Here is a 243,793-nt window from a genome sequence, read left to right on the forward strand (position 1 = left end):
CTTTTCCCCAGTTACATCAGCTGATCTAGGAAAGTATATTAATTTTCCCTGCAAATCTTGTTTCATTTGAAAAAGAAGCTATTAAAAAAAGTAATGGAAGCACAGGGAGGATTTTGTGGGAACCTTAATCATCGTAGCCAGAATTCCTTCTAAAGTATTCTGTTGAATTTATTTTATTTAAGCTATTGAACAATATATTTTGACAATAATAATATTGTGCACAGGGATATATATTTATCTGCAAACTTAACAAGATGTGAATATACACCTCTTGCTGCAGGCCAAAGTAAATTTGTAAGTTATTATGTGAGATTTGTGTGTGTGTGAAATGTTTGGTATTAAGTACTAGGCAGTCTTCTTTCTTTTCTTGGCTTTAAAATCTCACAACAGGGGAAAAAAAAGCAACATTAATAATACCACAATGAAAGGAATCATATTTGTGACTATAGGAGAACACTGGCTAACTCCTGGCAGGTAACATTTTACAGCTTGTGTTGACAAGTAAATCTTTATTTATGACTAAGATCATAGAACACCAGGAAGCTCGTCAATAAAGAAGCCTATAACAGCCTGAAAGAAAAATTCTTTATAAACAGCATTTTGAAAACTTAGTTTAGCTGGATGATGCCTTGTTAATTTTTGTAATGGATGGTGACATTGGCAGGAATAAGATTTATTGCTTTAGTCAAATGGAAGTGCCTGTGCTGAATGCACAAGTTTCACCGTCGGTACCTGCACAACAAACCTAATTAAACGGTGTGTCATTGAAGATGATTTAAATGAAAAGATAATGAAGCAAATCGCATGAAAAGTGTTTAACAAAATTTATTCTGAAAGAATTGGAAAGGTTATTATAATTAGAGAAGTAGGCCTCCATCTTAATAATCCTTTTGAAACTCTCTCATTAAAATCCCAAGCTCAAAAAAAAAAAAGGTAATGGAAACTCAGTTTTTGGTTTGCAGACTTTTTGCAGACAGGGACATTCTTACTGCTGAATTTTGAGTGTAAGTTTTAGGTCTACATGGAAATTTATGGCTTATGGATGCTTCTTTCTGTGTCCAAACTGGGTGAGCCCTTTATTCATGAAAATAGAATCCTGTTGAGTCACCATGAAGTCACTGAGGTCAGGAAAGTTTTTAATCAGGTGTCTTACGTCAAAACCAAAAATAGTGAGGAAGAGGATTAATGTAATGGTGGGGTATGAACAACAGAATGACAATCAGCATTTTACTAGGTAAGGGAGTAATTGTAGGAGTTCTCACTAGATATCTCATAGGGGATATTATTCCCGAATGCATGGCTAAAGAAGTAAAATTTGGAGTAGGCTTGTCTTGGTTTACTAATCTTGGCTTTTTAGGTCAAAATATTTTTACAAGCCAATAATTGGGCAAATATGTATTTTATTCTCATGGGCTCATAAAAAATATGTAGCAGACTCCATCAGTGGTGCTCTATATGCAGCAACAGGAGTGGAGTAATAAAGAACCTGTTCATTCTGCTGTGAAAGTTACCCATACAGTTGGGTATGAAACTTCCAGTGTCCCTTTGGTGACAAAATGAATACAGGTAGAAAATTGGTACAGCCTGGATTATATCCTGGAAACACTAGTGTGTGAAGAAAAGAACATAACTGCTTTTCTCTACAAACTAAGGGAGTCTAAGCACTGACTTTGTGTCAAAACTTGACTCTGTAGACTGTCATCAAAGACAGACACTCCCCTTGGGTGTAGGGCAGGTTGCTAGGCTAGAGATATACTCTTTTTTCTGAATCATGTCTTGTTTTCAGACAAGGCCACCTCTTCTCTAAGTCTTCTCCAGTCTCTTGTCTACTTCCCTTTTATTTGTATTCCTAGCTATGATGTTTTGGAAGCAGTATGGTTATGTTACTACTAACCACCCAACCTACAGCACCACTGGGAATATACCAAATCCCTCCAGAATGTCCCAGCACTGCAGTGAGTGTTTACACAAATTATCTACCACAGAGCTGCTAGAAAATTCCTCTAAATGCCATGCCATGCATGGAGAAGTATTTTAGGAATTATACTCTTGTAAGGCCTCTTTTTTGTTCTCATTTTCAATGATGTTATCTTTTCCCATCTCCTCCTAGGGTCTTTCTTTTGTAGAGGGAACAGCATTTTCTCTCCCCCACAAAGCTTTCCAATAGAATTTAGAACACTTATTCTGTAGATAAATGTATAAAATAACTTATATCACTGAGTAGAAAAGAAAATTGGCATTTTTCTTGAGACATCTGTCAATACTTCATTCAGAACACTAACAAGTAGAGAAAGAAAGGAACAATAACAGAAAAAAAGGGGGGGGGGAAATGAAAAAAAGAAGAATTAGAAAGCATTTCTGAGCAAAGAAAAGCTTGTGGTTTTCATATTTCACCATGTTGTTTCTTTAGTGAAAGAGATATCTGGCAATAAAGCAACTCTCACTAGGCTCTCTATTGCAGGTGCTTAATTGCCTAGGACAATCACTTATCTGTGAAATAAGACACTAAATGGCACTGGAGTTCCAGTCAGTTTCTCCAAATGCAGAATGATATTTATTATTAGGCCCAAAGGTAGCTAAGAATGCTTTCTGAAGGAAATTTTAAATGATCTTCTGATTGATATCCCATAATTATAGGTTACAATGTGCCCCATTCCATTGTGCTGTAGAAGGAGTGAAAACTAAACTGCCAATTATCTATTTGTTAGCTGTATTGAGCTCCAAGTGACAGACATGCTACTAGGCCACGTATTTTGGAGCTAAGGTCTGAAGTCACACACACACAACCCCACAGACATACGTCCTCCTTTGCTCTGCATGTGTTTGAACTATTTCCAATTTCTTCAGATCTCGACTGAAACAGATCATGGTACCTTTTGGACCAGAGGCTCATTTCCAGTTTTCACTACTTTTCTCTAGTGAAATCTGCCCTCTCAAGCATATTTGTGTTTGGGCCATCTGTCCAGCTCAAATGTATTTACTTTAGGTTTCCTTTGGGGCCTGTCTCAGCTGCATTGATATTTTCAGACACTGCTGCAATGCTAGTCTTCATTATTGCTGCTCTGCAGTGACTTACAGTGGATAGTACAGTCACAGGCTGTCTTTGAAGAGTTATGTGCAAGTTGTGTCATTAGGTGAAAGCAAAATAACTTCGCTGATGAAAACCTATACAGCTACTTTAAACATCAGCAGCTGGATTAAGGAAACAAATCACTAAAAATTGTAGCAGGTACAGCAGGGACTTGCAATTAACATTAACTATTGAAGGATATTTTCTGCTTTTTAAACAGATTTCTATCATGTTTATCCTTTCAGTGCTTTCCTGAAGTGAGACATTTAATGAGATCACAGTCATGTGTGAAGTGTGACCTGTTGGTTGGCAGAAGGCAGATACCTAAGGACAAATCCCAGTAGGTGGCTTAGTTTTTCAAGTAAGATTTCATCTCCACAAAGATTCTGAGATCTATCAGTGAAAAAGGAGAGAGGAAATTGCAGTGCACTTGCCTAAAATTTAATCAAGAAGCTAAACTTACTGTAACAAACATAAAAGCTTAGGTTATAAAAAAAGTACAGCTTTAAATGCAGTTGGTGGAAATTAATAGAATACAGGAAAGCCAATATTCTTAACAATTTTGTGTTGAACCGTAGTCGACATATCTGACTCAATTCATTATTATTTAGCTGATAATTAATCCATCAGAAGTGCTATAATGTCTGATTATTTCCAAGCAGAGCTTCAAACTGAATGCTTAATAAACTTTTTTTTTTTTCCCAACTCATTTCATAGTCACAAACAATAAAGCAAAAAAATGAAAAGGTTCTTTGCAGGCAGAACATTTGAAGTCACTGTAGCTGCTAGTTCTGATCTTTGCAGAAATGCTGCCACTTTACATGAAAGCCTCTTTCTCTCTGATCAGGGATGAACACTGAAAATTTTAAAACTTGGCTCTACTCAGAGTATTTTTCCCCTTTAAAATGTTGTAGGTTGTGGGTTTTTAATTGTTGTTTGGCGGGGGGTTGTTGGTTGGTTGGTTTTTAAGGACAGTCTTCTCAGAGAGCTGCATCAATTCCAAGTGCTGTTTTCTGCCAGGACGTGCTAGACAGCTCCTAATGAAATCTGCCTTAGGCTTTATTTTCTTAAATCTCTCCTCTAACAGGTGATAGAGTAAGAACAGCAGAATCTGAGACTCATTATTGTAGAATCATCTGAAGTATTCGAGACATTTTGTTGATGTTTCTTGTCCATTTCATTTGCATTTCACCAGTAGCTGGCTCAGCATCAGAAGAAAAATGTATGGTGTTCCTCTGTTTACTGAGGTTCCCATGTATTCTTGCAGCTTAAATATTTTGAGCATAAAAAGTGTGTACATTGGCTTTGTGACAGCACCTGAAAAAAAGGTCAGGTAACTGTTCTATGGATTTCCCATGCCTTTGGAAAAATCCTATGGCAGTCTTCAGCGTGAACAGTGCGAGCTTCTGTGTTAGTCCTCTCAATGTTGCATTGTTTTCTGGTGTTTGTGATCTTTTCCTGAAATGCAGTCACATGAAATATGTTACATCTCTTATTATGTAGTGCAAACACAGTTTTTATCTCAGTCAATATGCTTTTCAATTAGAAAACACTTGGGTACCAATTTTGGCTGTGGCTTTTCAAAAAGGAAATTGCTTGCATGACTGTTGAATTTGCACATATTACGTGTTCTGCCTCTCCTGCAGATAAATATTCCTTGTAGTAATTTGTTTTTTTCAAAAGGAAATGTTATATTCCTTTGATGTAAGTTTTAGATTTATGGTTAGAAAACAGTATTTGTACTAAACTATTAGTGCTACTAAAAGTGTACTAATTTGTACTTATGCCCATGAAGAGTTGGACAGAGTGTTAAAGTAAATCTAAATAAACAGATTTAACTCTGTAAGGTGAATCTGTTGAAGAACACAGCTTTGCAGTCGGTGGTTAAAGGGAAGATTAGCTGAATCTGAGGAGGAATGTGAATAACTTTGTGAGCAAAGTGACATGATTCCATCTGCCTGATTTGGGTGACTCCCAAGCTGAGGCAGTCTTTTCCTTGGTTGTCTTTTACAAACAAAACATGGACATTTTCAAGGACACAATTGGTTGGAACATTTTATCTTTGTGCAGGCTTTCTGAGAGCTGGCAAGTCCTGCAGGCCAAATGCCTCAAAACACAGCCTGGGAGACTTAGTCTGGGCCCTTACTCAAGAGGGAAGAATGCCATCTGCTGAAGCATGGAGTTCAGTTTTCCTTCCTCTTTGATCTCTTATCTACATGCAGAGCAAGTCTAAGGGTCTTGGTGGGACTGAAAATGGAAAGGTCAAAACAGATTGTGGCATAGCTACAGGAAGCAGTAGCTCAGCCTGGAGAAAAATCTCCCTAATCCAGGAAGAAATTAACTGGTCTATTATGTGAAACACAAAGAATACATAGTAAATTACGTTGTCAGTCTTGCTTCCTCTCTTTCCCTCATCTCTGTTGCTTTTCCCTTTCTCTTCCTGAAGCTGCCCAATACAACTTTCACACTTATTCTTCAGAGGGAAAGTGAGTACATCTGTGCTTTTCCCTTGGTGTTAAGATTAATACTGTACTGTCAACATGTTGTCTACCTCCCTAGGCTGGTCTGGCCATTTCAGCAAGAAAGCAGACTTGCCTCAAGGTGGTTTTTTCCAATGCTTTCAAAAGGCAATTGATGTGATCTAGTACACTGAGAGAAGAGCTGTGTTACTACCATGGTTACAATTCCCACTGCATCCTGCAAAGCTGCAAGTGCAGTCCAGTCTCACAGAAATAGTAGTCTCTTCCCACTAAGACAATTAGTTTATCTTATAGACAAAATGCTATCTAAAACCTCCCAAATGTCCATTGTTTTCTGCCACTAGCAAAGAGCCAGCATCCCTGGTCACATAGATGAACTGGCAGTCTACTTTTTCCCTAGCTTCTTTTTTAACTTTCTTTCACTTTACAGAAGACTAATCCTGAGTTTTCTTCACTGTTGTTTTTTTTCTATAATATTCTTGCCTGACTATATAGAAGCTTTATTGAGGGGTACTTATTACCAGAGGCATGGTTATCACTTATTCAGTTGAAAATGCTTTTCATCTAAAACCAATCTGCTTCCATCCTTTGATGCAGCTTAGCTCATAAAATGCACAAAGTGGACAGGAAGTGTCTCCTTAATAATGACTAAGCATTGTGTAACCTCCCCATAGCTAAAAAATACAAACAAACAAATGAACAAAATTGCTCTTTTTCACCCTCAGTTAAATTTTAAGATTCCCTGGGTTTGCTGAATTATCCACACAATGTTCTAGAATCATCTCTTTTTCATAATGAATATGGTGAACTGGTGTCAGAGATGATTCTTCTGGCTATCTGTTTAGGCAGCAAGAATGACACATTTGCCTGTAGCTATTGATTTGACCCCTTTGATTTGCTGCTGTCATCATTAGCTCTCTGGTAGATGGGCTATTAATAAAAGAAAACATCTATCCATCTTTGGTTACACTACTCTAGTTTTACATTATCATAACAATCAGCATTAGCATATTCTGTTTAATATTTAGCAGACAGTTTATTGATACCCCCATAAAAAATAATTTTTGAGAGTTTATGGGACATCAAAGCCATTACTGATTTTGATATGTAGATTTTATGTTACAAGCAATAAGGAAGTATTTCTCTCCGGTCCATGCTGTAAGTGTTGCTTCTGTTAAGTACAAACCCTAAGGTAAGATGCCATAAAAGCTGGAAATCATGTGCCCAAGAAGGCATTTTCTCAAGTATAAACTTGGATATGAGAAACTTTTGAAATCTTGCACCCTTAATATGAGCATTATAGTTCATAACACACAGGGAGAAGGTATTAGCATCCTGCCTTTAGCACAAGCATCAGGCTTGCTTTGTACCACCATGCTGCACCTTCTTTTGGCTTTAAGATTTGGCGGGAAGGAGAGCAGCACAGGGCACAGGGAGAGAAGTCCTGAGCCTCACAGAGTGAGCTGTCAGAACTAGGAGAGGGGAAAACCCTCACTCCATTCCTCAGGCTCCCAGGCAGTGGTTTGGGGAGCACTTTCTGGGAGCTGAATTTCACAGCATGCAGAGGGGTGCAGGAGTGGCACCTGGCCTCAGCCTCATGAGGATGCTTGACAAGTGCACTTCTGAAGTAAATTGGACCAAGAAGGCTCATCTAAAATGGTTTTGCAGAACAGATTGTGGTTGAAGATGTCACTGCTACAGGAATTTTAGATCACTCCACCATCTGTATTGATGAGGCTGAGCTGAGGTGAAAGACATCTCCAACCACACCACTGAATTGTTCCAGGGTCATCAAAACCAAAAGGACTGGTTCAACAGAATAGCCCCAGGATCATGGATTATATTGGAAAATCTTTGAGTCTGGCAGTCTGATCTTGGTGGCAGGAAAGGTTACAGAGCAGATCATCCTGAGTGCCATCTCGTGGCACACACGAGACAGCCAGGCCACCAGGCTCCATCACCATGGGGTTATGAAAGCCAGATCCTGCCTGACTAATCTGATCTCCTGCTGCAGTAAAGTGACACATCTAGTGGAAGAGGGAAGGGCCATGGACTTTGTGTAGTGGACTTTAGTAAAGCCTTTGATACTGTCTCCCACAGCACTCTCCTTCAGAAACTCCTGGCTGGACGGCTAGGCCCACAGAGTGGTGGTGAATGGAGCTCAATTTGTCTGGCACCCACTCACAAGTGGTATTCTGCAGGGTTCAGCACTGGGACCTGTCCTCTTTAATATCTTTATTAATGATATGGATTGAGTGCACCCTTGGCAAGTTTGCAGATGACACTAAGCTGGGTGGCTGCGTGGACCTGTTGGGAAGATTTACAACAGGATCTGGACAGGTTAGAACGATGGCCCGAGGCTGGTTGCATGAAGCTTAACAAGGCCAAGAGGCAGTTTCTCCACCTTGGTCACAACCACCCCATGGTAAGTTACAGATTTGAGGATGAGTGGTTGGAAAGCTGCAACTTGGAGAAAGAGACCTGGGGTTATTGGTGGATAGTCAACTGAACATGAGTCAGCAGTGTGGCCAAGACAGCAAATGGCATCCTGGCTTATTTCCTCTCCTCTTTCTCCTCATTTTTCCTCTGCTCTGGTCCAGTCTAATAATGGCCATGTGGTGTCAGTTTGCTTTAATGTACTCCAAGGGAATTTTTGAATCTTAGCACAACCTCCCCTGCTGCCTATGGCTGGCTCAGGATACTGGGCCAAGGTTAGTGACAATGATGAGCACTGTGGAGTGGCTGCAGAGAGGGGCTTGATGCTTCACAGCAACACAGCTGAGTTATTGTCGTGCCTGGTTTATTTGAAATTTTCAAATGCTTACAGCTGATTAAGTTTGAACAAAGTAGGAAACTAATTGAGGCTAGTGGTTAGTTTATAAGAACATAGAAAGTGTCTAGGAGAAAAATACCTTGATATCTGTAATATAGAAACTTGTAAACTCAACCTGTCAGGTTTCTTTCAGTTTTCCTTTGAAGCATCAGGTGTGATCTTTGTGTACGCTTGTTCTCTGTAGGATTATAAAACATGAATAGCCATCTTAGTTCAATTTAGAACTGAAGTCAGGAACTGCACTTTCTGTCTAGAATAGCAACAACAAAGAATTTTTTTCTGACTTGCAAGATATTTCTTTTAATTTTGAGGGAAAATGCAGCTGAATTCAAAGCAAACCATAGCCCTGTAGATGTACTAGAATGCCACACTGTGTGACCCAAATATTTAATGCCATGTATCAGAAATATTTACTGCAAGCTAAGTGCTGTTGTCATTATTCAGAAAAAAATATTGGAAGAATGTAAATGTTGAACATATTTTTAAATAAGAGCAAATAGCATTCATTTTTAATAGGATATTTCTACTTGTATGACAATCTCTGCCAAGATATGGACTACAAACATATTCTTGAGCAACCTATGAAGCACACTATGTGCAGTCACTCCTGTTTTTAATCATTCTTATTTAAACACTGAATGGTGCTATTAATTTTGCTGTCAGTATTCAGCAATAATATAAAATATTATGCAAATATGAACAGAACCTATAGACAACAGTGTGGAAAAAGGTAAATAAACACCATACAAAGAAACAACAAAAAACCAAGTGCCATCGAACAATCTGGCATAAAACTTCTTTGTATTTGCAGGGCAAAGCAGAAGGCATTGAGAATTACCAGAAATACCACCATGATCCCTCCAAAAGAAACCCCAAACAGCAAAATAAAATGGAAAATTTTAGCTTTTCAATTAAAAAAAGAAAAGAAAAGGAAAAAAGTATGGATGTTCTTGTAATATTCCTGGAGTTTATAGAATAAAGTGGATCCCAGAGAACAGGTGAAAGAAGTTATTTGAACAGAACTCTTGTGAATAGTATCAAAAAACTGCCTATGCAGACCAATCAGATTCTATCATTTTCTGTTAGAAAAGAGTAAAAGTTCGATAAATGGATGGTATCATCAGCCTGTGGAATTCTTGAGAGACACAGAGGCTGAGAGCTTTGAAAGAGATTGAAATGCGACAAAAATCCATGAAGTGCAGTGTTGGTCCTTCTGATTTTATAGAAGCAGAGCTCTAAATTCCTATGAGTAGAGTTTCCTCGGAGTGAGCTTTCACTGAAGGTAAGAAGGTTGGGCCAAGTCCATCAGTCAAGAGCTTTTTTACTGCTTGCTAGGATAAGAGGACATGGATATTTTAATACTTTAAACATTATAAGCAGCATGACACTTAAATTCTCAGTGCTCTGGCCAGAAGAAATACCAGTGTCATTCTGACAGCCAAGTAGCATTTTATTTTGTGGCATATTATCAAATGCAGTGAGAAGTGCATCCTTTCCTTCCATCTTTAATTAGAGGCATCCCTGCTGCAGTCTGTGGCTACTGAAGTGTCTAACTTGGTTCCCTTGCAGTTGTTGATCGATAATCCTTCATCTGGTACCACATTGTGTCAGCTGACAGTCATAACTTGTGAATTGTGACCTAGAGTAATTGTTGAGGATACTGCCCGGTGTCGTTTCCTAGGATCCTGGCTCTTCTGCCACCACTGAGATGTGAGGCTGCTAATGATATTCGCATCGACTGCTCAGTGCAAACAAAACCAACATATGATATGTCAGCACTGACACTAATGCATAGAGCAGAGCACAAAATAGAAACATACTTGGCTTGTACTTGCTTCCTGTGACTGATGTGAGAGCAAAAGGGAGTCTTCAAGCCAAGCTGCGGCAGGCTGTCCTTCGACAGGATCTAGCAGGCAGCTGCTGGGTAGGGTTCTAACTTCACAGCATGATTCAGTGCCACACCTCCTATCACTAAAACAATATTTCTGTATCTGCTTAATGCTCATTGCCTCAAGCACTGTCCTTGCTGAAATACATTCTCTTTAAATAATTCTTTCTCCCTTTTGAATCATCTGGTGTTTTTTAGGACCAGTGTACACAAAATAAGCTCTCATAGCGTGTGCTTCTGCAGGAGCTGCTCGCAGGGAATCAAATGTGAGAGAACAGCCAGTTCAGCAGGTGGTGCCCTGTGGAGGCAGAGGAAAAGTTGATTATCAGGCCCCCCAGACGTGTTCTGAACTGTGCAGTTGCTACTGATATATATATCAGAGACTATCCTACTTTTTTGGTATCGTTTTCAGAGCCTCTGGGTTTGGGATTTTTGGTTTGGGTTTCTTGTTGTTTATATTTTTAATGGTGGATTTTTTTAATGTGGTTGGCTTGTTTGTTTTTTAACTCAGACTAAAAATGGTTTGGATAATGTCTGCAATACTGCAGCATTTCAAGGTTGTTTGGAGGTGCTTTTTTTAGTTATTTTAGTTCTTTTTTTTCCTCTTTTAGGGAAAGGGCTGAAGAAAAAGAGGTTGAAATGTGGATATTATCTTGTAAATAAAAGAGAAAAAGATATCTTTAGCACTAGTTGGCTTGTGACATAACATAGGGATAGGTTTGTGTCACTAGACATGAAGCAGCAGTTGTCTCAGCAGCTAGTCATTTGACTTTTCTTTCAGAGCTTCTCAAGAGCCTGCGTATGCAATGATGTCACATGCTGCAAAATGTTGTTTTGACTCCTTCTCAAAGCTTTTCCATGTTAAATATTGAACTTTTGGTTGCTTAGAAATTTTAACAGATTTTCAAGTTGCACTCTGAAATATTTTCAGGCTCATCTGTTTTGAGTGATTTGACTTCAGAGGTTAGACTTTTACTTTAGTATATTTTAATCTTTTATCCCCCAAATGATACTTCTTAAGTTCTAGATACACACCATGATTACAAGAACATCTGTTTTGAGTAGTGATGTGCTGAACCACTGTGGAAATCCTGTGTTCAGTGGCTCTTAAGACTCCTCTTATCTCCCATGTGGAGGAGTGATGGAGAGGCCAAAAATAGAGCTGTGGTTTAAATTACAGATGGACAATGATTCAAACCCTCGAGGGGAAAAAAAGATTGTAGTGCACCTGGAGTTAGGCATCTCTGTCTGCTTTTAAATATTGTGAGCTTTTTTTGGTAGTTCTGTGGTTTTGATATCCATTCAATGAGAAGAAAATACACACTACTGTGGGTAATCCCTCACAGAGCAGGACTGAAAAGACTGAGTGAGTGTTAAACCAAGATGGGTCCCACAGTCAAAAGTTCAAGTGGTGCACAAGAACAGTTTAAACAGTTTAGTAACTCCGCAGTGCTGGTAGATCACAAATATGTATTACATGCCTGAGCAAGCCCAGCTGACTGTAACTGAAGTTCACTTGTGTTCTCCAGCTTTGTAAAAGCCCGTGTCCTTGTTCTTTAAATGCAGTACGTTTAGGAGCAATCTGGTTAGCTTCAAAGGTTGAGCTGTGAATTTCTGGTGTCTGGAGCTCTGAGAAGTATATGCCATCTGGCTAGGCATATTGGTTGGCTATAGAGAGGCCACGCTTCAATTATAATATGATAAATTGAGAATGTTGCTCTGTAAGGACCATTTGTTGTCCATAATAATGTTCTTGCTTTATGCTGATGCACCTGCTGCATGTTAGTTTGTAGTCAGAAGTAGCTTCAGAGATGCATGCACCCCTACTCAAGTCTACGTTCCAGTTTTTCCTGAGTCTTGTGTGTGCATGACTTGGGTAGAAAATCAAACCTGCTTTAGAGTCTTATGCCTTTTCTCTCATAACAACGTAACAGCAGGTGTTATGAAACAGAGACAACTGATCAACAGGCTTCATGGACATCATTGTGGCTAATGGTAGGCCAAGTGAATTGCTATTGCATCTAGCAAGTGTTTATGGGGTGCTTGTCTTGGTGATAACAGGCATCTGCCTCTTACCTCTGCAGTCAGACAAATTCCTGAAGGGAGTCAAAATCAAGTGTATTTATAGGCGCTGGTGCTGCTTTGCATTAAAACAAGGGTTCATCAGAAATCCAACTCATTTCAATAAAGATATTTGCTGTAGCTGCCGCTGTAGACATGCAGCTTCACTGTTACATAGATCAGCTGTTCAAGCTCTCTAGAGCACAAGTAGCATTTAGTAGAATTAAATATGAATGTTACAGAATCTGTAGTTCTCCAGGCTGCTGTCAGTTCTTGGGAACGTGAATGATACTTGCTGGATTTAATGGAATTCCTTACCCATTTAAAGTTGAGCACTTTGCAGGGTGAAGGACAAAATGCTTGGTACTTGTTGACCTAGATAGGATCTAATGTCATGACTTCTGTGATTGATTGAGAAGCTGGTCAGGTAGGTCTGGGGACTTCATTATTCCATTAGTTGGTGAAAATCCTTAAAATATGGGGGCAAAAAAATGTGTTGTGAAACAAACCAACCCTGCAAGAACAATCGCAGATTTATTTAATCTGATTTAAAATCTTTGAAAAGAAGGGTAAGTTAGGTGTCTGCTTTAGGTAGTTCTAACCTTAAATCACAACATGCACCAATTCCTTAATAAATATGGTAATAATGGCCCATTTTCATATACAGCTTGTTCTGTTTGTCAATATATTACTCTTAATCCAAAAGGATTTCTTGTAAGATAATTAATTAATTAACCTGATTCAATAGTTTACATTGAATTAAATTATAGGAAAAAAAGGGTTTTTCAATATCAAACAACTTTGAAACAAAAATAATTTCCTATTTTAAGAAGATATTAATTGCCCTTTCTGATAATGCTCCTGGGTAATGCATGACACAAAGTGAAAGAGACAAAGCTTTGTGGTTTTTTTGTTTATTTTCAGAGGAAAATGACCATTATAGTATGAGTGAGTCTCAGTCCTTTAAACACTGTGATTTTTTTTTATTTTAAACTTATGGAGACAGTAATATGATATCAAAGAGAATATATTGGCTAAAAGATTAATTATATAGAGCACAGATATTTTTCAGAGCTCTCTCCAGAGATTTTCTTTTTTCTTGCCTTCTCAGTGAACAAGCACTGTGTTTTGAGGCTGAGCCTCAACAATGTTCTATCATTCTGGACATGGCACTTGGTGCCATGGTTTAGTAGTCATGAGCTCTTGGGTGACAGGTTGGATTTGATGATCCTTGAGGTCTTTTCCAACCTTTATTGATTCTATGATTTTTTACTGTACCTCTTTTAATAACTGTATTCTGTCATCGCAGAACAAAACAATGTTATCTGATTTCCTTCTGACACAGCAAATGTCTTTATTGGTTGTGTGGGGCACTGTGGGCTCTGAAGCCCTTGAAGGGGCAGAGTGTTCATATGGAAGCTATTCTTTCTGCATGTTGGCTGCCCCTCAACTGGATATATTCCCCAGGAAAGAGAGATGTCGCTGATTTATATACTGGCTAAGCGCATGAAGGGAGTGGTAGCTATGCTGTGCTCATCCCCCAAAGCATGGAACAGTTTAGCCCAGAGCATTATCAGTGTTTTTGCAGGCCTCCAATACTCCCTTGGTGCTAGATGGCTTATTTCATCTTTCAAAGCTTCTTCATATTTATATTGCATTTGTTCAGGGTTTTATCCATGTGGATCCCATTTATTATTAGTTCCATTAGGCACAAGGTGAATATTATTTCTGAGCCTATCATTGTTTAAGTTTTGTAAAGGTTTTTGACTGTTTTTCACTCCACACACACACACTCCACAGCATAATAGCCTTGATGTCACATCTTTGAGTATTTTCAGGGACTGCCAGGTGGCCTGCTAACTTTGCTGTGTCCTCAGTCAGTCAACTTACTTATTGAGCCAAACTTAGATATCCCTAGGAATTCTGGCAGTCCGTGTTTGGGGTACTTGCTTTCTCATACAGCACAACCTAGATGTGTTTCACAAGATCCTGGTGCAGCTGATGTGTATCAAAGTCCCTCTGGGCTCTAAAGCTCATTTTTAGAAAGTATGGTAATCTGGAGCTAAAGGATTTGTGCAAGTTCATTAAAAGAAATAATCACTTGCACTCCTGTTGTTATTCTAATCAGTAAAATATGGCCCAAGATTTTTACATCGGTTATTAACTTTTTAAAATGAGCCTTGCTTTCTTATCTAATCCCACACAATGGATTAGCAGATTCATTAGAAAGAAACATGTTAAATGTAATTAAGTAGTCATTCCTCCTATATTTTTTCTTCATGATTTACAGTCATGTTCACCTCAAAGCCTTTACTGCCAGTTATCATGGGTTGTCTCTTAAAATGCAGGAGCTAAGTGTACAGATACTTCTGAGGTTTACTGGTGTTTTCTATGATTTCAAGCAGTCTGGCTGCAGCCATTAAGCCCTGGAAATCTCCTTCCCTTCATCTTCCAGTACAGTAAGTTAAATAAACACAGTAGGATTACATGAATCTTTAAGGTTATGCTTAAGGCTTTGCTGTTCAGCTGTGATAGCATGTTCTTCTAACTCCTACAAATTCTTCTTTTTCCCCAACTTAAGCACTCCTGAAGCTGTAAGTAAAGAATGACTTTAAATTTTTTTTTTTTGACTGGCCTTCCAGGAAATGTTTTCTTTTAATACCAAAGGCAAAAGGTTTGCTGGCATATATATGGTAAGTGAATCATAAATAGCATTTCATTTGGGCTTTTCATAGTTAAAATATTCTGTGTTTGTGACATCTGGAATGTGATAGGTGCCTGCCTCAAAAATGGCCAAGTTTTCAGATTCTACATTTTGTGTCAAATGCTGTCTATAACTTTTTATTTGTTTGTTTGGCTTTTTTTAATCCATTGTTACCTATATTCACTATGAGTCATCTGTCAGTGCTTGACTTGCACACAAAATGTAGTGTTTGACTGTTTAAATTGAGCACAGATATTGTAGAATTTCTTTGCTTTGCCTTAATAAAAATCCACATAGCAAATTTCAGCAAGGCACATTCTTCAGTTGCTATGTGAGGAACACATGAATTAAGTCAGTGCTTAAAGTTCATTTCATTAATCCTGAAGCAATGAGATCAGTGTTAATTCATATCTGCAATTAATTTAAATAAAAGGTGGAAAATCCCTCAAGACACACCCCACCAAGTCTCTGTGTAACAATTCTAGAGGTGGGGTGAGAAGGAGGTCTTGTGGGGAAAATTTTTAGAGTATATAAATTATATGTTAGGGACTTCACTGACTGGTTCAAATACTGGCTGGAAACAGTAAATTTTATATAGACTTAGTAATATATAGTATATAGTCTTAGACTTATATAGACTTAGTAAAACCCTGAGTTTGGAGCTACTCCTGCCTCATCTTCTGTGTTGTTCTGTGTAGAAGTGGGCACGTAGCAGCATGCCAGCAGCTTGGAAGCTTCTTTAACCAGAGTTCCAGAAAGTCTGATCTGAACTTGGAATAACTCAACCTTGAAAATCATGAGCAATCCATTGCTGGGTGCTTCCTTGTCTTACTAACAGAGAGGAGAGAGGGGACCATGGGGAGAGAAAGAGAGAGAGAGATTTAGTTCTGTCAATTATGCAGAGCGGATGGTGGTATTGTCAGGGCTACTTCAATTGCCTCTTAAAAGAACCACAAAAGAACAACTGCAGTTTAAATGACCAATTATGTTCTGAGCAAAATTTGAGCTCTTTATGCTGCTGACATCTTAGACACCTTGATTTTGTTTTCTTTACTTACATTTTATTTCTTTATTTAAATTTTTTTGTCAGGCTCAGCCCAAATGTTAAAAAAATCTGACTTTAACTTGGAAAGGAAGATTAGAAAAGAAAAAAACAAAGCTGTAATTTCAAATTTTTCCTTTCATGCTTTAAAAAGGAAAATAATAATTAACAAAAATTAGTAGAGTTGGGATTTTCTCTTGTTTAACTGTGGAATGCAAGCATATGCTTTAAATGAAAACTTGGCATGATGTTTTGCATATCAGCTTTTCATGCTACTTTCAGTCCAACTCTATTATTGAAACATTTAGGACTGGAAAAGTTAAAATGTAATGCACATCTCAAGTTTATGGATAGCAAAAAAAAAAGGAACAGGACCCAATGGGGAGCTCTTGAGCTGGAGTTACAGGAGTAAGGAGTAAGCCCTATGAGGAGAGGCTGAGGGAGCTGGGATTGTTTAGCCTGGAGAAGAGGAGGCTCAGGGGTGACCTCATTGCCCTCTACAACTACCTGAAAGGTGGTTGTAGCCAGGAGGGGGTTGGCCTCTTCTCCCAGGCAACCAGCACCAGAACAAGGGGACACAGTCTCAAGCTGCGCCAGGGGAGGTTCAGACTCGAGGTGAGGAGGAAATTCTTCACCGAGCGAGTCATTCGGCATTGGAACCGGTTGCCCAGGGAGGTGGTTGAGTCATCGACCCTGGAGGCGTTCAAGGGGAGATTGGACGTGGCACTTGGTGCCATGGTCTAGTCATGGGGTCTGCGTTGATAGGTTGGACTCGATGATCCTCGAGGTCCTTTCCAACCTAAGTGATACTGTGATACTGTGATACTGTGCTTCTGACAGTTTGCTATTTTGCCTCTTGGCAAAGAGCCTTCACAGGCCAATCTGAGTATCTCTGCATCTCTCAGAGATAATGAGAATTAACCCATTTGCTATGTTCACAGTAGAATATGCTTCTATGAAAATGTTCACCAGCATGTCATCAGCAATCTTGGACGGGCAGGAAAGATTCGTTACTGATTGTTACAGGCTTTTGAAACTGTTTTACTATTACTGGACAGGCTTGCACAAGTTCTTTCTTGAATTTCTGTAGTACAGTTTGCACAGTATTATAATTTTCATCTTCATAAATGCCTTACAATATGATGGCATCTTCTAGGCCAGATCTGAGTGCTGGAAACCATCTAAGAGGCTTTTGAGGACTAAATTGGGAATGCGCTATCATTATTTAGTTTATTTTTGGATGAGATTGTAGTGATTTCTATCTTACTTTTGTCAACAGCTATGTCAATTGTAGAGCAAGAATAAGTATATTGAATACCAGAGGAATTGCATTTGTTTTTCATTTTCTTGATGTATTCTGTGCTTGAGTTGCACAGCAATCACTGGTCATGCATTGAGAGATGAGGGTATTGCCCTTAGAGCAATTTTGTAAGAATAATTTGTTTGATTGATTGAATATCAAATGCATTAATTTTACCAAATGCAACATCTGTTTTCTAGAAACAAAGACTGAGGATAATACCTAAAATAGAGTGAGCTAGAATTGAGGGAATGAATGAAAAGGAACTGTGGAATTATATTTGATAATGAAGATTTGATCACTGCTGGGGCAAAAATGACATTAAAAAAATGTCTGTGTCCTGCAGTGAGATTCCTTGAGGAGTGAATTTAACTCCTGACAAGGAATAGCAAGACGTGATTGTAACTCTGTTTATGCAGTGACTTCTAGGTGCTTTGCTCTATAGAACCAAATGGAATGAGAAATGAACTGTTGAAAGTGAACCCTGTATAATCCAAACCAGAAATCAAATGCACTTCATTACTAATCAGGAGAAGGATTGATTGGAACCAAGCACTAATGTGAAAGTCATGGAACAAATGGTTGGAATTGGACTAATATTAAGGTACTTGCTATGTGAAAGTTGAAATGGTTATCCAGAGCAAGAGGAGTCAGGATTTCAGTGCTTGCATTGTGTGCTTGTGAGCTTAATGCATTGTACCTGCCCACTTATGTAGTTAGAAAAGGTTCACAGTGTTGTTCTTAACTTTCTTGTCACATATCATACCCAGAATATGAAGAGCTAAAAACAACTCAGAGACTCGAGGAGTAAAATTTTATAGTAACAATAGAACCTTGTTTCCCATGTTGATCTCCAGCTTTCCCTTGGCTGAAAGCAAATATTAGGGGGACTTCCAAGAGGACAGAGAACAAGGTGTTGTGTTCTTCCTGTTGTATAATGAAGTTGTATGCAGCTGTGGGTGAATTAAGGTGGAAGAAGAAAAATAATAACCAGTGGAGAAAAAGAAATCCCTGAATTATCAGGGAACTGTGGGGTCATGTTGTCGATCACAGCTACTATGTGGTGATAATAGCCATGGTATGCTTAACATTTTGGAACCTATTGTATTTCCCATTTGGATTAAATTAAATACATACATCATTCTAACAAACCTATCCCAGCAGATTGTGAACTTTGGAAGCAGGGAAGGGAATTAATGGCAATGTATTTCATACTAGTGTTCCTCTGTCTAGTGATTCAATTATTTTCCCATAAAGAATTTACAGTTTCTACACAGCAGATGTTGGTCAGCTTGTGAATAGACATTGTTGAAGGTGGAGTGAAAAATGACCTTCAAATACAATAAACTAAATGGCTATTATTTTACTTACTGTCTAAGAGACAGGTCTAATAGCCCATTTCAAAATAAGAAGGAAGGAGAACTGGGGTATGGCTGAATTACAGCACCAAACCCCTATAGTCAAGAGCTGATCTCAAATATAAGAGAAGTCTTAGATACCAAACCATGGTAGTTCATCAGCAAGACTTGCTGCCTTTAAAACAGGTATGTGAATATGGGAAGGCAGTTGTGAAAATCTATCCCTGCTTGATTTCTTCAATATGAAGCTAGTGTCTATAAAATGATCTACCTAGGAAATGGCTTCATGGAAAGGTTTTGTTTAAGTAATTGCAAGTTAAACCAATTATGATATATAAAGACACCAGAAGGGACCATGTAAGTAACAACATATTCACAGTTGATCCTCATTTCTGTTTATAGTCATCTGTGACACACACAAATATTTCCTTTTTTTAGTAATTAAATGCAAAAAGGCTTATTATTTTTTTTTTTTAATGTGGGCTTTAATTTGTGTTTCAGAAACCTGTTCTTGCTGTTATGTATACATAACATTTAACCAGGTTTAGGTTCACTTAGGGATTTTTTTGGGAGAGGTTGAGAGGAACATTTTTGGTTTTTCATGCTAAATATATAAATATTTATATATTTAGTTATATATAAATAAATATATAAATATTAGTAATGATGCAGCCTTCACGCTTGCAAATCCACATAAAGCAGAGAGCCAAAATAAGGGTACTGTGGAAATCACTACTGGAGTGCATCTTAATGTATGGCTTGTGCAGATTCACAAACCTAATTCCTAAGCTTTGCATGCCCACCCAAAACTGCAGGTGTTTTAGACAAACTGTGGGTATAAGGATTGCTGCTTAATGAAGATATCCACATCTGTCCTATTTAGATGAGTTATGCAGGGGGGGAAAGATCTTGTTTCTGTTGAGAACACATGTATAAAGTGAGAAAATATTGCATTTAAATAATGTTGACAACTTTCTGTCAAGTATTTGGGTGAAGATGCTGTCAACCAAGCGCTGCTGATGATACCTACTATGTAAGAAATGTAAGCAAGAGTGAAAAGAGTAGCAGCTGAACAATGCTTTTTTAATTGTTTTCAGAGAGTGCCTTTCAATAGGCATTAAAAATGGTTTCCAAAATTAATTTAACCTTGCAAACAGTAGGGAATGATAGCTTAGAAACAGTGGGTTTGTTTATCTCTAGGATGTACAGGAATTCTGTATAATGGTTGTTAAGGACAAGGCTCTGCAACTGATTCAGCCCCTGCTGCTGGCCAGGATTTAAAAGAAAAAAAAAAAGGGTCTGCCACCCACTGAGGACAGATCTGAGTGCCATTTGGGTGGCAGTGGTAAATCAGAGCAGTTCTCTGGACTTGGAGAAATTCAGGTCACAGCCCAAGATGTGTTGAGGAAGCAAAGATGGAACAAGCACCTGGTCAATATTAATTGAACAGCCTGAGGCCAGGAGGGGAACAGTAACCATGTAATAAGAAAAGTACCACAGGAAAGTGTAGGGAAAATCCTCCCATGTCTGCACATTTTCCTCTATTTAAATCTCTGACTTATCCTCTTGCTTTACTCTCGCCAGATGTTTTATGGTTTAATGCAATTCTGAGCAGGCAATGGCAATACTGTTCCTACTGAAAGCAAAGCAGCAAACACTTCTGGGTGGTTTGTGTTACCTTATACTGGTAGTTTAGAAATTAACAGAGTTTACATCCGTTTTTATAAGGATAGTAACTGTTTGCTTGTGGCTTTTTTTCTCCTCTTAGGAATTATGTCAAGTATGTACACTCTTAGGGATAGAATATGTACAGTAATGTCAAAGACCAGGCTGGAAATGTTCCAACCTGTTGTGGACCTGCAAAGGGACAAAACTGCTTGGGTTTTGGTGGTGGTAGTGGTGGTGTTATTAGTACATTGTTGATTTGGTTGTTGGTTTTATTTAGGTGGTGGTGGTGTTCTGCTTAGCTAGGTATTACTAGTAAGCTTTTCACTTGGCAGATTAGCAGCTCTCATCATTCACTTTTTCTTATCACTTCATGCTGCAGTGATGAATAAAAACTTCCATAGTTGCCAGCCCCTCAATAAAAAACAGATACACTTTTCTATTCTCAAATTCCAGTTCTCCAATTGTCAGCTACCTGAATAGATTTTGTTGATCAGAATTTGAGCAGGCTCCTGCTTTTCTAAAGCTCTGTGCTGCTGAATTGAGCTAAGACTTTCTTTACAGCAGTGTAGGAATAGTTACTTTAATGTAGTTTCCCTAACTTTTTCTTCAGCTGAGCACCCTGTAGGTTCAAATTACCACAAGTATTCTTCAAGACCTACTCTCAGGGAATAACTTTGTGTTTCCCCACATTTAAGCAGCAAACAGAAGAGGGGACTGCAGGACTGTCCTGTGAAGGACTTTCATCTGTCACTGCTTTCTACAGCCTGTGAGGTTTTGTGCTTGTAGCATCCTTTTGAATAATGCTTGGAATGGAAGCATTACCTTTTGGTGTTTATTGCACATCAGAGCACTGTAAGGAGGGAAGAAATTAAAAGAAGCAGGACTCAGTTGCCTACCTGTTATTCTGTGTGGTTGATAGGCCTCTAAACTGATGGAAGACGCTGTGTTTTCTGAGTGCCAACAGGTAAATTTTGCAAGGAGAGAGCTGTATTTATTTTGCAAGACAGAGTGCTGGGGAGTAGTGCAAAAACATAAAACTTCCTAACAAAACTTTAATAAGCTGATTATGGATGACAACTTTACTAGAAGCTGTTGTCATAAAGTATCAGTTGCTGTCATCCACTCTTCTTTCTCCCTGCAGCTTACAGCTCACTTCTTGTTGACAGGCCTGCGCTGTAAATTGTGCCCTGTATTTGATTTAAAAATACATTTATATACTGCTGATGTTCTTTGCTGTTGACACTTTCTTGCTCAGCTGTCTTGGAGCACTATGGAGGTAGTAAGGATTGGAATGCCATGGGATTTTACCAGAGAAGGCTGGGGGTCAGACCCGCTCTGTTCTGGTATGACGTTGATTTTAAGGCATCAGGATGATAACTCAGTAGTCTGATGTGGATAATCTATTGAGATGGGGACTATATTTACACCCAGGAACACAACTTGGATTGTAAGAGTTACATGTATTAGAATGCAGTATAACAATTCCTTCTCCTCTAAGTGCTGTGTGCTTTGTTTTAAAGGAAATAATCATTACCCCCAGTTTAGAAACCCATTATTTTCAATGCATATTGACTTTTTTTTTCTCCCAGCTGACTGTGAATTTCTTTGTTGCAGCCAAGAGGTCCATTTAATGCCCCCTACTTGAACCAATTTCTCCTTTCTGCTTCAGAGGACAACCTCTAGATCTCATCAATGCCACCAGCAGGGGTTGCCTGGAAAAAGTCACCTTTCTGTGAGAAATGGTCATGCTTCTTGTGTGAGTCCTTGGAGCAGGATAATCTAGCAGTGCTGCATTTAGCAGCAGTGTTTTTCAGTGCACATATCCTGATTAAGCAGTGCCCTTATGGGCAATATGCAAGCAGGTTGCATGATGTTTGGAGAGTTACTTTGAATGTAACTTAAACTCCAAATGTTTAAGGTATTCTGCCAGAGGGAGGTGATAGCTCTGTTAATTGTGATACTGAAATGTTTCGCATGCACGTTCAAAATGTGCAATGAAAACAGGGAATTATAGAAAAACAATTAAAAACAGAAATGCTCTGAAATGCTCCATCTGAGATCAGTGGTAGCAATAGCAAACAAAATAATAGAGGAAAAGTAAACTATGTTACCCTGAAACTGATGAAAAGAGGAGAGGCTGAGCTGACAAGTTTTAATTGCAGTTGAAGTTCATTTCTCATTTTTTCATTTACTACTTTCATGGAAGACTCTTTTCTTTTGGTAATAGGTGCTTCTAATGTTTCCTACTGCTATTTCATCATTGCCATCTTTGTAAATTAGCACTGAATTCACGACAGTATCACAGTATAACTAAGGTTGGAAGAGACCTCGAGGATCATCGAGTCCAACCTATCAACACAGACCCCATGACTAGACCATGGCACCAAGTGCCACGTCCAATCTCCTCTTGAACGCCTCCAGGGATGGTGATTCCACCACCTCCCTGGGCAGCCCATTCCAATGACGAATGACTCGCTTGGTGAAGAACTTTCTCCTCACCTCGAGTCTAAACCTCCCCTGGCACAGCTTGAGACTGTGTCCTCTTGTTCTGGTGCTGGTTGCCTGGGAGAAGAGACCAACCCCTTCCCGACTACAACCACCTTTCAGGTAGTTGTAGAGGGCAATGAGGTCACCCCTGAGCCTCCTCTTCTCCAGGCTAAACAATCCCAGCTCCCTCAGCCTCTCCTCATAGGGCTTGTGTTCAAGGCCTCTCACCAGTAGTCTGTTCTGCACTTTTAAAGTATATAATTATACTCCCTAGATGCATTATCTCCCCCTATGGTGGATTTGGCCCATCTGCCCATGCATAAATCAGTTTCAGGACATGTGGTTTGAGATCATTTCTTATTTAATTTGAGTCATTGAGCTAGGAGATAAAAACAGAAGATGAGGGAGGCTGAGATGGTATTGAAAACACTGGTTTAGAATTTATGTTCAGTTTTCACTGCAGAGAGTGCTGTTGTTTTCTGAAGTCATTGTAGCAAGTCACTAGATATCTGTCTTTCCCTCAGTTTCCCCAAAAGATGATGATAGCAATGCCAAATTTCTTCTATCACTCAGTGGAAGAAATTGAGCCATACAAGCACTTGTGAAGATGCAGCTTCAGTAAACAAAGCTGAAATTTTGTATGCTGAGTGCTGTAATAAATAATCACAACAAATAATTTCTGAGTGGTCTTCAGGCATCTTCTGAATCACCAAATCTTTCTTAAAAAAACATAAAAATCTTTCTTTCAAAAGTAATGAATATGGCTTTCAGCAAAAGAGGAAAAATAATGCAAGTAGTTGTCTATATTTGTATTGGATGACTTGAAGTAGCTTACTCAGCCTAAAAGAGATGGTTTTGCAGCAAAGCAGGTAGGTCTCAATCATCTGTCCCCTGACAGCTGATACAGAGTGTTCTCAGAGTTCAATGCAGGGTGTCAGTTCTGGGTGAAGCTGCACTAGATGCTTTCTGCAGCAATATAACATCCAAGGGGGCTGACACCCCCTGCCATGTCAGTGACACACATGGATTGATGTCCTTGGCAGAAAGAAATTTGTGAGGAGGGTGGCACAGCGACATTAAAGTCATTCTTCTTGTCAGAAGTAAATGCTGCATGGTCTTCTGTGCCCTTCCCACTGTTCTGCCGTCTCTTGTTCTTATAATCAAAGTGCTTGTCATTTTGTTTCACTGATGTAAGCACATAAAAATGGAATTTGTTGTGATATGAAACACATGAGAAATTAGAAACCAGTATGAACCAGATTTCTCTGCTGTTTAAATCCAAGGGGCAATATTAAAATAGAAAACAGCAATATTGTGACACTCAGATTCAGCAGGCTCAGATTTTAAGAGCCAATTACTATTTGTCTTACTGTTTCTTGATGGCAGTCTGTGCCTTTTGGTGTGTTTGTCTTGCTCAAATTAAAAAGGGGTGGATTTGGGGAATTTTTGTTTTGGTTGAGAGTTTTTTTGAGAGGGTTAAAGGTGTGTTTTCTGGGAGGATTGAGAGTGTTGGGGTTTTTTAATAGACATCATTTGTGACCTGGTCTCTGTTTTCATAGCATTGTGATTGGAGGGTTGCTTTAGGCAAATGCATCACTTTGTATCCAGTTCGTGATGTTTGCAAAAATCAATGGGAAAGATACTATTTGTGTTTTTGTGTTGGTATCCTCCAGCTCAGGACAACCAGAAACTAGAAATTACATTTATTTTACTTTTTGTTTAACAGATGTTAAGTAATTTACCATTAAAGAAAAATAAAATGGGAAGAGGATGCTGTTTCTAAGTCCCAGACTGCAGAGTTTATGAAAACTAATTTAAATTGATGACATTTCAGTAAATGCCACCAAGGGACTAGAATGAGCAGCCCACCAATTTCAGCAGACTATATTCTGTGTATTGCAGTAAAAAGGCTCCAAAGTTCCCCTCAACTAGTGAGAACAATGGTGGGTGAGATCATTTTACATCATTCTCTTAAAATGGCTCTTTATAGCCACAATAATAGAGTGGGCATGAAATTGGCTTGAGGTGATGGGAGTTATGGGACAGCAATATATAGTATAATATAATGGCAGCATAATACGTCAGAGGCCTGACTTTAAGACAGAGGACAAACTTTGGCTTAAAGTATAATTTTGCTAAATGCATATAATCTCTATGCATTTATGTATCTTATATAAATTATTTCTTCTGAAGTGTGGTTCTGCACTTTCTTACTGTCTCAGTCTGCCCAGATTCTGTTCCGCATGCCTGTAGGGAAGCTGGCCTTTTAAGAAGCTTAAATGAAATGGCAATGTTGCTCTGTGAAGTTCAAGATTCCTTGGGGACTGGTATTAAGTTGATAGGATCAAGGTAGCTCCCTTTCTTTCCTTCAGAGAGCAGTACTTAAATATTTCTCAGTCTACTTGTTGTTAAGGTCTGGTCAATCACTAAGCTCCTAGCCCAACACCTCATTAGCCTCCATGAAAGAACATGGTGATAGCTGTGTCTACCTGTGTGAAGCCAAGAAGATTTTGCCGTTCCTTCCTCCTAATGACACTTGATATATCCAAGAGAATTTAAGTTTCCTTGTAGTTGTCCAGAAGCTTTTATAGTGGATTTTCTATCACAGTATATACTTTGTATCTGATAATGAAGACAATACTTATATGCAAGCAGCCTTAGCATCTGGGGCAGTTTGACAGCCATCATCGTGGCTATCATTTGATAGCCATGAATAGGAGGCACCTCAGAGATAACAGGTGAAAGGTCATCTTGCCTTTTTCTAAGAGAGTCTCTCCTTCAAGTATGAGATTTAGCTCATATTAATTTAAAAAACTGTTCTTTTCCAATAAGCAGTGGATGGAGGAGAGTCTATTTGTCTAAGGAAGATTAACACTCACATATCATACTCCTATTAGAGATGGATCTGGAAAGATGTAGAGAGGTTTTTTTCCCCTCTGTTTTTCAGGATGCTGCTTCAGAGGCATATTACACATTTCATTCCAGCCAGATGAAAATGTAGATTGGGAAGTTGATTTTATTAAAAACAGAAACCTCTGTCAAACAACAGAAAGTTATCTCTAAGATATTGGTTAGTCATGTAGTAGAGTACTAATCAGGGTAAAAGTATACAAGCAAAAAATACATTATTGTGTGACAAATAGTATTATTCCCATAATCTTGTTGTTCTTTAAAAGATGAAAGCACCTCTAGGAAACTTCCCTGTGAAATTTCAGGCACAGGTTAGCATGCTGAGGACAAGTTTTCATGCCTTAAAATCATCAGGCAACCATATTTACAGTGAAGCCACGCTTCATTCTTTCCTTTCCGTTAGACTGCCATCTTTTTGAGGTTTGTTGTCGCACCTACCCAATTATCAATTGATGAAAGCACCCACCTGAGAATACTATTGGTGACCATTACCTGTGACTAATCTTAGATGGCTGGTTTGGGCACAAATTAATGTTCTGTAAAGCAGCTATTGGATTATTTTCATTTATGCAAAATAATAGTAAACTGTTGCTGACTTGGAGTGTGTTTCTCAGTGCTTATCTGTACTAGAGAGAAACATTTCCTTACTCAAACTCTGCTGTTATTAGCAATACATTTATTCTCAGCAGATATAATTTCACCCAACTTGGCTTTTGTCTATTAGTACTTGACAAGTGGCTTTTGTGTATGAATTTCTGCAAGCTGTAGCAAAAATAAAACTGCTGGGACAGGTGTCAGAAATCTCAACTGTCTGCTGTGCTAATAACCGCGGGGTTCGGAGCACTGCAATGGAGTTAACAGCCATTCGGATCAGGGCCATTATCTCAATGTTGTTCCATACCTTGATAAGCTTCTTGTTTCAAATGAGATAACGGAAGGCACTTGATTGCCAAGATGAGTCCTCACTGCATAATCCTGGATTTTCTCAACCAGAGTGAAGACAGCAAAATAAATGTATACCTGATCTCTAAGCTGCTAAGTGTCTTCACTCCTTGCTTTCTTGGGGAATGTGCTTCTAACACTTACAAGTAACTGTTCAGCTACAGCACAGAAGGCACTTGGGAAAGTCTGCAAGTTGTTATGATCACTAATTTACTTAATTTTCTTTGCTATTGGACAAATCAGCAGAGGAATTAATTTTGCAAAGGTACTTGAGAGGTCAATTTTTAACCCTGGACTGCCATCACTATCCTTAAGCAATGAATGGTTTGTATCATTTTGACTTTAGACTTCATCTGGACAGTATTTCAGGTGAACAGAAGCTGTTAATCATACTATATTAAGTATGGAAGCATAAATTACAAAATACTGAAATATTGACAGATGTTATTTGTGAAATCAAAGCAGCCTTTTACAGGCAGCAGGGTGGTGTTGCTGAGCACGTCAAATTGCATCAGTCCTCAGTGTCACATATTCTTAAACACAGGTTGTTATTCCTGGATAGCTTATCTTGTCCTGTGGTTAATACCATAGCACACTATCCTGCTTCTGCATTCAGTGCACATAAGCCTCATGCTGAAGCTTATGTGAGTTTTATTTGATTAGTAGAGATTTGGATGTTTCTGGACAGAAGAACTGTATGGTCTGTATAACTGTGTGGCTAAACCATCTGAGATTTTGTAGGGTATATCTGGCTCTGCTATATGGAATCTTTAAAGCTTTTAATCATTTATGTTGTCCATGACAAGTGTGTACTTTTGGGTATAAAAGAAAAAGGATAGTTTTTGTTGTTGTTGCTCTTTGCTGTTGTGTAACTACCACACTTTGTGTTTTAGTTCCTCATAAGAATTATAACCCTATAAGTAGGAAAGGGATGATATGAGGTATTCCTATCTAGTATTATGGCTTGTACTTGCCAAAATCATAAGATAATGGAAAATCTTTAGAAAAAAGCCAACAAGCACAAAAGAACTCTGGAATTAGTTTTATTCCTTGTCATGCTCAAACTATTACTGCATTAATTTTTAAAAAGAATGACATCAAAGTGGCATGATGAAAGCAGTTCAGTGGAAATCTGTAGAAAGTCATTCAAATTCAAACTGTTATAAGGCTTGCTTGACTGCTGGCAAAATGTACAGCATGCATAGCCTCTTGTTATTCTACTATCACACCAAAGTAAGGTCAGGCACTCAGCTGGTGTTCATGAGGGCACCAGACAGTGATGCAGCTGCTCCAAAAGCAGATGGTGGGGTGACCCAAAGGAAATAATCAGAACAGAAGAGGGCATTTCTACAGCCAGCCACCTAATCTTACATCTCTAGCTTAAAAATCAGGAGATGCTTGAATGAAGTGCTGTTAAGAGAGAAGTGCATTCTCTGGATGCATATAGAATCTCCATTACATATATGTAATGATACAGGTCTCATGCTGTACCAGTGTACAGTATGAATAGAATACTGTTAGCTTTACAGTATAATGCATAAATACATGCATTAAATACAGCATATAATATAGAAAAAAGAAAGTGATGGGCAGTACTGATCTCGCAAATCAGTCTATACTTATATTTCAAATTGAGAATGCTCAGTATCTCAGTCCATAAAACTAATCCAAGGTGTATGCTGGCAAGGAAGTTTTCTGAGCAAATTTGTTGAAGACAGCTTGTCCCAGTGCCACACACAACTCTGGAACTGTAACCTTAACAAATGTAGCTTTCCTGCCCATCTGTAAGAAAGAAACTTATAGTAAGCCATTAGGCAAGCATCTGGCACCAAGGAGACTAAAATTCTCACGCAAGCTGCTGGTGACACATTGCAGTGCCTGTTCCCGACTCAGAGCAGCATGGTGCGCAGTGTGCATTAGGGGCCCACCTGCATCCTGCACTCATGGAATGCAGGGCACTTAGATGTTTTGTCTGCATGATTTTAGGTCCTCTGACTCAAATGAGAGAAGTCTGTGCTATTTACTCGTTCTCTGAGTCATTTATGTAATCATGACCAAGGTAGTGGTCATGTCATTATCATAGAGGTAGCACTGGATAGCACTGTACCTATTACCTATTTTACTAACAAGAAAGCAAGGACCAGTTCCAAACAAGTTTTGACAACTCTCAACATGTATCATAGAGAGCCAACATTAGGTTCTCTATTTCACAGGAAAAAAAAAGGTCACTCACCAAGGGAATGTGCAGGTCACATTGCCAAGCAGTAAGAAAAGAACCAAAACAAAACCCTTTCTTCAGAATCTCTGAAAATATAATCTAATTGTATCAATAATGCTTTTAAAATAATAGATTTTTGAAAGCCTATGAACATATGGGTAGCTTTGATTTCTCCTACCACTGTTATTGACTCGTGGTTGCAGACGCTTGGAGCCTTTTTGAAGAATGATGCACATATAGGAATGCAGAGGTTCTCAGGAAGAAAACAAGCAGGCTGGAGAACAGTGGTGGTTTCTGATGCCTACTGATTTGAAAAGGAATCACAGTATTTTCAGAATGCAAAGTAGAATTCTTGGGGGGGTGGGGGGGGATAGCTTCTCTGTTGTAGTAGTGCAAAGGCTGATTTATAGATCAGTGTACTTCACAAATACTGCGCCCAAGTCTTCAGTGCTCCTCTGTTATACACAGAGATGGACCTGCCAGTTGAAGAAGATTCAAACTGAGACACAGAAATTTAGTTTGCCTGGAGTCAGTGAGTCAATAGCAGAGCAGAAGAGGAGTAGTATCTAATATCTCTGTGATCTGCTCTCTTGGGTCGTGTAAAGACAAAGGAACTTTGATGGTGCGATGCCTCTGATTTTTGGATGCCTATCTCAACAGAAGTCAATGCTGCTAAAGGGAGCTTAGGAAAACTGTTTCTGGCACAGGTGCCTCCTTCTGGGCAGAGGAGTGTCATCTTTAACATTTTGAGTGGCAGTTACAGAATGTTTGAAAGACAAAGAACAGGTCCGCTAGAAAGAACCACAGAAAAGTGCTGCTATTTAATCACTGAATATTTATGATACCTATTGCCAAATATTCTTTCTCATTTGAACTGCAGAGTAAGTCCAGGATGTTCTTTCGTGCAAATAAAATATAAAGTTTGGGAAGCTAGAGTTCTTCTAGGATAAAAGGCTAGTGTTGTTCAGTCCCTTTAAATAGGATTCTAAATATCCACATATTTCACTTCTGTAGGGTCTCCAGTCAATCTTTCCTCCTTCTTGCCATTTGACAATTTGCCACACAGGTAGGCTTTCAGAGCACGGCAGAGAAGCACTCCTCTTCTGTACCGGCAACCTTACTGTAGTGAAGGGACACCTCTGTTTTGGCTGTCTTCTTTACAGATGCTTTTCCAAGACCTTTTCCCTGCTGCTGTGTTTACCATTTAGCTTAACCACAGTAATTTTGCTATTAGAAAGAGTTGCTATATAGGAAATTCTACTGATTCCTATATTTTGAGGTGCATTCACTAGTGTTGCCAGAAGATTATCATTACTTCTATTAGGGAGAGTGCTGTTAGTTCTCAAAGCACCACACAGGATTTTAAATGCCGTTTGAAAAAAAAATCAAGGTTCTGACGGTATTCTTTGTGGTGAAAGTCTTTTAATGATCCAGTAGTCCTCAGAATTGACAACTCTGTAATTTGAAGACTTGATGCACAGATGTTTCATTATTGCTATGGGCACAGATGATTTTCCTACATTTAATCTTAGTTGCTATAGTTACAGTCAATGCAGAAAATTATGCTTTTCAATAGGTGTCGGGGTTGGGGTTTTTAAAGCATAAAAATGAGCATTTGCTTGTATTTCCACTATGTGCATTCTTAGATATAAACCCTAGTGGAATTTCAGCAGTTTTGGTAATTTGCCACTCTACAACTTGAACTTTTCCTGTCTGTTCCTTTTAGTTCCATCATACCTCCCACCGTGCTCTTTCAGATTTTCCCTTTATGCCATCATGTCAGGCTGCTTTTTTTTCTCTTGTCCCTTTCTTCCCGTTTTGAGGAGGTAGGTGACAACTGGACAGGAATGGCTTTTGTCAACTGGACTCATCTACTTAAGTAGAAAGAGATGCTTCTGCATTCTCTAGGGGCTTCACATCTCCTTTTGGCTGAAATCTTTGTGGATTTCCTCAGCACTGACCCGCTGTCCAATTTCTTCTCTGTTAGCAAATCTCACTTTCTTTCCTTTCAGACATATGTTACTTATTACTTTACTCACCTCTAAAGTAGAAAGCCTTCTGTTTCTATGTTGTCTTCATTTCTTCACATGCCTCTGATTAGACACAGGCGTGTTCTTAAGTTGGTTTGGTGAGGCTTGGGTTTGGTTTTGGGTTTGTGTTTATAATATATTTACCATTATAATAGCATGATGAAGTTTCAGCTTTAGATATTTATAGAACTGGGCTATTTTACAGACTGATAAAATTGAGTTCCACTGCAGGTCTGTATTTCTTCTATTAACTTTGACTCTCATGCATTCAAATTGCCAATGTTGTAAGAACTTTGCTGATGCTTTCCAGTGCAGGAAAGGGATTTACAGAGCCTATTGGCAGGGAGATGTTCTGATGGCACAATCTCTGAAAGACTGAGACATTGACTAAATTCCAGAGCATTGCCAATTTAAATCTGCATAACATGTTGCTTGTGTTATCAGTAAATCAAAATAAATACTGGGCATTGCTTTTGCTGGGTTTTTTTTGGTTCCCCCCCCCCTACATTTGAGTGATTGTGCTCAATGTAAGTACTCAGGCAACCAGTAGAATGCTAATCACATTTACAAAGTTTACTCAGCAATAAATGTTTTTTTTCTTAGCTAATGGTAAAAAAAAAAAAAAAAAAAAAGCTAACTTTATTAATATTTTCAAGGAATTAATTATTGTCATTTTATTTTATCCATTATGTTAAGTAGTTTAATGTAGTTGCAGATTATTCCAGTCACCCAAACTCATTCCAGTGACCAACTATCATTTCTTTTCCTCCTTCATAATTTTGTTTTGCCAAGTACTTAAGTGAACTAGAAAAGAGAGATATTGGAGACTTCAGTCCCTTGCTACAGGAGAGATCAAAGTGAGACTTCTGTAAAGCTTGGTGTTTGCTGAATAGAAGGGAAGAGTAGATACAAGGCACTAAATTTTATACTGACACCTTTTTTCACTAGCTCTAAAAACAGGGTATTTGTGTTCATTGAGCCTGATGTGCTGTTGCAGATATCTTAAGTGTAGCATTAATAGCCCTTTATAAAATAGAATTAACTGAAGTTAAAAGGTATCTAAATATAATGAATCTATAGAATAGTGTTCCTTTAATGATAAATTAATGACTTGCTGCTGCTGTGAACTGGAGCTGTATGTGCAAATAGGTGACTGTGTTTCCACAATCTGTCCTTCTCCTGTAAGTTCATGTAAGAAGTTTCTCGGTGAGGAGACCACTGGTCCATATCCGATTTCAGAGTCCTGCCAGAAATGATGTTCTGTTCATTGATTAGCTGCTAAGAAAGCACGATTCAAATCATTACTGTCAAAACATTTTAAATTCCCAGTTTGGCTCTGAGAGCTTGAAAATGTGAACTGCTTATGCAAATTCAAACCAGCATGAATATCAGTTTTGATTTGAACCCTGCAACATCTGAACGACCATGAGCAAAAGTCAAATCAATTATTTTCTGCTTAGTAGCCATTGCATTCTTGGCATTTTAAGTTAAAAAGTAGCATGAGTGTTTTGTAAAACACTGGTCTATGCAAAACTTCTGGAAAAATCTAGCTTTCTTGTCCCTGCCAAACTTGATAGGCAATCTCCTAGAAATGCCTTTTTTTTGTTTCACTTTCCTTTCTAAGAGAGAGGCTTTTGTGCATATTAAAAAATTTGGCCAGAAAACTTGCTGGTACAAATTGGTTAACTCATCCAAAGTCATCAAGTTTGTATGAATTCATCAGCTATAATTCTGCCTCTGTACAGAAAAATATTCTGAGGAAGCTCTTTTTGTATTTTGCTCAAAAATATGTCTCTAGTTACACAGTATCACAGTATCACTTAGGTTGGAAAGGACCTCGAGGATCATCGAGTCCAACCTATCAACACAGACCCCATGACTAGACCATGGCACCAAGTGCCACATCCAATCTCCCCTTGAACGCCTCCAGGGTCGATGACTCAACCACCTCCCTGGGCAACCCGTTCCAATGACGAATGACTCACTCTGTGAAGAACTTCCTCCTCACCTCGAGTCTAAACCTCCCCTGGCGCAGCTTGAGACTGTGTCCCCTTGTTCTGGTGCTGGTTGCCTGGGAGAAGAGGCCAACCCCTTCCTGGCTACAACCACCCTTCAGGTAGTTGTAGAGGGCAATGAGGTCTCCCCTGAGCCTTCTCTTCTCCAGGCTAAACAATCCCAGCTCCCTCAGCCTCTCCTCATAGGGCTTGTGTTCAAGGCCTCTCACCAGCCTTGTTGCCCTTCTCTGGACACGCTCAAGTGTTTCGATATCCTTCTTAAACTGAGGGGCCCAGAACTGGCCACAGTACTCAAGGTGCGGCCTAACCAAAGCAGAGTACAGAGGCACTATGACCTCCCTGCTCCTGCTGGCCACACTATTCCTAATGCAATTCATGTGCTCTACACCGTATTTCCTTAAGAAAGGATACCCCTGTTCCTTTATTGTGTTTAAAGGTATCTTGGTGATGTGACAGATGAAAGCTCTTCACTGGTTTATGAGCTATTATGTGGTTTTATATTCTTGAGAATAAATATGTTATTAATATTTCTTTTCCATGCCCTAAATGCAGAGTGTGAACACTAATCCTTACTCGGTTAACAGTTTTAGGTGCCAGGAGAGGATAATGCATTGCAGTGTGTCGTATTTTCCATATATATCTTCTGTCTTTGGGAAACCTTCTTCTTTAATTATCAAACCTCTTTCTTTAATTGTCAAAGCAGACTATTAGTATTAACCTGGCTAAATCAAATTTAAATTAATGCAGACAGCTCATCATATAAAGTGATTCATATGCAAAGCACAGTATCTGTGCATAATTTAGTGAAATACAGAAGTTAATATCAAGAGTTTTAGGAAAAAGGCATTACATCAAATGTAATTTAACCTAATTGAGATTGATTTAAAATAACTTTATTTTGAAGGGGGATCTGATTTTTCAAAAGCTGTCTTTTTTCCCCCCCCTCACTCTACAGACTTTTCAACATTATGAACTTTCTTTGTAATCTACCTAGGTGTTCATTAGATAGATTAGTTTCCATACTACCCAAATTTCATCAGTTATCTCACACTTTCAGTAATTTCTTACAAGTCTCCATATTTTTCTTCTTTCCTCATGCTAGCTCTCATCCACACAGACTTTAGAAAGCAAGACCATGCAGCATTAGTGCTAATCATATCTTTAATTTCTGTATTAAGATACAACTTTTTGACCAAGGGCAGTTGGGGTATGATGACTTTTCATGCATAAATGAAGCTGTACACCTGGGTGGATGAGCTGCTGGCAAGCTCACCTTGAGTGATTCTAAAGTTAAGGGATGCTGATGTTTGAGTTGTGGTGGTGGTGTTTGGTGTGGTTTGTATGTGGTGGTTTGTGGGTTTCATTTGGTTGGTTTGGTTTGTGTAGTGCATTCAGTTCTTAGTATTTCCCTTATCTTTTTTACTCTCTTCCATTTCCTGTCTGTTTGGTTTCTGCCCCACTTCAATTAAAAGAGTTTTTTTAAGGACAGGCTGGATGTGGCTCTGAGCAACCTGATCTAGAGTGAGATGTCCCTGCCCATGACAGGGGGATTGGAACTAGATGATCACTGAGGTCCCTTCCAACACTAACAATTCTATGATTCTAAATAAAAGGCACTCAAATTCTGGAGATTTGTTGAGGAAGCACTTTGAAGTGTTGTACTAGACTGCTGCTTTTGAGGTTTATTAAATAATATTTATGCTTTAGGAGTGGGCACTTAAGGTCATCAAAGATGTTGATTTTCATATGAGTTAGCTTTAGGTGTCTGTGTGCTTCAAAGTAGCCTGGTGAAAACCCACCTGCCCAGGAAGAAAAATAATCCAGCACACGACTAATATAGTTTTTTACCACAACAAGAAAAGACTCCACCCCAAAGCCAGAAACCTTGTAGCCTTCCTGAAGATAATTGTTTAAGGTCACTTCAGTCCTTCCTTGCCCTTCTCCCTCATCTCTCCATTACAGATGGCTGCAGGCACTTAGTTACCTAAATAGCACTATTTGTTTTGTGCATATTTTATTCAATGGATCCAATGCTTTGTTCACCTTACAAATTACTGACATTTAAAACTGCTTGTTTCTTGTAATAAAGCTGGGTTTGCGATTATGGACTAAATAATAAGGGCATGGATCACAACTGTGCTGTAGAATCACAGGGCTGTCATGTTAACAATGAAAGAGATAGTACTGTGTTTTAATGAATGGTAATAGCAGTAAGTGAAACAGGAAGGTCTATTGTGTATTAGGAGAAGAGAGGTTTAAAACAGAAGTGAAAGAGCTACTGAAGCATGGTTAAATTTAATATCAAGAAATGCCTTTTGCCCTGCATGCCATCTTTCAATGGCAGCTGACAACACGATGATCAGTGCCACAGTGAAATGATGATTGGCCTGCTGTGCAGTCAGTCAACACCAAATGAGCTGGAAAAGATAAATTCAAAGAAGCACAGAGTGGTGTAGCTCAAACACAGAGAATTTAATTACTATCAGTGAAATCTGGGCAGGCAGGAGGTAGTACTACTGTGGCATTTAGTACAACCAAGAGCAGTCTTAACCACCAGTGACTATTCTTCCATTTAAAGCAGTCAAGATGGATGTGTTTTGGTGTGGTGTTTCCTGCAATATTCAAGACTAAGCACGTCAACCAATGACACAGCATCAGGATTTCAGTTGTGCCAACCAGCAAGCAGAACGGCTAAGGTAAAGGGTGTTGGTATTTTCTGAGCAGCAGTGGGTGGGTCAAACAAGAAGTTTTCCTTATAGTCTGAATTCCAAAATGCCAAAAATAAGGATCTGAGACAGTAAGATAAATGTCATAAATTCCTGGCAGTATTAGTTCTGAAATAATACCATTTGTAAGACACAGAAGTTTACTTAGGCTTTCTGATAATTCCTTAATTTTGATCCTCTCCTTTTTTTAATTTGTTTTTACATTTTATTTTCATTGTAAGCCTGGAAATATCAGTTGAGGAGGTAGGAGGAGGAGCAGACAATGAAACTGGGCCTGGTTCCAGTAAATATCATCAGAATTTTGATGCAATCAGTGTGGTCCCCCACAATATTTGGATTCCTTCAAATTGGCATTTGCTCTCCTAAAACTGCTCTGTCAGAAGAGTTTTGACCAGCTGTGATATCTGCAGGATAAAGCAAACTTCCTGTAAGAGGATTTATTCTAGTTGTGAATATAGCTCAAAGGCCTTGAAAAAAACCGCTATGGAGAAGACTGGAATAACAAGTTTGAACTTTTGTTCTTCCAAAAAAGAGGAAAGCATAAAGTGACCTGCTGCTGGAGAAGCTGGAAAACTCTGCTGTTTTGCTATACAGAATTATTTCTACTTGATAATAAGTAGATGGAGAGACAGGAAGTGATCTTTTTAATTCTTTTTCATTGTCCATCTTTTGTGATCTCCATTCATTTCCAAGACATAGATTTCCAATCTGCATTCTTTCCTCTTACAAAGGCCTGGATTCAAGAACAGGGAAGTAGAGGATTCTTTGCATAAGGAAATAGTGTCTCATTTCCAATTTAGAGCTATTAGAATTAGAAATCAGTAAAGGAGCTCTAGAGTAAGTGCACTACAGAAATAACCCTACCAAGCAGTATATTTCAAGAGAACAGTGGTCTGGGGCAGGGAAGGGCAGAAATAACACCAGGTGAATGTAGTAAAGAGCTGACAAATGGTACTTCTCAACAAATGGGCTCTTTTTGTGGATAAAAAGCTCTGAACAAGTAACCTCTGAGGAAATCAATTCCCAAAAGGCTGTATAATCCTCTGGGGCCAGCTCCAGTGCTCTTTTGTCTCTAATTGTATTGACAGCTGGTAGTTCCAACTTTCTGGTAATTTATCTTTCCACTGCATATTTATTGAGAGGTTTCTTGTCATAGTATTGACCATACATTAACAAGGAAGTAGTGGATAATAGCAAAATCCCTATGGCCCTGACAGATGTTTTCTTGGCATGAGAGCTCTTGCTGACGGCAATGAGCCTTGTGGCATATGCACAACAAAGTGAAACTTAACAGTTTTGAATAACACGAAAGCATTAGTTAAACGCAAGAAGTGAGTCAATGCTCTGTATTCAGTTCCTGATTGAAAACCAGATTGTCATGGTAATTTTTTTTTTACATAGACACATGCAAAATTATATGGAGATCCAAAAGCTAAAATAAAAGTAAAACAAATGCTGAGGAGATTATGGTGATTTCATTTTCTTCATAAAAAGATGATTCCAAAAGAAAATTATGGAAAAAAGAACTTCTGCATTTAGGCTCTGTGTGTGATATTTGAACCAGTAAGTAGAGTACTTTTAATGTTTTTGCACAGTGACTGCTGCCTTAATGACATTGACATTCGACTACTATATGTGCATATTAATTTTTAATAGCCATATTATGCTCAAGCTATCCATTCAACTTCTGGCAGGTACTAGGAAAATAATGCTTTATAAAGTCAGCTGGGCAATGCTCATTTATTCCTTCTAACCAAGGTACTCTGTAATAGTGCTTTACTCTTGCTTCCCTTATACATATCCTTTGCAGTGGCTGCAGGTTCCCCTGCTCCCAAGCCCAGCCCATGTTCAGTAAGTGGTTCTGGTTTTTATCTGTAGTGCAAACTGTGAAGTTTGTGGCTGCAGTATGTTTGGCAAGGAGATTCTGCCTGCTGGCTTGACTTTGAGACTTCAGCAGTTCAGGAGGAAATGAACCCAGTAATGGTGTAGCTGATTAGGAGCATTACAGCTAAATGCTATTAAAAGCATAGGAATAAAGTTTTATTTAAACACTAACACTGAATTCCAAGCCTAGTATCCTGCTTCTGAGGTTTAACAACTTAGTTCCACAAAGCCCTGCAGCAAAACTCTTAACCTGTTATAAGGAATTGGAAATTGTTTAGATGGAGCAGAAACCAAAAGCCATAAGGAGCTACTATAGCGAGTTTGGCAGGAAGGATGCAGTTCAGATGGCCGTTCAGATGGGCAGTCAGGTGGAAGAGGATTCCCCCAGAGATTCCATCTGCCTCTCTGTCCTGTGGATGCCACAAAGGGCTTAACTCAGTATAAGTTGAAAAAAAATGAGCTTTTGGATCTTGCTCAGGCCTAAAAAGAATAAGCTCTTCTTTCTAGTACAGTATCCTGCTGAACTCATGGGCAATACCTTTTAGCATATATGGCCTCCTGAGAAAGTCGCATAAGAATACACCCCCCTGAAAAAAATATTGTGCTGTAAAAGAGAGGGTTATTTTTCTCTAGTTGTGGATGTTCCTGATGATTCGAGAGAATAAGATGTTAGGTAGGGAAGACAGGCCAAGAATGTTACTGAAGAAAGCTAAGGCTTCACAAGTGAGGACAGAGAGGAATTTGCCACACAAGGCATTGTTCTATCCTGCAAAAGTTTAAGCATGGCATTGCTATGCTTGGTGAGAAGATCTCTGCTCTCATGTGGCCATCCACGGGAATAAAGTTTGTGTAGCTGTAGGTTTCATGAAAATAACAAATATTCTGGATGCATAAACAGACCCTAGCAGTAACTGATTTTCTGGTTCGTATCAAATTTAATAAACAGAGCTTTCTGAACATTATTGGGCAAAATTTTGATATCTTATCATGACAACTTGTTTCCTGAGACATTATATTACAGACCTTTCACATAAAGCAGCTTTAATCTCTATTTCTCATACATCTATCACTGAATACATTCTGCATGTGCATCAGAAGAAAATCAGATTAGAAGCAGACAAGGAATTCTTAACAGCGTATTTTACTTTGAGAGAGATATTAATGTTGATTTGATTTTGGGGCTGTTGTGTTTTATGGTTTGCATTTTGATTACATCTGATTAACTTAAAGGGAGGCTAGGAGAAATGAAAGATTAAGTCATACTATTTTGAGGGAGATAAAGGATGATAGATGACACAAACTAAATAACCCACTCTACCAAGCTAATGTGCTCAGTAATCATTAGTCACCTGAGTGATGCTCATGGTGCTTCATCATCTCTAAGTGAGCAATGCAAGCCTGATTTACAAATACTTTTTGGAATAAAAACACTGATCACTGTCTGCTTTGATTTCAAATTACATTTCATTTGATTGTTTTGATAGCCATGAGGTACTTGGGAAAATAATAGTGAGTCTCCAAAGCTTTCTGAATTACAGCACAAATAGTTGTTTTTCCCTAAACATTTGGAAGTTCATTTATGATGTGACCATTTCTTTACTGACAGTGGAGAATTAGCAATTCACCAATGTGACAACCACAAGGCTGAAAATTACAAGGGAGAAGTAACTCAAACAAAATCATACAATTAAGACTTAAAAGTTGGAGTCATCTTAAATTATAGGTAATGTTTTTCCTGGAAACCCACCCACACCCACACAACTTGTATCACTAATGCAAGCGAGTTATAACAACAAGAGCACATCATCTAACTTCCTAAGTCCTGTGAGTACTGGAAAGTGGATAGACATTGGGCACCTACCCCCTTGAGAACGCTTTCAGCAATCATCTCTACTGTTTCCATGATGTAAATAATTTTGTTGTGGCTGGTTTTGTAGGGTGTATGGCTGGATTAGAGAGAGCAAGATCACAGGCTGGCCAAACTGGGCCGTATTTATAGAAACTAATATGGCATCTTCCCAGTGTTTGGATTTGTTCAAACTTTTATAAGTATAGTGAGCATTCTGGTTCTTCTCTGAACAACTCACAGTTGTTGCTTTAATTACATTGTTTTCAGAATATCACTGTTGATGTTTTGTAATTTTACTTACTCTGGATTCAAGAACTAACAGCAATAAAAAGTGAAGGTTGTTAAGCAAATGATGCTATCTCAAAAGTTTCACGAATCTGGCAAAAGGCATAAGGTTTTCTTTCAAATCTGGATGAACCTGGGCTGTGAACGAGCCTTTTTAATTAAAAGGGCAGCTTTTAAATGGAGTCCCAAAGGGTAATTATCATTTCCTGGGAATCTTATTAGCATGCAAAGTGGCACAGGAGGAATGGCAATATGAGCCTTGGGAGGCAGCTGAGGGGACAGTAATGCATATATTATTGTAGCGTGTGCAATAATATTTAGCTCTGTCAAGGGATACATTGGAAGGACTACTGTGGCTTATCCAAGCATTTGATATGATTCTTAATGCCATAATATAGTAATTTATTTTATCTTGAGTTTAGAGCTTCATTGTGGATTTAGAAGGCGTGGGTTGCACTTTATTCATTACAGAAAGTCCAGTTACAGTAAACATGAAGTGATTTGAATGAGCTGGATCTGTGCTTTGCAGCTCTGCATCTTTGCAGTTCACTGGGGCTTGGTTTCTGGTTTGTTGGGGGAGATTTGTTTAGGGCTGGATTCAACTTTTTGGCTAGTAAAATGTCATCTTAATCCAAACAAAGGTTTCTGATATTTTGTGGAAATGTCACCTTTAATACAGGACTTTAATGCTTTGTCATGAGGATTCTATGTTCACCTTCCTTTGAGAGGGAGGGTTGGGCCAGAAGACCTGTAGCAGGTTCTTTGAACCTAAATATTCGTATGATTCTGCATACCTGATACCTGGTGCTACCCGCAAATACCTCACTGTTGCTGGATTAATAAATTGATTTAAAATAGCTGGCCATATTCTTCACCCTCATTTTGGGCCACTCTTTCTAGGAGAAGAAGTTTGAGCATGCAGGTGAGTGCTAACATAATGCTATTTATAGGCACCAGACTAATTTATTCTGTGCATAGGTCAGGCTTTAGTTCATGTAGAAAGAAGCTAGTAAAGCAATTTTCTTTGGCCTAATTCTGTTCTGCAAAAGGCTGTCTTGCTGTGACTTATATAGAGGCTTGAGGAGATCCCTAGTCTGCTCTCAGCAGGGACAGCTCTCAACTTGAAAGTCTCCATGGATGGAGGCTGTTCAACCTTCCTGGGCAGCCTCTTTCACTTTTGACCTGTTTTTATTGGGATAAAAACTTCTCCCGATATCCACTGTGAATCTCTCTTGTGTCAGCTTATAACTGTTTCTTCTCATCCTCCCTCCACAAACTACTGTGAAGAGCCTGGCTTATTCTTCTTACTGTGTCCAGTTCTGGGCCCTTCAATTTAAGAGGGACATTGGGACTCCTGAACATGTCCAGAGAAGGGCAACAAGGCTGGTGAGAGGCCTTGAACACAAGCCCTGTGATGAGAGGCTGAGGGAGCTGGGATTGTTTAGCCTGCAGAAGAGGAGGTTCAGGAGAGACCTTATTGTTGTCTACAACTACATGAAGGGTGGTTGTAGCCAGGAGGGTGTTAGTCTCTTCTCCCAGGCAACCAGCACCAGAACAAGAGGACACAGTCTCAAGCTGCATCAGGGAAAGTTTAGACTAGGGGTGAGGAGAAAGCTCTTCATAGAGAGAGTTGTTAGGCATTGGAATGTGCTGCCCAGGGAGGTGGTGGAGTCACCATCACTGAAGGTGTTCAAGAGGGAATTGGACATGACACTTGGTGCCATGGTCTAGTAGTCATGAGATCTTGGATGACAGGTTGGACTTGATGATCTTTGAGGTCTTTTCCAACCTTATTGATTCTATGATTCTATGATTCTCCCTCCCACAAATCCTATTCACATATGCACATAGTGCTTCAAGTGCTGCTTCAGAAGAATGAATGAAATGAACTTTGATGAAGCTTTGTTTTCTACCTTCCTTAATGCTTCCCATTCACTAATAGAGATTCTCAGCTGACATCATGCAATGTCTTGAGTGCCTTCAGAGAGTATTTCTGATTGCTCACTTTAAAGGGATGGATGATTTTAATGGAAACCACCTGAAAAAGCAAAACCATGCAGGATATTATAGAAATCTACATAATAAGAATTCTGAATCAGTATGACATCATGCTGTTAATAGCACTTACTCCAAAAGTCATGTGGCAAGTGACTCATGATAAATAAAGGAGGTTCTGTGGCTATTAGAACTAGCTGGCTCCTGAGGATGTAAGTTAAAAATAAATAAACAATGTGACTCCACAAGAGAATGATGTTTTTGGGAAAGGTCATGCTGGCCATCCCTGTACTTCAGGGAGAAGAAGTTACCCATGCTCCACCAAAGTATTCAAGATTGAATTTTGCTCCTATTATAACTGAGCATTTCCCATTTCCTAATCCCATAAGACTTTCTAGGCTCATATATCCTGGTTTTAATCTCTGTTCTTCTTAAAGGACTAAAGGTATTTGTCAGTTTGAATTTACAGTTTACAAATATGTTTTATGTGTGTCCTGAAACTTAGAGAAGTTGTGGCAGTGAAGGAACATACATTTCCTGGACTAATGTTTTTACTGTACTGAGATTTACTCAGATGAACTGCACATAGGATGCATTATATCTGAGCGAGTATTTTATTAGTCCTGCTGTAATGTTGCATCCATAAAAAGTGGTAGAAGCCAGTGGTATATTAAGAAAATAAATCGTAGGGGGGGGGATGTGTTTCTTCTTCAAACGCCATGGGGCTCACATTGTTGTTTGTGCCAGGGTTTTCGTGATACGCTTTTATATTTCACCCCTTTTGACATTAATGGCTGGTCTTCATTGGGCTTTTATTGACTCATTCTTCTGGCTGCTTTTGAAAACCTCATTGGATGCTTTATTTTCTGTAATTTTGAATGCTTATAGTAACACCAAGAACTTTGTTCTAGCGACATTTCAGTGATTGCATGTGAAAACCAGATGACTGGACAGGCTTTCCGACATATCTGTGTGAATACTTGCAATTTCAAAGCAATTCTTCCAATATGCAATATTGAGCTTCATAACGAGATCATGCATGGACATATGGCATGGGGAGATTGAAAACCTGATTCTTAAGTGTTTGTGGTTATATGCATTGGTATCATCACAGAATCACAGAACGTTAGGGGTTGGAAGATACCTCAAAAGATCATCTACTCCTACACCCTATGTCAGAGCAGGATCACCTAGAGGTGGTCACACAAGAATGCATCCAGGCAGGTTTTGAATGTCTCCAGAGAAGGAGACTCCACAACCTCTCTTGGCAGCCTGTTGCAGGGCTCTGTCACCCTCACAGTGAGAAAGTTTTTCCTTATGTTCATGTGGAGCCTCCTGTGCTCCAGCTTGCACCCATTGCCCCTTGTCCTCTCATTGGACATCACTGAGCAGAGCCTAGCTCTGTCCTCCCACCACTTGTTCTTCACATCTTTTTAAACATGAAAAGGGTCACCCCTCAGGCTCCTCTTGTCCAAGCTCAAGAGCCCCAGCTCTCTCAACCTTTCCTCATAAGGGAGATGTTCCACTGCCTTAAGCATCTTCCTGGCTCTGCAATGGACTCTTTCAAGCAGTTCCCTGAGGTCCTTGTTGAAGCCAGGGGCCCATAATTGGACACAATATTCCAAATGCAGCCTCACCAGGGCATAGTAGTGGGGGAGGAGAACCTCTCATAATCTACTAACCACACTCCTTCTAAGACACCCTGGGATGCCATTGGCCTTGGCCATGAGACCACATTGCTTGCTCATGGTCAGCCTCCTGCCCACCAGGATCCCCAGGTCTCTTTCCCCTATGCTGTTCTCTAACAGGTCAGTCCCCAACTTAACATATTCTCCCCTCCCAACTGATAACTTACGTGTGAGCAAGTTTGTTCCTGAATTTATTTACATGCTCTTAATATGTATCTTAAGATCTCTTGGTAAGGATCAAGAAGGACAGATTTCATCAGAGGCTTGAATTCAGATTTACTGATATGCAAGTTCTCCAGAGAAGTGCACCATTCACATTTTGAAGCTAACACTTCAGTCATTTCTTTTATTTTCTTCGAGCCACTCTTCTACTCAGGAGTAATGGCAGACTTCTGAGTATAGTAAGAAAGCTTTAGGAAATGCTTCCACCCTCCTTCTGTTCTCTGTGCATCTTAGTTATGTTCTGTATAGGGTGGATCTCATACTGTGTAAAAATACTGTGTGACAGATGTGATGCTTCTGGGAAGTCCTGGAGAGGAAACTTTAATTGATGGTAGTGATAGACTTGGGGTGGCCACCTGTAGGTGGAGTGGCAAGCAGCTGAAATTATAGAAGCTATGGATTATTACCTTTTTTTTTCCCTTCTAGTTTGCAATCTTCTTTAAGGTTTTGACTTATGTTTTGGATGACAAAGCAGTTGATCCTATTGTGTATCAGTGTGTCTTTGCTCTCTAAAGCTCAGAAATAGCCCCACAGAAATGGTAGGTTCTGTAATCATGGGAGCCTTTGAAAATCTGGGAGAGTTGCATATGAAACAAATCCTGCTAACATATATTTTCCTCTGTCTATAAGTAATTTTATAAATTAATTCCTACCTTAGTCTGAGGGCACACCCAAATTTTGTGCATGATCTTTATTGTGTTTGTAGCTACTATTGCAACATACTGCACTCAAAATTGAAATTGAATAAAGTAATAGGGAGGAAAAGCAAGTTAGTATTTTGTGTTTCTACTAAGCAAAGAGGACACTTACTTTAGGCAAGGTCAGCAAAACTGCTCAAGAATGTCATAAGATAATGCTAGCAATGGAAATTTCACCAGGAGGGAATTTAATATCTCAAGACAATTTGATATTTATCTTCTGTAGAACAAAATAAATCAGGTAAAACAGGCACAGAGGAATAAAAGTCCCATTGTGCTTACCCAAGGCAGCATTTCTGTTGGAACATCAGATGAAATGTCAGATGGCAATGTTTGGGTATTTTTGACTATTATTTTCTATTTACATCAGTTTTCCATCCTTACAGGAATTAAGAACAAGGCATTGGAATATGTTAGGTAACCACTCAGGTGGCTGTTTTCAGACATGTGGGAATGCCAGGCTGCCTTTCCTTTGTCCTAAGCACAAGGAAGATTAGGAGCGTGTGCTGCTTTATGGGCTTGATTTAGTGTGTTTTGTTTACCCAGCTCAAAAGCTGGGAATGGATGCCACTTCTCAGAGTTTTTCCTTCCTCATACTGCTTCCTAGTGCTTTCCCACATTCATTTCAAAAGCATTGACATTTCAGTTGATAATCTCCCCAGAAAATTTCTCTGCAGTCTGTCAAAATATTTATCTTTGATATGACACTATATGTTCCCTCTCTGATTTTTGCTATTACTGCATATAGAACACTAAATACTTTATCTTCATCCATCTAAGAATTTTCAGGCTTCTATAGTCCCTCTGCTTAGCCATCATTTGCCAAAGATGTGCCTATACTAATGGAGATGGAGCAAAGTTTTATTCCAGTGTGGGCAGACAGAAGTGCTGGGTCATCTTCTGAACTTCAGAGAATGTTTATGGCAGCCTCCAATGGCAGATACAGAATTGCGCTGGTTGGGCAGAGGGTAACCATTCTCCCATCCCTACAATGTGACAAATCAAATAGCATGTTGCACTAGCGATGCTGTTTATTGTTGTTCACTTGAAACAAAAGTATATAGCTCTTTAAATGCACAAATTTTAATTGTTCTTGTAAACAAAAATGTTATACTTTGTTCTGTGTCCAGTGGCAGAGGTAGTCCTAGTACTGCTTTTTAGTCTTACACACAGCCTTAGGCTTTTTCTGTGCTCTTGCTGTTTCTTTCTAGTGTTTGTTTAAAGGAAACTGCTAATGTAGTCTTTCTGCTGTTGAGGAGCATAAAAGGTGCACTAGGAGTAGTGAGTATGCAGGATGGCTTCATGGTCCTTGTATTTCAAGTTTTGTGATGTTTTATATGAAAAACAAAAAGAATTTTGGGTTTCATTTAGTTGATTAAAATGGGGCCGACAGGTAATTCTTCAGCTATTAGATCTGACCATGTTTTAAATCCACTGAGAAGGCCTGAGATTAGCATGAAAGGAGAATGAATGCACAATTCATATGCATTAGCATCTCGTGGACAGGAATCAAAGACAACTATTTCATATTTCCTTCCATGTCTTAAGATAATGAGCTTGCTAATAAATCAAGTTGGAGACTCTTCTGGTGCATTGGCCTCCCCAAGGATCTTCTTCAAGGAATCTTAGTTCCTTTTGTGCATAGTCCAGTAAAGACTGTTTTGGAAAATTCTAGTGTTATGTTTAAGAAAAGGTTAAAGTAAAAAATGTTAATAGCAGTAACATCACTCCAGTGTCTGGATCCATAAGTAATTTGAGAGCATGTCGAATAGAGCCCATTGACATGGGGAGTCAGAACAATTTATCTTGTGTGCTACCTTGCAAATACAAATCAAGAACTCAAAGCTTAGCTTAAAATTTAAATTATTCCTTCTTCTAATGTCCACATTTACACCCAATGAGTTACTCTTGGTAGACAAATTCACTTTAGAAATAAAGAACTACTTCTCTTAGAAATTAGAGGCTTCATCTTTTTATTCTGTTTCTGTTTAGCACTTCAATTTTAAACACCATTCAACAACTGTAACTTAAATAACAGCCCCCCAAACACCAAGCTTCATCTGTCAAAATAAAACTGTTTCTTTAAGCAGTTGTGCTTCTAGGTTCAGTCTGTGTATTGATCTTTACCAGCTGAGATGTCAAATAATGCAAAAAGCTGAGCTAAAATAAGTGCTGGCTGAAGCTTTGCCACTGTACATTTGAAATGTTAAGGAAAAAGATTATTTATGACTATGAAAAGTGAGAAGTGTTGCTTAGACACTTAAAACGTTGAAAGCTTCTTTGTAAGAAGGCAGCAGTGTGACACTTGTGCAACATGGATCCCCTTTTATTTTGTCACAGAAACTAGTCTGTGACTGAAAATTGCTACCATCCATATCTGTCAGTTTCTATCATTCCCTGGACCCTTCTCTTGTTTTTAAAACCTCCCTCCTTTGATTATCTTTCTTCTGCTTCCTTCATTTCTCTTTAAGCACTTGGTATGTTTGCTGTATGAGTTGCTACCACTGAACACCTCTGGAACAGTCTTAGAAATCTGCTGTCTCCTACTTGTAAGAGTCCTTCTCTCTTGGAAGAACACATCCTTCAGGAAAAGGCCTTCATGCAGAAGACTATTGGAAACATTGGTGGTTTTGAACTAAAGTCAGAATGTGTGCTGTTAAGTCTCCACTGGAACGGGAATGCTTTTTAAAGTAATGCTGCTTTCGGGGGGGGAGAAGAATCATTAAGCCTTCCAGAGGCATTTGCTTTCCCTCTCATCTGTTATTTGATGTTTGAAATGTTCTCTCAGACACTGAAAATGGCTTCATTCTGTTTCAGAGAACACATGGTAGTGTTCCCATTTCTGTGCAGTATACTTCACAACATGTAAAGCCAGCATTTGGAAGCACATGATACATAGTGACAAGAATAAAGCATTCTGTCTTCCGCCGCTCATATACCATAAGCAAATTGTTGTTGTACTACTCTGATCCTCATTCTCTCTTTACCATGGGATTTGCTTGAAACAGTTTATTTAACAAGTGAAATACAGGAGCCATCTACTTGACAGCCATAAGTCTCAGAGGGACTTGCAGGTCACTAATACAAGAGAAATTAAACAGGTAGTATCGTAAGGAGACTGAAAAAAGGGTGGGCGGATAATCATAGCTTAATATCTGCAAAAGCTGTGGTGTTTGTGTCAGATGCTTTTTTAAATCCTGGAAAAGAAAAGCTTTATATCCAGTCCTTCAAGAGTTTCACACTTTCTTCTCTCAGAACAGTGATTTTTACTGAACTCCAGTGAACCACAACAACAAAAAGCACCACCACAAACTCTTGAAAACTCTTGTAGCTTAATATTACCAAAATCTGAAATTAACCTGGAGAAGTCTACCAATTTTTGGCAAACCCGCAGCAATGCCAAGCCAACCAAAAAAACCTAACCCAAAACTAAAAAACAAAAGTCATTACAGTTTTCTGCAAGTCTTTTCCATTATCCATTTTTGTTTCAGCTGGAGGAAAAAAACCCACAACAACCAACCATCAATTCCCATGACTAGAAAGAAAGAAAACAAGAATGGAATGGGAAGAAAAAGCCGTACAACAGGACTAAGTAGGAAAATTCGTTTACACAGAAAAGGTAAAGTGAGAGGGGAGCAAATGTGTTAAGGGAATAAGGAGAATGTGTTTGCACTGAGACCAAACCTGAAGTAGGACCAATAAGCGTTTTGTATATCTGCCAGTTGGTTCTGTAGATTTGATGCAGGGAGGTTCAGGGCAGGCTACTTTTCCTATTCCATTTCATGCTGATAACAGATAGAAACAGAAACTCATTTTTAAAATGAGTTGATAGTTTGTGTGCTGTATTCCAGCTGATGGTGCAATACTCCATCCTGCTGCATGACTTCATATGTCTGCTGAGAAGACCCAAGGGGTATGATGTCATAGCACATGGAGACAGTGCCGTTGCCTGAGAACATCATGTTCTCAGAGTGCTAAATCCACAGTTCTAAGGCAGCATATTTGTTAAAAGAAAACTGTTTCCTCCTCACACCACGCTAGTTTTGTGAGGATGGAATATCCCCATGCCCAGTATTTTCAGTCTCTGAAGTTCAGCCTGAGTATTTTTATTTATGCAGTCTAAGATCAGCTGCTGGGATCTGATGTGTCCTAACAACAGAGTACATTTGATCTCCATGTGGACTGCACCATGAGCTGCAGTGCTTATGGCAGCTGATTTGTTCAGCTTTTGATGCTGTGCTCTTTTAAAAAATGTGTCTAGCAAAATCGATGCAGTGCCCAATGTGACACTGGCTTTTAGCTTCTAAGATCTACAGCTCTCATGCTCAGCATCTTGGCGTACAGCCTGTCAGTATATGTAAATGTCTTGCAGGTATGATTTTAATGCCAAGCAGCATGGAAGTTTTCTGTTGCATCAGAGATCTGTGGATATTTTGAGAAATACCAAGGATGGATGTAGATGTCTGTGTTCTTTCCTAAGTTTGATTCTTTTTCCATAAATCAGCAGGGATGATTGGTATGGTTAGCCAGTGAGGTTTTTCATATTAAAATGTTAATCTGTTAAGTAATGTGGGCATTTGCTGCAATAATCGATACTCATTCTTCATGTGTGTGTGCTAAGTGTTCTTAATGTGCAGGCATGAGGGTGGATGAGCTAGGGGTGGCATCTACGCTTTAATTTTTGTCAGCTTTCAGGCTAAAAAATTTTGTGGTTGTACATTAGAGGGACAAAGAGGTAGAAGGTTAGAAAAGTGCGCATCTGACTGAAAGAACAAGCAGCTGTCCTGTATTTATTTCTTCATTGTCTAACTAAACTTGGAAGAAAAACAAGTTACTGTGAATGTAAATTAAAAGCATGTGAGATGCACTGTTCCTGCAGCACAGGGCTTATGGTCTGCAGAACAAACCAAATTTTGAATAAATATTTGAAGACACCAGTTACAGCGTTGGACACAAAGTAGGACATTGCCTCTTGGAAGACATGTTGCATATTGTGCTGTTAGGTGTACTCAATTCCTGAGAAGTCAGATGGTTAAATGAAGTTGGGGAAAGTTGTAACGGCGTTTTAATTCAACTTTGAGCACTAATTAAGTAATTTTTCTTAGTCTGAGTCTCTCTTCCTTTCATACATCAGTCAGTAAAAATATATACTGTTGCTGACTTAACGTGTCCTCCATTGTTTTGGCATATAGGCACATTCAGTTAGATGACTGCATTCTGTAAGATATGCACCCCAAACAGGCCTTTTTTGCCAAGTATCACTGACAAGCTGTTCCAGCCTGGCAGGCTACCCAGGCACAGCAAACTGCAGCTCTGTGCAGCCACTCCTTCTTCACGGTCACTGTATTGACAGAATCCACATCTCCCAGAAGGAGATGTGGGAGATGTTGGGCTCTGCCAGACGGCTGAGAAGAAGCTGTCAGCTTTTTCCAGCAGTGCACAAGATACCATTGTTAGAGCAGTGACAGGAACATCTGTAAATCTGACTTCTGAGTGCATATTCAGCTGGAGTGCTACACAGGAATGAAAATATCCTCACTTTGCATTCTTACTCAGGATAGCAAACTTCCTTGGGTAGGGCTGGCCAGTTGTATTGTTGTGTAAATTACATCTACATTTTTCTGTTAAGAGAAGTGTTACTATGCCGTGCAGCAAATTTGGCTCTGGGCCTAAATGAAATCCCTGTTTGGAGTAAGTTCTGCCATAGACAATTTCAATCCAAAAGATGAAGTTTGGAAAAGTTCTGAGTCTGTTAAGACAGTTGCAAAGCTGTGTAAGGACCCAAATTTATAGGATTTTCTTACTATATATACTTTTAATTATTAGGCTTTTGAAGTGCTTTCCTCTGTCCTCTAGCCCTGCCGCCAACAGTCCTTTGGAGCTTGTGCAGTTATCTGTAAGGAATTAAGAATTAGTAAGTTATAAGTAAGCCAATGCTGTTTCATTTGTTCCATTGAAGCTGGAGGTGGGGAGATTCAGGCTAGATGTGAGGAGGAGGTTCTTCACTGTGAGAGTGACCCTGGAATGGGTTGTCCAGGGAGGTGGTTGAGGCCCCGTCCCTGGAGGTGTTTAAGACCAGACTGGATGAGGCTCTGGTCAGGCTGATCTAGTGTGGGGTGTGTCTGCCTGTGGCAGGGGGGTTGAAACTAGATGATCCTTGTGGTCCCTTCCAACCCTGACTGATACTGTGATACTATGATGCATTTCCAAGCTGCTAGACAATCTCCAGCTCTAGAGATCTTTTGTGGCTGATTGAATAGTGCAACATGGGAGACAGGTGGGATCTTTGATGGAAAAAGTCTGAGGCAGAGATGCCTCTTCCTGACCTTTTGATATTGAGATAAAATACATACAGCTGCATATGGCTAGCCCACTTTAAAAATTGTGTTCATATTTGCATTACAGGTTTTCTGTATCTCACTTAGCCTGAAATTTGTTTGTTGAACGTTATTTTGAATGGCTAAATACAGTTCAAAACATTTTAATTCATTCTTTTATACAATGCATTACTGAAATATTATTACTGAGTTATTTTATTTCCACTTCCAAATTAAATTACCAGTATTAAACCGTATTATTTGTGGATGTTCCTCTCAAGGCATTGTACACACATCTTAATATAGCAATTGCCAGGAATAACTTACAATTGCTATGAACTCCACTTCTGTATCAGTTACATCACCATTTATCCTGGTCTTTGTTCAAAGCTGAAGCTTAAGAAGAACAAATTTGTATGACCTACTTAAACCCGCATCTTAAAGCAAGTTTATCTTCTGTTATCTGTGCTCTTCTGTTGCATATAAAAATGAAATGAGCTATGGCATACTGCTGTGCATAATGCATGAATCTTCTCATTATGGTAAATTTATGGTGGCTAAAGTGGTCTTAATTAGCTTAGCACATACAAAGAGGCTAGCAATGAATTAGACTCCATTCTCCTATCACATAAGGTGTCCCTGTTGTGTTTCTCTTATTCATGTTAAACCCTTCAAAGATTCCTTCTCTGAGCCCCAAGCTGTGATATAAGATTATTAAAGGGTCTTCACTTGATCCTGGCTTCTGGTCTTAGCAAAGGAAAAACAGCCAATGGATCAAAGAGAGGTGTTAAACCTTAATAGGTTCTGGCAGAAAGATCTATAGCGAAGTGGAGAGGAGCTGTACTGATATCAATAGGACATGCAGCTACTCCAATAATCTATTCAGGATAGATGCCATTAAAGCAACATGCAGCTGGGGCCAGAGTAATCGAGTTTGCTTCTGGTCTCAAAGTTATTTATGTAACTTCCTAACACTGTGGTAGAGGAGCTAGAACTGATCAGAAGAGTAGATAAACAAGACAAAGGGAGAAAGAAAAACAATCAGTGCTGCCAAAAACATGCTACTCAACCATAACTATCTCCTTTTACATTTGAAGAAAGTTAGCCTGCATGTAGTTCATGTAACAGACTGCAGATGCTGCAGAATGACCCTGGAAATGCTGCACTCATAGTCTTCAATCAATGTGGCTCACTCTCTTCTTTCTGAGCTCCACAGGCATTATTTGACCTCATTTGTACTTATTTCTGAGGCTGTTTTTTCATCAGGCTCCAAACCACTGAAGTATTTCCCACACTTTTTTATGATTGCAGGCATAATTAAAGTCATAAGCACCTTTTATGGCTATTGCTATGATTTTTGGCTGTTTACATTTGGTGTCTTTGAGAATTCACTGACCTGTACACAATATTGTGGATTGCAAATGCTCTAGATGAAGTGAATAGTAAAGCGTAGCTATTGGGTTGCCATAAAATGTAACTTTTCATCTGCGGGTTTTGGGCATAGAACTGCACTAAACGTGTGGTTAATCTGGTTGTGTACACAATTATTGCAGCCTTTTGTTATATCTGGCATCTCCTACCTACAATATAAAAATTGCTCCTAGTAGCTAGCACCCCAGTTCAAGCAGCTAATTAAGCTAGGAATGGGTTTAAGTAGTGAGCTGGCAGAATCCTAAGGCAGTTAAGGTATCAGTGCAAAGCAATAACCATTTAGCAGAATGAAATCTGAGACTTAATGAAATTAAGTGATTTCCTTGAGGCTGTGCAGTAAAGGCAGTAGTTTACACGACAACCAGGAGCATCAGCTTGTAAAACCCTGTTCTATTTACTAGACCACCAGAGTATAGAATTATCACTTTTAGGAGCATCAGGATTTGGTTTAAATATAGCTCTACTAATAGTAGAAATTGGTTGCAAGACTGGCAGATGTGAACAGACATGGTGTGTGTGCCTTTTTTCTAATGCTAAGCAAGACTGTACATTTCTTGTCATTTAGTGGCTTAGGAAATTCCCATAATATCCTTAATGGCTTTGGGAACTGCAACTCAAACTCACACCCAAACATAGGTGGTCTTGTCTTCATGACCTGTACTGTACATTATTGAGCTGTATACAGAATACTACCCTGCCAAATGGTGATCCCATAGCCCAAACTAATCTCTGTAGAGCAGATGGGAGTTTGACAGGGGAAGAGACAAGCTGACAGCTTTTCCTCAAATAAGAGTCATTCAGCATGTTTCCAGTGCCAGGCTGGATTTGACATTTAATTTTAAAAGTAGCTTATGGGGGGGAAAAAACCACAACAAAACCAAACCCCACAACTCCCAAAGAGCAAACTAGCACATACATGCACTGGTACAGCTACAGAATGAATCTGGTCTTATTTAAACCTGAAACCTTGGTGCCCAGAGGGCATATCATTTTGGGGAGAAGAAAATAATAAAATCCCTGAGGTACCATGGGGCATACAGACAGCATTAAAAATGTATTTTGACTGGTCTCTGCTACCAAACTTGGTTTGAGGCTATAGAGATGCTTAATAAGCAGAAGCAATGACTAGAAATACTCAACCTGGACTACTATAATTAGAATATAATATGGAGGGTATATATTCTGATAGGTTTGAGTACAGTAGTTGTGTTATTTTTATATGCATTTGTAAAGTCAGGAATATTAAAGATACAAAAAAGCTTTGCAGAAAATACTTGCGATCGTAGAAGATGTTTCTGTGTTTCAGTTGTCTGTTCAAGATCACATCATCATGCAAACTAGAGGTAACCATAGCTGCCTTTGGTGTCTTTTACATTTCCCACTGTTTTTTTGGACATACTCTGCAGCAGTTTCTGTCTATGGGATGGTCCTGTGCTACTCCTGACTCTGTTGCTGTCCTCTGCTTTGTCAGCATCAGTTGCTGGCACTCAGTTTCATCCTGAAAACATTTCACAATCCAAAGGGAAAAAAGAAACACCTGAACTGGTGTTACAAAAGGTGGTGAGATTCTAGAGGTGGTGTCCTGAACCCTGGTTTCCCTCAACCCCTTCTTTGATTCATGGCTGCCCACTTCCACGGGGAACCTGAAGATGATGGATCTGGTGACAGTTGTATGAAAAATGAATGCGACTCAATTAGGAAGCTACAATTGTTCCTTTTGCAGCTAGGCCAGGATTATTAACTAGATTGTTATTATTAACTTGCAGATTTTATGCTATTTTCTGAAGGTTCAAATTCTGTGTCACAGAACCTGATGGCTGGGGAGGGGGAAAAGCAGCATAACACACGTTCCTTGATGTTTCTGTGTGACTTGGCAGATAAATACATTATTAATTTTATTATTTAAATTTGTACACCATACTTGCTTCTCTGAAAGGGAAATGAGGAGAGTTCATTTCCCAAAGGGTTTTTCAATGTAAGTGACAGATGTAGAGATGGCAAGACAAACTAGTAAGCTGTAACTGTGCAGGGGTTTTGTTGTTAATTTTTGAAGTAATTCTGAGCAGCCTTCTCACTATCTCAAGTTTAATAAAAGATAAGTACAGAATTCATTTTTCATTACAGTGATAATGTAAACTGCTAGAATCCTACACTTATAATTGCTTCACTCTGGGTAGGAATGTAAAAGTAATCATTATTCTTATTTCATAAAGGGATTTATTAACTTTGAGTAAGATTCTCAAAGATGGTGAGGCAGGTACCTAGTAATGCCTGGAATCTGAAAAGTGCTAAGCCAAGTTGCATCCTTATTTCCTAATGCTTCTGGAGTTATCTGACTGGCATTTTTGGTGACTTCTGAAAGCCTCAGTAGCTGTTTATTGGTACTTCCAGACACACGAGTTTCTTTCCAATTCTGCCTGTGTGTAGCTCAGCTGTCACTCAGGTAAACACTTAAAGTGTGTGCATGTCCAGAGCTGCTGCTGACTTGGAAAGGCAGAGCAGTTCAGCCCTCAGGCATCTCCAAGCAAGATGTAGATGTTTCTCCAGCTGGAGTCTAGCGGGATTTGAAAGTGAGATCCCTCAATACCGCAGGGCAAAAGCAGGCTCTTTATGAAGCACAGGCTTTGCTCAGGGCAAAAGTGATCATGCCCCATTGATGGAAAAGCAAACTGCTTAGACTACTGACTGATTGTAATGTTCAAGTGATGGACACACCCAGCCAGCGTCTTCATACCTCCTCTGTAATCAGCTGTGTTTTAGAACCTTGCCTCTCTTGACTTTCTTTTAGAGAATAGCTTCTGAATGGAAGCATTTGCATCCACAGTCCTGAAGTGGACAGAGATGGCTTCGGTTAGGGCCAGGTGTGGTAGCTTTATGTGAGAGATGTGGGATTTCAGAGCTGCTCTGACTGGAGAACTTCCTCATTTTCATTAGTGCGTTTTACAACCCTATTCTTCCAAGCAGTTTTCATGACATACATAGCCCCTTGCGCAGCTTGTTGGTTGCTTTGAGTCCCATACAGAGGTACACATCTCTGCCTACAGAACGTGTGCTGAGCCTAGACCCTGAGTTCAGGTCCCTGAGATTCCCACTAGGTACAGCAGTCCCAAAATTAAATCAGCTGGCACCAGACTTCAAGGAATACAGATCTTTCACTGGTAATCTGTCTCTAGCTGTTTGTGAGAGTGGCCTTTGAAGTCCTGCATAACTTTAGCTCTCTTGGAAACAAAACACTCTGTTCTATTATAAAGGTTCTTAAATAAATATCAAATTTCAGTGATATCGGTAATTGTCTTTGCAGAAAGAAGCTTTTGAAACTATTGTTTCTACTTTCATTTAATCTGGGATGCTATTATTTCATACAAATGCATACTAAGGAGGATTACTACTAGTTCTGTCGTTATTGTCTTAAAACACTAACTATATTAAGATTTAAAAAAAACCCAGCAACAATAAAATTACCATTTCTCTAGAGAGCCAAGATTAAGCATCAATATAATGTGCCTCTGTAGAAGCTTCAAGTCCCATTGACATCAGAACATGAACCTTTTACAGCACCTTTGATAAGAGCTAGATAAGGCTTTGAGACACTGGGAATATATTACTGGATGCTTGGAAAACTGGAATATCACAGCCTGTCCCAAAATATGTATATGGTTACACACTGACAATAAAGGCTTTGAAGAGAAACAATATTCTTGGAAATCTAGAGTTCTCATCAAGGGAATGAGTAGAGTCTTTCTAGAATGAATTCATGGAAAATTGTTATCCATTGATTCCTCTTATTGTGTGGCAGTGGTTGGATCAGTGCTGATCTGTACCAGAAAATGCTCATGGAACTAGATGACAGCGGATCACAGAAGATTTTACCAGGATGGACATTTCTTAAAAAACAAAAAAAAAGCACAGCTTTGTTGTATTTTTGTCTAGCATTTAGATTTCTGATTATTTGAAATCTGCCTTTTATCCCAGACTGTACAAGGCATTAATTGGCGGCTTTATTCCTAAAGCACTAAGAAGTTTTTTAATCTATACAAGAGACCACGGCAAGGAAGAGTTCACAAAGGACCTTGAAAATTCCTATCAAAGACTGCAAGTCATTATCACTAAAAATGAAAATGAAAAGCAATACTGAAGTCATAAATAAAATAAGGACTGTCCTAAAATTCAGGAATAACCTCTCTGTCTTTCTGTGCCTGCTGCAAAGAATTGAAATTATACAGTTCAGAGCATTTCTCTTATCTGAGCAGTAGGTAGAAAAGGTACATCTTCCAAAAACCAAATGATGCTTGGATAATTGACAGCATTAGTGCAGCCTCATGTAAATAGAGGATGAAAGGTGAGAAGGAGGAAGCAAATACCAGAATTTTTATGACTTTATCACTTCTCCTTGAGAACTCGGAGACATAACACTCATAAAACATTACAGACACCAAGAGATCTAATGAACACACATATAGCATCATAAAGAGATGACATTTGCATTAAAGAGAGCTTTATCTGTTGCATAATTGCATCTCAAGTAATGTAGAAAGCTGAACATAAGAGCTGCCAACTGAACTCACTAAATCAGAGGGAGGTTATACTGTGGGAACCCAATAACTATGACATAGTTGTGCTTCAGTGGTGCCAGGATGGGGATATGGCAGCAGCAGCTGGTGAGAGCTCTTACAGCCCAGGGAGTCTGGTTTACAGTAGATTCTGGAGCTGGTCATCCTGTAAAAGGGGCACTTCCCTTGATGTCATTAGAGATGTAGGAACCAACAGGAAGCTTAGCTCTGAGTGTTACTACAGGAGAGTTTGTGGGTACTTAGTTGTTTTCACCAATTTCCTTTTGGTTTTACCAAACAGAAAACTTCCATTGGAAAGAAATTTCTAAAATTCATTGACACTTCATGCCACTTTTATATGTCTTTAGTTTTATTCTTTGCCTCAGTTAAAGTCTTGAAACTAAATATTTGCTGAGACATACCCTGAAATTCTAGCTCTGACAGCACTGGTGCTTAGGTCTTGATATGCACTTAATTGCAGCTGTAGTGTTTAACTCATAAGTTACCATTTTCATGTTTTGTAACATTGAAAATTAGTTCTGTGAGGAACCTTCCAGGGAACATCCCCTCATTCCTTTAGCATTTGCAGAAAAATTCCCATTTTTAAAATGTTTCTTTGATTATGATTGTGTGAAGTGAAAAGGGGGAAAAGTATGCAGCAAATACAATCATCACAACATACTTTCTTTTCCTAAGGCATGGAGTTTCAAGTAGGTTTAACTCACTCTAGTCAAGTGTGAGGTTTTGGTTTTAGAAGATTCTGGACACTGTGGCTGATAATACACTTTTCTCTTACGTGAACCTGGGATTCAATCTATTCACTGTGCCAGTGCAGTTTTCTTTTATGAAGTACTGCAGATACCTGTGACTTATCATTTCTTTCCTATCCCTTTTTTCTTATTGAATCTTACATGTGAACACGAAGCCAGCTTTCCAAGTGCATGAGAACCTGTAAAATTGGGAGGGAAGAAACTTCCCATGTTTTACGGAGTCCTTCGGATGCACTCTGCACCATGAGATGGCAGCAGTGAGAAGCACTTGCCTGCTAACCACTGTTATCCTGGGATAATATGGATTTTACTGCAGCCTGCAATAGTTAACTGACAGACCCTACATACACCTTAAAATTAGAACTCTTTATTCTCCAGGAAGCTTTTGCTGAAGGTCAGAGAATAAAACGTCAAGAGACAATACCTCTGTGCAAGTTCAGTAACTCCTGCAGTTACTGCTCCCTTGGAATGCCTCTGTGGGTTTCACAATACTTAGGATTTTAGGACCTCAGTTAAACAGGGGGGGGAGGTAAAAAAAAAAAAAGTATCACAGTTCTTTGTAGTCTCTATGGCAGGTGACTGAGCTAGGTTAGACACCGGTCCTATGAGCTGCAGAAGAGATCTGCCTTGTGACATCCTCACAGCAGTAAAGAGTGAGCTTTGGAGCTTTCAAGTTTTGTTCAGTTTTATAACATCCTCCCAGTTGTTTTAAATAATTTTGGAAGTGATCTTGTATAAAATATGCAGAAACTGTGGGAACAACGAAAGGGCATTGCTTGTTACCTTGCAGAAAGAATATATTTGAAGCTTGTTTGCTCTCACTTCCAAATGGTTCAGTAAGGATCAGATTGGAGTGACTTGCTATTTTTGGTTAGAGAAGTGGCAGAGTCCAGGCAAAAGAGAGACTCTAACTCCAGTCTGCTGGCTGGTATGTGAGGACTTCTGTATTAGTGGAACAATAATGTTACTCGTTATTCCCAGTGAAAAAAAAATAAGATGCAGTAGATGGTGTTGCTGATTCACAGCTCCTGATAACAAGCAGGATTCTAGTGAAATTATCAGGGTGCTGCATTACATTCAAACATTGGGAGGCTGGAGTCTTAACACTCTCACAAAAGATTTTCAGATTAGTTTTAGCTGATTCTTAAAAATGGTCCTCTTTAAGGCGCATAGGAGACCCATGCCTACTCTTGGTGTCACTGGCTGTCCACTGCCTTGAGAACAGATTGGATAACCACAGGAAACAGTCCTTCATGGTGATTTTTTATTACTGTTGTATCCCACTGTGGAATACAAAAATAAGTGTGAGTGGAAACATGCAAAGCTCACACAGGAAAATTCTCAGGTAAATAACTCCACTGTTAAATGCACTCCTTAGATTACATCTCTGCTGGAGTTCAGTTAATCATTGAAGAGCCTCTGGTTTGTGTGGTCTTCATAACACATGAATAGAGGAGATTCTCACTGCATTGAAGTGCACAGTTTGTATGACCAGGGAACATTAAATTGTTGTTAACCTGTCAGAAAAAGGTACCTATTTGCTCTTAGTACTATTCAAATACAACAGGACCCGAATTCTATGTTGGTTTTGCTTCACTCTGGGTTTTTGGGGGGGGGGTTGTGTGTCAATGACACCAGAAAGAAGCAATTCAAATGTTGCACTTGATATTCATGGCTATTGAAACAGTGTGTCCTCTCTTAAAATAAAAAGTATTTTATGCCTCATATCCCACCCTAGAACAGTTTACTACAAAACCTCTGAGGTATTTTAGTTTCAGATGTTGTGCTTCTTCAAGAGGCATTTGCTGTTAGGTCTCTAACATTCAAAAGATCTTTCTAAGCCATTGATTCAGGGACTGATGCGTCATCTAATGTGTAAAATAACCTTGAAAACTAAAACCAGGCTCTGAAGGCAAAGTTCTGTGGCTATCACAGTATCATACTACATCTCTTAAGAGTCTGTTTCCAGACAGATAGTTTACCCAGTCCCAGAGAAGGCTTTCTAACCACTGAGGTCTATGTAACTTGTTAATACTTCATTGGAAGAAATTAAGAAAACAAAAACTTTAAGGTAGTTTTTGTCTCCCTATACTGATATTATGAGCAGGTTGTAGGGCATTTACTCCTATACAAAAACCTCCAAGCAAAAAGTTACCTAAGTAATGTTACCTCCTGTTGTGTGTGGGGTATGCTGTCTACAAATACCTGAAGGGTGGTTGTGGCCAGATGGGAGTTGGTCTCTTCTCCCAGGCAACCAGCACCAGAACAAGAGGACACAGTCTCAAGCTGCACCAGGGGAAGTTTAGGCTCGAGGTGAGAAGAAAGTTCTTCACAGAGAGTTGTTAGCCATTGGAATGTGCTGCCCAGGGAGGTGGCGGAGTCACCGTCCCTGGAAGTGTTCAAGAGGGGATTGGACCTGGCACTTGGTCTGGTAGTCATGAGGTCTTGGGTGACAGGTTGGGCTTGATGATCTTCGAGGTGTTTTCCAACCTCTCCCCTCCCCTCCCCTCTCCGAACCTCTCCTCTCCGAACCTCTCCTCTCTCACCCTTAGCAATATTTATTCTGTACAGCAACATGTGAAAAGCAGACAATCACACCAAGAAGTACAAAAGCACCAACAGCTCCGCTGTTTTAGTGTAGTTACATTTGGCGTGTTCAGCAACGTCTCCAACTCTCACACAGGAGAAGTGGGAAAGCAGGCCTCCTACATGTGACTAACAGGATTTTAGGCTGTACAAAGAGAGAATCAGGATATTTCATGCATATTCTGAGCCTGCAAAGAGGTGCCAAGTTCAGCATTATTAATAGTTTGCTAAGGCTGGGTCACTCCATGAGGTGTCTTCTTGTCTTCTCAGAGTACAAGCACATCCTGAGGTAGGTTTCCAGCAGAATGCTTGGGTTGTGTGATAAATATGAACTCCTCAGGAGATGCCATGCATAAATAACCTTCTTAACTCCACTTGTGTGCTAGGAAATATCTGTTCTCTTTCGGAGAGCAGAGCCGCTGAAATACTTATTGATGCCAATTCATTCTTGATAAGCAGGTAAAGAGCAGAAGAGTAAAATAAAGAAAGGTTTCAAGATCTACTTGGGTTTAGGGACAGACCAAGCAGTGACAGCTGATGGCAGAAATCCTGCTGGACACAGTCCATTTTCTGATTGAAACATACTGAACAAACCAAGTCATGATTACTAAAATACACAACTAGAAGGTTCTCTTTATTTTCTTCTCTTCTTTATATTATTAAAGGTTTAAAATGAAAATCAGAGGCTAGATTCTAATACTGTGGTGTGACTCTGCACCTAGGAAAGTGAGATTAAAACCCGACTCTAGGCCCATTCACTGGGAGCTGATGTCTAGTTTATTTCTTGTTCAGAAAACTAGGGGTAAAAAAAAAAAAAAGGAAGTTGGCATTCAATGAATGAAACCTCCAGGAGCCCTTCATTAACACTTAAAAAATCCCATCTATGTAGCTGACCTGTTAGAGTTTGCAGACAGAATCATTGTTTCATTACAGTAAATTTGATTTTGCCCACAGATGAAGTGGGGAACATAACTCAAGAATGCTGGCAGTTAAATAGTTAGACTGTGAAGAGAGAGACTGCAAACCTCCTTCAATTCTTACTTCATTCCTCAAGTGACAATCTGCTTCTCCAAGAAATCAAACTGGGCAATGGCTTCCAGAACCTGGAAGCATTTTCAAGTATAAAAAAATAGCTCTGTACCAGTGCAAAGTTATGGACTTGATCTATCAAATTCAGATGGCCTTCATTTATATCAGTCCAGCTCAGGTGCTTTGTGACTCTGGAAAATTCCCAGAACTCATCAGATGGCTTTTGCTTCACCCAGTGTCTGGTAATTTCAGTTAACTGGAGTTGGAAGCGGTTGTAGTTCATTTTGCAGTCAATGAGGAACTGAGTTGGCCCATTACTATCTCTAGCCACTGAACATCTTAGGAGGCAAAACCAAGTGGATTATGTGGGCATAGGTGACTAAAGACAAGTAGGATGAGTCCTGTACATTTTTATGTGCTGGTGAATTAATAAAACAGGAGCAAAAATATTTGTGACTGTAAGGGATCTTGTGAGGCTTTCTGCAAATGGGGAAGAGAGCTACATGACTGCAGTTCTTAGTTGCTTCCAAAATAAAAATAAAAACTTATACTAGCTAATGTCTTGAAAGCTGTCAATCCCTTAATCCTTAAAGCAATTCCAACCATCCCCAAAATCATAACTATTAACAAAAAGCAAGGAACCAAATACCCCTGTTGCACTGATCTCCTGCCAGTGACTGTGTAAAGTACCCAGTGGTGGATAAACCAGCGTGTAAGATCTTTTGGTCGGGAGCTGCCATATCTGAACATGGTTTAGCAGTGGGTTTGGACTAAATGATGCCCAGAGGTGCCTTTCAACCCCCATGCTGGGACTCTGTGTAGTTTCTGATGCAAATGTTCATCTGAAACAGTCAGAAAGTACTTTCTGCACTATCACAGTATGACACCCTGTGGCATTCTGCTGTCAACCAACATGGTTCTCCTTCCACTGCCATAACTCATTCAGCAAGAACATCTCTCCTATGAAGAAAGACAGAGAACTGGGGATGCTTAGTCTGGAGAAAAGAAGGCTGAGAGTAGATCTTATTAATGTCTTTAAATACCTGAGGGGTGGGCATCAAGGTGAAGGTGATGGTCTCTTTTTGGTGGTGCTCAATGATAGGACAACAAGGGGTACAAGATAGAACACAGGAGGTTCCACCTCAACAAGAGGTGACACTTCTTTATGATTAGTATGATGGAGCACTGAAACAGGCTGTCCAGAGAGGTTATGGAGACTTCTCCTCTGGAGACGCACAAAACCCACCAGGATGTGTGACCTGCCCTCGGTGATCCTGTTTTGGAAGGGTTTGTTGAACTCAATGATGTCTAGAGGACCCTTCCAGCCTCTACCATTCTGTGATTCTGCAATTCTTGTTCACAGTTCTGCTGAGGGCTTGGGCAACCCAAATCCAAAGCCCTGATTGTGCCTTCAGTGCTTCAATGGCTGAATAATGAACTTCATTTTCTTTGTAACTTGCCACTGAGTTAGCACTGTGCTGTTAACTTTTTCCTTGTTGCATTCTTTTCTTTGATAGAAATACTTTCTTTTCACCTGTGAGACTTAGTGCCAATATAGTCATTCCTGATTTCACAACACATGTCAAACTAAACTTAGAAAGGGGGGCAGCCTTGAGTCTGTATTGATAAGTAAAATAATTCTGAGGTACAGCGCTGGCAAGTCCAGATTTTTTTCCAGACATTGCACAACTTAGTCATTCAGACTGTAAAAGAGGAAGTTTTGCATGTTGCCTAAGGCAGCCTACAGACTGAGTGCGTGATGTAACCTATCCATGAGAGCCAAGAGCACTGAATTCCATAGCTTTGCTTGATTATTCAATCTGTGTCATTGTGAATAGACTATTTCTGTTGAGGTGAGAAGGAAAAAACAGCTTTCAGAGTAGGTTTCTGTTGGTTTCATGGGATGTTGTGTGACTAAACACTAATTGAGGTTCTGAGCATTAGAGCTCATTTCCCAATAAACTGCTTTTGAAATTTCAGCTTTGGTATTTAAAGCTTCTGTGCTGATTTTAAAAGCTCATCTGCATTTGTAAAACAGAAAAACATTTCGTTTTATTATTTCTTTTTACTTTCAAATTAATACTTTTCCATTTCTGACCATTCATCATCTTTTTCTCTATACAGGCTTTTGCTCTCAATGGAAAACTGATATTTGCTAGAAGATTCATATTTGTACCCAGACTACTGCCTGGAAAATGCAAGCTGATCCTGTTGATTAGCTCTGGGCTACTAAATTCAGTTGCAGTAGTATGCAACTATGCTACCTCAAAGCCAGATCAGGTCTGAGAGGTGGTCCAGTTCTGGGCCCCTCAGTTTAGGAAGGATGTTGACTTGCTGGAATGAGTCCAGAGAAGAGCAACGAAGTTAGTGAGGGGTTTGGAACACAAGCCCTATGAGGAAAGACTGAGGGAGCTGGGGCTGCTTAGCCTGGAGAGGAGGAGACTCAGGGGTGACCTTATTGCTCTCTACAACTACCTAAAGGGGGGTTGTAGACAGGCAGATGTTGGTCTCTTCTCCCAGGCAGCCAGCACCAGAACAAGAGGACACAGTCTCAGGCTGCGCCAGGGGAGGTTCAGGTTGGATGTTAGGAAGAAGTTCTATACAGAAAGTGTGATTGCCCATTGGAATGGGCTGCCCAAGGAGGTGGTGGAGTCACTGTCATTGGAGGTGTTCAGGAAGAGACTTGATGGGGTGCTTGGTGCCATGGGTTAGCTGTTTGGGTGGGTTGGATTGGTTGATTGGTTGGACGCGATGATCTTGAAGGTCTCTTCCAACCTGGTTTGGTTTATTCTAAATAATGGTTTATTCTAAATAAAGGTCTGTACCCAGATTACAGGATTGAGGCTTTCTTTGCCACAACAGAAGGAAACCAGTGTCAACAAAAGTGCCTATGCATGCTTCAGGCTGTGATCCAGGAACATTCATGAAAGATGACATCCTGTTATACTGTATGATTCAAAGGGGCAGCCATGAAAACAAAGAACAGACAAATTTAAACTTGAGACCTACATCTGTTTGCAGTTTTACTAGCTGTTGTCTGTCTCCAGGGACAATATTACTGATCCACCATCTTCTGATTGAAGATTTTTCAAAAGTCAATTTAAAGTGATAGAAACTTTTGAGCTGAATGAACTGGAAGTTCCTTTCTTTGTGGTGATGCTAGAGATGAAGTTTGTAGAAAAACACGTGTCTGATGTCCTTTAGTTCTTGCTGGTTTGATCATAAATTATATGAAGAAGTATTTTCCATAGTCTAATACTCCCTTAGATTGGACATATTTCTCAGATTATGTTTTTTTTTCCAAGTATTAAGCAAGAAAGTGTAAGGGGGAAAGGGAGTATCTTGATTCTTCTCTGGAAGGGAGGAGAAACAGATCTCCTTTTTACGTGGTGAAATGAAGGTAGACCCTTTTGTAGAGCAGGAACTGCTGAAGTAGGTTTATTTTTATTATCTATTTATCTTCTTGAAATTTAAAACTTCCTAGGAAAATGTCAGTTTATCAAATTCAATTATGCAACCTTCAGACTTACTAAAACCTTGCACTTTTCTACTTCCCACATGCTTTCTATATTTAAAAAGAGCCTTTTCTGCAGTAGCTAGCCTTGACGGAGATAATTGGGCAAGCAGTTTGCTTTCTTCCTACCTACCTAATTTATGTTTTTTACTTTGCAAACTAGTTCCTCACTTCAAGACAGAACACCTCAATCATAAGAATACTTTGCTGGTCACAAGGTGTTCCTGCATTAGCAATTGCTCGAGTCTAGGCTGTGCAATTTGTTACAATTCCAATGCCGGGTTGAGTTTAATGGCTCATTTTAGGCTGTTTTAACAACAGTCATAAATAATGAGGAGAAGACTCAGCAGAGCCTGGATTAATTTGTAAGGATTTTACAGAACTATTTTATTTTTTAGGTTTTGTAGTTGTTTTAGGCAGCTTCTCTCACAACATGAGCCTGTTTTTCTCTTCGTTTTAACTTGTGTACTAACTTTGTATGCCATGGGGTACAGAGTATGTGTAGTGGATGCCGCTATGTGAAGCACAGTGGCATGACTAATTGTGGCACAGGGTGGCACAGACTGGAGGTGCTTGGACAGCTTTGAGGATTTGCATCTCTTGTGCTTTGTGTTTCACATGTGATTGCACTTAATGAAAGGGTTCAATCTAGGATTTCTGCATGTTGCTAGTTCACTGTAAAATGCAAAGAGAACAAAATTGAATACAGCAGTTGATTAATTTAAATGACTCTCTTGCTTTCCTGCTTTTAACAGGAAAGTTTCCTAATCCTTGTTTTCCTACCTCTGCAGCTACAGACCCCCTGTCTTAAAACCTAGTGCACAGAATTGCTGCCATAAGAATATACAGAATAATAGTAGTGGACATTGAAAAGCTTTGAGAAGGATATAAATCGTCATGCTTACGGGCTTAAGCTATGTGAAACTTGCCTTGAAAGCAGATAAGTCCGTAGCTGCCTAACTCAGAATGACTTCTGCCCTTAGCTGCAGATTGGCAGGTTAGGAAGGTCACTGACATATAGCAAGTGAGTTTTTATGGTCTTCACCTACCTTCTCTCAATTACACTGAAGGCTTGAATCCTAATGAGAGTGTGGGCAGGACAGGGACATTTCCATGGGTTGAAATTGCTGTTTTGAATCAGAATCTACGCAGCTTTTGACCAGTCCCATCCAAGACCGGCTTAGAGCAGCACCTAGTGCAGTTAGGCTCCAACTGACAGATGTTCAATTGCTACATCACTGCATGAGTCAGACTGTAATTTGGGATAAATATTAGGTTCCCATCTGCTGCATTATGTAGTGTTTTATGCCACGTACCTCCCACTTTGAAGCTGACGCAGTCCTTTTGTAACCAAGTACAAGTTTGCCCTGTTGCCTGTTCCATTTAGGAGATGTCCCATCTCTCAACCTCTTTCACTGAAAGATCATATCAAGGGTTTGCTTCTTTGTTTTGTTTTTTTTTAAAGAAAAGGAAACCTTTCAAACATGGAGGAATGTGAAACTGTTTTGAAGAGCCAACCAATACTGTGAAAATCTCTGCTCAGATTGTAAACATGCCAAATTCAAAACAGGGAACAAAAGCGATTCAAAGCAGGTAGGGAACAAAAGAGGCATGGGAAAATATAGGCAGCATGCTACCACTTTCATTTTTTGTTAAAACCAACACCTTCATTTTATTTTTGATAAAGTATATCTAAAATTAATGCTACATACAATTATATTCTTCAACTTCAGGCTAATGAAAACCTGACATTTGTGATTATATCCAAATAGCCCTGAAGACTGAGAAACTATTTAATAATCTGTGCAGCATGACCTGTATTATCTGCTGACTGTTTTAATATATATGAATGCATTTTATAAACTGAATAAAATAACAAGTGAAAATGTATGATGTATGAACAATACATTGTCATAGATTATCTCTGTCTAATAATTGTTTGTGGACTTCAAATATTTAACACCAGTCCAGAATTCTATCTCTCAGATTTCTGCCATCATTTCGTTCAACTCATGATTTAGTCTTCTCCTTCTGAAGTGTCTGTGAGGTTTTCATCATGTAGAGTACGTGGATGCTGCTGTAACATCCTGTAAACTTCTGTATGAATGACTTGACTCTCACAAGGAAAATCTGTACCAGTGGTATTTTTCCTGTCTTACACATGCAAAATAATGGACCTGAATGGGGCCTTGAATCAGATTAGCTTTAAGTATGCTTAAAAGCCTACTTATTTCACAGTTCAAAGAGTTAAACTTGAATTTTGTGGGTTTGCTGTGTAAATAATTACTAAATCAGTTGGTCAAGAAGAAAATAATTTACTTATTTAAAAGGCTCTGACTAAATACTACCTGATTTTGTTACTGAAAATAATTACATGGAGTTAGACTGTGTGACTATTAAGATCTCTTTAAATGCTTAAGGTGTTAATAGCTGATAGGTTGTTATTTTGTCTTCTGGGGGTTTATTTGGTTTTGTTTCCCTACAGGCATTTCTAGTTTGCCTAATCTTCTGTTTGTTGTCATTAATTTTATCACTTAGTTAACACAATTTTAACAAGAGTAATAGAGGAAGCAAACAGTGAATTTAATAATGTCTAAAGTATTTTGGAGTATATTTAGATAGATGAAGTCAACATGAGTTAATTGTTTGCATTATTAAGGAGTGTGGCCAAGTTGCCTCTGAACCAGAGAAGTTAACTTTAAGAACTTGGAAGGAACAGTTTAGATCCTACCAAAGGAGGCCAAAGACTAAGGCAGGGAACTAAGAAAGTAAAGTCTAGTGTGAGGAACTAGAGTATTCAGACAGGTACTAGAGTAAGTTTAGGAACACTTGGTTTCTGTGCTACAACAGCAGGGTAAGGTTGTGAAAAATAATCAGCACATATTTGCTGAGCACAAAGCATACCAAACAAATCTTTCTCCTTTTGATCAAAAGGGCAGCAAAACAGATAGATAGGAAGAAGGACACATGGTTTGAGTTAGGAGACTTATTGAAATTTCACAGGCAAAGAGTTGAATTTTCAAGTCTGCAGTCTCAATAACCCTCTCGTGTTCCTCAATCCAGTTCTATTCAGCAGTTGCCTTGACAAGTCAGATGGTGTAATGAGGGACGTGTATGTAATCCTGCATTGACAAGCTGAGAGGCCTCTTCAAGGACAGGGACAGAAAACAGGGTGTTCTCAGAAAGGGTGGAGGAATTGTGTGAGGTCAGGAAAATGAAATGAAGTACAGTGCTACTGTTAGGAAGGAGACTTGGGTAGCTGCATGCAAAATTCACAGAATTCGGGATCTGATTAAATGGTTAAAAATATGATGCTGTAGGCCAAGACAGGCAGTGTGTGATAACAGGATTGTTCTGTTTCAGTTAAGGGAGAATTTATGTTTTATATTTCTCTAGATTTGAAAAGAAAATGTCATATACAACTGTGTGAATGCAATAATGCTCAAAACCAGGGCCTGTAGATAGAGTACTATGGCTAGGTCTGGGCACTGCTCTTGAGGAGAAAGATGATAGCAATGCTGATTGCTTGCTCTGGAAAATGATAAGGAAATATGGATATAATAATAGTCTCATAGTATGTTTGAAAAATAAAAAGGTCCCTTCAAAAATAGCAGCAACATTTTTTGGTGTCCCATGGAGCAATGACAAGGAGTAATGGAGAAAAATAGAGAAAATGCCTGATTGTAAATGTAGTGAAGTATTGCAAAAGGCTGTGATGTCCTTCCTTTGAAACTATATTAGACAAACATCTCTGAGGGGATCAAAACATAGTTAATCTTGTCTCAGGGCTTGGACAATGGTTCTTGACAGCCCTTCTAGCTCTACATTTCTGTGATGCTACCACAAGTATTTAAAGCTCTAACATGACTATTACTGTGTGTCTGAAACCTTGCAATATGTTGACTAAAAATAATTATATATCCTTCTGTATTTGAATCTGTAAGCACAGCTTTCCTGGCCTGCAGCAATGTAGACCAAAGCATTCTTCATGAACAGCAATATTAAAACTACTTTGTATAGCATACAAAGAGGTATTAAAACAAATACAGTGTATCATTGTCTGCCTGGACCAGGCATTGAGGAAAAAGGGAGTGCCCTAGGCAAGATAGCCCTTCTTCAGTGGCACTCAGCCCCAAAAAAAAAAGATCAAAGAGGGGAAATTGTCTCTTGCATTTGAATCTTTTCTAAATAGAATCTTTATGCAGAGACCTAAAATGAAAGCAAAGCCATAAAAAGGCTTTCCCAAAAGCAGTATCCTGAAAATCACAATATAATAGAGAAATCTTAGAGTCACTGAACCTGAGTTTAGGCCCCTACATCTTGGGGTCTTAAAATTCATGGTTTCTTTTGGGTGGAAAGAAAGGAGATATTTCCATGCCAAGCTCCCTTTTCACAAGCTTCAGCTGTCACCCTTGATTGTACTGTTTCAGTTAGATTTCAGAATATGATCTGAACTGTCTGTTGGGCTACAGCCTAAGTTAGATCAATATATTAATTTAATAACATAGCTTAGTGAGGAGAGAACCCCATATTATAGCAGATATAAAAATCAGACAGTGAGGAGCATCTCATACAGGCATAAGCTTTCTGGGTGGAAAAGAAGCAGTTTTAATACTGGTTTTTTTTCCTTACTGTTTGCCTCAGAAGTGTTGAAGCCAGACTATAACCTTTGCAAAGCATTTCAGACTCCCAGCAAAATGCAAAACACAAACAGAAACAAAATATTCTCCTTTAAAGTCCTCATTCACATGGTAGTGAAATTCAGCTTGCAGCCAGAATGCCAGTGTAAGGCCACAGATCCAGAAAGCCTGGTTTAAACTTGAAGCCATCCAGAAAGAGTTAAGTGGAGCCAAAGGACATTGGTGTTCTGCTACCTTCCTCTGTCTGAGAGTGGGTGTTCAGAAGGACCTGCTCACTGAAATGTCCACAAGTTTCCATGTGTAAAGCAAGCCAGATATTCCATCATTGGTCACTGGGTGTTTATAGTATTTACCTCTGCTTTTGGTATTGCAAACTCTTGAGTAAGAACAGAAATTTACACTTCAGTTATCTTTCACCTTAACACTCGTCACAGTGGTTTGCTTTGAAAAGAGCACACCTTTGGAGGTCCCTTTCAACCCAGACCATTCTACAATTCTACTCACAAGTTTCTCCTGTCTTCTCTTAGAATTGTGGCAACTACAGTTCTTGTCTCACAGTTCCTGCAGCTTCAGGAAACATTTTTAATTTAAATAATAACTTACAATAGCCAAAAGGCTCCAGCATTCCCTTTGGACATTAATATTCCCATTGAAAGAAGAAGTTCATGTACATTGGTTGTCAGGGTAAATGAGTTTAACACTTAAATTTTGTTGTTGATGGTTTATAACTCAGCAAGCTCTCTACAACTACCTGAAGGGAGGTTGTAGACAGGCAGAGGTTGGTCTCTTCTCCCAGGCAACCTGTACCAGAACAAGAGGACACAGTCTCAGGCTGCACCAGGGGAGGTTTAGGTTGGCTGTCAGGAAGAGGTTCTATACAGGGAGAATGATTGCCCATTGGAATGGGCTGCCCGGGGAGGTGGTGGAGTCACCATCATTGGAGGTGTTCAGGAGGAGACTTGATGATGTGCTTGGTACCATGGTTTAGTTGTTCAGGTGGGTTGGATTGGTTGATGGGTTGGACGCAATGATCTTGAAGGTCTCTTCCAACCTGGTTTATTCTATTATTCTAAGCCTTACCTTGCTTGTGCTCTTGGGCACTGTTGGTTACAACACTATTTACCTGTTTAGACTGAATACATGGGAAGAACTTTTTGCAGAGCTTTTATCACTTATTAGAATAAAGTGTTTAAAAGAAAATGCAATTGAGCACTTGATGAAAATAGACACTCCAGGTTGTATGTATGTTTATATAGCTAAGTACACTGTAGTGGGCACTTCGAGTACTTGGAAAATTTAGTAGAGCTACTCTAAATTAAGACTTGTGAAATGAGAACCAGCAGGCTACTCCAAAGAAGTGAAAGCTTTAGGGATTGTTTTTTTCTTCATTTTTTTTTGTTTTTGCATAGAAAAGGCAGGCAATGCTGTTATACACCCCCACCCCACCCCCACCCCACCCTTCCCCCATGGAGTTTGGCTAATCAGAGACGAAGTACAATAGTCAAAATTCAAGCAGCATTTCACAAGTGTAAGAAAGCACAGAAGTCCTTCAGCATTTGCTTTATTCCCTTCTTCATGTAGAAAATGTCAAGTGACACTTGAAGTGGAGATGAAGTTTGAAACACCCAAACAATGTTCAGTTTTCTGACTGCAGATCAGCTTCTGGGGGATTAGAGTATTTTAGATTCCTGATAAGACTGTATCCTCTGGACATAATGTCCACACATTTTTCTGACTTCCTTCCTTTTGTCTTTAAGATGCTGTTTCAAGGTTATTTTAGATTACACTTATTTCTTAAAGGAAACAAATGGCTGCAACCTCATGAATGAAAGAACAGACTACTAATGGAGAGTCAGTTTTCAAAAAAGCAATTTTAAAATGTTTCTCTAGTTCACCATATGTTTTATTAGCATTTGAAGGAACAACATCTGTAACCACACATCCACATTCATCAAGAGTTGCTGGGGCTGTTTGGGTGCATTCGTGTTTTGTGTAATTACCAGTGGGTTTGTGCTTTCTTGAGATGATGTAGACAGGAGCAGGTTTGTTCGGTGCCAAAGGCAGTGTTTTCAGTTTCTGAGAGAAACAACAGCCTGTATAGATCTCCTTCCTTTACTGTAGAATACCTACAAAATATTGGTAAAATTATATTGAGTTTTGTTGTTTCTGACTGTCTAGAATAGCATGCTGACCTTTTCCCACAGTGGCATACTGCAGATGGGAAACAGAAATGTCTTTCTCTTGCTCTTTCCATTTTAAGAAGTGAGGCAAAATTAAATGTGGATTCTACCATCTATCTCTTGAGCCAGTAATCATACACTGTACTGCTTTCCTCCCTCCTCTCCAAAGTTTGTACTGAGTCAACCACCTACAAGGTGCAACAAATGTAATGTGGACAGATACACACCTCCCCAGCTGTACCTAGCGTAGAGCAGCATTCGTGATGAAGGCACATGGTGAGGAGTCTGCACAAGCTGTGCAATATCCCTCCCAGACTGTGTGCTTACTTAGGAGGCCATTCAGGCCATGCTGGCATGCTTACTGCTGATTATTGCTGATCTCATTAGCTAAGCTAATTAAATTATAGGTAGCACAATTACACCTATGCTTGTTGCAGTTGGACCACTGGGCATGTCCGTGGATCAATTTTCAGAAATCTTTGAAGCACTTAAAAGTGTCACCTGCATGGAATTGCCCTGAGCCTTCCATTCCAAAGGCTCCCTGCTGCTGTTTGCAAGTTTACAGACATGTTATTAGGCAGGAATGTGGGGAAATTAAAATGTGTGGCTGTATAGGTGTAAAAAAGAGGAAAGCACTAAAACTGCGGCATGTCTTCGTTCTGTAGAGGCCAGCAAGTATATTCAATGTCTTTAAAAGCCAAATAAATAAGTAAACAAACCAGACTGTGCTCTGCTAACTCTGGCACAGATTATTATGGATCCTGGGGCTGCAGGGATAGCAACATCAACAGGAAAAATCTTGCTGCTACTCTAAGGCTGAATTTTTGATGGCTATCTTCACATGGCACACATTAGGGAATACAGGTACCTCTCTGCCTGCTTAATGGCCACAGTGTTTTCATTTGTTTCTATTTAGAATTACAGCTTCTGTTCCTTGGTATTTATCTGAAGGCCACCAAAGTTACCAGTCTTCCTATAAACTTCTCTTGATGTTTGCTATGCTTACTTTACAGAACTTGGACAGATTCAGCTTAATGTATAACTTAATTTTCACTTGCCTTTTGGTATGTATTGTCTTGATTCCAGATAATAATGTGTGTATGCAATGTGCTGCACCTTCTCCTAGCTTAGAAAGTTCTTTGAGCTTTCCATCAAGATTTTTCATTGTACAGGAAAAACTTCATTCTGCTACATTAACTCTGCTAGAAAATAGGATGGGTTGTAAGGAAAAGAATAAATTGTTAGGATTTAAAGGATGAATATGAATTTTCAGAAGACTGTTCTACAACTCAGTTATGTGTTTACCCAAGCTAACGTAATCAATTTTTTTATCAATATAGATAAACTGCTTCAAATCCACTACATTAATACTTTTCATATCACTTCTACTCCCCTAAGTCTGTTTTGCTTAATCCACTGATTAAAGCAGAAGTAAATTGACAAGAAATTAAATCAGTGGAAAAATTAGAAGCAAAATGAAGATGTTAACCAAGACTATGTTAAAGGTGAAAATGGTGGGCTCTGGGCCATTAGTGCTGCAACTTCTAGAGAGGCAGAGAATGTGCATCTCTGTTTTCAAAGTGTAGGAAGTGAGAGCAGACTCATGCCACTCCAAGGTGGATTCGAGAGCCCTGATGTGAAAACACGTTTGAGATTTGCCTAACTTCTAACTGATAAAGCTGAAAAGCACTTTGAAGTAGAGGTTTGTCAGTTTCTTGATCCAGTCCTTCTGCTGCAAGTCTTTATTACTTACAGCAGCAAACAACAGATTTGTGCAAATTAAGAAGTTAGAAGCAGCCACAGCAAGGAGGGAATCTGATTTAATAAATGAACAACTGCAGTACCTAAACAGATCAGAATGGCTCAAAGGTTCAAAGTGTCTCTTTCCTCTAAGGCAGTGATTTGTAAAGTAAGGAAAACAAGCAAAATCAGATAAACTGAAGCCAGAGCAGAATAGAAACAATGACCAGTGCCAGCAGTGATGAGACCTTCCTGACAGGCTGGTGGCTAGGTTAACAAGATTGCTGCTATTCTGAGTTAGCTGTTCAAAAATATATAACTACATGGGAACAATTAATAAGGATTATTTGGTTTTCTTTCACACATGTGAAATCCCTCAGCCAAGACACAAGCAAATAAACCTCAATACATTTTGACTGTGTTTTCCTATGGATAAAACAATGGGATTCAGACTCAAAAGTAATTAATAAAAATGTACATCAGTGAAGGGAAAAGAAGAACTGCATCTTAAGGTAAAAGGCAAAAGGAAACTCCCATAAGGAACAGCTCCCTTATCTCAATACAAGGTTTAGATATAGGGCTTTCTGCCAGAGTCTCTAATAGTTCTAAGTTTTTGCTAACAATTGGTGAAGTGGTTGGTGAGTTATATGATACAAAGACCACCATGGAAGGAGCAGGATTCAGATTCCTTGGTCAGAGAATTTACAGTCTCTGTGACAAACCCTTGAACCCATCCTTCTCGTTCTTTCATTGCCAGGCCTTATCTGCTCTCTACATTACTACAGAACTGTTCTCCTGCATTTCAGCTATTGCCATAGTGATGTTTTCCATGCGATATTTTTCCCCCTCTGGTAGATTTACAATCAGATATCTGTCATCATGGAAAGGGACATCCCAGCTTTGGGAAAGAGTGTGCCCGAAAGGATGTAGAATTGATTGCTTTTGGCAGTGCTGTAGCCACTTTTAAGTTCTAATTTATACCAGGCAGACAGAGAATGCCATCTGGTCGTGCCAAAGTGATTTGAAAGGAAGCACAGAAATACACATTTGAGTCAGCCATCTGTCCTCATGTCTGTAACATCATAGGGGGAGGTATTGGCATGTCTGAGGCCAGTAGCTAAGGGTTTGTTGTTTTTCTCAGAGAGTAGGGAAGTAGGATCTGGCACAGCTCTCTGGTAGTAGAGGTCTTTGGAGTTTTTCAAGATTGATTGTGTAACTTAAAAGGGGCAGAATGCCAGCTGATGTCTGTAGCCTTGGTTTCTCACTCAGTCACTTACATGTCCTGGCAAGAGAATATGTTTGTGGCTCTGCATGGGGTAGGTAGGTAGATGTCCCCAGTTCTGCAGTTCTGAAATCACTTTGTTAGACATAGTTGCCTTCTTACTTCAGACAAGGAAGTAACTCAGAGTTAACATCTCAAAGAAGTGAAGATACTTACTTCTTTCCCTTGTGTGCTTTTCATTTGGGTTTTGTTTGTTTTGTGTTGGGGTTTTTTTCCAGGCTTTGGGATTATATTTTTTTAGGGAGGTGGTTGGTTTGGATTTTGTTTTGGTTCGTTTCTTTTTAATTAGGGCTGGTAACTTTCTGTGAACCCACTTGAAACAATCACATAAAAAGAAAACTTTGGCTCCTCACTTCAGAGCTTTGGTGCTCACATGTCACACCAAGCACTGAGAAGTAGTAATTTTAGGAGTTGGATGGATGAGCCTCTCAATTTATTTCTTAAAAACACAATAATTGTCTGCCTTACAACTGGTGCCATATGAATTGTCCAAACAGAGAAGAACAGATGAATTCTTTACTACAAAGATAATCTTGGTGATTATGTCATTGAGATTGTTACATTGTTTCTAAACTTGCTCAAAGCATTTTGTCATTCACTGATGCAGGCCTTTCAACTGATTGCTGGAAGTTAGATGGGGGGAAGCCTGGTTAGGTAAACCCCTACAAGTTACCAACAGTCAGCAAGGGAGAGGTTTTTACTCTTCTCCAGTTTTGGAGGTGTTTTCTGGCTGCAGATGAGGGAATCTAGGTATGAACCTAATACTAAGAGACAAAGAGAGCTTGTATGAAGTAGTGGGAAATGTTATGGAAAATGGGGCAGATGAAGGAAGTGTATCTTTTCCTGACCCTTCTTTTTGTAAATGTTATTGCCAGGCTATTGGCTATAAATGGATATCAATAATCCATTCATATTCTTTCCATAATGCATCAGGTGTGTGAGCTTTGCTGGTAGCACAACTAGCAAACTGAGCTTGTTGCTGGGTCTAGGGTTTTGGATGTTTAGATTTGGATTCAGTCAGCTGTTAGCAGCAGATATGTACCTGGGCAGATTTGTGCCTGCTGATGCTGCCTGATACCACACATTTATGTGCATCTTGCATCTAAACAGGCTCAGGTGGGTTTCTCTGAACAGTTTTCCAAGCTTGGTATTTTTAACAGTTGAGTGCTTTCTTTGATCTTGTGTTTGATAACGCATCAGCAAAGCAAATGTGAGTTCTGTCAGTGATTTAGGTGGTGAATCAAACCCACAGAGAAAATTTAATCCTGATATTATTAATGCTGACGTATGGATCCAGTAAATGCTACTATTTAGTGAACCAGAGTGCCTTAAGCTCTTGCTCTTAACTCTGAATTACAGCCCTCTCTTTTATTTAGCAGGGAGAAGGTATCTTGCATGTTTTTGTGATGGGATGGTGTGAGAATGGAAAAGGAAGGGATACCACGTCTGAATATGAGAGTCTTTTTTGGGGTTTTGTCTATATGTAGAAAGTAGAAATATACAGGAAGAAAATTAATGACAAGACAGAGAATTCTGAATACTCTACTTGTGGAGAGCAGGATACTGTCCTCACATTCTGGAAAGCAAACCTTGGGAAATCCAAAGTGCAGATCACAGCAGTTGTTCCCAGTGTGCTGTGTGAATCCAGCAAGCAAGGCCCTAAGCAGCAATGCTTGGAATCTATTACATTTGTTCCACAAAGTCACTCTAAACCTATTTAATCTCCTTCATCACTGCTTCTGACGTCTGCATCTTGTGCACAGTGTAGACAACTGAAGAAGGAGATTTGCTCTCAACCGATTCTTGGAAGGCCAGTTTTCACACTTTAGAAAGAGTAATGTTTCATTTTATTTTTACCTTAACTTCTTCCATCTTCTCCCACACTGGGTAACACTACCACCGACCCAGCAATACTTTCTGGTTTTGTTATCTAACCAAAAATGAAGTGGTGATGCCACCTCCTCAGGGATTACCTTGCACAGCACTACAGACTTCTCCACGAGGAACATAGAAATGCTGGGAGCAGAAAAATGGTGAAGGACTGTGAGTTTTGTGTTCGTTCAAAGGCTTTTTTGAACCAGGTATTTAATAGCAGATTGGTCTTTTTTCAGAGTTCTCTTGAGGGCACAGAGGGCACAGAAGCTGTGGCAGAAATCCTGAATGCAGCAGAAGGAGCAGCTTGTTTCACACACTAGTGCTGGCACTAGTAAATAGGTATTGGCAGGGTGACTGAGTGAGGAACTCTGGAGTGGGAAGTAAATCAGCAGCTTTCTTTTTCTGTGCTTTATTTTCTCCTTTTTTAAAAGACCAGTGCTAAGAAAAGGGAGAGAGAGAACATGGTAAACTTGCAGTGGAATTTTCAAAAGCATTTGTTATTGATCTGACACATTGAAGGTACTAAAACCCCTACCTGCAGTGAAAGAGAGAGGAGCTAATCCAATCTTTTGTGCTTTAAGAAGTCCTACCGCTAGAGAACAGCGAACAGACTTTTGCCAAGTAAGCAAGACTCTAAGGCAGTCATATTCCCAGCAGTAATGGTGATTTGCCTCCCTATTAAGGTGGAAAGATCATTATCAGGTCATGCTACAAACCCTCTGTCACAGCGGTGCCAGAGGTCCATCTGTCTGGCATTAGTGGGACATGTCTCTGTGGCACGCCACAGCCTGGCTGCTTCACACATGCTTTCCCAGGGAATGGCTGGTGCTCTGGAGGCAGGTGGGAGCTGGTAGCAGTACTGGTAAAGAACTACTTCTTCCCTTAAGACAGAAAATTCATAGTCTAAAAATGTTTTTAGAAGGCTAAACAAAACTAACCCAAAGTGTAAGGGGCCTCAGGGGAAATTTTTTAGCGAGAAATAAAAATGTGCTGAGCTCTTACTGTTGAGTACTGCTAATGTAATAGTTCAAGCCAGTTAGATTCAAATCTCTTACTTAATTGTATACTGTGGTAAAAAGCAGTATTTTTACCAGTTTAATAATTATTATAAATGACAAAGTTGCTCTAAACCTGTGTTTTATTTGAAAGGTAAGTGGTATTTGGGCTTCTTCAGCTGATATTACAAGCTAATCTAGAGAGTAAGGAGTTCAGCAGGCAGATCATGTTAAATTAATCAGCAATTCCCTGATGACTTTCCTTGCTAACCTTCTTACTTTTAACATGCATGCTTCACAATTCAACAGTAGAAACGAGTCCCTTGAAAGATCTGTGAGAGGTCAAATAGGATCTCAGTCCCAGGCTTTGTGGACCTGTAATTAAACACATTTCTGAAATACAGCATTATGTGCAAAATCTTGCCTGATTGCTATCCTATGGAATTCCTTCTCCACAGAGACCTAGTACTACTTTGAAGGTTTCTGACTGTAAAAATGAAATGCCATAATGCCATCTGGTAAAAGAATCCTGGCAATACTGTCATCTTCAGTACATCCCTTCTGGTAATTGTGGACAACATAGAGTAAACATTCAGAAGAAAACAAGACAGGAACTAGTGTCCTCCTTTGCTTAGGTTCTGGTCACAGGGCTGGGAACCCATTGCATTATGTAATGGGTGAATTTGATGTTGCCAGATTGAGATGAATTCATAGCAGAAAGAAGTTATATGACCTCCTCAAGGCAATCAGGATTGCAGTAGTTGCATTTCTTCTTTCCAAATACACTCCTTTTTATTTTTATCATACGAAAGAAATGGAGAGGGGGATAAGAAATGCAGGAGGGGATGAGTGACAGCTGAGAATGTGTTAAAAAAGAAGGATGAGAAAGTGGGTTACTGTCACAGTAATGATGATGCTATGAGGAAAGGAGCCAGAGAGCAGTCTAGGTACTGTGTCACGACTGGTGTTAAAGAGTTTGAAGAAGATTAAGTGATCATGTTATCTCTGATAGCAAGCTCTGGTGTATGGAGTAGTATCTGTCATTCTGTTTCTGGAGATCCTAGAACCAAAGACTGGGAGAGAAGAAATTACAAGTGACTGAGAAAATGCAAAAGAACATAAATTGTAAAGATCAATTTTTAGCTCTCTGTGAACACTGCACATCTGCTAGTGCTTTGTTAGCTCTGGTGCTGCTATGTTATTTTGTTTAGCACTGTTTCCATTTAGGCCATTCCTCTTGTGTTTACCCTGGCTCATCAGACAAAGAGGCTGACGGGAACTGTATCTTCAGAGGAACGTTCTCTCCAGTAGAATGAAATCCAAAGGCACATGCAAGCCCCAGCTGATCTCTGTTAGCTTTGTTTATGCTATTGTTCCAGGTAGTCCACTAGAAAAATCTTGTCTCTCATTCTGCTTCTCTTGTGTGGATCAACACCCTCAGTGTATTATTTCTATCACATAAGTGTCTTGTACTGAAAAACTGTAAAAGCCCTTCCTCCTTTCACTCCCCGTCAGGAGAGAATCATGAAGACTAGTAATGCAGGGAATGAGCAAATTATAAAGGCACATACACAAAAGAATTCTTTCATTTTCACTTGAGACCTCTAAAAGGAATGGGTTTCTAATCAAAATAAGCAAAGCTTTATTTTAAAACTACATCATTTTCATGGATGAGGGCATGAAGTGCTTTCTTTGAGAGCCTTGCTTTCTCCACTTTGAATCTCTCAAGTCCTGTCATCACCACTATGTTGAAGATGCTGAGAGTTAGCCTTCTCTTTTCCCACACAGAGAACACATCCTTCACGTCCATCCTCAGCTTTTCCAGGAAGTAGCTGAATTTTACACTGTTTTTCCAGCTAAGGAGAATGCTGAGGTGTGCATGGTGGAGCTCAGTGTCACTTTTTTGTGCATGCTGTGGTGATCTTCCACAAAGAGAAATGGTTTATTCACTAATGTTTGTGTTTCTGGTTGATAGCTGAAAACCCTACCTCTGATGTTTGTAGTCAAATCAAATGGATGTTTATGTAGAAAAAAGACAAGTTCAGGGAAATACTGGCTCATATCCACTTGTACATTTCAAGGAGTTCAATCTTCGGCAAAAAAAGCCCAATCACCTTTGTAACAGAATTTCTTCTCTTTGGCTTGACTTGTGTTGTATGATTTTCCCTCAGCACAATATAAAAATGAAATGAGCCAATATAGATACAGGCCTGAATATAAACACTGCAAGGCATCTAAGCTAAAAGTATTTGAGGGGATCGTATACATGAATACATGAATGTAATCAGTTCACCTGTTTCAAGCATTCCCTTTTGGCTGCCAGGGAAAATAAATGTATAGCTTGCATTATGTCAAGGATCTGGTAGGGAGCAGAACGTGCGGTTCATCAGTCTGCACCAACATGCAGCTACAGCTCTGAAATGCAATAATGCACCCAGCTTTTCCTTGAAGATGGCATTTTAATAAATGGTGACTTCTTTCAGAGGATGGGCTGTTAGATTAGACTAGATTCATTCCTGTGTACTTCTACTTCTGTGGGGAAAAAATAAATAGACTGCATTCAACCAGCTGACACAGGGTATTAACAGGCCACAGGCCACAACAGGCTACTCGGCTGACATAATGACACTGCTCAGTCACGTAGGGTAAAATAAACAAAAAGTTAATAACACTTAGGGATCAAGTTAGCAAAGTCACATCCTCAGAAGCTAAAGTACAGAACCACAGTTTTGAGCTTCTGAACTTAATCTGATACTTGTGTGTAAAATTTACCAAAGCCTCATTTTTTCTCCCTATATCAATAATATCTCTATATATCAATTTACACTAAGTTTCTCTTTCTGATTCCTCTTTAAACTGCCTGTGACTAAGTGGCAGTTCAGGAATTTTGGAGTGTTCAGTGTCAGGTACACAGTTCTATTTACAAGACAGCATCCTAATAACACACTTGATTACAGATTTATTGCTATTCTCATGAGCTTTTCATGAAGTTCATTATCGTAGCATCTGAGTGTATCACAAATGTTAACAGGTTTATCTTCACAGCTCACTCTGAGTGGTGGTATTATTGCAGGCTCCTCTGAGAATTTCCTTGCCAGTCTTTAATTATTTTCCACTGAATACTTGCAAATGGCAGCTTCAGGCATTGCAGTTCAGTTAAAACTGGGTAGATATTTCATGGACATCATCAAGCATCTCCCTAATTCCTGAATATCACCTTTGCTATTAATCCAGAGATAATCCAGGGCATATTTCAAAAGTATGAGCACTAGAAAGCTCATCAACTAAACACTTATATATGCGTTTACTTGGTTTTGCCTCTGGATGTATTCTTGGAATAAAGGTGAGTTTGGGTTTGTTTTTTTGGGGTGGGTTTGTTTGGGGTTTTGTTCCTTTCTTTGTTTGTTTGTTTAATTATTATTATTTTTCAAACTTTCTAGACCTGTTTTTCTCATGGCCTGTAGCCCAGGATGCAAAATATTAAGCAATTGTTAATGTGCTGTAAGAAAAGCATGCCAAAGAAAACCAACCATAAATGATACTGCTTGTAAACATTGTGCATCTCAGGAGATTCAGCTTGGTATAACACAGTTGTTAAAGCAAGTTGTGACGTATTAATAGCATGCAAAGTATATCAAAACTGTCTCAAGACCATATATATTATTTTTTTAATATGTATTTTTAAACCAACTGCCCAATGTTAAGTCAGATTTTAATTAGTTGAATCGTTTCTCCAGAATGTTGGCAGGAGCCCATTCCGTTTCCACCAGCCCTCCCATTGCTCTCATTGAACATGCTGACATCTGGTCTCCAAAGGCTACTTCCTTCCTCTCTGTGCTGCAAGTAGGTCATCTCATCACAGCAACAGGGAAATCAAAAGGTAAAAATGACAGGAAAATAGCAGAGAAACTGGAAAAGGTCTGTTCAGATTGATAGAACTGACATAATCTGTCAATGGGAAATCCAAAATTTGCTGTCTTGAAGAACCAGGTTATAAGCCTGACATATAAAAAAGCTCCACACTCCCCAGCAAGAGCAAAATCTTTGCAAGAACAAAGCAGGAAATTATGCACAAAGGACTAAGTTATTTCCATGCTGATGAGTCCCTTTCTTTTCTTGTGTGTGTAGGACTTATTTTAAAAGGTAGAAATCACTAATGTGCTAGGTGGATGATCAGCAAGGGCCAAATGTGAAGGGTTTTGAAGGATTGTGTGATAGCAGGTTTTAGCACATATCCCGCATTTGGGGTTATGTGCCTTTACACTTCGTTACTGATGCGAAACGTAATTCCCCTTAGATGTCACCTTGGAGGTGCTGAAACGGCTGTGAAAATCCCTAGGCACCAGTTAGCAGGATTAATGCGTGTAAAAGATAACATATCATGACATGACATGATGGCAATCAGCGAGCCTCAGCTTTTTGGAGTGGAAAGCTCTCTGTGTATCCTTCTCATCTGACCATGTTTCACTTTATTTCAGCTTAAGTGAGTTTTGCTTTTATGAGCTAATACAATATTTGTATTTTCAGAAGCTGTCTTAAAGTATCAAATTCATAATTGTATCTTCTCTATGTGTATGGCCCTTGGGAATGCTGATGACCTTTGGGGGTAGAGCTTAAAGGTAATTTTTATATGAGTGTGCAAGAATTTTATGGGGTCTTAATTGGCTATGGAGAGGTGAGACATTTTATGGATACATACAGTTAAAGAAAAACTGATTGCACTTCTCATCAATGCTTGACAGGGTTTGAGGTCTGGAAGGAAATGAAGTCTCAGGGGGTAGTTTACGTGAAAACTGCAAGAAGGAGTAAGTTTTAAGAGCTGCAGGGATTCCTCTGCCTAATCCCCAGATGCAGGCAAGGGCAGCAGGCATGAAGTCTTCCCTGGTTCTGCATTACCAGCCCTGCAGTACTGGGATGGAAGTGATGTCGTTTCCCACATTGCTGCCTTCCACAGAGGCCTCTGAGTAATTAAGAATAGGGAAATTTTGCCCTTGACAGTATCTTAAATGAAAAGCATCACAAGGAATGATGGTCATAAAACTGGGAACAGCAGAAGACCGGTCTTTCTGAATCTGTTTCCTTCTCTTTTTTCCCTTTAGATTTTACTAATACTCTCCTGTTCCACTTCTTTCAACCTTTCTATTAAAGGAACATCCCAGATATCTTCAAACTCACTGAGGAAATTCCTCTGTTCTTCACTGACTCCTCACCCTTTTCTCATTGCAATGTTCAGTGGGATATCTTAATCAAATGAGCCTGGATACTTACTAGATCTAATCTATACTGCTACCATGTATAACATACTTGTAGGCTTGTATGCTACATTTTTAAAGCATCACCACAGTGGCAACATCTTGCTGATTTACAAATTCTTGCAAACTGAAAATTGTTTATGCAACAAGAAGATTCAAATGATCCTTGTGTTCATCTGATAGCATAAGACAGGCAGATGGACTAGGTCTTTGGACACAGGTGTTTTGGACAACTCTTGAGACATCCTAAAAATGAGCATCAAATAACCATAAGTGACAGAAAATAGTCTTGAAAAAACCTTAGATAAGTTGGAATGCAGTTACAGAGCACTTACAGCATTGTGGTCTAGTTTTGTAAATGTATGGATGTTCTTACTCATACTGCAGTTACAAGCCTGATGTAAATTAGCTTTCTCAGCACTCCACATTGCTGTTACTTTAATGGAATAGTGATGCTATGGATTTGAACCAGAGATCATATTTATTTGTAGGGACTGAGAAGAAAATCCATACTTGTAAAGTCTCCTGTAGTACAGGGAAATACACTGACTTCTTTAGCATCAATAAAATCTGATGTGCAGATGCTGTTCTACTAATTTAGCATTCTGCTTATGGAGTTTTCCTCAAGCCATGACACCATGGAAGTTCTTTTCATCTGTTTCCAGACCCTGCTGTGAGGTTTGTGCAACACACTTCCACTGCAATATTTTAAATGGTGCTTATTTGATTTTCTTGATTTTGTTACTAACCACTGTCAAATGAAAGTGGTGAAAGATCTCAGGTTTTTACGGACAAGACTGCTTGAATTGACGCAGACCTTCTCTAGCTTGTTTCCTTGCTCAGATGTTTTGCTCTTGTGAACATTACTGCCTTCAGGCCTGAGAACCAGCCACTTTTAATTTCTCCACAAACCCAAACCCTTATTCTGTAAAAGAGTCCTGTTGACACTTGAATTGTGCTTGTGCCAGCGTAAGATTCAAATGATAAGTAATTTTAAAATGTCTTTTAAGAGATACTTAGATACTTAGATGACAGTGAGTTGTGATCTTGACAGCATCCTATGAGCCACTGAAGCACACCAGCATCAGAATGCCCTGGGTGAGACAGCAGAATCTCTCAGATTATCCAAAATGCTTCTTCTGCTTGTTACACCCTAACATTTTCTCCACAAAATAGTTTCTGTTTCGAGGGGCATGTAGCAGACAGACATCAGAGCTGCAGATCTCAGCAAGCAGACGCCCGTCCTGCAGCAATAGTTTCAGGCAGCTGAAGATTTGATAATGGAGGTGAACCATGAGAGACAAAACCAAGGACAAGGAGGGGATTTAGATGAATAACTTGTCTAGGAAGCTGCCATGAATGGTTAGGGACCTTCTGAGATCTCTCCAAATCTTGAATCAATAGATGTCAATACCATTTTGTTCACATGGAGAGTTCTCTGAATATGCCAGAAATTCCAGCTGTCTCCAGCTAGCTGCCAACAGGTCCAGCCCAACCTCTGACAGCTCTAACAGCACAGTGACAATTTACAATACAACATCTGCAGCCCACTGGCATTTGGAAGCAGAGTAAAGTTGCTTGTGCTGAATATCAAATCAAGGAATATCACACAGAAATTGTAACTGTTGTTTCAGAAGGAAGTTTAGAGAAAGTGCTTTAAATGGGAGGGAAAAAACCCAACAAGTATTAGGGTTTCTGACTGCTCTTCATATTTTTCTCAAAGATCCACTGTGCTATATGATAAACCTTCAGCGTGTCTAGACTGGCCACATTTCTTCTAGCCAGGAACTGATCTTTAGGTTAGTTTAAAAAATATTGAAATTATTGGGACATGCACTTAGGTATTTACTTCACTTCTCAGATCAGCCTTTCCATTAGCTGCCCTCTTTTGAGAGGACTGTAAGCTGCTCATGTACATCTGGATAGTGCTTTGATGGCCCCCATTCTGACTGGTGCTGGTCAGAGCTGGCATGGTTGCAAGGAAATTACAACTACCAAACACCTGAACTAATTTTGCTTGCTGTAGTTTGCAGATCTCAGAGGTAGAACATGCAACCTTGTGTGGAGCTGCAAAGAGATTTTTCAGGTTCCTCAGTGATAGGGCTTTTATATCACTTACGGCAACTACTGTCTTAAAAACAATGATGTTGCAAGGTCAGCTTTTGTGCCAAGCAATTAAGCAAGTAGCTCTTTTGGTTTGGTTTTAGATGTATGGCAGTGTTCATCCTCCATGTCTCAGAAATATTTACAAACATGAGTTATTGAGCTCCAGAGCACCAGAGAAGGTAAGCTTTTTCTGTTGTAATGGTTAATTCCCTTGTGATTGAAGCAGCTAATGTCCACATGGGTATTGTGTTTCATCTTAGCTCCAATGTTGCTTTCTTGGTGTGTCATTTACTACCAAGTCAGCACTCAGTTGCTAGTTGTCTTTGCCAGAGCCATCAGCAAGTACATGTACCACACATTAGGCTTGAGATGTTTTAAAATACAGGACAGCTTTGGTAACCTTTACCTTAGCATTTCTCCTGTGAGTTAAGAGTTTCAATATTTGATTTCACCTGGGATTTGCAAAGTTTTGCTGATGGAAAAAGATAATAGCCAATTATTCAAACTCATTCTAGCAATTTCTTCAGTGAAGAAATCTTGCTAAGCAGACCCCTGGTGCATGTGTCTCAAATGGCCTATTTTCAGGGGTTTTATATTGTTCCATTGTCAATGAGCTGATTGCATAAACAGCCCATCCTAGCATCTATGCATGCCTGCAACCTTCTGAAAACATTCTGTGGTCTGCATTGAGCACTTTCTGCTTTAAAAACGCTATTGAGATTTAGTAACTTGCATAAATTCCAGCTTTATTTTTATGCAAAGTAAGTCAATACCAGTTCAAGTAGGTAAATGATGGAAAAAAAAAAGTGAGGTTTGTGGGGTTTGGTTTGGGCTGTTTGTTTGTTTGTTTGTTTGGGGTTTTTTTGAGTTTTTAAAGCTGTCTTCCTCAATTTTGGCACAAAGATAATTTGGAAACAAGGTTTTGTGTATTTTTCATTTCAGTGTTTGTCTGAGAAAAGAAATACAAACTAGAGTAGAAAATTAAGGACTTCTATGAAAAACATTCAGTATTTGGCACTAGAAGCTTCTTGCAGTACTAGCAGATGCCACATAACAGACTCTCCATGTCCCACAAAGTTTCCATTCTACAGTCTTGTAGTTTAATTTTGCTCTGTCATTAATTGGACATAGCCTATCTCCTCTGCTGTTGCTGGATTTAACCCCTGGTCACACAGCCTTTTCATCTGTTTCATCACTTTGCAAAAATACTAAAAACATTTGCAAATGTTTCCAACTGTTAACCTGGGTGTCTTTCCACACCTTACCCAGCAGTTCCTTGCTTTAAAAACCAGGCAGGTTGGTTGTTGGCATTTGAGTCAGTTGAGTGTTATCTACTTGCCCATATTAAATGCTGTCTTGCTAGCTCAGTGACTCACCAATAATCACTTTGTCACTTATTCATCATTAAAAATCAACGCACACATTTAGGATGTCTGTGAAGCTCTGTATCTGCTGATGCCCACGATCAGCTCAGAATCCAATAACACATTCAGTTTAGGGACTGAAGAAATGTATTTCTTTGAGGTGTTCACACCTCTAGAGCTGATAATACTCAGGTAAAGTACTAGGCTCTACAATTAAAGAAAAAATCTTTTTGCATCATCATTTTTTTTAAAGCTCTTTGACATTCTAGTTTTTTGCTCTTCTTTCTGTTTTTAGCGTGATTCATATGTGCTTTTTTTGCTCTGTGTGATACTATGCAAAATTCATCATGTAAAGTGAAGTGAATTGTTTTAAACAGTACAGAACAGGGAGCACTTAGCTTATGTACTGGTAAAATAAATATGGTCTGGTAAAATAAAATGTCAGCTTCTGGAATGCTTACTTCAACTTTATCAAATACAGCAGCTCAGTTTTCCTGCTCCAAACTAGAGCTGGTCCCTGCACAGATTTCTGTGTTTAAAAATGCAGCAGTTCCTCACAGTGCAGCAATTAGACATTTGGGATTTCTGTACCCACAGTCAGAGTTCAGGCTAAGTCCCAGCCAGTAGAATGCACAGGTAGTCTCATGAACCTCACCCTTCAGAAGGAGTGTGATGCAGCTGAAGAGGAAGAATAAAAGCTATAATCCTGCTGTGCAGCAAAGTGCTGGTTGAGGTTTTGCCCTAAGAAGTAAGTCTTCAAGACATTATGTCATTCTTCACCTCCCCAGCATACTGCTGACTGACAGAACACACCAAGATTATATGAGATGTAATAAGTTCTTGTTTCAGCTCCAAGGAGGCAAACTACTCTCTTAGAAATTAAGAAGTGGAGTTACTGACCTCTATTACTAAAAATCAAAGGAAGGTTTTTGAAAAGGAAAGTCTTGCTACTGAAGTGATGAGAACTATTTTTTAAGTAAGAAATACTTGCAATTGCTTGTGCAAACTTGAATATTGCAAACAGAGAAACACAGCTGTACTGCTGTGGAGGGGTTTAGCTTTTGAACAAGAAGTTTGTGTCCTGAAGAGGGTGTTACTGAGAACAGACTACATTATGATGAAAGGGTTGGCATTGTCATGACGGAGACATTAGTCCATCAGATATGTAAGAGTGGAAGGGAATAGACAGTACAGTATGTTTTAATAAAATATCTAAGTAAGGAGCCAGTCTGCTCAAAGCCAAATCTACTATAACTGCAGGATCAGCAAGTGCCCAATTTAAGTACAACTTGGTTTTCTGTCCTCTTTGTATGTATGAGACTAAGTCGTGGTAACTCACTCTGGTCCTTTGCCTTTCCTAGCCATTTTTCAGCTGTTTTCACAGTGTGGGTACAGATCAGTATACATTTTCAGGCCTTTTCTGAAATATTTCTAAGGGTCATTTAAAAATGGGTAGCATTTCATTGTGAGAAACTGAGGGAGCTGGGTCTCTTTAGCTTGGAGAACAGTAAGGGGTGACCTCATTAATGACTGGAACAGGCTGCCCAGAGAGGTTGTGGAGTCTCCCTCTCTGGAGATATTTAAAACCTGCCTGGATGCATTCCTGTGTGATCTACTCTGGGTGATTCTGCTCTGGCAGGGGGTCGGGCTTGATCTTTCAAGGTCCCTTCCGACTCCTAACATTCTGTAATTCTGTGAGGATACAATACAAAGATACTTTCTAGAGGGCATGCTGCTGGAGATTCTAAGGGGCTCTTCTGCTGAATTTGTAAACAGTGACTAGAATACTCTCTGCCTAAATGACAAAGCTGAGTGGTTAATTTGTAAAATTAGACTAAATCTCTGGCTTTAATCGGTCTGGGTAACTTCATGGAATCTTTTCAAGCATTGCATTTAGTAGCAATATCCATCAGGAAGATACCAGGATATTTCTGTTCCTTGCTTCCTTGCCCAAGGGTTTCTTTTCCCATGTAGTAACATGTTGTCTCTTCCAGTCTGGTAATGCACCAGACCACAATATTGAAGCCCTCCTTCATTTCTAGACCCGTGGCTGCTGCAGAAGCCAAGGTTGATTCCCACACTGTCTAAGTGTGCATAGGGAATCTCAGTACGACTCAGAGAGATTAGGTGTGTGCAATCTGCAATCTTCCTGCAGCTTTGTGCCAGAAATGCTGTTTCTGTAAAGCATGTACAGTTCTGGCACAGGCTACCTAACTGAGTGTGTGCATACATGGCACAGAGGGAACACACTGAATTCAGCAAAGAGGCTGTCCAACTTGGAGTTTCATTGTGAAATGGGAAACAACCCAATAGCCTTGGGCCACATTCCAACATCTCTTAAAGATATTTCAGGGTGAAGCCTTTTCTCACCATAACCAAAGAGATTTTTTAATCTCAAGAAGCCCTTTGGGTGAGTTAATGCAGTGCATGTATTCAACCATTCCAGTTTTCTTAGTGGTTGGCACTAATGTTCTGATTTTTGACCTGCTTTTGCTGATACTCTTAGTTTAGGAGTTTAATGTTATTATTTTATTAATGGTAACAGTAATTGTATGAATGAAATTGTAAGGAGAAGCAAAACTACATTCTGGGCTCTTCTGATTTTAGAATTCCATGCACCATTACAGCTCTACATATCAATGTGAATGCTTTGTTTTATCACAGAGAATAAACTAGATCATTATCTGAAATAAATAACTTTTCATCCACTTCCCTCCCATGGGATCTCAGTGATTTACAGCACTGTGATTCTTTCAGAGGCAGACCAGTAATAAATACAACTACATAGAATGTACTCTTCAGTGTAGAATGTAGTAGAAGAAAGGGTAAGGTGACCTAGCAACTCTGTCATCTCTCATTTTTATGATTTCTCAGGGGGCAGGGAAAGGAAAAATAAAAAGAAAAAAGAAGTCTTTTGAGCTGAATATGCTCACTGTAGCAAAATCACTAAGAAAGATTCCCGGGGGACACTTGCATAACTGACCATTAGGAAAAAACTGGTGCAGTCAGGGGAATAGACCAGATACATTTTCTGTTCTCATTATTATCTTTGTCCCAAGTGTAGGACAGGGTTATATAATCACAGTTAGAATCTGTCTCGCATTATAATGCCCTGATCAGCCACTGAGAATTGTGCCAAGCTGAGGAGATGGCATTCCAATTAACTCAATCTTGGGACAAACGGAAAAATGCCTGAACAGAAACCACTGAAAATGAGGTCCATTTACAGTGGTGTTAAACTTCTTACAAATGTTGGAGACTGCACAAAACAACTCAGCTAGCAGCTTCAAAACTGTTGTTGTAACAGCGTAAGATAAATGATATCAAAGCTGGTTTGGGCTATGGCATTGCCTCATGTCAGGGTTGCAAGATATTGTAGTGACTCTTTACTACTGTATTTGCCTGTGTCAGATTGAAAATTATTAGTACTGATGTGTCTCAAAAGTAGTACAGGTTTTCTCAGGGAAGAAAAACCTTGAACACTGGAAATCAATGTGAAAGTTATGTTTATTTCCAGTGCAAACAGAACTGCTTTTAATCTCTCCTATAACTCATGACTGAGGTTCGTTCTTGGCAGTGTCAGTCTGCAAGATGCTGGAAACATCATGACCACATTTATATCAGTGGGAGTGGCAACATCTGGAATTGCAAGCAGTTGGACGTGATGATCTCAGAGGTCTCTTCTAACCTCAACAGTTCTACGATTCTATACACTAAATGTGCATGACCCAAAAGCCAACTGAAATCAGTGGAAGGGGTTTCTATTAAACACAGTAAGTGCTTGCCCTGGTCTTTTGAAGGTCTGGGTATTCTAATCTCCCCACTCCCTCAGGATCATCACTAGAACTGTTTAGTTCTGGGAATAACTGAGTCTCTTTCCAGAAAAGCATCTTAGTGACAGTGATTTTAATAGGTCATCTAAGAAGTCATTTAAACTCTGCTTGAACCGTTTGAAACAGTACATGGAAATGTATGGCATGGGGCAGTGCTGCAGAAGGAACTGCAACACAAAGAGCTGGAGTAGCTCCTCCAGCCACCAGATCGTTCTGTTTCATTTTTTGTTGTATTTTTTTCTGTACCTGGTTAACAATTATTCTATATTAATATACAGATTGGTGAATTAACTAAAAGATCTGCCAACTCTGCCCTGTGTGGTCCCCAAAATGAGCCCTGAAATAACACTTTAAAGAAAGCAAAACCATTTTTAAAGCATTTTTATGGAGATGCCTTTTTTTATTTTCTGTTATGATGCCACAGAATGCCATCTCTTGAACTGCTAGATTTCAGTTACAGGTACCAACCCACCCACAGCCAACTCATTCCCATAACTGCAACTCAAAGAATGTTTTTCTCTGTTTTGATGGACAGCTACATATGAATACCGTGTGACTACAGGGGCAGAGCTGCTCTAGAACAGTTTAAAAAGCACTATATCTAAATTACCAAAGGCTCCTGAACAAGCAGGTTTCCTGTTGGCTTTAAAAAAGAAAATAGGCTAAAATTAGAAGCATCAGTAGGGAATGATAAATATTCATTAACCTGGAAGCTGGTGCAGTCAAACCATATTGATTTTGGTTGTTAAGGACTACATTCTGTATCTATCTGTTTAACTGTGACATTGAGATTAGGGTGTTATTTGCCTAGGGATGCCCTGTGCTTTTTCCTCTGCTGAGGCACAATGGGGCAATAACATTGGGCATTTCCAGAGCAGAGAGAATTCCAGTCAGAAGTAATACCAAACCAATGCAAAACTGGCATCTCAGAGTGCTTTTGTCTGTCTTCTATCCTGTTTAGCATTGAGGGAGTCTGGATATTGCTCTGCGGAACAGCAGTTTCTATTCAACACAAGCAAGTGACATAGTATATGATACTTGCAGCCCAGGTATGCTTCCCTGTGCTGTGCTGTTACACTAGACATACAAGCCTTTGTTTGTCCCTCCCTAGCTGCAATGAATCCATCTTCACATTTGGAAGAACACTGAATCACCATATTCCTCTTGTACCCAGCAAGACATACCATGCTGAGCTGCTGCAGCAGCCGTACTGCAGGCAGGGACTGACACAGGCTGAGGAAGGATCATCCAAAAACATTCAAGAGAATCTTGGAGACAGAAAGTTTTGTCTTTCAGGGAGTTCTTTGTGATCAAATTTCCTTATCCAGTTACTTGTCCTACCGCTCCCAACTCAATTGCAGCTCTGTACTATAGATTATATCTCTGAGACTTCCAACTGAGTTCACATAAAGTGCATTTGTGCACTGTTTAAAACTTAACATGGAGCCCGGGAAGTGTGCTTAGCTGTCACTAAGTATTCTTGATCAATTTTAAAAAGTTGCCTCTGTCAAAATTGTCTTCTTTAATAAACCACATTTATTTCTGTGCTTCAAATTCATGAAATACATCTACATGCCTCAATATCCTGTTTAAAGTATTGTGAGTTAAAATGTAAAAGTGGAGGAGAAAAGTAGGAAGGATAAACCTAGGTTTGCTTTTAAATGTTAAAGTGCAGGGTTCCAGGGCTCTAAAATTCTACAAATGCTTGTTGGTTTTTTTTCTGGAAATGCAGACAATTATAAACTTCAGAGATTTGTTACTAATGCTCTTGTATGTTACTGACAAACTTCTATTTTACTTTTGCTACCTTTAAGGTCAATACCTATCATTTGCATTTCAGAACACAGAGAGTTCATGCTGATACAAGGTTTATTCATAGCACTAATGTGTGAGGCTTGTGTTATTGTAGTGCCATACATATCATTAGGGTATAGTACAAAGAATGTGATTTCCCTGTACAGTGTTTAGCTAAGTGTTACATGAAAGCAAAATCATACTTACACATCAGCAAAGCCAACATAATTTACTAAGAGAATGACTGTGCTGGTAAGTGTTCATATGGAGCAGAGATTGATGTACATATTATGAGCAGACATACCATGCATTGCTTTTCAGAAGTTATAGAGGTTTTTCTCTGTTCCCATTTTCTATTCTAGTGGTAGGCTAATAATAAAAATTGATATATGAGTTGTGTTAATAAAATGCAGTGGTGTAAGAAGATGTATCAATGAATGTAAAATTCAGCTGAGAAAGATGACTAAATGGTCAGCAGCAGATGATGGTTATGAAATGGAAGTAATGAACACAACGAGAGTCACATCCAATAGCAACTTTCTGGCACAGGGAAAAACGTGGAAATATTGTGAAACTTTCCAAGTACAATTTAGTTTGACCTTTAATTAAATAATGATTGTTAGATGGTAACTAAATTAACTTATCCCTAGGATGGTCACTTGAGATAGGTGGCATTGTTTGTGTGAGGTATTTGTGCTATAGTGGCTTAAGAAAAGCATGCAAGGAGTAACTGTTTCCTCTTCCTTTTGGTTAACTGCCAAGCCATCACTTTCCTGAAGCAGTTCCACTTCTTTTGTGCTGATACCCAGCAGTGCATGTGTATTTCGCTTGTCTGGAAAAGTCTCATTGTGCTTTTGTTGCATCAAGTCAATTAGAGATAATAGTAAATGATTATGGGGAACATCTTGGAAGCTGGAAGATAGCACAGCCCTTGTATGTTCTGTGTGTCCATTTGTCTCTTCTCTTTTGTGTAATTACTCCATCCTTTTTATGTCACTCATTTCTGAAATCACACAGAGATGGAACCCCTCTTGCTGCCTTTGTCAGTCAGTTCCACTTACTGGTTTTCTGCTGTACACACAGAAGTTTCTCCAAATTTCCCTCAGTGAATAGGCCTTTGTATATCCAGTTCACAATGCCATGTTTTAGGACAAACCCTCTTAACTAGAAGACCACCTAGGATGCGTAAGTTTGTGTAAGTAAGACTTTGTAGCTCTGATAGAGTGTAAAATCCAGCACTGGCCCTAAAGTTAAGTCTTCATACATCTCACCTGAAATATTTGTGATCAGAGAAACAATGGTGGAAAGAAGTAGGAAGGAGACTTTGAAAGGGAGAGGAAGAGAAGTGTTTTTTGTTGGGTTTTTTTTTTCCTGATAGATGAGGCAGGAGAAAGCTGCTAGAAATACATAAGATATTTTAGGCTTTAGTGAAAAGTAACTACAGTCTTAAGCCAGTCTCATGTGTATCAGGGTGCTAGTGGAGAATGAAGACTGGAGAAGAGATGGAACGGGAGGTAGGAGTTGGGTGCAGGGGGTGCCTGGCCTAGCTTTTATTTTCAGTCACTTGAGGTTTAACTGAGGATGCTGAGGGAGTGGAATTGAGGCCTACATTTGGATCCCTGTCTTGTGGCCTGATGGGAAGGAGATTTAAGTGAACTGGTGGATGACTAAATGCATTTGGTTTGCTGGACTTAGTAGTTGTGCTAATGGTTTAAAGAGTGACCATTTGAGTCAGAACAGTAGAGAGAAAATGACTCTCAGGGTGACATAACCTGTTCAGCAGAGCTTTCGTCCAGGTTATTCCCACACCAGTGAAAACTTTACCAACCACTGTCCAGATCATGAGGGACCCAATGAAGGGCTCAGGTCATGGGGAAAAATAATGAAGTGGTGCTTTTTGTTGATTGCTGCTGGGTTGTGAGAATTTCTGTTTCCTCTGAGGTGCTGAGCAGCACTAGGCCAGAAGGAGGGCCCATGACAGCAGCCTACCCCCCAGCTCTCCTGCAAGGACTGCTCCACAGGGTCAGGGGAAGAATATGCTAAGTAGGAAAACACTTCTTGAATTATCAAATCTGGATGTTTTAATTTCCCTGAATCTCTTGTAGGAAGTTGACTCAGTTCCAGTCAACAAACACCAAATTCCTTCCATGAAATAAAAATGAGAAGAGAACTTTCTCCTGAAATATTGCTATTAAGCATATGCTTTCAGTTAGACACAAAATTCTGCTTGGAAACATCCTGCTGGAGAACATCAAACTCATTTAATAAATCCATGCCAAAAACAATCTGAAGAGATTTTAGCTGATAATTGGCTTAACAGGATTTCTCCTCCAGAATATCTGAGACCCTTTAGGGACCGTTGATTTGCTTCATTGTATCAACTGTTGAGTCCTTTGCAGCTCAGGTGGAACCCAGTGGTGCTGGCATATGCAGACGTGTCTCTGACTCCGTGGCTGAGGAGGTGTGATGCTGGTTGATACCTGCATACTGATGAGGCTCAGATGGGCAATCTCTGGCCAGCAAAGGTAATCAACATTCAGTGGGCTACACAGTGCTTTTGGACTTGTGCAGCCCAACTTTCCATATTCTGCATATGTAAACGATTATATGAACAAAGAAGTAAAACTAACATGTTACATAGACTTACAGCATCATATGTGACAAAGAGCCTCTAGCAGAATAAAGGAACACATCTACCTTTCAGTGTTCTTCTGACTGAGAAAACCAGTGCTTTTTAGATGCAACAGATCAAATTTTGTATTGGGAGTCCAGATTGTGATAATCTTTATTTTTTCCTGTGAATTTGCAAATGATACAGTTATCTTGTGACAAGACTTTCCCAACAATATAACATGCATGGGGTTCGTTCTGCCCTTTTCCAGAGAGTTGCACTTTGCAGTATGAATCAAAGATGCATGCTCTGTGCAAAGTTACCTGCTTTCACTCAGCATGTCATCCCTCTCCTGACACCAGGCATTCTGCTTTGGTTTCCGTTAGGATTCAAAGTATTGCCTGCTTCGAATTTCTTCCTTGTTTCAGCTGCTTTCAGGAAGCAATAACAAAATGTCTCTTGATCAAGTGTATTTTTTTTTTTTAACTGGATGAAATGAACTGGCACACTTGAATCCAAAACAAACCTTTGTTTCAAGTAGGCTTAGACAAATTGGATGACTGATGCACTATAGTCTGTAAGGCCATTTAGTCAGGACAGGCAACCAGCACCAGAACAAGAGGACACAGTCTCAAGCTGTGCCAGGGGAGGTTTAGACTAGAGGTGAGGAGGAAGTTCTTCACCGAGCGAGTCATTCGTCATTAGAACGGGTTGCCCAGGGAGGTGGTTGAGTCATTGACCCTGGAGGTGTTCAAGGGGAGATTAGACGTGGCACTTGGTGCCATGGTCTAGTCATGGGGTCTGTGTTGATAGGTTGGACTCGATGATCCTCGAGGTCCTTTCCAACCTAAGTGATACTGTGATACTGTGATTTGGGAGTTATTTTGTATATTTTTTAAGTTTTTGTGTCTGTGTCTTAGGAAAGCCTGACACTCAAAGTAACACACTAGAAAACATGGAGAAACACCTCTTAGCTAGTATTCAGCAGCAGCATTACCAGACAGGTACTGCTTTATGCATTTTTTTTCATCACTTCATTTTCATGCGAATCAGTCCACGGTATTAAGACATTAAATTGAAAGATCCTGGCAATTTTGAAACAGGAGAGTCTTTCAAACACTGACAGGAAGCCTTGACTTTCCATGGAGAAAATACCTTGAGGTATCCAGGATTTAGATACTTGCTGATAAAATACATTTGCTGAATGCTGAAGAAAATGTTTTTTTTTTCCAATTTCTACCAGAGTTTTTTAAAGGGAGAAAAATAATAAGAGAAAGAAGCCTCTCCTGATTCTCCTCCTCAAAATATGAAAGAAGGAAAGTAAACATTCAATTAAAGGGATTCACTTATGTCACACAATCTTCTTTACTAAATATCATCCCTTACATTTTGTGCAATTAGCCAGTTCAGTTTCCTCAAATAAATAGAATGTTAAGAACAACACGCTCATTAGAGACAGTATTTCCTGGTGAGGAAAGTGGGTTTGGGTTGTTGTTTTTTTCAGCAGAAGTATATTTTTTAGTATCACTAAGAGCATTTAACATTTCCAAACGCAGCTGAGATTTTATCTGGTGGGTTATGTACAGTGAAGGAATGCTGGATAAATATTTATGAACTGGAGCTGTGCTGCTCTGCAGAAATGAGGATGTGTCCATTTGCTGATGGGACAGGAGATGGTTTGTGTTGGCCAGAAAGTATCCAGGATTGCGGTGAGTACAGTATTGCTGGAGTCATGTAACAGGGAGCATTTCAACTTTAGATCTCTCTTTGTTGTGCAGTGTAATATCCTGCCTCATTAAAAGTAGCAGGGATAAAATATGTTTGTTTTGTTGTATATCAGCATTGGCTTATCTAGCAAATCAGTTGCTGATTTGACACATTCTTTTGAGCTTGATTGTGTAGCACATTCATTTTTCATGTAACAGTCCCTTGCTGAAATGGCTTCAGATGACACATTGGCAAGCTACAGAAAATATAAGGTTTGGTGCCATTTTCTCAGCAAGCCTCACTCTCAGTAGCAGAACACTTGCACACATAGTTCTTCCAGACACATCTTCTGTAAAACTGAGTGTTGTATTTATAGAACTGCTCTTAAGCTAGAAAATTACAATCATCTACTTTTCAAATGTGTGTGGGTAGCAGGCTGCAGAATCCAAACAGAAGCTTCATTTCTGTAGAGAGAAAATCAATGACATGTTGAAACTGTAGAGCAAGTCTATCCCAAGGGATTCAGATTCTGACAAACAAGCACCCTAAGCTTATGAACTTATCAAGTCTCACTTCAAATTATTTTGAAAGACAATTTCAGATTTTACCATTTAGTTCCCAAAGGATAACAGCATTTTCAGCCATTCTCAAAGATACGAGCAAGGGCTTGAAGTACTGACTGCAGTAGTTGGGTTGCTAGCAGAGGTAAAGCAACGAGAAAATAATAAGCCAGCCATTTGCCCTATGTTTTCTGAAACAGACTGGAGTTGGGGGGAAAGAAAAAAGGAGAAAGAAAAAAAAAATGCTGATGACAACCTGGATAAAGAACTTTTCCAGGAAAAAAAGAATTAAATTAAAATGGATCCTAAAGATCCCAAAGAGAGGTAGAAGTGTCTCAGTCTGTGCAGCAGAATCATGCTCAAGAGATACCAATGCCTCTCTGTGCCTTCCCACTAACTGCAGAGAGCTCAGACACATGCTCTGTAACCGCTAACACGAAGCGAGGCAAGTTCTGTCTTTAATACCAGGGCTGGGCATTTCTTTATTAGATTAGGTTCCTAAGCTCTTGCATTAACTTCAGTAACATTTGACGTGTGAATATAAGGCACTATGATCCCTTCTCTAAGATTTGGAAAGATACTTGATTGTCCTTTAATTTGAAGCACTCTAATTCACGAAGCTGGTAGTGTTAAGTGACGTTTTCCCACACTTGGTCACCTTCAGGGTTTTTGAGGCTCTGCTGCTAGGATGTTGGGAAAAGTATTTGTAACAGCAGTACTTTTTTATAGTGTTCATGATTTGTTCTGCATCAGAAATAAGAACCCTTTGTCGAGCAGATTTATTGTCTGGGCTTTCACCTACTGCAGCAACTCCAGCTCTTCACTAACATTCAGAGTCTAAAACCACTCTCAAGAGACTGGAAAGGTTGCCAAGAGCATTGATAGAACTACCACTGTTGAAATTATCATCATAAGAGTTTGTATTTGTAGTCAATGTCAACTCTTCAGTTTTAAAAAGCAGAAAAATAACTTCCTTGTGCCCTTAACTTACATTTGTGGAAGAGGAGTCTCATATAACATCTGTTAACACTGAAATAGAGACATAGGTTTTATGTGTGCATCAATGATAAAGGCTTAACAGAAGCATTCAGAAGTATTGCAACTCCAATTTTGCATTCAAATCTGAATTTTAATCTACCAAAGCTGATCTACACAACAGATGTTTTTTAATGGCAGCAGCTTAGGGTCAAGTTCTGCTGCTTTTCATTAAGACTTGTTAGCAAGTTGTGCCACTGGGGAAAGAAAAGTCATAACATGATTTTTAGAAGTATTCTCTTCACCTGGACGCTCTTGACTCTGTTTCTTGCACCAGCTGGAATAAACAACTCATGAGTGCGGTGTTTTTTCCCAGCAGCACAGCTTCAGCATTCAGCAAGCCTTTTTGCAGAGACTCCCTGCCTTCAATGATTAGCTCCAGGACAAAATGTGGCAAAATCTGTAAAAGCATGTTAGGGCATTCAGTTCACACAGATCCCCGAGTCTGGTGAATGCTACTTAGTACATGAGCTTTTCCCACTTAGCACAGCCCTTTGTGAGCCTGTTCACAGGAGAGGGCAAGTAATTTTCCCAGGACTTTTTTTCCCTGCAGGCTTAGGAAATTGAACCATCTCAGTGATGGATCTGACAAATTCCTAAGGTGCTGCTAGTGGAAGGTGGTTGGCTTTAAAGAGCAGGATGGGATGATGCAGTGTAGTGCCAAGGAGCAGAAGAAAGGAAGGCAGGATAGCAGAAGAGGGAAGAAGAGGGAACATAACTTGCAGGGTTCGTGTCTCAGCAAATGAATTCCTCCAAGTCAATGTGGGATTCAATGCAATAAAATTACTTTATATATATATATATATATATATGCATTTTGAATAAATTACCCTTATGGAATTGCTGACCTAAACAAATTGAAGTCAGGATTTCAGCTAGTGTATAAAAAACTGTTTTGCGCTTTTAGGATCAGAAGACAATGTGAGTTTCCATGTATTTAAATGCTAGCTGTGTTTACCAGAGCCTCAACAGTGTTCCCTTGCATCTCATAAAGGCAAAGTAGCAAGCTTCAGGTGACAGAAAAATATCATAGCTGTGTAATAGTCATATCTCTCCCAGCATCCTAGGCAGGAGAGTTCTTTTTCAACAGCCTTTTCAGAATCTTTTGATTATGGAGCGGTGTGTGTAGCTGTTGACAAAAGCTGTTCTTGAGCAAAGGGCCATGACTTTTTCAAAGAATAAAAGAGGCACCACTTCCTGTCACAGTATATGCCCTTCAGTTTTTTTACACTCTTAGAAGTATGAATTCATGAAGATAAATCCTCAGCCAGTGCAAATGTACATGGCTCCAGTGAGCTCAGACAAAGCTGACTTGTGATATTTTATCCTTGGGTAAAATTATGTGTTGTGGCTGGGCCAGCCACATTGTTCACTTCCACTGAAAGGGGCACTTCTGCTCTCAAGGCTCAGGCCTGCATCCTTCCCCATGCCTGCTCCAGTGGCTGCTGCACTCTGCTGAGCCGCTTCAGCTGCCTAGACCTGAGAAAAACACCACCTACTCGGCTGAAGAGTATAACTGCTCAGGGCTGGAATTGTTTCCTCCATAACTGCCTTCATAGTGTTAGTGTGAAGGAGCTCACTCAGCTGAGGGAAAAGAAACAGATTGTATTAATCTAGAAAAATCCCAAACCTCAGTGTTGCTTGCTGCACAAAGAAAATCCAGTGCACAGACAGAGATAGGGAACAGCTACAGAAAGGACTAATGTCAGATAATAGCAGTCTGCTTTAGTTGTATAAGAGTAGCTCAGAATCACTTTAAAAATGCAGCTGCTTTTATATTCTACTAAACACCTGGGAATTTGTTTTCCTAAAAGATTTCTGCAGGTGTTGAGTTCTGGGGAAGAAATAATCTAATTTAATATGTAAGTATTCTTGCACCATTTCATTAATATCAAAGCTCTGTATGCCTCTAACATGAAGACTTCCGATAAGAAGATCTAAACTTTAAAAAGTTCTCTTAGTGTTTGTCATCTTTAGTAAGGATTAAAGAAGATTTTTTTCATATATGAATGATAGAGCTGAATAATAAGAGCTAATGATACAGTCAACAGAAAGCAATTTAATTCCTGCTACGCTCTACCACAAAGTTTGAAATTCATGGAGCTTCTGTCAGTTTGATTCAAGATTATTTCATTCTCTAAATAAAGCTTCTTACATACCAGAAATGGGTGAGAACTTGGATCTGTGAAGTATTTCCTAATGATTCCTGAATTCATTGTTGTTATTGCATTAATCAGGTTAGAATTTAAAAACCAAAACCAACCCCACCCCAAAAAAAACCCCAACAAACCACCCCACCAAAAAATCAAAATAAAACAACAAAACAAAACCAACCAACCAACCAACAAGGCAATACAAAACAAACTCACACAATCCCCAGTGGAAATCATGAGAATTTGACCCCAAGCAGAACTTAGTATTCTCTAAAATGATAGAACATAAGTATTTAATGGAACTACATTGTCCAGTTAGTTACTGGACAATGGGCACCATATACTGCCTGTTCTCTTTTCTAGGGGCTGAGAAAGCACATTAAAAGTGTAAGAGGTTAGTAATACAAATATTTGCTTAATCCAATTCTTGAAAACAGTACTTCAGTTCCCTGATAACCCTGTCACAAATCTAGGAACTACAGATGATGAAGCAGAATAATCAATGTAATTCTTTTGGCTAACTGGTGCATCCTTGAGAGGGATGGGAGGGATGGTTTTTTTTTTTCACCTACTGATAATCAGAATTCCAAAAAATCAATATTTACTTGGTGCAGAAAGAATTTAGGTTTTGCAGCAAAGTAGGGCAGGCTATATTTCTTCCTGTTAAGGAGGTATCAGAAGGGCCAGTGTAGTCTCTTTTGAACCACTAATGTTCTTTCTAGCTGCTGCAGCCATTATGCTAGTGTGGAAAGTGAATTTAATAATGCCTTGACTTGAAAATATCACTGTCTACAAAAGGATCCTGTCCTTTGTGCTGTGTGCACCTACTCCTGTGATTTGACATAGTCATATTTTAAGTGCATTGATTTACATTTGGCATTAATTTGCCATTGACAATGAGAAAACTTCAGTTCATCCCAGTTTGGTCCTCTTTCCTTGATGGAAATGCTGCTACTGTTCAAACCATCACAAAATACCTCACCTGCTGTAGAATCTAAAAAATCAGAGAAATGAGGCTTTCACAGTCCAGTACTCCCTGCCATGTGTGTGAGAAAGCTGATTCAGAAAGGCTTTAGCTGGTAGAATGAGCCTTCAGGCCTCAGGGTGAGAGTTTGATCTAATGATTGAGAGGTCTGACTTTTGAGATGATTTCTCTGTCGTAACGAAAACTTCTTCAGTTTCTGCTCAAGCCCTTTATTGGTAGAGCTGGGCCTGAATGTTACATTTCAGGCTGTCTGCTTGCCTGAAGGACTAACAGGCAGAGGTGGTTGGGCTGTAAACTCAGGCCGCTTCCTGCTCTTGGCAGTTAACTCAGATCCCAGACTTGCTTGCTGTCGGAGAATCTTTTGCTGCTCATTGACATTAAAGAACTCAGCCAGAACTCACTCAAAGTAGTAATAAATCAGACTGATGACCAAGAGTTCCCTCTGTCAGCAGATATCCAGAGTGCTTTTCCAGCATCATCATTTTTCAGGTCCCAGCAACCATGCAAACACCAGTTGCTTCAAATTGTTTCCAGTCTTGGGTTCAAGGTTTTAGCTTTTATTGCATCCCTTAGCAGCATCATACTCAGAAAAATCTAACCCTTGTCATTTCCTTCCAACTCACTGGACTCGCAAGGCTCAGAGGGGAGATGGCTGAGATTTTTACACTGTTAATTATGTAAATTAGGATCTACAAAACTTTCTTTGGACTCCTCTCATTCATAAAAGGACTAAGTTACTTCATTTATTGTGTTAAAAAGCCACTGTGGGGCTTTCAAGCATCACTTTCATGGCCTGTTGGCTGGCCTCAGCAAGATGAACAGAATGATAATGGAAAAGCCTTGTAATCACACTGCCACTGACCAGCTTCATCCCTGGGGAGCAGCTATTGCAGCCATTCTAGAAAGGCAAGAAAAACCCTGTGCTGGTATGGCTAACTGGACTTAGTAAGCTAAGAGGAAGTTGGTTCTCCTGTGCTGAAGATTTTCATTCTTTGGTCCCAGGAATGCTAGAGAGCTGTACTAACTGTGGTAAAACCATATGGTTCCTGGTGTTAATGGCATGTGGTTCAGGAAAGTGGCATCAAGAGTGACACGGTTGTCTCCTGATTGTGCACAGCTATGCACCTCCACTGGAAAAAGGGCAGGGAGGCAGCACTGAAACAAGCTTAAGAGTCTGATGATTGCTGTGAGGAGCACTTGTTGAATTTTTCATCTCCCCACTCTCTTTGGAGATTATTACTTGCACACACAAGTGCAGCATTCCAGCCTGGCTCCTAGTTCATAAAAATCCATCTTTGAGAAGTGCATTTTCTACTGGGAGCTCTCAACAGACCAGAGCATGGCAATGAGCTCCAAGAAAAATCATGCTGACTCGGCACCTGCTGTGTTTTCTGTGTTAATTGAGTGAAATAACTACTTTTGAGTAGGGAAATCAGTTATTAATGAGCTGCATCAAAAGCACCAGGTTAGGACTGGACAAATAGAGTATAATGCCCTTGCTTATCCTTTTATTGTTTTAATAATTTGTATCATTTTCTGTTAGATTAGAAATATAGGTAGAGTTTAATGGTGTAGGCAGTCTTGATTTCATGAGAGTATAAGCCACTGTTTTTATTACATTTTATGACTTCATAAATTAACTGATTAAATTGTTCAGTAGATTTAGGTTTTGTATACAAGTAGCCAATCCTAATCTGAAATTTAATTGAATGTGTATCAGTTGTCCTTCATAACTTTCACCTAAGAACTTAATGTTTTTGGTACCTTTTATTTTTCCAAGTAAAATGAGCGTAACTAAGACATTCCTAATTAGACAAAGTGCTTTTTTGTTTTGTTTTGCTTTAATTCCTCACAGAATTCTCTTTATTATCTGTTAAGGGAATTGATCCCAAACAATTAATGTGGCACTTGGTGCCATGGTTTAGTCATGGGGTCTGTGGTGACAGGTTGGACTTGATGATCTTTGAGGTCTCTTCCAACCTTGGTGATTCTGTGATTAGCACTGATCTGCAGCTGGCAGAACTTTCAGTCAGATGTACCTGTCTCAGCTTAAGGGTCACATCCTGGGCAGAGCTCAAATCTCTGCTTTCCCTGGGTCAGTCCTGTCCTTATCTGTCAAAGGAGTCCTGGTCGTGGGACTCACTGGTTGGTCACTCTAAGGGTCTCCCTTGAATGAGCTTCTCACACAGTGAGGGGGATGAAGATGTACCTCAGCACTATAATTCCCCAATGTTCTAAGACAGTGAAGATAAGCACCCACTACACATGGCTTTCCTACTTCAGAACAAACTAGAAGCTTGCATGGAAAAGCCTGGAATTCTAGAGGCTTTATTATAAAATTGTGCTCCAGGGGAGACTGGATGGTTTGAAACAGATGTAGTAGTACCATTTTGCAAGTGGACTTAATAGTTTCAGGGAATGCCACTCTATCTGCATTTGAATGAGCAAAGAAAGTTTCTGTCCTAGCTGTGAGTTCTAATTTGAACTGATTTTTTTCAAGTGGCTTGTGGCCAGCTTATCTTTTTAATGCTCTTGCAAATGCTAATGCTTACATGCTAGAGAAGGGACTAAAGAAGACAGATGACAGAACTCCTAACTTTTTCTCTTTTTGTTAAGTTGAAAGTTGCTTCTTGGGGTGGCATTTAAATGTTTGTACATAGGGATTTTTTTTTTTTGTTGCTATTTAAAGAAAACATGAAAATTATAGTGGGGTAAAAAATGCTAGCATGAAATCTTGTATATAGAATGAGAAGTAAAGAAAAGCACATCCATCTCCCCTTGGATTATGTGAAACATTATGATTTTAATTAACTTTTTACTTAACCACTTCCAGTTGGAAAGTGCTGTAGAACTACAAGCATTTATTGCTAGTTGTTTTGGTACATGAGTACCAAGGGGTATTTCCTACATTCGCAGCTAATTACTTCAAAAGGTATATCTAATTAAAAGAAACAACCCTGCGGTTTGTCGGTAGAGATTCTCTTCACTGCCAGAAGTTAATGAAGGGTTCCAACTTCAGCAAAGTGCTGCAGTGCTGAAAGAGTCACTGCAAGTGTGTAACTTAGCAGTAGAGTTGTAATTCTCCTGAGAGAGAGATGCAGAAATTTAAATAGGGCTTCTCCAAAGTTCTGATAATGAAAGAGAGAACAGGCTTCCCACAAAGTGCTGGCAGGGCTCTTGCCAAGCAACTGAGAGAGCTCCTTCATTGAAAAAAACCCCAACAACATACATTGCCGAGTAGGTGAGTTAGGAGCATTGTATCACCACAAAATTTCTCCAAGTTAAGCAAGAAATAGTTGAATATTAATTCTGTATTTACTGAACTGATTTCTTTATTTTCTTTAATTGTGCAACTTGCAAAGTTTAGCTCACTAAATTGCAATGTATGAAATAGCTGGAAATGGTGTGCACTGGAGCACATATCATGCTTTTACAGAAGAGGCTTTTGCTCCCACTGAACACAACAGGGAATGTGCAGGTTTAGGCCAAAAATATTATTCTAAGGCTTGCAATATTTTCATTTCACTTATATATTTTTAGTCACTGGTTGGTCATCTAAACAACATATAATATTTCCTTGCTTATTCCAGAGCAGTAATGTAAGTTACAAGAAAATATGTAAAGTGTGTATACACACTTTATACATAGTATAATGTATAGTATATATAGTGTTTATAGTGTGTATACACACTATAAACTATGTAGCTGCTGTTCTTTATTGGAAGTGGATGAAGAACACAAAAGGGAAGCCATAGGTCAAGACACACTATTTAATAGCTGAAAGGGGATGCAAAGAACCACGTGTTTAAAGATAAATTTCTTCCAGTAGAAGGAAATAAAAAAGGAAGGGAATTAGTGAAGGATGCTCAACCTCATCTTCAATAGAAAATTAGAGCAAATATAAGGATTCCTCTTAGGATGTTTGTAGCAATACATCATCAGGAGAGACCTTGAATGGGGAGAAAGAAACTATTAAAAGCTAAATTCATGGCTCAATTTCTATGATTATGCTAAAGCAAATGAAATTGTCAGATGTAATTACCTTTAAAGTTTGAACATAAGAATGATTTTGCACGAAAAGAACATTGTAATGTCTTTTCTTTATGTATAATTAACACAATTAGAAAATGTAGGCAAGCAGAGGTACATGGAGTTTGAGAAGTGGAGATAGCAAAGAAAAGTACAAAATGAGATAATGAGAGACTCATGGAAAAAAAAAAAAAACTGCTCATTCAGAGGAGCTGGTTTTTGTGTTGTGAAGGCCAGAGAATTTCTCCCATGGCTTTAAGGATAGGTGCATATCTGTTACACCATTTCAGGAAAGTATAAATCATAATTTCTGAAGGCTTTCTGTCCTTTGAAATACTGCTGAAAAGTTTTTGAGGGTAAATTCCCAAGTGGTGACACTGACCTTAGAAAAAGTTTCAAGGAGTTGTGTTGCCTCTACTACACTTCTCTTCCTATCATGAGACTGAGAGGAAGCCAGCCTGTAGAATAACATGGTTATGGTGTCAGAAATTTCTCTCTTCACACAGAGGATTATCATTACAGAGTTGTTGAAATCTCAGTTATTCGTGGAGTTTCATTTAATAATGGCAGCCAAAACTCTGAGTAAAGGAATAAAGGATAAATAGGTAATTGAATATAAATTCCTTGTCTCAAGGTAGATTTTTCTGAAAGAACTGTACACTTGACTGTGAACTTTAGCTTTTCTTCTGCCCCTCAAAAATCCCATTTACTGCTAAAGCTGCCTAATTGGACTAGCATGAGAACAGCTGGTTATCCAGGCCAGCCACCTTTTCATATTTAAATCTCTTTTTTCTTTGTGTTCTATTTTACCTTGCTTTTTTATATATTATTTTATATAGATTACAGTAATTATAGAGAAATATTGAACCAGATCTCCTACAGGCTGGAGATATGAGGTCTTGAAAACATCTACTTCTGATGTGTTTCTCAGCAGGATCCATTTCATTATTATGAAATTACCACAGGAAACCAGAGATTTTTACCTGTGACTCCAGACAATAACATCTGACGAAGGCTCTGACAAAAGAACTGTAGAGAGCTAAGTCTGTTAAAGCAAAATCTGCAGCTGTGAAAAACAAAAGTTGTGGCACAGTAAATAGGATAATATCTCTGAGCTTTCAATATCTTCAGCTAGAAGAATAACTTTCAATAACTTCAGCTCAAAGAATAACTATGACAAATGTAGGACAAAATGAAGCATCAGATTAAAACCAAGAACATCAGAGTGCCAAAGGGAGATAATTCATTTTTGGATTGCTTGATTCGAAAGATACTTCATATCAGAAACTTTATGCAATGAAAAATCACACTGTTTTCAAAGCAGATAAAATAGGAAGGAGGCACAGGTGCTGTTTAGTTGAGATAGAGAAGATATGGAAGGGGCATTTAGACTGATGGAAAGCAAAACAAGCTTTTATCCAAGAAGAGGATTTTTTTCCTTATTTATGCTTTGAGTCAAATGTGGAGGGATCGCTTTGATTTCTCTATTAAAAATGAAAATACAGACATGTAGTGGTAGAATTAAATAAGTGATATTGAGGTGAATTTGCAGTCTTCCTGCATGTGCATTCTCACTGAATATAAGCTCAGATGGAAGTGAACCAAGCTACGCTTGCATCCAGATTCTTGCTTTTAGTAAAGTCGCCTCGTGTTTCTGGAGAGGAAAAAAGCTGCTGTGTTAAATTCCAAGCATGGTTTAAAAATATTATTTTCAACAGAAGAGTAGTAGTGATGATAACTAATAAAATATCAGAAATATGTGGAAATACCACATGGAGGTTGTAGATAGGCGGAGGTTGGTCTCTTCTCCCAGGCAGCCAGCACCAGAACAAGAGGACACAGTCTCAGGCTGCGCCAGGGTAGGTTTAGGCTGGATGTTGGGAAGAAGTTCTATACAGAGAGAGTGATTGCCCATTGGAATGGGCTGCCTGGGGAGGTAGTGGAGTCACCATCATTGGAGGTGTTCAGGAGAAGGCTTGATGGGGTGCTTGGTGCCATGATTTAGTTGTTTAGGTGGGTTGGATTCGTTGATGGATTGGATGCGATGATCTTGAAGGTCTCTTCCAACCTGGTTTATCCTATTCTATTCTACCACTGTACGCAAGCCATCATCTTAATGTTCTTGAGCTTGCTTGTTGTTAGTACTACTGGAGACCCTGAATCAGGCTGGTAGAGCTTGTCTTCCCCTTTTTTGATACAAAGCATGGTACAACATTCTTAAGGACAAGACCAAAAGGAAGTAAACTTCTATAGGCACAGGATTTATAGACCTGCTTGTCACATTTTTTGTCAAAGCTTCTTTAAAGAAGACCTGGGGTCCCCAGTTGGTTGTCATCCTTCACATCTTAAAGATTTGTCATCAAAACTCTTAGGATTTGAAGAGATCAGGATTTCAGTAGTGTGAGAGTTCTGATGGTCAGAGTGATGGAATTTCATTCTCCTGTGTAATACACGTGACCTGATTCTCAACCTGCCTTTTAGACTTCATCTGGTAAAGCAGAATGAATGCTCCCAATTTCTGTTTGTAGGCACTTTGCAGTTTGTTGCCTTGAAAGTCTCTGCCAGTTTTTTATCCATCTCTGCTCCTACATGTTGACATATATCTGTTAAGGTTTTGATGTATGGTTTGGTCTAACTATGTATTTGTTAAAAGGTGACCTTTTGATTGGAATGTTTGGCTCACTTCAGTGCTAATAAGCTGAAGGATGAGGTGTCTAATGAATCCTGCGTATAGAAATAATGATAGACGACTTGGAATTCTACAGACACAGCATGGCCAAGCATGATGAGGAGTCCCTGGAACTGAACCAGTCTTACAGTGGGAAGCTTTATTGATTACACAGAGACAGGGCACATTTTAATCATTTTTACTGCACTGTACTGCCTAAGGTACTAAAATCCATTAAAGGAGGATTATAAACTTTGTTTTAAACTGGATCTTAAATTGTTTCTTGATGTACAGTCAACAGCAACTCTGTGAGATCAGTCACAGTTACTAGCATATTAAAATCAACGTGTTTAATTTTAATTGCTTGCACAGCTGACCCTCTGTGAGGCAGCCACTCATAAAGCTAAATTGCTTTTCTCCCAGACAGAAGTTTCATTTCACTTCCTGGTAGATTTTCACCTTGTACTCTAACCAGCATTTTGCCTTCCTTTCTCCCTCTTTCCTCCTGGCCCATGATTATCATTTATCTTCAGGTAATTTTCCTCTCTTATTTTTGCCTTCTATCCTCATTAGCAGAAGTTGCAGCCTTGCCAAGGAGCCAACTTTAATAAAGTAGGTGGATCATTTGGATTATTAGTTGATGTAGAGTTACAGACCTGGAGCTCTTTTCAGGAGTCTCCGATAACCTGTACTACATGAGGGAATATGCTTGTGGACTCCTAATGAGATCATAAACCCTGCTGTCTGCATTGAGGGGTGTACTGTGAACAGGTGCATTTATTTTAAACTTGGATTATATTCTTTGTTTAGTTGCATGCATTTTATTGTGCTCTAATTTTACTTAAGGGAATTCTATAAAGCTGTTTAGTACTTTCATTCTTGCTTTTGAATCTTCTCTCCTCCTGCATTTTGGTGGTGAAAGATCCCTATTCAGTTTGCATCGATTTATTTCCTTCCACCAGTATCTGAAGTTAATCACAGACTATAGTATTAGAAAAGGAGTAACACTCCTGAGTCTCAATCTCACACGTCATATATTAAATATTACTGTTGCTTTCATCTTCTTTTGGTAGAATGGATTTATGAATCCTTACTTGCTGCCTAGCATGGGCACAATGAGTCACTGCTCTGTTCTGAAGAGCACTGGGTGCTTCCACATTTCCAATTGATTTTTCAGGATCCTCTGTGTCCCTCAAGAGGCAGTTAAAGCTTTTATTCCTGGTCAATACTCCTAGGCTGATAGTAAACACAGGGAAATAAGGTTATATCTGTCTTCAAATACAAAGCGGGTTTGCAAAATCCAGCAAGAGTTTAAAGGAGAACATATCACTGGCAAAGATTGTTCTGTAGAGTTCATGAGCACTCAGGTAGTGATAGGATGGGGGAATGGAATGAAGCTGGAGGTGGGGAGATTCAGACTGGATGTGAAGAGGAGGTTCTTCACCATGAGAGTGGTGAAACTCTGGAATGGGTTGTCCAGGGAGGTGGTTGAGGCCCCATCCCTGGAGGTGTTTAAGCCCAGCCTGGATGAGGCTCTGGCCAGCCTGATCTAGTGTGGGGTGTCCCTGCCCATGGCAGGGGAGTTGGAACTAGATGATCCTTGTGGTCCCTTCCAACCCTGACTGATACTATGATACTTCCTCATTGATCTTAAATAGCCTGAATTTGTTATTATATTTATGGAATAAATAAACAGCGCTCTCAGTGTGACTTATCTGGAAGGGAAAAATGTTAAATGGGGTCTGTTGAGGTGAATTTGTCCCCCAAATTAAGCACAAATTATCTTTTTTTGGTTTTAATGGCCTGATAAGTTACTAATTTTATTTAGGTACAGAATTGCTGGATGAGAAAGCAAATACATAGTTTAACTGGTCTCCTCTGACTGGGCCAAATTCAGGAGAAGCTGTTTTGCTGTAAGAAGGGGATGAGATTTGCTTCTATGTGCACATAATCTAGGAAAGTAGTTATGAATAACAGACCATCTGAATCAGAAGAGCCCTATGGCTCACGTACATCAACCAACTACTGTGGTGATGGACATTGTATAAAAATCTCACTAAAATAGAACTCTAGGATATTCTCCCTAGGTTTTATTATAAGTCACAGGCAAACGCTCCAAGACATGAAAATACTCTAGGCAATGTTAAATGTAACTCAACTTTGACTTGCAGGAATTCATCTTCAGAATGGAAAAATTGTTTGTCTCTATGTCCAATTAATTCTTGACTTTCATTTGAAGCTGCCAGCAAGCTTGCCAATCCAGTTTTGATGGGTTTTACTTATGTGGTATAAATCCTTGTCGTCTGAGAATTAGTCTCACATATATTGGAAGGTGATTTTTTTTTATTCACTAGCAGCCTGGATCAAAATGTACACAAGAGAACTGAAAATGAAGGAATCTGTCTCTCCTGAGCCACAGAACCAGGCACTCTCTTAAATATCTTCGGACCCATCATGTCCCATACAGACAGCAGATAAACCAATGACATACAGATTACTAACAGAAAACAGAATAGATATATCATCATCTTCCTGCTTAAAACCCCTGGTAGAAAATAAGTTTCTTGAATTCTTCAGCCTTACTTTATAGGAGGGGAAAAAATTGTGTTTTCTGTACTTGCAAGATCTCTCCATTTATTCTCAAAATGAGAAGCAGTAATGGCTGTAATGTTTTTGATCAAACACTTAAGAGATATTGCAGAGTGTTGGAGAGTTATTGCAAGATTCCTTTGCAAATTCTACTTAAATTCATTCCACTATTTGGAATAGACCTGTGGGGTTTTGCTGTTATTAATTTTAATGTTACTCTCCAATACAGATTTCCTACTCATAATCTTACCACAGAGGAAGAGGACAATGCTGTCATTCCTGCCCTCAAGATAAGAACATCAGCCCTAGCTAGATTATTTTGCTCTAGTCCAAAACTCACTCTGAGAGCCCAACTGTCCAATGACTTAGTCAAGTGATGATAACCAAGGTTCTTATGAGCTGGAATCTCCTGATTCAGTTGGTGCTTTGGCACACTGTTGTCTTCTATGGCAGACTCAGGGATTGACAAAGTGGCTGAGAAAGTTTTTACATGTCCAAAAGGAGTGAAGAGTGACTCCAGCAGCTACCTTTCCTTAGAGATACTATTAGTAAAAAATAAATAAAATATTTTGTGACCTGCACTCATCAAAATCACTGTGACATTCTTCCAGCATGTTTACTCTCTCCAGGATGAAAAATAGAGTTGTGTGCATTCTGACTCCAACTATACCCTGATGTGATGTCCCAGTGTTCACCAGGAGAATCCTAAGTGTTAACACTGGGGCATAAATCAGGAAAAAAAATTCCATTGAAGTCCATAGAAATCAGTATTGCTAGGAATGCATGTTGGTCTTGTTTCAGGATATATTTGAGTCAAAAACCTATTCCATATTTTGCTTACTGATAAAACAGCCTCCATTAGCAGCCTGTCTGCCTATTTGATTGCTTCTAAATACTATTTTACCATAAAAGCTGGTGAGTTAAAAGCATACATCAAGAATGTGTTAACAGCAGGAAAAAATATTTACTTTATACCGTTTCTTGGACTTAATTTGTGTTTCTGTATTGTCTTGTTCGCTAATGTGCTCAAGAGAAAGTGAATGTGGAAGAGGAGTATAATTTACTGTATGGCAGACTTACAATTTCTGTACATAATTTGAACTGTCACAGGCTTCTGAAGAATGAAGAGGCAGTGATGGCCTCTAAACTGTTATCACAGAGCTGAACATCATGTCCGTAAGGCAAAGAGTAAACCAAGTTTGGAGGGATGTTTTTGTCAAATCCTGAAAAGTCTCAGCAGAATTAGTTTGCTGAAAATATAGGGAGATACAGGAGCAAATCCTAATATGAACTGATAAAGAAAGGAGTGTAGGGAGCCTTCATCACTAGAGTTCATTAAAGATGGGTTTGACAGTCATTTTTAGTGCCATCGCTGATCATGTCCTGGGGCAGAGAGGTGGCTTACACAGCCTCTTAATGTCCCTTCTGTTATTCTTTTGTCATCAGCTTCTGCAGTGAGAGCTCTTTTAGGGTCTGGTTCCAAAGACAGCTTTTGTTGGGGTCTTCTTGTGGGTGAAATGGCAGTATAAAAAATATCCAAAGAAGAAGGGTGGTTAGCTAATTCAGTGCATTTTTTTAAGCTATTCAATACCCTTCTCAATTTGTTCCTGTAGGAGTTTTACGAAGATAAGACTTTGTAATATTTCTATGAATTCTCTGTTAGAATATTTCTAGCTTGACTCTATATATGCAGATTATTTGAGTGCTATTAAAGTTCCTAAGACTGTCCTTAGTTCCTCAGGTTACCTTGAAAAAATTAGTCTTCTATCTCTGCATTGATCTCTCACAGGTTTCCAAAAGGACAGGACAGTCTTTCCCTCAGGTAGGTTTTCATGGCCATATTATGTGTTGGCATACTCCCAGTGAAGCTCATAAAGTCACACAGCTGGAGAATTTGTGGTTAAACGGAGAGTACCAAGTATGTAAGATATTGGCTTGTTTACTGAGATGCTCCCAAGTAGTTGATACTAGGCTGATAAGATTTGTTTCACACAGCTCCTTGGGTAGTTAGTGAAGAGCTGAAACAGATGATTACCAAAAATAATTGATTTTCAAACTACAGTTCTTTCCCAATTAAATTTATCCTGAGGCACTCAAAAGCTATAATTTAAAGTTGTAATAGAAATCTAAGAAGGTCCTCACTTGCAGTGAGTTTTTAACTGAAGCAGCCATTCTGAGTCATGCAAGCAGTATAAATTGTAAATTATTTAACTTGACACTCTTTGCAAAATTAGATTAAAACTGATTTCCAGCCAGGAAATTTGAGGCCATTTTTCATACTGGAGAAATAATGGATAAAAATCCCCACCGTGCTGTAACCAGCTGAAAGCTTACCATTGGCTTTGACGGCATCAAATCTTACCCAGGGCCCTTAAGTTTTACTAGGGAACAACAGAGACAGTGGCAGCCTTGGTAATGTGAAATACCTTACTTTGAATATATATTGTGGGCTACTAATAGTTCCAGAGTGTTTTGTCCAAACCTGCTTTGTTTGGAGAGATGAAGCCAGTATGTCTGATGAAGAATTTTAAGGATTATCTCCTAAAACAGAGCTGTTACACAGCAGTAATATCCATGACACACATGCTGGGACCTAAGTGGCACATTGAACCCAGGCTCTTACCCTTCTGCTTTTGATCCATGCAGGATTATTTGAGTCCAGTTTTAAGACTCCCACTCATTAATTGGCTCAGCAGCCTCCCATTTTGCCAACCTTGCCTCTGGTTTGGTGCAAAATTTTATAAGAAATAATATTTGTTTCTGACAGAAATAAATTCTTGTCCAAGAAGTTTCCCACCCAAAGCCTTTCTCGTGGGCTTTATGAGTAACTCCAGTGTCATTATATCTGCTGAGTGCTTTGCCTTTGCCAGAAAATATTGATCTGTAGCATGATCTGTCCAAGGGCAATAGCATCATTAATTGCCAAGTGATCTGCAAAACAATTAGAGACCTCCTGGTTGTTGTACAAATAAATGCATGGAGCCATCTACCTAATCAGATACAGTTGGATCTGTCTATGGACCCAATTGTGTTATTCAGAAATGTCTTCAACATCTGTCACTTGCCCGCTTCTCACAATAACATATGCCATGCTCTGCTCTGCAGGGCCCTGCTCAAAAGCCTTTGAAGAGAATTGCCTTGAGGGTAAGGATGTGCAGAGATTGTAAGGAAATTTTTATCCCATATCTGCATTCTCAGATTTGGTTTTTGTTTTTTTTAGAGTCAAGCAGGATTGGGATTAAGATAAAGATTATAAGCATGCAAGAAGATGTAATTCACATTTGCATTAAGATCATGACTGCAGGAGAAACAGATTACAAATTAATTCAGAGCCTGAATGCAGTGAATTTAGCACTGAAGGAAATGAATGGGATTGATGATTTCCTAGGCTGTGTTGTTCAGCACCTACTGCAGTGGGAGCCTGGCCTTAAATTGGGTCCCTGAGGACCAAATGGTAAATGGTAGGAGTGAGACTGTGCATATATCAGTGTCATATTTCCATGCAAAGGAAACCAATTAGGAAGGAAATACACAATTAGTATCAGTCCCCTTAAAGTTTGATGGTAAATGTTGCATAAGTATCACCTGCTTAAAATGTTTGTATTGAGCTGTGGGTGATGACTGGACAGAGTGACGCTGGTGTGATGTATTCCTATGTTCATGTTTATGTTTCCCTAACGATTCCTGTTGTGTTTCTAGCCTTTGAAGGATTTAGTCTACTCTTTAGGGGAGGGTGAGTAAACTGTGCTTTTCTCAAGACAAGCTGTATTTTTAGTAGTCTTACAGTGTTTAAAAAGTAAACATATGCACTGTGTGGAACATGCTGACTGTATGTGATACTCAGTGTCTTTGGACAATTCCCTGTTGAAGATTAGATGCTAACATTTGAGTTTCTTCATGTCCTTTGTGTTTTAAAGCTCTTTTTCTTGTATCTGGCAAGAGATTTGTTAGTGAAATTCCTGTGGCAGTCATTCCACCTTGAAATTGGAGTTGCTTTTGGTTTAAATGATGTACAGATTTTAAGGCATTTTCCTCTAACTGTACAAAACTAATAAGAAATACACCCAGTGAGTAACTCCCAATATTCTTATTGCTGTATGTCACCTAATTTTAGTCAGTAGAGTTCTACAGAAAAGCTGTTGTTTCTTTCAGTATAGGCCTTGCTTCATGCAGTACAAGGGCCAGAAGATGAGCACAAGCAGGAAAGATCATTCTTGAGAACAGAAGTGTGTAGGTTGGTGCTTTATCTGTGATTTAGCACCTGCTTCTTTTAAGGAGTGGTTAATCTTTCTAAATTAGCAGCAGATCCACTGACCATCCTTCCAGTCCCTCAGAGGGAAAAGGGATGAGGGAGTCCCTGCAGTGAGTGATTGAGTGTCTGGGTAGGGCACTGTGAAAGGGCCAGGAGGATTTATCTGCTAGATACAAGGGCTGAAGGGGGAAAGTGATGCTTTTAAAACAACCAGAAAAGCCACCTGCTTTTTGTTGCTTCGAGAAGCAAATACTAAAAGAATTGAACTTTTCTATAAAAGCAGCTGTGTGGTGCCTGTTCTTATTTTGTCTTTCAAGCATCAGTATTCCACCCATGGGTACAAGCAATGCTATTTTTACAGAATGATCCCTTTTTCAGCAGAATGGTTTTGTGATGCTTTCATTGACATCATATTGGGGTTAGGTGGTGCAACAGAATAATAAACTGGCTCTCCACTTCTGCAGACAAGTGTTCAGATGCACTGTGAATGACATGTAAAAATGAGTCTGGCAGTCCTGTCCCTACCACTCTTCTATATCCCAGTAAGGGGAAGAAGAACGTGAAAAATACTTAATTCTTGGCAAGGTCTCCATTTAATTTTCATCCATCTATTCTGCTGCCCTCCATTCAAATGAAACCAAACACAAATCATAATGCAGGTCACAAGAAAGGTAGCAGAGAGTCTGAAGCAATACACAAAACAGCACTGATCGAATTTTATAGCAGGGGAGATTTGCTCTGTACTCATACATGATTTTGGTTTCCACAGCTACTGGGATGCTTAAGATTGGAGAGGATTGCTACAACTCAGCTCTGCTTTTCCTAGCACTGCTTCTGTGTTACTGGCAGTTGGACTTTGGAGCTGCAACAAGCAGCAGTGGCATTGTACTGATCTATATATATAGATACTATTTAAAAAGTTATCAAAGCTTTAACATTTATGAGTTCCAACCACTATCTCATAAATCCCAGGCTTCTAGGTCAGCTTTACAGTGCAGCACTTGGATGCCATAGTATAAATTGAATTTAAAGATTAGATTTAATGTAAAAAATACCATATTTTTAATTAAAACTCTATTGAAATATCAATTCCTGTAATGCCAGCTTCAATATTTATGCATCTATCCTGGTTACAAGAAAAGACAACTGCCCTAATAACAAAAGAAGTCTTTCAATAGGCAGGTTTAGCTTTTCCATTTCTGTACTTACCTACACAGGAAAAAAAAAAATTGCTGGCTGAGAGTGCTTATAAAAATCTCTTATGTGAGGAAGATTTGTTGTAACTTTTGCAGTCTTCAGAACAAAATGTCTCTACTGTACAAAAGGTTTACTTGAGTCAAGTATCTAAAAGACAATGAAGTACTACACGATGATTATTTATTCCCCCCAAACTCACTTTATCTGAGAAGCCTACTATAAATTTGAGAGTTGAATACCTGATTTTAGATTTCTTTAATTCCTCAGACCTGTTGTGTGAAAAAAACCTTCAAAGTGTTTAGCCATTGCAAGTATACATTGGAATTTCTTTCTTGTAAGCGTATTTAATCTGCTAATATCAATACTGAAAGAAAAGATGGGCTATTCTAGCATCCATTCTGACAGCAACAGCAACCATTAGGCCAAAAAAATCTGCTGCTTCCAAGGCTCAGTGTAGCTGCTGTTGTGGCAGAGGGCTGAACCATGAGAACTTCAGGCTTTGGAAGAAAATGTAAATTCTTCTGCCCTTTGCTTAGAGGAAATCCACACTTGTTCCAGTGGGATTGTTCTACATTTGTTCTTCGTGTGACAAATTATTAGGCACTGTGGAAAGGCAGATTTACTTTTAGAAATGTGAGAGCTCTGCCCAGATCCAACTGCAGAATAATCTCCCCTTAGAAAGAGAAAACACTTTCTGGAAGGTCTGTATCGCAAAATATCCCTCTCATATTTATAGCCAGCATTTCCAGAAATAAGACATTCAGCTGCATCCTCACAGGCAGGTAAGAAAAGACTATTTCTGTTTACAAGATTCTGGTAATGAACCATGAAGGATAGTGCTCTGAAGCCATCTGTCAAGCAGCTTCTCTTTTTTGGTAATTGAAAGTGATTAAATACATTGTAGAAAAGAAAGGTTGAATCGTGTGCTGTAATTCCTACCTTGTGCAGACCTGGGAGGTAGCAGTTTCCTGAGGACAAGGAGAGATAGATGTGTTCCATATATGTCCAGCAAGTGCAAATGGAGCACTGCCCTGTGATACTAATTGAATGGATTACCAAATACACATCTGTGCTAACAAAAGACTTAAAGGTTAATTCTTTACAGCAGTTGCTGTCTTCTCCAAATAGATGTTCGCTCTCTGGTACTTGCAAGGCTTAAACACACATTTTGTAAAAGTGAATTTCACCCAGATCAAGTTCCCTGTGGGGAAAAGTTTTTTTCCCCTCTTTCCTGATAGTATCCCTCTGTGAATGATAACTCTATTCAGTGCAAGCTTAGCATATCCAGACTTTAATACATCATTTCCCGCTGCCATGTAATGTATTTTCATTTTCACTGTGTGGGCTAGAGCTTCTCGCACTCCTTGCAGACCTCTGGAGATTGTAATTGTAACAGGGGGAAATATGTCTGGGAGATGCAGTTCTATCAGCCATCCCTGGAAAAAGAGGATGATTTAACTGCCAGCAAAGACGTCAGACAAGTCCAATGAAACGCAGGATTGTTAGCAAGGGAAATGGGTATCATATCCACCCATTCAGGGACTGGTAGCCCTGAGCCACCTCCCTGTGTGAGGTTACACAACAGAGGGGAGAGAAATATTTCCAAATTTTTCTGTCTCAGTCTAAATGATCATCCAAGGAAAACAATATAATCCACATTTTTAGGAGATTTTCTTCTGCCCTAGCCAGAGTTACAGGGAGTAAGAAAACAGTAAAGTGAAGAAAATTCTGTGAAGGTTTTGGGTTGTTTTGTTTTCCTGTTTTCCAGACAAAGACTGACGGTGCAACTCTTGGCACCCAGTATAGTCTGTCCTGTACCTGCCTCTCTTGCACTAATTTATGTGACCCTGCCAGTGCATACCACTAAACACTGGGGTTTCAGAGAGGAAAACCTAAGTGTGCTTTTTCCCAGGCTTGCAAACACTGTGACAAACTTAACAAGTTACAGGAAGGAAACTCATTACAATTTCTGTTTTATTCCTGAAAGGCTTTACAGTGTAGAGCTTTCCTTTGTTTTCCTCATGAAAGAAGATTTTATGAGGAAGAATCTCAATGCTCTCTGGTTTTTGGGAAAGGAGAAGTTGGCTGATGTAGGTCAGTGCTATTATTCATCCCATCATTACTAAAATACAGGAGCTTCTTGAAGACAGGCTTGAGCATATATGCTTAAAAAAGGAAAAGAAATGTGTATTAAGGATGGCTTCCATTTCTGCTTCTACCTTCATAATTTCTTTCCACATTGTTATGACACAGGGATTCTGACAATTTGTGACCTTTCACTTGCTGTCCAACTTTTGAGCTCGCAACTGGGACAAACCTGCTGGAAACTATTTAGTCCATGTCCTTAAAAAGTGGATGGTACCTTTCTACCTAAGAAGAGTAGGATGAAAACTAAACATTCAGGAAAGCTTGTGGCTCTCCTAGGCACTATGAAAGATCAGTGCCGTCAAAACAGATGATTTCCTAAGTCAGTTTGCTAATTTTGTGATTAAATTAAACCTGCAGGATGTGTCAAGTTTTTCCTTTGTAACTACATTTGTAAAACCACTCTGCCACGACACTCTGTTTTCTAGAAGCACGTTACCAAAAAAGACCAAATTAAACCAACTAAAACATCTTTGTTTCTTCCATCTTTATGCAGAAAAAAACAGCTGAACGGTTTAAAACTAACTTTCAAAATTATATCTGAGACAACTTCCATGCCAAGCTTCAGCCAAAAATACTTTGTGCAGCCAAATTATCAAACCCTCTGAAAGATCATCCATAATGGAACTGCTGACGCAATGTTTATTATAGGGATATGAATAGCTACGATGAAGGCTTCAGCTGATGTTCTGGCAAGCCTACTGCTAAAAATTATCCTGAATTTATCTGGCATTCAGAAAATGCTTGAAGTGGCCAAAATGTTTACACCATCATTATCATTTTGACAATACCTCTTTTATCCCAAAGGAAGTCGGTGATGAACAAATTCAGGCAGCGCTGGAGATGTGTGTATTTAGCATCTGTTACACATTCTCTTGGCAGCATTGTTTGATCTGAACAAGCAGTTGTGTTGAATCAGACATTATTGCCTATTGTCTCTTTTTAAAGTATATTAGTGAAGTGCATTGTGGTTTTCCTGCTGATTTGATTTTGGTTTATAATCAGGAAATTCCTGGGTTTGAGCGAGAGTGTTAAATTCAGAGCAGCATATTATGGAGTTCCACATCTTTCTCTTTGTTCTATCATATCACCCACAGTTTTGAAATACCATTCACTCTCTTATTTGTGAGAAAGTCCTAGAAAGCTTCATTAATCATGGATGGCAATTTCCTGAGTGAGTGATTTTGGACTCCCACAGCAGATTCAGGTATATATCTGAGAATGGGAATTAATGGTTGGATTTTGGTGTGTCAGAGCTTGGTGGTGGTATGTCCAGTTGCTTGTTGTAGTAGCCTCACTGTCCTCAGTGTTTTTCTCCTTGTATATTTTCAAACAATAAAAGAGTGCCACTTGCTCTACTTCTGATGGTTTGGCTGCTTGTGAGATTGCACTGTTTAATCAAGTTTGGGTGCTAAATTGATTTTATTAAACACTTGTTCAGGGAGCCATCAAGTGAATTAAATCTGTCCTGTATTGACTTCCCTTAAGTTGAGAAGGACTTGGCTTACACTAAATCAATATAAATCAAATTTACAATTATTTAAATGGGTGTTTGCACACAGGAGTGTTTGCACCAGTATAATGAAATAAATCTTAAAACACAGTTTAGACAAGTTCAATATGATGTAACTCAGGCTGCTGGCTGCATTTTCTAAGGATTTCAGTGCTAATGGCAGTAGAACCAAAAGGTCTTTACCAAAAAATTTCCACATGAACCTTCTTTGAAGACACATCTTTTTTTAAGAAGCAAATTTCCCTCATAGAATTTTTATACAGCAAATGCTAGCATGTTTGTTGGGAAGTTTCTGCATCATTTCAGAAATGCCAAAAGAAAAACAACAAATAAGATGCATAGCATTATTTAGAAAGAATTTTGCCATGAAGGAAATGTTTTTAAGTGTCAATGCCAACCACAAATGCTGGTTTGTGTCACACTGCTGAAAAGTAGCACTCTATAAAATTTGTGAATTCTTATTTTCTCCCTTTTTGCTTTCAAAAATCTGGAGAAGGAAACTGAGAGTGTACCAAAAAATTACCACTTTCATTGGAAGGCTCTAAATTGGTTATGATTTGAGGAGCTTTGCTACCAACGAAATCTGATGATACACGGGTTTTAACAAAGCATCTGTCTCAGTGCAACTAGGGCACTATCCCAGGAGGAGAGAGCCTCTTGTTGGTTATTTTCTGCTTGTCTTCAGATTCAAAACAGAAAGGGTTTTTTTGTACCAAATAATTTTTAATAAGATGGAAAGGTACATGAAGTTCATCTTGCACAGTCTCTGTGCTGAAGGAGAAAGGACCTACTATCAGTTAAACTTGCAATGAGCTGTAACCCCTTCATGAAGTAACAACCTTATGTTTCAACTGGGGGGAAAAAAAAAAAGGGAGGGGGGAGAAGTTGTTTTCATGAAAGCTTTTGAAAAGCTTGACTCTAGAAATGAGGAATAAAAGGGTATTTGGAAAAGAGGGAAGTTGCTATGAAATGCAATTCCTCTTTGTTGCTGTAATCTGCCCCCCAAGTTCTAGTCAGCTCTGGAGTTTTCTTCAGTTGTTCATATTGCATTTATTTAACACCAGTTGTTTGATGTACCAGGTTACTGCTGCCATTTTCAGCCCTATCACCATATCATCTCCGTCTCTTCCCAAGCAGTTGGATGTCTTTGCTTGGAAGTTTATGACTATAGATGAGAAAACTGGAAATCACTAGCTGAGTTGTGCAATTCTAATCTTTTCTTCAGGGGCAATGCATTGCTTCAAGAAGGACTCTCTTGAATTAAACAACAATATAAAAAAAAACCAAAACAAAAATTGGCTCTTAATGATGGCACTTGGCACAGTTACAGCTCATTGCAAGCTTAACTGATAGTAGGTCCTTTCTCAGTGTGAGATTTAATTTTCTTTTTGGTAGCTAGCTGTGCTTGGTGTCAGTACATATAAACCATCTTGTCAGCAGTTGGGTGCATACTGAGATGGCTAAGTCCCTCATGGGAAGGAAGAAGAAAACCACTTCTTAGCATCCTATCAGCTATAGGGTTCTTTGCAACACTGTCAATGTGTCAAGGCTGAGCTCATATGTTATGGATACTATGCTACAGGATAGCTTATAAACAAAAAGCAGAGGGGCACTGGGAGAGTGGGAGAGGCAATGCTAAGCACTGTCATAGTAATAAACCCCCAAAATTATGTGGGATTAGTCAAAACATAGTCAAAACCCAGCCCATAAAATAGCTGAAAGCAAACCAGAACCTGCCTGCTTTCGATATATATGTGTGTGTAAATAGAAAGATCAAATCCAGTACTGTGATTTCTGTGAAATCTAATGGAGGACAGAAAAGTTATATGAGATAACTACAGGTCAAAGCTGAAGCTTTTTCCTATAAAAATATATAATGGTACATGTAGTGTTTCATAGGGTAAGCCTGTTACAAGTTTAGACTAAAACAAGCCAAAGGAAAAAAAAATGCAGCAACCAGGAGAAAACAAAAGGAATGTGTTGAAGATATTAACTAGAGCAAATACTCAGTGTGTAATCCTTGGGTGCTCAGCATCTCTCAGGAACATGTACTTTGAAACCACTTGAAAAGTCCAAAATTACATACACATCTTTTCCAAGGGATAATAATTTGATTGGTCAATAATTATCTTCATTAGTCCAAGCCTTTCACTCTTGCCAGATGGAATAAAAGGTCAACGTGAGGTCCATGAATATACCTTACAGAAGTTATATTCACAGGAAAGCTGTACATTTCTTGGGTTTTATCAGCTAGCCTTAACTGCTCCTAAAATTCTGTATTTGGAAACAGCCTAGAACCCTAAAGGATGTCATTTTATTAGAAGAGTTCTCCTCTAACGTGAAATTTCTGTCTCCCAGTAAAAGATATCCTTAGAGACTGGAAGCTTTTAGTGCCTTTGGTATGTTGCAAAGCAAACAGTCTTATTTCTAAACCAGGATTTCTCTTACTTTCAAAAGGAGTATTGTGTGCTCTAGATACTCTGTACACAGAGCAGACAAGTTCAGTACTTACATGGAAGAGTTAAGTTCATTAAGAAGTCATACAGATCTCTTTTCACATTTGGTGTAGGTTAATTTGGAATTTTTTGGGAAAGTTTCAATGGTTGGTCCTTCACCAGCCTCCTAGTTAGTGGTTAAGACTAGTGTGTGTATATCAACTGGCTGGAAATTTCTTCCTTTTTAATAGTGGAAGGTGCAGCTATTTACATGATTCAGCCTGTCAGTCAGCTGAACTGACAAAGATAACAAGATCTGACAATGTCTGGGTCAACTCTAATCTTCCATCAGCTTTGTAGCTAATATATATTGACAGCAAGCACACTTGGAGACAGTGGTAATTGGAAGTCTTGTGAATATTTAACAACGTTGTTTAATTTGAAGTGTGTTTCCTGTGTTGGTATTCTGGATGGCTTTTCACAGCAGAGGGGAGAAAAAAATCCTGCTTAAGCTCCTAAGCTGAACTGAAAAGACAGCACTAGCAAGAATAAGTCGGAGTGCTGTATCTTGTGTCTTAAAACTCCAGAGTAATCAACCTGAGGATGCCTGCTGAACACTGAATCCACATACCTCATACTTTTCAAAGTGCAGCACTTTCTGCCACACTTCAGACTATTAATATGAAATGCTCCAAATGCAGAAGTGTTTTCCCTCTGGGGGAAAAAAAAATAAAGTTTTAATACTTTCATTCTGGTAGATTCACTTTGATTCAATCTCCATTGAATGAAATCTTTTGCATTTGAGAGGAATCCTTTACCAGAATCCATGTCACATTACTATGTGTAATTGCCTTGCTAAAGCAGCAGCACTTCTTTCTACAACAGTTTTTCTACTTGAAAAACTTTTAAAAATTATTGGAATGCAATGGGTTTTTCAAAAAGCTTAGCAAAAACACATTGCCAGGGTGAAATACTCCCCTAATATACCTTCTATCATGAGTCACAGCAGTGGAATTACCCAGGTGTAACTGAGGGCAAAATTGAGCCCTCAGAGAGCAGGTGGACTTGAGCCTAACTTTAGACATGATAGATGCTTTCAGCCAGCAATAGCTGCAGCTCATTGGATCATTTGAAATGCAGTTTAGTCACCTAAGTATTTAATTTAAATTATTCTAGTGCTTGTGATAGACAGAAGCAGGGAGGATGGCCTCAAATATTAACAGGTCCATTATTCTGTAAGCTGCCAGTCATTAGCTAACATCTCCCTTGTTAATAATAATGCCTGCATGATTCTGTTCTGAATAATGGATTGAAGATTTTCACCACCAGCAGGCAGGCCAGTGGGCAGTTGTCACTTAAAAAAGCAGGTTGGTAAAATTATATTTAGGGAGCAATAAAAAATGGCTTAAACAGAGCTTGAGCTGGCTTGAGCTGCTTTATCAGGAAAAGGATGTTGACAGACAGTAGCAGAACCTGTCCTCCATTACATGCCTGGAGCTTTGAGATCATAGACTTCATAAAAGTAACATTTAACAGTTGATGCACCTAAGCAGTTGTGCCATGACAGAGAAACAAGAAGGTAACACTACTTTCAATTTTCCTTTTTACCAGTGGCCTTTCACTGAAAGAAATATTGCCAACGTGAGCTGAGAGAAGGTATCAGGAGCCTTGCAGGAAGAGCTTCCCAAGAGAAGTAGATGCAGTGAAGCAAAGCATGATTGGTATGTAAGTGAAACGTGAATTTATTTACAGGCGCGCACGCTCACAATGTAGTTACAGAGCCAACCTCTTCAGTCAAGAATTCCACACCAAAGCCATTGCCTGCCTGCCAGGGGAGAACTGTCTCAAAAATTGATTGTAATTAGAAAGCTAAGTACAGAGCCAGTTGTACTGATTCCCTTACAAGTGCCCTTTACCCTGAACCTGGTAAACAAAACCTTATGTGTTCATCCTCAAAGGGTGGAATCCTGCTAGGATAATAGTGCTTCAGACTTTATTGGAAGAAGAAGGTTTGTGGGAAATGTGCTGCTATCCGATGGCAGGCTGGAGAATAAGAATAGATTAAAGCTTTATTGTATCTAAGCAGAAGAAGACCTGGTTGTGCTGTTTAATATTTTATGTTGGATGTGGCTGAGATGTCAACTTGCTTTTGTTTATTTACATAATCATTCATAGAAATACTAACGTGTCAACCACTCTTTGAGGGACTCAGTAGCTGTGTTTCACTGAATTTTGTGCCTTGCTGGAGTAAAATGTATAACCTGAGGCAAGAAAGTTGTTTGTTTGTTTTGGAGTCTGTTTGTCATTTTGAACTTTGCATAAATTCAATCTGTCAGGGTCTGCTATAGGAGGTGGTGAAAACCTGGTGGTGTGAATGCGTAGCTTATAATGATAACAAAAACTTCCTGGAATTGCTGCTGTAGAGTCCAGAGAAAAATCTGGGGTTGTTCTGAAAGACTTTTCTAGTAATTCAGTGCTCTGTGAGCCCAGTAAAAAGGAAAAGTCTCTGTGTAGTATGAGGAAAGCTTAAGTTACTGAGACTGGCTGGCATTCATTCCAAAATAAGTGAAGGTTGATCTTTGGACACAAGCTGTGAGCTGTGTAAAATTGCTTCTGCTAAATATATGCTAATTGGCATATGAATGAGATTTTGTTAATCTTCTGCTTAAATAAGTGCAGAGAGAAAAGCTGGGAAGGAGTCCTCATTTCTCCCTTAAGAAAAAAGACAATCATCATAATTTATATTAGCAAATAAAATGCAAATATATATTTGTAGATACAGGAAACAATTAGCAAGCTTTATTTGGCAACAATATGCCAAGATATGTGTTTCTGCTTTCCTCAAGCATTTCTGAGGATTAAAATTGACAGCAAATCAGGCAAATTACAGAAGTAAAGGTATTGGCTGCAGTTCTGGGTTCTGATGGTTTCTGGTTTTACCTTTTTCTTTTGCCTTTTCCCCTCTTGTTTTCTTTTTGTTGTCTCCCCTTCTGGAACAAGTTCTTTCCTGTGTGCTGCATCATTAGTGGATTCCACACCTCAGCATTTCTCCCTTCCCAGAATTTCTCATCCATTGCCTTGTTGTGAGGTTAATTAGCTTGTCTGTCTTATTGGCAACTCAGTGGAACATTCAAGGGTTAAACCCCAGTATTCTGACTTAAAGTCTTGTTTCTTATCCTATCTACAATCCTGTTAAGAACCTGGTTTCCATTTTGTTAAATTAATGCCAAAATAAGAACAGTGTTTTGAGACAGTGACCAGAACATTCCATAGGAAAGGATGTTACAGTTATGGTTCGATTGACACCTAGTGTCAATATCTTGTCCTATCTAGATCTTTCAGATTCTGCCTTACTCATAAAATACAAATCTGCATTGTATCAAGCATTGTGTAGGAATTTAAACCAGATTATAAGCACATAATATCTGTGAGGGTATCTATCAGTGGTACTTCATACCGAGGACAAATCTCTGAGTCTTTAGGCTGCTCAGCCCTATAAGCAGGTCATATATTTTATCTTTAAAATGGGAAGTGATTTAGCTTCTCACAATACTACAGCATCTGTAAGAAGCAGAAGTTCAAAGCAAGTGTGTGTGCATGTGTGCATATTTTTATGTGTGCAGACATCAACTACAATGAGCAGAGCCTTTGATTTGCATAGGAAACCGCCTGATGAATTCCTCTGGGACTGAGCTGGGTTAATTCCTTTCCCTTTGGGGCACTACTTTGCATTGCTCGGTGATGGCCAGAAAACTTGTTATCCTCAAGACCAATTCTGGTTGCTTCCTACAAAGGTGAGAGCAATTGTATAACATTCTCTTTGTAAGAATAGAAGAAAAGGCCTTATGGGAAGAAATTCAGCAGTTTGCAGTTTGTTGGTCTTAAAACCTATGCTTTTTGTAAACTGGCATGCCTTCTGCCATGAGGTTCAATATCCTTTTTTTAATAGCATCTCTTTCATAGTGGAAAGACATTGCAACACCTTGAAAAAATAGGCTTCCAAGAAAGCCTAGGAAAGCTTCTAGAAAACATACATATGGGTTTAGAATATGGGGCAGGGGCTGTATACAGAAAATTGTGAATGTTCTACACACATATATGTGCTTGCTATATTTAACTGTTCTTGTGGACTGAGCAGTAATAGGTAGTATCAAAGGGATGAGACAGGTAAAGCAAATTCTAGAATATTTCATTAAGAATCTGTCACCTGAGAACTGTAATTCAGTATTGGAAGGACATTTTCTTCACAGTAAATGCAACCTAACTACCATAATGAAGAAATCAGTAGTACCTTACACTACTTATGCATTTTTTAGCACACCTAGGGCAAAGTTCATTAATTATGTCACAAAATTACCTTTGTGTAACTTCAAAGACAGCATATGTTATAAAAAGATGTTTCATATACGAACATAATGCTCTGTGTTTTATTAATACTCTGCTCATTAAACTAAACCAAAACAAAACTATATTTTTTGGACTGCATATCTATGTATTTACATCCAATACGAGGTTTTTATTGTTGTAAGCATCAAAGCCACTTATCCCCTCATGACAAAGAAACTCTTTTTTTCCACTATTAAATAGACAAAACCGAAGAATGGCTCATTAACTGCAAAGCACTGGTCATTAAGTAATTGAGGTTGCCCTTCCTGCCAGCATCATGCAAGCATTGGTAATATTAAAAACCTCTCACCTTGACCTTCACTGCTGCCAAGAGTAGAAACATTGCCAAGTACAACATTGAGCTTCTGACAGTAAAATCTCTTTGCTTTTCTTTATTTAAAATCTATATGTAAAGAATAGCACAGGGCTTTCATTTTCACTCAGACTCACAATTACATTCTCTGCTTATGCCACCCTTATGCCATTATCTGCCTGGTAGAGAAACGTAGGCCCTAGAGAATAAAATTCATTCAGTACTCTATATTTCTTGTTGAAGTTTCCCTGCAGGGCAGGTGAAGTGCTAAGGCTCTCATCACACTAGGGACCATCACTGAGATCCTGAATCCTCCTCTGTATTCCCAGGACATGAAAAACAGAGCATCACCTCTCAGGCATGTCAGGATACACATGTAGTCCATCCTAACATACTGCTTCTTTTTCTTGTGTAGGCTTCATCTTATGAAAATGACCAGAATTCCATTCTTTTGCCTTTGTAGGGAATACAAGAAGTATCCTCTATGTCTCTCAGCAGTCTGCATTAGAGATAGATTAAATTCTGATGTCTGTGTTTCTTAAGGTGTAGGCATCCATGGGGGAAAAATCATTTTAATCATCTTACTGTAACTTCAAATTGTTCTATCTTATAAATTATGTCTTATTTTGAATTGGGATTGTGTCTGTTATTGGAAATTATGTCAGTATTGATGCAGCAGAGCACAAAATAATATTTAGAAAGAAATTGTTGGTAGTTACATTGGCCTGAGCTTCACAGAGGACCAACTGATGTTCAGTTCCTTCACAAGTTTTGTCTTGTGCTCACCCATGAATGATAAATATGGATCTATAAGAGGTCACAATGCTCTTGGTTTTTTCCCTAATTGTCTGTTTTCATGTGTACCTATTAAGTCTGAGCCTTTTCTAAATAGTTTCAAGTTCCAGTTGAGTTCCACTAAAATTTCAGTAGTCTTGGGGGTTTGAGGTCTGAGTATCTGCCATTCAATGGGTAATGAGGACCTTTCCTAACCTGCTTTCCAATTTCTAGTAAAGCTCTGAGTCTTTGGTGCAAGCAGTATGTGAGGGCTTGGAGAGTTTATGGTGTGGCATGAAGATGCAGACCATAGTGAAGTGCCCTGTGGGGTTATGTTGATGTGCTCAGATGCCACAAATTGTTTAGTGGTCTATGACACCTTTGGAAAGTCCTAGAAAGACCTGGTGCTCCTGGCCTTCTGATGATGCAAGCAGTCATGGAATATGGCCTGGAGGGTACTATCAGTGGCGTTAGCACAGAACAATACAGACAGTGCCAGAGAAAATGGGAAAGTAGATGCTACTCACTGAGAGCATGAGCAGGGATGAATGGCTCCTAGACAATTCTCCTGCATAATGAAAAAACCTATTTGAAAAAGTCAACAGAAATCTAATGGCAATGAGACAGGAAGCAATCCAAACAGTGTGAGCTAAAGGCATTTCACAAACAGAATGTCACCCCTGGGAGCACAGTATATGGGAGCCCATTTTGAACTACCAACAGAAACAGAACTCACAAACAAAAGCTGCAACATGATGAAACCAAACAGTAGGGAAATGCTCAAGATGTAGAAAGGTAAATTGTAGCTAATGAAGCAAAATATTGCAGGAAAATATTTGTTTAACATAGTTAACAAAAAAAGATGATTGGAGAGGCAAAAAACAACACCCCCCAACAAACTCAAACAAAACAAAACATATTTTTCAAGAGATTTAAGGACTAAAATAGACATTTTCTCAATTCCTATCAAAATGTTCCTGCAGTAGGCTTTAGAATCAAGGAAATGGTAGAGGAAACAAACTGCTATGCAGCTGTGTGCAGAGCGGGGTCTTTCAGCTGTTGTGCCATGGACTGCTCTTCAGGTTAGCAAGAGAATGCTGACAAGAAACATGAACTAGAGTACGAAGGTTTTAGATTCTGCTCCCTTCAAAGCAATATATCCTACCCTAAATGGAAGTGTGGATTTACACCTAAGATGCTTCCATATGGATTTTGTTGTCCATCCGTTTGTGTTTCACTCTTGCCCTGGGAGAACAGCTCCTGTCTGAAGACACAAAGCAATTAGTTATCCCTCCCACCTTTGTAATTGTGCTGTGCTACTCATAGTTGAACTACATCTATTTGGTGCTACACTGTTCTCCTTATCTTTCCCTCCCACCTCTCAGTTGTGTAGCAAATTGGTCCAGCTCATCTGAAGCCCAAGGAAAAAACTGTGGATGGCTGTAAGTTCCATGATATATGAATGCAGCCCGGTGCTGCTCTGCCTCACTCAGTATCTTGGCTGCACAGACCTTTTGCTGATAAATGAGCAGCATTTCTAAGAATCAGGGCAGACAGGAGACACTAAATAATTACTAATAGGATACAGAAAGTATTGTACTCAGCAAGGAGATTTCTTTTTCTGTAATTCCAGACAGCAAACTGTATTAGTCATGCTAATGTAATACACTATTTGTGGCTGCTTTGACATTGTCCATTTAAATATTCAGGAAGCTACTGCTTTCACATAGTCCTGTGCAAGTACATTGTGCTAGATTAGCTCTAGTCAATTAAGCAGTGTGTTGTCAACTGCAGTTAAAACAAATGGTATGGGCTACTTCATCACCAAGTGACCTGCACTTGCTACACAAAAATTGGCATTTTTAAACAGCTCTTCCGTGAGATTGTCATTGCCTGGCTGGTGACTAAGGTAGGAGGTGACACCCCAGCAACTGTTGTATTCAGCATCCGCTAAGGCACCTTCAGCATCTGTGTTCACTCAGTTTAAACAAACCAACCAACCACCCAGCATCTGGACACTAGGAACTGCCATTTTGCTTTCTGGCGAGGCGTCTGCAGGGCTGATGTCACTTGTTTGTCTGGCAAACAGGGATCAATAAACTCACAGGGAATTCAGAGCTCACACCACCTTGTGCTGCCTAGGGAGGATTAGCTGAAATGAAATGTCTGACAGCTCTATGTCAGCTTCTCACATTACAGACTGAAACATTCTTTTCCTTCACAGTCTTTGAAGGAAATGAGAGGGATGTTTAACTGTCAGTCACTTCAGTCTTGGCCATTCATTAAGCAAGAAATGCGATATCAAGGCAGTGATTTTGTCCGCCTGGAATAATCTACACGTTAGTGATTACTTAGAAACGTGTCAGCCATTACTGCCAGGAGCTGTTTAGCTTGAGGATCAAGTCTAATCATTAGACCTACCATCTTTAGCCCAAAACCTTCTTATGTATAATGTTTCTTAAGCTAAGAGCTCATATGTAGATTGATGTAAAAGCGCCAGAAGCTTCCAGAAATGTTCTGTTGCCCTTTGGAGTCCAAATCTTCTTTATGAAGGTTTTTCTTGTCAACTAGGATACATAGCTAGAGATTTATTGTCATTTTTCCTGCCTTACTGCTTGTGTGTCCCAAACAGATGTTCTAGGAAGTACAAAGGGAACTGAGGCTTTCCTAAAACCATGAGACAATATAAACAACCATGTTTCTAAAGTTAACACGAGGTCTTTCCTCTCTCGTCAAAATTCAAAGCATTGATGAAAAACTAAAAGGAATAAACATTGCAGATGCAAATAACACTTTTAATTATACTTTGTTATTTCACCTGGATGACTATATGGTCATAAGATATATTTCTAAGCCATAGCTGACTCTCCCACTCGTGAAAGTCTGTTCCCATGTTGCACAGTCAGTGGCCTTGCTTTACCACCACATGGTGTTTTTCTACCAGTTGTTGGCTTGGAATACTGTGTTCTTTGGCAGAAACAGCAGTCCTCCAGTGCTGGAGATGGAACAGTGAGCATGAAACTCTAGGTAACTTCCTCCCACAATGGGAATGACCCTTCCTTCCTCCAGATGTGCTTTTACAAATACTGAGCTGAAGTAAATTATTCCCATTCACAACCATGGATCCCAGTTTAAGCTTAGTCCTTGCTAGAGCTGAGGTAACTGGAAGAAGTCACGCCAGTAAGATGATCTGCTTCTCTCTTTTAATGAAGACAAACTAATCTCTTACAGTGCTGTGACACAAACAAAATGCACTAAGCTTTTCTTTTAGGAAGGGTGATTTATTTTCCTCATTTTGAAGTGGAAGCTGGTAGGTGGTAGACAGCCCTATCTTCCCCTACCAACCTCAGCTGATGCAATTTTTGAGAAGCAAATGAATAAAAGTCCCTTAGGAGATGCAGAGTAAGACAACTAACTTATCCTATCTCTTTGGGGTTTTTGTTGAGGTTTTGGGTGGGGTTTGGTTTGTTTGTTTGTTTTTGTAATAACTGCTAATGTAAAAATTCATCACATCTTAGCTTTTTTATGTGCAAGATTCCATGGTGTCTTGCCCGCCACTGTTCTTTTCCAACACTGTGTAGAAGCTGTATCAGGACACAAATATATGACATACCATCTTCACATTGATTAGGTCTTTAACTTCAGAATATGGGCCTTTACCATGTTGTAGTTTTACATTATGTATCATCCACCTTTTGCCCTCCATCTGTGCAGTATCTTGGTCCCTGGGATACTTAAATTCCAGGAACTGTTAGAAGAGAGCTGGATGCTTGTTCACTGAGTTGTACTTTGGTTTATTCATAAGTCTGTAGTATTTTGACATCACATTTAATCATAGACTCATAGAATGTTTTCAGTTGGAATGGTCCATTAAAGGTCATCTAGTCCAAGCCCCCTGCAGTCAGCAGGGACATCTTCAACCAGATCAGCTCAGAGCTCCATCCAACCTGACCTGGAGTGTTTCTAAAAATGGGAACCTCTCTTATAAGGATATAGATTCCACAGTAACAGAGGTAATTTCAGGATTGAGCAACAAATGTCAGCTGCTTCCACAGGACCTAAACAAAATTGAAGCAGCACCATCCTGTGCCGAGGTGGAAGAGATAACCAGATCCTTTTGCAGAAAGCTTGGCTGAAATGTTCTTCTTGAGGCCTTCTTGAAGTTCTTGAAGAACTTCTACTTTGTGTTTGAGTCACAGCAAATCAGTTCATCTCCATCTGGCTGAAACAGAATGGGCTGCTGTAATTCCAGACTGAAAAACATAATACTGCCACAGGGATTTCCAATGTGAAAAGGACATAAGAAATACACCAAAAGGTCTTATGATTTGGGTTGGTTTGTGTGGAAATGCAGCTTGGCATATCCAGAAACCATTTGAAATTGCCAGCTTAAAGGTAATGGTAGTACTGATACAAAGATGAGCTTATTCCTGAAGAGCTCCTTTACTGTCTTCTCTTTTTTTGTAAAGTAATTTCTGTATATTTTAGCAGTGAATAATTCCTAAATTAATTCCATAATAGGTGATGGGAAAGCACTTTAGAACATGAAGGAACATTCCACATTTGTTAGAAATCATTTCTTAGAAAACAAATATACATTATCATAAAAACTAGATTAGTTGCATTTTATTCAGTTTTGGTGAAGTTTTCCAGCTAATGGGGTTTCTCTGTCCATCTTGGAGTTATCCTGAATCTGAGGAAAGTATTTTTTCCTGGAAATTAACCCAGCACCACTTTGGGTTTTTTTTTCTCTCTCTTATATTTATTTCACGTCATGCTTTCTAAATATCCCCAGACTTTCAGTACCACCTACTGCTGCTAACTTGTATATCTTTGGGCAAATCATTTGGCCTCTTTTTCCGAAATCTCCATCTGCTGAGTGGGTACAGTGCTTCCCTGTTTCCCTGGGGTTGCATTTAAATGGACTGACATTCATAACATCCTTTCAATGCCTCCTGCCCAAAATTCAAAGAGGAAAATCATTACACAGAGAGCTGTGGATGCAAACTACACTTTGAAGAGATTTCAAGCAACCTCTTTTTGTCTCCCTTGTTTGCTTTTTCTTAAATGTTGATACACAGCAGAGTTGAGCCAGGACTAATAGGGGAAAAAAAAAAGAAGTTTGTACTCCCATTTGACAGATTTTTGCTGTTGAATTAGAAGTTCAAAGATAAAATGAAGGTTAAAACATACATTGTTTAGCTATCTGAACTCTTATCTTTGAGTTCTTGAAGTCATTCCTGAAGTAAAAACATTTCATTCATACTTGTGACATTAGCCAAGTGTGACATGAAAGGACAAGCTGCTCCCCTAAGATTGGATAGCTATCTTAATGGGAGCCTTTACCTAAGTTAAAAGAAACACCTGAACACCCTGTGGCCATGTTATTCTGTAATTACCCGTTTTAGACAATTTGACCTTGCTTTGATAAATAAGTACCTAGGGGATATAAGCTTCCCCTTAGGGGACCAAACAGAAAAAAAAAGATCTCTAGATCCCAAGCTCTAGTTACACAGCGTGAATCCAATCTTAAAAGATCCTCTGATACCACAAGAATCACAATCTATTAGTACCACAGAAAGGTTCTGTTAATTAACGGTGACTGCTCACAAAGGTGGATTGTGTGCTGTTGTACTGATTCTGGGTGGCAGCTTCCTGCTTATAGAGGGGGCACAAGAAAGACAGAGGTTGAATAACTCTTGGAGGATGACATCTAAGATGTTGAAAGAACTAGGAATGCTTAGCTCTAGAATCTGGCTCTAAACAACAGAGGTGGGAGGACAGAACAAGTATAGGTGACCTAAAGCTGCAGGAGGAAAGATGCGGGGTAAACAATTGAAAGAGGCCAAGATAATGAGGCTCTGGAGCACATCGCTTAGCAAGGTTGGGTAGTCTCCTGTGGATTATTTGAAAGTACATTAAGGAGTGCCATTGCTATTATTCATTTGTTGGGATGAGGGGATAGCTTAGATGACTTCTTGAAGTCTCTTGTAATACTAATTTCCTTGCAGTCTATGAGTGGCTTTCATAGCATCTTTATTTAGCCCTAAACATAACAGAATTCTTTACTCGTATTATCTCGAGGATTAAGATCCCCAACAATAGCCACAATCCTGGTGGTATCTTAGGTGACTTGTTAGAATGATCTTATTAATGTATTAGATTAATATCTCACTATGGCTTCTGTGACAAAGATGTAGAAAGTCCCAGTGCCACTCTGTAGCTGTGACCATACAGCTAGAGCCAGCAGCACAGAAAGTTGTCACCACAATGCCGCTTTTGTGCAGAAATTCTTAGACATCTGGATTGCTCTAACTTTGAAGCACTGCTGGATGAATACCCCCAGCAAAGACCACAGTCCTTTTCCAAGGTCTTTCACTGCTGCTAGACTACCACTGGGAAATAACACACACTAAATCTAGAGCAACATGACTTAAGACATATATCTTTTAGACTTTCATATACACGTAGCTTATCTCTTTCAATGAACATTATACTTGCATCTCTGTTCCTATTTATGTAAGGTAAAGCCTATCTGCACAGGCAAAAGCATTTAAGAAGAATAAACTTTCCAGCATCCATATTAAATCAAGCAGAAATTGTCAGACCCTTACTAGTGTGTATAATGACAACAGGAATGTAGTGCTACAGCAGGTGGTTGCTCTCTGCTTAGCAGGAAAGCTCAAATGTAGCTGTAAATGGCTTCACCAATCCAGCATTTTTGGACATTTATCTATTGTGACTCGCTTCTTTTGGCTTCTTCACTTCTTATACTACTCATCACATACACTGAAAGCGAAACAGACAAAACCTGTCTGTCTTTCCCTCTGTGTCAAGCAAGTCATCCCTGAGTTCTAAACCTTTTACTTTTGTTCTTTTCCCTCCAGACTGAGCTTGAACTCCTCGGACTCTGACAATTTTCATCTTTGCTGTGATTTGCCTCCCACAGTTCCAGTATGAGCTCTATCTATCAGCTAACTTTCTATAAAGTCCTCAAATGTGAAGCACATTCTGTTCTGTGTACCCAGTGGGTATCCATTAATTTCTGCTTCCTCTTAAAACACACTTTCACAGGAAACTCTCCAACAGTGCTGTACTTTAGGAATGAATCTATAACAAGCATAAATATGTGTATTTGTCAATGAATGCACACTGCAGTTCAGGTATTTAAGTTCCATCTTTTTGTAGGTCTGTTTTCCAAAAACTGGCTTTACACAAATCAGGTTTTGCCACCTTTACTTGCACAGAAGTCTCTGTGGCATTATTAATAATGACTTTAATCTACAGTGTAAAAAATCTGCTTTTCTGCACCTTGCTGTTCATGCTGCTGTTTACTGCTGTCTCTAGGAAGTTGTGACTTGCAGCCTCACAAAGCTTCGCTCCGTTTATAGACTACTGGCCACCCCAGATGTGTATATATGAGATCAAAGGAACAAGTTAAAGATATTCCTGGTACTTAGACATTAATGCATAAATTATATTCTCATTAATTTTAATTTCTAGGTATTTTAAAGCTCAGGAACTTATTATTTGAACCCATTTAAGCTCTCTTCAAGATTGAAAAATACAAGTTGTCTGACTATGTTGAAGCAAACATGGATTCAGGAAGGGCAGATCCTGCCTCTCCAACCTGATCTCTTTCTATGATCAGGTGACCCGCCTGGTGGATGTGGGGAGGCCTGTGGATGTGGTCTACCTGGACTTCAGCAAGGCCTTTGACACCGTCCCCCACAGCAAACTGCTGGCTAAGCTGTCAGCTCGTGGATTGGACCATTACACTCTGTGCTGGGTTAGGAACTGGCTGGAGGGCCGGGCCCAGAGAGTGGTAGTGAACGGTGCCACATCCAGCTGGCGGCCAGTCACCAGTGGTGTGCCCCAGGGATCAGTGCTGGGCCCTGTCCTCTTCAGCGTATTCATTGATGATCTGGATGAAGGGGTAGAGTCAGTCATCAGCAAGTTTGCAGATGACACAAAGTTAGGGGCAGATGTTAGTCAGTTAGAGAGTGGAAAGGCTCTGCAGAGGGACCTCGACCGACTGGACAGATGGGCAGAGTCCAATGGGATGGCATTCAACAAGTCCAAGTGCCGAGTGCTGCACTTTGGCTACGGCAATCCCATGCAGAGCTATAGGCTGGGGTCGGAGTGGCTGAGAGCTGCCAAACAGAGAGGGACCTGGGTGTGCTGATCGACAGCCACCTAAATATGAGCCAGCAGTGTGCCCAGGTGGCCAGGAGGGCCAATAGCATCCTGGCATGCATTAGGAATAGTGTGGCCAGCAGGAGCAGGGAGGTCATTGTGCCCCTGTACTCTGCTCTGGTTAGGCCACACCTTGAGTACTGTGTCCAGTTCTGGGCCCCTCAGTTTAAGAAGGACATCGAAACACTTGAGCGTGTCCAGAGAAGGGCAACAAGGCTGGTGAGAGGCCTTGAACACAAGCCCTATGAGGAGAGGCTGAGGGAGCTGGGATTGTTCAGCCTGGAGCTCAGGGGTGACCTCATTGCCCTCTACAACTACCTGAAGGGTGGTTGTAGCCAGGAAAGGGTTGGCCTCTTCTCCCAGGCAACCAGCACCAGAACAAGGGGACACAGTCTCAAGCTGTGTCAGGGGAGGTTCAGACTCGAGGTGAGGAGGAAGTTCTTCACCAAGCGAGTCATTCGTCATTGGAATGGGTTGCCCAGGGAGGTGGTTGAGTCATCGACCCTGGAGGTGTTCAAGGGGAGATTGGACGTGGCACTTGGTGCCATGGTCTAGTCATGGGGTCTGTGTTGATAGGTTGGACTCGATGATCCTCGAGGTCCTTTCCAACCTAAGCAATACTGTGATACTGTGATGTTAAGGAAAGCCTGATTAAAGGTCAGGAGAAAAGCCTTGAAAACTAGGCTGGCCCCAGTTCTGGTGTCATTTTCCCTGAAGCTGGAGAAGATTTAGTCACTTAATTACTCAGGGTCTTCCAAGCAGATCATGGAAACTGCTTCCAGGCCTAGTGACTTCCCAGCCAGACAGCATTGCAGCTGATAGTGGTGGCTGCTCTTCACCCCGGTGCTGATGCCTGTAGCCCCCGAGAGCTATGATGCTAATGGACAGGTTCTAGGTGAAGAAAGATGCTGTTGCTGTTTCATGCTGTGGATTGCAGCTACCACAGCTGGGTCATTTGGAATGTGTGGTACTTTCCCAGAAAAAATAAATAAAAGCTTTATAGGTTTTATTCTGAAATGCTGTGAATTTGGCATAGGTTTGGTGAGCCAAATCATAGGTGGGCTTTCTACTACTGCAGTGAAGTCAACAGATTAAATTTATCTTGCTGCTACTGTTAGAAGAATAACAATATTTGCACATTTTTCCTTTCATTAACTTGTGGTTTGATAAATAGGTGGCTTTTAAAAAGGCACAGACTAAATGTCTAAAGTCCATCTTCTGAAAAAATCATCCTCCCAGGAAAAAAAACTCCTCCAAAGGCCAAGATGAAGCTTTAGCTGCAGGTTTCTTGAGTTGTTTTCTTTGTGTTTATTCCTTAAGAAACTGGCTTCTAATGAGTAGATCTTCTTATGAGCTTGCACTGGAACATGTGAGATTTTTAAGCTCTGGGTTAAAATTTGAGTGAATTTCCTGAGTAGGAATTGAGAAGGTGGATTTCGTTTCCCCATCCTTGCAGCTGAAAATATTTTTTTCTTGGTTTTTTTTTTCCCCTATGAAGTAGAGATTTTGAGGTGATGACAGTCTGGTTTTTTATGTGAGCTTCTCTGTATAGCTTACCTTTTCCTCCAGCCTGCTCTCAGCCATGCAGCCTCTGAAGAATAGGAATGAGGCGATAACAAGCAATGGGTAGTCAGTGTCCTCACAGACATAATTTATTTAAACACCAAAATCTAGAAGTGCTTTATTGTGAAGATCATTAAATAGACTGAGGGCTTCAAAACATGGGCAGGCAAGAATAAGTAGCTAGCTGATTAGTGGCTGAAATTATTATTTAATTTATGTATAACAAAATAATTTAACAGCCAGGCGAGGTCTTATTAGCTTATATTTTACTATGCTTAGCTATTGAAAAGAATACAGTTTTCTTCTAGCAGCCCTCAACTCCTCTGTGTATGTCTCAAGTCAGAGCATGGCCCTAAATTGAAATGCATACTCTGTCTTCTGCAGTGGAAATGGTGCTGAAACCTTTAAGTTTAGGACAAACCCAAACTTTTCTTTTTAGCTGTCACCATCCTCAGCTCATCTCCTGGCAGTGAGCAATGCAAAGCTTTTCAATTCCACTGATATTATCTTTCCACTTTCTCATTGTATTTCTTTTAGCTGATTTTGGTAAACTCCACTAGATTATGTGCAACCTCAGTAATAAAGATGTATTTGGGGAAAAATACTTTATTTTACTTTACTGACAAAGGATATCTGTGAAAATGAAAACAGGACCTAGGCTGGTTTTAGTTTCCTTTTTTATTTGTCTTTTTTTTTCTATACTTTTTTTTCCTCTTTCTGTCCCTTCCAACTCTGAATGAAACTATGAAACATAGCAGGCTTTAAAGGAGTAGAATAAAAGCTACAGGTTTGTCTTATGATTGCTAAGGAAAAAGTTTATCAGACTGTTTTGTTTATCTCTGTAGAATCCTTTTGTGGAGAAGGATTGCCAAAATGTCAGTCAAAGCTTAAGGCAAAGCCTACAGCAATCTCTATCCAGTCAAATTAAAAAAATAAGTAACTTTGATGACGACCCCTTCAAGCTCATATTCAGTGCCCTTTGTATCCAGGGGACGTCATTGTGCTGGATCTGGCTGGAACAGAGTTAACTTGCTTCATAGCAGTGCATATGATGCTGTGTTTTGGATTTGTGATTAAAATGGTGCAGGTAACACACCGATGCTTTGGCTATGGCCGAGCAATGCTCAAGTCTTCCAGCGTAGTGGTTGCTCAGAGACTGCCCCATTTACTTGTGAGTGTTGGTGAGCAATTGCCTTTGCATCATTTGAGTTTTACTCTTTCCATTTACTAAATTGTCTTTGTCTTGACCCATGAGCTTTGCTCTGGCTTTTTTTGTCTTCTCCCCTGTCCTGCTGCAGGGGAAGTGAGCAAGCAGCTGTGTGGGCGCTTATCTTCTGGCAAAGGTCACCCCCCACACTTGAACCGAGGCCAGATTATCTCGCTTCTGTTGTCAGTGTCAAGGAGTATTTTAAATGGAGCCTGTACCAGGGCTCATTCTTGAATGTTTGCCACTATTCTTATTGCTGACTCCAAAAATCTAGTGCTCCAAGTGCTAAAGTAACCACAGTTCATGTGACCACAGGCATTTCTAATGTAGCAGATCAAACAGAGCTGGAGGCAGCAGAGCTGTTGTCAGCTATGGAGCTTCAGTTCCACCAGGCAGGTTTTGTCAAGTGTTGCTCCTCTTTTTTTGGGCTGATGTTTGAGAAGTCTGCAGTACACTTTAGTGACTCTGAGAAAGTATTACAGAAAGTGAGCATACTCCCACCTCCAGTTTATTCTCTGTCCTGGGAGATAAATCTGGGGGATGATTATTTATTCAGATCTGTACAGATACTTCAAACATCTGTGACAGGTCATACATTAACATGCCACATAAGCATTTTCCCAATAATAATGTGGAAATAATTACTTTTCATTGGTGGGATGACTGCACCCACTTTTGTTTTGGAATGGCAATTATGATGTGCTATATGAAGAAGAGTATCTCAAGCCTTACATCAAACATTTTCCTGCCCTAAAATTTATGCTGAACTGTAAGGAAAGAAAATATGTATGATGGATGTGCTCATTCACTCACTGCTCCTGCAGCTTCTCTTTTTTCCCTGACACTAGGTTCATCAAGACCTCATTATCTCGTGTTGCTGAGACACGCAGTCAGTCCCTTGCTTAAGATAATATGTTGCCACAGACAGCTCCGAGGTAGTGGGGAATGGAGGCCATGTAATTCATAGCAAAATAACAAGTTCATGTCCAATTCACTTTGTCACACTGTCCACCAGAAGAAACACACTGGCTTCAGTGTGATGTGTCTGTGCTCTGTTGATTATTTTCTCCTCAAGTCAGAAACAGAATCCCCTAATGTTTGGATTTAGTTGAAGTTGTGTGAAAAATTGATGGCCCCAGTAAAATCAAATCTCTAGTAAAAATGGCTGGGTTCTCAACAAACAGTCACTAATGTTTTCTTTCCTACAAATCAAAAAATTTCCCTGGTAATGAGGTGAGAATTGAATGTTGTATCTATTGTATTTTTTCATGGCACATGCTAATTGTTTTCTAGCCAGCTCTGGTAATAATTAGTACGCCAGGAGCTTCTTACAAATAGTTTTGTCAACCAATAGCAAACTGTCATGACCCTAATTCCCTGAACTGGTAAACAAAGACAAAAGAGTATTTTTCTTACTATTTGTACCAGATTTTAGGTGGAAGAGGTTTATTTGTGATTTGGAATTGATTTCAATCCTTTCAGCTTCAAAGGAGACCAGATTACACATTTGTTAAGACAGAGATTTATCTGATAAAACATGAAGAAGGATTTGCACAGCCAGGTCCCTAATGACCCGAATGATTGCACTGTCAGTTACCAGCTCCCCAGCTTAGATGGCCACTCCATCTCTGGGCAGTCTGGGCTCTCCGTGTTTCTTGCTTGCCTGCTCTTCCTTGCTGCAGTGCATCTTTGCTTCTGCCCCATTACTCAGAGCCCTCATTGCACGAGAGGATGCACTCTCACTGATCTCTATTACCTGTCTACATGCTGATATGTTGACCTTAATTTAAAATTTTAATTTCAGTTACTGACCCAGACCATTTTTACCTCCAATTTCTTGGGGATTTCAGTTGATTAACAAAGAAACACACAACTGATTTCTAAACAGCTTTTACTTTTGTAATTTATTTTTTTTTTTCTCAAAAAACAAAGAAGGGAGGGAAAGAGTGGTGGTGCTTAATTGCATTAAATTACTTGAGATGGGAAAGCTTACTTTAATTTAGTAAATTACTCTGTGGATAATGATAAGGAGGATCGACCTGTTCCACTCATGTTCTGGCTTTCTGATGGCATCAGCAATAAAAAGCACAAAGGACCTATTTTAATCATTAAAATTGCAAAGGCATGTCAGAATACTCAAGTAAAACAGGTCTTCTGAGTAGATGGCATATTTATGTAAGTGCTTTCAAAGTGGGAAAAAAAGCTTTTTATGGTTGTATCATTAAGACAATAAAACATGAGGAGTGCAGCAACAAAGTTTTCAATCTTAATTATAACACAGCTCAATTACAGGTACAATGTAACTTGTATTCCTAGCTCTCTGGCTATAAAATTAAATCATCTTTCCTGATATAAAAGTATGGTATCCATCTGTCAGGTAGATGAGTTAAAAGCAGTAACAGCTTCAGATTTCTCCTTTTATTTTATGTTATTTTATTTTATTTGTAACTACATATTTCTGAAGAGTGAACCACCACAGAATTTTCATTTTCATTTAATTTCTCAAGCATTAACTTAGCTCTAGAAATGAATTAACCCAACATGCCTGTCTGGGTCGTGAGCCTGTTAATTATTAACCAAGTAGAATTAATAAAATACACATATTTGTATAGTGGTTATAAGGTATTTTGCAATCTGATGTCAGTAAATACAATCTTAGTGCGCATACAGAGGTGCCCTCTCTTCTAGAGCAGGTCTCCCGTTCAGTAGAGAGCAGAGGTGAACATGCATGTAATGTGAAGAATGCTGAGTACACACAAGTTGTTGTGAAGTTTATTCATTTGTTTTAAGGATCTCCAGGGGAAATAAAATTCAATCCCGTTAGACATTTGCATCAGGCCTCAAAAATAGCACCAGGTTGGTTAGATTCAGTACTGAATGCTTGGGTATAGTAGGAACCAGACGAGAAAAACCCAACCTGGAATGCAAACCGAAGGCCAGATTGAAATGACAGATAAAGTTTCATGATACATCATACATCTCCTTCCAGCTCTGTCACTCATTGCAATGACCATGGCTTTAGTATCTCAGATCCTGGTTTGGTCCATGTCTGAATTTATATGGCTGTGCTAATAAATATTGAGTGAATTCAGACTTATGGCTTGTGAATAAACTGCTTCTGAAGCCTTTTGTGAAGAGGGCAAAATAATAACCAGTGTCTGAGTAAAATGGGAGCAGCACTGAAGGGTTACCTAACAGATAAATTCAGAGTGGAAACCTGTTGACAAACCTCAGAGGGGTTTCAAGCAGGCTGATGTCTTGGGTACGAGGTCTTGACTAGGAAGTAGAATGAGACCAAAATAAATTAGAGATAAAAATCTGTGCAAAATGTATAATTCAGAAAACAGCTGGGGAAAGTACAGCTGAAAATTCCAGAGAGAACTGACCTAGTTTTACCTTTAATACTCTGCATAATGAATTGGGAGTTTAATGTGTCACCCGCACTGGGTTATTTTAAGTGGCTCTGTGTCTTCATAGTTCATGCATGTATTTATGCCTCTGAAAGTAGTGACAGAGCATTGGTGGGTGTGGATTTTCAGCTGCTCCAATCTCAGTGGCTTCTAATGAGAAAGGGGCAGTGCAAAAGCACCCAGGTGCTGTTAGCTTTGTACACAGACTATCCCGTCTCTGTCACTATCTAACAGTGTTCCATTTCAGCAAACATAAAGAGAATAATTTGTACTCTTTCTGTGGGGTTCCAGTCAACTTAGAAACATGATCCCATCCACACACCAGGCTTCAAATGAAGACTTGTTTACCACTTGTGTCTAGCACTTGTAAAACTTAGAGCTGCAACAGAGTATTTCCTGGGCTTCTCAAACGCACATCTTCCCATCTAGACAGCAGGATCACCTAAACAAAACCATTTCAGGTTACAGCTTAGTTCTGTCTTCAGTTACTCAGAAAAGCAATGTAACTTGCCCAGTCTTTGAGAGGAGAAAGTTTTCCTATATGCTATCAATCAGAGAAGTTTAAAAAGAGCTTCATTTAGTGTAAAATTAACCCCTTCGACTTCTGATCTGTCCTCTGCATAGTGGGATGAATTAGCAGGAGCCACGGGGGAATTCAGTGGGGAGCTTTTGCCTCCCCCTCAGCAAATCAGCCAGTGCAGTCAGCATCCCTTCAAAAAACAAGAGCTCCCCTGCTCCATCTTAAGGAAGCATCATCAGACCATGTGCCAGCCAGAAGCCATACAGAGGTGGTCACACTGTAAACTCAGTCCATGTTGTGCCCTTCAGCTTGATGTGCTTTATCCCACCCCCTGCTTGCAGGTGTGGACTCTCCACACCATCCTTGTCAGCATTTTGTATTGCTGTCCAGCCTAGTGTGGAGACAAAGATTTGGTTTATTTTAAAGTTTTATTTGAATTTAAGCTCTTTTCAATGGATTTCCTTCACCAGTCTCTAAAGCAGAATTTTAATCCTTCTTCTACAGGCATTTTGGGTAAATGTGGGGAAAAAGAATGGCTGATTACCTCTTCCAAAACAGGTTTTGACAGTTCACATAGCTGATTCTTTTCTCATCCAGTTCCTCCACAAGCTTTGTGATGGTGCTTGGAGTTGTTTCCCTGACACCATTTGTGTCTATGCTTAATATTCAGTATTGTCAGGGAGCTTTTCTGAGGTTTTTTTCCATAACTTTGCTTTCAGAAGTCAGTCCCTGGAATAGCTATGCTTTTGTGATGAAGTTTTCTATCTGGATTTGTGACACAAAGCCTTTGCTCTTGTTTCTCCATACCCTGATTACTTGCATAGCTCCAAAGAGAATTTCACACATTAACTAAATCCATTGTTTTCTAAGGTTTAGTGAATCTTAATTATTTTCAGTGGAAGCTTTTCTTTGCTCTGCAATTGAAACAAAAAAAAGGTAAAAGCATTTCATGTAGTTGACAGTTATTCTTAGGAAGGATTAACATTTGCTGTATTGCTTCAACAGTCTCTCCAGTTTACTTGCTGGAAAGTTTTGTTACTGATTTTGGTATCTGGGTACCAAAACTGGGATCATGGCAGGCAGGAAGCCAGCAGAGTGGAGCAGTGGGGAGGTGAACAATGGATGAATAGTTAATTACAGAAGTAATCTCTTCCCATTGTGCCTCCAGCATTAGCCTACCAGAGGAAAATGTTCTTTCAGCAGTGCATTCACTGCCCCATGTTTCAGGCATTTGCTCTACCTTTAGACTACGAATGTGGAATTCAAGTAGCACAGAGAGCTTTCACCAGGCTTCTACAGGACCTGAGTGGTGTCTCTGACTATAAGGTGTTTCTCTCCTATGTCAGAATTGCCCTGATGAGACCTCCTATAAACCACCTCCTGAGGCACCTTTTCCAGCCTCACTGCTGGCTGCTCCAGTGCCTGTGAGAGTTTATACAAATACTTCCTTTATCTTTCCTTTGGCAGTAATCAATGCCATGAGATGTGAGTGTGGAGGTGGGGAAAAACAGGTGATTAGCTTGGCTGTTTTGCTGTGCTTAGGATGTCGGGGGGAGCATTCCTTCCTGACACCTTCAGTTTGCACTAATAATTAGAAATGCTGTAGTCCGAAAAAGCTCTGGAAATTTAATTAAAATCAAACATAACTTTTCCTGGGGCAGAAACAGGCAGTGGTATTTTCTGTTCCCTAGGATATATCCAAAGCAATAAAAACAAGCCCTTGTTTGTAGACAGACGGGAAGCTTCCTGTGTAGGACAGAGGAATATGTCTGGCTGTATATATGTCTGGCTGTATATACCTTTGTCTTACCAAGAGGAACCAGAAGAGGAACGTTGTTGAAGTGCAGATGTTCAATGAACTTTTATCTTCTTTATGGAAGACACAGTGTATCTGAGGGATAATTGGACAGCAGATGACAAAGCATGCTAATTTTATAAAAAGGCTGAAGAATCAAGATTTTAGTTAGCAGCTCTGCCTAATTCTGCTCTGTCTGCAGTAAAAATAAGAACATCTTTCTCCTGACATGGCCGCTTTAGCATTTATGTGGCAAGTGACTGGCAAGCAACTTGATAGAGAAAGACATAAAACTTCTGCCTGTATTGCAGCCATTTTGATCAGGAGATAAAAATGACCAAATTGTGAAAGTAGTAATATCTGGGTCATTGAATCAATTTTGCACCAATTTATGACTGTGCAGGGAAATGAAAATGGAAAACAGACAAATAGTCTTTAAGTCCTGTTAACAGATTATATCCATCATTCACGCTCAGATCCTTGTTTCTAGGGATGTGAATACTGTAAGCACTGAACATGGCTCCCAGCTCATAAATCAGCTTTGAAACAAAAACCTTTTGAGGTCTGCAGGGAATATTTACAGAACTGCTGTATAAACCAGCAATACAGATGTACAAAAAGCAGACAAAGATTAAATGTTATATCTACAACCGGAGACTTCGGAGCGATTTAGGAAGGATGTTATCATTTCCAAGGCAGGAACATCTTTTGGTCTCTCCCTTGCTCATTCTTAAGATTTCTGAAATAGCAGAGTGCTACTAAATTTCATCAAGGAGCTGAAGTGCCAAATCTACCAAATTAATTGAACCTGCTCATGAGAGCAGTGTTATTTTATTAGCAAATCCACGTGCCTGTTGGATAGGAGCTTCAGTGTCCTTCTGAGCTGCACAGAAATTCAAGCTGATAGAAGCTCAATAGATCCTGCTTACCGCCTGTTCAGCTGCTAAAGGAAAGAGCATGTCAAATCATCCACTGATAGGAAAATGTGTTGCCAAGACCAAGTTATTTCAAGCTAACATTTGCTTATGTACGGTGTAGAAATGTCAGATGTAAAGCATGTTACCACATTTCCTTATTAATTTGGGAGGGTTTTTGTTTATTGAGATATTGCTTCCACAGGCCCTGCTAGAAGTGTAGAGCAAAAGTGTGTTGCTGTATTTCTTTCTAGAAGCTTTGGTTCATTAATCTGCAGGGTTCCCTGCATGCCACTGCACTTTAGCAGTGCCATCTTGGACTGGGACTGTAATTGGAGGTGCCCAGGGTGTTCTGTGAAGTTATGCTGGCGATTTAAGTAGCTTTGATCTGGAAACTGTCACTGAACCAAGAGCTGACCAGTGCTCAACAGCTCCATGCCACTGGAGGGTTTGTCTTTTCCGAGTGCCCTCCAAACATTCAAGCACACAGAGCTTTGCTGAACTGTGGAGTGAATTTCTGCCTATTTATAAGATTTCCTGGGAAACATGTATTTTTTTTTTCATTTCTGATCTCACTTGTTGAGTAATGCCTTCAGCTCAAGCTGTCTGTATTGCTATAAATAGCTGTATTTTGGCTGTGGCAGAGGTGATTGCTGATTATGAGCAAGGGCAGATGTGCTGATGCTGACCTATACACAGATGTTCCTTTGTCTGTCTTCTATTGGGATTTTGGAAACAAAAGGTTTGTTTTCTCAGTTGTTTCTATATCAACAAATAAAATAGTCCCCCAAAATATTAAGCACGTACACCATGACAGTAACTGATTATGTTATGCAAAAGCAGCATACCAGTTCATGACTCATGGCTTGTTCCTTACATTAAAGGGAACTCAGCTGGAGGGCAGGGGGAGTGCAGGGAGCTGTATTTTCATCCTGTTGTACTTCCCAGTGTAAATAGAGCCCAGCCACTTGCTTCCCATCTGTAGCTAACTTGCACGTACAGAGCTCTTGCAGTTTTGTCCACAGGACTGTAGTCTAACCAGCTGAACTAAGCACACCTTGCTGCCAGAGCGTTAGTGCTTTGGTAAGGCTGTCTGGCATGCAGCTGCTGTGTGGGGAGGTGGTAGGTTCACTGGAATCCAGTCCTGCTTTCTGTGGGATATTCTAAGGTCTGCTAAAGATAGGTCTTTACACCTTCGCTACTTCTAGATTGTTTGGAGTTGAAAAAGATTGGGTTTGCTTCTGTTGCTGACAAGTCTGGAGTATCTTTTACATAGTCCAGCGGAAGAACCCTTCCTTTTCTGTCGCACACAGACATGATCTTGTCTTAGTGGATCATTTGGAAAGGACCTGATGTGTAACCTGAAGGGAGAGCTGGAGCTAGGGAGCTGTGCCAGGGCAATGGAAGTGGAGCAGTTGAAAAGTCTTTAGAAAGAGTCAAATGATGAAGGAGAAACACAGACTGGCTGGCTGCCTTGGGCCGAGGCACTGAGGAAGGGAATGCTGGTTTTGTGCTATTCAGGGATCAGTGAACCTGCAGTTGTAGGAAATTAATCAGCTGTAGTACCTGTAGGGCCTGCGGCTCAGTGATGGCAATTCCATTCCTGGGACCTCCCACATGGCCAGTGAGTTTCAATGCTCGCTACTCTCCTTTTCACACAAGCAGGAGTGGCCATGTTCATGTACTCTTTGTGGCCAGGGGTCTAGGTCTCTCCTTACTGAAAAAAATGCAAGGCTTATTGTAGCATGAGGTGAAAACTTGAGTATTTCTTTCTATCTCCTTGTACCCTGAGGTTTCCCATTGATGGGAACTCTGCAAACGTCAAGTGCACTTCTTGTTTTCTAAAGGTAATGCCTAGACAAAATGCAGAAAGGGAGAACCTTTGTAGTGTGATGCCCAGTTCTTTTGTTTTCTTGCCACATCTGAACTCTCCTGGTTTTGTGATTCTAACTCCCAACTTATCTGTAAATTACAAATGTTTGAAGACCTGATCAAAAGAGAGTGTAAATTACATGTATTTACAAGTAGAAAAAGTGAGCTAAGCATCCTCTTTTCCCCATTTCTCCTTCAGACTCCGATTCCCCTTTTCCAGCATGCTTTGCTGCTTCTGTCTCTGTATTTAACCTCCCTTTTCCATACCTCTGCCATCAGCTCTGATTTTGTGTGGGATTCTCAAGGCAGTGGTTTAGGAAAGCAGGTTACTGACATGTTAACATATCAACCAGTTCACTGTCTGTGTCTGTAATTGCTTTATCCTAAAGAAGAATTGTTATTCTGTTTAAAGCTCAGTCCATCAGAAACAAACAGTGTATTATTTGCCAGGCCACATGCAGTGCCTGAAGAATTGCACTCTACTAGATAGGTCTCGGGTACCTCGAAACACAGATCTGCATTACTGATGTACCTCACTACTCAAACAATCACTTAGCCTATCTCAAGGGCAGGCAGGTAGGCTTTTACTGTTCTCGGAGGGTTAGAAGAGAAACACTGTCTCCACGAAACAGGAGCAATGTTATCATGTCATGGAAATTACTGTGATACGTTAAAGAATCTTGTACTAAAGTTAAATGCTTGTAAGCTATTAGTGCTTCCTCCCCTCCACTTAACAAGCTGTTTGTCTTTTGAAGGGCTGGAAACTCTTCATTTTCCACAGCTTTCCTTATGGAACAAAGAGTATAAATAATATCTGTTATATGTAACTGTGGAGGTAAAAATGTCCCACGTCATGTTTCACATTTGCATATGAAATTCTTCTCCCACCCTTTCCCATGAGCCTTGTTCATGTCCTGCTGTGCCCTCCCACACAGCTTGGCCGATACTAAAAGACCTTTAAATCTGCCACTGAAAATGTATTTTGGGAGCCACAGTTTAGACAATATTTCTGTTAAAATGAGTTCCTAAATGTTAAAGAAATAAAATATATAGAAGCTAGGAGAAGGACAGGAGTATGATGTCTCTTCTGCAGGTAGACTGCTAGAAATGTGAGGTATGTGTTTCTGTATGTAGCGTGCATTAGGAATGACACGTTGCCTAGGAATGACATGCTGCCTACACACAGATGCAGTTGGTGCTGAGATTTCTGAACCCTTTATGATCTTTGCTGCACTTGGGACCTTGTCTTAGATTACCAGTCATTTACTATTCTCAACAAGAATTAAACCTGAAGCAGAGAATCTTGCTCACTAGGATCTGTAGTGAAGTTACACATACAGCCTCAGCTGAAACTGAGGACCGATTTTACTATGCATTGTACAGATGTGTAAACTCAAAGCTGTTCCTGTTTATAAAAGTGGGAAACAGCTCTGCAGGTGGTTTTTTGTAATTGCCCCAAAAGCTGAAAGTCCCAAATAGATTTTGTCTCATCACTCAGACAAACACTCTCACCACTGGAACAGGCTGTAATACAGCCATATTTTAGCACTCTAGTAGAGAGATGCCAACCCCTGGGATTACAACTCTCTCTCTTTTTTTCCCTTTTTCTCCCATTTGTGATTTCTGCAGTATTTGACATTTTTCTTCATGTGTCAGCCTCAGTACTCAAGCAGCTGAGTAAGGAATCTCAACTGCATTTAGAAACAAATGTTTCAAATCCTCGTGGTTGCAGTAATGTCCTTGAAAGCGAGGCTCACTGATTGCTTTATGAGTTGGTTTGGAAGAGCAGAATGTTTGCAATTTTTTTCCCAGCTTTTTTTAAACAGCTGTCACTATTAAATACCAACTTAAATGTTACTCAACTTTCTCAACTAATTTGTGCCCATGTGGTCATTTACTATGGCTACAGTGCAGGAAAAGAGCCTGGTTGTTGGATGTGCCTCTCTTAAAAGGTAGGACTGCTGAGCCACACGTAGTTTGCATCCCAGCTGCAGTAAGCCATTTCTGATGATCCATCACAACCACCATAGCATGTTATTTTTTCAGGCTATTTATTCCATCCTTGTCTAAACCTCTTTCATTCCTGCTTTAAAAGCAAATACATTTTCTCAAAGTTGTTACCATTCACTAAATTCCTTTTCTAACCTAATCTGGAAAAACTGATCTGGGCTCCATCTTGCTGTTGAAGCAGCTATGGCTTCCATGTGGCCTGCTTTGGCAGGGGGGTTGGAATAGGTGATCTCTAGATATCTCTTCCAACCCTTAACATTCTGTGATTCTGAGGGAAGAAAATCTTGCTATTGATTAACATGGTGACCATGAGCAATGGACTGTCCACACTGGAAGTGCCTCTTGATCTCTTATTGGTTCATCATCACCCTGTACAAGATGCCTCATTTTGAGTGTGTGAGTTATCACCACAAGTAGAAGCTAATCCTTGCCCACCTTGCATGAGTGCTTAAAGAACTCCTTCTTCGTCCTATCTGTAGTTTTGTTTAGTTGTGTTTAAGAAAGATTTTAGCTGATTTTAGAAAGAGGTATGGATTTCATAGCTGATAAAAACCCTACATCTTTGCAAACCTCGAGCCCTTGTCTTCAGTGATGGTGGAAATGGCTTCATTATGCAGTACATAGTGTCAGTTCTGCAGTGTTTGCTTTTAAATATCCTCCTTGATCTTATGTTATAAGAAGGCCCATAAAAATGCATGGCTTATCTGCAAAGTACTTTGTAGCCTGGTATCACAGCCTCCCTAAGATGTATCCCTTTTAATCAGAACAGTGCTGATCTTCTCTTCCCACTGCTCATTATAATTATCATTTGTGTTACATTGTAGTGAGCGTTGCACAAACATAACATAGAGACCAGCCCCATAACTTGCTAATCGTCCTTCATATGGAAATGTCTGCACTCCTTTAATCATTTAAATTAATTCCTTCAGAGTCTCCTCTCCTGCCCTCCTCCCCCCCAAAATAAACAACTTTGTGTGTGTGTGTCTGTTACCAGTGACAAGAAATGACCAAGATGTTTTTGCAAGGAAGCACACTGCTGATTTACATAACAAAACTGCAGAAATAGTTTCCTTGCCCATTTCTTAACCATTTTTGGAGGGTCTTGAAAGGAAAGGCTTTAGAGTCCTATGACACCTACGTGCTCCTACCAACCCCATTGTGAGAAATTTGCTTTTAGAACCACCATGGCACAGAGACAGGAGGGTTTTACAGATCTGCCCTTAATGGCCTTCACTTACCTTTCTCTGGTAGTTGGCTCAGTCAAGTGCCCAGAAAATGCACATAGTTTTCAGTTACCAGCATTGGTTACCTACTTCTCTGTTTTTACCAACAACCATCTCCATCTGGTGTTGTGCTTCACTTTTGCCTAGCTTTCCTGGGCTTCTCTGTGTCCTTGCAGACAAACAAAACTGCTTGCTTTCTACATCATACAATATCACCACATTGGTTCCATGCCCATTTTCCAGATGGCTGTTAAATATATTAAAATCTTGTAGTCTAAAGCCAAAATGAAACCTCAAGAAACCTTGAAACAAACACAGTTTACTACTTATTTCCACTATATTTGCCCTCTTCTGGGCTAGAGCTGTGCATCTTATCCATGCTGCCTAGGTCTTCTGAGTGCATTATCACACTGCCCTTGACTTGTTAATACAAAGCTGTACAGTTTTTAGCACTCCCCCCCTTTCTACATAATGTAGTAAAAGTTACTGGCAATGCTAAATTCATTGTGGTATTTCAGTGAGAAAATAAAAGCAGCAGGTCCCTGTGAGAGATCCTTTGTTTCTGCAGCTGATTCCGTTCTTGTTCCAAGAGCCTGGTGCCCCTTATACCTAAGGACAGAATGCATCATGCTTAGGCTTTGGGGCACAGGCTTTCCTTCACAAACTCTATGATACTATTTGAAGGACTTTTATTTACTGTCTTGATAATCTCATCAAATTGTTATCTTTTATCTTTTTTTGCCCCCAAGGAATGCAATGTAATTGGAGTATTTAGGAAATGTTTTAAGACCTTTGTTCATGAACAGTCAGTAACTGAACCAGTTTCAAATTAAATGCTAGGAGTTTTCTGTTTGGAAGATCTGAAGACCAGGTTTTCTTTGTTTTGCTATTCAGGAATACCCCTAGTAGATAATTACATTCTCTTAATACTATTCCTCTGGCTTCTAGTGGCATGATTTTTGCTGAAGAGAGAATCTTTTCTTGCTGAGGAGAGGAAAAGACTATTTCCACTCTGCACAGCTAAGAGAACACCTGAAAGCCCCCAACAAGCAGCAGGATGTGCTGTGCAGGCCTCGGGGAAGCTGTGTGGCATCCTGGTGTTCCCAGGCCCAGATCCAGCTGCTGAATCAAAACAGCACTGGGCAGCTCTGTGTCTCAAAGAACCAGCACACTGAGGGACCTGTGTTTGCTACAGAAGTATCCCACATATAAAGCATAACCTTCCATAAATATATGTATACACACTCTCCCCCCTCTCCCTTGCTCTCTAATAGTTCTCCCTGAGATCCTTGAACAACAGAGCAGATGGAAACCTTATTTAAATTTAGAAACCATGAATACCACATGCTGAGCTCAGTGGAGCCATTCAAGTCGGTTTCCCTTCATTTTAGTTTTTTTTATTTAATGGTGGATTCCACTTAGAACTTCCCAAATAGCATAAACACATGATGTAAAGCAGCTGAAGATACCTGTGTTCCTTACCACAGAATGCCTCACTTGTATACAAGTGTGAAAATGTGTCTCAAACATCAAATTTCACAGCTAGTCATCCTAAAGGACATTAACACTCCATTATTTATTAGAGCCATTATAAAAGAAACTCCTGCACCGTCCCTAAAGAGAGAAAATCTGTCATGGTTCCCAGGAAAGAGAAGCAGGGATTATCCTTGAAAGCAGTCAAAGGAGAGAATAGTTTTTACCAACTTGTCAGCAGAGTTGCCATGGGCACCAGCCAGGAGCCTGGGTTTAAATGTCAGATTTCCCTTCCACTACTGTCTTTTCTCTTTGCTTTATTTTTGCATTTATTACATTATTTTCTTTTTATTCCCTTTTTAATAAGAACTCCTCTGCCCACATCCCTTTTTTTCCTAACATCCATTTCTCTTCTTTTTATGCCTATCCTCAGACATCGTGCCAATCCCAGGTATAGAAATCTGGGTTTATTTCTGAAGTAAGACAGTATGTTCTTGGATACTCATTTAAAAGGCATTAGCATATTACTATTTGTCCAGCAAAGAATAAAAATGCAAAACAAAAATTTCAATAAGAGGCTGACACAGCTGAGGAAGAAACATCAGCCTAGAGTCAGTGGCAGCTCCACTTCAGCATTATTGTGCCTGGTGGTTTCATTATTTGCTAAAATATTATGGAGGGGGGGGTGAGGGGAAGGAAAAGAGCAGAAGGGAAAAGCTCACATCTGTGGTAATGTCTCTGCAGGGGGAGAAAAAAGGCAAATCCTGCCGTTTGTGGGAAGTATTCATGTGTTGCCGGCTGGCTAAACTGCACATCAATTGAATTAATGTATCCGTTAAATCTAGATAAAAGCTTAGAAGAAGCAGTTTAGAAAACACTTTTTTTTTTTCTTGTTCTTTTTTCCCCCTTAATTCCCCTAAGCTGGCACAGGACATCTGGGTTGGTTTTGGTTTGTATGGTGGGTTTTGTTTTGCCTTGTGTGTCTTCACCGTCAAACCCCCAAAACAAGCCCAGCTGCCTTAAAAAAAGAAATCCATTTGTGTTTTGCTTCCTTGTAAATAGCGTTAGCATGTAAATGAACACATCCAGGCTCTGAAGTGAGCAACTCCTGAGTGGGAGGGAGCTTCACACCTCCTTTGGTGGTATTGTTTCAGGCTGTCTAGCAGCAGGCTCAGCAGGGCCAGAGGAGCACAGCCTTTTGCATAGTTTTGAAGGCAAAAGAGGGAATTTTTCTAAGAACCAAATCATTCTGTCACAGAATGGATTCCTTTAACTTTCATCTGGCCGCTATGTTTGCCCTGGAGAACCAGACTGGATTTAGTTACAGTGCTAGCAAGTTTTCCAGTTTGGATGCTAAGTTTAGTCTCAGAGTTTGTTTTCACACTGTGTACTTCACTATGATGGTGGAGAATGGGATCAAATAGAGCTTGTGGTTTTGAAATCCATTTCTGAACAGCCTTCCAATGATCCTGCCTTGGTTTTAAGAAACTCTGAGTGTGTTTCCATGTGAATTGTTGAGAAATAATGACAAGACAACACTGACAAGAAAACTGAGTTGGTAAAATAGAGCTAGTATGATGCAAAATTTCAGGATGCACATATTCAGTCCAACCAGAAGTTCCCACAGTGGTTTTAAGTTATAGTATTTATATAGCATGGTTTAGTTGATTAGGTGGGTTGGATAATATGTTGGATGCGATGATCTTGAAGGTCTCTTCCAACCTGGTTTATTCTTTATTCTTATTTCTTTTTCATTCTTGTGAATCATTTCTATGCTCCTGGTGCTCATAATAGTAAGGTTGAATGGTAGAAAGATGCACAATCGTGCATCAAGCAGCTCCTGGAAGCTCTGTTACAAGCAGAAACGTCAGGTTCTTCTTCTAATGCTTTATCCAGCTATTATGGAGACTTTGAAAAAGAAGTAGTAGTATTCTGGGATCCTTTGGAGAAACACTGAACAAACTGAGTAGAAATATTGAAAGAGAAAAATGAATAATCTCAGTGTTTTCTGTGGATGTCAATAGAATGGGACAAGAAATAAAGCACCACAAATTGCAGAAAGAGAAGATTAAGCGTTAGGAAATTCTCTCAGATGGTAAAGGTTAGTCACCAAAATAGATTGCTTGGGGAAGCTGTGAAATGTTTAGCATCAGAAGTTAAAAATAAAATAATATAAAATAAAAGGATACAATGTCAGGAATGCCTTGGGTGTAATTGCTAAAGAAAAGTGCTAAACATAACTGTCCTGTCATTGGATGGGGGAAGGACTGGAGCCCTTCTAGCCTAAGCTGCCAGGAACGTTCAGCATTTCAAGGATCTGAGGAGAAGTCTGGCTTAGTGACAGCAGTGGTCTGTCTACTTTTGCTTTGAACCAGAAATTCTTCATGACCCTGATTCATGAAACCTCCACTCTTAAACATGCCTAGGAGTCAGGCTAGTAACAACTTGGAAACCTTCAAATCCAAAGCAAAAAAAAAGGGGGGGGGGGGGGGGGGGGGGCATTTTTGCCCAAGCCTTCCTGTTTCTTTACACACAAATTAAAACCAAACTCTCTATGTCACTCATATGTATTATGCCAGTGAAATCCATGGTAAGTGCCATTTGCTGGGCCACCAGCCTTGTAATGGAGAGATTCCAACACTTCTAAGAGATATATAAATTAGAGAAGAGTAAGATTTTGAAGTCCAAGATTTCTTCACTCTGCATATATGATAAATAATGATGGTATTTATATAAAATTAGGTGTGCTATTCTCCATTTACAGTACAAAAGTGTTATTCTTCTTGTTCTCTTTGTGCCCACCACTGGCATCTTGGAAATGTTTTGCTCTGGAGAAAACAGCTGCAGGTGTTCACACAAGCTGAAGCTGACATATGGACATAGATTAATATTTCCAATATTAAGGTTATTAGCAGCAGTCAAAACCAAGAATTAAATCCTGATCCAACACTTAAACAACTTGATAGGTGAAACTATGAAAACTAAGGGCTTTCTCTGAAGCATCAGTGAAGGCATAGGTCTGATATATCCGATTAATCTTAAACTCTTCTTGTGCAATGCCATTTATATCAGTAGAAGTTGGGGAAATTACTGCTAAAATTGGCTTAAAATAGAAAGCTACATCAACAAACCACTTTGTCTGGGATGTTATAAAGCCACTGCTTCCAATGGCTGTCATTCATACTGTCATAGCACTGCAAGCTTTACGTAGTATTTAGGCTCTGTAAACTGTGATTCCTGTCCTGCTTTGATTTATTATATGGCAGTGTTAGGAACTTTAGCAGGTTTTGTCCTCCTACACATAACAGGTAGTAACATAGGGGTTAATTTACAGCACAAAGCTCCTCACCTGAGGTGCAGTGTTGGGCAAGCTCAAACGTAGCACATATGAAATAGCTCATTCTGCAAGGCATTAGCTAATACCAAGTGCAAATCAAAAATAGCATAAAATTCAGAATAGCTATTCCACAACGAGATGACTGCCCACAAACTTCCTTGCCTAGCTACAGACACCAACATCCAGAGAGAAAGTAGAAATAAGTAGGAGAGGGAACAACTCCAACTCTGTGCTTAGCTAGGGAGGAGGGAAAGTGAAAAGCAGAAAGGCTGTCAGCCATAGCTGGGTAGCAGTAAACAGCTTTGACAGTTCTAGCATTGTTCCTGCCTGGTTGCAGCAGCTGTGTGTGATCCAAGAAGTAAATGCATACCTCATCACATCTCCCAGTGTGGCAGACTGCCTACAGCATGCTGCAGTGTCATATGGCCTGGGTTCCTTCCTTGGCCAAATGGCAAGCTCACTGTGCCACAGGCTTGCCCTGACCTACAGCAAGATGTCACTGAGGTACATGCCCAAAGGTGGGAAATGCAGAACTAGCTGTTCCTGCTCCCTGACAGCACCTACCTAGGTGTTAGAACTGCATGGTTTGATGTCATGAATGTCTTAATGTCAGGACTGTGACTTCCTGTGTTACCAGTTCTAGTATATGTCTGACAACACCTAAGTAATTCCTTTTTAATGACTGAAGACAAGCTTGCAGTAAGTCAGATCCCAGCAAGAAGTGAGCAGGCTAAGCCATACCAACATGCTAGTTAGAAGAACATAGGGATTGTTCTGTTACAGGGGTCCATATATCTTGATATCCTCTTTCCACAGTGGACATAAGCATATGCTTGGGGAAGGATAAACACAGGACAATTTCTTAAAGTTCTTTCAGCCCTCACCTAATGGCTGCTCCCTAAACTTGCTGAAATGGACAGGGCAAGAGTTCCGTTTAAGCTTTGGCATTCACAATATCCTTACTGCTCCAATGGAAATGTTTCTGTTTAGATGAAGAGCTAGTCATGCAAAAAGAGTTATGCTGTTAACTAACTGGGAGAGCAGAAAGTAAAGTACTGGTCTCTGTCTGAGAAAGGGAAGCCACCTGAAAATGTAACTCTTTGACAGGGGTCTGCATGTTAACTTCCATGACCTGATTGTTCTAAATGTGCCTCATCATATTGCATTTGCAATTTATCATCCCTGCCCATCAGAAATTAGCATCATCACGAGCTGGTTAAACATTTGTGCACGTGCTATAGAAAGTACTGGAAAATTTAATAGACTTTATGTAGTAACAGCTGCCCTTCTTATGATGCCAGTGTTACAGATATGAATGCTACAGAAGAGTGAAGAAATCTAAACTAATGGGAGAAAGGGGGAGAGTGGAACCACTACAAGATTTGTCTTTCTGAAAAGTGCCTGATTGCTTTTCAGATCTATACTTTTTTTTTTTCCCTGTTGACAAGCAAAGCTTGGGAATAATAAATGCTGCATGAATTAAATCCATCATGCTTGGCTGACTGGATGCCATGTACTGGATCTGCAAACCAATCTGGGTCCTATCAGTGCACTGCTATTGATTTCTGTGCTTTGACAGAAAGTAGCTGAGAGACAAATGATGGGGTGGGGGAAATCCTACAAACATTTTTTTGTTAGTAGAGCTGTAGCTTGTTGCTAATATAACACCAGATCCCCCCTACCTAAACCAGTGCTGAGCATGTGAGCATGGGTTTGCACATTATCAGACAGTACATTTAAATATTTCTCTGTTGATGCTGCACACTGATCTTTTGTCTCTCTGTAAGAAAGGATTATTGACAGCAAACCAGGAGAGCAGTTATTCTTGTCCATCTACAGCACGTCTGTTCCAAAGCACCATCAGCTTCCCCCTTAACAGTACAGTCATTCTGTGTCAGAAGTACCAGTCATGAACTGGGCTGAGAATGTAAATCCAGCCCATTGAAATGGAAATCAGCAAAGATGTTGCACAGGTCATTCCCCAGTCACTGCTTACTTCGCTCTGGTTTTAATTCTCAGACAAGTGCTAGCTTTGAAGAGTTGCAGAAAGCATTTTGTTTACTTTCACTCTTCCTTTTTTTCCGGTTTTCATTTGTTCCATTTTTACCTTGTTGAAAAAGGTCAAATCCTGTTCCTGGCTGGACCTAGGAGGAGAGCTGGGACCCGAAATGCCTAAGAGTTGGCTTGTGTGAGGAGCAGTGCAGACTCCTGGTGGAGTACTGGCGGGCATACTGGGATGAAATGCATAACCAAGTTGCAAATGTTGAAATACTCTACAGAGTGCACTACAAATTGCTCCTGGGCACAGTGCTGTGGTTAGACAGCTTCATGGCTTGATGCACACTAGCTTAACATTTTCAATATTAATATTCTTTTATTTTAATATTGTCTTTAAAATCATAGAGATTTCTTCAGCCTCCTCAAGTTACTGTGGTGGCTCTTAGGTTAGAGGAGTTTGCCTACACTGAATTAAGAATATTTCTCCATCTTCAAGAGGACAGTAATGAAAAGGAGCTCTCAGCATATCTGGTTGCAGTAACGAAAACATGCAAACAGAAACAAAGATGTTTCCACTTACAGAGCAACTGTTCCCAAGACATGATTAAAAATGTTCACATCTCCAATAATATATATATAACATATTCCTGTCATCTGCAGCATATTGATAGGAAACCGTACACAGCAGATGCTCTGTGGGACTTTTAAACTGAAGTCCAATCTACATAGAAGACAAGACTTATAACAAGACATAATGTAGTTGTGACACAAGACATCACAGGCACTTTCCTGAAAGGAAGAGTAAGATTTAATCACTTTGGGATACTTTCTGCAGCTACTGCTGAGGCACGTTAGTTGCTCTGTTAGAGAGGAAGATGCTTGTCAAGATTGTAAGCAAACTGAAATGCTGCCAAGCACTTACTCACAGACAACAGATGATTCTCATAGAGCATTTGTTTTATTTGTTTTCATCTTGTGCTTTGCAGTCTTTTTAAAATCCCTGCCTTTTCCATTGCAACAGCACGACATTAGCAATTATTGCTGCTCTCCACACATAAGCAGAGCACCCTCTCTGCTGTGTTAGTTACCAGAGCTCAGTTTGGTTATTACTGCTATCACTTCTAAAAGTCCTAACAGCTTTGATTAAGTCAGGGAAATAATTTTATCATTTTTATTAGATAAAAGTAAATGCTCAGCTATTTGGGGGTTAGCCAATTGTGTAGGACTTGACTCTGCCTGAAGGAGACCTTCCAAGACATTGGAAATAGACATTTAATGATGTGGAGGTGGCCACTGCTTCCTAACTGCCAGGCACAGAGAAGTGAGGAGGTTGAAAGCCATATTATCTCAAGATATGTGTTTTGTGCAGCTCCCATAAAATTAGCATTCTTGTTGCCAGTCTCAGCTAAGATTCCATTGCTGCAGTGTGAATGAAAAGTGATACCCAGCAGATAAACAGTTAGGTAATTACTCAGGTAATTGCTAGGCAGTCATTCCTAGTCCAAAGGCAGGACATGGGCTGTCTAACCAGCAGACCTTGGACCCTTATGCCAGTCTGCATGCTGTGTAATAGCTGCCATTCCTCAGCACCATTTCTCTAGTCTACCTCCTTCTATCCTCTCCTGTTGGAATTATTTTCAGCCTACACTCCCCATCTTAGTTTCTAGGTTGATTGCACAGATTGTAACTCAGGGCAAATTTGGCAGAAGATCTACAGGAAATAAGGCAAGGAGAAACAGATGGGCGAAAATGACATTGACCCAATCGCCTTGTTTGATCTAGACAAAAAATTATATCCCTGTCCTGTCACTCTCCACATAGCAAACAAAGAAATTCAGTATTTCAGGTATTAGTTGAGTGGCATCACCTCCATGGCCCAGGAATGAGTGTTCCTGGAGTCAGTGTGAACATTTGAAGCAAGTCTTGCTGTCATCACCTTTAATTTTCTCTCTTAATACCTCCAGCTAAACTGCCAGCTCAGACTCTTGCCACTGGCTAACAGCACCAACTAAAAGGCCCAGCAAAGTCTGTCGACTGTGCCTTGAATCAGCAGATGTTGATGTGCCTCACTAGAAAGTTGTACTTCTCTGGTTGGGAACAAGTGCTTTCCTGCAGTCCAGGAGGCTGCAGCAAGAAGTCACAAGCACATTTTTGGTTTATTTGTGTTGTATGGTGAAGGAGGAAAGACGGTAATAAATTGCTCCTAAAATTATATAGCTTTATTGTAGGGCATAAAAGTGGATAAAATATCTAAACTGCTTGTTTGAAACATTACAGCTATTATTAAGACCAAGTCTGTTTTCCAGGTGATTAGCATCCTGCAGACCACTTAGCCTTATCTAGGGCCACATCATAAAGGAGATCAAAAAAGTGAAAAATCTGAGTTTTTTGTGGGAATGGCTTCATCAGTTTTGCTGTAGAACACATGGGGAAAAGAAAATATGGTCCAAAATATTGTAGCTGGAGAAATGAGGGAGGGTTGATGAGCTGAAGACCCCAGACCACTTAGCCTTATCTAGGGCCACATCATAAAGGAGATTAAAAAAAAGTGAAAAATCTGAGTTTTCTGTGGGAATGGCTTCATCAGTTTTGGTGTAGAACACATGGGATAAAGAAAATATGGTCCAAAATATTATGGCTGGAGAAATGAGAGAGGGTTGATGAGCTGAAGACCCCATTTATCAGAAAACATGAGATACCATATTTTCCTTTTGAACCAATAATTTTCATGAGAAACTCACTTCAGCACTCAGAAATTTGTTCTCAGAAGTGTAAAGGTGCAGTAAGAGTGTGGAGGGAGTATTCAAATGCATAGGGCAAGGAGTGTTGGTGCCAGAGGGACCTTCCATTATGTCATCTCATCCAGTTGCAAGCAGCCTTGGAATTTTGATGTGTTTCCTTGGCCAAGAAACCCCTTGGTTTCCATGAGATTTAATCAGGCTGTTAAATTGTCAGGCTATCCACAATTTATAGAGATAGTGTTTTGTGTCTGATTCTTGGTTTCTTTCATTTTTTTTAACAACTAAAAGCAAATACAATTACAATGACTCACATTCAGAAGAACATTTTCCCTGTTACATGTAGCACAATTTCATTAAGTTAGCACAATCCAAATTAAAATGTGAACCAGACACTTGCTTAATATATCAAAAGCAAATTAAGTCTGGATTTGAAAAGGTGTTAAAGCTTTTCCTTTTATAAAATGGAATTAGTTCTAATTTGCCTCTGAAGTTTAAATGGAAATCAATTTATTTTCGAAACATAAGCCACTAGTTTAATTCCAAGCCCAATGCAATTAACAGAGTGAAAAAACTTCATCAGGTTCAAATTAATATTGTTGTTATGCTTACAAGCTAAGGAACAAAGCACTACTGGAATTATTGAAGCCACAATGGATAAACACTATGAAGTTTATGACCATGGGAGAGGTCAGGCACAAGGACATAAAGAAATAGACCAATAAGCAGAAAACCTTCCTACTTTTAGTAAACTTAGAAATTATGACAAGTGTTTAAAGTTTTAATATTTTGAGCATATTCTCTTAAGTCCAGTGTTGGCTGTGAATGTGGACTAGCACTGCAAAGATGTCTTCTTCGAGGGTTACAAGTTCTCTCGTCCTGTATTTGCCTTCTTTTGTTTCTGTTTTTCACACTGTGTAATGAATGAGTTTACCGAGCCTAATGTGCACAGAATTGGCAAACACAGTATATAAGCATTTGTCTAAATTGCCAAAAACCAATTTGGAATTTGGAAATGTAACTATTTGTTTGAGAAAGTAATTCAGAGTTAATGGAAAAATGCCATCCAGACTGTCAGAACTAAATGATAGAATACAGAATGAAAGCATCAGACACCTAAACAAGCAGCCTGATTCAGAAAATGTTGGAATTTGATAATTAGGTCACTCCGTAGGGCAGCTAGTTCTGAATTTAGTTGTAAATTGTAAGCATCTGGTCTAGGAAAGGTTTGCTCTCTCAGCCTCAGTTTTTCTCTTTGTCGAGTTGGAGTAGTGATACTTTCTCTCCTTACAAGCAATGGTAAGAGGATTAGGTCTTTTCACACTGCTTTGGTTGTGGAAAGTCCTATAAAAGAGTTATCTGAAAATTTCAGACAGCTCTAGTGTTATCCTATTACCCACTCATAGAGGCAAGTAATGGATAATTGGGTTCCTACTTACCTTCATTAGATAAGAGATTTCTCATTTAACTCCATCAATAGAAAGATTAAGAGTCCTTGTTACTCCAGGAGAATAAAGTTGCGTAGGATGGGAGAAGTGAATAATAGTGAGAATAAAGCCCTGGTTGTAAACCAATAGATCTGCTGCAATAAAGATGTTTCAGACTATGAAATACCCTCTTTAACCTTTATGGTCATGCTTCTAATTCAAATACATTACTCTCTATCATGTGAGGCAGAATAAAGCGGTCCATTAATTGCATCAAAAGTTTACAAGCTGACTTCGTGTTTTCACACCTATCATGTGAAGACAAATGACAAGGCTCTCCTGTGAGTTAGAACAGAGCCAGTGGAAAGGCAGTTGGAGCTCATCTTTACTTCTGTGGCTTAGTAATCCCTTACTGTCCCTCTGCAAGTTTTTTCTTGTTTGTTTGTTATGGAACTGGCATGTTTGCTGGCACAAGCTTTCTTCTATCTTAGACTTCTATTTCAATAGAATCTCTGTGACTGCCAAAGCGTTTTTGAGATGTTTGGCCAAAGAAGAAGGGTAGAAATTAAGTTTTCAGCCTGACACATGCGTGTGCCAGTTTGGTTGTCACAGCCTGTGTCATGACTGAACGGACTTTCCCATTGGAAACTTTCTGATGTTGCTAGCAGCAGGCACTAGATGTAACCAATAGTGTTTTCTGAAGATCTAAAAGTGATTTTTTTTCTCTATCCCTATCAGGGGACCAGTTAGTTCTGTCACTCTGATTGTTTTCTTTGTCTTCTTGTATCCAGGGAGCAGACTGAAAAGTACTTAGCCAGCTTCCAGACAAAGTTGGTGGTTTCTGACTGTGCCGTCTCTGTAGTAAAGTACATCTGACAGAGCACAAGAATGTTTTTTCCTCAGCTGCATGATATTTCTGAACTATTCCCTGTATTTACCTGCAGTGACCTTACAAAAGTAATCCACCATTATGGCTACAAAGCTTAATTACTGTAATTCTGCTCTAGTTTTGCTTCCACTGGGGTTTCTCTGCCTCATGCGGCTCTGGAGTAGCATTTCTTGGCACACTTGCTCTTTGGAACAAACTGATGTAGGGGGTTACTATAGAGTGCTGCCTGCCTACAAAATGTCACATCTGCTATAGCTTGCCTACCCTGCTTATTTTTAAAACCTGTAGCAAAAAGACAACATTAAACTGCAAGGGTACCTTTCAGTGGCACCTCCCTAAAAGCTCTCATTGTTGTAGTAGTATCCATAATTCTCAGATTTCCACTGTCCTGTCTGTAGCAGCCAGTTTCCTGTTGCAGCTGGAATACTGGAAAAGCAATCTTCTAGTAATTTCTGTCTTATTTGGAAGTCACCAGAGGGGAAGGTTCCCCACACTATGCTAATTAAGGAGCATGCTGTTTGGGTAGTGCTGAGGTTGATATCATCTGCACCTAGGTTTATAAAAAGCATCTTTGTTTATTTGTTCATTTCTCCTGGTAAATATAAACCTGCTATACAGTCAGCACTTCAGGAAAGCCAGCAACAGGCAATCAATGTGCAGATCAAATATATGGTATTGATAATATCATTGTTAGGGAGTCATAAACCAAGGTGGTGCAAGGTAGTCAGGAGTTCACAGTTGCCTCCATCTTTCTGTGAATAGGGACCTGAACATAGGCACTGTTCTCACAGATCACGCTAAACAATAGACACACCATGCAAGTGTCAATGCTACAACATTTGAGTTTCCAGAGAGCAGGTCAGATACAGACCCGCAACCTTGTCCCATGTCTCTACGTTGTGCCCAGCAGAACTGCAGAGCAACACAGAGCATCTTCTGGAGCTGAACTTCTCAGACCCTAGAAGACCATACAGCCCTAGGTGGACCTCTCTGAAGACATTATGTTCTTCTTCCCCCTTTCCAGGTGTTTGCTTTGCAGTTACTCTCCTGCATTGCTTACAACTGTAAAAATGATCCCAGTCAGTCTCTGAAGTGCAAACAAACTGTGGGGGTTTGTGCCATATGAGCAAGCCCTTAAATAACTAGGACATTGTATTGGTGATGAGAAAAGTGAAGTATTTGCATAAAGAACAGCTGGCCAAACTTTATCAATTTCTTCTGCATTCAAGAGAAAATAAAGCCTCTAGATTCTCCTAGCACAAATTTTAATGATTATGCTGTGCTATGATTTGATATTGATATTTTCAGTAAGGCTGTGGGAAAAACATGGTTTGTAATCATCTCATAATGGAAAAACACTCACACGGGTCAGGCGATGTCAAGAAGACTGGGAACAGATCAGTAGGCAGCAAAGGTCAGAGAGGTAGGAAATACATAATTATGATGTGGCCTGTTTAATGTCCATGGTCAGGGAAAAGTAGTCAGATTAGAAAATATTGTCCTCTCTTTTTCTCCTGATCTTGCTATAAATATGTTTTCCTGCAACCTCTGTACATCTGTTTTAAAAATAGGGGTGGATTAGGAAGCAGCAGTGTGATTACAGGGCAAGGACCTAGAGAGCAGCCATGAGAAAGTAAAAGGGAAAACTGCAAACCCAGCTTCTGAACTGTAGCTGTTTAACGATTTTCATAGGCAAAAAAAAAAGCCCTATCAGGAGGGCTTTAGAGATGATCCCCTAAAGGAGGTTTCCTTTGATAGCCCCCCAATACAGAATATGACAGAAAGGGAAAAAAAAATCCACTGTGAAAGTGACAGAACACTGGAACAGGCTGCCCAGGGGCTTGTGGAGTCTCCCTCTCTGGAGATATTCAAAACCCACCTGGATGCATTCCTGTGTGACCTTCTCTAGGTGATCCTGCTCTCACAGAAGGCTTCAACTGGGTGATCTTTTGAGGTCATTTCCAACCCCTAACATTCTGTGATTCTGTGAAAAATGTGGTTCAAAATAGTCAACTATTTCAGTGGCATCCATCAACAAAAGGCAAGGACAAAACATGAATAACATTAGTTCCTGTCTTTATGCGCAGAGAGCAAGGGAACACATCTACTTTAGGCTTCACATTGCTAGAAAGGCACAGATGCCTACGCCTTATCAGGGAGAAATGAGCATATTTTATGCACCAGGTACTAGTGTGGACCAGTTCCTGTTTCCCAAGCTTCACAGTATTGAATTATGCTGCTGGTTTGCACTTGTAAACATTTCAAATTTATGAACCAGACATGATTAAAATACTCTGTAAAGGAGATAAATGAGATACTTTTTCAATTAAACAAAATGACTTTTTAAAGTAATTGTTTTAAGAGCCCTGTCGATCTGTTGGGGAGGATACTGAAATAAAAGCTGCATTTTGTAGAAGAGAAAAAAAGAATGCTAATAAAATTTGTAGGTGAGAGGTGCTATAAACACAACAGGAAGAGAAAACAAAAGAGTGCCTAGTGAGAAAAGTATATGCACTGGAAATGCAAAATGAGAATCAACCTGAAAAAAAATGCAGACAGATCTCTCCTGGGGAAATTAATCCTGAGCAAACCATTCAATGAGCAAGAGAAAATTGGGAAATGGTAGTGATTAAAGAGACCCTGAGGTGAACCTAGTCAACAAATTAGTGGTAACAGTATGATATGGATAAACAATGGTGCAATTTGAGGATGCATCTTGTTCCAAATATGGTTGTTTTTTTTGACCAGAGAACTAGTGCAAAGTGGAGGTGTTAGACATGATTGTTGGAAACAAGATGACATTGGATTTCTGTGGTGCTTAGAAGCCCTTATTCTGGCTTGCTGCACTGATGAGTTTCACTCCTGCTGATTGATGAAAATAGATTAATTTCTTATTATGTGAAACACAACAGCAACTTTCTTAATTATTATTTTCAATCAAATCTTTGTGATTTTCCTCCGAGAAGAGGAATAATAAAGGCTTGAACCACTACATTGCTTTTAAATTTATTCAGCTTGCACTTTAGTCTGGGAGGAGAGCAATCATTTTTCTTTGTATTCCGATGAAAAACTTCCTCCCCACTCCACTATTTTAAGGGGAAAAAAAAACATTTAAAAATCACAATAATCTGGAAATCATCTCAAAAGTAAAGAATTGCAATCACCAGTATTATCATGTAGGACCAAAGCAGACAGGCGCTGATTTGGTATAAAGGGCTGAATGCACAAATGCCAGATCAATCTCTTTATACCAATAAACTCCCTGGTCCCTGCTGGAAAGAAAATCAGATTAAAAATTGAGTTAAAGAAACACTCAAATACCATCCCAGCACTTTATGTGCAATGCTTTTTTGTAACTTGGAAATAGATCCTGAGCCAAAGGCTGTTAAAATGCACTAGTTCAGAGAAGGACTTGAGCACATGCTTAACATGGAGCACCTCATTGGACTCAGAGGTAATGATCTGCACTGAGGGCTCATGCATTGTTTTGACCACCTGTAGCTTCAGTGGGAAGGACCATCATCAGAAGCATCCAGGTAAAATCAGACATCAACCTGCTCAATGAAAAACTTTCCACCCCAAACCCCCAAAATATATTCTCTTTCCTCAAGAAAAAAAAGTGCTTAGACATTGGCAGTCTCTTTCAGATAAAGTAAAACTCAGCTGGAATTTAATCCATGAGTAATATTTCTTAAATTTACCAAGTGCAGGGGGGAAAAAAATGTTTGCTGCTTTACCTGGGACTGTCCCAGGCCAAACTACACTGGGGAACACATTCTGCTAAGCCTTGCAAAAATGTTAGTTGTGGAGAAGTTAAAGATCAGTGCTCTGACTTTTGAGAGCCGTATTTCCTTCTCTCTATCTTGTGCTCAGCTCTTCTACAGTGAGAAAGAGCCTGCATGAATCTCTGGCTTAGGCTTTTTGTTTGCTTGTTGCATTTGGTGGTGGGGAAGATGCCAAACCAAATTTTGGTCCAGAATACATTGATCTAAGTCTCTTCCAAAACAAGAGTGAGTCACTCTGGAGGAATATTTTTTCTATTGTCTTTGTCCCACTTTGGATTTGTGCTTTCCTGCCATTTGTGTCACTCATCCCACCAATTTCTTCTGATGCCTGTCACTCTCAGAAGGACAGCAGCAGCTTCCCATGCAGTCTGACAGTGCTTCTTTTTTTAATTAGCTAATTCAGTTCATGGAAGAACTGTGAGCCACAGCTGAGAAGTGAACCTGAAGGACAGCCCTTGCTCTTTTAATCCTGCTTGCTTATTTTACATAAGAACAGAGTCTTTGTTAGTGTCATACTGGAAGCTCATTATACAAGAAGAATAAAATTCAGCTTCTTGGTTTGATGCTACTTTTGTAGGAGATGTATCACATATAGGGATCTCAACTATTAAGAAGCCTTAATGGAAAAGAAATAAACAATAGGATCAGGGACAAGCTTAATTGGCTTTTTCAGATGTTTAAAACATGAGGCCAGGATGTTCATGTATGTGATGTGCATGAGCTTCTGGTACAGAACTAAATGAGGATCCTATAATGGTATAATGAGTATATATAAATGGCCAGGGCTACGACATGATGTTAGGATAATACAGTGAGCATGATGCATCTGCAATAGCAGTGGTGAGTTTTACTGTAGTCTGATGAATATGGGGGGAAAAAAATCTTAAATGAAGAGAAAAAATAATTTATTATCTGGGATTGAGGTCTGCAGAACACAGATCCTAGATTTCATTCTGTTGGATGCAAAAACTATCGGCACTTGAAGAACTCTGTCCTCTATCCTCTTCAGGGACAGTCAAATACCTGCTCTTACACTGATGTCTATCAGCCCTTTGCAGTAATGTTTCTGAGATCCCCACATCTTTCACACAGGCTTTGTCCTGGAAGGGGTGGGGTTGTTCATCAGCACCTGTAGTCTCCTGCTAGCAAATGCTATGGAAGAAGTGAACAATTTCAGAATGTTGTCCCTAATTAAATAATTTGTCTGGGACCACCGTGGTCTCCCCAACAGCTTCTACTCTATCTCTGTGTCACTGCAAAATATTATGTGACCTACAGCATTTCTTCCTTTCTCTGGCTATTTTTTTGCATCCTGAGTACATTTCTGGAGCTTCATTGCACCCTGATCACCTTGTGTGAGGTTTTGCAGCTTACCTTGAGAAAGGTTTGTTTACAATTGCTGAGTAGCCTCAGGATTGAAGCCACCACAGCTCTAACAAACATTAATTTTACTTTCCAGTGTTTACTTTTAATTTTTCATGCTTTTCTGTATCAAGTTCCCTTGGTATAACAGTGTCTGAGCAGTGGGGAGTTTGACATTTGCTCACTGACACATGGAAATTCCAATTGACCTCAGCGGATTTCAGATTACACCTTCCATGGGAAAAAGAATCAGAGCTGGTGCAAAGGTGCCTCAAATGACAAGCAAATCAGTTATTCTCTAAACACATGCTCTCTTGAATAGATCCACATGATTCTTGTAAATTTGCACTGCACTCAGCAAATTGTTTGTCCAAAAAAATGAGAAGTCAAAACATTCTGAAGCTTTGAAATCGACACATGAGAAACATTTTCCATTTCAGGATTATATGATAAAAATCTAATAGCAGGTTCAGTTTGGTAAGGGGAAAAAACCAACCAACAACCACAAAACAACAAAAAAACAATAACCCAAACATAACTGCAACAGAATCATTTGGGGTCAATTCACAAGTTTACTGCTTGCTTAGCCACTCAGAAATATCCCAAAGCATTATTTCTTCTCAAGTATAGTTATTCTGACTAGTTTTGGGTGCGGGAGCATAACATTTTGGAAAGTACAACCATGTGGTTTTGAAGGCTGTGGGTTTTGAAGCAGACACATATTGTCATTCTTTCATCCATCAGGATAGTTCAATTACATTCAAGAGTACTTTTCAAAACTGTCACTTGCTGTGTAATTGGTTAACAGATCACATTTGCAAGTTTGTTTGATTAATGAGGGAAAAAACTAATTTCTTAAACCAAGCTGCATCCCAGGTGCTTCCCAAGCTGTACCTGAAGCGTAAAGGTGAAGCTGGCAGTACTGGAAATGGTCAAACACCCATTTCCAGGGCCCTAGTCTGAAAACTACTACAAATTCTGGTACATATGCTTTCATTGCATGTTAGTTTTAACAGGATGTTGTTGGTTTGTGAACACTCTTTTCCCAGATTCTGCCTCCACTGTAGCTTTTATTGCATAGCAGTTTTAAAGTGATTTGTCTGCTTTATAAATACACTTTTCACCATTCTTTCCTTAATGTCTTAGCTGTACCAATATGCTTGCACTTTGCCATTAGTTCTGCCTTAGAACCAAGGTTAAAGCAATCATAGTAGGGCCTTGCAGAATGAATGATAATTGAAAATGCACCTAGCAGGACACTCTTGGTATTCTGTAAACAAACAATGCAGAATCTTTATTCATTATTTATCACTCATTCTTTGTGACACTTCTTTGCACAACGTATCTGTTCCCTTTCACAGAGCTGAGCCAAAACATATGTCAGGCCAGATGCATACATTTACCTCTCTCCTTTTCTCCCACCTTGAATCAGAATCACTTGCTCTGCTTGGATTCCGTCTGTACATGGAACCAGCTGGTGCAGCACCAGCAGCCACAGAGTCATTTCATCTTGCAGCACACTCTGCTCATCCCACTCATCAGGCTGCCCTTTAATCCATGCTAAATTCTGTGCTTGGTGGGAAATGGCTGCTTGTCTTCCAGCCAGCACTTCTGGGTCTGGATCAGTGGCATCTTTGCCACCAGGCTGCCTGAGGATATGGAGACTTTTATGCAGATCTGACTCATGTCTACTCTTTATATCAGCTGAATCCTTAGCTAACAGTGCTGCTTGCTTGCTTTTTTTCCAACATGGTTGAAGGTTAAAATGAAGCTATTAATTTTCTGTGGTGTTAGTTCTGAAAGGTATAGGTAAAGGCATTTTTGCCTATCCCCATATTTTTAACCAGAGAGGTTACTGGGCCTAAATTCAATTTTTCTTTTTCTGGATTTGGGGGAAAAATAAAAAGCTTGTAATCTTTTGTTAAATTAAACCTGAAACAAATCATGTCTCTTTTACCTCTTTTGATTAGTTCCTTTTAATACCTATCAGTTCTGGTACCCTATTCTGATTCCTCTTTTCCTCCCAATCCCCTTCTCCTTCTCTCCCTCAGTTTCTGTTTTAGAAAATTGCTGCTTCCAACTTTTCTCTGTCTGGCTAGTTCCTCTTCAGTTGAAGTCTGGGTCTTCTGTCTCCTGCACTTATTTGTGGGAGGCTATTTAATGTCATAATTCTTCTTCAGCTTGCAGCTGCAGTTCAGCTGTCCCGGTCTCTAGAAGGCAATTTTGCAGAGTGTACCATACAGAGGTATTAATAGTGGCACAAGATTTTGATACCTTAATGATCTATCTGTGCCCTGGTATTTTAAGATGTATTTAGAAAAATATATTGGTGAAAAGTTGCAGAGCCAAAATTTTAGGTTCCTGAGCAGAACTAATCTAGATCTCATGACTAAACAGAATTTATCCCTCATGATTTATGTTTAGCATTCTCTTTGTAACTGATAGACTAGCAAACACCTATTTTCAGAAGATATAGATACACCAGCTTGGTTTTTCAAAGTTCATAAAAAATATTTGTGGAGTAATTCTAACTTTTCTGCATCTCTACTAATGGCCATCATGGATTTGAGGCTTTATGTCCTTAGCAACCCATCTGAAATTTCTGTACCTTTTAACCTGCAGTTTGTGTCCATCTAATCCTCATTTATTCCATCCCTAGATTTAGAAGTAGGCTTTATTTTTTGTTAACTTTATTTCTATACTGAGCCATAAGTTGCCTTCAGAATTTTCTTCCTTCTTCACAGTATGGTTTTGATTTTCAATACACTTTATTCATATTTTTCTGTCTTAGTTTTCTTCCCAACCTATTTCTCTCATATTTTCTTCTGCTTTGGAAAATGAAGCCCCTCTCTCTGTGTTTTGATTGGAATGCTTTCCTATTCCCTCGAGCTGGACCTAGAAGTGCCAAGATCACAATTCCACAACCAGCAGCCATTGTCTAGTCCAGTGACTCTCCTGACCACCTGCATCATCACCCAGTCACAGCAGACTTAACCCAGGTGGGTTGCAGTACCTTTTAGGTTAGAAAGACCCTGACTGAAGTCAATGGAAAAATGCCTGCTGAATCAAATAAGACTTACATTTAAAACTACTTTTTGGCACACCAAACTGTTCTATTTTTACCTGCCTTAAAAGATAAATGATCCTTCAGAACAGAATTGTTTTTGTATTATTTTTCCTCTCTTCTTGATTGGATTTGATTGGGGGTATAGCTTTGCAGTTCTGTGAGGAGTAATGTCTCACTGTCCTTTGCTCTTTCTTACATAGTGAAGCATGCTGGTATAATTCAATAAAATTCGCCTATGTACATCTCTTCTGATCTGTGAAGAAACTAATCTAATTCCAAATTAAGTGCTCTCAAAAGTACTTCCCCCCCCCCCACCCTTCTTCATTTTAACACATCACAAGGCTACAAGTAACTGTAGTTTGATTTTAATGAGAACAATTGAAGGAAATAACAGAGATAAATGTCAGTGGCTGTCAGAGTTAGGATTTAATGGACAAAAAGAAATGCTCCTTGCACTGAGATGGATATTTTCACCCTGTGTAGATGATTGTTTATTCAAATATATTTATGCTAGGCCTGATAAGTTGTACAGCCTCCTACCAATTAAATTCTTATGATGGTAAGAATCTTATTTGCAGGATATCTGGAATAGATTCAGATTATTCTGCACTCTTAATACATAAAGTAAACGAAAATGTAACTTATCCTGTTTACCTTGATGCTTCAAAAAGGGTATTTCTTATTCATGATGGTGAACACACTACCAGTGACTAAAATCAGATGACCATTTATGTAGAAGGTGTAAGTTCTTTTTCCCTCTACTTTGTACACTGTTTACCTGTAGAGTAGCTAGACTAGAATCCAATCTGTTACAAACCACTAGAAATGTTAGTGTAACACCTCTTAATTTTGTGGTTGATTCTGACTTAAGGCCAGCTTTGGGTGTTGCAGGACAAGCTTGGGTGGTCACAGGCAACAGGTTAATGGCTGCAGCAAAGAGCCATTCTGCCAGTGCTGGAGGAGACAGGAGACTTACCTACCAGAGCAGCAACTATCTCCTAAGTAGCCAGACTCTGTTTCCCTCTGCACAGATACACATCACCATCCTGCTTCCTTCACCAATTTCTTTCTCCATTTATTGCAGCCACAAACAAAGCCATACAGAGGTAAGAGTGCAGCTGTTGATGGACGATAGGATGGGGCTGGGAAGCTCTGCTACAGATTGCTGCATTGAGGGAGGAATGGGAATGAGAAGGGGAGCCCAGACATATGTTTCAAAGTTTGACTAGTTTAGTGCTGAAACAAAGCAATACTGAATGCCATCCACATCCATAAATTCTTTCCAGCTTCTCTTTGCACTTCAAAACGCCACTAATCTTCACCACAGCTTCCTTAACCCAAAGTCCTCCAACTTTTGTGATACTCCTACTTCAGCCTCTTCAGTTATTCAGCCCTTAATTTGCCTGCATTGCTTGGAAGCATTGAAATTGCTTCAGACAAGTTTGTGTCCTTGGTATGTCTGTAACTCCTCTCTTCCCTGCTATTTGCATTCTTCAGCAGACACAGTCGGGTTTGTTCTGTGTTTGTCCAGCAGTTAACAAAGTGAAGGGGTTCAATGTCAGGGGCTTACAGGAAACAATTTTGGCAATAAATATTAGGATAAAGTGTTCAAATATTACTACTCCAGATTTTTTGTTAACTCTAACCTTCTTGTGGGTTCAAACGCAAGCATTTCATCAACTTGTTAACTTAAAGGTTTGCTGTCGTGTTCAATAGGGTAAGGCAAAACAATTAAGGCATCCACACAAGTCTTCATTTGAACAGTCACATGTCCTGGTCCTCTGGTTTTCTGTGAAGTCCTCACTCTGTGCTTTGTCCTTGCAAACTGTAGAAGCTTCCTAGCTTTGAGTAAAATATCCACAAGTCTGGTCATATATCATCAACCTTTCAAATCAAATTTGCCATCTCAATGAAGTTTGCAGATTTATTCCTCTCTTCTTCCCTCCTTACACATTCAAAGCAATTTAGAGACACCATCTCCATTCATTCTTAGAAGGAATCATCCCAACATGCTAACAAGTTGGAAAGGTAGAATTTCATATTGTGCAATAAAGGAAATACCACCATGCACTTACTTATCACAGAAATGTAAGAACCAGTTTAAATTCTGTGGCATGAAAATGCAGGGATACTGAACAAAAATAAAGCTGTCATTTCTAAAGCTGTCTATATTGGCCTTAGCTCTGAATTGTATATCCAAGAATCAAAGTTCTACCTGTCTTCTGATTCATATCTTGAGTGCACAATCCTGTGTCTGTATTAAAAGTAAAACCAAGAGAAACAGCTTTTTGACCTTCAGTTGATTACCTTAAACTTGCTCACGGAAAGCAGGTGTCATTTCACAGCCACATTCCCCCACATACTATTTCACAGAATCACAGAATGCATTGGGTTTGAAGGGATGTGTAGAGGTCATCTAGTCCAACCTCCTTGCTGTAATCAGGGACATCCCCAAAGAATTACATGAAATAAAATATTTTAAGGAGATTTATAACTCCATGAACAATAAGAAGGACTTTGTGGTGATTTCATTTCACTTTTTGAAGTAGACTGTCCTTCAGCCCGCTCTTCTTGAGTATAGATCAAGTATCAACCAGAAGAGAAAACCAATTACAAGATTTGCAAGTAATGGGGGACAAGAGAACAATAAATATCTTCATTTTTTCATAGTATTAAAAATAATCAAGACAAAAATAAAACTAATCAGATTTACCAAACTCTTCCTTTAAATTATACAAAAGTAGCAGCAAATAGGGTTTGGGGCTGGTTTGGGGTTTTGTTTTCCTTGAATGTAATTCAGTCTGATTGCTTCAGCATACAGTGCATCGAAACCAAGGAGAAGCTTCATTAGAATAACGACATATAGTTGTGCCTACCTTCCATAGTTCTTTCAGCTTTGATAAAAGAAAAAGACATGCTTTTTGGTTACAAGGATAGAAAACTAATTAAGTTTTCTTTGAAAATGATTGCAAGCTTCTCTGAAATTAGATTTCCCCCCCCCCCTCCAGCTTTTGAATTATTTCCAGTTACAGCATAGTCTAAAAGTTACAGACCAAGAAGACTGAACCAAGCAGAGCAGAACATTCTTATAAGAACATCTACTGCACCTCAGAGAATTTGTTTGTATATCTGATGGTAACACATCTTGCACTTATTCAGGCCTCAGCACCACAGATTGCTTTTAAAGCAAAGCAACTCATAAAATGCAGAAGCTGGCAAGGCTGGCTAGAGCTGTCAAGCTGGCACAACAGAAGCCCATCCCTGAGAGCAGAGAGGCTGTATGGCTGCTCACATAGCTCCAGTATAAATTCAACTATCAGCTAGAAACACTATGTTTTGGGTTTTAATCATATCAGCTATCAGCAGGAGGAATGGCTTTGCAGAAAAAGACTGCAGCAAGTGTATTCCTGCACTCTCAAGCATAAATAAACTGCAGAAAGCACCACAGGTAATTTGCTCTAAAAGCACAATTAGAAAAAAAAAAGAAGATAAAAGTTTGATGATTTTCTAGGTCTTGACCCTGCAGTAATTATTGCAGCAATATTGTCATTAAAATCAGTGAAGGCTTTGCCTCATTGAGTAAGGTCTACAGGAGGAAGACAATAATATAAGAACAGGTAATGAGTATATGAAAAGAACTAACTAGTTCTCAGGAAGTCACACAAGTCAAACAGTTATCTCAGCAGTGATTTGAGAATTGATAAAAAATGAATGGAAGACATTTGTGACAGAACATCCTCGTGGCAGTAGCAACTGCACAGTAAAATGCTTTGGTTTCACAGAATCACAGAATAGCTGAGGTAAGAAGGTACCTCTGAAGGTCAGCTGGTCCAACATCCCTGCTCAAGCAGTCTCCCACAGCAGGCTGCTCAGAACCAGTCTCCAGATGGCTTTTGAACATCTCCAAGGATCAAGACTCCACGACCTGCTTTGCCAACTGCTCTGCCAGTGTTTGGTTACCCTTGCAGTAAAAAAGTGTTTTCTGATGTTGAGAGGGAACCTCCTGTGCTTCAGTTTGTACCCATTGCCCCTGCTCCTGGCTCTAGGCACCACTGAAATAAAGGTAGGTGAACATTGTGACACACTTCAGGCATCTTTGGGATTAAAAAAAAAGAGTTTGAGCTGAAGTCAGACAATGAAATAAATTCTAACATAACTGCAAGCAATAACAGCATATCACTAAGGCTGGTTGTATCTGCAGTTTGATTTTAGTTCAGCATCAGTTTTCAAGGCTTGTTACAATAGGAGGAAATAGTATCAGATGCTGTGACTTCGAAAACTCTTAATTACAAGCAAGGTCTTTCTGGTTTGTGTCCTTTTTCTTGTACTTTAGATTTCCCATTATGTTTGCCCATATGAGACTGTTGCTGTTGTGCAGTCAGTTGGAAGAGGGCATAGAATAAAGCTGAGTTCTTGCACTGACATTGAGGGGTGAATGATTGCTGTACACCCACAGGAGAGCTCACAGAAAGTTTCAGTAAACTGAGGACTCCAGTTTATAAGTGGAGCTCTTCTCCCTCTTGTACACAGCAGAAGTACAAGTGGCAGTACAGAAAATGTATAATCACAAAGAGCAGGAGGATCCCTTCTGAAATTCTTCTGCTTTTGGTCAGCATTTGCAAAAATGAGTTAAACTGAACAGGCACTGTACTTTAAATATCTATCTTGTCCACAAGCATTTGAGCATGAGGTGGCAGGAGGGTTAATGTGTTTTAGCTTCTCCCAGTTCTCCTGTAAGAATACTGCCTAAATGTCAATTTAATGCAGAAGTAGCAGAGTGACAATTTCCCAGTTCCTGAGTATTGGATTTTTTCCTTCCTTGGTTTCGTAAAATAGATTTAAAGACAAACCCCTGGGTAACTACCTGATCTCAAAACATCAAACTAATGCACTAAGTTTCTTAATGACTAGGGATATAAAAATACTTCATTTTCTATCTACCATGCAGAAATTAGCCCTGGATTATGCTACCTCTTGGCTTGCTTCAGAAATTTGTGTTGCTGGCTGTTATGTAAAGCTGTCTTCCTATTCTTCCATTCTTTCACCTGGTAGAAGGCATACTGTAAGTGGCAAAAGACAAATAAAAACCTTCCACGGACAACACCACCAACAAGCGAATGCTTCCAAATACAACTAAGGCTGAAAAAAAATGTTGCACTGGGGACTGTCTGCTGCAAAATAGGGGAGCATTTGCTGTGTAGCAGTCATGGAACTTCTGCACAGCACACAAGAGTTGTCATCACACTCATTAGGTCATGCTGAGAACACAGCCTACTGATTACATGGGAAAATATTATTCTTTTGATTTAAAGAACTGGAGAAAAGAATGCAATTCTTTATTTTTAAAGCAAAAACTAGGTGTCTCAAGGGTGTCATTATGCTCATAGAACTTTCAGCTTCTGGAGCTGATGTTTCAAGTTGGCTTGTGTCCACACTACTACCATCTGAGACCTGGTCCTGCATTTCTTGGCACAAAAATGATTCTCTTAAGTCAGTGATAACTTTGTATGCAGAAGGAATTCATAATATACTTCTCTTATTTGCCATTGAGTGGCTTTTGTGAAGTGTGAGTTGTCAGTTTGGTTCCCAACAGATGACTTTGGCAGGGAGAGGAGCCAGTATCACCACAGCCTAGGTTTGTCTGGTATCTTGGCTGGAATACAGTAAATGAACAGGTATCTGCTACTTGCTGCTAGCTGTGACCCTGGAGCCACAGAGTATTGCAAATGAAGCTGTACAGATTTGCCTCTCCATTGTGCTAGCAATAAGAAGCAAGAAATAAGAAAAGTTCATTTGTTGAGAATCTTGTCCATATACTTCAGTGCTTGGAGTTTTGCTGTGCAGAGACAGCTGGTTTTGAAGGAAACTTTGGATCACCAGGCAGAGAGCTGGTTTCACCTACTTTGCCAGGCTGCTGCATGTCCTTTTGTCCTTAGGTAATGCTGTTAGCAACTACAGCATTATGTCCCACCATTGCTCCACCATCTGTCTGTGGCACTGTCTGTATCATCAGTGGTTCTGACTTCTTGGGCTCAACCAAAGCAGTTCCTTGCTGAGTATGATGAGTCACTCCATTTGGAGAGTGCCACATGTGCAAAGGGCTGCAAGCCAGTACCGCTTTCCTTCATGCAAGCACTGCTTCTAGCTGTTCTTCCTCTGGGTTTTGCTTTATTCCTTGACCACCACTGAATTGATCATTTGCTTTCCTCCTCAATTCCTGACTTAAATGTGTATCTTGTGGGTAGATGGAGAATGCCTGAGTGTTTCTTATACAGACATGTACATTCACACAGTAATAGCAGTACTACCCCAAACCTCAATATAAAATAATAATGGAAATTTCAAAACTACTGGAAAGTATTTTAGTATGCCAGTCTGAGAACTAAGAGGTAGGGAACATTCTTCATTACTCTGCCATTTCCAGAAGAAGAGTTCTAGAAATACCTTATGTAAAGACTGATTTATTAAAAATGGCAATGTGACTTGTCTCACCTAAATGCTGTCACTGTCTTACCTTCGGAAGAAAGAGCTTGAAAATATGCTTTATTCAGCATTTACATGGGTAGAGAGGGAGGAGACAAATTAAATTTGAGTTTGATCACTTCATATTGAAAGATGAAGAAAATGAAAGGAGAAGGGGGAAAATTATCTTGCCTGTTTTTAATTTACTGCTTTGTTGGTTTGAGCAACAGCTAATATACCTGTCCAGTGATTTAGGTACTTTATTGGACCTTTTCTGATACCAAGTGAACACAGATCAACAGTTCATGCTTTTTCAAGTACAGATTCTATCTTAATGAAAGTTATATACTACAACTCTGCATATGACTTCTCACAAGATGCAGACCCTGGGCTTTCTGTCAAATGTCAACAGTTGAATTCTTACTCTGTATGTAAATTGACAGACTCACCTTTCAGAAGTGACTACCAAAGCAGAGAGGATAGTGCATACCTATGGTGGTAGAAGGAAAGAGGGAGAGGATTAATTACTTTTCCTTAAATAACATCATAAACATCTGGCAGGAACTGGAAAATTACATCTGTCACAGAACAGAAGAGCAGAATAATTTGTGAGTAAGTGATATAACAGGAACTCTATCTTGCAGCTATGGCAGTCTCCTAGAAGGAAACCTGTTGTTCTCCTTCATGGCCACATAGACTGTGCATGGTACAGCAGAGATCACACATGCTAACATATACTTGCAGAAGGCATGAGGTTGGACACCAGAAATCTACAAAGATGGACTTTTTTAGAAGAACATGTCCCTGTCTAGAATAGTAATTATCTACATCTAATAAGCTGTAGAGCACAGTTAAATATGCATAAGTAATTCCTTGTTTGTTCCATTCGTACTGTATGTATATGGGATGAGAGTCCTTTGGACGTTGTTTATGTCAAAGAGAAGAAATAGTGTAGCAGTAAGATAAAGAAAGAAGGAGAATGCTCCTGTTCTATAGGCAAAGCATGCACCTTCACCAATCTGCATTCAGGAACAAGCTTCAGATGGCAGATACTGTCTGGAAGAGTAAAAATACTATTTTAGCGAATCATTTTAAAACAGTGTCCTGTACTAACTGGAGGGCCTAGCAGGGGATAGTGCCCCTCAGTGAAAAATACCTGACACAAAAACATACTCAGGCAGAAGCTCCTTGTTAGGAATCATAACTCTTCAGTTCTTCCCCTGGCTCTGGTGCTCACTTGCTAAACTCAGTATGCCTCAGCTTTCTCACTTGCCTTATGGCATTTAATAGATGGGTCCATCTTCAAACCAGTTAGGTATTCTGCCCCTGGACTCCAGTTGGATACTATATCAGGGGAAAAAGTTTATAGGATAAATGTAATCATGTTACTCATCTGAGGCATGAGTGAGACAAACAAATTGAGTAGTTAGATTTGGGAAACCTTCAGGCTTTTTCAGCATCTCACAGACCACAGCAAACCACTGTGTTTTGAGACTGAAGCTCATGAGACTGATTAGGGGGATTAGACCCACCACCCGTTAAACAGAATGGTAATCAGGGACAGCAGTCATCAGCCTCCAATATTATAGTAAAGTCAATTCCTTTAACTCCTGCCTAAGGATATTGTGTCACAACCCTAGAGATGCAGAATAACAAACCTTTCCAGTGGTTCTGATGTATTTGTTTCTTGTACTTTAAAGTTACATCTTAATTCCTGTAGCCTCTGCAGGCTGCATTTATGTTGGAGGATTTTATACTGATACCATTAAAATTATAAAACTTTTGTATTTGATTTATATGGAGACTAAAAGAGAAAGGGTGGAGGGAGGAAGAGAAGGTCAGTCTCCATGGAGAGATTTCTCTTGATGCAGTGTCACTGACAGCCTCTGAAGCCAAGGACTGCTAGTCAGATGGTTAGATATTTTAACAGGGATGAACACGCTCAATTTACATTTGTGTAAATTGCCTTATAAAGGTCCATGCTGCCTCTCTGTATTTTCTTAGAGTGTTGGTTGTCCTTTTTTGTTACCTAATGATAGCCTTGCTGAGATCAATACGATTCTGTATAATGTGTATGGGTTTGTTTTAAACATGTGCATCTTATTTATGTCTGGATTCTCTGGGGAAAGAAAAAGAACAAAAAAAGGAGAAGAAAGAGGAGAAGAGAGGAACAGAAGAAGATGTGGAAAGAAAAGTGAGAAGGCAGGAAAATTAAGGAAAAAGAAAGATATGCTTTCGGTTACCTGTTTGCAGCCTCTTTGAACAGCAAACTCTTAGCTCCAAGCCATGGGGACAGTGTGCTGCTGGAAGAGGAATAAAAGAGCAAAGAAAAAAATCCTCAGAGAGGTTCTGAGAGAGCAGAATGCAGCTGCTTTGCTGGTGGCCCCTTCACTGGTAGGAGCACAGTGTGGCAGTCACACGTGGTTAATCTCTGAGTTCTGCCCTGCTCACAGCAGCAGCAAATGTGCTCAGTGCAGGGAGAAACACACATGCTCCCTGCGGGACTGCTGCAGCAGCCCAGGCCTGTCTTTGGGTATCTACCTCTCCTGGCCTGCCTCTTGAAGAGACTCTGAGAATTAATCAGGACTTTCACAATGGTGGGAGAATAATACTGCAGGAAACACAAGATTTGAAAGTAGCTTGCTAGTTTTGCCTGGTTTTGTTCTTTATTCAATAGTTATTTGTTTTCTGGAAGGGATGGACTATGTCCCATGTAGACACAGCCCTTTGCACCCCGCTGTGTTGATGGGTGAGCTATGGGAACAGGCATTTGCCCCCTGACTCAACCCCTAATTAATTCCTTTACTACAGTACTAGAATTATTTGCATTCTCAATTACTTGTCCAAGCCTCTGGCATCTCCCAGGGACTACCAGGCTTCACTGGCACAGAGGCTGCTCCTATGTATATGGTCAAATGCACACTTGATTAGTTTGCAGGATCAGGACTTTCACTAGGATCCAGCTGGTTACAAATTGTGTTGGAAGATGCAATCTAGTTTTACAGAATCACTGTAGCATTGTCAGGCGACAAAGATACCAGTTGTGCTCCCTCTGCTGAACTGAAGGATCATAGACTCATCTCTTACTGTTAAAGACATCTAGACCACACCATCTCAAATGCATAAGAGATTTCACAGGCAAATAATGAGCAGAGACCCATATCTGGATTTTGTGTAAGTCAGCTTCAATCTCCAGCTCCTTCTGTGCCCCTTCCTGTGGAGTTCAGACCTAGGAGAAGTCTCAGTGCACAAGATGGGGGCAAACAAAATTAAGTGGCAAGTCTGACATTTGGGGCCATGCTGAAACATTTTCTAAGCACAGTTCCTGGTAAAATTCACAGGGAATTACAGACAAAATCCATGGCATTATAAAGCATTATAATTCACTGCTATTATATGACCACCAGCTGCTAGCTTAAACCTTCTTCTCCAGAACACCAGCTGAAAGGTAGAATTAAACTCCTCGCGACAGCAGCCACCTTTTTCATATATTTGCACAATACCCAGTGCAGTGGGGCAGTAATAACAACGGGAAATTTCAGCTTTTCATTTTAGTCTTCATTTTTTCTGGGTTAGCATTACCTTTAAGGTGATAACTTTTTGCATGTCATTACAGTCTCTGGATTTTTGCCAAAAAATTGTGTTGAGTTTTCTGAGTGGAATAAAGCACTCTTATTAGCCTATACCCTTTTGTAAATCCTCCTCCCATATGGTATTCATATGGCATCACATCTTACAATATAGAATAATACCCTGGATAACATGTGCCATCATGGATATCCTTACTTGATGAACAGGGTAATTAAGATCTCTGTGCATGGTGCATGATTATACAGGGGCGAACTATTGGCATAATTTGTTGTGATTAAGTCAAAACAATATATGACAAAAGGAAGCGTTCTACCAGCAGATCTGATATTTGAATCCATTTCATGTTTGGGGAGAACTGAAATATTAATAAGCAGAAAAATAAAGTATTCAAATTAATTCTAGCAGAAAAAAAAAATAAATCACAATCATTCCCTCCCCCCTCCTTTTTTTTTTTAACCTGTTGACTTTTGGGACAGATGACAACTTGATACAGCTCCCTGGAGGCTAACATCTTGTGTTCCAGAATACAAGCTTGCATTAAAAAATGATGACTTGGGAGGTGATGTTCATATGCATGTGAACAGAATGCAGGTGCTCTTCTTTGCCAGTGCCCACAGACAGCCTAAAACAATCAATGTGACAAACAAAACCCCGTAGCTGTATCAGCTGATAGCAACTTTAGACGTCAACGAGGAGGATTTATTGTCAGCCTTCTCATTGTTGTTGATCCTAGCACAATAAAAAAATATAGGGGCACTGATCGATAAGATCCTCTCAAGTCATCAAATCCAATCTCGTGCTCTGATGAATAATGTCCTGTTGGGGCTTCAGCTCCATCTTGAGGGTAGCCACGCTGTTTGCCCTCGCTGTGCACAGAACAAATCAGCTTCACTCCAATGATTTAACAGCTTCTTCTAATTACCAGCCTATGTGCAGTTTTTACTCAGCATTGTGATGCCCAAAATCTCTTTTGTCTCAAGCAGCTGTTAGCTAACACTGCATATTTGTCTCTCCCCCTACAATACCTTTCAACCTTCACCTTGCCTGCTGTCTGGCAGGCTGCATATTGTCCTGATCACAGTAATGGCTCTTCCCTCCATCTCTTCCACTTTTAGTCACTTTCACTCAACTTTAAACAACATTCCAGGTGAGGACTTACTGCAGCCTTATGCAACAGTATCAACACCTTCAACATTTCTACCTCCTCTTTTCCTCTGCAAGCACCACTTGTGGTATTTTCCAGGCACATCACTTTGGCAGCTGACAGACATTCTCTAGCTTCAACTAGTACCCACATCCTTTCTCACCTCAGTGATTTCCAACTGATGAGCTCCCAGTTTATAGCAGACATTCATGGCATTGATTCTGCAGTGCCTTACCTTGCATTCTGAATAACTTCCCATACCTCTGCAAGCGCCTCTGCTTATTACTCTCTGTTTGCTGCCTTCAAGGGCAAAGGGAAGCTGGGCTGTGCTTTAGGTGTTGCACGCTCAAGGAGCAGAGAAGGCAGGAGGAATTTATTTGTATAGAAATAAGGGAAGGGCATGAAGAAGATGAAGGCAGTGCTGAAGGATGCTTCTTTGAAACAAAATTAGCTAAATGAGCCTTGCTCTCCAGAGTTACTTTATCTGAGGGAACAGGAAGATGAAATTGTGATGATCTTCCAGTAAATGCCATTCTGCTTTTGGATTATTGCTGGACTGAAGAGATGGGTACAGCAAATATTTTTTTCCTTTTGAAATTAAAACTTTTGGGTTTTTTAGAACTTTTCCTTTGCTATTGATGAGAAAAAATAGTTGATTTTTGGATAATAATGCAAATTCTTCTTAGCTCAGAGAATACCCCACTTTATTACATACCCTAAAATAAAATTTTAGCAGAAGTTTTAATTACATTTTACTTTCTTTAAAAGGGCAAAGATGCTTTAGAGTGTTGCTTGTTCTTATAGCAACTTGGTTTCTTTTTAACTCTCTTCCATCCCCATTATCCATTTCCTGTAACCAATTTCAGTATTACCATGGAGCTTTCACTCAAGCTGGCACACATTCAAACCAGCTAACTAAAATTAATATGTTCTGAATCTATGCTGTTATTTTTTTAATATTTAGTTAACTTGAAGCCTACAAACCTGATATAATGGGGAGGAAAAGTCTTTCCTCTCTTTTCATAAGAAAATTCCCTGGTAAATTGTGACAGAAAATACTCAGTCCTCCTCATTAAGGAATCTGTCTCACACTTCATGTGGCATGTGACTTGAACAGAAAATGATGGGTTTGCAGCTTAGAACAGAAATACCTAATGATTTTTTGAGCTTCTTGAATTCCAGAGTTGGCCATTTGATCATTGTACAAGGATGACAATTGTCTCAGTATCCTGATTAAAATGGAACAAAACATATTTATAACAATAGTTTATGCTAAGCCTAGAGATAAGAATGCCTTCCTGCTGCCAAGCAGCCATCACCCACGGCATGCAATTAGCAACTTGCCTTCCACTGGTTTGAAAGATATTACTACAATGTATGCAGATAGTAGGATTTTAAGGATAAGGTATTGAAAAATAGCTAGAAACTACTGAAAAGAAACAATAAATGTATTTTCCATCTGAAAGCTAGTGACTCTTCAGAGACACTGCACAAACCTGGCTGGTTTCCCATACTGTTGCTACAGAATAATCTTTAAACACTTCTCTTTCTTCTCGTCATTATATAGATGAAACTTGTAAAGAAAGGCTTTTGCAGTTTAACTAAGGGGAGAAATTAGGTCTTTGTGTTTTAACATAGAACAGCATTTACTGGCTTCAGACCATGTCTGTTTCAGTACAGTGTGAGATGGTCTCCCAGCCTGCACTGGGCTCTCTGACTTCTGATCATAACCCTCACTGGGTCACTGCCTTGATCTTTGGCAGTTTCACAGAGTAATATTCTATGTCAGGTATGTGGACAGGAATGCTAATATCAATATCCACAACAAAAATACCCTTTAAGGACTCATTAATTAATATTTGCATAGTATTTAAAAGAGAAATATATTAGGCATTTTTAGTAATGTGTATTATTAGCTTTGTTACAAAATCTAGTTTCTGATTAATCTAAAGAGCATTGTGGCTCCATAGTAACTTTGCCTTTTGGCCAGTAAGACTTTTAATAGTTTTTAAAAAGTCACAATGAACTGGTTAGTAACAGGCAGTTGCCCAGATGCTTCTTGCTTTTAAATACCTCGGTCACCCTAATGGCTCCCTGCAAGAAAATGTCAACAAAAATAATACCAATAAGAATTGGTGTGTGGATAAGAGATGCATAAAGTATTTAACTGAAAACTCTTGTTATTAAATGTAACTCTCCAGCCAATAACCTTTTCCTAGCTTATGGAATGATGCCCAAGGTAATCCATCTGTCTATCTTGTAGATGCAAATGGTGGTGGGAGTTGTAATAACAACCACCAGAACAAACATGCCTAAATTTTACACAGATTTCAGCTCTTGGAAGGACCAAGAGTTCATTTGCAGACTAAGAACCATGCAATGGTTAGAACTGCTCCTTGCAGGATCAGCCTGAAAGAGATAGGAATACAAGCCAAGACAGGGTTCGGTTCATTTGAGACAGATAGAAAGATTGCTGACTATGCAAAAGGAGGAAGTGTTGTGTGAAGACTTGAATTTCAAGAAAAATGTGAAGGAGAAAGAGAGCATCCATGTGTACTGGCCAGCAGTAAGAAAGGCAAAAAGCTGAGGCTATCACCAGAGGTAGGCTGCCTCTTTTTTTGCTTTCTTACAAGAAAACATCTTTAAACGTGCTCCTGAGAGAAGATGACAAAAAAGCCAAGCTGAACTGAGATGGGATTGGTGCTGGAAGTTCTTAAGCACATTGTTTCATCTTTTTCCACTGCAGTATTCCCACAAAAAGGGTATAATCTGATTGACCAGCCTGTGTGTAAGTGTGCACACATTGCTCTGAGTATGTACAAGGGCATAAGTAGTCAGCAGTGCTGTCAGAGCACAATGTTATTTATACAGATAGGAACTCATTAAGGTACAATTTTCAAAGTAATTAGGTTGAAAATAACCAATTTATCAGAAACAGGACAGATATTCAAAGAAAGGATTCACTGCCAGATACCGTCTGGCATTTCCATACCTGAGTTACACAGTTTGGTAGGAGAGTAAAGGCTGGTGTGTACAAGCATTTCATTTTTCCCAGGTTTCATTAATTCTATCCTTGGAGATAGTTAAAAGCTAACTGGACATGGTCCTGGATAGCCTGCTGCGAGTGACTCTTACTGAGCAGGAGTGTTGGACAAAATGACCTCCAACCATTCCATGATCTGTTGTGTCGGTCTATTTCCTAGCATCATCTTGAATCCTTCCCCTGGGAATATAGTTAGCTTGGGGCAACAATTTCAAATGAGGTAAATAGTTCCTTTGGCAAACATTCCCAGGCATGGAACAGAGGACAGTTTGCTTCAATGTTTGCTCTTTACTGAAAATGCAGACACAAGTCCATATGTATGTTTGGGAGCCAGGGATCAGTCCCTGCCTGGTGTAACAGCAGCAGCAGGAGGCATGGTGCCTTACCTCATGGTAAAAATACGCAGTTGCCTGACAGTGCATGTGTTTTGTGTGCAGTTCGGTGGCCCAAGTTTACCTCCCACCTTGTTTCTTGTCTGGATTGACTACTCATTTATCTCTTCAGTTCTCAGGAGATGCACATTAGATGTGACCTCAGACATTGCAAAACAACCACAATAATGCTATGGTGGTAGCACTCCGATCATGCAACACCACATTACTACTGTTTGTTTTGTGAGGTACCAGGAGCCAGGAAGAAATCTTGGCCAGAAACACCCGCAGCAATGTCTGAAGGTGTATGGCTAAGATATCACGCCCAGTTCACCTTGCAGTGACAGCTCAAGAGCAAAGAACTGAAAAGTAGCACCAAGAAAGATCAAAGCTGTTAATATTTCTGCCAGAACTGCTTGGTTCTACAGCTGCTGACTGGCAGTGCAGAAGCCCTCAGCTGTGAGATGTCTAGCACATCTCTGTGAGCATCCAAGTGCTTATGAGGACAAGTGGTATGTAACACTTCTGTCCATGTTGGCCAGCGAGAACTGAAAACCAGTGCCAGTGAGTCAGAAAGAATGGTGGAAGGGAAACCATGCACATTTGTGAGTTTGGACTCACATCCAAGAATTTCAGTCACTTTTGGCTGTCTTCCATCCAATACTTTGTAGCTTGTTGTAGGAAAAATCCATCATAACAGAGAGGCCCCAAACCGAGACTACACCGGGATATCTATGCAGTCGATAAGCCTAACATGGGAAAAAATCCCTTTGCTCAGAATACTGAGTGGGCAGCAGGATTTCAGATGGACTCTCTGTCATTTGGGTTGATAACCTCTCACAGAACAAGCCCCCAACAAGTCCTGCCGGAAGTCTAGGTCATGGGGCCTGGGGCTTTGTGCTGCTTTTTAGTTCAGAAGACATTAAAATGTAGGGATGTTCCTTTAGAGTTTGTCATGAGAATAAAAGAGAGGAACAAAGAGGAGAAAGCAGTAAATAATATTACCAAATGAAAAACTGTAAATTCTGCTGATATTTAGAAAAAGAATGTTCAGGTTACTTTAGCTTTTTTTTCTTTTAATTTTCTATCTTGAATGAGTCATAGAAAGAAAGATTTGGACAGACAACTGCCAGAGATGGAGTTAATCTGGTGTATTGAACTATCAGCCATTAGGTGAGCTAACAATCATCATGCAATTGTGGAGTAAATTAGCTAGATCAAGAGGGCGCTTGTAAAGTTTATTAATTCATTTCCCATTTGTGAAGGCTAGAAGTCAGCTAATGCAGCTCAGAGAGGGAATCACAGCTCTCTAACCCACAGCAATGAAATAGTCCCATCTCCAGAGCTGGGGATGCACAGTGGAGGTGCAGGATACAGAAGGACTAAGGGTGGGGAAAATGGGGTTACACAATTCAGTAAGGAAAATCAGCAAGACTGCAAACACATCATCTGGCGTTCTTTCAAGATTTTAACCCCGAATTGCCTTGAGAAAATAAAATTGACCTTAGGGAGTCCCCACCATTGTGCCCTATGTTTAAAACGATTAAACCACAAAATCGTGATGGGGAGTGGATCGCATCCTGAACCCACACCCACAGCGATAGGTTTGGGACCGGATTTGAACTAAACTTCCCCTCGGCACTACTGTAGCAGGGGCTTGAGACGTTTTATTTTGGAGAAGCAAAAACATAACAACGCCTTCTTTAGAACAGGGAGGGAAACCCCCGCAACAGAGGGAGTTTGGGATTTGCTGGCGATCAGACGGAGCTGCCGCGGGCAGGAGCTGCCGCAGGTGCCGCGCGCGCAGCTGGCTGAGGGCAGGAGGAGCGCGAGGGCTCGGCCCCCTGCCCGTGCAGGGAGCGGCAGTGCCGAGCCCGGCCCGCGGCGAGGAGGCGGCGCGGCGGCGCCCCCGCCCCGGTGAGCGCGGGAGCGGCGGCTCGGTGCCCCTCCTCCGGTAAGGCGAGGCGGGGCGAGGCGGGCGGCGCTCGCACCCCGGGGCGGGCAGCCCAGCCGCTCGGCTCCGCGCCGCTCCGCACCTCCCCGCGGGCGGGCGGGCCGCGGCTGGGGCGGTGCCGCGCCCGCTGGGTGCAGCCGTCTCTTGCCCGGAGGAGGCTCCGCTGGACGAGAGAGGAGCTGCCGCGGGCACTCGCCCTCAGGCGGGCCCCGGGCCGGTGACATGCTGGCGGAGCGCGCCTGGAGGTAACGGTTGGGGCGGGGGCTGCTCTGCGCGGTGTCCCCGGGCCCAGGGAAAGGGCGAAGTCTCCCAACTCGGCGGGGCAGCCGGTGCGCGCTGCTTGGCCCTGGCCGCCTCTCCGTGTGCCTCGCTCTGCCCCCCGCAAAGTTGTTCGCTGCCGGCAAGGCGCTGTCCGAGCCGCTCCGGAGGCTCTGAGCCGCCGCGGACACCGACTGGCCCGGCCCGGGAGCGCGGCTACCCGGTGAGTGCGGGGCGGCAGCGCTGCCGGGGCTCCAGCTCTAGCAGACGGGCGCGTACCGGCTGTCCCGCTGCGTGGCGGGAGAGGGCATTTGGGGGTCAGGTTTGTGTTTCTTCGGTGTTTATTTTGTTTTGTTTCTGTACCGGCTCACTTAGCATCTCACTGCTGCTGTGGTACCCGCACCAAGCCCTCAGCGCTTGGCTCGTCTCCTCCCGGAGCTCTTCTGTGCGACGTTGTTGCCCTCTAGTGTTTGTGGACGTAGGTCGATTGCTGTGTTGAGGAGCAAAATTAGTCCTCGTACAGCAGTAATTATTAATAACTTCAGATGTTCGGAGTTACTTGGATCTCCAAAACCTCTTGCAGGTATTAGTGCATGTTACTGCTTATCTCAGCTGTCACAGGGAACCTTTGGGAATGGATAGAAAACTTGCATTATGTAATCTTTTGCATTATGACTTGTGGTAGAGAATTGCTGCAGGTTTTTGTGTTTTGGGGGTTTGATTTTTAATAAAACAAAAAGTGGAAGAAAATTTTTTTCTGACTGTCATTATCATCACTTGGATCTCTCAGGAGTGGTGATAAACTCTGCTGTATTAACCCTTTAAACTTGGCTTTTGCTTGGGAGTTGTGGAGGGAGAGGGAGAAGTGGTATGGGCAGGGACGCAGTAACGTGCTGTACATTTGTCTTAAAGACCTTGGGCAGATCGTTCAGCCTTAGATAGTGATGCTTCCACCAGTGCTGAAAAATCATTGGATTTGTCTCAGAAAAATTGTGTGAAGTGTAGTGGTACTTTCTTTGTAGAAAGTGTAATGTAAAGGTAAAGTGGTAATTTGAAAATCAAATCCAAGTTCTGTGCTCTGTTACAAAGTCTTCCGATCCTTCTTTTAAAGCATTTAATCGTCATAAATAAAGTCTATTTAATCTTCACAACTATTTTCAATGACAAATCCTAATGCATGAGCTTCTAGCCTGTAAGGTTATCTAGTAATGCACCATGAACCAGTGCAGACATAGCTGCTGAAAACTGTTTGCCCCAAGCACTTGAAAAAGCTTGTCTGCCTATCAGGTTTTTCTTCTGCCTAAGCCATTCTGTTTGTTGTGGGTTTATCTATCTATATCTATGTGGGAGAATGTTAGGTCTTCCATATTCACACATTACAGGTTTTGTTACGTGATACTAAAGGGTCTCAATGTCTTCCCTTGACAGTTCATGTCTCATCTCACCATCTCCTCAATCAAGTTGAAAATACCTTCTTAATAGGCAGTGGTGAGCTCTCATTCTCAGCCTGGGTTTGCTCATCTGAGTTACCACGGCTTGAGTACTTCAGCCAGTAGAGTAATGCTGCAAGACAGAGCTCAGTGTTTGGAGACACAGTTTCATATTTTCAAAAGCAGTTTAAAAATTGGATCACTGCTGTCCATCTCAGGGTTGGTTGTTTCCAAAGGCACTTTGCAGCATCTTACCATGTCATTTGTATGTCCAGAGATTTCCATTTCAGTGATGCTAATGTAATGACTTTGGAGTACTTCCTTTAAGGTCATATTTCAGGGTGACTGGCCAAAGCAGGGTTTTATGTTCAGAGCAATTAAGTAGCATTTAAATGCCCATATTAACATATTGTACAGTATGTCTGGGTTTTGTCTATCCTTCATTTGAAACTTGTTCTTCATTTAATAGATCAGAAGCATGGTGCTGGCACTGTGGTAGCGGCCAGTTTGCTAAGAACAGAACCAGAATATAATGATGGGGATTGTTAGAAGAGGAGAAAGGTATTTAAAAATACATCCAGGTCCATGTAACCAGACAAATCTAATGTATCTGAATACCAGTGATGACTAATCAGTCCTGAGCTAGCTCCAATTCTTGGCAGTTCTTGATGAAAAGGAATTTTGTTACCCTTTAATAATATTGTTTCTGTCTCTATGTAAGTATGACACAACTTACTGTTTTTAATCAAGGGCCACAGTAAACTGTTGCCCTTGCACAGGCCCAAGGTAAGACTAAACCAGGGGTTTTTTACTGTGCTTTGGAAAATGGGATTTGAGAGCAAATTCTTACTGCTTGTGGATGTTTTAGCTCAGCCCATTGTTTTAATCTTGATAGTTTTTAACACAACTGATTTCAAGAAGGATGTTTCTTATAGTTCTTAGAATCTTATTGATATTCTTGATACAACTTCGATATTTTTTTGTTTGTTTTCAGTTTCAGGTCTGTCTTTATGTTGAAAGCCCGATTTCCTATTTGGGCATCTATTCATTAGCGTATGATAATGTGAACCTCAAATTGATGCCATTAGAGGGATTTCTTTTTTTTTACTTCCATAAAACATCAGTGCTAATTATGAAACTGAATGGTCAGAACCAACGTTTTTTAAGCTACTGAATGCAGAGGATGGCATGATTCTGCTGTATGGGAAAGCCAGTCACACAAAGCCCATGGAAAGGGGCTGAGTGCACCATGAAAATCTTGGTGCAAAAATTACACCAAGGAGGGCACAATGCTTGTGGGGTTGCCATGACAGAGCAGAGACTGCCAAAAGCTGCCCAGGAGTCTGAGCCCTGGCACTGGGTTCCAGCCTAACTGCAGACTTCTGGGGAGGCCGCTGTGGTATTGATAATACGAATTTTGCTGCTAGAAAACATAAAAAACAAGACTTACAATTTCATGTTCTTTATGTTCACTTACTGCATCTCATTAATAGCCCAGTCCTCAGCCAGTTTTGTGTCCTGTAAGTATTTCCATTAGGGTTATTGTGCTGAAACAAAGCCAAGAATCTGGTTATTTATGCTTAGCAAAGAAATAACAAACTAAAAGCTGCAAATGGTAGGAACTCACCAGGCTCCTTTTGGTGCAGTTCAGCTTTTTTGAGTTCACCACAGTATTTGTTCTCTCATCAGCACTAACCTTGTTAGTGAATTAAACAAAAAAACCAAAAGCCACATAACCCCTCGCAAAAAAAAACCAACACACCAAACAAACAAAAAATCCAACCCTGAACCACAACAAACCTATAGCTGAAGATCTTGATACTAATGCATCTATTTCATGCTTGTTGTCTGAAAGCACCTGTAAGTGTGAATATCTAGAAGTACTGCTTAGAACTGTAAATCTTCCAATTAATACAGTGATATTTATTTCCTGTACCTATAAGATTTTACTGTAAACTGCCCTGGGCTACAGCAGTCACTTTTAGGGTAGATGGGAGTGATATTGAGTCTTGCTGTACTCAGGATAAAATGCAAAACTTACTTCTATGACTCAGCTTTCTCTTAACAAGATCTCTGTAGCAAGTCCACAACTTAAAAACAAAGTTCTTAATGTTCAGAGATGGTAATTTTCACATTGAGGAGGCATTTTGATACCTCATACTTGGAAAAACACAGGTAAAAGCTTCTAGTCTGAAGTTTCAGGTGGCATGAAAAGGCAAAATTCTGTAGGATATCAAATGCCGATTCCTCTAAACTAAGAAAGCTCTAGATAAAAACCAGAGACAGCTTTTACTGCTTTGCTTGGTAGAATAGAATAGAATTAACCAGGGTGGAGAAGACCTTTGAGATCATCGAGTCCAAACTATCATCCAGCAATATCTAATCAATTAAACCATGGAACAAAGCACCCCATCTAGTATCTTCTTAAGCACCTCCAGTGATGGTGACTCCACCATCTCCCTGGGCAGCCCATCCCAATGGCCCATCACTCTTTCTATGAAGAACTTCTTCCTAACATCCAGCCTAAACCTCCCCTGGCACAGCTTGAGACTGTGTCTTCTTGTTCTGGTGGTGGCCACCCAGGAGAAGAGACCAACCCCGACCTGGCTACAACCTCCCTTCAAGTAGTTGTAGAGAGCAATAAGGTCTTCTCTGAGCCTCCTCTTCTCCATGCCAAGCAACCCCAGCTCCCTCAGCCTCTCCTCATAGGGCTTCTGCTCCAAACCCCTCACCAGCTTTGTTGCCCTTCTCTGGACACGTTCCAGCAATACAAATTATTTCCTTGGTAAAACCTATTTCAGCATGACTTTTATGGAAGATTGGATTCATACAATGTCAGACACCCATTTTCAAGTGCTTTGAATGTAGGTGAAACTACATCCTGTTTTCATGGAACCTCCATTGAAAGCAGTGGGCTGACTGCTTCATTAGCTACAGGTCTTTTTCATAGGTTTTCACTGAAACAATGCTAGCCAGCTTCAACTCTTCTGCATTGTTTATAGACCATTTGATTTCTTTATTGTTTATTAAACCAGGATGTTGTGGTGGTTTTGTTTATTCAGGGTTTTGTGGGTTTGTTTCTTTGGGTTTTGGTTGTTTTGTTTGGGTATAGCAGTTCAAGCTATCATGACTTCTTCACTCTTTTGTCATGAAAGTAAGACTCCATCAGTACTGTCCTGTTCTGAAATACTGCTTCTAGTAACTTGCCCACTGCTCTGAATTCCACCCCTTGTCTGGCTCTGCTGTTGGAAGCAATACAAGACCTGCACCCTTTCCCCAGAAGCCACATCTAAAGTTGTGATAAAGGTCACTGTAATAATAGTACTGATAGATCCTACAGTGTGTTGTAGGTGATACACCCTAAAGATACCTATACCACTGTCAATTCTGCTGCATAATGACTTAGTTTAGCATGGAACTGTAAGATACCACTGGAGTATCTATCATGGACTGTTGCTCTGATAAAAATGCTGCTGTTTCTCTTATACCTTGTCAAGGCTTTGAAACTATTTTGATGTTACTAAATGCATGTTCTCTTTGTAGTTTTTTGTTTGTTTGGGGTTTTTTCCTATGTTCTTTTGAACTCTCACTGCAAAACAGTATTAGAGTAAGTGGAAATTACATACACAAAGTTGATTCAGGAGAGCAGGCATTTAAAACTTGTGCCATATTCTCTTCAATTCCCCTTCCTTTCTGTCTTCACTGCTGAGTGGATGCCAAGTCTGTCTGAATCCTGCTGGGTCTTGGAGAATTCCTCATTCCCCACATCTGTGTCAAGCCCCACATCTGCTTTGGCATTTCCATCCACTCCTCCTTACATCTGTACTCTGTACCCCGGGGAAGTACCTGCAATTAGGAGCTAAGGATACTATAACAGAGATTTCCTTGAAGGTTTTGGGAGTGGCTTCTGCTTCTCTGCTCCGTGGAACAGCATTAGGAACTGCATCATTGCTGCAAATGTTTCAAGTGCTCCCTCTGCTTACTTTAGCAGCCCTTAGGTTGCAACCATTCTGTACTTTCTCATTCAAACAACTCTGTTTAAATCAGCCCTTTTTGACTATGAACATAGGTCACTAAATTTTTCTTGCTTCAGACAGGGTTCAAGTGACTGTCAGAGGCACAAGCTGGTAAAAGAAACTTCTACATCATGCTGCTGGGAACTTCCTCTCAATAGGACTTTGGTGGGGCTTGTCATAAGAATAGGGGTATTTAGGGGCCATGTTAGAAGAGCTTGGGGCTCAAAGAAGCAAGTGGACATTGTTCTTGTGTGGTGGCTGACTGTCATTTCAAGAAGTGATCCATTGGACTTTTGCCAGCAAGAGTTCCACTTTGCAGGCTCACATCCCTTTTGTGAAGCAGGCCTGAGTTCTCTGTGAGGTAAGCTAGCCAGGCCTATGGCTATTGAAGATAAGTAGGTGTATGTACAGCTTTTGTACAGAAAGCAGTATTCGTTTTAGCCACTAAAATCATGAGTTTCTTGGCATTCAGGCAGCTGAACTGGAAATGCAAAATGAAGAGAATCCTTTGTGTGTGTAATGAAAAATCAGCTGTCTGGAACCATCTCTCTGGTTTTACTCATTCAGGACAGAGCTACTTCTTACCATATTAAATATCTCTTTTCTGCTATCTAAACATATTCTTGAAGCTAGTGTGACAAGGATTTGACATCCCAAAACTTTCAGATTGTTGTTAGGTCTTTATTTTTTGATGCACTGGGATTGTTATTTTTGTCTAACACTGATGAAAGGCAAGTCTTGGGTGAAAGGCCAATCTCCTGGCTTAAAGCTATGTGCCAGTTTCTGTGCAGATGCTGGTGAGGTTGAAAGCTGAGTGTAAATCCACTCAGAACAGAGACTGACTTATACACTGAATTATTTAATGCCTTTTTTTTTAATACAAAGAACTTCCAACAGTTTGCAAAAGAGTACAGAGAGCAGTAAAATGCTATTACTTTACCTGTGATGTTGCAGGAAAAAGTGTAGTTTTGTTTGGAAAATACTCCTGTTAATACTTGTAACATAGAGTGTGTCAATACATGTGTATGCAACAGTTGAAATGTGCATGTTTTGATAACAGCTTCCTGGTTCTTTAAAAGTCAATATGAGACAAAATATCTTTAGTCATCTAAACTGATGTTCCCCCAGCTTACTAGGGGTGGATGGAAGAAGATTATAAATTTTCTTCAGTGTTTATGTAATCAGCAGTTAACTCAGAGTTAAGTTTTATCTTTGGGTAAAAAATATTCAGAAAACCCAGTAAGCTATTTGCCACCATATCTTGCATTTCAGAGCCTCCTGTGCTAACCCCTCTTTTACTTGATCCTCTGGGCTAAGGAGCCTGTGAGACTGAGACATTCAAATGCACTTGGCAGCTGGTGGTACCAGGAAGAAATAACACTACTAATGCACACTTTCATAAAGAATCTATCAAAGCTTTGAGCTGTTTGCTTCTGAACATGCTGTAGTGATTCCTTTGCTCACCATTAGTTCAAGTGTGGTGATATTTCACAGGAGTGATGCCTCAATTAAATCTCTGATTTTCTTTTCTTCTAGACTATACCTTCTGTAAAGCCCTGTGGAAGATAGATGTGTGTGCTGCAATGGTGACATAAATATTTCAGAGGACTGGAACAAATTGTTGAGAATCTGTGTTGGTTTTTAATGCTGTTGTCGAGAACAATCTAAGGCAAGTAAACAACATGAGTTTTATCATGAAACTTCACAGACATTTTCAAAGAACAGTTATTTTGCTGGCCACTTTTTGTATGGTGAGCATAGTTATTTCTGCATATTACTTGTATAATGGCTACAAACAGGAAAATGAACTTCCTGAAGTCTCTTCAGAACTGGAATGTGGTGATCCTCAACTATTGCCATACAAGCTGATGGAGATGAAGACCATGAAGCCTGTTGATCCCCTGAGGACAGATCTTGTAGTGCTGGTGTTTGTGGAAAGTCAGTACTCAACATTAGGCCAAGACATAATAACCATTTTAGAATCTAGCCGATTTCAGTTTCACATTGAGATTGCACCTGGAAAAGGTGACCTCCCAGTGCTTACAGACAAGAATAAGGGCAAATATGCTCTCATAGTATATGAAAATATTCTGAAGTATGTTAATATGGACTCTTGGAACAGAGGCCTTCTAGATAAGTACTGTATAGAATATGGTGTAGGTGTTATTGGATTTCACAAAGGCACTGAGAACAGCTTGCAGAGCTTTCAGTTGAAGGGCTTTCCTTTCCATGTCCACAGCAATCTGGCTATTAAGGACTGTTGCATTAATCCTCATTCCCCACTGCTCCATGTGACTAAATCTTCAAAGCTTGAGAAAGGTCCCTTGCTTGGAAATGACTGGGCAGTTTTCCAGATTAATCATACAGCTTATCAACCAGTGATATTTGCAAAAGTAAAGACACCAGAAAACCTTTCACCACCTGCTGCTCTAAGTGCTCTCTATGCCACAGTAATTCATGACCTGGGGCTCCACGATGGGATTCAACGAGTCCTTTTCGGCAATAACTTGAATTTTTGGCTGCACAAGCTGATTTTCATAGATGCCATCTCTTTTCTGTCTGGCAAGAAGCTCAGACTCTCCTTGGATAGGTACATTCTGGTTGACATAGATGACATCTTCGTTGGAAAGGAGGGAACGAGAATGAACACCAACGACGTGCAGGTAAAGTATGTGCACAAACTAATAGTTATTGCATCAGAGTGCCATTTTTGGTCCTAAAGTGCATAGTTATTAAGAGTTGGAATTGGGAAAATGCAGACCAGTAGGTACCAACACAAAATGTCTGGGCTTTGAAAGAGAAGCCAGTCTGTCTGGCCTTGAGTAGGTAGCAATTCCAGGTGTAGCAGGTACTTTGGCCTTCAGGCTGGAGAAGAGTCCAGGCAGTGTCACTTGGAGCTGTGTTAGAAAAGAATGCAAGCTCAGACAACTCACTGGTTACTATCATTTGTTTTCTCTCAAGTGATGTGCAAGTCCTTGCTGAGCTATGTTCTATAAACAGGTTGATGGGGACCTCTGAATTCTCTTCCCCTTACTATATATGGAAAATAGTCTCCCAAAAGGAAATTAAAAATAACAGTTGCTAAGTAACTGATAAAGAAATGAGGGTAAGAGTGGGTAAGAGTGGTAGTGTTTTCACACTCCTCACAACCCACCCAACACACCCAATTCTAAACATAAATGCAGTGTTTAACTATCCAATCTGACAATAGCTTTCATCTAAGCACATGCTTCAGTGGCATTTGAAAGTAGCACAGGACTTCAGGGATGGACCCAAGTGCTGCTCATATCTAATGTGTGTGTTGCTAGTTTTACAAGCAGGAGTTAAATGTGGTGAGCAAAAGTAAATATCAGCACAAGCTTTGAAGAGCAGACTGGACTAGTAGCTGTTTGGAATCGGTTTCAGATGTCTGGAGTTAGTAGCAACATTTCACCTTTCTTATCTCTGTTATGGCTCTTCCTTGCAAGCAAGGTTTGTGTTAATATTGGTCTTAAAAGCTCGCTCTGTCACTAAATGACTTGACAGTTTTAACATTTGAAGTTGCACATTCCTGAAGGTCATTTTTCACTCTGTTGTGCCATTCGAGTGAGGTGGTGGTTATAGCTCAGCAGAGGTAACATCTCAAGGTTATTCTTTGCTGCATACCTGGCTTTTGTTTTGTGAAACAGGTAGTCAGAGGTCACCTTGCCCAACTGTACTTGGCCTAGAAGTGAAAAATCTCTAAGGTGCTGGTTGTTGCCCTGTTTGTGCTAAAAATAAAGAAGAATGTTTTGTTAAAACATTCATAGCTGAGAGGAACTGGGAAAAGGAAAGGCACTGACAGCACTGCGTGTATCGGTGTTAATCTATTTGTCAAGCTGCACTAACCCTGCATATTTGCTTCTTAAGCAAAGGTTTGAACTTGCATTTACACTTTTAATTTGCTTCAAAGCTGCGGCATACTCTTTTCCAAAGATTCTCTGCACAGGCAGTTAGAACTTAGGATCCTACCTCCTTCCTGAGTAGGTGTTTTCCTTCTGTACGCAAATTGCACAGAAGACAGCTGGAGTAAAAGGTGAGATTCAACAAATGGTGTTTCTAGGTAGAACACAATGGCAGTATTTTACTTAGTTTGGAAAGCGTGCTTTGAGAATTTCCTAAATGCAGACTCCAAGGTCTGACCCACATCAGTGTCGGAACTCCTGTTCTGCAGACGCAGCAGTTTCTGGAAACAAATTAGATAAATAACACCTGAATAAATCTCTTACTGTGGTGTGCAGTAGCAGTTTGAAACAGTATGTTTTGTGTTGTGTCTCTTTGTGAGTGGCACCTTAGGATTGTCATTTTAGGATGAGATAGGATAATTAATTGCCAGAATTACTTACTGGAAACAGGAGGCTGTTTGAGACAAATTTAATTAAAGCAGATATAAAAGGATAAGCTGTATTGTTTCAGGAGAATAATTTGCAGTGTGTCAGAATGTTGTCTTCCCAAAATAAACCTGTCAAATTAAATAGAAGTAATACCAAAGTGGAAATAACTTTTAAGTAGGATAATTTCATTTACTCAGAACTGTGTTCTGAAACAGTGGAATCTGAAAAAGAGTTCCCTTCTGATTTTTCATCTACTTAAAGTTAAAATGTTCTGTTAAACATATTGTTAGGACTGTCAGATGCAATGCATCTTCATTACTGTTAATATCAAAGGAGTTATCCTCTGTGGCACAATGGCATGTGGAAGGAATGAAATAAAATCAATTTGGGCTAGTTGAAAATCTGTTATTGTGAAGTATGTTTGTGGATAAGTGACATCCTATTAAACCGGAGAGGCGCACTGGGTTCTGCACAAGTGTGAAAACAGGTTGCTAAATGTAGACTTGTATAATTTCAGTACTCATGATTAACCCATTTCTATTAAGCTTACATTTTAAACAGCAGTATGGATCCAAGTATAATGCTTTTTTGCATTTTGCTAGTGTAGTCATTACATTGCCATTCACAGAATGACTGAGGTTGGAAAGCACCTCTGGCTGTCATCTAGTCCAACCCCCCTGTTCAGTCTGGGCCGTGTCCAAGCGCCTTTGACTGTCTGCAGGGAGGGAGACCCTAATTGCATGTAAGGCCAGGTTTTCAAGGGAATGTCTCCTTCAGGTATCTAAATGAGATTTGCAAAGTGGCCAGAGTGGTTAATGTTTGGATGGTAGCCTAGACTGGCCACTTTCTCAAAGTTTGCTAATTGGAGATGAGCACTTAAGAAAATTGCTACCGTAAGGTTAAGTGGTAGGTTTTCTGTCGGTATTATATATTGACTTCAGAAAAGGTCAAGCCAAAAGCAAACCCTCCAGAATGAGTATCTTTTGCACCTCAGGCAAAGTGGTGGTACTACAGCATATCTATAGTGTCAGGGACACAAGTGTGAAGAGCCCTTCTGAAAATCTTCAAACATAATTTATCAACCTGAATCCTGTGAAACTGAGAAATGGTTTATTTCATTCAACAACAAATGAAGTTTATTGTAGTTTCACCACATCTTCTTCAATTAAAAAAAAGAAAGAAAAAGGAAAGCAAGCAAACATCTTGCAACTGTACTTGAGAATTTGAGAGTCCCTGATTGTTAGAAATTTGCCTGTCGCTGTGTGAAATCAGGACTGATGGAACATAGTTCTTCAATGTGACATAGTGAGTGGCTGTCACTGCATCACCAATAACCATCCATCTTCATATTTATTTACTTTATCTTTCTCTGGTATAATAGAAATAATGGAAGAGAACATTTTCATGGTCTTAATTGCCTCCCACTTTGAAAATAAGCTTGGTACTGTCATCTCGAGGTTCATTTTTCAGTAACATTTTTCCTCTCTAATGTCTGTCAGGCAGGAGGGACCATTATGCCGTGACAGTGTTATGTTTTATTTTCCTTGTGTCTTTTAGAAGGCTAAGAGGCTGTGCAGTGCAAATAATTCATTTAAATGGACATACACAGAAAGTCTATCTTTATATCCACAGAGTAAGTTTATCTTAATAGACCATGACTGTTCCTAGCTGATGGTCTACTAATTTAATATCTTTTTTTTTGTTACAATTACTCTTTGTGGAAATTTTTGTAATTATATTGAGATATTTTCCAAGAGCAAAGCAGCTGGTAATAGAGGGGAGATTAAATACAATGTTTTCCATGTTGACAGTCAGTCTAGTGCTGGTGGTGTGGGCAGTAAGCTGGTACCTTTTTCTTCATTTCCCCAATGCAGGCACTTTCTGTATTTCCTTGAGAGTTGATCACATTTTGCAAACGAAAAATTAGAGCACTTAAAATTATTTTTTCCAAATAATTAGCTGTGTGATCTGCTCTTGACTGTCTTGTCCTTTGTGTGCTTTTGAAAAGAGGCATTTGGAATTGAAGTCAGGATGGGTCTCTCTTCACTTTCTTCGTGTCAGTCTAATCTTTTTCGGCGCTTGTAATTATTCTTTTCTAATGGCCAAGAAAAAGGCTTCATATTAACCATATTCATTATTGGGAGGGGGGATGATAAATCTCTTTTTTTTCCTTGCTCTATTTTATGAGCACTTAGGCACTGCAGTTAGTAGTGTGCATTGAAATGGGCAATGCAAACTTGAATCTGCATTCTTTTGGCATTAGAGTATCGAAGAGTTGGACATCAAGAGCTGTCCTCTTTGTGTGCCATCTGTGCCAAATAGTGTTCTCATAATGGAGAGTATTTAGCCAAAAGAATAGACTTGTAGTGTTTTAGGCTCCATCACTTGCAGTCTGTCATCTTGCCCAGACTTTGATGTTTAGAATGTAGACAGCTATATAGCAGCTAGTCCTCTAACCTTCCTTAGAAGACAACATAGAAAAATAGCTTTCCTTAGACAGACATTAAGTGAATTGTACCTTAAAAGTATGTGTTTGTTTCTGTTGTTGACTGAGATCAAATATAAATATTTGCATTTGGTCAGATCAGTCTTCTTCCGTGCTCCAAAGCCAGTGGTGTCAGTTTTGTATTCTTTCCTTGGTGTACTGGTGGCCTAATCTTTCATTTAGTATAATCCCATTTTGTTTAATAACAGATTTCTCCCCTAAAAGCTAATTGTTTACTCACTGCATTCCAACTGTATCCACATTAATTATCACAGATTAAATAACTACAGTGCTGTAGAACCTATGGAATGTCTTTCCACCCTGTAGAGCAGATGTGGAAAGAAATCAGAACTTGCAGTGGTAGAGCTCACACTTGGTTATAGATTAAGAAAATACAGAGGCATATCTTTTGAGTTACACTTGCATGGGAATAACCTAAATATTTGCAGCAGAAGAGAGGCTTAGGCATATTTTGCATTAAGGCAGAATGGCTAAATGGTACAGAAAGCCTAAACTGTCACAGGAAGAAGTCTAATTCTGTAAGTCATTTGCTGCTTTATCTATAGGATCACATGGAAGGTTATCAGTATAGAAATGATAGATGTGTCATCCAATGTGTTGAAGAATCAGCAGAGATACTCATGTCTATTTGACTGTAATGAGCTCTAAATAATTTTATCTCCCCAAAGCAAAGATCTTTTTAATCACTTTTTAAATTACATAAGGAATTAACTATTAAAATCTTTCTTTTTGCTAGATCATTTTCCATTCCCAGTCCATTAGCCATAGTATCTTTATGCTGCTGCTCATTGTGCTTGCTGTGTGTGCACATATATTCTTTCTCAATTTGACCTGAAGCTCCTTAGGTGTTTCATATTGACTTGGTTATAAAACACAAGTCCTAGATGTAGAATTTTACAGCTCACTACTGATGTGCTGCAGCCTTTGAGGCCTTTAGCAAAGCAGTGTAAGTTATATTGTTGAGGAGAATAATGTTCTGTGTATCTCTTCCTACCTGGTTTTGCACTGAGCCTAAAAGATGCCAAGTATTTCCTGTTCCAGAGGACTCTTGTGGCAGTTCTGCACATCCACAAGTAAGCACAGTCTGCACTTCAGAAGTGTCGTGTGTGAGAGTTGTGTCAAGAGAGCAGTTCTGTGCCATGCTCCCTCATTTGTATTTATCAGCTGTGAAGAAACTGAAGTGCTGAGTGCAGCGTGCTCTGGAGCGCTAAGACAAAAGCGATCTCAGAAGGCCAATGCAGATCGCTAATCATAAACTTGTTTGTGCTGATTTTTTTTCTACTTAGTTTTGCAGTGCTGCATTAACTGAATCTGTTTTGGTTGTGTTGGGTTTTCGCCTTTTAATTTAAAAGCTGTGACATTATACACTTTCCTGCAAACCTAAATCTTGAAACAGTGACTTTTACAAGGGTTGCACCATCTCCTCCTGTTGTGAATTCAGTGGCAGGGACCTAGGAAAAGAAAAATCCTTCTCAGTTGTAGCTTTTTTATTGTCAAAGAGGCTGCAGAAACTGCTTCTTGCCATGGTAAATCCCAAGAGATCTTTGAGAGCAGTAAGAGTGATTTTCTTCAAGCTCTTCTACCCCAGCACCAGAGTTGACTTTAGTTGCATGCTTCCTGGTTCTTGGCTTGTGGTCATGATAGAACCAAAGTAAGGCTGTCTTAGCTATGAATCAGTTGCTGAGTTCCACTAAGTAGTTATGCAGAATGGATGCAGTCATCTATATCTTTCCAGACAATGACAGGAATTACTTTATTTTTTAATTCCCCACATTTCTCCATAATGGTGAAAAGTTCATGATCCTTGGGCTGGATGGAACTCTGTTAGCAATGCTGTTTGCTGATTCCTGTTCTTGATTGTCTTTTGTGACGTGAAAGCTGGTTTATTTCAAACTTAAGCAATTATACTCACCTGAAATCATAGAATCAGAATGTTTTTGGTTGGAAGAGACTTTTGAAGGTCATTTAGTCCAGCCCCCTGTCAACATCAAGTGGGCTAACCAAATACGTTATAACTCTTTCTGCCATTTCCTTTATTATGCAGATCATAAGCTTCCCTTCCAAACAAATCCACACGAACACTCATGTCTATCCAGTGCACCCACTATGAGTGACAATGTTCAGAGAGCAAAAGAAGGAAGTTTAGAGAAGGCACTTGGGTGTAGATGTTGCAAAGTTAATGCACCAGACTTGGGGCAGGGTTCTAGCTCTGCCATGTGTCTGGAGGCATAATGGAGAATAGTTCTATGCTGAAAGTGCTTTCCTGCCTCCTGGCATTGTATCCCCTCAGCTATCCTGTCATCCCTTTCTTTCCTTAGATTGCAAGTTCTCTTGGTCAGAGGCTCTTTTTGTTCTGTGCTTTTTGCTCAAAAAGAACTTTGATAATACAAATAATAATAATGCAACTACAGCTTGCCACAGAGCTGTCCGGATTCATCACCCTGCTAGTGGCTGTTGCAGGATTTGTTGAGGGCTCTTCCACATGACGAGAGAGCGAGTGCAATGGCGTAAAATCTTTACAAGCAACAAATAAAACCACACTGCAGACAGTGAGCAATTAACTGTAAAACACAGTGCCAAACTCAGGCCTGCCTCCTTCTGCATCTTCCCATCAAGTCGCATCAAGAAGACGCAGTCTGCTAAAACAAGAAAAATGAGGGCAGAAGTGGGGCTCTGTTCCATTAGTTTCTTTTACAGCTCAGCTGCATGCAAAGTGTCCTTTCTGTTCACTCTGGCAGAAGTCAGTGCAGCTACATGACTGGTTCCTGATTCCTGGAAGCATAAGCTTACAAAACAAAGTAAAAAGACAAGCAGTTCATCATATGTCTTATTTCTCTGGGAGTAACAATGCCTTATCTATTTCCAATCCCAGGTTGTTTTTCTATGCAAACTTCAGCATTTGTTCAAGGTAAATGTGTTACTCCCTGTTTAAAAATTATGATGTTTGACAAAGCATATAAACCTTATGACTGCTTTAAACAAATATTTACTCTATTTAGGAGATTCTGTCTGATCCTTTACAGTCCTGGAGATAACTTAGTACAGCTCCTTCAAATGTAGTTTCATGTCTGTAATAAATCATAAATTAAATATTATTTCATGCTGCAAAACCTGTGCTGCAATAGATTTGCAAATGTGACTAGTGGAGAGGTGGAATAAAAAGTTGGGGACTGTGCAAAGTAAGGCTCCAAGGATTCATTCCAACCCAAGTCAGTAAATTCATGTGACAGAAGCCCCTCCATGCCGTGCAGAGGTAACGGGCTAGCTCTGGGAATATTGGTTGCATTTTTGAGGAGCTAATGAGCCCCATAGCTCCTGTTCACTTGCACTTTCAGTGTTCTCACTCCTGGGAACAACCCAAGTGTCTCTGCTACCACTTTAAAGCAAACTTGGACTAAAGATAACTCAGAATTGCCTTTGATAGAACTCTAATGGTCTTGTAAAGGAGACTGAAAATAATTTTGCATTTATAGAAACAGTGTGGGGAGGTTATGGTGTAAAACATGCCTCTTATCCCTTGGGCTATCTCACTGCCTTCATTAGAGGTAATAGAACCATTGAAAAAGTTAATCCTGAAAGTATCCTAAATATAAGATGAATACTAAAATGTACCTGAGTTTGTAGTGTAAGCTGGTTTGAAATTTAAGCTGACCATGAAAAATATCATTTTACACCAGGAAAGTGCTTCATCTCACTGACTGAGAAGGTTTCTGGAGTATTGTGCTCAGTTCTGTACCACTAATCCAAAATGAGTGGAGAGTGCTTAGAGAAGCCAGAATAGTCAGGGAAAGTCTGAATAAAAACTGAAAAATATAAAGGCTAAACACTTCAGTAAGTAACAATGGCCAAAGCAGAAAGCAGTAGGCTGCAGATAGCTGCAGGGTATAAATAGTGAGGGTGGATAAAAACCCTTAATGTAAGGCACAGAGATATGTAAGTGAAGGCTGAATAGCCAGTGAGAGTTTCACAAGAGAGGCTAATATCCATGAGGAAGTAAAAGGATTATGTAAGTCTTTAAAAAATTAGATTTTGCAAGAGGATATGAAATATGCTATTGGAAGGAATATCATATTGACAGGGAATTTGTAAGATATATTGTTAATCTCTTACAGTATAGTCAACTGCAGAGCTCAGCCTGGATTCCTGTGTGTTGGTTTCTCTGCACGGGATAGAATTTGGCCAGCTGGGATATTTATCTGTGTAGATCTAGTTTCTGGAATGTTGTGTTTTAGAAATCATACGATCATAGAATGCTAGGGGTTGGAAGTGCCCTCCAGAGATCATCAAGTCCAACCCCCCTGCAAAGCAGGACCACTTAAGGCAGGTCACAGAGGACTGTGTCCAAGCAGGTTTTGAAGATCTTTAGAGAAGGAAACTCTAAAGCCTTTCTGGGCAGCCTTTTCCAGTGCTTCATCACCCTATCAGATTACTCAAGCAAGATTTCCCATTAGTAGTAAATCCATGCTGGCTACTCTTGATAACCTTCCTTCCTTCCATGTCATTAGAGATAGCATCCAGAATGGGCTGCTCCATCACCTTTCTGGGGATAGAGATGAGACTGACTGGTCTGTGGTTGCCTGGACCTTCCTTCTTGCCTTGTGGAAGACTGGAGTGACATTGGCTTGGATGAATATTTTGGATGAATATTTTGATGTGGCCTTTTTGGAAGGTGTTTGTATGACCATAGGTGGAACTAGATACATTACTTTCAGTATGGAATGCAAGCATTTGTGTAAAACCAGGATGTGTGCAGAGCACCTTCTAACAGAATTGTCCCCACCTTGTTTCTCTTGCTAACATCCTGTGTTTCACTAAAGTCTTGGGGGGGGGGGGGTCTCTGCCAAATTATATCCTAGGTACTATGTAGGAGGAAGTGAAACTCCACATTTGTATTAACTTCAGGTTCTTATGTCTCTTCTGTGTGGACCACATACAATCCTAAAAACTAGGGCATTATATCTATTATTTTATGCAGTCTTGTCTTGCTTGCTTTTTCTTTTTCTGTCATTTCTTTTGATACTGGTGCTGATCTAGCAGGGGAATTTCAGCAAGTTTAGAACTACTCACCAAGAGAAGGAAGAAAGTAAATATTTGTGACCCTTTACTGGTGAGCAAGCTGAAGACTGAATTCCCAGGTGCTTCTGACATGGAGCTTTCAGGCAGAAAGACAAAATGAAAATCTTTTTGGTCAGAGTTCTTTTTTCTGTCAATAAAGATGTGGCATAGAGAGAAAAAGAGCTCTTGGTATGCCTCAGTACACCCCAAATAGAGACAAAGGTAGATAGATAGTTTTTATTCACATGCTGTATTAACAGAAGCACATGAATCTTTTTGGCTCTTTTAGGGAGAAAATAATCTGACCAAACAAAGAAACATTTGTGAATGAAGAGAGTAATATAGCCACTGACAAACTCAGCAGAGCACATGTGGTGACCCAGCTGCACCATGCTGTGCAGTCAAGTGAGGCTACTACAGTCTCTGCTGCTGAGATTCAGCCTAGACATTTATCCCATGTTGAACCTTCCAGACACTTTCAGCATTCAGTAGCTGTACAGAGCCAAATGTTGCCAACAGCAAAGTAAAAGGCCCGAAAGCAGCAGAGCCAAGCTGTGTTTGGTGGATAAGGGAGCACAGGCTTTGCTGCAGCAGAAGCTCATGGCCAGCCCGTGCAGTGTAAGATGGTCTTGCCTGGAGAGTAGCTCTTGTCCTCCAGCCAGACTCTGCTTACTGTGCCTATTGGCTGGAGTGACAGCTAAAGTTGGAGGTGGTGTGTGAAGAAGCATTAAATAAGAACTAAATGTGCTGGTGATAATGAATATGGTGCAAGGAGCTTGGATAACAGCTCTCTTCTTCCCCAGCTGGATGACTATAAAATATATACATCATTGGACCAAAGAGTCATGCCTTTGATTTAACCTCTGTGGCTTGTCTGATGAGAGGGTGCAGAGCCATAAATGCTTTGCATCTGTGGCTATTGTTTGAACCTCAGTTTTGGAGGCGTAGAGTTTACTGATAGCTGCACATGAATCACTGAACAACTCTGACAATGCATCTGCTGCTGATGGGATATGGTGGAGACAAGGCAGACTAAGCACACACAGCAAAGTGGCCCCAGTAGTGAACTGGAACAGGATCTGAACTATCTTGTCACCCTGAGAGATCATTTGTCATGCTCAGACTGTGTGTAAGGCTGTGTGTAAGGATTGTGTGGCTCTACATTACAGCTGCCTGAGTGCTTGGATTGTGGCTAGCCGACCTCAGTTTCTCACTCTGTGGGCTCATCAACAACAACCAGATCACAAGACTGTAACTGGATAAGTATGAAGAGATTTTAACTGCATTTTAGAGTCACTTTATTTTTACTTTGAGCTCTGTTATACTCTGACAACTTACCTCTTTGTGCTTGGTGTTTCGTAAGCAGATAAAGTGTTAGGCTAAAAATGCAAGAACCAGGTTTTCTGATTAATCATCTCTGACCAGAATCCGGGGGAAAATATCATAAGCAGCAGTGGGGTGTTTATTAGTTCTATTTTAGTTGACCTGAGGTTTTTTTTGGCCTTTAATTAAAAGAAATGCAGGATTTTATTTCTGTTAACTGCAGAATAACAAGATCATTTAGCTGTTTAGTAATAGTAACCTCTTTCTTCAAAGTACAGTTTAATTAAGAGCTAATAATACAGAATTTCACATAGAATCCTGGAAACAGCACACCAATTACTTTGTTAAATAGTATTGGCACCAAGTGTGTAAAACCTTACCTTGCCATAATTAGCTGACTCTCATTAGCTGCTATCTCAGTCTCCATGAAGCCAGAAGCTGATAAAAGAAGTTAGAAATAAGTCTTAAATCTCTTGGTTGTAAAAATTATTTACCTAGATTAAAGAGCCTAATTACTTGAAACTGTCTAATTGGACCATCATCAAGATAATTAGTGTATGGGATATATAAAAACACCCACCAAAGGAAGACTCAGTAACATTAAAACTGTGTTCTCATGAAAAAACTTTTTTCTTGAAATCATTTGAGACATTTTCCAAAGCGGCTTCTTAGATTTTTCAGTCCATTAGTGGGCATCAAATTCAGATACAGTTACTGCATCTGTGCACATAAAATTGTGGCTTCAGAATTAATCAAGACCAGTGTGTCTTATACTGGACACTGAAAAACCAAGGTACCCATAGTTGGGCTCCTGCCTGATGTCTCATTTTGTTGACACTGTGAAAGGAAGCTGGGTTTCCACCTCATGGTGCTTACTGAATTTATAGAAAAGACTCACACTGACTTCTTCAGCTGGTGAGTACAGACCTTACTACAATAGGACAGGTGCAGGCAGACAGGTGCAGACCTGGCAAACAGTCACACTGACATAAGCCATCAATGGGAGCATTTCCTGTCCTGCATGTTAAAGATCTGGGCTCCAAGGTGTCCCTGGCTGATAGTTTAGACACAGTTGCTGCAGGTAGAATCTATCTGTCAGTAAACTACAGCAATGTTTAAATAACCAAAACAGGTACTTTGTTTCTTCTCCAAGGAAGCTTTGCACACATTTTCTGGTTCAGATTCTACCATGCTACATAGTCCTTTGTAAGTAGATGAGCCATTGCCATGGGGTACTTCTGAACTCTTACACCTTTTAAAGGATGTTTTTCATTGAAAGAATGATTTGCTGCTTGAAGCTGCAGTATCTTAATAAACGGTTTCCACCACTGTGCTATATGAAATAGCGGGAATAATTGACTCAGCTCACAAGGAATCAGGTATTGCGTGAATTTGAACATACATATTGTCAGCAGTTTAGCTTTTCCTATCCCTGCTTCTTCAGTCTTCTGTTGTTGCTGGATTGTGTCCTCTTGAACACCTTGCTGCCACCAAACTGTAGAGCAGTGCCCTTTCCCCATTTACATGGTTTAGGGTCTATTTATAATTTATAGTCTCTGCCAGCTAGACACTTTGCAGTAAAAGCTGAAGACTGTCTTTTCTTTTCTAGCCCTCCCTGTAGTGTCAGCTCTGTTAAGAGAGTGTACAGTCAAAGGAAATTTAAACATTCTTCTCCTTTTGTCTGAAGAATTTTTTTCAGATACAGCCAGTATACCCAAAGTAATTATTCTTTCTCCTGCATAGATTAAATGTTTATGGTAATGGGTGTCAAAATGCTAATCGTGGAAATCCAGAAAGAATAGACATTGAATTTTAATGATGTTCCAAAATACATAATTTATCATGAGGGAAACATTTTTCCTCAGAAGTGAGATAGTCTGTCTAATAAAATAATGATCCCCAGCCATTTGGGATGGACCTTCATGAGGCTGCCTTCTGTTTCTTCCTGCCATGCTACCTCTCACTGCCTTCATTCACCCCAAATTATTACCCACTGCCTTCCCATCCCTGACTGCTGCCACAGACTCCTGAACACCTGCTGTCATTGTCTCATTGCTTCTCATTTTCACGTCCCTGCCACTGCTGCCTCCCCCTCATCTTTCTCTTCCCTGGGCAGTGTGTCCTCCCTCCTCCACTTTCTGTCATCAAGCTCAGCAGTGCTGGGTCAAACCCGTGACTGATAATCAGGCGCAACTTGTTAGCCTGGCTTCTGTTAAGTACCACACCACGCACTATTACCTCTGATGTTGGACACTTTGCCTCTTTGGTTGTCAAGAAGGAAAGAGGCCATCTATATAAAGGCAGGAATTTTCATATATGTCCTTTGTGTGCTTATGTCAGTCTTGTGGGTCTCCCTGTTCCATTGGTGGTCTCAGAGTCCATTTTCTCCTAAATTCTCAGTCAGTCGAATCCCACTGGCAGTTACAGCAGCTGAGATTTCATCAGAATGAAACAGAAATTACTTAAGTGGGATGAGAATCTGGTTTTATATACAACATACATGATTTCTTATATTCCTTTCATTAGACTGTAAACTTTATCAGGGGCAAGGATTGAAAAGACTCTTGTTTTGCCCTCAGGATAAGTTTTTATCTGTTCCTTGGTTTGCAACAGGGCTTTTTTTCTGAGATTATTTTGGACTGCTGGTGAAGAACATGCTCTTCCATCATATACTGAATTCTCACACTTGATTTCTGGCATAGGGAATTTCCTGAATCTAGCATGTGAGCTTAGGAAAAGTTGGAAAGAAAGTATTCCATTGTAGCTATGTACGTTGACGTGATTATGCAGCCTATTTCCCTTACAGTACCAATGAAAGTGTAACATGTGTACTAAATAATTACTTATAAACATATGAAGGCTTTACTAAACTGTTTTTACAATACAATCTACAGCAGCAGTGTATTCAGGTAACATTTCCTACAGATACCCAGAGAGGCTGCTCATAAACCAATCATAAAATATACAGAAAATATCACCACCTTCCTTTCAGCACAGAAAACAGCATTTAGAAAAGAAATCTCAGGCTTTTTGTCCCTCTGCTTTTCTCTCTTTTTGCCTTTCTGATAGAAACTCTCAGTAATAGGCCCTGCCATCTGCTACTATATATTTTTCATGAGTTTTAACATTTTGTTTTTAGAACCTGAAAGATGAGTAAAATGTCAAGTCACGCAGAAAATAATCATAGGCACGACAACTCAAATGTTATCTCAGCTTGTCTGTACAAAAAGTGGTTCACAGCAGGTCTGTGCCCTCCCTCTCTGCAGAGGGAGCAGGTACAGCATTGATGCTAGCTGATGTATCACTGAACACCAGCACAGGGCTTTAGCAGAAGATATCTTTTTTTTAATGAGAGTAATGTGGCCAAAATAAACAACAGCACAATTTTCAAGGTTCATCCTGTACAAGGCAAACTTCAAATTGCCTTCAGAGTTTTGTGTTATTTCAGTGTTACTTGGTCATGGGAATTTTGCTACCCTTTTCCTTTCTCCCATTTGCAAGGCTGGGCTTGTGACCCCTGTCAACTGGGGAGCTGCAGTGAAGATCTTCTTCCAGGTCATCTTTCTCTGGTTGTTTCCAGCTGCTCTCCTTTCTTCCCATTCTGCTTTTCTGTCATGCTGAGACTAGACTGGAGCTGATATGGTGAGAAAGTGTTAGAAAGGTACAGGATAAGACCTTAAGCTAAAAACTCCTCACAGTTCTTAACTGAGTTTGAAGGGAAAGAACTGTGCAGTCCATTCATGCTGCTGTGCTGTCAAGCCTCACTGAGGATCTCTTTCATTTGACAATAAATGCTGTTAAGGTAAGAATTGTGTAGCTATATCATTTGCCTCCTACATTTTTAACCGTGCAAAGATAAAATTATTTCATCCTGTAGGTTCCCAGCAGCTCAAGGATCGCTTTCATAATAAATCCTCAGCAGATTTGCTACCTTTCATTAGAGTAAGAAGTCTCTTCCATGATCTTTGCACTCTCAGCCTGTGCAAAAGTCCTTGTTAGAGTGTTGCAAGATTTTTCTCTTAATATTCCACTTTAGAAGTTCCGAGCTTGTTTTCAGTTATCTCTATTCTGTGCTTCTTTTTACTCACTCCTGTAGAAAGTCCCTTGTTTGCAAGGCATTTTCCAGGCTTTCCAGTGAAAAAAGATGATCTTTACCTTACTGGGACTGTTCTTTGAAACTGCCTGTACTGTTGTTGCTGGAGCTACACTGCTGAAGATGACAGTGGGAGAGACAAGTTACTTGCAGATGTGAGAGAACCCTGAAAAACAGGAGGCAGAGAAGTGATGGTTCTCTCACAGATTTGATTCTGTGATTAATATATATTTAATGAATATGCTTAGGCATAATGTTCTGTTCTGCTGAAATGGTGAACAAGACAAGTACTATTGGTGACTCAGGATTGAAACCACTCATATTTTGTCAGCTGTGTCAGCAAAACTCACATTTGCATCCCCCCAGGATGGAGACAAATGACTGTCTTTGCTACAGATCAGCAGCTTCTAGCTCCGGCTTCCCTGAGCTAGCCATATCTACAAGCTTAGTGAGCTCTCTGAGGCCTGGTGTGCAGAGCAGCAGAGAACTGGAGAGCAGGTGTGTTCCTGCTTTGGGCAGTGCTGCACTCTCTCACTGGGGCTGGGTGAAATACTCAGCCCTGGAGAGGGAGTGTTGGGAAAGGCAAGCACAGAACAGGGACAGAGGCACCAGCTCTTGTTGTGTGGCCACCTCTTACTGGGAGCTCCCCTGAGCCTGCTGCCTTGGGCCTCACTTGAGGTTGGTGTACATGGGAGACCCTGCTCTGGTCACCCTTTGTCTGATCTTGTCATTGTAATGTAGGTATGGTAGTGTAAGGAAGCAGGCTTGACAGAGTTTGCAGATGAGGATCATTCTTTTATTAGACCCGATATAGAAGAGCCCTGGAAAAATCCTGAAGAGCCCATGTGCCCAGAAGTTTCTCTGGTAAGCTGGATGTCACCTCCACCTATAAAATGGCTCATATCCTAAAGGAAATACAATTTCAGTACGCTAGGTCTATATCTAAAGTGACCTTAACTTCTATGATAACTTTTGCTTTAGCATTCTGGTTTAAGAAATGACTGTGGGCAGATTGCTCACGTAATGCAAGTGTCCAGAGAAACTGAAATTAACGTTACTGGCTCGTATGTTCCAAGGCCCCACATTGGCATTGGATTGCAAGAATGGGGAGCCTACTAGACCTCTAAACTTTTGAAAATCTCCAGTGATCTTAGTCTTTCTGTGCTTTTAAATAAATTTCCTTTCATAACATGCTTAGAGTTACTTAATTCTGACAACAGTAATTATTTTAATCACTTTGAGTCATTGTCCTATAATAACATATGCTGACTTAGAAAACTCTTTGATGACCACTGACATAAAAAATATTTTGCTTTCTTTCACAAGTTCTCCATGTGTGCCTGTCTCCAAGTGTGTTGTGTGTGTGCTGTAGCTGCCCATACACTGCTGGTGTGCTGCGTACAGTGTCACAAATCTCCGGAGTGCAATGTGTTCATAAATTATCTGCTATCAAATGCTCAGTTGAAGGCAGTCTATTTGGAGAAAGATTCACTCCAAGTCTCATTTTAGAGGAGGTTTTTTTGCTGTTATGTTTTATTCTTGCAAAGCCCTATTTTCCCTTGGAAAGCAAGAGATCTTTGTTACACTTGGAACACTGTGAGAGGGTAAGAGTTTTGGTGGGACTGCTGAAAATAATAGGTAAATCTTGGGAGTAACAAATCAAGAAGAGCATATTGAAATGAAATAGTGATGTCTCTAATGAACAGTAGATTTCCCCTTTCTTCCTGCATTCTGATTTTTTGTTTGTACTAGTTTGGTGGGAGTACATGTATACTGACAGCCAGAGTGCTAACTGTCTGAGAAATGAGTCAGAGCTTGGGGGAATTTAGGTTTAAGTTCTGTGGAATAGGCTTTGTCTAGTGTATTCCTGTCTTTCTGGATTATTTTTCCTTGCCAGTTATTTTGAAACACAACTAAAATGCTGTGTGTATACTTGACCTGATCTAGAGAAACATCATTGTAATAGATGCTGTTCAGCATCTGGAGTAATGTTTTGGAGCACAAGAGATCTGAATTTCATTCCTGGCTGTGTCTCAGGTTTACTGAGTAATCAGTGGAAGATTTTTTTCTCTGCTGTGTGTCTTTGTTTTCCCATATTATGATTCATGGATTAAAATAGTATTTAGTAACTGGTCATCTTTATGAGGAAAACCATGGAGTTTGGATGCTATCTTTAATCTCTGAATGGCAATGAAAATAACTCTTACTTCTTTGTCATATAAAGAGATATTTTTAGCTAGCTAAGCCAATTGAAAAGACATGTACAAATACTACTATGATTATATTAAATTTCTGTGCCAAGTGTGTTTTCTCTGCATATGATTATAAGGTGGGTTGTCATTTATTTTTTTCAGGCCCTGCTTGACACTCAGAATCTTTTGAGAGCTCAGATTACAAATTTTACTTTCAACCTGGGCTTTTCAGGGAAATTTTATCACACAGGTAAGAATCAAATACTGAAATCACTTTAATTTGATGGTGTTCTTTGTAGTATGATGGGAGTAGGAGTGATAGAGACTCAGGGGTCTAAGTAGAGAGAATAGTTTCCTTTGTAATAGGGTAACTACAAAATCCAATTGTTCTTTCTTCCAGGTTGCTTTGGGATATACATTTGGTTGATTTACATAATCAATTTTTTGTCCTAAAGTAGTTATACCAAATTAACCTTTTGTTTGACCTGCAGACTGTTTGGAAACAATCCTGTATGTAGAGTCTCTAAACACAGTTTTGCAACCACATTTCTCTTTTTAATTTAAATTTGAGGGGGAAAAAAAAAAAGGAAATAAAAATGAAAGGTACTTGTTCTTTGTGTAGTAGTCAAGTAAGCAGAATAATGACTTGGAAGTAAGAGAGCCAGGCTGTAGTTTCTAAGAGAAAGACTAAGCTCTTCAGAAAGGTGTACTGTCAGAATATTAAGTTTCCTGAATCAGAGGAATGTTCCTCTCTCTGGAAGCTGGGACACACAGAAATGGGAGAGTCACAGGGCTAGAAGGATACTTTGCAAGAAGCAGTGCCAGCTTAATATGACAACTTTCCCCATAGGAGTTATATGTGTCACTGTATACATGGCATTGGATAACAGTAAAATCAATCCTAGAGTAAAGAGACTTATCTCTTACTGTTGCTTTATAATTTCATTCACTCTGAGCTAGCTCAAACACTCACTACAGAACCTGTCCCAGGAATTGAGGAGAGCGACACACATAGAATCCATTTCCTAAGCACACAGAGAATTTAGGTGGCAATTTTAGCTGAGCTGGAATTTCTTGGGATGAGGCACCTGTAATTTTAGTAAGCTGTGATGCCTTCATTAGGTGCCAGTGTGGAACAGATTGAATTCCTTCTCCTCTTTTATTAAAATTCAGTCCTTTCAACCTATTGTTGAGTGGTAAGTTCCACCGATCAAATTCAATTTCCTGTTGACTTCACAGAGAGATTTGTTGAGCTACTGCACTTTATCCTTTGGGGTAGTTTAATCTCTGCTATAGAGATATAGCACTATATATTACCCATTAAAATAATTTTATACTGGAACCACTGTAGAAATAGGGAAGAATAAAAGATAAGGTATTAAATAGGATGTGATATAGGAAAAAAGAAAGTTCTTTCTACTGTCAGACAGGAGGAGAAAGACATGCTTGTGGAATAGGACAACTGCAAAGCTTGGAAGAGAGAGACAAAAGACAGCACAAGATAATGTCATAGTGGAGGACATTTATATGAAAAGTGCAAAATGACATGTTAGCTGAGACTAGGAACCAAACCTGGATTTATTTAAAACCAAAGAAAGCTGTACAAAGCTTGAGCACCTGTTAGTGTCTGAGCAGGCAGAGGTACTTTCTAGACCATTTCTTTTGCTGCAGTTGACAGTTCAGGTGCTTTGGAGGGAACATGCACATGAATTTCTTGGTTTGAATAGGACTTACTGCATGTTTGTAGTACGAACTGACCCAGTTACTGACAGTAAATTGAATGATTTGAGCTTCTCTCTATTATAGCCCATCCCTTCCTGTGTCCTTTGTTTCTTGGTATCATTTGTTCTCCCCAATCTGGCTGTTATATGCTCTTTAGGCACTCTGGTTGCTTTTTTTGATAGCACATGAACATCAGACAGGGCACCATGGACTCTCATGCAGTCCTAAAGTCTAATGATCCTACAAATAGTGACACATCATTGCATGTCTGCCCACATTTTTCATTCATTGCTGTAGTTCCCTCAGAGGTAATGAGGAATAAAATCATGACAGCAGAAGTACGTCAGACAAGATGTGCTGAAAGGAAAGGGGGAAACAAAAGGCATATGGAGTTAGAAAGAGGCAGCATGGATGCAAAAAGCATCAGAACTAATGTTTAGCTAAAAGAAAAAAGGAGAACTGCAAAATGCTGAGAGAGAGAAAGGATTTATATCAATTGTTGGCAGCATTTGGTGCAAGCAGAGAAGCAGGAAGAGAGCACAATGTAAAGAGGTGTGAAACTCTAGGGTGTGGAAGTTGGGCTCATGCAGTCTTTAAATAATCCCATTAAGGGATTATTTAAATTTAGCTGCCTTTGAGGACTTGGTCATTAAAAATGTACTGGGAGTAGGATAAATGTCTGAGCCTGGGGATGGAAGTTGGGTCCTGAGCTGCCAGCCAACGAGGCCCTGACACTTCCTGTCCCAGAGGTGCTGTGAGATGGCCAGGCTGTGGCTGTAGGTGGTACAGAGCCGGGGCACAGGTCCAGGCACCAAGAGCAGGTTGTCATTGCCCTCAGATCACACAAATGGTCCTGGCCAGCCCCACAGCCTACACCCAGGGGAGCAGGGGCTGTCCCAGTGCAGATATCATAGGTAGCAAAAGGAAGTTTGACTGGGGAGTGAATTTATTTTGGATAAGGAACATAATGAAAGTAGAGACTTTAGAGATATTCTTTGTTTTGGATGCTGGTTTATTTGCAGGTACTGAGGAGGAAGATGAAGGTGATGACCTGCTGTTGAGGTCTGTAGATGAGTTTTGGTGGTTTCCTCATATGTGGAGTCACATGCAGCCTCACCTCTTTCACAATGAGTCGTCCCTGGTGGAGCAGATGATCCTCAACAAAAAATTTGCCTTAGTGAGTTACACTTTTTCCATCTTACATGGAATTTCTCAGAAACCATTATTCTGATTTTCCTGGAAAATCAATACTTGTAGAATTTGTTTTAATCTCTGTGAATTGAAAACAAAGAAGTTTTAATAGTGTGCTTTTTGGAATCACTCTATTTTGTGCTATCAAAGTTCTCCCTCTCCAATCTGGATTTGGTTCTCAGTTGAAGTGTGGATTTTTTTAAATTGCTTTACAAAAAAATTTGAACAGAAAAGTTCTTTCAGAATGAATTAAGATGTTCCCATCTTGGAAAATCAATACACAGTAAAATCCTTCTCTTTCAATATTTTACCAAGTAAAATTTTGTCCAAATAGAATTGTTGTGATGAGAAGAAAATCCAGGTTTCTGAAAATAAATACTCCATCAAAAGATGTCAAATGACTATGAAATTACTGCATGTTAGGATTAATGAAGTGTGCCATGTTTTCAAAGGTGCTTTTCTGTGCCAATACCTAACAACCTCTTGTATATTCCCTTTGGATCAGCTCTAGAAAAACTTGTTTTGAAAAGCATTGGCTTAGCTAATTATTTATCCATAGCAAAGCTCTGGGAAAAAAAGTTTCAGTAAGAATCTAAGAAAAAATAAAACCAGGTGGTTAGACCTGAGGGCTCTCAAGAAACAGGCTCTATTTCTGCCATGTTGTATGTCTGAAGACATAAAGAAGTGTTATATCAGAATATCTCAGCATTCATTGTTCTCTTGTGTTTTAGGAACATGGTATTCCAACTGATTTGGGCTATGCAGTGGCTCCGCACCACTCTGGAGTCTATCCAGTCCATGTTCAGCTTTATGATGCCTGGAAAAAGGTCTGGAATATCAGAGTTACCAGCACAGAAGAATACCCACATCTGAAGCCTGCAAGGTATAGGCGAGGCTTCATCCACAAAAATATCATGGTGAGTTGTGCCTATGATGTTGCTGTTTGAGTTATTAAACACTGGCCCAGGATCCCCAGGAAGGTAGTTGAATCACCATCCCTGGAGATGTGTAAAAGAGGCAGAGATGTGGAGCCAAGAGACACGGTTCAGCACCAGACTTGGTAGAGTTAGGTGATGGTTGGACTCCGTGATCTTGAAGGTCTTTTCCGACCAAAATGATTCTATGATTCTGTGTTTCAATCCTGCTACCACTTCCTGAACAATTCAAGTGGAAAACCATGGCATCCCTAAGAGGTTCCATGGTGAGAAGCACATATTGCTATGCATAAGTAGCAAGATGTATTTGACAGTGTCTTGTTAATTAAAATCAGTCTGTTGCTGATGATGTTACTGCTGATGAAGGTGGCTTCCAGGCACCCTGCTGCTAACAGTTAAGGGACTGTTAACTGTTCTTGTCCTGCTGTTAATACTGGTTCAGAGTTCTCAGGGAAAAGTCAACTTTGCATCTTTTAACAGAGTATCATGGGTTAGATTCTTACTGGGTTTTTAATTTGCATAGTACCATTAACTGCAAATGTTTTGCCAGTTTATGCCATGTGAGAATCTGGATCTTGGTGCATAAATATTGTTTTTCTTCCACTTGAAAGGTGCACATTTGCCCTCATTTTGCTTCTTGCCATACTGAAAGGGGAACTGTGCTTTGCTCTTTGGCTTAACCCCAGAGTCTGTATGCAGAGCAAACGTTCCAAAGGTTAGGGGGAAGGAAGACACACGCACGCACACCCGTCAAGCCCCTCCAGACTATCAAAATGCTCTGTTGAAGCAACCACAAGTCAGTTCCTACAATCTTTCTGAATTACATAACTCACTGACAGCAGTGTTTGCCAGGAGGTTGACACACAACTGACATGGAAGGCGTTATGCTGATACCATCTGCTCTCTGGGGCTTAGGCTATTTCTGATTCCCTTATTGTCATCATTATCTAAGTCTTTCAAAACAACTTTCCAAAATCCTTGATGGTTTATCCTTGAGTAACTTTCTTTTGGAGTATGTAGGAGAGCCATGAATGGGAAAGATTCTAGCCTGTGTGCTGTGTTATACCTCTGGCTGCAACAAGCTGTTTTGGAGGGTCATAGTACCTTAGCACAAGGCTGCCACTTAGCTTATAACAGTATTCTGGTGTTCTCCTTGAGTTGCCATGGATACCACTTTTCTAAGCAAAATAATTATATTTAAAAGTTTTGATGTATTTTTGGATGAAACAAACTAAAACATTCTTCAGACATCCAGGAAAAGAAATTGACACCATACAGATTTGCCCTACGATTTGTTCTCCTCAGAGCAATAGCTGCATGTAAAATAAGGGGTTTGTGGAGGTGCTCAGAGGGTGTGAAGCATTGAGAGAGACTGATTGACTCAGAAGCTCCAGAAATCCCTTTCATAAATGTTTGTAAGAACATGTCATTTGAAGACACATAACGAGATTTAACACAAGGACACTGGGGCCAAAAAATCTATTTCCAAGAAGCAGTTGTATAAAAGCACCTGTGGTGGAAGTCTCAAGTTTTCAGTACTCCAGGGCAAATGCATTAATATTTTACATCTGCAGGCTTAGGGTGATGAATACATTCAGTAATCAAATCATTGTGTAAGGTTTGCCAGAGCATTTCCCAGCTAGTACAGATTGATTCTCTGCCTCTGTGAAGAATTGTTCTGATATTTTACCAGTGAAATCCAAAGGTTTTGTAAAGATTTGCTCAAGTTTATAGCAAGCACACAAATTGTATATGTTTTCTAACAACACAGAGTCAACCATCTGTGGTCATAGTGTCCTGTACCCTACAAGAAAGATATTGAGAAATGAAATGACAAGAAATAAGAAGTGTCTGTGAATCCACAGACTGCCAAGTAAAGGATTTGTATGCTTTTAAAGTTTAAGCTGTCATCTTAACCAATGTTCTAAATTGGACTAAAATGTTTTAGAACAAGCTCAGTTTAAGAACTAGAGATGAACATCAATACTCAGTTATTGATTTTCCATAAAAATTAAATTAAGTACTCTCCATTGAAGTTGGTAGAAAACAGTTTGGTGTTCTCCTGGAAAACCTAACTGCATTTATTAATCCCCATTCAAAAGGCTGCTTCTTTGCATGTATTTTTAAATCCATCTGTTGCAACTGGTCTTACAAAACTAGCACAGATGAATTGGAAGCAAATCAGCATTATCAGCAAAATTCATCATGTGGCAGTGTAGATTTAATATTGGTGGTGATACCTTAGCCAACAAGGAAAAAAAAACTACTTTCAGACTTTAGTTTACATTTGCAGCAAAGCCATCACTGAAATAAAAAGTGGAACTGATTGATAGAGTACAACTGATCATATTTCAGGCTATGTTTCAAACTTTAAATGTTTAGAAATCTCTGATGACCAGACATTTAACTTTCTTTTTTAATAAATTCAGGTGCTTCCTAGGCAAACTTGTGGCTTATTCACCCACACAATTTTCTATAAAGAGTATCCTGGAGGTCCAAAGGAACTAGACAAAAGCATTCAAGGAGGAGAGTTGTTCTTCACAGTGGTTCTCAATCCTGTAAGTACAGTGTTATTTTGAAATGGTTTTGTACAATTAGTTGACAGAGCAGTTACTGAATGCTTCAACAATAATCAGCTGGGGTTTGTAAATAGTGCTAATTAGTGACAGGGAGCTCTTCTGCTTTTTCAGTAAATTAATTTTATGATCAGATATTATGGAAGTTCTGTTACTTGTATAAAGATAATTACTTTTTTGACAACTGTTTTGTTGGTAATGCAGTAGCAGCAGCCTGTCTTGTTCTTCTTTTGTACAAAATAACAACTTTGAGATGTAATTTTAAAAAGAACTCAAGCATTAAGAACTGAAATTACTATGGGATGAATCACTCAGGTGAAGTTCATTTTCCTGCTCTGCCAAAACCATGATCAGAAATGTTGGGAAAAGTCACTGGTTTGAGAAAGTTGTAAGTGCAAGCACTCCTTGCTTGTATCTGTTTTGAGACTTTTGCATTGATTCATAATAGCTTCAAAGAAAAGATCCAAGAAAAGGAGCCATATAGTTAATAGTTCTGCTTAACCTTTCATTTATCTATAATGCAAAAATCAACAACAAATGAAGCTATGAAACTACAGAATACTAACAGAACAGTATAGTACTTCAGAATGGTAGGGGATTAGCTCAGATGCATCAAAACTGACCTTTCAGACAAGCTTTTAGGTCAGTGTTTGTCTGGGGTCCAAGTGAAACCTGGAAATAAAATTTGCCTGGTTCAGACAAATCTCAATACTAGGACTCTTTATTCAGAACACCAATGGGAGCAAAAACTGTTTCCACTCAAATCCCTTGGAATAATAGCCTAAATATTTTTGTCTTTTATGTATCACAATCAGATGTTTGAGTTATGCACTGCAGTGTAGACTGTATGGTCACCTACTTCTGAGACATAGAATATCCCCAATACAGACTGAAAGAGTGGCAGTTAAATGCACTGTTTTCTAAGTACAACTGTAAATCAATATCAGGACAAAATTTGCCCAAGACAAATTGTTGCAATCCTTTCAAGGAGCGCCTTTGAAAAGATTATGAGTCTGGTTTTAAACAGCTGTTTATAAACAGTTTCTAGAGTTCTAAGTCTTAGCCTGGCTTGTCATCAATTTAAAGATTAGGGTTTGCATCTTTGTGGTTTTGAAGTATTACATGTATTTATACCATAATTTGCAATTCAGAGTTGGGCAAAAATTAGGCATTAAAATGAAAACTAAATAGCTTTAGGAATTTGTCTGATTATGAAGTGGCATTTAGGATTTTGTTTCCATTTAAATGAAAACCATTGGATTGCTGGGATTTCTTAACCCAGCTTTCAGAGGATGCAAAAATCCCATTAGGAGACAATTTCTAAATGTCATTTTTCACTAATGTAAAACCATGAAAAAGAAACATTACCTAGGAATCATGACAGTGTCAGCTAAATAATAGTCTCAACGAGTGCATAAATATTTGTTTCAAAAATGGAAAATGGGGGTGTGTATTAAATGTAAATCTTAACAAAGGCCTTAAGTTCATGTCCTGGTTTAATTTGGATAACTGATCTTAAGTGAATGTAGCTTCTGAAGCTTAAGTTATTAGTCTGAGGCTAAAAGATGAGTACCCTACGCTGAATTAAATGCCCTTAAGAATAAAGCCCCAGATTTCTTTGTGGTTTGGCTGTGTAATGGTAGCTACTCACAAGAGAGGCTCTGCTTCCTTATAGAATGCTAGAACAACCACAATCTGCAGAGCAAACCACAAAACACCTGAGCACCATATGTTGTGCATCTGTAAGCTTTTGACATGAGAACCAGCATTACTGCCCTGTTCCCAGGGCACTGTGCAGTCAGAAGTCCTGCAGGTAAGAACAGCATCAGGAAATCCTGCTCTACAAACAGTCTCTGCTAGTGCTGTTTTACATGGGAACTAAGAGCTGGGTTTTTGGAGTAGCTAATCTTGTGGCTGGCAAGCTGTATTTGTGTGGTACACTTTTATATCCCCACACTGCTGCTTCAATTGTGATCTGATGGTGGCTGTAAAGTGATCATGACAGCTATACCTATCATGTTCCTACAGCATCTAGAATGCTGAAGTGCCACCAAGCTGAAAGAAAGCCCAAGCAGTAAAGTAACATGCTATGTACTCTTCCAATACTGTGCCTTCTCTGTAAGGTTTTGCTGACTTCAGCAGCCCTTAGGCACAGTGGTACTGTATCAGGATCTTGCACAAAATGTTTTACAGAAAAATAAAACAAAAACAAGCCTTCGGCAGCCCTGTATCATTAACATATTGGCATTATTTTCCCTAGTTAGAGGGAGGTTATGTTCTCACTAATTTAGCCTGGGAATTCTGTAGCAAAGCCAGAGGGAAAGCATGGATGATAGAAGTCTGTAGCAATGAGTGTGTCTTATCCAGTCAGAGAGCTCTCTGGTTTGTTATTCACATTGTTACTTTTTTCCCTAGCACTGTACTGACTTTAGAACTTTATAGCAAGTGTTTTTTCCTGATGAACTTGTTAAAATCCTCAATGACTGCAGATTCATCTCTCTCTGTCTGCAATATTAGGGAAGTTCTTGCATTAATAAAAGTGATTTCTCTTAAATGTCTCAGAATGAAATCATACCAGTCTCCTAAATACACCTTGTAGATGATGAGGGAAGTGAGCAATTAGATTTTGAGCTATATCTAATGATGAGGTAGGTACAGCCGCTGCCATCAACTGTATCATTTCTTCTCAGGTTTGCTAGTAAATCTTTATCAATACCCACAAGACTCCATTAATACTTCTGAACCACTCTAAAAATAGTTGCACCTAAGAGCCAAGCCAGACTAAAAGTAGCTGAACAGAACATCCCTTTATAAAAACAATCTGAGTGTTTCTTTCTGTCTTCCACTGCATATTTTTCCCCATCTGCAACTAGGAACATATGCACCTATTGTTTCTTTATGATGTCTGCAGTAGCTACTGGTCTGTGCAGTGGCCAGTGTTTGTGTAGGTAAGTGATGTGGAACATGAACAATAAAATAAGCCAAGTAAGAACTGAGACCAGAACAGTTCAGAGGCCTAAGTTGCCAACAAGCTTCTTTTAGCTTATAGATGTGTTGCAGTTAATGTAAATACCAAAACCTGATTACCAGATAAATAAGACTATCTATTGCACAATTATTTGTTTAATACATAACAGAACTCTTCAGTCATTAACAGGAATTTAACCAGTCTGACTTGGTGTATGCTGTACCTATTTACCATGATACATAAACATAAAAGCTTCATCCTTCATGTTTCTAGGAAGAGTAAAAATGATAACTGGAACAGGATTCTGCTAAGGACAGCACTGCACATTGCAGCATTTTCTCTAATGATGTGCATGTTCTCCCCTGAGAGCAGCTATTAGAGTTGAGCTATTAGAGCAACTATTGTCAGATGAATGCTTGAAATTCACTCACCTGTCCCATGGGGCTGGGGAGCCTACAGAGTAGGAGGCAAACATGTCGAATAGCTCTTGTTCTTAAGGCTGTATGGGCAGCAGCCTAAGCTGAAGGAAATGGTGTCTTTGCTTACATGGTGCTACACAGACAATGGGAAATGAGGTCACTGTTCTATGAAGTAACTTGTTTATCAATAAGCCAATTGACAAAGATGTTACTGCAAACAGCTCGTTATAGCCGAGTTTCAGAAGAGAAGGGCTCTTGTCTGTGTTTGTATAGTTGGGTTCTGTGGTACGTAGACAAATCAGAAATTCTGTGTGAATCTGTACATTTTTCACAGTAAAGTCAGTAAGATTTCTCCCATTTCCATCCCATTGTCATTCCTATTAGTGAGATAATATGTAGGTATATTCATGTTCTTTATTCAAAGCATTGACACAATGGGGAAGGAATAGATTTTAAAATAATGCAGGGAGTTGTACAATGAAGTGGAAATGCATGGCCCAGAATACTCTACGGACTCAATCTTGTGTCCAAAACTGGAAGCAGTGGACTAAAGAAGACTATGAAGGACTGAGACTTCAATTTGAAGATAAATCAAAACTAATTATGTTTGAAAAGAGATTAAACCCAGAAACAACTATAAAAACATATGAAGAATGTAGACAATAAACTCCTGTTACCTGTCTTGCAACAGATGTCCAAAGCCAGATGGGAATTGTACCAGGACCTTCCTCCAAGGTAGTGGTTTTGACATCAGGAACTTACCAAGATTTGAAATACAGAACTAAATTTGTTTGGGTATTCATGCCTGTAGTAGTTGGAAAGACATGAATTCCATATGGAGTTCTGTGCTTTAAGTAAACCTTAGGAGTAGAGACAACTCTCATTGAGGATTGGTTTTCACACATCTCCCAGCTGCACTTTCCTCATACATATCTCTGATGCCATCTGCTTCTGTAAACAGTTTGTTGCACTAGATAAACAGGCCAAACTCCGAACAAACCTGCTAGTTTTTATTTCTGGTGGTGTTTTTTTGTTGTTGTTTGGTTTGGTTTGGTTGGTTTGTTGTGGAAAAGGTCACTGTTTGTCTAATGGCAAAGTTTCAATACTAAAATGCATGAGGCACATCAACAGTATGAAATGGCCTATATCTCATTTGCCCTCTAGCAGTTCGTGTAGATTTTATTCCTAAAGTTTATTCCAATTTGTTAATCTGTTTGGATTAGTTTTAAGATTATGATATGGAAGGTATATTTTGATTCTAAAATCCAAATAATCTAGTAAACCAAATTTTTCTTAAGACTGCACCTTTGATGAGAGACATAGTCTGAAACAATATTGTATGCTTCTCCTTTTTGACTAGCACCAGTAAAAGTTAAGGTGCCTCAGTTTAATGTAGAAAGCATGGACAACCCTCTCCTAAAACATCCTTTGAACTATGGAAGGTACAGCTCAGGCGCTTTGCTATCCTGCAAGATAAATGGTTATGGGAAAACAACAGTTCATGAAAATCTTCTATTCCTTTCCTGCCCCCAAGAAAACCAAACAGAACAGACTACAGTAATTGCATTACGTGCACTTGCTTAGAAAGTACTGTATGGCTTCAGACCTAAAGAAAAGGGAAAATGCCCTGTGGAGAAGAATTTGATGAAAGCCTTCAAATGGTTGACAGCCCAACAATGGAACTAATGTGCAGCCAGCTGTGTGTTCTGCATATGGATACAGCGCTGCTGATCAAGAGGGAAGACTTAACAGCTTACGCCCTGTGTCTGATTGATCTTAAAATAATTGTAATCTTTGTATGCATTGAGTTCTAACTATTATTTTCTTCTAATTTTTACCTCTCCCAAGTTGCAGTGAGTAGAGCTGTTATTAAGCTAATTGGCTTGCAGCAAGGGAGAAATTACCCCCTTTAGCACTGAAAATGAGAGGATTTATATGAGCATCAGCAAAATCTGCTGTATTTTAAGGTGACCCTAAACTAGATGAATAGTCAGGCTTTGGAACTACAGCAGAAAATACAAAAACCAAAGGTTTTCAAGTTCAAATGTTCTCTTTCTGTTTGTCCTGCTTTGCACAACCTCATATTTAATCATAGCAAGTGTGAGAAGCAGGGAAGATGTGTTGAGAAGAGCACTGATATGCAGGTACCTGATCTCTGATGTCTGCAGATTATTGTCAGCATTCCATGGTAGCACCACTGGAAGCATAGCCTGGCATCTCCAATGGGCTTGGCCCACTTCCTGGGTGAGAGGGAAAGGCAGCGGTTCCATCTCTTTTCTATGCTCTTGTGCCCATTTTAGGAACTCCTAAATGAATGGGCAGCATGGAAAGGTTGTGGAACAGATAGGATTAGCTGTCTCATTAGAGGTGATTCCTTGTAACAGTGTGCATTGAAAATGTGGGCAATATGAAAACTTCCCATCTATGATTCTTCAGTGTTGTTAGATGGGAAGCCTTGCAGAAGTGGTTTACAGCTTTTAGTAAAGCCAGGCATTTGGACAGTACAGCTGATTGGGAAATTGAGTCACAGGGTAATGTGCAATTCACAAAGAAAGGCAAAAATAAGTTTGTGCAACAGCTGAAACTAAACTCCAGTTTCCTGCCTGTCAGGTTAATAATTCAAAAGTTCACCAGATATGTAATTTTATTTGATTTTTTTAAACTCCTGGCTTGTTCTATTATATTTATAGTGGAGTTGCTGCTATGTAAATCCAGTTCAACTGGTCAGCTTGCTGTCCTTGCAGGCAGACTGGCCCATGGCAGCTGTGAAACTAGCAGGACAGCCTCAGAATGAAAAAGGGAGTTCCAAGCTGGAATCTCTCTATGGTGGAGTTGAACACATATTTTCTGGTAGCATACAGGTCTAAAAGGAGTATCTTGCAACTGTTACATATTCAAGCAGAGAGTGAAACCTCATTTATTATTCTCTCACTTTGTTAGTCTAATGGAGCAAAGCCAGCTGTTACTGAGTCTCTGAATACCTGAAACAAAACTGCTCTGAGTAACACAGAGACTGTATCAGAACTGTGAAGAGTGTGCACAATGCCAAATTAATTTGAATATAGGTGTTCTGAGAGTTAGACCCACTCCTGTGGCCTGTAAACATTTGTTCAGGAACTGAAATATCAGCAATATACTAAATTGGTAACACATCTGCTTCTAGCAGAGATCACATAATTAATTTTAAAGTGGAGTGCTTAAGTTGGGAGGCCTCAGTGCTGCCTTTGAATGTCATTGCACAGATTGGAGAGTGACAGTGCTCGTGACAAAAGTACCATGATCACTGGTTTAATAGTTTCAATTTATTCAAGTCGATTTGCCTGCAATGGATTTATATATATGGGGGGAGGGAAAGGTGTGCTCAGTCTGTAAGAAATTATTATTGCCAATTTGTTCTTATACCAAATCTACTAGCTCCAGATTTAAAATGCTGCAATAATGATAGATCTGTTTAACAGCATCAGTCACTACATGTCTCAGTCCTCCCTTCCCTGATGCTTGCCAAAGAGGATACAGCTAACCTCTGAAAAGGGAGTTTTCTCTCTGCTCTTGCCTTACAGTCCAATCCTGACAGTTCAGTGCAGGGGTTGCCAACATGGGGTATCTGCACCCCCTGGGGTGAGCCCCATTTGGCTGTGGGAATAAAATATCAGAACTTCAGTATTGGGAGTATATGATTTATAAATAAATATAGATGCATTGGGGGTGCATGTGTGATCAAAAAAGTTTCAAGGCATTGGTCAGTGGACTACTGTTCTACAAGCTTTTGTTGTTCTGTGCTTCATTTGTTTCAGTCTGCTGTAGACCTCACCCCTTCTTTCTTTCATGCTTTATTATTGCAACTGAAACCAAATTGAAAACTCACAGTCTTCTGGAATGGTTTGAGTTGGAAGAGACCTTTAAAGGTCACTTAGTCCAATCCCTGTGCAATGAGCAGGGACATCTGTAACTAGATCAGGTTGCTCAGAGGGCATACAACCTGACCTTAAATGTTCCCAGGGATGGGGCATCTACCACCTCTCTGAGCAGCCCTCGCTGTAAAATGTGTCCTCCTGATGCAGTACACCGTTAAGGAAAGAACACAGAAAAGGAGTGTGAAGAAGGATGATAGTGATGTGTAAGTGCAACTTAGACAACTGCAAAAATATTACATGAAACAGAGTTTGACTATGAAACATGAGACATTTTACTTACCATGATATATGGAAGGGAGTGGGAATAATTGCAGGTTGCCCAGCACAGATACCCTCTCTGCTGCTTTCCACCAGAGCAGTTAGTCTTGCTCACCATACAGTCTTCTTTTAATTTTGTGTAAATTGTTTGTCAATCTAATGTTGTTATCTCAGTTCTTGATATATAAATTAGATCATGCTGGTTCATCTTTTCCTGATACCTAAGATTTGACAGCAGCAACTCAGTCTCAATCTCAACTCTAATTTGTTGACCTAGAAGCTGTTGTCTCTAATTGGGAAATGTTGTAGTAAGGAAATGTGCAGCACAGAATGAGCGTTCAAAAGATAAAAGCTCTTTCTCTTCAGTGCTTGTCCTCATTTCCCTACGTCTCTGCAGTACTATTCAGAATCCCAAGTACAATCAGAGATTGGGAAGGAGAGCAAAACAGAAGCAGCCCTCTGCCTTTTCACTTCATGGGAAGGAGAAGTGTAGAAATGGTAAGGGAAGCTGAATAGAACAGGTCATAGAGCTGCATATAGGGCTCTGTGAGAAGGCAGTGTAAAACACCTTTGTGGCTGTGATCCAAAGATGGGTGGGAGCAAGAAAGGAGCTCCTGCCCAGGGGCCAGATTTAGTCCCAGACCCATCATTTTAAAAATTGTCTGCATCCTGTTTCAGCCCCCCCATGAAAGATACTAAATTCTGTGGAGAGTATACATTGAAGTGCAACTAAGATGATGGTTTGTTTATGAGGAACAGCTAAAGAGAGTGATCCTTCTTCCACTGAGATAAAGAAAAAGATGAGATACCCTGAAAGAATTTATTTTACAAGAGGTTTGGAAATAATAAAGTCAAATAAGCTCTTTTTAAATTAAAGGGAGGCTAAAATGCTTGTTAGAGTAAATATAAATCCATTCACAGCTGCTTCCCTTTAGAAAAAGGAATAAAGAAATATATGAAGCTCTATTTATATTTTACAGCATTTCCCAGAGGTGCAAGATTATTGAACAAATAGGGTTATTTACTAGATTTGGTCTTCTGAGGTGCCCACAAAGGATTCCTTTTATATCTCCTGATCTGTGGTTTTAAGAGAATAAATCTTTATTAGCATAGGAGGCCAACTATTAGTTGGCACAGAAAGAGTAATCATTTTCATCAGTTAGACTTGTTTGAATGAAGCAGAATATGGTTTGATAGAGCAAAACCAAAGCATCCAACTCAATGTGGAAGGCAAAAAGTAATAATTATGTTGTTTCTTGGTGTGGAGCTGTGCACCTGCAAATGGAAGGGTAATGGTATGAGTTTCTATCCTGCACAGTTTGGAGGGAAAGCAGGGAGCAGCACAGCATCCCTGGAGGGAAAGCAGTACAGCATCCCTGCAGCTGAGCCATTGCCAAAGTGAAATCCCTCAAAATGGCACTTGGATGGATCCTTTTCTCTTTGTAGCCAGGAAGACTGGAGGGTCAGCTTATACATCTCTGCTAGGGCCATGGCTGTGTAGCTGATATCAAGAAACTCACAGGAACCCCTTGAGTAGGAAAGAGCAGGGGCCAGGTTGTCATCCCCAACTGTAAGCCATCTCTTAAAAGGATTGCTGGGCTGCAAAGTGCTCCAGGGTCCTTCTCAGAGAAACGTGAGTGCAGCCATTGCAGTGTCATACTTCTCTTTGTTACAAAGGCTCCTGCCTTAGCCTGGAAGGAGGTTCTGCAGCTGAAGGCAAGAGTAAGTAGTTGTCAGGTCAGATCAGGTGAATTAAGCTCTGGATCAGCAATATTTCATTGTGCTGCAAAGCACAGGATTATAGTTTGCTGCACAGGTAGTGGTAGTGATTTTACTAGGAATTTGTTCATACCATATCAACAGGAGGGGAGAGCCTTTTGTTCCAGTTTTCCAGGAAGATTGTCTCAGCTGATCTGTGATTTTATATTTATTTTTTTTAGCCGTGCAGAAGCAAAGGAGACCTGTTCTACAATGTAAAGTTGCATGTTAGATCATGGATTTGCTTACACTTAAGTATGGACTTCTTTAAAAGATTTAGTCATTTGTGTTTTAAACCAACATTGGAGCATCTTTCTTTCTGTTTTAAATCATTTACCTTGAAGTATTTGACAGGGAAAAAAAAAACCAAAAACAACAACTGTAAAATGGGAACTGAAGTCTCTTGATATTAATTTCCCTTTCACTGACACAGTTTATATGCTGGAAATTATTTTTGATGATACACCTGATCAATTTTTCAGCCTCCACTCTGATACTCTTAAAATTGCAGCAATATTCCCTTCAGGGAAAGAGTAATACATATTTTCCCCAAACAAGCAATCTCTGCAAATTCTCTTGATTTTTTTTTCCCTGTGCAGTGCTGTAGTTGTTGACAGGTAGGGAGCTGCCAGGAGGTGAACTGACATTGTAAATGCCAGAGGTCAGCCCACATGTAGGAAAGAAAGAGGCTGTCAAGAAAGCAACTTAACCTTTTTTATGGAAACCCTCTGATTGCATGTTTGTCAAGAACAACCTACTCCTATGGCTGATCTGTTCCTGCTTTGAGAGCTGAAATGAAAAGGGAAACTTGCAAAGGTTATACATTTGGCAAAATGCTGGCCATAGGGAGAGTTTTGGGTGGCTTTTTAATAAGCTCACTCCTATCTGGATAGAAAAATTGTATCCTAATTATTTCTCAGTGTATGTCTCCTAATTTCACTTGAGTCAGACAGGCTAAATCCCTCAGTTTACTTTAGAAGCCAAGAGATGTCACCAAATGACACTATTAATAAGACACATTTCAGTATCCATTCACTGCAAGCTCTCTGTAGTGTTGCAGTGAGGTGTTCAAAAATAGAACATTTTATATCAAAGGATGGCAGTGTTTTAAATACTCTGAAACAAAACAATACAGCTGGAGATTCCAGATTTTTTTTTTCCCCTTTTTTAAAATGAAGGCTGGAATTTCTTCACAAAATGTTAACTTCAGCTCCTGAACTAATTTCAGAATTACAGTCCTGATAAACCTTGTTCTTTCTAAAGTAGCTTACGTCGAGTTTTACTTTAAATTAAATTAAATTAGAAAATAATTCATGGCATTAGCAGATTTATTTATCAAAAGAGTCTTATTTCTCATTTTATTTATGGAAGTTAGTCTGGAAAATTTATCTTGGGAGAGTGATCCCATTTTAAAAAAAAGATCAAACCACTTTGGAAATAAGTCCCTGCTGGAGAGGCACGGCTTTGCTGGGCTTAGCCTAGGAACAGGCTGTTTCATCAGTGAGAAATTACTTTGAAAATGGATCACTGTGCAAAACAGAGATTTCAGTCTTCAGCCCTCCTCAGTCCCTGAGAGAGACCATCTTTGCAGTCTGTGTATTCCTGCTCTGCTCATCAGCATGGTTTAGGTGCATCTAAACCTGCTCTTCTTTGAGAAGCTTCATGACAGTCATTGGTTCCTCTGGGAGCTGAGGGTGCAGCCAGAGCAAGGGATGCAGCAGCTGAGCAGCAGTTTCACAGCAGTGTGCTGGAAGAGCAAAATGCAAACAGTCTTACAGCTGATGGGATATTGAGAGATTCTTTATTTTTATTTGGAAGTATTTTATGCACAATTATTTGGAAGTACTCAATGAGGCTTCAGATTTTGTTTCTGTGCATGATTCAGCTATCTGCCCAGTGCAGAATACCTTTGTAGACGAGATGAGCTACTTTATCCTATAAAACTTAAAGAGTTGGAGCAGTAAGATCTGAACCCCAAAAGCTCAGCTCTCCTCTTGGCCTCTGACTTCTTTACTCAAAGTCAGAAAACAGAATTCAGATTTTCAGTATTGTAGTTTTTATTCCACTTGACGTAAAACTGTGGATATTTTTTGGCTCTATTCTCCGTTAAGTAAATTTAGACACAGATTATGTAACTATTGTACAACCCCGGGGTAGGACTGCATATGCTAGCTCACACAGAGCTCATACTACTTATTCCATGATTTTCTTCCTTGGTTGCATTGCGCTGACTTGAGAAAGTGGGTGAAATTCAACTATGAGCAGCTGTAGTACACAAAGTCTTGAGCTCTGAAGAGCAGAACGCATATTGTGTGCATCATCTGTGCTTGCACTGCCACCTACTGGTACAAAGAGACAATGTATGCTTGTTCTGTTTTCTCCAAAGATCAGCATCTTCATGACACATTTGTCCAATTATGGGAACGACCGCCTGGGGTTATACACCTTTGTGAACCTGGCCAACTTTGTTCATACCTGGACAAACCTGAAACTGCAAACACTGCCTCCAGTTCAGCTGGCTCACAAGTATTTTGAACTATTCCCTGAGCAAAAGGACCCTCTCTGGCAGGTAGGCAGGCTTGCTGATGAAGAGATTGGGAAATAAATTGTCTTGGTGGTGTGCTTTGTGAAGTTCTTTATTTCAGTTTCTTCTAGGGAAAAGCAATGGTATTTTCATGTTTACTAGTTGGCTCCATAAAACAGCTTACTAAAGCTTTAGCATATGTGATTGTTTTCCCTGTTGCTCAAATCTCCATAGAGCGGTTGTAAAATGATTATGTATAAAGATGGGTAATTACAATTATTGTATTTGTGACTTTACTTGCTTTCAGAAATGTGTTATTTTTCTTTTTTCCTTTTGGAACAAACAGGAATGAAGTGGTTGACAGAGAGATGTGGATGTGTATTTTAGCAATTTGCCATTAAAGAAATGAACATTTTTTTCCAAGTGTGAAAAGGCATCCAAAAACATAAAAGAGCATTAAGACTGTGGCTACCTTAATGCTAAAAGTAACTGGCAAGGAAGAAAAGGATTAGGTTGATAAGAAAGTTAGTCACAAATGGCTGAGAACTGCCCAAGCAACTTGACCAGCATTTAATATATTGATGTATTCTGCTTGATTATCCCTCTGTTGCAAGTGAGCAAACTACTAAGGCTAAAGCCTGCTGCATTGACCTTGCAGTTGGCACATCTTCAGTCCATCACCTAGTGCTAAGCACACAGTCCCTAAAGAGAAGCTACTGCACCAGGCAGCAAATGCTGTCATGTTCTTTTGGCCCATGCTCAGCAATGGCTCAGCCAACTCAGTGGAATATCTGAGTGCTGTAGGCACATGTGAACCTATGGTGACGGTACGTGCCCCAAATATCATCCTGTTGAGGTGACTTGGTAGAACTATCCTAAGGAGCAAACTTCACTAAATGAAACAATAAAATGTATTTCAGCTTGCTTTGCTCAAATGTTTTCTAGCATTGGATACCAAATGACCAGCTTGGAAACTGAATCTGAGATTGCAAATTTGGACTTAAATATACATCTTGAAATCCATGCTGTTGTTGAATAAAACATTGCATTGGGGGGGGAGGGAAATGTCAGGAATTTTGCAGTGCCTAAGAGAGAATGAATTTTTACATTAGCTTGCAGCCAAATAACTTGAAAAATGAGAGTTATTCAGAAAACATAGGATTTAATCACTGAAGTAATTCTTTAATGCATAACATGTTTTGTTATGTCATAGGGGGAAATTACATTTTCTGGTAAGAATATTTCTACATTGGTGAAAAATTGGTACTTTATATAGACATAATTTGAGAACCTTATCAGGTGTAACTGCCAATGAAAGTCTTAGTTGTTCTCTTCTGTTTTAGAACCCCTGTGATGACAAACGGCACAGAGATATCTGGTCTAAAGAAAAAACCTGTGATCGATTGCCAAAATTCTTGGTTGTAGGACCCCAGAAAACTGGTGAGCTTTCCTCAGGATCTTGCTCATCTAAAAACACTTTTTAATTTTCAGGTATCATCTAAATGTAGTTTTGTAGTGGAAGTTACAACAACAGGTAGTTTGCATGCTGAAAATGAAGGGTGCAGAGGTGTGTTGGATTTTTTTGGCTTTATGTCAGAACGAGTTAACGCTTGGATAAAGAGATCAACAAGATAGATAAGATCTTGTCAAAGAGGAAGGAGCTAAAAACAGGCATTTTTTCAAATGGAGTAGATGCCTAACAGCGAGTTCTTATTTGTCCTGCACATTTCTTCTTTATATAAGCTTGTTATTTCTTGGCATTTATTTCAAGTCAAGGAGTTCCTAATGGACAGTTTGAATTGCAAGATTGCAGCACTTTATAATGGTTAATTTCCTTCTCTGTAATGAGAAAATTGCATATGTGCTTCCTTTCATCTTCACCAGTCCCCAACAGCTACTGAGTGCAAGATTTTTTAAATGAATTTTGTGACAGTCTTATAAAAACCAATAATTATTTTTAAAACAGAGTTATTAAAGGTGTGAAAAACAGATTTCAGCTTTGGCACTCCAGTTTCTGTGTTAAGTATTCATAGCTTCTTTAATGTCTTCAGTTTCAAAGTGCAGAAAGCACAGGTTCTTAGGTAAAGAAATCAGCATCCCCTCACTCAGATGAAATTGAATAAAGCTGATTTAGTCCATCTGTGAGTATGACCCCCCAAAAAATGTCTCTGTATTGTTTAGGGGGTTTTATTAATCTTGGATTTTTATCCTGTTTGCAGGTACCACTGCCTTGTATTTGTTCCTGATCATGCATCCTTCCATCATTAGTAACTCCCCCAGCCCAAAAACCTTTGAGGAGGTACAGTTCTTTAATAGAAATAACTACCACAGGGGGATTGATTGGTAAGATGGGTTATTAGTATAAATCTAACAGTTTATGTATTGTGAACCATACAAAAATGACATTGCTGTTGGTAATGGTAATGGCTTGTTTAAAGTGAGATTTAAAAATAACCTTTAGTGTCCCTCTAAAATGATAAAATAATGCAAGTGAATATCCTATTACAGAACATCATAAATGCACTGACTTCTGTCAGGCTTTCTTGTAAATATTTGTATAGTAATATATGCAAAACAGTAACAAAGTATGTATTTCTCATTATACATGTCCTTGAAATTGCTTATTAGTTGAAAATATAGAAGCAAAAATTACATTTGTTGGAAATAGTGTTCTTAACTGAAAAAATTACAGTATCATGGAGAGACATTTTTTCCTTTAAATAGGATTTAGAAGTAGCAATGGCAAGGAGAACAGGGAAAGCCTCTCAAAATGTTTTTCAAAGCTCTGGTAATGAGGAGAATGTTAGTGTTTCTGTAGGGTTAGTAAGTAGTGCTAAAAAAGAGCATGTATCACTGCTGCCAGCTTCACTGTGGCTCCCAGGGAATCACTGGACATAACTGCACCCAGAAGGTCATTCTTGAGCTCTTCTGCTTTCTGAAAAGTGCTGCAGTGTAAAGCACTTCTAGATGAAAAGTTGGTAATGTGCTATAGTAGCTGGGGAGCACCAGTAAAAGACTATTGATATTTTGTCTTGTTTCTTGATTTCCCCCCCCACTCAGTTTAAGGGAACATATTTTTATTGACTTTGACTTTGTATTCATCCATAACATTAACAGACTGAGTACTGCTGTACGGTCTCGGAGCAGCTAAGTCAGATCCAATTTCTTTTGAAGTCACTTATTTTGTACAGTCATAATTGTTGCAGCAGGTTGTACCAAGTGTGGTGAATCAGCCAGTTATTACCAGTGCTGGCTGAATGACTGGAAATTAGAAAGCTGACTCATTGCTGCTGAGACTTTCCAAGGCAGTGAAGATGACATGCAACTGAGGTCCATGCTGATGGAAACAACCAAAGTACAGTGAGGCAGTTCTTCCAAAAAATCTGTTTTCATATTCTTAAATGACCACTTTGCTGCTTCTCTCATTCTTCCTGCTTTATCCTGTTCCTTAACATGCAGATCTGTTTTCTCTGCTAGACATCTGTCAAATTACCTTGCATCTTAACACAGTACCAGTGCAAAAGGCTCCCAGCGGTCAACCTGTATAGACTACTCACATCCTTTTGACTGGTTCTCACTGTACAGCATGCATTTGGCTATTTGTACCTCTGCACTACATGTCCCACTGACCCCTCCCAGGTTCTCACAGTTCTTGGACAGCAGAACTACCTGTTGCTTAACTCCTAGGTTTGCACTCTTTCTGCCAGATGGATCTCTCAGACCTTCAGTGTATTTTAATGCTGGCATGCAATGACCTTACTGAATGGTAATTAGATACAAGATCTCTCCTCATTACTCCATTCTTTCAAGACAAAAGTATTCACAAATAACAACTCAATTTCTTTTTATGGTTGTGAATATACAGCTTTCCCTCAGAGCTGGCTCTCACTTAGTTTTGTCCAAACTTAGATTTAGACCAAGGCTAACTATAGAGGCAGGAAAGGGTTCTTTCAGCCTTCAGTAACTTCAATACTGTTGTCCTGAAAGAGGTTATAGTCTCCCAGTAGGGATAACAGAACAGTTAAGATGAGAGCTGAACTTTCTGTTCTTGAAATGAAGAAGTCTACAGAGACCTGTCATGCATTTCTTTATGTAAGCATTGTTACATATTTCTTAATCAACTTTCTCTAAAGCCTTCTCAGCTTTGCCCTTGTCAGGTTCAATAATTGTCTCATTAATGAGGCACTAAGCAAGAGTTCTACAGTCTGTGTTCAGCAGACATGCTGTGCCTAAACTTTGGAACCTCTTGGTATCCCACCTGGTCCAATCTCTTCACCATTTTTCCCTGACACATTTTTCAATTTTGCCATGGTATTTAAAGAGTCAATTAACTTCTCCCCCAAATTCAGTGCAATGCTATATTTAATGTTAAGTGTTTTCTTACAAGGTTGGAGTCCTCATTGCCTTGTATTTATTCAGTCTGCTACCAGGACTTCAGTACAACACCATGACACTGTACATGAAGAAGAATGACCAAAATATGACCAAAAATACAAACTATTTGCTTTTGTTTGGCAGTTAGGCTATTATTGTCATTGATTATTCTAGAATAAAATTTACTTAACAGATTTGTCAACCTTTGTATGACTTTTAAGTAATTCTGAGAATGATGTTTTCTTTCCTAGGTACATGGATTTCTTCCCCACTCCTTCTAACATCACCACTGACTTCCTCTTTGAGAAAAGTGCCAACTATTTCCATTCTGAGGAAGCTCCTAAGAGAGCTGCTTCTCTCATACCCAAGGCCAAGATCATCACCATCCTTATTGACCCATCTGATAGGGCATATTCCTGGTATCAGGTATGCACATTGAAGAATAGGCACAAGTCAAGCTTTCCATCTTGAATCCTCTCACAGTATAGCCTCTCAGAATAAATGTATGTAAATGGTTTGGATAATACAAGCTTTTACTCATCAGAGTACCATATAGGATCACCCTTGGGTTGAAGTATCAATCAGTGTAAAGCTGAGGATTTTTCAAGTGTTAGAACACCAGACACCAAGTTTTCAAAAGTCTATCTGCAATATAAGCATGTAAAAATGGTTTCTGATGTGATTGTGTAATCAGCACACACAAAAATCTGATGTAGACAGTTACCTAGTTCATAAAAGCCATGTCAACCTTTGTGTGACTTTCAAGCTATTCTGGGAATGATGTTGCTTTCTGAGGTACAGGGCAAGGTCAGTGAGGCCAGGTCAATAAGACCAAGAGTTTTGTCTTATTTTCCTAACTTTTGTAGTCTGTGAAGTTCCAGCAATGTAACTTCTTTTACAGCATCAGCGATCGCATGAAGATCCTGCAGCTCTGAAGTTCAGCTTCTATCAGGTGATCACAGCTGGACCTCGAGCCCCATCTGAGCTTAGAGCTCTCCAAAAGAGATGCCTAGCACCTGGATGGTACGCAACCCATATTGAAAGATGGCTAACTTACTTCCCACCTTATCAGGTGAATAAGACTGTAACTTGACATCCTAATCTTATATATCTACTGTCCTAAAAGATTACCTTTGTGAAAGTCTTGCCTGCTGAGCACTGATTCTCAAGAGATATCCTAGATATACATAGAGCACCTTTTAAGACATTGATTGTGATTCTTCATAGCCATGTTCTAAGTAATTAGTTGTCATTGCTAGTGCGGTCATGTCTTAGCACCTTACAGCTGGGAGCTTCTTCTGCAGAACAAGACAGAAGTCCTTGAACTCTCTTGTACCCTGAATTGCCTTTAACTTACAGCTGAGTTTCATTTGCTCATGCTTTTATTGCTCTGTGTCTGGCTCCTCAGTAGTATTGGGGAAAACACAACTAGACATTAGGTGCATTGCAGTCTCATTAATATCAGATGGTCCATCAGAGTTCCCAAAATCTAAAATGCAAGGAAAATAAAGGGAAGCTGCTCAGTAATATTTCTGTCTACTCTGGGAGGTAGCAGGTGTCAGTGAGCATCAAGGGAAGTCAGCTGGTATATATCAGACTCTGAATACTCAGTTTCTCTACGTGCCTTTGAGCCTCAGAATGTGTTTTTATGGAACCATGGGTTTCAATACAGGTGGTACACAAGCAACATTAAAATTGGATCTCCTTGCAGGATTCTGTTGGCTTATCACATACAAATCATTAGCCTCCTTCTGGCCCTCTGTAAGATCAGACCTCAAAAGATGCACATCCTGAGCCTGTGATGTATATGACCAGGCAGCCAGTGTCACATGATCAGCGTCTCCTTGGTAGATTTATTTCTGAGATGGATTTTTCTGACATTAGCAATGTGTCTGGCACTACTCCCTACCCAGCATTTAAAGATTACTTTAGTTGAGGGAGGTTGGCTGCAGTCTGAACCTTCTGTTTATCCAGGACTCAGTTAGCTGGAAAAAGTTGGCTGGAGTCTGCACCTTCTGTTTTCCCAGAGTGTGCCAAGGAAGCTCTGATACATCTAGTTGCTCTTATTCCCCACATATTCTTTTTTGGGCCAGCCTTGCAGACTTCATGAGACACACAATACTGTAATACCATGATACTTGTATGAAGTTCTCTACAATATGTTTATATTATCTTTTCTCCAAAAATAGCCCATGAATGTTGAAGAGTATGCATTGCTTACAGATTTTTTGCCAGAGTTTACATCCCATAGTGCCAGCAAAGAACCAGCCCTGGTAGCATTAGGTTTTCTCTGTAAAAGTACCAGAGGTTACCTTGCATTGCAAAAGCCTGTTATGAGTGTGTCAGGCACCTGAAGAAAAAGGAGATACTTAGCAGTACCTGGCTTTTAAAGGGATGTGTTGCACATTCTGTATCTATCTACATCTCTGCCTTAAGGTCCTCCTAACATCTGCCTTTATTCATATTGTCAAATACCTTTTTTTCATACAGTTATGTGTTGTTGTATAGCCAACATCTGCCTACTGGTCTCTGCTCATTTCCACAAGCATTTCAAAATCACTGTACGTTAATACAAACATATGTTTGTGTCTATGGCAATTACAGAGTCTTTCTCTAGACAATACTTATTTTTTTCTCTTTTTTCAGTCTGGACAGTTTCCTGCCAATATTTCTTACCTTTCTAGATCCTTTGCTGCTGTTTCTCTCTTGTCACAACAGCTTCCAAATTAATATCATTTATGATTTAATTAACATGCCCCTTAACCCTGCCCTCAGGTCATTAATGATGTTGACAATTAAAAGTGGACCAATTGTCATTCTCTGGGGCAGTACTCTCCATATAATGCATGGGTTTGAAAGAGGTGGGAGTCTCAGTTTGAATTTTAAATTAAACTTCTGTTTATTTTATTTGTTGAAGTTGCTAATTATTGATGGACAGCAGCTGAGAACTGACCCATCTACCGTCATGGATGAAGTACAGAAATTTCTGGGAGTCTCTCCTCATTATAACTACTCTGAAGCCTTAACGTGAGTGATTTTAATCATCACTTTCACACATTCCTACATTCCTAAAATACCAGTTAGTCTCTAAGTGAGCTCACTGTAAAATAAAGCCTCTCATACTACTCCTTTGAGCTGTCAGTAGATGCATTCTTCAGTGTCTAGAAAGAACACAATTCAGGGTTAGATTTTCTGTGAATCATCCACTGAGCCACTCAGCGTGCAGCTTGACTGTTACAGAAGTAGACCTCTGACAAATGGGCAAAACAAAAATTACTTTGTAGGAAGTGCATATGAATATGAATAGCACATGGAACGCTGACGTGCATCAACTAAAAGGAAAGCAAATTAGTTTCTCTTTATTTTTGACATTAACTGCAAGACAGGCTCAATAGTATCAATCAGTCAAGAATGTAACATCCATTCTATACATCATAAATGAACATGTACATAAATCCTTTGGATTCTGACATTTAGATTTGGTTGCCTTTAAAGCAAGACTAATAAGCTTAGCTTTACTCTTTTGAAACTTCAGTTGCAACTTGGGAGATGCATCTTCCTTGCAGTATCTCACAGCAGTATCTCACTGCAAAATATTTATTTCAGGTTTGATTCACATAAAGGTTTCTGGTGTCAGCTCCTGGAAGAAGGAAAAACAAAGTGTCTTGGAAAGAGCAAAGGCAGAAAATACCCTCCTATGGATTCTGAGGTAAACCATTAAGCCCACAGGCATTACACAGGGATGGACACCACACAGGCAAAATTGTGAGGAGGGAGGGAAGACAAAATGAAGCAGACGTTACTTGACTACCTTTCCCTACAAACAAAATATTTAAGGTAGCCATGGAATACATAAAACTTTTCAGTTCTGTATTTAAAATGTGAGGAATTCAAGGCATTAAAATGGGCTTTTAAAATCTGGCACCCCTTAGAGGTATAAACTTGGCAACTGTGCAATTCCCTTAGAAACCTCTCCCCTTTACCTGAGTGATTTAACCAGCAGAGGCTCCATACTGCCTTTTGGTTTTTTTTCACTCAGTAATGATCAGAAGTGTGCATTTGTCTGGTCCCTTGTATTTCAGAGGAGCTAGACCATGCCAAGTAATCCAGACTCATATCATCCAAATCCAGTTTGAAGAGAAATTAGGTTCTGTTTCTATGAATTTTATAAATACCTTCCCCATACTAATACTCAGATGAAGAAAATTCCACCGGATCAAATGCTGCAGCCTGTACCCAAGGGTGGTTTAGATTCCTGCTCCAGATGTTACTTCTGTGTTTATGCTGTCCTGTATTCCCATTTCTGGAATAAAACACAAATGGAAACCTAGAGTTTGAACAGCAGTAAACATTAATGTGGCAAAGTAAGCCAGGATGGTTTTTTTTTCTTACAGTACTTAAATTACAAGCAGCTTCACATCAAAAGGTACAAAGTCATCAAGTGAGAAGGCTGGTGGCCAGAGAAAAGACTGTGTTTGTTTGTTGTATTTTTCAACTCTAAATACTTCTGAAAATGGGGTTACTAATTGATACATGCCTCTGTACAAAGATGGTTTAGAAGCTTTGGTTTCAATCACACTTCTGTAAATTCAATGTAACTGCAGCAGTTTCATTGCAATTCTTAATTTACATGACTACCTGAGAGTAGAATCAGACTTTGCTTTGACTTCAGTGTTCATTTTGGACACCCTTTTTTCTCTCAAAATTGATTTTTTACAGTTCAGCTTCTAACTTGAAGAGATTAAATGTGCATGTGGTAGGTAGCATAGAACAGTATAAATTGCATAAGAGAAAGTAAAGTTTTAGCACAGGTAATTTTGAAACCTCGAACTCTCAGCAACTGCAGAACAACATTTAATTAAATAAAAATCTCTCCTCTTGTATCCACCAGTGCAGGGCTTTTCTGTCAAGCTACTACAGAGATCACAACGTGGAACTGTCAAAACTCCTACACAAATTGGGACAGCCCTTGCCATCGTGGCTGAGACAGGAGCTACAGAAAGTAAGATAGCATTGAAAAAAGGCTTTTTGAAATCTCTCTTCCACACTTCAGTCATCATACCTAAAGTCTCCAGCTACCAGAAGGTCTTGTAAGATATACCTCTCCAAAAAAGAGTACAAGATAGATTCTTTTTGTTTTTTTTTCTCCATGTGCTGGCATGTGGATTGTGAAAACTTGTATTTCTTAGAGCTCTGGTGGGCCATATCTTTTCTCATAAACATTTCTGGACGTGTGGACTCCTGTGCACATATGTGGAAATTATTTGCAACTGGTTTAAGGTTCAGAGATACATGACCTGTCCAATTTCATGGTAAATATTTACATTTTTATCTATCAGTTCAAAAGTATTGTGTCTCATGTATGTTTTGTACCCCACTGTTAGACTGCTGACAGTTTTTCTTACTATTTGATTTTTCTCTTGCCTAAAATCAAAAAACTCAATGTAGCACAAAATGCCAGGTGTACTTCTGCCTTTGGAATCAGCTTGCTAATACCCAAATTATATACTAAGAAGAGGAAGAAGTACAGTCATCAGATATGGTTTAGATGTGCCCAGCAACAAAATACACAGAACAAAATCTGGAAGCCACAGACAGAAATAATGTAGGGGGAAAAAACAAGCACAAACCTAAACTTTATCTGTGATTGTAGCCTGTAACAACAAACCTTGACAATGAGGTTTAAGGGTCTCTGTCCATAATTACTGTGTCTGACTTTGTACTGACTGAAATGGCAAAATACAGAATCTAGTCATTACCTGAAGAGAAATGGAATTGGACATGTGAAGCCCAGGAGTTGCAGTGTAAACCTTACAAGTAGTGTTACACTTCATGAGTTGTGAACCAGACTGAAGCAGTGCAATGCACAGGCTTTCACTGCTGGCTTCTAGGAGCAGCCAGGTCCAGATACTGCACTCTGGTCTTATATTGCTGTGAATCATGGATGGAAAACACATAAAGAGCAGAAACAGGTTGTTACTTAGACTGCCTTAATTTGCATCAATATTTGTTTCCTTAATTTATTTGCCTTCACTCTATGCTTTGTGTATTCCAAGATCCCTCAGACTGATCAAAATCTTTCAGTAACCTTTAGTTTACATCTGATGAGAAAATCTATCAGGATTTCCAGATGAAAATACTGGTTCTGGTTCCAGACATTTTCAACGTTTGGTATTTTAAGGTAGGAATAGGCTTTAGGGGGAATAAACACAGTGTGTAATCATGGTACAAAATTACATTCTAATAATGGAAAACATAACTATCCAGCCTCACATTTATGTGATACATTGCAATAATGCATCTCACAATGCATCAGCTTAGATGTGAGATAAAGTCTATTTAATAGCACTTCAAAGTTGAAAGAGGAGGTCAAGGGAAACTACAGCTGAGTGTGGCCTTAATGCTTCTCCACTGAATCCTGGCTCTGAGTGTTTCTAAAGGCATGAAAAGGCAGTGGAAACAAAAGAGAACCCCAGTACTAGATGGGATGCTTTTTACTGCAGCTCTGTAATATTAACGTGATTTGTTTCAGGGTGGATAGTTAAAAACACGCATCAAACGGGTGGGAAAATTTCATATGTCTCAGTGCTGGTTTAGGACATTTATGGAACCATATAATTTAACTTTCAAGGTAGTGGGATGGAAATCAGTCTGTTATTCCCTAAATAGAAAGCAGATGTTGAGATCCTTACTGTACCTCTAACTGTTAATCTTTATTATTTATTGATTTTGTTGATGTAATATGTGGTTTTGATAGGCCTGTAAAGAAAAAATCTAGTCCAATTTGCTGTATATAAAAATACTCTTTACACAGCACATTTTTTGCTAAGGGAATATGCATGATTGATGAGGAGGAGCTACTAGAGTAGACATTTTTCAAGATGAACATCTTTATTATTTATTAGACAGAATGAAAATTTTCTTTTCACTTTATTCGCTGTCATATGGATTTGGCCCAAAAGCTGACTTATCCTAAAATACTTCTTATTTGATAAAAGAAACATTCTGGATTCTGAACATCTGTAAAAGCAAATACTCCACGTGCTATGGACAGCTCATGCATCCTGCAAGCACCTTACAGGAATTTGTTACAACTAAGTAACTGGAGAAAATACCTGGAGTTCTCATCCTGGCATGATTCATTTTTTGATCTGGAAGAACAACATGAGTGCAGTCACCATGTAGTACTAAGAGGCTAAAAGCCCAACGTGCAAGGCCTTGGCCTGGGGTGGACTGGGCTTGTTCTGGCAGCTAGATACAAAGTTCATCCTTCACGATGGAGTGACATGGTAACTTTCAAGTCCTAATGAGGAAGAGCAGGGTGGAGCTCTCCCAGTGTCCCTCCTAAGGGAGGGGACTGGCAACAAAATGAGTAAGCTTCTAGGGATATCTTCAGTGGTTCCTGTGGTAGCTTTACCTGAGTCAGTACTATGCCCAAAGTAGCTCAACCTTTTGGTCCTGAAACTGCATCTGAAAGAGTGTGATCTTGCTAAGTCCAAGCTCCTGTTGCAATGCAGCTGATTTTTGGAAGAGGTGCTGCAGGGTTTGCTTCTTGTATACCAGGCAAGCTAGTCGCAGACAGAAAAGCAGTAGAGAAATAAAGGCAAACTGCTGGCGCTCTTGGCAGCTCTGATTTCTGATGGTCACTTACTTGTTTATACAGAGGTGGTATGAAGCCACTTCTTTTTTTTTCTTCAGAACTATTTAATTTGTTGTTACATTTAACAGGAGGCTATAAAAAACAGAATTACTTTTAATGTGCAGTCAGCTTGGTGAAGAATGAAGAGTCTGAGCAAAGCATGCAGGCAACAGGTAGATGCATTATTCCTCAGATCATAGATGCACGAGTGCAGCTGAGTAAGAAAGTCATACAACATGAATTACCTGACAGAGTTTAACCTCTTCACAGCTTACCTACAGTCAGTATTTGATTTCCAGACACAAACTATCAGTATTAACATTCTTTTAAAATACTGATTCATTACAACAAATTTATATTTGTGAGTCTGTCAGATGTTTTGTTGAGGTCAGTAACAGCCATGGTTTTCTCCTCCCCTGGTAGATAACTGCATAAGCAAGTTCGTTAAAAAACGCTTGATGGTGTGAGCTTCACATTCATATTCACAAATCCGATTCTGAATTTTGCTTTCTGCAGACATCTGTGCTATTAAAAATCAGGGTGTGATTATGAGCAGAAAGCCACCAGTAGGAGGGTGTAGACGTATGAAATCACTTCATCATTTCGAACAAACATTCCTGAGAATACTGTGATATCGTCCCAGTTCTACTTGTGCAGAAAGGATTTGTTTCAATGATTTGCAGACTTTCTTGTACAGAATATCCTTTTTCATTGCTTAAAAAAAAATGTGAAACTTCCTCAGGAAGAAATTAAATAGATATTTCGATGTTTATAGATGTAATAATACTCTTGTCATTCACATTGAATGAAAAATTGCTGGAAACATTTTTCTCAAAGTTTTTTTAAAATAAAAGATAGATATTATTCTGATAGTGGCATGGTCTCTCTGAAGTGCAACAATAAACTCTGATAAGAAAATGTAGTGCTGCGTGGCAGTGATTTTTATGTTCACAACAGCTGTCCCTGTCCAAGTTAGTTAGCAGCTATTGCGACTTTACACTGAGCTACAACACAGTCCAGGAGTGTGGGAGCAGCGTGAAATGTTTTCAGAAATTAAAAACATTGCTTACTCTCTCTGTGAGTGACTATTACTGCTGGATGCAGCTGCTCATTTTACTGCTTTTGCTTCCTGCTTACTTTCCTTTTCTTTTTTTCTGCCAGCAATTGCTAATGTGCTGTAGAAACAATCCAGAGTTTGCTATTTTTAAGATAACAAGCAGACTTTATTCAAATTACTTGCCTGGGGGATTCAGTAGTTGTGCCAATGTATCAGCCTACACAGACAGGAGAAAACCTTTCTTAGGAGAAACCTCTAAAGACAGTATAAATGTCCAAAGGGGAATTCAGAACAGAATAAAAAAAGAGAAGTGTACTCTGGAGCTGGGCAAAAGCTGCTTAATACCTGCCTAGAGGTGTGGAAAACAGGAAACCTAGGTTAAAAAAATATTCTGTTCATTACTGAAAAATGATGTGACTTGTCATTTAGAAGGCTAAGCTTCTAATAATAGTCATAGAAGCACAGAATGTTAGAGGTTGGAAGGGATGCTGAAAGATCATCTGGTCCAACTTCCCTGCCAGAGCAGGTCACACAGGAATGCATCCAGGCAGGTTTTGAATGTCTCCAGAGAAGGAGACTCTACAGGCTCTCCAGGCAGCCTGTTCCAGTGCTCCCATCACCCTCACAGTGAAGTTTTTCCTTAAGTGAACTTGGAACCTGATATGCTCCAGCTTGTCCTAACATTGGACATCTCTGAGAAGAGCCTAGCACCAGCCTCCCAAAACTTGCCCTCCACATAAGAAGATGAGGCTAAGTTCCACAAGTGAATTCTAGGAGTAATTATGACTAGAACATGTGTGTTTTTACTTAGGGTAGAGTGCAGCTGTCTAATCTTCTAGAACTGGCACCGTTTGTGAGCAATATTTCTGCTTATCGAGCAGGGCTAGCAACTTAAGGCTTGACCAAGCAGACACACATA

At 39.6% G+C, this 243,793-nt stretch overlaps 1 protein-coding gene across 3 annotated transcripts; it reads left to right on the plus strand.

The window, feature by feature from the left end:
• Positions 1-118,720: 118,720 nt before the first annotated feature.
• LOC137448917 (bifunctional heparan sulfate N-deacetylase/N-sulfotransferase 3) lies at positions 118,721-242,730 on the plus strand. 3 transcript variants are annotated; one of them, XM_068153924.1, is made up of 15 exons: positions 118,721-118,749; positions 123,102-123,211; positions 193,555-194,681; positions 211,702-211,789; positions 214,284-214,438; positions 215,184-215,369; positions 217,817-217,945; positions 229,667-229,849; positions 231,148-231,244; positions 232,024-232,147; positions 234,430-234,604; positions 235,080-235,250; positions 237,096-237,205; positions 237,785-237,887; positions 239,070-242,730. In XM_068153924.1, the coding sequence occupies exons 3-15, from the start codon at positions 193,701-193,703 to the stop codon at positions 239,187-239,189; spliced, it is 2,622 nt and encodes an 873-aa protein (XP_068010025.1). In that variant the 5' UTR covers positions 118,721-118,749; positions 123,102-123,211; positions 193,555-193,700; the 3' UTR covers positions 239,190-242,730. The 3 variants fall into 3 exon arrangements, with proteins under 3 accessions (XP_068010025.1, XP_068010024.1, XP_068010026.1); XM_068153923.1 differs by lacking the exons at positions 118,721-118,749; positions 123,102-123,211 and adding an exon at positions 186,468-186,559; XM_068153925.1 differs by lacking the exons at positions 118,721-118,749; positions 123,102-123,211 and adding an exon at positions 186,629-186,795.
• Positions 242,731-243,793: the final 1,063 nt, after the last annotated feature.

This window comes from Melanerpes formicivorus, unplaced genomic scaffold (genome assembly GCF_026170545.1).
Source record: "Melanerpes formicivorus ecotype bairdi unplaced genomic scaffold, bMelFor1.0.p_v2 SCAF_27, whole genome shotgun sequence".
NCBI classification, from domain to species: domain Eukaryota; kingdom Metazoa; phylum Chordata; class Aves; order Piciformes; family Picidae; genus Melanerpes; species Melanerpes formicivorus.

Coding starts and splice junctions, on each gene's coding strand:
- LOC137448917 (XM_068153924.1), top strand. CDS start 193,701: ATGAGTTTTATCATGAAACTTCACAGACATTTTCAAAGAACAGTTATT. Junction 232,148..234,429: donor TACCACAGGGGGATTGATTG/GTAAGATGGGTT, acceptor TTTCTTTCCTAG/GTACATGGATTTCTTCCCCA. Junction 237,206..237,784: donor AACTACTCTGAAGCCTTAAC/GTGAGTGATTTT, acceptor TATTTATTTCAG/GTTTGATTCACATAAAGGTT.